This window comes from Dama dama, chromosome 17 (assembly GCF_033118175.1).
Source record: "Dama dama isolate Ldn47 chromosome 17, ASM3311817v1, whole genome shotgun sequence".
Taxonomy (NCBI): Eukaryota; Metazoa; Chordata; class Mammalia; order Artiodactyla; family Cervidae; genus Dama; species Dama dama.
In genome coordinates this window covers 58708516-58996873 of record NC_083697.1, presented here as the reverse complement: position 1 = coordinate 58996873, position 288358 = coordinate 58708516, and the positions used below count along the sequence as shown (strand labels likewise).

The following is a 288358-nucleotide window of genomic DNA, read 5'->3' as shown; positions in this document are numbered from 1 at the left end:
CTACTCTTGGACTATCACCCTGAATCATCCTGCCTATTTATTTTAGGACCTCTGGTTCAGAAATCCTTTGACCCATTGAGAGATCTCAGTAATATACTCAGACATATAGAGAACACATTTTACTTTCTCTATTATTTCTGATACATTTTAAAGTATTTTTTACCAGGCTTCAATTACTTTGTCAATAAGTGAAAACACTTTACCACCTTACAAAGTTGATTCTCTTTACTTTACCTCTCTCAGTGAGGTATTCTGGAAAATTCCAAATCTGGTTAACTCCAAGGTGATGCCTTCTCCTCACCTGCTTCCAACTTTCCCTCAATAGAATTAACTTCCTGTGTAACTTTGTTTTGCTCTTTTTTCTTCTCAGTCTTTCAACACTCTTGAGTCTTACTTGAAAATATTAAATCATGTTTTTCTGAGCAAATAAATTCATCAGATGAAAATCACTTCTTCCATTTACCCTTTTCACCATCAAATATTTGTACTTGCAACCATATTCATATACAGTTTATTGATTTTAGTAAAAGAAATCTTCTCTACATCTATCTGAGGCCACTCCACTTGAAAAAAAAAATCAAACCACACCCACTTTCTTTAGGTGGTGGTTTAGTCGCTAAGTCATATCCGACTCTTGTGACCCCATGGACTGTACCCTGCCAGGTTCCTCTGTCCATGGGATTTTCCAGACAAGAATACTGGAGTGGGTTGCCATTTCCTTCTCCAAACTATCCTTTAAACCCACAAAATTCTCCTGCTGGCTGGTATCAGGATTTGTTTCACTTGTATTGCTATCACTACAACCATCAAATGAATATGCTTCAGGAATTAACATTTTAAAACATACCAATAGACAGAAGAAAAACTAATTCCTTGATCTTACATGTTTTTCCGTCCATTTCCCCCAAATCTTCATGACCTTTTCCACAGTAAAACCCCTAACAGGAGCTACACAAATGTATGATCCTTAAGTTCCCACCATTTATCATTTCTTTATTCCAATCAATCACTTGTGCCTCTGTTGTAAACTTTCTGGTCAAAGTCATAAATAACTTCTCTCTTACTAAACTTGTTAGTCATTATTTCAGTCAGTTCAGTTGATCAGTTGTGTCCAACTCTTTGCAACCCCATGGACTGCACCATGCCAGGCTTCCCTTGTCCTTCACCAACACCCAGAGCTTGCTCAATCTGATGTCCATTGAGTCAGTGATGCCATCCAACTATGTCATCTTCTGTCGTCTCCATCTCCTGCTGCCTTCAAACTTTCCCAGCATCAGGGTCTTTTCCAATGAGTCAGCTCTTTGTATCATGTGGCCAAAGTATTGGAGCTTCAGCTTCAGCATCAGTCTTTCCCATGAATATTCAGGATTGGTTTCCTTTTGGATTGACTGGTTTGATCTGTTTGCAATCCAAGGGACTCTCAAGAGTCTTCTCCAACACCACAGTTCAAAAGCATCACTTTTTAGGCAATCAACTATCTTTATAGTCCAACTCTCACATCCATACATGACCACTTTAGCTGAACCTTTGTCAACAGCAAAGTAATATCTCTCCTTTTTATATGTTGTCTAGGTTGGTCATAGTTTTTCTTCCAAGGAGCAAGTGTCTTTTAACTTCATGGCTGCAGTCACCATCTGCAGTGATTTTGGAACTCAAGAATATAAAGTCTCTCACTGTTTCCAATGTTTCCACTATCTATTTGCCATGAAGTGATGGGACTGGATGCCATGGTCTTAGTTTTTTGAATGTTGAGTTTTAAATCAGCGTTTTCAGTCTCCTCTTTCACTTTCATCAAGAGGCTCTTTAGTTCTTCACTTTCTGCCATATGGGTGGTGTCATCTGCGTATCTGAGGTTATTAATATTTCTCCCAGCAATCTTGATTCCAGCTTGTACTTCATCCAGCCCAGCACTTCACATCATGTCCTCTGCATATAGGTTAAATAAGCAGGGTGACTGTATACAGCCTTGATGTATTCTTTTCCCCATTTGGAACCAGCCTGTTCCACATCCAGTTCTAACTGTTGCTTCCTGACCTGCATACGGATTTCTCAAGAGGCAGGTCAAGTGGTCTGGTATTCCCATCTTTTCCAGGATTTTGCACAGTTTGTTGTGATCCACACAGTCAAAGCTTTTGGCATAGTCAATAAAGCAGAAGTAGATGTTTTTCTGGAACTCTCTTGCTTTTCTGATGATCCAGCAGATGTTGGCAATTTGATCTCTGGTTCCTCTACCTTTTTTAACAGTATAGAGCTTCTCTATCTTTGGCTGCAAAGAATATAGTCAGTCTGATTTCAGTATTGACTATCTGGTGATGTCTATGTGTAGAGTTGTCTGTTGTGTTGTTGGAAGCAGGTGTTTCCTATGACGAGTGTGTTCTCTTGGTGAAACTGTTAGCCTTTGCCTTGCTTCATTTTATACACCAAGGCCAAACTTGCCTGTTACTCCAGGTATCTCTTGACTTTCTACTTTTGTATTCAATCCTCTATGATGAAAAGGATATCTTTTTTTTTTAATATATACATTAATTCTAAAATATCTTGTGGGTCTTCATAGAACCATTCAACTTCAGTGTCTTTGGCATTAGTTAGTGGTTGTGGCATAGACTTGGATTACTGTGATGTTGAATGGTTTGCCTTGGAAACAAACTGAGATCATTCTGTTGTTTTAGAGATTGCACTCAAGTACTGTATTTTGCATTCTCTAGTTGACTATGAGGGCTACTCAACTTCTTCTAAGGGATTCTTGCCCACATAGTAGATATAATGGACATCTGAATTAAATTCACCCATTTTTGTCCATTTTATTTCACTTACTCTTAAGATGTTGAGGTTCACTCTTGGCATCTCCTGCTTGACCATGTCCAATTTGTCTTGATTCATGGACCTAACATTCCAGATATCTAGGCACTATTGTTCTTTACAGTATCAGACTTTGCTTTCAACATGAGATACATTCACAACTGAGCATCGTTTTGAGGCAGCAATTGTTAGGTAGTCAGTGTAGGGTCAGAGCCTGGGTTCTTTTTCTAATTTCAATTTTAATTCTCTCACATAAAACTTTATGCTCTGTTAGCCAAAAACCTGTATTTGCTACTTCAGTTTCTGGGCATTCAAATTAATGTCTGGAGATTCATAGAGCACCCAGACCCCATGAAAAGACAGTCATAATAACTGCTTTCCAATTTATCAAGAAAAAAAAAAAAAAAAAAGACCTCCCAAAAGACCATTAGGTCTTAAACATACACTTAGTTCCTAAATAATGGCCTGGGGTCTTGAGAAAGGGTCGTGGGATGGCATCACAATGTCTGAAGAAACTGAGAACCTTGGGAATCCAAAAAAAGCTGTAAAAATGGCAAACTGGACGTTCAAACTGATTGGTCAAAATGACATATATAAAGTCATGAGCCAACAAAAACTATACAGATCAATAATAGTAAAGATATAAAACTGCCGTAATCCCTGTCTTTTGGGGCTCTTCACCCACTCTCAGTGTCTACACTGTGAACTTGATATTCGTTAAAATAAACTTTGCCTGTGTGAGTGCGGGTTTGAGACATTCATTCTTCAGCTCCGTGAACAGAACTCGAGTTTCACGTGTCATCTTCCACTTTGGCCAAGCTGCTTCAGTCTTTCTGAAGTTATTTCTCCGTTCTTCCCCAGTAGCATGTTGGACATCTACCCACCTGTGGGGCTCATCTTCCAATGTCACATCTTTTTGCCTTTACATACTCTTCATGGGGTTCTTGAGGCAAGAATACTGGTTTGCCATTTCCTTCTCCGGTGGACTATGTTTTGTCAGAACCATCTACGGTGACCTGTTGTAGGGAAAGGGAAAATTAGCCAAGATGGTGTGCTCAGGCTCTCTCATCCTGCTGGTCTCTCGCTCTTGCCCCACATTTTGTAAATAATGATTTATGCAGCAGCTGAGATCACTTATAGTACTGTGCATGCGCATCACGAGGTACTCACTCGGTCATGGGGACTTTGTGCGGTAGGCCTGTGTGAGCTTCGCCATGAAAGCACTTGCTGCTGCTGCGCTGGGGCTGCGTTGGGGCAGCATCATTATTGTTATGTGAGGTTATGTTATGGCTCCGTTATGGTTCCATTACGGTTATGTTGTGGCTGCTTACTGCATCAGCCAGAGAAGAGGCCGTGTTATGGCCGCCATGCCATCCAGGAGAGAATAATTGTGTCTGCAGTTCCTATGGCTCTCCGCGTCTTCTTCCAGCCTCTTTGCTTGTGCCTTGCCTACCCTGGGTCCAGCAAACAGCAAGCCAGACAACTGGCTTCATCAACAGGGTCAGCAATACGTCCATCCACCTTGGGTGGCCTTGCATGGCATGGCTCATAGCTTCATTGAGTTACACAAGACTGTGATCCATATACGGAGAAGGCAGTGGCACCCCACTCCAGTCCTCTTGCCTGGACAATCCCATGGACGGAGGAGCCTGGTGGGCTGCGGTCCATGGGGTCGTGAAGAGTCGGACGACTGAGCGACTTCACTTTCACTTTTCACTTTCATGCATTGGAGAAGGAAATGGCAACCCACTCCAGTGTTCTTGCCTGGAGAATCCCGGGGATGGGGGAGCCTGGTGGGCCGCCGTCTGTGGGGTCGCACAGAGTCGGACATGACCGAAGTGACTTAGCAGCAGCAGCAGTGATGTATATAATCATTTTTGATAGCTTTCTGTGATTGTAGTTTTCATTCTGGAGGTTGCAGGCTTATAGTGCTTGCTTCTTTTGTCTGCCCTCTGAAGGAAAAGAATAAGAGGCTTGTGCAAGCTCCATTATCTAGAGTCTTGCTCTGGTGGGCGGGGCCATACTCAGTAAATCTTTAATCCTATTGTCTGCTGAGGCGTGAGGCTGTGTTTCCTCTCTGTTGGTTGTTTGGCCTGAGGCAACCCAATCTTGGAGCTAAAGGCTGTTTGGTATGAATTCTTTTTTCTGTTGGGAAAGATTTTTGTAATATCTCTTTCCCACAAAGACCAATATAATTCCAATATGAATTGAAATTTTCCCAATTCTTATTGTCATTTAGATTTTAAAAGGTTAAGTAAAGGACAACGGGGTATTATTGATACAGTAAAAACAAAACAAACAAACAAAAAACAAAAAAATACCACACGTTTCCTCTCCTTGATATAGATTCTGTCTTGCACTTTCCCAGGATTATATTTCTACTGTATTCTTTAGCCATCTACCTTTTCAAGGCATTTTACTTCATACTATTTTTTCTTCATTTTTGAAAAGTATTTCTAATTTTATTAACATCTTGTGAAGAGAGTCATTTGCATGTAATTAGTTTCTTCAGAAAATGATTTCTCTTTCTGAAATTATGCACTAGCACATTATAGAACAATCAAATTATCAGCCTCTCTTCCAAGGATCAATTCTACACTCAGAAATTATGATGAGTGAGGTTCTCCATCATTAAAACTGCATACAAATTCTTTAGAGCTGTCAAAGCAACATCGATGGTTGTTATTTAATGTGTTTATGACTATCAGGAGTTAATGGCATTTTGTAACATAATGGAATTCTAGAGGAAGTTAATCTTTCCGTGATTGGAATATATAGCTGAAGGCCTAAAAATCCAAAAGAGCAATCTGTTACTATTTCTAGGCTTTTGCTCACCAATGATAGTCAGTTTACCAACTTTCTGATCTACACATTAATGCTACATGAGTTTTAACTGAAAACTGATAGATTTAAAGACAATGAAATTTTACTATTTAGTGCACTGAGTTATCAAATAAAAGGTAATATTAGGGGAATGGGAGTTTAGTTTTTCCTCCATGTCTTATAAATTTTGATAGAAGGTCCTTCTATTGATAAGCATACTTCATTTTTTTCACCTGAAGATAAATGTGCATTAATTATTTTCCAATGTATTCAAATTAATAAATGTTAAGTTTTCAGAAATAAAATATGCTGCCAATAAACAAGCAAAAACCAAATGGCACAGGAATAATGGCAGGAATCACATTAAAGAAATGTGCAGAAATTACATTACAGGATCTCATATTTTCCTGATCAAAAGTAGAATGACAGAGCAGGTGTACATTTTCTGTTCCTGTTATTTCAGTGTTTTTTTAAACATTAATGTGTTACCTGAGGATTTTATTAAAATTCAGATTTGGGTTCAGTAAGACACGTGTTGGATTTGAGATTGGGCATTTTCAAAATGCTTCCTGGTGAGCAGATGCTGCTGTTCTTTTGATTTGATGAGTAGTAAGGCTACATAACATGTGTTTCCACCATGGAAGCACTTCCCATTGGTTGTAGCAGCTTCTTTCCCTAGGATACTTTTTGCATCTATCAGCTTTATTTTCTGTATCCTCTGTTTTCTAGTGATACTACCTACAAGTAAACCTCAACTAGTTAGTATCATATTCTCATGCAGCTCTTAAACATATCAGATATCTTGACTTCAATCAAGACTGACTGATAGGAATCTCTGATAGTGGAGTCCTCAAATCTGTTATCTGTAAAAAGAATCCCAGAAGTGTCTACAATTTACACCAGTATTTGAGATCCAACATATTAATAGATGTCTACCATAAGGGCAAGAATATTTGTATGCTTGGGGAAAAATAAGTAACCCTGCTGATTCTTGGATCTCTATTTATGTCTATTTATTTTAGTCTTTTAAATCCAATAGCATATTTTATTTCAAACAGGAAAGAACTGATCTCTTAGCATAAGCAACAGTCTCTCAAGCTACATAGTATCCACTCACTTCATGACATAGCTGTTATATTTTGTTGACAATTGATTTCACTCTTATGTTTTTAGAAGCTTCTAAAACACATGACTTCTAAAGCATATGGGGCTTCCCAGGTGGCTCAGCGTGAATGAGCCGATTGGCTCATTCCAATGCAGGGACCATGGACTTGACCCCTGGGAAGAAATGATCTTCTTCAGGAAGATCCCCTGGAGAAAGAAATGACAACCTAATCCAGTATTTTTGTTGTTCAGTCTCTAAATCTTTTCTGACTCTTTGTGACCCCATTGACTGCAGCATGCCAGGCTTCCTTGTCCTTCACTATGTCCCAGAGTTTGTTCAGATTCAAGTCTATTGAGTCAGAGATTCTATATTCCAGGATTCTTGCCTGGAAAACTCCATGCACAGAGGATCCTGTTGGGTTACAATCCACAGGGTCGCAAAAGAGTTGGACATGGCTTAGCAACTAAACAACAACAACAAAAACTATATACAAATTATTAACCATACTGCCTATTAACAACCACTCATTTACTCATAGGCAAATGGAAAAAGAAAATGATTTCTTCCCGCAGTCCCAGAGTAGTCCTCTCCAGTGTACTATAGTGACAAATGTAGTTGTCATACACAATGTATGTATAGCAGTGTTGTGATTTAGGTATTTACAGTATTGCAAAACAAGCAAGCAAACGACAAAAAAGCAAAAGCTTCAGAATATATAGATTAGTTTCAAAGTATTGTATAATATTTCTCTGGGAAGAAAACTGTTAAAGATGATGAATCATGTAACCTGATTATCAAAGTAGAAAAAGACACAATAGAAGCCTCCAAGCAGAATCATCTTGATTTAAATTTTCTTTTTGCTAAACTTGTAATCCCCAACTGCATATCAACTCAAACCACATTTATGTTCAAGTATTTTAACAGTGATAGCATTTCCTAAAGGAAGGAATGATATTTATTTTTTATTTTAATGTTTTGTAACATACAGCTTTTGTATATAACTTGTTTTTATATGATGAAGGCATTGTAATACACTGCAAGACATATATCCAATGCTATTATAGCCTTTCTACTAAAGGATGGAGTATTGAAATATTGTCTTATTAAACTTAACATTGAATTAGAGCAGAATGGTAAATGCATTATAGTCTCTTGCACCAAGTTCTAATATGGCAAGTGTCACTTTTAAAGCAGGTGGCTGTTACTCTCTGATCCCTGAAGTGGCAGTTGCAATTGATAATTTTATTTTGAATATATTTTTCTGTTTATTCATGGAAAGTGATGTTGTTCACTAAGTATATGTTAAAATAAAAATAAAATTGTAATTTCCAGTCTTATCTCAAATAAATATTTGAATTAAGCAGCTTCTAATAATTTTTTCAAATTAACCATCATTATCATAATGTAATATCTATCAAGTGCTCACTATGTACTAGTCATTATTCCAAAAAACATTTAATGGATTGTTTCACTTAGTTTTCACAATTCTAGGAAATGTACTATTAAAATTCCCATCTGGCAGATGAAGCAACTGACACGCAGAGAAGTTAACTTACTTGTCTGAGATGATAAGATTATAAAAATATAAAGATAAAATTGTAAGAATAGAAACCTCAGAAGTCATTCTAAGCTTTGAAATGCATTTATTCAGTATTGCTTTCCATGAGCATCATATATGTGGCTAAAATGTCAAGGCACTTCATTGAAATCATGGTAATTTTTTCCCACAGTTTCCTCATTTATAAGAGGCCTGCCTAAGCCATTCAGAACTGATTATTTTTTATTTTTTTATCCAGATTTCAGGAATGAGACATGGTTCCTTTAAAGTATGTAATTTCCAACAGGCTAGTAAATATAGAATTTAAGTAAATATAGAATTTAAGTAAATATTTTTATTTATGAATGGCATGTACAGGCAGTTGGAAAATATTTTTAAGTTATTAAGTCTATTGATGATTAATTAAAAAACATAGGCAGAATCCTTCAATACTATCCTCCTGTATATGATGTTTATAGACACATATAATTTAAAAGAATATGTTTGGATTTTTGCATTGCCTAGTGTTTCCAGGGAAACAGTTTATTATATATTAATATTATTTTGTAGAATGAAATGGTTCTATGGTCAAAAACAGTCATGATACATTAGCTTCTTAAATTTATAAATGTGCACTGAAAATGTTTTTGCGGTGTTTAATATACTAACTGCTCCTTGGAAGAAAAGCTATAACAAATGTAGACAGTGTATTAAAAAACAGAAACATCACTTCGCCAACAAAGGTCCATATAGTCAAACTATAGTTTTTCCAATAGTCATGTACAGATGTGAGAGTTGGACAATAAAGAAGGCTTAGTGCCAACGAATTGATGCTTTTGAACTGTGGTAATGGAAAAGACTTTTGAGAGTTCCTTGCACAATGCTGTAAAGAGCAATATTGCATAGGAACCTGAAATGTTAGGTCCATGAATCAAGGCAAATTGGAAGTGGTCAAACAGGAGATGGCAAGAGTGAACATCAACATTTTAGGAATCAGTGAACTAAAATGGGCTGGAATGGGTAATTTAACTCAGATGACCATTATATCTACTACTGTGGGCAAGAATCAACTAGAAGAAATCGAGTAGCCATCATAGTCAACAAGAGTCCCAAATGCACTAGTGAAGTCCCTCAGTCATGTCTGACTCTTTGCGACCCCATGGACTGCAGCCTTCGAGGCTCCTCTGTCTATGGGATTTTCCACGCAAGAGTACTGGAGTGGGTTGCCATTTCCTTCTCCAGGGAATCTTCCCAACTCAGGGATTGAATCCCAGTCTCCTGCATTGCAGGCGATGCTTTACCCTCTAAGCCACTTTCTCAAAAATGATAGAATGATCACTGTTCATTTACAAGGCAAACCATTCAATATCAAAGTAATCCAAGTCTATGCCCTGACCAGTAATGCTGAAGAAGTTGAAGTTGAACGGTTCTATGAAGACCCACAAGGCCTTTTAGAACTAACACCCAAAAAAGATGTGCTTTTCATTATAAAGGCCTGGAATGCAAAAGTAAGAAGTTAAGAAACACCTGGAGTAACAGACAAAATGGGCCTTGGATTACAGAATGAAGCAGGGCAAAGACTTTTGCCAGGAGAATGCACTGGTCATACAAACACCCTCTTCCAACATAAAAGGCAAGACTCTACACATGGACATCACCAGATGGTCAATACTGAAATCAGATTGATTATATTCTTTGCAGCCAAAGATGGAGAAGCTCTATTCAGTCAGCAAAAACAAGACTGGGATTTGACTGTGGCTCAGATCATGAACTCCTTATTGACAAATTCAGATATAACTGAACAAAGTAGGGAAAATCACTAGACCATTCAGGTATGACCTAAATCAAATCCCTTACCATTATACAGTGGAAATGACAAATAGATTTAAGGGACTAGATCTGACAGACAGAGTGCCTGATGAACTATGGATGGAGGTTCATGACACTGTACAGGAGACTGGGAGCAAAACCATCCCCAAGAAAAAGAAATGCAAAAAAGCAAATGGCTGTCTGAGGAGATCTTACGAATAGCTGTGAAAAGAAGAGAAGTGAAAAGCAAAGGAGAAAAGGAAGGATATACCCATTTGAATGCAGAGTTCCAAAAAATAGCAAGGAGAGATAAGACAGCCTTCCTCAGTGATCAATTCAAAGAAATAGAGGAAAACAATAAAATGGGAAAGACTAGAGGTCTCTTCAAGAAAATTAGAGATACCAAGGGAACATTTCATGCAAAGATGGGCTCAATAAAGGACAGAAATTGTACAGACCTAACAGAAGCAGAAAAGATTAAGAAGAGGTAGCAATAATACACAGAAGAACTGTGCAGAAAAGATCTTCACGACACAGATAATCATGATGGTGTGATCGCTCACCTAGAGCCAGACACCTGGAATGCTCACCTAGAGCCAGACACCTAAGGCCCAGACACCTGGGCCTTAGGAAGCATCACTATGAACAAAGCTAACGGAGGTGATGGAATTCCAGTTGAGCTATTTCAAATACTGAAAGATGAAACTGTGAAAGTGCTGCAATCAATATTCCAGAAAATTTGGAAAACTCAGCAGTGGCCACAGGACTGGAAAAGGTCAGTTTTCATTCCAATCCATAAGAAAGGCAATCCCAAAGAATGCTCAAACTACTGCACAATTGCATTCATCTCACATGCTAGTAAAGTAGTGCTCAAAATTCTCCAAGCCAGACTTCAGAAATATGTGAACCATGAACTTCCAGATGTTCAAGCTGGTTTTAGAAAAGGCAGAGGAACCAGAGATCAATTTGCCATCTGCTGGATCATCAAAAAAGAAAGAGAGCTCCAGAAAAACATCTATTTCTGCTTTATTGACTATGCCAAAGCCTTTGATTGTGGATCACAATAAACTGTGGAAAATTCTGAAAGAGATGGGAATATCAGACCACCCGACCTGCTTCTTGAGAAATCTGTATGCAGGTCAGTAAGCAACAGTTAGAACTGGACATGGAGCCACAGACTGGTTCCAAATAGGAAAAGGAGTATATCAAGTCTGTACATTGTCACCCTGCTTATTTAACTTATATGCAGAGTACATCGTGAGAAACGCTGGGCTGGATGAAGCACAAGCTGGAATCAAGTTTGCCAGGAGAAATATCAATAACCTCAGATTTGCAGATGACACCACCCTTATGGCAGAAAGTGAAGAAGAACTAAACAGCCTCTGGATGAAAGTGAAAGCTGCTGCTGCTGCTAAGTCGAATCAGTTGTGTCCAACTCTGTGTGACCACACAGACAGCAGCCTACCAGGATCCTCTGTCCCTGGGATTCTCCAGGCAAGAATACTGGAGTGGCTCGCCATTTCTTTCTCCAATGCATGCATGCATGCTAAGTCGCTTCAGTCATGTCTGACTCTGTGCGACCCTGTAGACGGCAGGAAAGTGAGAGGAGAGTGAAAAAGTTGGCTTAAAGTTCGACATTCAGAAAACACAGATCATGGCATTTGGTCCCATTACTTCATGGCAAATGATGGAGAAACAGTGGAAACTGGCAGAATTTATTTTTGGGGGCTCCAAAATTACTGCAGATGGTGCCTACAGCCATGAAATTAACTGATGCTTATTCCTTGGGAGAAAAGTTATGACCATCCTCGTCAGTATATTAAAAAGCAGAGATGTTACTTTGCCAACAAAGGTCCGTCTAGTCAAGGCTATTTTTTTTTTCCAGTAGTCATGTATGAATGTGATAGTTGGACTATAAAGAAAGCTGAGCACCAAATAATTGACGCGTTTGACCTATGGTTTGGAGAAGACTCTTAAGAGTCCCTTGAACTGCAAGGAGATCAAAACAGTCAATCCTAAAGGAAATCAGTCCTGAATATTCATTGGAAGGACTGATTTTGAAGCTGAAACTCCAATACTTTGGCCACCTGATACGAAGAACTGACTCATTGGAAAAGACCCTGATGCTGGGAAAGATTGAAGGCGGGAGGAGAAAGGGATGACAGAGGATGAGATGGCTGGATGGCATCACCGACTCAGTGGACATGAGTTTGAGTAAACTCTGGGAGTTGGTGATGGACAGGGAGCCCTGGCGTGCTGCTGTACATGGGACTGCAAAGAGCTGGACTAGACTGAGCGACTGAACTGAACTGAATTGGACTACAAGGAGATCAAACTAGTCAATTCTAAAGGAAATAAACCATGAATATTCAATGGAAGGACTGATGCTGAAGCTCCAATACTTTGGCCACGTGATGTAAAGAGCTAACTCATTATAAAAGATCCTGACACTGGGAAAGACTGAGAATAGGAAGTGAAGAGGGTGACAGAGGATGATATGGCTAACTGGCATCATATGCTCAATCGACATGAGTTTGAGCAAACTCCAGGAGACAATGAAGGACAGGGAAGCCTGGTGTGTTGCAGTCCATGGTATCTCAGATTCAAACAGAACTGAGAGACTGAACAACTAATATACTAATGTGCTTGATATTTAATATTGCTGATGTGACTTCCCTGGTGGCTCAGACGGTAAAGCGTCTGCCTACAGTGCAGGAGACCCGGGTTCAATCCCTGGGTCGGGAAGATCTCCTGGAGAAGGAAATGCCAACCCACTCCAGTCTTCATGCCTGGAAAATCCCCTGGACGGAGGAGCCTGGTGGGCTACAGTCCATGGGGTCGTAAAGAGTTGGACACGACTGAGCGACTTCACTTTAATGTGATTCAGTATGCTAATACACACAGAATCATATCAGAATTTTCCCAAATTTACTTATTTACAGCTTTTATTTTTCCATGGAGCACATTATTCCATAGTATATTCTTTGGGAAGCTTTGTCTAGAATCCTGGGAATAAAAATGAGTAATAGGCAAATATGGACCATATTCTAGAGGTAGAAGAGGTCATACTGAAAAAAGACTGGGTGTGAAAGGTGAGGCCGAGATTAGGGCTCTGACTGCTATGAATTTGTTTTGAAATGTGAACAGGAAATGTGAAATATATTTGTGTGTGTATATATTCATAAGTTGTACAATCGTACCACTGATGAATTTGGAGATATGCAAACATCCATGATACCATCACCACAATCAAGTTAACACACATATCTAGCACCTCCCAAAGTCTCCTGTGACCTTTTAGCTTTTTGTTTATTTCTGTGTAAGAACATAAGAACTCCTTCTTATATTCTAAAGTACCCAATACTATAATGTAACTACAGGTAAGATATGGTATAACAGATCTCTAGAAATAATTCATCAGTATATTTGAAACTTTATACTCATGAAAAAAAACAACTCCCACTTTTTCCCACACCTTATATCTGTCAACCAGTATTGTATTCTCCACTTCTATGAGTTTGAGTATTTTAGATTCCCAAGTAAATAGAATCAATGGGTTTATATACAAAAGAATATCAAGGAGCTGTCTGGCCTCTCTTGTTCACTGAAACTCTATTCACTATAGTCAAGATAAGAATCCATGTGCCCATTGACAAATGAATGGTAAAGAAAATGGGATATTATTCAACCTTAAAAAAAGAAGGAAACTCTGCCATTTGTGACAGCATGCATAAACCTAGAGGACATTAACGAATGAAATAAGTCAGTCACAGGCATTGTCTAACAAGTTCCTCAGTTGTTGTGTATATATCAGATTGTGAGATCCACTCAGCTAAATTAATCCAAATAACTAACAAAATGTAAAGAGATTATTATTTTTTTTCATTTTCAACAAAATTATATAGAAAATTTATGTGTTATATTTAAAAAGTCAAGCCTATAAAATATATTCAGTACTTAATAATATTTTAATTGATTAGATAGATGGTCTAGTTTGCCAGTTGAGTGATGTCCCATGGCAGACTCAATAATATATAAGATTTGAATCTTTAAGTCACATTTCTAAAATGGTTTCAAGTTTGTGATAGAAACTCTATTCGTCCAATCTTGCATGTGTTTTCAACATGTTATATAATATAAACAGATCATCTTCCCAGGGGCTGAACAACTGGTGTTGAATTTTCATCCTGATCCCTCAGATCCTCTCCACCTTTGCTCCTCTGATCTTATCACAGACAACTTCATTCTTCATTCCCTTCACTTCCTCATGGCTGCTTATTAATTATTGCTTTTGATAACATGTAACTTTGTTAATCATGCCTAGTATCATCCATGATATTTTTGTTTCTGCATGTTTATCACCATACAGTGTCAATTCCTTTATTCACAATAAAGAATATGATTTGGCCCAAATAACTACAGACACTCTTTTTTTTTTTTTTTTCCCTAGTCTCTACCCATCCTGTAATCCACTCAACTGTGGATTTACATGACAACCAATATAGTTACCAGTGTATAGAGACCTGCTAGGCTAGTTTTTCAATAGCAGATAGTGGTTCAAGTAGTTTCCTTAAAAAGTAAAAGTCTGGGCCTGTTAAAGGTTTTTGAAGGAGAAAATAAAAACAAAACAAAAATCTCTAGTACATGAAGAGGAACTTATACATGCAATTCCTTGTAACTCAACAAAACAATGATACCTTTATGGAAAGATAGTTTGCTGTTTAGAACAAGGTATTATATGCATATTTATATATATATCATGAAGGTGTAAAAGCCAAACTCAAATCATCATGGATATATACAAATACATGAAATGCTTAGGACATAATTTCACATTCTTAGTGAGAAGCATTTCTCAGTATAAAAGAAATTCAATAAAAATGGCAAGAACTAAGAAAAGAGGTATCAATTCAGAGACCCAATATAATTTACACAAATAATTGTTACTTTTCACATAATATCTATTAAAATTAGCTAAGCATGTTTGCTTTCTGAATAAACTGTTGCTGAATGGACTATTAAAAGTTGTACATCTAAAATACATTACTGAATCAGAAAGTAAAAATTATGATCATAGAATTTTTATATTTATGAACTTATTTAGCAAAGGAAAAGACTTTTTCATAGCTATTCTTTTAATCTCAGTCTTTTTGTGCTCATAATATTCCAGATGAAATTAAGTTTAAAGTTTCAGTGTATAGCAATATAATTTTCATGTGTGTGCTTTTGTAGAGAAATAAGCTTCTAGACTAAGAAATCAATAGTTGTTACTTAGTGTTAGCCTGAAACTTTTGATTTCCATTTCCATTTTCAATTACGTTAGATATTTTATTAAGTTAAAAGCAATTCATAGATGGTTACATATTGACAGTAGCTATATTTGAACAGACTATATATTTGATCAAGGAATAAATTCCTAATGGATTGAAGCTGAAGTTTTGTAATTAGTAAATACCAATTCTGTTACTGAGTGTATATTAAAATCTCTAAAAAGTCTATTTGTCAATTATAAGATAATTTCTTCTTTTAAGGAAAAATGCAGTGTTACTTTCTATGAGTTTTGTAATACAGTATGCTCAGTGATTAGTTTCTTGGTTTAAAACTTGTATTTCAAGAAATTTCATCATTAATATTGTAATTTCTTAAATTGAATGTGAACAAATGTTGATTCTGAAAAGCAAAAAAATAGTTTTAAAGTTTTATCTTGATTAATATAAATTCTTTAATTGAGAAGCCACAAACTCCCTCACCCACACGATTATTTTGTTCTTTTTTCTTTCACATCAAACTTCCCATAAATTAAGGAGATCTTTCTGTTTTTTCAATTACATCGAAGAGTTTCTATTGATTATCCTACAGAGACAGTCCTTTTTCCTTTAGTCTTCGTTACTGACATCTCTTACAAAATACATAAGCTTTCTAATTCTTTAAGTTTTAGTTAAAAAATAATTTATTTCCTTTAATGTCATCTTACTTAGTGACATTGAGATATACCACTTTATTAAAATTTTCATTAGCCTTGAAAGTATGTTTCAAATAAGAGAAGATTACTCACACCACACACTAAAATATAACAAATGCTTATAGAGAACAAATAAAGAATTGGCAGAAACTAACTCCTTCAATCCAATCCAATTTCAGTAATACAAAATATTCACTATAAACTGCACTAAAGTAAGGACAAATTTTTCTTGTATTTTCAGAACCTAAAAAAGAATCTGGAACGTAATTCTCAAATATCATTATTGAAAGAATTCTTGCATTTATAATATGTTTAAAGAAAATAACATTTTCTTTGCAGTCTAAATACAGTCAATGTTAATTTTTCTTCCTTCTCAGTTATGCTCTCTCTTTTAATCTCTTCCAGAGACAACTCCTCCCAGAAATAATGTTTTACCAGCTCTCAGGGCATCCTTTAATCCAGTCAAATTGACACATAAATTTAACCACAGCAGCAACTATCTACATTTTGCTATAATCTAAATGTGCAAATATTTCAAGTAACCCAGAAATTAAAATTCTCACTACTGAATAGTGATGAAAGGATATATAAGAGCTGATTTAACAGTATACCATCTTAGTCAAATTTTTTTTAAAAAAAACTAGGAAATTCCATGCAAACTCTCTGCCAATAGGAAAAGCACAACTGGCTTTCAAAAAATTTAGGTGCTTCATCCAAAGCTGTTTTATTATTACTATTTTACATTTCCAATAAAAATTCTGACATAACTGACTAGCTAGATGATTTCTATAGATTCTGTAATGGTAATGTGGATTAGAATACAAAATACATCCACAAAGATATATTTCACTCAGTATGACAGAAAGCACTTTGGAATCAGTTTTCTATTTTGCAACACTGATGTTATAAATAATGTGTCCATATGTGCTCTTCTGGCCTGTTTTACTTGTTTGTATATCTTTTGCTGTTGTTCAGACAAAGGAATTTTAACCCCATTCTTTTCAATCACTATAAGTCATTTCTGGACTTTGATATTATTTTTATTGATTTCAGTATTTCCCCAAATCAATGAAACAGTTCAAACTGTAGCCCTAAGAACAAAATTGAATAGTAGGCTATGCCATGAACAGCCGTGACCAGAGTAGGCTTTGATTTCACATCAATTTTCCTTCACCACAAATGTAATTTGGGGATACATACTGCTTTGAAAATTCAGTGAAAGATTTTAAAGTGCTTGCACCAATAGCAACTGAATATACTTTGTGCCCAATACAATTAACAATTTGCTAGTTGTCATTTCATTTTTAACATCTTCTCTGGAATTGAATATATGAGAGCCTGCTCTCTATTCCACCAGCTTTTGGTTGAAATGATCATTTGGAAATTACTGAGCTTTCTCTCCCTGAGAATGGCTTGCACTTTCACTTAGGCAGATTTACCTCCTTATACATTTCACTTTCTTAAATACTACCATTTCTTACAATTCAGCTCAAAGCCTAGGTTCTCCTGCAAAGACTTCCTTTATACAATCTTTAATTTACCTAAAAATAGCACAGAAAAAAATGTGACATATACATTTTTGGGGTAACTATTTTCCTAATGAAGATTAACTTCTAATATCTAGATAAGTCACACTAATTATGACTCACAAATTAAAAGTTTGGAAGTGTAAGAGATATTAGAGTTACATTCAATTTTCATTGTGTGTTTTATAGTTTATTCAACCTATATACATTTTTAAGGTATTTCAGTTCTTTCTGGTCATTTGAAATTAAAAATAATGTTTATGTGTATGTCAGTTTACATACTTAATGATTCATAAGTGAGATGTAATGTTAGAAGATAATTGGTGAGTCAAAGTTTTCATTTACATGTAGTTTTGTTAGATACTGTTGTTTTTGTTGATCCCTGGGTCAGGAATATCCCCTGGAGGAGGAAATGGCAACCCACTCCTAGAGTTTTGCTTGAAAAATTCTATGGACAAAGGAGATTAGCAGGCTTCAGTCCAAGGGGTCTTGGAGAGTTGCACACAACTGATAACTAAGCCCAAATTTTTGTCTCCATTACAGCTGCATTCATTTGCATCCAGCATAAGAGTACATGAATCCTAGCAACCTCAAAATAGCATACGTTGTTAAATTTTTGGATATTTTCAAATCTTTAAGTTTAGAAGATAAACCAAAAATGAGACCGCAGTTTAATTTTAAATTACATTTCCACTTGCATGAATGAGGTCAAATATTTTTCATAAGTTTAAGAGACATAACCAAATTTATTTCATTTTTTTGTAAACTGTCCTAATTTGTCTCTTCTGTAAGTTTTTTGCTCTTTATCAACTTTTACAGCACTCTCTACACTAGATATACTAGGCTTTCACCTGTGATATAATTTGCAAATGTAAACATATGCATACACAATATTTTGGCACATTTTTAATGCATTCAAATTATCAGTCTTGTTATTCCCTCAAGATTTTCAGCCACTGTTTTGAAACTATGCTGCATCTCCCAAATATAAAAGAATCTGGAAGACATTTTCTATAAGGAATTGTTTGTCTTCACTTTCACATTTTGATATTTTTAAAATTTAGATTCTACTGTGGTAAATGATGAGATATGTGGAGGCAGCAAATTAGCACAAATGTCCAAAAATCTAAAGAAAAAAAGGTAAGCAAATTAACTTTCTGTCAATCCTCCCTCTTCTTTCCCTTTTTTTTTTGCTTCCTGTCTCTCTTACATCATTCTTTCTTTCCTATATTCTTGCTATTTCTTATTTTGCTTCTGAAAGTATTTATGGTGACAAAATCAAATACTATAAAACATAATAGCTCAAATAAAAACAAAAGTAACATAAGAATTTTTAAAAGCTTCATATAACAGCCAGGACATGGAAGCAACCTAGATGTCCAGCAGCAGATGAACGGATAAGAAAGCTGTGGTGCATATACACCATGGACTATTACTCAGCCATTAAAAAGAACACCTTTGAATCAGTTCTAATGAGGTGGATGAAACTGGAGCCCATTATACAGAGTGAAGGAAGCCAGAAAGATAAAGACCAATACAGTATACTAATGCATATATATGGAATTTAGAAAGATGGTAACGATAACCCTGTATGCTAGAAAGCAAAAGAGACACAGATGTGTAGAACAGTCTTTTGGACTCTGTGGGAGAGGGTGAGGGCGGGATGGTTTGGGAGAATGGCATTGAAACATGTATTATTATCATAGGTGAAACGGATCACCAGGCCAGGTTTGAGGCAAGATCTAGGATGCTCAGGGCTGGTGCACTGGGATGACCCAGAGGGATGGGATGGGGAGGGAAGTGGAGGGGGTTTCAGGATGGGGAACACATGTGCACCCGTGGTAGACTCATGTCAATGTATTGCAAAACCGATACAATAGTGTAAATTAATTAGCGTCCAATTAAAATAAATAAATTTATATTAAAAAATAAATAAAAGCTTCATAAGTATATTGAATTAGAAAATACTGGACAGAAATCACATGGAGCTCTTTAGACAATTATTTAATCAAAGTCACTTGACTACTGAGTGATAAAATTTGAGCCCCATTAACTGTAATTCCAGAAAAACTCCATAAAAAATGTAATTCCTAAAAACTCCACAAAACCACAATATGAACATCTAATCAACCTAATTCAAAACATATAATTAAGGTCAATATTAACACAAAAATAATACTCTTGATAGATAAAAGTATGTTGCATGCTGAAATGTTATATTACAAAGAGTAGTCCTATATGATTTGAGAATCTTCCCATTATATAAATTTTTCTTTTACAAAGATATATATTTGACCAGAGTTAGGCCTAAATATATTTTAAAGATTATCCTTCTCAGTAAAACAATCAAAAAGATTATTTTTCACTTTAGGAGGCTATTTTAGATTATATTTCCAATTAACACATAACAAAATTGACTCAAGAATGGAATAAGCCAAGGTATAATCACTGTATTTGTTTATTCTTAATATCATTTGTTGATGAGGAAACAAAGAGACATTATGGCTAATGATTAAAAAAAAAAATTATGGTTAAAAGAAAATCACTTGAAGAGCAAAGACAAGGTAAAATAGCAATGTAAAAATTATTTTAAGTAGTTGTTTGTTCCTAGGAAGATATTTAACCTAATTTGTTTTTTCAGTAGATAAATCACTTAAAATTTTAATTAAACACTTAAAGAGCTATCAGCTTTTACAATTTATTACAACAAAATCAGGTTCACAGGATAGCATTTAATCAGAAGGTTCTGTTCATAGTTCATAACATCATATCAGGGCCAAATTATCAACCTGGTATAAGCTGAATTAAAACAGAAATGATTTTTATAAAGTAGAAATGCTACCTCATTAATCAAGACCAATTAATTAGATTTTAATCTTTTTAAATGCATATGATAATTAAGAAATCATAAAATATCTAAAGATGTAAACATTTGTATAAACTGTTTCCTATGTGAAAAGAACAAATTGGAAAAAGATTATTTTTATAGTATCAGTGAAGTTGCTCCTATGGTTTTGTGTTAGATAAAATTATTTTTCTCTGAAAAAATTGAGTCAATTAATATTTAATTTTTTAAATCTGTAGATTCTTTTTTTTTAATTTATTTTTATTCATTGGAGGCCAATTACTTTACAATATTGTAGTGGATTTTGTCATACATTGACATGAATCAGCCACTTTTTGCCATTTTATGAACGATATAGCCTGCCAGATTTCTCTATCCATGGGATTCTCCAAGCAAGAATACCAGAGTGAGTTGCCATTTCTTTCTTCAGGGGGTCTTCCCAACCCAGGGATTAAACCCGTGTTTCTTATGTCTCATGCATTGGCAGGTGGGTTCTGTATATAAATATGTATGTGTATATTTTCATCTATATGTCTATGTTCTTTAATTAATGTTTTATTTTTTGGCTTGTGAGATAAAACACATCCTCAGAAAATTCTTTCCATAGTAGAATATGTAAAAATCTTCATATATTTTTTACTAATCATTCTGGGATTTTATTTTCAATGTTCAAAATTTTATCCTTTCTGAATTTATTTCTGTAAGAAGTGAGGTAGACATCACCTTTCCTTTTTTACCCCCAAGTGGGAAAATGCTACTATCTAGGTTTTCCAAATGCTAAAATGAATCATTTCCTTTTGATGTAAAATGATATAAGACAATACAATATAAAATACAAGACAGTGTAACATATTAAGTATCATATATGTTAGATTGTCTTCATTATTTCATTGATTGGTTTCTCTATTCTTGGGCCACTGCCACATGGATTTAATAAACTTCTAAGGGAATAATAATAAAGAACCTGCCTTCTAATGCAGGATATATGAGACTCAGGTTCGATCCCTGGGTCGGGAAGATCCCCTGGAAGAGGCCATGGCAATCCACTCACGTATTCTTACCTGGAGAATCCCATGGACAGAAGAGCCCTGTGGGTTGTGTCCATAGCACTGCAAAGTCAGACGTGGCTGAAGTGACTTAACACACAATTATATATTAGGTCTAGACACCCTTTAATAGTTCAATTTTTCAGTATTTTCAGGGTCAATTTTCCTAATATTTTATATCAACTCTAGAATCATTGTGTCTAGTTCTCAAAGTGAACAAACACCAAGTGAGATCCCAATTGACATTAAAACCAATTGATTTACAAAACCAAAACCAATTGACTGAACCCAGTCTAACAGTCAACCATTTACATGTGAGGTAAATTAATGGTTGATATTTTAACCAATTCTAACTTTGGGGATGATTTATTACATCACTAGCTACTTGATAGTAGAGGATGTGATATTTGAACTTAGCATTTAATAACATTTGGAAGTGTGATTTCTGAAGGCATATCATGTAACTAACTATTCATTATGTTTTAAATTATATAAGGGTCCTTTAAAATGAACTCATTTCACATATAATAATATCATCTTTGTTTTTTCTGTTTGTATTTAAATTTCTTAACTTCTAACCAGGAATCTTAGTTTTCTCGTTAAGGAAGAGTTAAGGCATGTAAAGTGAAAAATGATAGTTCAGAGGCTAGTATATAATAGACACTTACAGAATTCCTTCCTTCAACCAGTTCCAGGAAGGATGCTTTCTCTCAATTGTGAAACCTATTACTAAAGCAGTATCATTCATTTTTCTAGTTAATATTCTTCTCTGATTTAATTATTTTATTAATTCAGGTTATTAGCTATTTGATTCAGAAACTGTCCAGAGATCGGTGTATTTGTTTGGATTCTGACCCCCAACAAAATAAAATTAAAGCAGATTTTTCTTCTGATTAAATACTAAGAATTAATAAAGTTGCTGCTTTCTCAGTTGATTTACTAATTGACTTCAGTTAGAAGTTTTACTGAGATGAGTAATGACTGTACAATTGACCTCAAAGTAAAAGCAAAGGCAAAGACAAAGGAATAAAAGTAAAGTCTTTTCTTCTTTTTCACTGTTAACTTGAGGTCAGTCAGGCAATGCAAATGTTGGACTTTTAATGTATAAAACAAAATTCCACCTCAGAAACAATTTTTTAAAGTAATCAATCTATTAAGAAGACGAGCAAAATAAAGTCTGATTTTCATATTTTTAAAGAATTTGCTAAGGGGATAATATGTATACATACATAGCTCAGTTGGTAAAGAATCTGCCTTCAATGCATAAGATCCGGGTTTGATACCTGGCTTGGGAAGATCCCCTGGAGAAGGAAATGGCAACCCACTCCAGTATTCCTGCCTGAAGAATCCCATGGACAGAGTTGCCTGGCAGGCTATAGTCCATGGGGTCGCAATAAAGAGAGAAAGAAAGAGAGATATAAAAAGAAATAAAGCAAAGATAAAATTAAGTGCATTTAATCAAGTAAAATTATCTCTTCAAAAATAATTCTATTCTATTAAGTTTTCTTACTAACTCATTAAATAATGGTTACTTCTCTGAGGCACAGCACAAGATGTATTTCTAAAGAAAAGCTCAACGTTGTTTACTCAATTTACTTATTTAGTCAGTCATTAATCTTTTTTTTTTTTTTTTTAACATGAAACCAAGTCTTTGTCAGAGTTAAGACTTGGGTATTTAAAAGTGAATGAAATATTGTCATAACTGCCCTTTAGGAATCAGTCATGAGATATAGACAAAGACATGAAACATCAAGGTACAAAAACTTTGACTTTTTAAATAAAACATTACCAAAAGCTTTACAGGTCAAAAATGCTTAGTAAGGGCTTCCTATTTGAATATGTAGTCACCAATCAAAAACGGGGAATAGCATTTGATAAGTATGTTTTGTATACACAAAAACATGGATTAAATGCATCATGGTGTATTCTGAAAATTAAATCCGTTAGTGGCAGGAGCACAGTGGGAAGCATTGGAAATTGTTTATGATAATTTTAAAGATTCAGGTAAAAGAGAAGTGATGGGAGGTTTCTTCCCTCTCTGACCCATTGACATAAAATGTTGACACCACAACGTGAGCAAGAGATAGCAGTGAAGATTTGTAAGTAAGGAAGGATCATAATCTGATTCCATATTATAAAACTCACAGTGTTTCCTGGTGATATGTGACATTTGCAAGAAGTTATTACAACTCTTTAATTCATATAGATTGGTTTATATATTTGACTTTAAAATAAACTGCATAGAAAGTGAGTCTACATTTTTCCCATATCATTTTATAAATGAGTTTTTTCAATAGAGACATAATACAATAATTATTTAATAAATTATACTAGTATAAATATAAAATAACAAAGTAATAGTGAATGCAATTTAAATATTATATAACAAAGAAACATCTCCTTCATATGCATGCCTTATTTTAGAGTGGTTTGAAACTATAATAACAACACTTGTTTATCAGCATGAAAATATTTAGACTGGAGCAAACAAACATGTTTAAGAAGACGATGAACTCAGGTTATGTAAAAAAGGAGAATACGCTGCTTTCTTTGTATTTGATCTTCAAGTTCTGGACTGTTTTGTGGTGAATCTGGGTAGTGGAAAGCATGAAATCTTGCTTGCCTTAGCGCTGGGTGAGAAGAAGAAAATCCAGGATACATTAAATACATTAAATAAAATAGTAAAATACAGTCTAATTTTTTTTTTCCCTCCCCTTGGGCTTATTCTTGTCTCACTTGCTCATAGGGTCTATTGTGAAGGGGCCTTGCCCCTGGCACTTCTGACCAGCGTCCCTAATGTGAAATGGTTTCCCCTGATACTTCAGCTTGGCAGGACCTGTGCACAATCATTGCCTAGAACTCTTCAAGATGCCAACAGGCACCCTGTGCCAAGATGCTACACCCAGCGTTTGGATCTGGAGAACTGTGAGTGGTACAGCTGCTCACTGGGGCTCCACCCCTTCCACCCCCTGACAAGAACCCTCCCCAAAGGCCTTTTGGGGAGAGTGTGTATTTTAGAGTGGGAACCTGAACTTCTCCATTCATCAATCAAAGGGTAAAGCTTTCCCTTGCTTCTGAATAAAACTCAGTCTGATTCTACTGGCCCAAACAACCCTGACCAGAAAAGGTTGGGACAACTCACAAGGGTTAGTAATAAAATCCTGGTGACCCAGATGGCATGTACTATGGCCTTTTCACCTGTATCTATCCACTGGGATCTGGGCTCACCTCAACTCCAGGAGGCGGCTTTGAGAGGTTTGCAAGAAGATGATTGGCTCTACACTTGGAGTTTACTCTGATGGGGAAGTGACAGCCACATTTAGAGAAACCCTGCCCAGAAACCCGACAGCCAGGTGTAGACACACACAGGATAGCCCTGAAGCCATGCTGACTGTGCCCCCTTAAGAAGATCAGACTGTGGCATCTTTGGGAAAGGGAGACTGGAGTTCATCTGTGCCTACCCACTGCCTGTGGCTGGCTTTCCAGTGGTAACAGGCACCCAGGGACAGTGATGACCTGTGGACGAGAAGGAGCCTTGGCAGCCTTGCCTACTATTATCACCAGTACGGCTGGGCTCTTAACACTTGTACAAGGCAGCAGAGGCTATCCCAGGGCTTCCGTGAGACTTGAGGGGAAGTAGTTGCTTTGTATTTCCAGGCCATGGATATAAAATCATGGGCTTCGCTGATGGCTCAGCAGTAAAGAATTCGTCTGCAATGCAGGAGAAGCGGATTCGATCCATGGGTTGGGAAGATCCCCAGAGGAGACAATGGCAGCCCACTCTAGTATTCTTGTCTGGAAAATCCCATGGACAGAAGAGTCTGGTGGGCTAGTATCCATGGGGTTGCAAAGAGTCAGACATGACTGAGTGACTCCTCAGGGATCCATGAGTAATAAAACTAAATCTAACATTTCTTTTTCCCTTTCCTTTGTGCTTAGCCTAGTTTTGCTTGCTCACAGGGGGCTGTGTTTAGAGGCCGTGAGCCCCGTGCTTTCAACCAGAGTCCCTGCTGCTAAGCAGCTGCACAGATGCCTCAGCTCACAGGCTGTGTGCAGAAGTACTGGGCCTGACTTCATGATTCAAGACGGCTGCAAGCTGTGTGCAGAGAAAGCGTGCCTCACATTGCAGGCTGAAGCCTTCAGCAGTGCCGCTGTGCCAACCCCTGGAGAACCCCAGCCCTTCCCCACCGAAGGGACCCCTACAAAGCAGCCCCACCACCCCCTGTTGGAGAGCATATGGACTCTAGGGCAGCAGCTCTCACATATCCATGACTTGATCAAGGCATGAAACTTGCCTTTGCTTCTGAACTAAACTCAGTCCTGTTCTATTGGCCTCAATGACACTGGCAGAAGGACTCCTGCTGGGCACTGACTCGGGAAGGTGTGTAACATTCCTTACTTTGCAAAACAACATGCTGTTGCTGTTCTTGTTGTTGCTCGGTCGCTCAGCTGTGTCTGACTCTTTGTGACCCCATGGACTGCAGCGCCCCAGGCTTCCCTGTCCTTCACTATTTCCTGGAGCGTGCTCAAACACATGTCCATTGACTTGATGATGCCATCTAACCATGTCATCCCCTGTCACCCCTTCTCCTGCTCTCAATAATTTCCAGCATCAGGGTCTTTTCCAATGAGTCAGTTCTTCACATCAGGTGGCCAAAGTATTAGAGCTTCAGCTTCAGCATCGGTCCTTCCAATGAATGTGCTTAGTAGCTCAGTCATGTTGGACTCTCTGCAAACCTATGGACTGCAGTCAGTTAGGCTCCTCTGTCCATTGGAATACTTCAGGCAAGAATACTGGAGTGTGAAACCATGTCCTCCTCCAGGGGATCTTTCCAACGCAGGGATCAAACCCAGGTCTCCCATGCTGCAGGTGGATTCTTTACCAACTAAGCCCCAGAGAAGTCCAAGAATACTGGAATGTGTAACCCATCCTTTCTACAGGGATCTTCCTGACCCAGGAGTTGAACCAGGGTCTCCTGCATTGAAGGCAGATTCTTTACCAGCTGAGCTACCAGGGAATATTCAGGGTTCATTTCCTTTAGGATGGACAGATTTGATCTCCTTGTAGTCCAAGGGACTCTCAAGAGTCTTCTCCAGCACCATAGTTCAAAAGCAGCAGTTCTTTGGTGCTCAGCCTTCTTTATGGTCCAGCTCTCACATCCGTACATGACTACTGGAAAAATCACAGCTCTGACTAGTCAGACCTTTGTTGGCAAAGTGTTGTCTCTGCTTTTTAATATGCTGTATAGGTTTTTCATAGTTTTTCTTCCAAGGAGCAAGAGTCTTTTAATTTCATGGCTGAAGTAACCATCTATAGTGATTTTGGAGCTCAAGAATATAAAGCCTGTCACTATTTCCATTTTTTCCCTATCTGTTTGCCATGAAGTGATGGGACCAGATGCCATGATCTTTGCTTTTTGAATGTTGAGTTTTAACCAAATTTTTCACTCTCTTCTTTCACCTTCATCACAACCTTTGAATGCAAGTAACTTATCATTAACTTTCATCCATAAGCCTGCAATGCAATGTAACCATCTTGTAAATACTGACTTCATATTTCCAGTACAGCTCTAATATGCTTCAGCTTACCTTTACTTTGGGTTCTTTTTACACTTAAAGAATAAAATGTATTTACAAAACAGAAACAGACTCACAGATTTGGAAAAAGAACTTATGGTTACCAGGAGGGATAGACTGGGAGTCCGGAATTAACATGTACCTGTAACTGTTATATTTAAAGTAGATACAATAAGTCCCTGTATAGCACAGGGAACTCTGCTCAATATTCTGTAATAACTTGAATGTGAAAATAACTTGAAAAAGGATAGATACAATAACTGAATCACTGCTGTACATCTGAAATTAACACGACATTGTTAAGGAACTATACTGTAATATAAACTTTTAATGACTCATAATTTTGTAAAGAAGAGAATGGCCAGTCTCTTTGCTGTAAAACTGCAAAAATGTTTCATATTTTATTTATTTTATATTTATAAAACCAGATTTAACTCTCAGATCAACTATTTTTTTCACTTCTAAATCATGAATTTATTTGTAGTCCCTTTTGTGCACATACCTACCTTCAACATTTGTCCTCTAATGAACAGTATCAAGTAAATTTTTGTTATCCTAAAAGCTAATTTTGTCACATATGTTTTTGGCACAATAGAACCATTGAGAATTATTTTGCAAATATTATGAAAGTCTTCCTATTGCATAACTTACTGAATGAGACTTTTTTCTTTTCTTAGAAGTGCACTGTCCATTTACTATTTTTTAACTTGATTTTTATTCTATTTTGAGATACAGTTGATTCACAGTGCTGGGTTAGTTTCAAGTGCACGGCAAACTGATTCAGTTATACATATACATAAATACATTCTTTTTCAGATTCTTTTCCCATGTAGATTATTACAGAATACTGAGGAGAGTTGTCTGTGCTACACAGTAGGTCCTTGCTGATTATCTATTTTATATATAGTAGCGTGTATATTTTAATCTGAAACTTTTAATTTATCCCTCCCTCACACCTTTCCCCTTTGGTAACCATAGGTCTTTTTTGAAGTCTGAGAATCTGTCTTGTAAATAAGTTTGTTTGTATCATTTTTTAAAGATTACACATATAAGTGACACTATATGATATTGGCTTTTCTTTATTTGATTTACTTCATTCAGTATGGCAATCTCTAGGTCCATCCATGTTGCTGAGAATTGCAATATTTCACTCTTTTTTATGGCTAAGTAACATTCCTTTGTGTATATATATATACACCACATCTTTATCATCTGTAGTTGGACATTTAGGCTGCTTCCATGTCTCAGCTATTGTAAATTGGTCTGCAATGATCACTGGGGTGCATGTATGTTGTTGAAGTACAGTTTTCTCTGGATATATGCCCAGGCATGAGATTGCTGGATATGGTAGCTCTATTTTTAGTTTTTTAAGGAACATCCATACTGTTCTTCACAGTAGCTATACCAATTTAGGATTCCCTTTTCTCCACACCCTCCCCAGCATTTATTGTCTGCAGATTTTTTGATGACGATTTGCATTTACCAAATAATTAGCGATGTTGACCACCTTTTCATGTGCTTTTTGGCCATTTGTATGTCTTCTTTGGAGAAATGAAATAAATACTAATTCTTGAGTACAAAAAACAATCAATTAATATTATAGAAAGAGGCATACTCTGAGATTGTGCTTATATGACCAATTCACCATCATCATTAGAGATTAGTGTGCGGCTCTCTGTCATTTTGCATTCATCTTATAATTTGTCTAATAACTGTGATAAATCTTCTTCTGTCAATTTTCTTCTCTTTGCTATTATGAAAGAAAATGAATATCTGAAGCCTAAAATATTAAATTCTACAAATAATATCTCCAGAGTTCTTTTATATCTTTTTTGAAAGCTAATGTAATTTTTTTTGGCAATACAGCTAGAAAAACTAAGGATAATGAAAAAGTGATCATTTACTTCAGCATTGTTTCACATTCTAGGCAATTCTATCTTTATTTTCATTCTGTCTTCCTTTTAGCATAGTTGGTATAACTGCTGAGTAGTAAGAAGATAATTCCTATGATGATTAAACATCAAAATTTTAATACACAGAAAATGCTACTATAAAAACGTTATTCTGTATCTTATATTTTACAAAAATCATCCAATGGTGGCAACTGTAATGTAGAATACATTTTACATTCTATTTAAAGATGTATTCTTTTCTTTTTTTTCAGAATCTCTAAGAATAAAAAACAAAGATGCTAAAATACTAATGCTTACAAGTACTCAGAAAAAAAGTCAAGAACTAAAATTGGATTCAACTGACCTTGACTGTATACCAATGGTTAATATTTTCTGCACTGGAAATTAAATAAAATAAACATCATTTGCAGGACCATCCCTGTTATTAAGGTATCTGGGAAATGCAGACTTTTATATTTCATATTTAGTATGTAAACAGATGCTGCAGAGAACTGCTAGATCTTATGTAGAACACTTTGTTTTTAGGTTGCACTTACATTGTTACATTGTTACTATATGAACAAACTGGTTAAGTCCTCAGTATACATTTTTAAGAGATTACAAAAAAAAACTATAAATTTATGAGACCATTACAAAATATTTAAAACATTTATTTGCAGGTAAATCTGCATAATGTTTTATTTGAATTCTTAATAAATATTTTTACACACATATAGTTACATATGTATGCACACATCCATATGATATTTCCCATCTTATGTGCATTTTGCACTGGTTTTATCTCAGTTTCCAGACCCCTGTTTAAGTAAATATTTTTTGAAAATGACAAGAATTAATAGGTTCAGGTAAATTAATTGCCTGCAACAATGCCTCGGGTTTGATTAGTCTTAATGGATTTCTGCTCTAAACATTTATCTACAAAATAAGACACAGGTGTCCCAAAGCTTCTGGGCGGGTGTTAACCTGGAGGTAAATACTTTAAAAATCACTGCATTAAGTATTTAGGTAAAGCCACTCTTGGGAAACTATTCAATTCAATCAACTCTAAAATTTAGGAGAAAAAGATAAGGCTGTTTTCACACTCTGAGAGGCACAAGTAATTAGCAAATTAGTTTTCATACGATCTTTATAAATTTGTATATATGGTCATCTGTTTTAAGAATTCCTAGGAAAATAAATATAGAAAGAAATAAATAAAGACTGATAATGCCCTTACATTTTGATTGTATCAGTTACTCTATAGAGACTATAATTACCACTAATGTTTGTTGGGCAAAAATATGTTTCTGTCTGCAAAACATATAAAGTGATGTACAGATATTACATTCTAGTTAATTTGATCTCTTCATCAACTCTGGTTGATGTAGATGAGAGCACTAGTTGACTGAATATAGTACTCTAGTTCTCCTTCCTTCATCTGCCTTTAGCAGACTAATAGATTACTTTCAATATCAAAATCTTCATCAAGCCTTCTAAACACTTCCTGGACAATCTCAGAAAATTATCATTAATTTTAATAATAGCATGTTTCCCAAATTCTCACTGCCCTTCAAGCCCTCTTGTAAATTGCTGAGAAAAAGAGACAAGTTTGAATTTAGGCTGTAAAACCTATAAAAACAATTCAGAATATGGAAATTAAATATTGCACTCCTAGAGACATCACAAATAGAATCCTTTATTTGTCTATAACCTACACACATGGCTAAAGAAACAGTGCCACTTCTAATGTGATCTTCCCAAGGACTCAGTGTAAGAATTATATTTAATCTTGTGACATTACTTTACCAACAAAGGTCCGTCTAGTCAAAGCGATGGTTTTTCCAGTAGTCATATTTGGATGTGAGAGTTGGACTATAAAGAAAAAGCGCCAAAGAATTGATGCTTTTGAGTTGTGGTGTTGGAGAAGACTCTTGAGAGTCCTTTGGACTGCAAGGAGATCAAACCAGTCAATCCTAAAGGAGATCAGTCCTGTATACTCATTGGAAGGACTGATGCTGAAGCTGAAACTCCAATACTTTGGCCACCTGATGCAAGGAACCAACTCATTGGAAAAGACCCTGATGCTGGGCAAGATTGAAGGTGGGAGGAGAAGGGGATGACAGAGGATGAGATAGTTGGAAGGCATCACCGACATGATGAACATGAGTTTAAGTGGGCTCTGAAAGTTGTTGATGGACAGGGAAGCCTGGCATGCTGCAGTCCATGGGGTCACAAAGAGTCAGACACGACTGAGCAACTGAACTGAACTGATAGCCCATGAATGGTTCAATCATTTATGATATTGCCTCTCTTGTCCCCCTAGATAAGGTCCAGAGAAACAGGAACACACCCTACTCTTTAAAAACTTAGATCCATAAACAAAGTCAGAATCAATTAGATCAAATTAAAACTCTGATGCCATTGAGTCTAATGCAAACAATTCCAAATCATTAAAGGTAAGATTCACATCAGTGTCATAGAACCAACTACAGTAAACTTAAAATTAGCTTAAAAAAATAGATGATGGCAAATAAGTTGAAACAAGGGTAGAAGTGAGGCATCCTTGAATTCTTTCTTCAACCTCAATAGGTTTTCATGGTCAAACTTCTAGGATTAGTTATTGTGTCCATATTAGATAGTTCAACGGATGAAAAATGGGGGCTTCCTTGGTGGTCAAGTGGTTAAGAACTGCCTGCCAATGCAAGGGACATGGGTATAATTCCTGGTCCAGGAAGATTCCAGATGCTGCGGAGCAACTAAGCCCAAGCACCGCAACTATTGAGTCCAAGTACTGCAACTACTGAAGCCTGTGTGCCTAGAGCCCATGCTCCACAACAAGAGAAGCCACTGCAAGGAGAAGCCGATGCACCACAATGAAGTGTGGCCCCCACTTGCCACAACTAGAGGAAGCCCACACCAGCAATGAAGACCCAGAGCAACCAAAAATAAGAATAAAGAAATCTTTAAAAAAAAAAAATATGGAAATGGAAGGCAGCACAGGGTCTAGCAGAGTTATAAACAGTATGGAATTAAGGAAGACATAAAAAAATTTGTATTTTCAAGGCAACTGAAGATAGGAGACAGGGGATTTGATTGAGTTGATCATTTTTGACCAGCCCTAGTAAGCAATCTTTCCATTTCCATCAGAAGCAGGTGGTATCAATGTGTCAGATGGAAGGCCAGGTGGCATTTGGAAATCACAGTTTATCTCTGAGAATTCAATTTCTATCATCACATAATAGGGAACTCTCTTGACATATTGTGTTGTGTTCTGTTGCTCTTTCTGTGTGTCCAATCTGGCTCAGTATCACCTGGGTACAGACTGAATATTAGTGTTTTGTTACAAACTTGTTACAGAAAAGGGTCAGGATAGAAGGTATATTTATCATGGAGTGGTGTTTTAAGAGTAGAACTACATGCATTGAGTTGCTGTGTAAAAACATGGTCATGGCCAGAGAAGATATGGGGTTGGTAGTTTTCAATTTCATTCTAATAGAATTGTAATAGTGTAGGCATTTTCCCAAGGTCCACTTGAAATTTCTATGTAGTAATTGGATGATGAGTAATGGCTAATGGCCAGGCAGCTACAGAGAGGGATTGCTTTGAACAATATTTTTCAATATCATAATAAAATCTACAATGACTGTTGATGTTAAAATAGTTTCTGGAGACAGAAAATTTCTTTGATAAAATGAGAGAAATTTGCTGAGGCAAGCCAGAAATGATAATGATATTGTTAAAGAAACCTTGTCCTAATAGACATTGTGAGTGGAAGTATATTGATTTTAAATGTCATTGTGATGTTATAGAACAAATGGTATGTCAATGGATGGTGATTTTTGAAACTATCTATACTTAGGATATGCTGAAGGCAGGATGTGGATATACTATTCCATAAACAGAACTATCAAAAAACTTAGTGAAGTACATTTAACATTTATAATAAACTATTTTGAACTCAGAAATGAGGTTATAAAAGACAAAGAGTTTTTATGAGTAAATCAATGACAACATGTATGTGGTGGGCCATGAAAAGGCCCATTCTGCATCTTAATCCAGAGACTTGTATGTGTAGTTATGGTTTTATTTTGGCTATACCATACAACGTATCTTCAACTATGGTTGAAAAAATATAAATTTTCAAGAGTGAAGAACACTTGATGTTCTTTCATGGAAATTCTACTTGAATGAAAAGACATCTGCTCAGGTGTCCTCATTTTGTGATCTCTACTAAAGAGAGGATTTGTACAAAATGCAGAAAAATGTATTCACTTCATGAGCCTGAGATTTCTCCTTTGCTTACGTTGTTTCCAGTTTGTTGAAGTTCCAGATGTTAAAGAAATGAGGTAACGGACTCTCATAAAGTAAAATCACCATGTACTAAATCAGTCACGAATGGGTTCTGGCCCCACCTTATAACTGACTTCTGCTGTGAACAGTATACTTAACTCAGTGGGTCATGTTTCGTACATCTGCTAGAGTCGAGTTATAAAGTTTGCTGGTCATTCCATGTGGGAAGGCACCAGGGGTGGGTGTGGTAAGATTATAACAAAGTAGAATTAAAGCTGTTAACAGATCATAAATTCATGAAATGCTGTGGTTGAAGCTGATGAAAAGCACCAAAGATTGAGTCATTCTTGATTTATAGTTTCACAAGGATAAAGTCTTGACTGATATTTGTTGTCTTATCACTGGAATGTGAGCACCTCTTACTGAGTTCATATTTGGAGGTAACGTTTTTTTTTTTTTTTACAAATTTTTCATGGCACAATCATTGAAACAGATATTGCCTACTTTTATCTCAATGAGGATCCAGTATCTATCCCAGTGTGGCTGGTTTTGCTGTTGTTTTCATTTTTCTGGGAATGGTAGGCTGGTTTCATAATAGGACCCAAATAGTTCCTTTGTTACTGGAAACCTTGGGGTTCTCAATAATGGCTTTGATAATGTTCAAATTGAATTCCTATGATTGAAACTCCAGTAGTCCAGCAACATAAGGAACAGGAGCAAGAAGTCACTGTGTTGTAGGTTAATGAAAACCAACAAACATAAAACCAACAAACAGAGTCTCTTAGTATCCAAAGATGTATCTGCCAGGGTCTCCAGAGAAACAGAAACAACAATAGCAGTGTGTGTGTGTGTCTGTGTTTTGTGTTTCTGGAGGACAGAGAAAGTGGGGCCATTAAGTCCAAAAGCCACAGTGTGGCCCAGCCAGCTGTAGATCATCAGAAAGGTTGATGTTGCAGGTTGAGTTCAATGTCAGTCTTCACTGTAGCAACATAACCAGAGCTTTTTACCATACCTGACTAAGTCCTAGAAATCCATTCATCCATTCTGTAAAAGTTTTCTCAGTGCCTACTCTGTAGCAAGAACTGTTCCAGGTACTGAGGAGATTGCATTGGACAGAACCAACAAGATCCTGCCCCCATGGAATTTTTTTCAAGTGTGATGGTGTTCAGAGAAGAAGCTGCATATACACATAATATCAGAGGTTCGAATATGTTACGGGAAAAAATAAAGCAATGGAGGAAAGGGTGTCATGTAATCTGATGCAATAGGCCCTGAAGAAGACTCCTGTTTTCTGACTGGAACTTTAAAACTTGCGGGCAGCCCAGTCAAATAGAGTTCTGGAAATATTGTCTTCTTAGGTTTCTCCACAAAATAACAGCCAGCACAGTCCATAAATAGGTTGTAGCAGGTGGGAAAGGGCACATATTTAATTTTTTTTTCTAGACAACAGAGAAAGACTGCATCGAGAAATAAAAAGGGGAAGTCCAAATTCAACCTCAACTCTGATCGCTGGCTTCCAGACACCAGTCATCAGAAAGCTGAATTTTCATCGCATTTACTATATTTCCAAGTCCAATCGATAAGAGTTGTTCTGACTTTCCTCTTGTCAGGTAGGGCACAATAATGGATTTGTAGCAAGTTATCTAAATCTGTTTCTCCCCTGCAGAACTGAACCTAACCCGTAAAGGATGTGGATTAAATGTAAAGGGTAAGAGTTTAGGTTTCATAAAACTCAGATAAGGGTGAAGCTTCTTCTCTAACAAAGGAGGGTGTAGAGTACAGATGTGCAACTTTAGTAATAATATAGTAAAAGATAATCGCAGAGGATTAATCTATTAGGAGAAAGTGAGATCTAATGACTGAGAAGATGAATAAAATCAGAAAATGCAAAGAGTGGAAATTCTATTGTTAGTGACAATTGAGCTAAATATAGAACAGATAAGGAATGTGCAGGATAGGCAGTTCCTGGATTTACTGTTAGATCTACTTTGAGGTCAATCGGGATATGATGTAGGGATACCAATTTGTCTTAAAGAATAAAGTCGGCAAAACTAGGTAATTTCCATTTTTTAATGGAAAGGAAAGAAAGAATCTCCCGATCTTTTCTGCATTTTGGGAAACCTTCCTAAATCCTTTTTTATGATGCCACTATTTAAATCTTTTTATTTTATCATTTTCTGGCTAAATTATTCAATTGAGTTTTTCTTTTTTTTTTTTTAATTGAATAGACCAACCTATTTTTTTTAATACATTACTGTGACATCTAGCTAAACTGTCATCCACCCAAATTATAGAACAGCTATTACAGAAGTATGACTCTTTACTAGATATTGATACAATGAATGATTTCCTTGGATAAATATAAAATTAAAAATAAGTGATTGACCACTTTATTAAACGTATAAATGAAATAAAATGAGAAACTGCCTGGGTTTAACTTAGAAAATATATGCACTTTTCAGCCATGGAGAAGTAGGAAAGGGAAGGGGATGTCCTTATCACATAAGAAACAGAGGCGCTGTGGGTCTTAAAAGTTACTGAACTGGCTGTGCTTTCTGAGAAAACTCCACCCGTGCATCACACAGAGGGTAAATCCACTGAATAAAATGGAATCGAGCAACCTCTCTGTGTCAGACATCCTGCCCCCACTGGATGGTGTTGTAGGAAAAGGAGCGTAGACCTACTTTCAGGATTTTCATTAAATTCATTGAAATCACATCATGACAACTTTTAAATTTAAAGTCACCAATGCCACTCATAATTTTTTACTTCAGTTTGAATCAACAGTTTTTAATGGTAGAGTTCTGATACAACTTTGAACATTCTTTCCAAATTTTTATCAGCAGAATATTTATTTCCCAAAACAAAGAAATAAAAAGCTACATTGTAGAAAGATCTGAAAGTCACCAACCTTGACTGCTCAGCATTTCTCTCATCATCTACGATTCTTTTGCTACTTTTGTGGAACCTAGAGTTGAGTACAGCTGTTTGTAAACCACTTATCTGGAGGATCTCACGAGGACAGAATTTAATGAGCTATGATGATAATGGTCCTTTGGGAACTAAGAGCTTTAAGTAAAATATAGTCTGCTACTTAATTAAATGAGTGGGAAGAATATAGTATAGTACATCTAAATCCTTCAGTTCATAAACTGCACCTGTCAGAAATATGCTACAACATTTAAAAATGAATGAAGTGTGTTTTTTTATAAACTGCAATCTGGCTTTAAAAAGAAGATTCTGCAATGGTGAGCATGCAGCAAAGCAACAATGAACTGAACTGAAGCACTGGCCATCTTTATGGGTAGAGCGTGCACTCTTGAATTTCCAATTTCTTCGTCTTCCTATTTTGACACTTATATAAGTCACTGATTCACTGTTACCTGTATGAGCTTGCAAACTGTGTAGAAGGATGAGTACAGGTTCCAGCATAAAAATTATTTGATTCCTTATCCCTAACAAAGATCATGTAATACTTGGAATTTCGGAGTCTCAATCTGTACAATGAGGATAAAGCAAATTACATTTAAAACATCTGTGTGAGAATTAAAGAAGCAAATACATTCTGAATAAACTGTAGCTAGAAAGTAAAAAGAGTATCATTACTTAATAAGACAAAAATCACTATATATGCTTATTTACTAATGCAAAGTCAGCACTGAAATACTTCAAACTTCTATTGACTTATTCACTACCTTTTGATTTCTCACTATCCAGTCACACCTTCAACAGTATTACAGGACTAACATAAAAATTATAAGGAAAAGCATATGTTGTACTCTCCAATGTGAGTAAATGCAGCTGGATTTTCATGCAATCATATCAGCATCAATAGTTTCAGTGAGCTACTGACTAGCAAAGTGTTGCCCTGCCTAGAAACATGTTCTTGATTTGAGGTTATGCTAATCCTGTAACCTTGACCAAAGAACTTTAAAATTAAAAATCAGATAACTTATAAGATGGAATTAACTACATTAAGTACTCAACAGCCAATTAACTTTGTGACCTTCTAGGTATGACATGGGGAGATTGTGTAAAAGAATGTAGAGAGAAGAAGATATTCAGCTAGTGCCCTTTAGGATTAAAGAAAATTCTAATGATGAGCGTAATGAAGAGAATTTCATTAGCAGATAATTCATGCATTTGATATATACCAACTAATTGACTGGAATAATTACTTGGCTCTAACTTTTTTAAAATTTATTTTTTTTCTTTTACATGACTTTTAAAGGCACAATTATACTAAGATCCCCTGAACTCTAGTTTACATTATTTATATGAGTTTAATTAGAAATCATAGGCAATATATCAAAGGTATAGCCTAAGGACAATTTATTATATATTAAATTGGTTTTAGCCTTATGGTTTAAAAAAATTGTTAATTTGTTAGATTTATATTTATTAATGTGTTCAAAGATATCAAACATATATTATATGGCAGGTTCTCATATTGGGATAGAGTAAACAAAACATACAAGAAATACAGTCATCTTGAAGAAAACATTCTAGCAGGAGAGAAAGTTAATAAACAAAAATGTGTAGTATTTTATATGGTAATTACCATGGAGAATGAGTAAGTTAGAGAGGAATAGGAAGCTAGCAAGAGAGTGTTAAGTTTCAAATAGAATATTCATCTGTGAATAAGATGACATAAACCCAATGACTCAAATATGGCCAGGGAGTAAACTGTGTGTATATATGCCAGCAGAAAATATAAAGGTAAAATAGAACGTTTCTGAGTTTTAAAATTACCTGGGATATTTCAGCTACAAGACTGAACAAGGCTGAAAAGGAATGATAGAGGGTGAGATGACTGCCAAGAGATAACAAGGGTGTCGGTCATCATATAGGACATTTTACAGGACTGTAGGAATTTGACTTTGATGGTGAGATGAGAAGTCATTGATGCTGGATGGAAAAACCATATGACTTTGCTTATGTGTTAAAAGTATTATTTTGGCTTTTAAAATGGTCTTGGGATGGCAAAAATGAAACCAAGGATACCATGATAGAGTCTGTATGATGGTGAAACAGTGACAAGATTATGATGCTCGTTGTGAATATTAAGTAAGTATATTCTAGATAAGTCTTGAATTAGAACCAATGGAAATTAGGAATTGAATATGGGGATTGAGAAGGAAAGAAGGATTAAATAGGATTCTAAATTTCCTACTCTAAGCAATGAGGTTAGGAAATGAAAGCATGTATTAATCAGATGGTCTGACTCTATTAAAATATGGTTTACAATTTAACTTATAGGGAACCTTCCCAAACTGTGGGAAAGTAAATTGGTAAAACCATTGTGAAGAACATTATGGACATTCTTTAAAAAACTAAAAATTGAGCTATCATATGACCCTGCAATCCCACTCCTGGGCATACATCCAGAGAAAAACCTGATCTGAAAGGATACATGCACCCCAAAGTTCATTGCAGCACAATAGCCAAGACCTGGAAACAACTTAAATGTCCATTGATAGCTGAATGGATAAATTCATGTGATATATACATACAATGTATATTACTCAGCCATTATAAAGAAAGAAACCATCTCATTTGCAGCAACATAGATGAACCTAGTGAATGTCATATTGAGTGATGTAAGTTAGATAAAGGAAGAGAAATATGACACCCCTTATATGTGGAATCTAAAAAGGAAATGATACAAATAAACTTACAAAACAGAAAAAAACTCACAGACTTAGAGAATGAATTTACGGTTTTCAGGGGTGGAAGATGAGGGGGAGGGATAGTTAGGGAGTTTCAGATGGACATAGACACACTGCTGTATTTTAAATGAATAACCAAAAAGGACTGACTGTGTATCATATGGAACTCTGCTCAAAGTTATGTGGCAACCTGGCTGGGAGGTGAGTTTGGGGGAAAAGAATATGTGTGTGAGTATATATATATGGCTGTGTCCATTTGCTTTTCACCTGAAACTATCACAACATTGTCAATTGACTATACCCCAAAACAAAATAAGAAGTTAAAAAAAAAAAATTGAAATTAACTTATACTGTATCTTAACTGCTAAAATATATAGTTTGGCATTGGAGCATCCAAGAGGAGATACCCTACATCCAATGTTAGTAGCAGCACCTGTGAGGAGATACCCCACATCCAAGGTAAGAGAAAACCTAGTAAGACAGTAGGCCCTGAGAGAGGGCATCAGAGGGCAGACAGACTGAAAGTACAAGCACAGAAATTAACTAATCTAATCACATGGACCACAGCCTTGTCTAACTCAACGAAACTAAGCGATGCCATGTAGGGCCACCCAAGACGGATGGGTCTTGGTGAAGAGTTCTGACAAAATGTGGTCCGCAGGAAAAAGGAATGTCAAACCACTTCAGTATTCTTGCCTTGAGAATCCCATGGATAGTATGAAAAGACAAAAATATAGGAGACTGAAATATGGACTCCCCAGGTAGTAGGTGCTCAATATGCTACTGGCGATCAATGGAGAAATAGCCTCAGAAAGAAGGAAGAGATGGGGCCAAAGCAAAAACAAAAACCAGCTGTGGATGTGACTGGTGATAGAAATAAGGTCTGATGCTAAAAAGAGCAATATTCCATAGGAACCTGGAATATTAAGTCCATGAATCAAAGCCAATGGGAAGTTGTCAAACAAGAGATGGCAAGAGTGAATGTCGACAATTTAGGAATCAGTGAACTAAAATGGACTGGAATTGGTGAATTTAATCCAGGTGACCATTATATCTACTACTGTGGGCAAGAATCAATTAGAAGAAGTGGAGTAGCTATTATAGTCAACAAAAGAGTTTGAAATGCAGTACTTGGATGCAATCTCAAAAACGACAGAATGATCTCTGTTCGTTTCCAAGGCAAACCATTCAATATCATGGTAATCCAAGTCTATGCCCTGACCAGCAATGCTGAAGAAGCTGAGTTGAACAGTTCTATGAAGACCTACAAGGCCTTTTAGAACTAACACCCCAAAAAGATGTGCTTTTCATTATAGGGACATGGAATGCAAAAGTAGGAAGTCAGGAAACACCTGGAGTAACAGGCAAATTGGACCTTGGAGTACAGAATGAAGCAGGCCAAAGGCTAATAGAGCTTTGCCAAGAGAATGCACTGGTCATAGCAAACACCCTCTTCCAACAGCAAGAGAAGACTCTACACCTGGACATCACCAGATGTTCAACACCAAAAACAGATTGATTATATTCTTTGCAGCCAAAGATGGAGAAGCTCTATACAGTCAGCAAAAACAAGACTGGGAGCTGACTGTGGCTCAGATCATGAACTCCTTATTACCAAATTGAGACTTAAACTGAAGAAAGGTGGGGGGGGGGGGCACCAGACCATTCAGGTAGGATCTAAATCAAACCACTTATGATTATACAGTGGGAGTGACAAATAGATTTAAGGGACTATATGTGATAGACAGAGTGCCTGATAAACCATGGATGGAGATTCATGACATTGTACAGGAGATAGGGAGCAAGACCATCCCCAAGAAAAAGAAATGCAAAAAAGCAAAATGGCTTTTGAGTAGGCCTTACAAATAGCTGTGAAAAGAAGAGAAGCAAAAAGCAAAGGACAAAGGAAAGATACATCCATTTGAATGCAGAGTTCCAAAGAATAGCAAGGAGAGATAAAAAAAAAAAAAAAAGCCTTCCTCAATGATCAATGCAAAGAAATAGAGGAAAACAATAGAATGGGAAAGAATAGAGGTCTCTTCAAGAAAATTAGAGATATCAAGATTTCATGCAAAGATGGGCTCAATAAAGTACAGAAATGGTATGGACCTAAAAGAATCAGAAGGTATTAAGAAGAGGTAGCAAGAATATACATAACACCTATACGAAAAAGATCTTCATGACCCAGATAATCAATGATGGTGTGATCACTCACCTAGAGCCAAACATCCTAGAATGTGAAGTCAAGTAGGCCTTAGGAAGCATCACTATGAACAAAGCTACTGGAGGTGATGGAATTCCAGTTGAGCTATTTCAAATCTTAAAAGATGAAGGTGTGAAAGTGCTGCACTCAATATACCAGCAAATTTAGAAAATGCAGCGGTGGCCACAGGACTGGAAAAGCTCAGTTTTCATTCTAATCCCAAAGAAAGGCAATGCCAAAGAATGCTCAAACTACCACATAATTGCATTCATCTCACACGCTAGTGAAGTAATGCTTAAAATTCTCCAAGCCATGCTTCAGCAATATGTGAAACATGAACTTCCAGATATTCAAGCTGGTTTTAGAAAAGGCAGAGGAACCAGAGATCAAATTGCCAACATCAAAAAAGGAAGAGTGTTCCAGAAAAGCATCTAATTCTGTTTTATTGACTATGTAAAGCCTTTGACTGTGTGGATCACAATAAACTGTGGAAAATTCTGAAAGAGATGGGACTACCAGACCACCTGACCTGCCTCCTGAGAAACCTGTATGCAGGTCAGGAAGCAACAGTTAGAACTGGACATGGAGCAACAGACTTATTCCAAATAGGAAAAGGAGTACGTCAAGGCTGTATATTGTTACCCTGCTTATTTAACTTATATGCAGAGTACATCATGAGGAACGCTGGGCTGGATGAAGCACAAGCTAGAATCAAGATTCCTGGGAGAAATATCAATAACCTCAGATATGAAGATGACACCACCCTTTTTGCAGAAAGTGAAGAACTAAAGAGCCTCTTGATGAAAATGAAAAATGAGAGTGAAAAAGTTGGCTTCAAGCTCAACATTCAGAAAACTAAGATCATGGCATCTGGTCCCATCACTTCATGGCAAATTGATAGGAAAACAGTGGAAACAGTGACAGACTTTATTTTTAGGAGCTCCAAAGTCACTGCAGATGGTGATTGCAGCCATGAAATTAAAAGGCACTTACTCCTTGGAAGGAAAGTTATGACCAACCTAGACAGCATATTAAAAAACAGAGACACTACTTTATTAACAAAGGTCTGTCTCATCAAGGCTGTGGTTTTTCCAGTAGTCATGTATGGATGTGAGAGTTGGAATATAAAGAAAACTGAGCGCCAAAGAATTGATGCTTTTGAAGTGTGGTGCTGGAAAAGACCCTTGAGAGTCCCCTGGACTGCAAGGAGATCCAATCAATCCATCTTAAAGAAGAGTAATCTTGGCTGTTCATTGGAAGGACTGATGTTGAAGCTGAAAGTCCAATACTTTGGCCATTTGATGAAGAGCTGACTCATGTGAAAAGACCCTGATTATGGGAAAGATTGAAGGCAGGAGGAGAAAGGGACGACAGATGATGAGATGGTTGGATGGCATCACCGACTCAATGGAGATGAGTTTGAGTATACTCCGGGAGTTGGTGATGAACAGGGAGGCCTGGCGTGCTATACTCCATTGGGTCGTGAAAAGTCCGGCACAAGTGAGCAACTGAAATGAACTGAACTGATAATGCCACTAAAAGAATAAAATGTTCCTTATATGAAGATTAAAATAAATTTGCTAAGAGTCAAAGAGGAGAATACTGCAATATAATTCTCAGTATATTAATTCCTTAATGTCTTAAATAAATTCATGATTTAGTAATTTTGGTAAACTTTAACTCCATCTCATTATTGGACTGTTTTGACATCATAACCTATTTAAAACAAATTTTTTGTCTTCTATCACATACTTAGTTAAATTTCAGAAAATCAACTTGTACTTCCAGAGCTAAAACAGAGACACCAATCCTCTCACCTGCCTGCTTCATTTGAGAACTTAATCTAATTTAAGGCATGGAGAAATTATTAAGCAATACCTCATCTATTTTAGCATACTTACATCTGTAAATGTGAGAAAATTATTTCCATACATTTTTGTTAAATTTAAAATAGCTCAGAGATATGAAGGTTTTGAAAAAATTGAAATACTTATATGATTTACCAACTGCAAAATACAGAGAAATTTCAGGTATTTGTATTGCTCTAAAACACCTTAACATGATACAGCTTTAAATCTATAATCTGTAGCCCTTTTCTTCTTGCTTCATCCTGAAATTTAGCTGCTTAGATTAATGGGGAAAGCTATCATTTTGACAATTATCATTCATTCCAAAGAGCTTGTTTTAGACTCTGCATTCTAATTAATACACTGTTATCAGTAAAAAATAGCAACATATTTTGTGGTTGTAAATGACCTTATGGATTTACATGTCAGTAAACTATACTACCTTTTATAACTACCTATTATGTTGAATCACTTTAATAAACATTCATTTAAACACGCAGAAAATACTGTTATTAAAGGCCTGGATTTCAGAGATACATCAGGTGTACTTTCAGAGCAACATAGTTTAGTCAACTCAGGAGTGTGAGTCCTTCTGTCCATCTCATTTCTAAAGAAAACTCATGGATTTCTCATGTATTTTTTTTAAAGTATTTTAACATGTTTATGTTTTTAAGAGGCCCCATTATTTAGAAGACCTAGATTCCCCAAAATTAAGGACAAACACAAAAAATAAATAAATACAATAAATAAGAATTTTAAAAATCTAGACATAGAGGGAGGGAAGAGCACAAGTAATCTCTTAGCTGTAAAGTTTTCTCTAAGCTGTGACAGTTTCTCAACTTTACTTTTATGGTCTTTTTTTTTAACTTTGCTTTTAATGGTCTTGATTTTTAACATGCAGTTAGGTGTTTTGTTTTATATTTGATAAGAGGGATTTCGCTGATGTTTTCCTCATGATTAAACAGTGGTTTTAAGTTTTGGGGAGAAAGATCACAATGCCTAAATGCCACTTTCATCACAATATATCAAGGGTACATTCTATTAACATGACTAATCACTGCTGTTGACTGTAATTACACGGCTGGAGTAGTGTTTCATTTCTCCACTTTCAATTTACAGTTCCCCTCACCCCTGCTTCATACTCTTTGCAAGTAAGAGAGTACGGTCATCTCATAATGAAGCAGTAGAGAGTTATGCTCCCCTCCTCAAGGGTGTGAGTGTTTCTGATCCATTTGTCTCCAGTCAGTAAAATACAAATTATTACACCAAATTAGCTACATATAATCTTCCTTACATGTAACAACTGACTAGTTCAACATTGGGAAAGGAGTATGACAAGGCTGTATATTGTCTATTGTTTATTTAACATATATGCAGAGTACATCATGAAAAATGCTGGGCTGGGTGAATCACAAGCTGGAATCAAGATTGCAGTGAGAAATATCAATAACCTCAGATATGTAGGTGATACCATTCTAATGGCAGAAACTGAAGAGGAACTAAATAGCCTCTTGATGAAGGTAAAAGAGGGCAGTGAAAAAGCTGATTTAAGACTTAACATTTAAAAAATGAAGATCATGACATCCAGTCCCATCACTTCATGGCAAATAAATGGGGAAAAAGTGAATCAGGGACAGATTTTATTTTCCTGGGCTCCAAAATCACTGTGGATGGTGACTGCAGCCATGAAATTTAAAGATGCTTGCTCCTTGGAAGAAAAGCTATGACAAACCTAGATAGTGCATTAAAAAGCAAAGACATCACTTTGCTGACAAAGTTCTGAATAGTCAAAGCTATGTTTTTTCCAGTAGACATGAACAGATGTGAGCACTCATAAAGAAGCCTGAGCACTGAAGAATTGATGCCTTCGAGTTGTGGTACTGGAGAAGACTCTAGAGAGTCCCTTGGACAGCAAGGAGATCAAACCAGTCAATCCTAAAGGAAATCAAGCCCAAATATTCATTAGAAGGACTAATGCTGAAGCTGAGGTTCCAATAATTTGGCCATCTGATGCGAAGACTCGACTCACTGGAAATACCCTGATGCTAGAAAGGACTGAGGGCTCGAGAAGAGGGCAACAGAGGAAGAGATGGTTAGATAGCATCACTGACTCAAAGGACATGAATCTGAGCAAACTCCTGAAGACAGTGAAAGGGAAGCCTGGAGTGCCATAGTCCATGGGATCTCAAAGGGTTAGACACGACTTAGCAACTGAACAACACATACCCTAAATAGAGATTAACTTACTTTTTATAAGCCTCAACTCTCTCCCTCACCCCACACACTATTTATTAATAATAGCATTGCTTGGGTGGAAAAACTACAAGGTTAATTTGATCTTTTCTAGCAAAATGAATTTTAATATACTTTTATACTTAAAAGTTTTTCAATCTTAATTCAGATTATTCAGAATTTCAAAGCAGAAGCTTTTACCAACTATGCAAACCTCCATCTTTAAATGCTATTGCTCTTTTAATTCATTTCTCTTTTCAAAATATCTAGTCCTTTCAAGAGCTTGTCTGTTTCTTCTAGTACTTTATGAAATATAGCCAGGAATGACCAAACACACACATCTTTTGCAGCCTCTTTTGCAGTAACATTTAGCAGCCAATTTGGTTTATTTGGGTGTTTTGATTTTTAATAAAGGTTACCGTAGCATAACATTTCCTCCAAATTCAAGTAGTTTCTTTGTCCAACTACAACTTACTCTTTAAACCAATGCTGTATACAGTCATTTATTCTTATTATTGCAATACCTTACTTAAGGAAACTACATCTGCATTGCTTATGGCATACTAACTAGTGTATTAACAGTTTCAAATTTCTACCCTTCACACATCAAAAGTTCATCTCCTGGTCCTACAACAGCCTAAAGTAGCAGATCCTGAGCAGAATGGATGGTCCTAACATACACTAAGGAGACGATATTAGATTTTGATGACTGAGAAGATGGACATTTGGGGACTGACTACCAGATTTCTAGTTTGAGCACCTGGGTATTTTTCAGCACTGTTTACCATGTGAGGAAAGAATAGAGTTGGATCAGGTGTTAAGAGGTTGGACATGGATTAATTCTATACATGCTAAACATAAAGTGTCACTACAATGTTTTGGAGAAGGAAATGGCAACCCACTCCAGTACTCTTGCCTGGAAAATCCCATGGACAGAGGAGCCTGGTGGGCTACAGTCCATGTGGTCGCAAAGAGTCGGACACGACTGAGCAACTTTACTTACTTACGAGGTTTAGGATGAGCTATAAAAAGGCAATTGTATAAATGATTCAAAAGAGATTTCTGGGTTAAAGATTTGTAATGTCATGTAGCCAAGCTCATGTGACACAGCACAGCACTTTTAAGTGACGAAGGCAGATGTTAGGATTCACTCAGGAGTGCTCTTTGCTGGGGAGGCAAACGGAAAGGACAGAAGGTATATAATTGCCTACCAATTTTGGCGTAAATAACATTCTAAGATGATGCCCAAGATTTCTGCTGCTGGTGAAGCTGTGATTAGGATGTATGACATGGCAAAGATTGAAGGTTCCCACAGATGTAATTAAGCCCTTAATTGGGTTAACATTGAGTTAAAAGTAGATTAACGTAGGCAGGACTTAAGCAAGTCCTATTTGCTCAATCTGTTTCTCTCTATAAAAAAGGACTTAGGCCTTCCCTGAATTCAAAGATGTTTTCCTGTTGGCCTTGAAGAAGCAAGATACTATAAATTCTATAGATGTGAGAAAATGAATTCTGCCAATAATTTCACAAGCTGGGGAGAAGACCCTGGGCTTCAGATGAGGTCACAGAACTGACTGCAGCCTTGTGACAGCCTGAGCCGAGGAACCACATAAACTGTGCCTGGGCTCCTGGACATGACGAGATAATAAAGGTGTTTCATTTTACTTCTAAGTTTGTGGAAGTTTATTATACAGCAATGGAAAATGAGAACAGCCTTTATAGGTATTATTAAATGATCAAATTTTTGAGTCTGAGTTGAATAAGGAGAAAAATAAAGGCAGGAACAGGCTGACAAGATGTAGCTGGAGGGTTTAATGTACTGCTGGTCCTGAGGAGGTTGAAGAATAGTCATTTAAGTACACAGACTGAGGGCAATTGTGATCAAAAAACAGTGATATTTTTATACAATGAATTTCTGTAGTTAATAGTGACCTGAATGAAAGTACATGAGCAACTGGATTGGACAGAAAGACGCTGGGCCCTGATTAGCTGGGTTCTCTGCTTGAAATCTCATAAAGCTGAAATCGAGGAGTTGCTGGACCTGATTTTTTTCTGGAACCTGGGGTTGTGGTGGGGCAGGGCCCCGTTTCAAGATCACGTGGTTCTTGACAGAGTTCAGTTGCCTGCGGATACAGGACTGAGGTCCTTTTTCCTGCCAGACATCAGGGGGGAGTCACGTTTATCGCTCCAAGGCGGCCCTCAGTTCTTTGCCATGTGACTCCCACTCCCAAAGGCAGTTCACAAAATGGCCTTTTGTTTTTTTTTCCTGTGCCCGCAGGACTCTTTCTCTCTGACTTTTTCCTTCAATTCCAGTCAGCTACAAGAGTCTTATCTGACGGAATGTGACCACAGGAGTGACTATCCTACGACCATTTGCCTTGTATCATAACATGAAAACTCACTTGCTCAGCTGTGTTCAACTCTTTGCGGCCCCATGGGCTGCAGCTCACCAGGCTCCTCTGTCCTTGGAATTTTCCAGGCAAGAATACTGGAGTGGGTTGCCATTTCCTCCTCCACGGGTTCTTCCCGACCCGTCCCAGGGATTGAACAAGTGTCTCCTGCTTCTCCTGCATCGGCAGGCAGATGTTTTCCCACTGAGTCACGTGAGAAGCCCCCGCCTTATAACGTAACCAGTAACAATCCCAGCATGCCCCTCTGTTCCCAGGTTCCCTGCGCACTGGAGTTTCCAGGTTATACACTGGTTGAACACCAGGAGGCAGGATTAATCGTGGCCATTTTAGAAATTTGCCTAGAGCAATTATCAAGGATTAGGAAAGCAAGAATATTTATTCACACTTTATGGATTAGAAACTGATTAAAAGTCTGTAAGTAAATTTTTACCAAAACTCCTTAATTTTTCATATCATTTTTAGGGCTCAGTGGTAGTGAATCCACTTGCCAATGCAGAAGGCATGGGTTCAATCCCTGAGATGGGAAGATACGCTGGAGAAAGAAATAGCAACCCTCGTGAATATTTTTGTCTGGGAAGTCCCACGGACAGAGAAGCCTGGTAGACTATAGTCCATGGAGTCACAAAAGAGTCAGATACAACTTAGTAACTGAAATATATATGCATATACATATTTAAATGTAATATTAAATGTAATGTTAAATATATACGCATATATATTTTATATTTTTACATTTAAGGTTTATTCTGAAGAAATAATCTGCTATGAAACTAATTGAAGTGTTTTTATAAAATATAAAATAAGACTGAAAAATAAAACTTTTAGAGGACATGTGATTGAGTATATAAATTTTTAGTATACACAATGATGAAAATGTTTTCAAAATTGTAAATATGATTAACACTAACAGAAAAAAAAATGAGACTTTGTCCTTTCACCTAGTATACTACAAGTACTCTATAAGTACACATGTGTATATATGTATACCTACAAAAATATTTAAGCTGTTTAGTGAATTAAGGGGAAAACTCTTAGTAAATCATTGTCAGTGCTCTTTAACAATCAGGGAAAACTCTCGATATGTCATTATTCATGAATTTCTTGATGTTCTCCAGATTGTAAAGATTCATTTTAACAAATAGCAACTTTTTTCATGAGATACAGTTGCCCATATTAATCATCTTAGGACAGAGATTTCAACATGAGAGAAGCATTCTATTGACTTACATTCCAAATATAAAAATTCTTTTGAAATTAAAATATACTATTTCTTGGAATAAAAAATTAAGTTGCTTTTAATCAGTGCATTAATTAAGAACATTTAAGAATTAAAGAGCAGAAACTCTGCACAGTTTGGTATATTTTTAAATAACATTAGTATAGAGCATCAATGCAGACTTAAATTCAGTTTTTGATTGGGGTTATTAGGTATATTTTGTATTTGTATCTACCAGATGGATTATAATACTCATTAAACTGCTGAACAAAAAAATGGGAATATGCCTTCATGATAATGCTTTTTATCATGCCCCACATCTGCATTCCTAATTTGTCTTAATTATGTACATATACAGTTTAGTCAATGTTTTGCATTTCAAAAATCTTTTCTAATTTCAAATGTATCTGATAGTTCATATGAGCAATTATGTATTTAAATGAGACAGTCATTGTCTAATTGGCATATTTCAATTTCCACTGAGATGTGCCAATTAAGTAGAATCCACTGTAGACCATACATAATATCTCCAACAGAGAATTTATGGACTATCAACTAAACACATTGGTTTTGAAGTAGCATATCCTTTTTCAAAAATGACTTTCATCAAGTGGGGTTGTGCTCCATCACATAAAATGCATTTCTACTAAAACATATATCATCATTGGTAAGTGCTTTCTTTATTTCTAGATTCAATATCCTCCTGTTTTATATAAGCAAATGTAATAAAGTTAGGGTGTTGGAATGATATTTGATCCATTGCATTTGTATTTAATGTCCCAGGAACAATGCTAATTTCTGAAGATGACTGAAAAAGCAATGCTTTATTATTTTTACTTTCTGTAAAATGTCCAAACAGTGATGCGGCAAGGTAAACCTTTCTGTCTCTCTACCTCGCTATATGTCTACCTACCTATCTATTTATGCTTTGTTCTATATGTGGCAGTGCATGATAAACTGTGTGAGTGGCTTATACAAGTTTTTAGGAATACCAAATTTCAGACAAGGTTTCCCATGTTTTACTCTTACAATAGATTTACTGAGATGAGCATTTAACCCAGTACAAAATATCAAATTCACAAGAATGAAGTCAAGAAATCTGTTTTAACATGAAAGTAAAGTCTTGCTATTAAGTATATGACAGGATCTCTTTCCTTTTCAAGGCCAAATAACATTTCACTGTTATGTGTAAACCACACTTTGCACTAAGTGTAATATACCAGACACAAAAAGACAAATACTGTATAATTTCACTTATGAAGAACTAAAGCAGTCAAGTTCACAGAAGCAGAGAGTGAACGATTGCTGTCAACAGCTGAAGTTGGGGAGGGAAAAGGGAATTATTTAGCAGATTCACTTTCAGTTCTGCATAATGGAAAAGTTCTGGAGACATTTCACAACAAGGCAAATACTAACAATACAGTACTGTACATTCAAAAATGGTTGAGGTGGTAAATTTTATGTTATTTTTTACCACAGTAAATAAATGTAAAAAAAGTAAAGTCTTACTAAATTTTTCTAGAAGTCTGGGAATCATAATCTGTATTGTTTGCTTATAAAATGGACCCATTGTCAATTCTCACTGTCATACTTTGGAACTTCCTTCTTTGTTTTCATTTGCTTGTTTTTAGATTTTCAAACTTATTAATATCTGTTTTTCTTTACCACATAAATTTCACCATTTTTTCTCTTGGTTTATAACATTATTTCTATTTTTCTTTCATCTTTATAAAATAATATGGCCAACAGTTTCTCATTTGAAAAAGATGGCTATGTTCAAAAATCACTTTTACAAATTTGTCCAAATTTTACCAAATACAATTAGATTATGTGATTCGGTCACATGCCAATTTTAGATATTTTTGTGATTGTTTTCTTATCAGTTTTAACACAGTTGTTTTGTTTTTTTTTTTTTAACTAAAAAGTCTTTCAAAATCCTGCTTTATGGAAAAGATGTCCTCATGGATAGAAAGCGAATTTCAATTAGAACTTTGTTTTTTAACCTTCTATATCATATTATAATAGTGCAATTTTGATAAGCTCAATCACAGCTGGATAAAGACAGTTTATAACCCCTTAGCATGTCTTTTTAAACCTGAACTTACTTCTTCCACATGCCATTTCACAAATTCTCTAAAATTACTATTTCATCAATATAGTCTAATTATTAGACTAATTACTAATTACATCACTATAGTCTAAAATCTTTCCGATCTTTTTAGCTTTCCGTATGTCTAGGATTTCACACAATCTTTACAACATAAATCTGAGTCTGAGCTCAAATGCTCCTTGTCTAGGACATTCTTAAGGTGTGTTTACGCTGTTTTTCCTTCAGCATTTATACTTTCCCAAGAAGCAAATCTTGCTGTTACTGTAAGTGGAAGGGCAATCTCGCCCCCTTTCTCTCAATCTCTCAATGTTTCTTTCTCATTTTTTTTTCTGGGCTAGTTATGCTTGAGGTTGTTTTAGTTTTCCCTAATGTCCTTTGCTATTTAGAAGTAATCATTATTTATCTTAAACAGGGCTTCTCTAATGTCTTTATGAATTTATGCAGTTAGAAATATGTTTAATGCTACAAAGTGTAAGACAAAATGCAATACAATTTTCACTTCTCTAGATAATTACTAAGTTTAATTTTTAAATAAAATTAATTCATGGTGGCTCTAGGTGGTAAATCTATTAATGGCATACAAATTTAAAGTTGTATGAGAAACATCCTATTTAAATCCAACGGTCTGTGATTGCATACATGAAATTTGTTCATATATAACTTGATGTCTAAATTTGAAACCTTTATTGGATATGCAGTATGGGTCAAATGAAACAACTGGTCCCAAGCTCTGATTGGCTCTGAATTACACTAACTAATAATGTGGTAGTCCATCTCTAAACACTATAATAAGGGGTGACACCATTACAATGTTCAGGATGCAACTTGCATCTTTTTATTTTAATTTTAAATTAATCTATTTATTTTAATTGGAGGCTAATTACTTTACAATATTATGGTGGTATTCTCCATACATCAACATGAATCAGCCATGGGTATACATGTGTCCCACCATCCTGAACCCCCTCCAACCTCTGGGCTGTCCCAGAGCAGTGGGTTTGAGTGTCCTGCTTCATGCATCTAACTTGCACTGGTCATCTATTTTACATATGGTAATATACATGTTTCAATGCTATTCTTTCAAATCATCCCACCCTCGCCTTCTCCCACAGAGTCCAAAAGTATGTTCTTTACATCTGTGTCTCTTTTGCTATCTCACATATAGGGTCATCGTTACTATCTTTCTAAACTCCATATATACGTGCTAATATACTGTATTGGTGTTTCTCTTTTTGACTTACTTCAATCTGTATAATAGGCTCCAGTTTCATCCACCTCATTAGAACTGACTCAAATATGTTCTTTTTTATAGCTGAGTAATATTACATTGTATATATGTACCACAACTTCCTTATCTATTCATCTGCCGATGGGCAGCTAGGTTGCATCCATGTCCTAGTTATTGTAAACAGTGCTGCAATGAACATTGGGTTACATGTGTCTGTTTCAGTTCTGAATTCCTTGGTGTGTATGCCCAGCAGTGGGATTGCTGGGTGATATGGTAGTTCTATTTCCAGTTTTTTAAGGAATCTCCACTGTTCTCTATAGTGGCTGTACTAGTTTGCATTCTCACCAGTAGTGTAAGAGAGTTCCCTTTTTTCCACACCCTCTCCAGCAATTGTTTTTTGTAGGCTTTTTGATGGCAGCCATTCTGACTGGCAATAGATGGTATATTGTTGTGGTTTTATTTTGCATTTCTCTGATGCAAAGAGCTGCCTCATTTGAAAAGACCCTGATGCTGGGAAAGATTGAGGGCAGGAGGTGAAGGGGACGACAGAGGATGAGATGGTTGGGTGGCATCACCAACTCAATGGAAATGGGTTTGTGTGGACTCTGGGAGTTGGTGATGGACAGGGAGGCCTGGCGTGCTGCAGTTCATGGGGTTACAGAGAGTCGGACACGACTGAGCGACTGAACTGAACTGAACTGATAATAAGTAACGTTGAGCATCTTTTCACATGTTTGTTAGCCATCTGTATGTCTTCTTTGGAGAAATGTCTGCTTAGGTCTTTGTCCCACTTTTTGATTGGGTTGTTTATTTTTCTGATATTGAGCTACATGAGTTGCTTGTATTCTTTGGAGATGAATTCTTTGTCATTTGTTTTGTTTGTTATTATTTTCTCCCATTCTGAAGGTTGCTTTTTCACCTTGCTTATGGTTTCTTTCATTGTGCAAAAGCTTTTAAGTTTAATTAGGCCCCATTTGTTTATTTTTGTTTTTATTTCCATTACTCTGGGAGGTGGGTTGTAGAGGATCTTGCTGTGATTTATGTTAGAGAGTGGTCTGCCTATGTTTTCCTCTAAGAGTTTTATAGTTTCTTGTCTTATATTTAGACCTTTAATCTATTTTGAGCTTGTTTTTACAACTTAGAACCTATGTGGGACATTTCTTCCAAAGATAAGAATGATTAATATTTGTTCTCAAAAATGAGTCATTTTTGTTTGAGGCATCACAGATTTTACTTAGATTTCACTTGAAATTTGTTTCTTGGTCTAAATTAAATAAGTTCGAGGCAGAGTCATGAGGTTAACCATTGGCATTTTGAGCAATGGGTTTTCTCCAAAATTACATAGCAAGAGGTAGTATTACTTTTGCAGACATTAAGCAAAACAATCCTGAAGAAAAGAAAAGAAAAAAAAGCCTGGAGGCATAGCACTTCCAGACTTCAGATAATACTATAAAGCTACAATAATCAAAACAGCATGTTATTGCCCCAAAACAGATATGTAAAGCAATAAAATAGAATAGAGAAGCCAGGAAAAAAAAATAAAAAACACACACCCACAGTCAACTAATCTACAACAATCGACAAAAGAATATACAATGGGGATAAGATAGTCTCTTTAGCAAGTGGTGTTGGTAAAGCTGAATAGCTCCTTGTAAATCAAGAAAATTATAATACTCCCTCACAGCATGTACAAAAATAAACTCAAAATTATTTAAATGACTAAATATGAGAGATGACACTTTAAAACTCCTAGAGTGAACATAGACAAAACGTTCTCAAACACAAATTGTAGCAATTTTTTTTTTTATATCAGTCCCCCAAATTAAAAGACGCTTACTCCTTGGAAGGAAAGTTATGACCAACCTGAATAGCATATTTAAAAGCAGAGACATTACTTTGCCAACAAAGCTCTGTCTAGTCAAGGCTATGGTTTTTCCAGTGGTCATGTATGGATGTGAGAGTTGGACGGTGAAGAAAGCTGAGCACTGAAAAATTGATGCTTTTGAACTGTGGTGTTGGAGAAGACTCTTGAGAGTCCCTGGGACTGCAAGGAGATACAACCAGCCCATCCTAAAAGAGATCAGTCCTGGGTGTTCATTAGAAGGACTGATGCTGAAGCTGAAACTCCGATACTTTGGCCACCTCATGTGAGGAGTTGACTCATTGGAAAAGACCCTGATGCTGGGAGGGTTTGGGGGCAGGAGAGGAAGGGGACGAATGGATGAGATGGCTGGATGGCATCACCAACTCAATGGACATGGGTTTGGGTAGACTCTGGGAGTTTGCCGATGGACAAGGAGGCCTAGCGTGGTGAGATTTATGGGGTCACAAAAAGTCAGACGTGACTGAGTGGCTGAACTGAACTGAACTCCCAAATATAAAAGAAAGAAAAGCAAAATTGGGACCTATCAAAAGCTTTTGCACATCAAATGAAACAATTAACAAAAAAAAAAAAAAAATGAGAACCTTGGGGATGGGAGAAAATATTTGTAAATGATGTGACAGACAAGGAGTTAATATCCAAAATATAGAAATAGCTCATACAACTCTGTAACAACAACAAAAAGTTCAGTCAAAAAGTAAGAAGAAGACCTAAATAAAAATTTCTCTAAAGACATACAAAATGCCAACAGACATATGTAAAGATGCTTAATATAATTAATTATTACAGGAACACAAGTCAAAACTATAGTGAGGCATCATCTCACACCCATCAGGAGGAATATCATCAAAAAGTCTATAAATAATAAATGCTAGAGAGTGTGTGGAGAAAAGGGAGCCTCCTACATGTTAGTGGGACTGTAAACTGGTGCAGCCACTATGCAAAACATTATGAAGATTTCTTTAAAAGTAAAAACTAAAAATAGAGCTACCATATGATCCAGCAATCCCTTTCTTGGGTATATATTCAGAGAAGATAAAAACTCTAATTCAAAAAGATATGTGCTGTATGATATTCAGAGCAGTACTGTTTACACTAGGCAAGACAAGGGGAAAAAATCCAAGTGCCTGTCAAGAGATGTGGCATTTGTGTACACACACCACACACACACACACACACACACACACACACACACACACACTGAGGAATACTACTCTGTCATAAAAAAGAATGCAAATATTGCTTCTAAAGCAGTGTGGATGAGTTTAGAGATTATCATTCTGAATGAAGCAAGTCAGACAGAGAAAGACATATCATACGGTAACACATACATGGAATCTAAAAAAAATAATACAAATTAGCTTATATGCAAAACAGAAACAGACTTACAGACATAGAAAACAAAATTATGGTTAGTAAAGGGGAAACAAGTAAGGGAAGGTTGAATTAGGATTATGGGATTAACATACAAAGTACTATACATAAAATAGACAATCAAGATGGATTTACTGTACATGGCACATGGAACTGTATTCAATATGTTAAAATAATCCATAATAGAAAGCCATCTAAAAAATATGTATGACTGAATCACTCTACTGTATACTTGAAACTAACACAGTATTGTAAATCAACTGCACTTCAATAAATAGAAAGTTAGAGTAGTTTCTGACTTTATACTATACATATCTTATTTCTATTTCTCTACCTACATGCTGCCAGTGTTGATTGTCAAGGGGTATTTGTGTGTGTGTGTGTGAGATACAATTTCTGGTCATGAACGCTCATGCTCTAATGTGGGGGTATCAGTAAAATTGGTCAGGAATTTTCCCAGAAGTCATTCCTGTATTTGACATCTGACAATGAAGTAAATTTTGACATAGGTAACTGTAAACCACATAAATATATCTAGGAAAAACAAATGATTGAGCTCCCAACTCAACTTCCCATTAACGTGTTCCCTATCATGCCCTCAGTAAGTCTAGCACAGGGGTAAATAAAGGGAAAAAAAATAATGAAGTTGGAGTATTGTTTTAATCAATTACAATTAAAAAAAATCTTGATTTTACTTACTTTACACAGAAGTATGACCATATGAAACCATGGCGAGGGTCCCTAGAAGGGAACTGGTATGCATCTATTCAGCTTCATGGTGAATTTTCCTCTGGCTCTGAGTATAATACCTGCATTTAATACTGGTTGTTTTTCCCACACACACTAGAATCCTGCCTTGCACATAGACCCACCAGGGTCTTTTTCAACCTTACTTGCAATAGATTTTTTTAAACTAATTTATTTAGAAACTAACAAAAAGAGTGTGCATGTGTGTGTTTCTTTCTAACTTACAGCCTTCCTAAAATTCCAGGACCTTTAACTAGGGATTTAATTGAGTGAGCTGTTTCCTCCATATTCTCTTAGGAGTGTGGCATTGACATTGTCAACAATCACTGGGACACCAAAACTCTGATTTAAAATGCACCCCGCTATCCTAGGAATTTAGGACATTTCTGTCATTCTGCCTGTAATGCCACATTCTGCCTGACTGTACCCAACACTGAGACTCCCCAGTCCAGTCCCCCAGGAACAATATAGTTTTGAATTGTGTCTAAAATTGTGATCAGATTGTATCTAAAAGCTATCAACTAGTATTCCTATATGCATTATTTTCCCAGAAGAACTTCTAAGAATTATTTTCTAAAGCTAGAATAGCACCTGAAATTTCTAGTGCATATTTATTGATAAGTCAACTCTCAGTTTCCTTTTTCAGTATTGTTGGCACTATTTTTGAGTTTAAGACAGTTGTGTTAATGCTATACAATTAGAAACAAGGAATCAAAATGGATATATATTAGCTTATGTTTTTGAATGCCACCACCTCTTCATCCTTTTTTGATAACAGGATACCTGACTACATAGGTGGACATGTGACTGTGCGTCAATAATGGTGCTACATAGCAGTGGCTATGGTGATAAGATCAAATATTAGGAAACATTAACTGGAAAAATTCATGCATTCACCAAGTGTCTAGGTTTATGAAGGATACAAGTAAATGAAGGATTGATATAACTTATTAGGAAGTTTTCATCAAATAAATGAGTTCTGAGATGCTTTCCATAGAAAGAAATGATGTTAATGAAATAGGCAGAGTAATACTCCCCCATTTCCTACTCTCCAGCAGCTATCAACATGGTATCTAACATGGCAAAAAGGACTTTGCAAATGTCATTAAATTAAGAATTTTGAGAAGGGGAGATTTTCCTGGATCATCTGGCTATGCCCAATGTAACTGCAAGAGTGGGAGAATGTGAGGGTGGGATATTTCAAAAGAACAGCATGTATACTATCTATGGTGAAACAGATCACCAGCCCAGGTGGGATGCACGAGACAAGTGCTCCGGCCTGGTGCACTGGGAAGACCCAGAGGAATCGGGTGGAGAGGGAGGTGGGAGGGGGGATCGGGATTGGGAATACATGTAAATCCATGGCTGATTCATATCAATGTATGACAAAACCCACTGGAAAAAAAAAATAATAATAATAAAAAAAAAAAAAGTGAAGGAAGAAAAAAATTCATAGGAGACAATGTATGTAATGACAGAAGCAGAGGGTCACAGAGAGAGAGGTTTGAAGATGCCCCTCTGCAGGCTCTGGAGGTGGAGAAGGAGCCATGATCTCAGGAAGCCAGGTTATGTCTAGAAACTAGAAAAGGCAACAGAATGGATCCTTCCTTGAACCATTAGCAGGAGCATCTTGATATCAGCCCCTTGAGACTGATATGAATTTCTGCCCTCCAGAATTCTAGGGTAATACATTTATGTTGTTTTAAGCCACTAATTTGTAGTGATAAGTAGAAACACAAAACTAATACATTTATCTAATATCTAAGAAAGTTAGAATTAGTTTGAAAAATAATGAAGAAAAATCTATGCAGAGGAAGAAGATCCTTTAGCAAGAGTCTGTCCAGTTAAGAATAATAGAAAAGGAAAGGTCACTGGGAAAATAATGAATATATTCTGAAAGAAGATATTGAGGTGGGAAGGAGTAGCCATTTACCAAAGAGCAGTGTAGGTCAAGGTCAGGATTCTGGGAGGCATGTATGCATTTTAAAATAAGACTATGTGAATGGAATATGATCAGACTTTCAATTTGAAAATATTTCTCTAATTCCACTCTGGAGAATGGTTATGTGTGCAGGGGGAAATCTTGGGGCATTCCTTCAGGTCTGGAAAATTATCTAGTGGTGAGTGATGGTGGGGAGGGGCATGAGGGAAGATAAATATTTAGAAGCAATGTAGGACTGATGCTGAGGCAGAAGCTCTGATGCTTTGGCCACTTGATGTGAAGAAATGACTCATTGGAAAAGACTCTGATGCTGGGAAAGATTGAAGGCAGGAGGAGAAGCGGATGAAAGAGGATGAGATGGTTGGATGGCATCACTGAATTGATGGACAGGAGTTGGTGATGGACAGGGAAGCCTGGCGTGCTGCAGTCTATGGGGTTGCAAAGAGTTGGACATGACTGAGTGACTGACCTGAACTGAACCGAACAGAAATCATCAGATAAGGTATGACAGCAGCTGGCCGAAGCGGAAATGTTAAAAGTGCACAGATGTTGACATGATCAAGAAGTTTTTGGAAGATGAAATTCATGTGTGGGATGTGTGAGGGTATGGTTGTGTAGAGTACATTCCCATCAGTAATTTTATATGGACACATCAAAGCTGAGAGACAGGTTTTGAAAGGGTCCTATGAATGTGGTGAAATTTCACTATTAATTACAATTGGAGAGAAGTAAATAGCACCACCCAGAAATAAGGGGAAGTAGGGAGGGAGGGAAAATGGGAGAAAGAAAGAGACTGACAGAGACACAGCGATTTTAGATCCTGAAATCACAGGCATCTGAAACAAGTTCTACCTGGACACTTGTCATATTTTTACCAGATGAACCAAAATTTTCCTTTCACTTTTTAGTTATGGTTCCACAACCAGTTCTTGACAAATACTAATTCAATTCACTTTAAAATAAAATTTCCAGAAGTAAATGATTTTATAGTTAACAAGACAAGCCATCTTCTAGTGGCTTCTAGAATTTGTCCCCAGGCTCTGACCTAAACCATACTACGGTAGAGGGAGGGTTTTGACCCATCTGAGCAATTACATGTGTGGGGATGGGCCTCTGGGGGCGCTGATGTGTCTGCATGACCTCAAGTGCTGAAGCACCAATAAGCTGGATCCTCACATGTGTCTCAGGCTCTGTTGACTCATAATACTTGATGTAATTCCACCGCAATCTTTTGAATTGAAGAATTTTTAGGTGTTCCATTAGTACCTCCTTCAAGACTACTGAAGGTCAGTTATCTAGGATCTTTCTGTCAGCAGTAGATAATTTTGCGGCAGAAATATTCTTCTCTCAGGCTCTCACAGTCATGCAGGGAGCAGATGGTAAGAACAAGAAGAAGCATACAATAGACCTATTTTTTTTTATTCTAGCCGAAACTCAGTAGAAGTCATACATCGTGATGATAATAAAGTAATACTTAATGATATGGCTACATCTTAAAACACATAGTGTTAATTTTATTAGAAAGATCATCTATGGGTCTTAATTCCAAAGCTGACCACAGATAGGACTTGCTGTACGTACTACAGATTTATCATAATGCATTTTATGTTACTTTTACTAAAGAGAATTCACACATACATACTGGTGTACAATCTGCCTTTCACCTAAGTATATATCTCAATTATTTTATACTTTTAAAAATTATCCTACTTGTTATATCTTATGCTTTTTAAAATAATTTTCAGATAATGCATGCTATGTGTTGAAAAGAAAATCTTAGTGTCTTTTTTAGCACTACAAGCAGTCTGTCAGTCTCATAATCTGAAAAAAGAAATCTTGATTATCAAAATTCCACAACATAGAGCTAACTGCTGTCAACATTTGGTTTATTTTTTCCAGACACATATATGCATGTGAATCCATATTGTTACACTCTCAGATTGCAAAATTTGGATCACATTGCATGTAACATTTTGTATTTTTTTCAGGCACACAGTATTATAGCCTAAATTTATTTCTGTGCCAGTGGATGTACATTAACAACTTCATTTTTATGATTAATACATTATTTTCAGATCATCTATCATTTATTCAATCAGTTGACTGTTTCTGATCATTTAAGTTACTGTAGATGTTTTGATATACAAGAGTGTGTGGTAACTATGTCTTTGTGGTTACATTCATATATGTGTAACTTCAGGATCAAATTTTGTGAAAAAATATATTTGGATTTAATTTCAATTTTTATTGAGAAGACAGTAATAGTCTCTTCTCTCCTTATAGTATTGAGTGCTTAGTTTAGAGAATTTAATAGAGCTTTACTTAATTATATTTTTCTCATTATAATACACAGATGACTCTTAAAAGTTATGTCTTCATCTGAAACTGATGTTAACATTGAAAGTGACACTGAAACAGCGCTAGACTCCAGAGTGCCATTTAAATGTCAGTATATTTTCTCTTTGAAGGTTGGCTTTATTTTATTTTATTTTTTGAAGGTTGGCTTTAAACAATTAATGGTGCTTTAAAAAATTTCTTAGTGTTACTTTTGCTCCAATATGTACATACAGATACATTTCTAATATGATCAATTGAAGCACAGTCCCCTAATTCAACAATGAAAGGATGCTTATTTTCTACTGTGGGTTATATATACAATCTATTTTTTCACACGCTTCTAGTATAATATATTGAAATGTGTATAGATATAGATACATTTGCCAACATCACCACTGTTGATAGCAGGTTGTAGCACAGACTGCAAAATGTTCCTCAATGAGCCTCTTTCATAGTAATAGCGTATTTACCTGTACCTGTGGCTACTCAGAATAAAGACTGTATTTTCAGCCTCTTTTTCAGGACACGGTCATAAGTTTAAATAATGACAAGAAGAATGTCAGTAGAAATAGTCAGTACAAACTCTGTGAAATGTCTTAGCAAAGAATATGCCTTTCTTCTTTCCGTTTTGTCTTCTTGTTAACATCAATAGGAGTTTTAGTAATTGAAAGTAGAAAAGCCATTTTGAACCACATAAGGATGGAGATCGCATACAAAGTAAAATGACATCAAAAGAACGCGAGTCACTGACACTGCAGAGCAAGCACCAGCTCTGGGCTGTTTATTTGAACTTTTATGTTGGACAGAAGGAAGCATCTATCCTGGGGTTCTGTCACTCACCGCTTAAATTAAACACAGGGGAAACAGAAAACATTACTTTTTCTTAAAATACAAATTTATTTATTTTAATAGGAGGCTAATTAGTTTACAATATTGAAGTGGTTTTGCCATACATTGACTTTACTTTTTAATATCTAAATTAACCAAGGATTTTTGTTTTTTTTGAAAATAAATGTGTGAAATACATATATATGTATTTATACACATATACACATATATATACTTACTATATGTGTGTGTATAAATACATATATATACATATATATGTATATGCTTTTATTACTTGAAATAAAAATCAGGGCTAAATAACTGCAAAATTCCCAAATAACTTTTAAAAGTTATATTTTCAATATATACAGTTGTCATTTACTATTATAATCTGGTGTATACATGTAACTATGTGCCATGAATGGCATGATTTTCTGTAGAATTTTTTTTTAATTCTTAGACAATGAAAATACTCAGATGTCATCATATTCTTTATGCAGAAGCAATATTGAAAGGATTTTAAAATATATATATATAGAGAGAGATTTAAACCCTCTAAACTTTAAAATTCTCCTTGAGTTTTTGAAGGGCACTTTTAAGAACTGACTTGGAAGATGCTGTAGAAGTCTTTTGAAACATAAACATTCAGCTTTTTCCCCTATTATCTGAAGCAGGAATCTTGCTATAAAAGAATTTCATACTTACCCTGGTGGACACGTTAGTGAAAGTAGAATAAAGCTTTTTCCTACCTGCCACAGTTTACTTTGTCATTTCTACTAAAAATAGTTTGCATCTGCATTTCCCAAGAATGAGACACAATTTCTATGTTACTAGAAAACTTTCAAAGGGCAACTCAATAGTTAAAATGTAGCTTTTCTAAGGATTTGGCTTTCTGTAAAGTTAAACCTCCTAACTGACTCCTTAAGTTGAAGGAGAACAATAATGAACCTGCTGGAAATTAGGGTTCTATACATTTGCAAAAGAAATGGATTTCCATTCTTGATGTCTAAGTCAGTGTTTATTTCTACAGCGGTGTGTATCCACAACATTGCTTTTCTTGCTTGTGTTTTGATTAGTGGCTGAGAACACTTGTTGTCAGACTCCTTCTCTACCACAGTCAAATAAAATGAATGCACTTGTCAATATGTACACCTATGGCTGATTTGTGTTGATGTTTGACAGAAAACAACAAGATTCTGTAAAGCAATTATCCTTCAATTAAAAAAAAATGAACCTTCACTCTTAGATGTTAAGCAGGTTTAGTGACAGTTCTGGGTCAAAATTTTAAATGTCATTTTACTACTACTCTGACCTCTGGATACAAAAATTCTCTCTGAGGTTCTAGGCCTTTTGTTTCTTAGAATTCTTTACTTTGTCATTTTCGTTCTTGCTTAGTTTCCTCAAATAAAGCCATGTTTACCTAAGTATGTTTTGCCATGACCACTTCTTCCTTAGGTGAATTCTCTGATCTTTCATTTTGATTTGCCTGAATTATTGTGACTCAGTTCTCAACAGTTATTCCCTGGTTTTGGTTTTTCCTTACTGGGCAGTTAGTACTCTTTTTTTTTTTTAAAGAAGTCAGAATATTTCATTTACATCATTAACTTCAGTGTATATTGTTTTGCTATTTTGCATTAAACCACATGTTTATTATTTTGTTTTTGTAAAAATAAGTAAAAGGTCCACATTTTCTCTCTCATACCAGCCACGTTTGTAATTCTCTTTTCTATAATGTTTAAGCATGATGGTGAACAAATTTACATTTTCATGTAGTTTGGATGGGATTAATATTGACTATTTCTGGAGCAGATGGTTTCAGAGGCTTATTGTTTTCTCTATATTTACCTGATATTTTATAACCTTTATGAATCAGAATAATGTCCTTCACAAATTTGTTTAATTAAAGTTATGTACTTTTAATAGGACAGATACACAACTATTTGAGGCTTACAAACTACATCTTTGGTAAGGGAAATGGTTTCGTGACATGTATACAATTGCTATTAGGTGTAACTCAATATATTCTATAAGATTGTAAATATTTTATACAACAATACAAATAAAATATTTTTCTATTATATTTATTATGTTGAAACACAGTAGCTGTTTCCTGTTAGCTAATATAAACAACATAAATAACACTGTCAAATTCAATAAGTTGGAAGTGCTGACAATTCTAGGCTTCAAGATTTAACTCATTCTGTAATTACACTTTTTTGTGTGGTTTGGAGTTATTCCAATATTTGCTCAGTAGATTAAAATGGGAGCATATTTAAACACCATTTATATGCCATTATTTTGTGTTTTACTAAAGCAGTTTATATAATAGTTTCATTATGTTTGGCATAAAGGAAAAATAAAAACATTGCAGTGTCTAGGCAAGAGAGTGTCAGGAACGACTTAGGATAGTTCATCTCTCAAAGTCTTGGGAAGCGTAGGGATAGGAAACACTACAACAAGTTGGAAATCTGAAAAGTGGCAGTTCACTTTTGGTGAATGTGGCATGTGCATGCTTCAGTGGAAAACATCTGGTGATGAAAATGGACGACAGAGCATGAGGGCTTCTACAGGAGGAAAGGGGGACTAAGAATAAGAAAAGTGGGTGTTAATGTCCAACACTAATATTACAGATTTTGCATCTGGGATCTTTCTTTGCATTTACAGTAGATAAATTCATGAGCTGATGACCAGTGATTTCTGCCACGGTGCCTAGAGAAATAGCTACAGGGTCAGTGTAAATGACTTCGAAAATGACATCCTGGGCATGGTGGTAAACCACCATCCCATCTTCTTCTCTGCAGGTCAGAAATTCATTTTCCTGGGAATTTAGTTGAGGGAGGCACTGTTTACAAAATTCATCTCCTAGAGATCCCACAGGGGCAATGACCAGAATCACATAATGATAAGCAGTGTACACACAGTAGAAATCCCTGAAGCATAAGTTAGTATTGGGGTTAAAAAGTTTTTCTGCTGCAATCTCAAACCTCTATCTTCCATAAGGTGAATCCTGGGGTGGCTTCCCAGTATTGAATTCAGTGCTGCAGCTGAAGGAGTGAAAGTGAAAGTCCTCAGTCGTGTCTGACTCTCTTCGACCCCATGGACTATACAGTCCATGGAATTCTCCAGACCAGAATATTGGAGTGGGTAGCCTTTCCCTTCTCCAGGGGATCATCCCAATCCAGGGATCAAACCCAGGTTTCCTGCATTGCAGGTAGATTCTTTACCAGCTGAGCCACAGCAGAAGCCCAGCTGAAGATGCCTTCTAATTTTCAACTGATAGGCGAGCCATGGCTGCCACTGTTATTCTTGACAGAGGGCTGCACAGAATTCCCATGATGTTTTCGAATATAGTCAAAATATTCTTTGTGCTGGTTATGAAAAAAACAGAAAATTTGAACATCTGTCCTGCAATCACTTTGGCCTTCTCTAACCATTGTGTTAGATGAACTTTTGAATAGTCTGCTGTGTACAATTCTATACTTTCACTCCATTCAGCCACAACATAATCACCACCAACTTGTTTTGAGGCACTCTGCACTGCTATTGAGGTGCTGAGAGAGGCCATCAGAGGGCAGACAGACTGAAACCACAGTCACAGAAAACTAACCAATCTAACCACATGGACAAAGTTTTTGTCTAACTCAATGAAACTAAGCCATGACGTGTAGGGCCACCCAAGATGGACAGGTCATGGTGGAGACCTGACCTGACAAAATGTGGTCCATTGGACAAGGGAATGGCAATCCACTTCGGTATTCTTGCCTTGAGAACCCCATGAACAGTATGAAAAGGCAAAAAGATAGGACACTGAAAGATGAACTCCCCAGGTTGGTAGGTGCCCAATATGTTACTGGAGATCAGTGGAAAACAATTCCAGAAAGAATGAAGGGATGGAACCAAAGCAAAAACAGTACCCAGTTGTGGATGTGACTGGTGATAAAAGCAAGGTCTGATGGTGTAAAGAGGAATGTTGCATAGGAACCTGGAATATTAGGTCCATGAATCAAGGCAAATTGGAAGTGGCCAAACAGGAGATGGCAAGAGTAAACAATAACATTTTAGGAATCAGCGAACTAAAATGGATTGGAATGGGTGAATATAACTCAGATGACCATTATATCTACTACTGTGGGCAAGAATCAATTAGAAGAAATGTAGTAGCCATCATAGTCAACAAAAGAGTCTGAAATGCAGTACTTGGATACAATCTCAAAAATGATCTCTGTTCATTTCCAAGGCAAACCATTCAATATCACGGTAATCCAAGTCTATGCCCCAAACAGTAATGCTGAAAAAGCTGAAGTTAAATGGTTCTATGATGACCTACAAAGTCTTTTAGAACTAATACCCAAAAAAGATGTCCTTTTCACTATAGGGGACTGGAATGCAAAAGTAGGAAGTTAAGAAACACTTGGAGTAACAGGCAAATTGGGCCTTGGAGTACAGAATGAAGCAGGGCAAAGGCTAATAGAGTTTTGCCAAGAGAACACACTGGTCATAGCAAAAACCCACTTCCAACAACACAAGAGAAGACTCTACAGATGGATATCACCAGATGGCCAACACCAAAATCAGACTGATTATATTCTTTGTAGCCAAGGATGGAGAAGCTCTATACAGTCAGCAAAACAAGACCAGGAGCTGACTGTGGCTCAGATCATGAACTCCTTATCGTCAAATTAAGATTTAAATTGAAGAAAGTAGCGGGAACCACTAGGCCATTCAGGTATGACCTAAATCAAATCCCTTACAATTATACAGTGGGAGTGACAAACAGATTTAAGGGACTAGATCTGATAGACAGAGTGCCTGATGAACTATGGATGGAGGGTCCGGACATTGTACAGGAGACAGGGATCAAGACCATCCCCAAGAAAAAGAAATGCAAAAAAGCAAAACGACTGTGTGAGGAGGCCTTACAAATAGCTGTGAAAAGAAGAGAGGTAAAAAACAAAGGAGAAAAAGAAAGATATACTCATTTGAGTGCAGAGTTCAAAAAATAGCAAGGAGGGATAAGAAAGCCTTCCTGAGTGATCAGTGCAAAGAAATAGAGGAAAACAACAGAATGGGAAAGACTAGAGATGTCTTCAAGAAAATTAGACATACCATGGGAACATTTCATGCAAAGATGTGCTCAATAAAGGACAGAAGTGGTATGGACCTAACAGAAGCAGAAGATATTAAGAAGAGGTGGCAAGAATACACAGAATAACTGTACAAAAAAGATCTTCATGACCCAGATAATCATGATGGTGTGATCACTCACCTAGAGCCAGACATCCTGGAATGTGAAGTCAAGTGGGCCTTAGGAAGCATCACTAAGAACAAAGCTAGTGGAGGTGATAGAATTGCGGTTGAACTATCTCAAATCCTAAAAGATGATGCTGTGAAAGTGCTGCACTCAATATGCCAGCAAATTTAGGAAACGGAGCGGTGGCCAAAGGACTGGAAAATGTCAGCTTTCATTCCAATCCCAAAGAAAGGCAATGCCAAAGAATCCATAAACTACTGCACCATTGCACTCATCTCACATGCTAGTAAAGTAATCCTCAAAATTCTACAAGCCAGGCTTCAGCAATACATGAACTGTGAAATTTCAGATGTTCAAGCTCGTTTTAGAAAAGGTAGAGGAATCAGAGATCAAATTGCCAACATCTGCTGGATCATCGAAAAAGCAAGAGAGTTCCAGAAAATATCTGTTTCTGCTTTATTGACTATGCCAAAGCCTTTGACTATGTGGATCAGAATAAATTGTGGAAAATTCTGAAAGAGATGGGAATAGCAGACCACCTGACCTGCCTCTTGAGAAATCTGTATGCAGGTCAGGAAGCAACAGTTAGAACTGGACATGGAACAAGAGACTGGTTCCAAATAGGAAAAGGAGTATCTCAAGCCTATTTATTGTCACCCTGGAGTTTCAGCTTCAACATCAGTCTTTCCAATGAACACCCAGGACTGATCTCCTTTATGATGGACTGGTTGGACCTCCTTGCAGCCCAAGGGACTCTCAAGAGTCTTCTCCAACATCACAGTTCAAAAGCATCAATTCTTTGGCACTCAGCTTTCTTTATGGTCCAACTCTCACATCCACTGGAAAAACCATAGCCTTGACTAGATGGACCTTTGTTGATAAAATAATGTCTCTGCTTTTCAAATATGCTATCTAGGTTGGTCATAACTTTCTTTCCAAGGAGTAAGCATCTTTTAATTTCATGGCTGCAATCACCATCTGCAGTGATTTTGGAGCCCAGAAAAATAAAGTCAGCCTTGTTTCCACTGTTTCCCCATCTATTTGCCATGAAGTGATGGGACTGGATGCCATGATCTTAGTTTTCTGAATGTTGAGCTTTAAGCCAACTTTTTCACTCTCCTCTTTCACTTTCACACATAAAAAAAAAACAAAGGAAGACATAACAATCAGGAAACACATTAAAAGTATGATGATTTACATTTATTTAACAGATGATTTACATATATTTAAGAGATTCCAATTATTATTAATTAATAGTTTGTATTATGAGACTTATAAAATAAATAATTCTATCTCTTTGCCTAATATACTTATATACCATTATGGATGTGTTCTTCACAGTCTAGCCTGAGAATTCTCACGTATCACCAGAACACTGATATTTATACAAAACAAAGTTTCAGAATAACGTGTAGCTCTTGTTATCCAATGATCTATTACCAAAATCTCTGCTGACTGATAGTCAATATTGCATATATTATAGAGAATTTAATAAAAATGAAGTCATCCTTGACATTAGGATATTTTGATTGCCTCTCCAAATTAATTTATTAAAATTTTTGAAAGTGTAAAACCTGATCACAAATTGTAAATAAATAAAAGCTTTTAGGCTGTTAGCTTATGTATGCATTGATCGCTTTATTCAAAATCAGTTAAGACATATTAATTCATTTATTGAACATATAGATGTAAAAGAATGAAATTAGAAATTTTCTAACACCATGTACAAAAATAAACTCAAAATGGTTTAAAGTCATAAATGTAAGATGGGATACTATAAAACTTTAAAAATAAAACTTTGACAGAACATTCTTTGACATAAATAATAACAGTGTGTTTTTGATTTAAAAATCAAAGGAAATAAAAACAAAAATAATCAAATCAGGTCTAATTAAATTTAAAAGACTTCACACAGTAAATAAAACTATCAACAAAATAAAAGGACAGCCTACTGAATGGGAGAAGATATTTGCAAATAATATGGCTAATAAGTGGTTAATATAAAAAAATATATAAATAGCTCATCAAACCCAACAGCAAGAAACAAAACAAACACACACACACATGCACACACTCACACACACACACACAACTGGATTAAAAAACGGACAGAAGACCTGAAGAGACAGTTTTACAAGGAAGACATACAGATGCCCAAAAAGCACATGAAAAGATGTTCAACATTGTGAATCATCACAGAAATGTAAGTTAGAACCACAATAAGGCATCACTTCACACCTATAAGAATGACTGTCATCAATATGAAAACAAATAACAAATTTTGGCAAGAATGTGGAGAAAAGGTAACCCTCATACACTCATACACTGTTATACTCTTAAACTCATACACATTGGTGGGAATGTAAGTTGGTACAACCACTGTGGAAAACAGGATGGAAGTTTCAAGGAAACTAAAAGAACCACCACCATATGACCCAGAAATTCCACTCCTGCGTATGTATCAGAAAAAGATAAAAACACTCATTTGAACAGCTTCATGCACCCAAAAGTTCACAGCAGCATTATTTACAATTGCCAAGATAATGAAACCACCTAAGTGTTCCTTAACAGAGAAATGGATAAAGAAAATTTGGCACGCGCGCACACACACACACACACACACACACACACACACACACACACACACAAAGGCATACTGCTCAGCTGCCGGGCCTGCCGGCTAGATGAACAGGCCGAGGACGCAATCACCAGAGCACCTGAGAAATAAAAGACTAAGAAAGATGGGGTTGAGAGGGACGGAGTCAGCTTGTGACTGATTCCGACGACTTTATTGAGGGGTAACATACATATATATACTAACAGGATTCACCAAATTTTAGATCAAAGACTTGCATACGTGCAGAACTGCAGACACTAGTTTTAGCTCAGGAGTTTTATCTTAACTCCAGCAGAGCATGGCACCAGGTTCTTACAATCAGGTAAAGACTACCTAGACATAAGCCATTCACAGGAGCCCGATAATCTTATCAGAGTCAGGAAGATGGGCAAATGGTGGCTGCAGCGATTTCCTTGAGGGAGGTGAGAAAGGCCAATTTGCACTTTAACAAATCAGGGGTGGCAGGACAGAGAGGGACCTTTTGATCTCTCTCAGGGCCGAGAAGGGGCCTGAGCAGTCAGGCCGGCTCCCCGCATCTCCCCCTTTTCTTTTGACTAATGGCCATTATATCTCCCTCAAAGGAAATGGCCGCGTTTGCAAACGGGAAAACATCAGCAATCTTTTATTTATCATCTCAGATATGCATTGACAAATGCAAGGGCCAAAACACAGCAATAACAATATGCATATAATGATAAAAATTATAGATTTCCACCAACCACTATGAAACCAGGCAGATATCTGACTCCAAATGCTGGAGTCAGAAAAATCCATAGCGGCTACTTGTTGTTTCATATCTTCTAAAGCATCAGAAACATTTGAGGAATAATCAGGAATATATACACAACACTCCATTTTTATTAAGGCACATGTTCCCCCTTGAGAGGCTGTTAGAATATCCAGAGCCATACGATTTTGTAGAACGGCTTTTCTCATCTGTTTTTGTTCTTCATTAAGAGCCTCTAAAGCTCTTCTAGTATCTGTCAAAGCTTGTTTTGTAAAATTGTTCAAAGCCTCTACCCTGAGCATAATATCAGTGGCTCCTAAAGAGGGCACGAAAATTGAGGCTAAATAATCATACCAATGAAAAACAGAGCGTGACCACCGGGCTTTAACATAAGGTAAATTAACAGGTTGACTAATTTTTTGCTTATGAATTCTCCCAGGGGCAAACACAAACCCTAGGGTACATCTCCCCACCCATCCTACAGGGAGCCAGGGCCAAAGGTTGTATCCACAAATCCATCGAGTGTTATTTGGGGCTACCCATCTTATACCAGGGCTATTTTCCCAATCTGTCCCTGGCCAAATAACAGACTTGTTGACAATAAATGTTACATCCATTACAGTCTTACATTTGTGGGTAGGCAATAGTCCCATATGTTTCATGTGATATCCTGGAAATTCTCGGCCTCCAAATGTTGGTACATGAGTCTTTTGCTCCCAGCAAATGTCAGCAGGGGTCAGTAGCTGTCCTTTTTCAGGGGTCATCCAGAAATATTCATCCCAAACTTGGTAGTAGTCACCCTCAAATCGATTAAAATCATTAGGAGAAGAAACAGATCTATTTTCGTAATATAAGTACGCATTAACACTCATGCATCTGCTGATTTGTCGGGAGAAGATTCCTCTGCTGTAAAGTCAGCCGACCTAATTGCTGATTCAGTAATCTCCTCCGTCTGGCGTACCAGCCTTTCCGGGAGCCAGCGCGGTGCTTTGGCATCCTGTGGAAAAACACACACCTGACCCCTCCCCCAAATTAACACGGGATCTGGGCCATGCCAGTTATTATCCAGCGGGTCTTTCCACAAGACCATCGGCTTTCTGCTGGAAATCTGAGGGTCCCAAAATCTCTGCGCGGCTGAATGTCCTTCTTTATCTAAAATTAAAAAATTTAAAATATATAAAGTGTGATTAAGGTAATTTCTGGGTAGAACGGGGTAGAGCTCCCCCCTCTGTATTTTTTGAAGCTGTAGTTTCAAAGTTTGATTAGCACGTTCCACGATGCCTTGACCCTGTGGATTATAAGGAATGCCTGTTTTTAGGGTGATAGAAAAAGAGGAACAAAAATTTTTGAAAGCAGAGGAAACATAGCCGGGGCCATTATCAGTTTTTATAATCTTTCGCGTGCCTAAAATGGAAAAAGCATAAAGACAATGCGAGATAGAATGTTTTGCGGCTTCACCAGTCTGTAAGGATGCCACAATATATCCTGAAAAGGTGTCAATAGATACATGAACGTACTTTAAACGACCAAAGGAAGGGACATGAGTGACATCCATTTGCCAAAGATGATTCGGTAGAAGCCCGCGAGGATTAATACCAAGATGTGGAACTGGAAGAAACTTAGGGCAAACAGAACAAGATTTAACAATTTGTCGTGCAGTCTCTCGAGGGATTTGAAACTGTAAACGAAGAGTATTACTATTCTGGTGATGTAGCGCATGTGACTGCTGTGCTGCTTCCACCTGTGAAAGAAAAACTCTAGTGTGAGAATCAGCCATCTGATTTCCCATAGACAGAGGTCCAGGAAGCCCAGTGTGGGCACGTAAATGTCCAAAGAAGCAGGGTAAGGTGCGCTGTTGCAGCAGAGACTGAATTGAACGTAATAAATTTTGAATGTTAGAATTCACAGTAGAAATAAAGGGAACAGTTTCTATATATTGCAAAGCATGAGCAATGTATTTGCTATCAGTAAACAAATTAAAAGACTGTGAGGAATATCGTGAACATACTTTATGGACGGCTGAAAGTTCTACTTCTTGAGCCGATGTATAGTTCGTCTGCCAGGAGAAAGGGGTATCATTAACCACAAAGGCAGCAGTTCCATTGGAGGATCCGTCAGTAAAGATCGTAAGAGCATCTTGAATAGGAACATTAGAAACATTTTTTGGAAAAATAAATGAATGCTGGCTGGCAAAATGCAAAAGTTTATCAGAAGATAAATGATTAATAATTTGACCTGTAAAGGAGGAAAAGGCCAAAGCCCATGAGTCATTAAACTGAAAAAGCCATTCCTGCTGTTCTTTGGTATAGGGCACATAAATGTAAGCAGGATCGGCTCCCAACATTTCTCTGGAAAGACGCCTTCCTTTGGCAACGAGGAGGCTAATGAAATCAAAAAAAGGAGTAAGAACTTTTGAAGGCGATACAGGTAAATGGATCCACTGTAAGGGAGCATTTTGATATAACACTGCCGTCGGGGTATGTTTAGAGGGAAACACATATAGTCCCCACGGTTGAGAAAAATCACAGTAGGTAGCAAAATGCTGAGAGAGGGCATTTTCAATTAGGGCCAGAGCAGCTCGCCCTTCATTGTTTAATATTTTAGGGGAGGAAGGGTCAGTTGTTGATTGAGGTCTCTAAATTGTCTTTCCTGCATTAGCATGTCAAAAGTAACCTGCAGCCCATTGCGGCGGTTACGGTCTTCAATGATGTTACAGACCTCGCCGTATTCTGAGCGCCACAAGAGATAATCACCTCCTGAGAGACAGGCTCGTGCAACTGCCTTCCAACCATTAGGAGGCAAGTATTGAGAAGAAAGACTTTCAATTATGGCTAGAGTAAATGGCGCAGTAGGCCCGTATTGGGCGCAATCTTGTTTCAGTTGTTTAAGAGGCAGAGGCTCATGATACCTCCGATGATTAGCATCTAGAAAAACAGGGAAAATCATAGAATATCCCTCAAGATTTTCACCCTGTTCTCGGGCTGTTTTCACAGCCATTTGTAGTGGTGAAAGGACTGGCCTTTTTAGGCTAGATGGAACATATACTGGCGCTGTTGGAATCAAAGGCGCTTCTGCGAGAGGAGGGGGAGGGAGCGGGACGGGCGGCGGCAGCGGGTCAGGGTCTAAACCGGCTACAACAGACGGCGTTTTAGAATGCAACGGCTTAGCTGTATTTATGGGCGATAAGTCTAGTTGTTCCATTCTCTGAGATATGGATGTTAGCATCTCTCTAAGTTCAGAAAAAGGGGAGCCTTGGTCTTTATTCTTTTGTTGAGTTACTATAAAGGCATCCCATCCTTCTTTGTCATGCTCAAAAGCCTGCTCTTTTAAATCATCTTCCTCATCAGGAGAAAGTTCCGAATCTGAGTCTTGTTCCAGAGCAGTAGTCTCATTATCATTTTTTCTGGAACCTGAAACAATTGGGGAGTCATATATGTGCTCCGCTACCCGTGGCGGGGCACCTGAACACTTGGGTGTTATAAGTTTCAAGGCTGTTTCAAATTTCCTACTTTCGTGTTCTGGGTTTAAGCAATCTCTTATTAGAGTCCATAGAGAATAAGCATCAAGAGGAACTTTGTCTGGTCCACAGAGGGTATAAACTGTTTGAATTTCTTCTCCCACCTTTACCCAAGTTTCAAGGCTAATAGTTCCTTCCTCTGGGAACCAAGGACAAGTTTCCTCCACAAAGACAAGAAATCTTTCTAATTTCTGCTTAGACACAGAAATTCCTCTAGCTTTTAGCATAGTTTTTAACATAGAAACAAAGAACTGCCTACTATTACTTTGCCCCATAATTTTTACTCTCAACTATATACCCTCTCCACCCACAGTTTTCCAACGATACCTGAATAGGTGAGGCTTTCTCCCGGGATCCCTTTCAATATTTTTGGGTGGCTGTGCGGTGGGATCCGCCCACGTTCCTCGTTCAGGCGCCACTTGCCGGGCCTGCCGGCTAGATGAACAGGCCGAGGACGCAATCACCAGAGCACCTGAGAAATAAAAGACTAAGAAAGATGGGGTTGAGAGGGACGGAGTCAGCTTGTGACTGATTCCGACGACTTTATTGAGGGGTAACATACATATATATACTAACAGGATTCACCAAATTTTAGATCAAAGACTTGCATACGTGCAGAACTGCAGACACTAGTTTTAGCTCAGGAGTTTTATCTTAACTCCAGCAGAGCATGGCACCAGGTTCTTACAATCAGGTAAAGACTACCTAGACATAAGCCATTCACAGGAGCCCGATAATCTTATCAGAGTCAGGAAGATGGGCAAATGGTGGCTGCAGCGATTTCCTTGAGGGAGGTGAGAAAGGCCAATTTGCACTTTAACAAATCAGGGGTGGCGGGACAGAGAGGGACCTTTTGATCTCTCTCAGGGCCGAGAAGGGGCCTGAGCAGTCAGGCCGGCTCCCCGCACTCAGCTATAAAACAGTATGAAATCTTGTACTTTTCAATACCATGGCTGCACAAGGAGGATATTATACATGTTAGATAAGTCAGATATATGAAGACAAATACTGTACATTATCACCTACATGTGGAATCTAAAAACTATAACAAACTAGTGAACATAACAAAACAGAACAGACTCACAAATACAGAGAAGAAACTAGTGGTTACCACTGGAAAGACAGAAAGGCAGAGAGGAAAGTTAGAGGTAGGAGATTAAGAATTATAAATGACAGTGTGTAAAATAAATAAGTTTATGAGACTATAATGTACAATACAGAGAACACAGCCTATATTTTATGATAGTTATAAATTAAGCTTAATCTTTATTTTATAAATCACTGTTTTATATCTGAAACACAATATTGTACATCAAAAATATTTCAATTTTAAAAATAAAAAAAGAAATATTAATTCATTTATTTATAAAGATAAATAGTAGTGTTTCTTATAGGACCGGAAATCAGCAAATCTGGTTGATTAAACTCTGTGACCTTAGACCAGATACTTAATCTTTCTGATTTTGTGTTCATATAAAAACAGAAAGTGTTAGACTTCAGAAACTGAAAAAACTATTTGAAGTCTAAATTTTCATGAATCTGTTCATACAATATCTGTGAGTTCAGATTCAAGGGAGTGAAAAAAACATAAAGGTTTGATTTATGTATTCCACCAGTACTGTTTCATGAGGATCATACATAACTGGTTTTTATGTTTTAATCTCAAAAACTGATTTTAGTTTTAATCTCAAAAACCAGCAAACTTCAAAGTATTTCTTTTATAACAAAAATACACATAGGAAGGTAGTAAAACAGCAATAAAATTGAAAAATAATGAAAATTGTATGATTTCTGTGGGTTTTATTTTATTTAAAATCAACTTATTTGTTAAATTATTTATGTTGCAATAAACAGAGCAATGAATACCAAAAAATATGTTAACATTCTGAGGTGGAATTTAATTAATACATTTACATCAACCAGTTAAAACATAGATTATTTAAATATTATTAAGTGTTCAAAATGTCCATGTACATTTTGTTGTTGTTATTAAATGTATACACCATCTTATATTCCAGGAGCTCTTCATGTAAGATGTTCTGCTTGTTAAGACATTTTAGGAACCATGGAGATAAGATAAATGAAATTTGGAATGAGTGGATAAAACTTACGCATTGCTGGAACTCAGTAGACACAAGACCCTAAAATGAGCAGTCATCTTGTTTTGTCTTATTATTTCTGAGAAGGAATATGAGCCCTAAGATAACAGCTGGCCATATTTTCAAGATAAATTATAAATCTGTATTTAACATGCAATAGTCTAATTAAAAAGTAGATTAATAATTAAAAGAAGTCATAATAAGAACCAGAAATCCATATCCATTCTGAGTCAAATAAAATGCACCTATGAAAAATATTATTATGCCAAAATTAATGTAAATTTCAACCTTAATCAAGCTAACAAAATAACTAGCCAGTGAACTTTTTCTGAGATGGTTGGTGACTGAGTTCCAGTCTGAATGTAAAATCTACAATTTAGACAAAGTAGGATTTCCATATCATATTCATAGGAATTTTGGATATCTTTCAGATTTTTGTGAAGAAAAGTCCAATTGGCATAATTCAGAAATCTTAGTTGGAGTTCAGTATAGTGTTTGAATAAGAGAGAGTGAGTCAAGATAAAGAGTTTTCTATCCCAGAGGAACCATCGCAATGACACAGTTGGAGAGTGTAGAAGCATGGAATGGCACAAAAATATTTGCTAAAAAGAGATAGCCTAACATAAAAAAAAAAATGATTAGTAAAAAGAAAAATAAGGTGACATATAAGATTCTACAATTTCTTCTGTTTACACAAATCACTTTCTCCTTCACAACTTGTTATTCTAATGTTAATAAGTACTCCAAATTCTTCTTACTGTAACAATAGCACATCCTCAGTTCAGGATTTTTCCGTTCTGCTTGAAGTATTTCAACAATATTGATATTATTATTTTAAAATTAGATGTTCTGAGTTGATAGACGATATGTTCTGACCTTTGTGATCTGCCAGTATATATACAAAGGTCATGCCAGTCAGCGTCTAAGATAAAAGAAGCAATACAATCTACAGTGTGAAAAGTAATGTCAGAGCACCGACACTGCACAGAAGACAGGTCTGAGGAGACTCCACAAGACAGTGGGAAGCCAGATATCTGTTCTCAATGAACATGAGAGCTGGTGATGTTCGGAGTGGCTGAAGGGTCAAAAATCTATCAGCAGGTTGATAGAGGTGCAAGAGGGGTCCAGTGTCACAGGTACCATTGGAGATGAAAGAACAGGTATTGCTTCTCAGGAGGGAAGTGGTTTCATTCAATCTGGCTGCATCAAAGAAATTCTGTGTTTTTATATTTTAAAATAAATATACTTTGTGGGGATTTGTTCATTTCTTTGTTCTTGGGACACTTTCTTTTAACAAATGGGCCATTTTTCTATCCAAATTTCTAATCAATTCTGTTTTGAACGTATAAAAAAGTCATTCAATGCTAGCAGATATTAGGTATTGAAATAGTTTCTTCAAAAAATGAGGCTGGAAGAAGAAAGTTCTGAAATTGAAAGTGGCTCAGGCCTGTCTGACTCTTTGAGACCCCATGCGCTGTAGCCCATCAGGCTCCCCATGCGCTGTAGCCCATCAGGCTCCTCTGTCCATGGAATTCTCGAGGCGAGGATACTGTAGTGGGTAGACATTTCCTTGTCTAGGTGATTTTCCCAACCCAGGGATCGAACCCAGGCAGATTCTTTACAATTTGAGCCAGCAAGGAAGCCCCTACTCAATGCTGATAGATATTATGTATTTAACTAGTCTCCTCAAAAATGAAGCTGGAATATGAGGAACATTTCAAATATGCATGCAAATAAGTAAAATAATATATATTTACCCTAATAAACCACACTAACAAACATTCAACTTTAAAACAATAGATATTCAATGAAAAATCTGCTAGATATCCATAAAGGGAATTACCTTATAAGACAGGAAGGAAAGTCTATACACCCTTACTGAGGCATGCATGGGTTTCTTTCTCTTTACTGTTTTAACAAAGTCTATCTGCTGCTGATATTTCTCCTCTAAAAACCTGGTTTCTTGGACTCCTCTAGAGTTTTTTTTTTTTTTTCCTTTCCTTCTCAACAAAAATTCTCTCTGTATTGTTAAAATTTATTCATTTCACTTCCTCCTTTTTTTCAACCCATAAACTTGATGCCTTGTCCTTTAAACCAAAGGATAAAATTAATCCCTGGACCTTGTATTGGGCTTCCCTGGTGGCTCAGTGGTAAAGAACCCACCTGGAATGCAGGAGAGATCCAGGTTCCATCCCTAGGTGGGGATGATCCCTTCAAGAAGGACATGGGAATCCACTCCAGTATTCTTGCCTGGGAAATCCCATGGACAGAATATCCTAGCGGGCTATCGTCTATGGGTTCACAAAAGAGCTGGGCAGAATTTAGCAAGTAAACCACCACCTTATATCATTTCTGTGCTATGCTGTGTTTAGTCACTCAGTCATGTCTGACTCTTTGCGGCCCCATGGACTATAGCCCACCAGGATGCTCTGTTCATGGGGATTCTCCAGGCAGGAATATTGGAGTGGGTTGCCATGCCCTCCTCCAGGGGATCTTCCCAACCCAGGGATAGAACCTGGGTCTCCTGCATTGCAGGTGGATTCTTTACCATCCAAGCCACCAGGGAAGCCTGTATCATCCCTACTTATTATCAAATTCATTTTCCCACAGTAAAGTAATCTTCTGAAAAGAATAGTCTATACCAGGGGTAAGCACACTTTTTAGTACAAAGTATTTGGGCATTGTGCTTCCCTGGTAGCTCAGCTGGTGAAAATTGCTATTAATGAACTTTCAATTAATGAACACTTGCAATTAAAGAACATTCTTCCAATAGTGCAGTTCTAAAATCTTGTAATTATTTTAAATTCTCCTCTTTCTCAAATCCCCTGTATCAGAAAAGTTTGTTGAATTTGCCTTCACAATGTGTGAAAAATGTGATTGCTTTTCTTCATCTCCTGTACTATTGTTCTAGTACTATTATAACCATCTTTTATCTAGATTTCTTAAAGGTCTGCTTACTACAACTCTTGCCCTCTACAGCCTATCACCAAAATAGTAGCCAAGATGTTCTTTCTAAATATAAATTAGATTTTTTCATTTTGCTCAAAACCTATAAAGACTTCTCATTTCCTCAGAGTAAAATCCGAGGACCTTGTAATGATTTATAAGGACCTGACTTATTTCCCACTTCTCCTTGAATCAGTCTCTTTGACTTTCTCTCTCTCTACTTCCCTCCTCCCTATCCAGAGGCATTCACCTCAGTGGTGCCCTTCCAACACATGCTTTGAGAACTTCAATTGAAAATAGTCCCTCTTTCTGGAAGGTTCTTCCTCCAAATATCCTTAACATTCCAGATCACCTTAACCAAGTTTTACTTTTCTTCCATTTTCATAGTTCTTTAAATTGAATTGTATTCTTCATGTAACATTCATTTTTCAACCCACTGCAATTTGAATTATATCTTAAGGTCTCCTTGAAAATATAAACCCTAGGGTCACTTTTAAGCTGCCATCATTCAGATCTCAATTTAAATGTCACTTACCCAGAAAAGCCTGTCTTAACTTTCAAATATAAATTAGGTAACTCCTAATTCTCTTCCCAGTATTCTTTTTCTAATAAGGATTCATCATGATTTAGATTAATGGTTTTTCTTTTATGATTTTCTCCCCCACTAGACTGTAATCTCCATGATGCAAAGGAAGGTGTCTTTTTTTTTTTTTTTTTTTTAACTCCGTGTTGGTAGTGAGTAGCATAAATTATCAGTAGATCTCCAGTGTATATTTACAAAGAAAGTGAAAGTGAAAGTCGCTCAGCTGTATCCTTGCGACCCCATGGACTGTACCCCGCCAGGCTTCTCTGTCCATGGAATTATCCAGGCAAGAATATTGGAGTGGGTAGCATTTCCCTTCTCCAGGGGGTCTTCCCAACCCAAGGATCAACCCCAGGTTTCCTGCATTCCAGGTGGATTCCTTACCAGGAGAGCTATTTACCAAAGAAGTGAATGTCAAATACTAAGGATCTTTTTCAGTCTTAATTTTCTGCTTCATTTGACACCTTTCCTCACTCTTTTCTGAGACTCTTAACTTCCCTGCTAGTAACACATTATAAACGTTTTCTAACTAACCCTTCTTTGCTACATGTACTATATTTAGGCCCACTAAATATATTTTTGTTTTACAGAATGCCATCCAAAGTCAAATCACTTTTTATTCTACCACCTCGTTTCCCGAGTTGATCTCAACCAATCCATGTGATGATTTAGTAACTATGTGCTTGTGTGTGTTGCGCTCAGTCGCCTCAGCCGCCTCCAACTTTGTGTGACCCTATGGACCGCAGCCCGTCCTCCGTCCGTGGGATTCTTCAGGCAAGAATACTGGAGTGTGCTGCCAGGCCCGCCTCCAGGAGACCTTCCCAGCGTAGGGATCGAACCGGCATCTCTTATGTCTCTGGCATTGGCAGGTGAGTTCTTTACCACTAGTGCCACCTGAAAGTGAAAGTGAAAGCTGCTCAGTTGTGTCGGACTCTTTGCAACCTCATGGACTATACAGTCCATGGAATCCTCCAGGCCAGAATACTGGAGTGGGTAGCGATTCCCTTCTGCAGCGGATCTTCCCAACCTAGGGATCGAACCCAGGTCTCCCACATTGCAGGCAGATTCTTTACTAGCTGAGCTACCCAGGAGGCCCTCAAATTTATATCTTCCTCCTTGGTCACCTCTATGGTTATGGAAGCAGCTCCCTAAGTCTGGAATGCCAAACTTAATCTATGAAAATCCAAATTTTCCCCTTTAGACTTGTTTTTGTTTCATACTTTATATTGTCAGCACGATCACCCACTCAGTTTCTTATCAAAAAAGAAAGAAAAAAAAACAAAAAACAAAAAACCTTTCATTGTTGTTTGTCTCTAACAGCCTCACATTTATTTAGAAATTTTGTGCCTTTATGCCCTAAATATTGTTTGGTCCCTTCATTACTTACGATGAAAGTTCTACTTCAGAATATCATCTCCTCTTACTTACACTACCTTGATGATCTCCTATTTAGTCTTCCTACCTGCAATCTTTTCTGGAACACAGTCTGATATAAGTGTTTCTACTTTAACACTCAAAGGAAATGGTTCAAAAATCTACTCAGCATCTTTAACTGTGAGTAACAGATATTTTGTACAATGTCTCTGAGCCTCAGTGCTTTCAGCAATATGACTGGATAAAATATCACCTGCTTCATGGGTTTATAGTTAAGATTACATGGTAAAAGTTATATGTAGTACTCTACACAAAACAGTAATTGATTATTACATGCTAAGTGAAAGAATTGAGGACAGTGTTCCCATTTATTGACTATTTTCTGAAGAAGCAGGAAATAATGAACAGAAAAAAAATGGTATTTTGAAAAATAATCATTAAGAGATATTCAGATAAGCCATGTCATGCCTCAGGCAAATGCAATTTTAAATGAGTGTGGTGGTGATAACATTAAATTAGATGTCAGAAGACTAGATTTCTATCAAGTCCGTTATTTACTGTTTCACAAGTTGTAATGCTAAGTACTTTGTTTAGTCATTGTTTAGTCGCTAAGTTGTATCCGACTCTTTGTGACCCCATGGACTGTAGCCACAAGGCTCCTCTCTCTATGGGATTTCTTAGACAAAGATACTGGAATGGGTTGCCATTTTCTTCTTCAAGGATAAATTAAACATTGCTTTGATAAAATTTTATTATCCATAAAATTTTTCTGATGATCTCCTGGGATAGTGGAAAATTTGGTTAGTGATGATGAACATCCTATCTATCATCAATAGATAAGAACCTAATTTTTATGGTCAAACCACCCTTGCGTTAAATACTGTTTTCTTTTTTTCTGTTAGTTTGATTCATTACATGACCTCCTTGCAATTCCATTTCCTTCATTTGCTACCTAAAATTATTTCAAAATTTTAAGTGAGAAAACTAATGTAAGCAGCCTCTGGAATAGTATTGTATCAAACTGTAACTGTTACTAATTTTTATCAGCCATCTGGGTTTTAAAATCTTGTGTGAGAGATGAACTTATTATCATAAAATATATTTGGTTTAAATAAAAAAAATTGTAAACAACAAACAGAATACCCACATATTATCACTTCACTCTAAAGACAATGTTTTTTCACACATTAGACTTCAGTCTTTTAGTAATTTAATAGTTCTTAGTGCACATACCATTAAGCCACTAAATGAAAAGCCAACATACCCACTAAAGTTATATGGTATACTAATGAACTGCATGATCCAAAGATATGGTTTACATTTAGTTTGAAGGTAGATTGAAGATAAAAATTAAGGATATACTTTTCACAGATGTAGTTGTAATATGGAGGGAGGGGTTTATTAAATGAATTCTAGAAAGTCAAGAACAGAAGTTAAGAAACGTTTTGGAGAAGGAAATGGTAACCCACTCCAGTATGGCTGCCTGGGAAATCCCGTGGACAGAGGAAACTGACGAACTAGTCTACAGGGTTACAAGAGTCAGATGGGACTTAGGCACGAACCCACCACCACCAAGAAACATTTAGGGGATGAATCAGGACAATCTGCTCATTCAGATCTGTCCTGTTCTTAGCCCTCCCATTACTGGTGAATGGTTTCTCATGTTCCTCACAAAGCCTCTGAATTTCACCTCATCAGTTTTGTCTGATATCATCTTCCCCATGTTTATCACTTGCTTCTGGAGGGAAAAATAATTTAGTCATTTGACCAATTATTTATATTGAAATAAAATTTTTCAAAATCAATCTTACTTTTAAGATGTTAAGGTGATTTATGTTTACTACATTTCAGGAAATTTCTTTATGTTGTTTTAGATTCTCTGTGCTAAACTGCTTCAGTTGTGTCCAACTCTATGTAACCTTATGGACTGCAGCCTGCCAGGTTCCTCTGTCCATGGAGATTCTCCCGGCAAGAATACTTAAGTGGGTTGCCATGCCCTCTTCCAGGTATCTTCGTGATCCAGGGATCCTATCAATGTCCCTTATGTCTCCTGCATTGGCAGGTGGGTTCTTTACCATAGCACCACCTGGGAAGACCTCTTGTATTGCAACAATCAGATCTCCAAAGTTATTTCCTTATTTTTTCTGCAGATATTTTAACTTTTATTTTATGTATCCTAATACTCAGACCTAAGTCTAATTCAGTTAGACTTGCTCAGTCGTGTCTGACTCTTTGCAACCCCGTGGACTGCAGCACGCCAGGCTTCCCTGTCTAACATCAACTCCCGGAGCTTGCTCAAACTCATGTCCATTGAGTTGGTGATGCCATTAAACCATCTCACCTTCTGTCCTCCCCATTCTCCTCCTGACTTCAATCTTTCCCAGCATCAGGATCTTTTCTAAAGAGCCAGTTCGTCCATCACAAGGCCAAAGTATTGGAGTTTCAGCTAGAGTATCAGTCCTTCCAATGAATGCTGCTGCTGCTGCTAAGTTGCTTCAGTTGTGTTTGGCTCTATGTGACCCCCATAGACAGCAGCCCACCAGACTCCCCAGTCCCTGGGATTCTCCAGGCAAGAACACTGGAGTGGGTTGCCATTTCCTTCTCCAATGCATGAAAGTGAAAAGTGAAAGTGAAGTCGCTCAGTCATGTCCAACTCTTAGTGACTGGACTGATTTCCTTTAGGACTGACTGGTTTGATGTCTTTGCAGTCCAAGTGACTCTCTCAAGAGTTTTCTCCAACACCACAATTCAAAAGCATCAGTTCTTTGGAACTCAGCCTTCTTTACAGTCCAGCTCTCACATCCATACATGACTACTGGAAAAACCATAGCTTTGACTAGATGGACCTCTGTTGGTAAAGTAATGTCTCTGATTTTTAATATGCTGTCTAGGTTGGTCATAGCTTTTCTTAAAAGAAGCAAGTCTCTTTTAATTTCATGGCTGCAGTCACTATCTGCAGTGATTTTGCAGCCCCCCAAAATAGTCTCTCACTTTTTACATTGTTTCCCCATCTATTTGCCATGAAGTGATGAGACTGGATGCCATGATCTTCCTTTCCTGAATGTTGAGTTTTAAGTGAGTTTTTTCACTCTCCTTTTTCACTTTCATCAAGAGGCTTTTTAATTCTTTTTTGCTTTCTGCAATAAGGGTGCTGTTATCTGCATATCTGAGGTTATCAATATTTCACCTGGCCATCTTGATTCCAGCTGGTGATTCATCCAGCCTGGCATTTCACATGATGTACTCTGCATATATGTTACATAAGCAGGGTGACAATATACAGCCATGATGTACTCCTTTCTCAATTTTGAAGCAGTCTCTTGTTTCATGTCCAAGTTCTATCTCTTGCTTCTTGACCTGCATACAGATTTCTCAGGAGGCAATTAAGGTGATCTAGTATTCCCATCTCTTTAAGAATTTTCCACAGTTTGTTGTGATCCACACAGTCAAAGATTTTGGTGTAATCAATAAAGCAGAAGTAGGTGTTTTTCTGGAATTCTCTTGCTTTTTTGATGATTCAACGGATGTTGGCAATTTGATCTCTGGTTCATCTGCTTTTTCTAAATCCAGATTGAACATCTGGAAGTTCTCAGTTTGTGTACTGTTGAAGCCTGGCTTGGAGAATTTTGAGCATTTCTTTGCTAGCATGTAAGATGAGCACAGTTGTGTGGTAGTTTGAACATTCTTTGGCATAACCTTTCTTTGGGATTGGAATGAAGACTGATCTTTTCCAGTCCTGTGGCCACTGCTGAGTTTTCCAAATTTGCTGACATATTGAATGCAGCACTTTCACAGCATCATCTTTTAGGATTTGAAATAGCTCAATGGGAATTCCATCACCTCCACTAGCTTTGTTTGTAGTGATGCTTCCTAAGTCCCACTTGACTTTGCATTCCAGAATGTCTGGCTCTAGATGAGTGCTCACACCATCATGGTTATCTGGGTCATGAAAATCTTTTTTGTACAGTTCTCATAGTCAACAACAGTCCAAAATGCAGTACTTGGGTGCTGTCTCAAAATGATAGAATGATCTAGGTTTGTTTCCAAGGCAAACCATTAAATATCACAGTAATCCAAGTCGAGGGTCCAAGCAGTAATGCTGAAGAAGCTGAATTTGAACTGTTCTATGGCGACCTAAAAGACCTTCTAGTACTAACACCCAAAAAAGATGTCCTTTTCATCAAAGGGGACTGGAATGCAAATGTAGGAACTCAAGAGATACTGGAGTAACAGGCAAATTTGGCCTCGGAGTACAAAATGAAGCATAGCAAAGGTTAACAGTTTTGCCAAAAGAACCTACTGGTCATAGCAGACATCTTATTCCAACAATACAAGACAAGATTCTACACATAGACATTACCTGATGGTCAACACCAAAATCAGAATGATTATATTGTTTGCAGCCAGTGATGGAGAAGATCTATACAGTCAGCAAAAACAAGCCTGGGAGCTGACTGTGGCTCAGATCATAAACTCCTTATTGCCAAATTCAGACTGAAATTGAAGAAAGTAGAGAGAACCACTAGGCCATTCAGGTATGACCTAAATCAAATCCCTTACAACTGTAAGTCTAATATCCCAATGTTAAACAAAAAGTGATAGATTTCTTATCTTATGTATGTGTGTGTGTGTGTGTGTATATATATATATACATATACATATATATATATTCATTTTTCTCATTTAAAAAATATTTATTTGTCTAGACAACTTGCAGAGTTATTTACTTCTGTTTTGAAGACCAAGAAACCATAACACTACATTTATTTCTGAGGAATACTATGTAATGATTTGATACTTATCACTAGCTGACCTTTAGCAAATATTTATGTTGAGAGTTGCTTTAAAGTTTTGTTTCACACTAGGAATAGAATTTATTTTGAGACTTCCTTTTGGCTCAGATGGTAAAGAGTCCATCTGCAGTGCAGGCAACCTGGATTCAATCCTTGGGTCGGGAAAATCCCCTGGAGGAGGGCACGGCAATCCACTCCAGTATTCTTGCCTGGAGAATCCCATGGACAGAAAAGCCTGGTGGGCTACAGTCCATGAGGTCACATAGAGTTGGATCCGACTGAGCAGTGAACACACATACACACACACACACAGAGGCATTGAATGTATTTTGGCAAGAATACTGGAATGGCAATCAGAAAAACCTAGGTTGTGGGAAAATGGTAAAACCATGAATAAATTTCAAAATTCAAGATATGTTTCTTCAGTTAAGTTATAAAATGTTAACTTTAAATTGTCTTTTAAGTTCAAAATTTTAATGTACTTGTTTCCTTTCCACAACCTTGGTAATGAAATGTGATGATATTCACATAACAGTTAACTTTAGAGTTCTGAATGCCAAAGATATTATTTTAGGTACTAATTAGATTTTGTTTTATATCAAATTTGGAACTTGAAATTCAGAGTTAAAATTGTGATATAAACTCTTTTAAAAGAAAGAGAAATAAAAGTAGTTCTTTTCAGAATAAATCTTCCAAAATAATTCAGAAGAGTTAACTTTGGCCATAATAATTTTCTGCAGTCACAGGATATGATAGGCTTTGGAGTGTGAATATGCATTAACGTAACCCATTTAAAACTGTATATTTAAACATTTTAATAGCTTCAATAATGACTATCACTTTTTCTGTGGAAGTGATAAACAATACGTCTTAAATTTTATACCTAACTGTTCCATTTATCAACTTTAATGAAACAAAAGACACAGACAAACTAACCAGAGCAATAATTTCATGTATTACATCAAAAACAAAGAGTGATATTGGAAAGCATAATTTTAACAGAGTGAGATCTATGCAGTATAATGTGCAGTTATTCCTTTTTTGCTCCTTTTCTCTCTTTTTCTCTCCAACACACGCCGCACTGGAAATTACACATAAATGGTTGGGTTTTTTGTTTGTTTATTTTACGATATTGAAAGTTATAACTGAAGCAGCTATCTGACAAAGCAACTCAAAGAGCAGGCTGATTTAGGAATGTGCATCAGATTTGCAGGTACAAATCACCTTTGCAGTATTACCGCAAACCTTAGTCACCAATTGGCTTGTCCAGGGTAGGGTATATAAAGTCACATTAGTGGCTAACTTCCCAGGGATTTTTGAAGTTGGAAGAGTGAGAGACTCTCTTTGGTTCCTGGACTGAAAGAAAAATGCTTAGGAACTCCAGCCCAGTGTTCAATAACATAGACCAGAAGAGCAAAGAAAATTTGAATAGTGAGTTACTATATAAAGTTCTTATTAATAACATGGAACAGAGCCAGGCAAAAATAAAGCATACTAGATCTGGCCAATAGCACTCACTGTGACCCTCAGAAAATGTCTTTGAACAGCATGGCACAAAAATACATCCAAGAGGACACAGAACAAGTTTTTCTGAGCACGCCAAGCTTGAAACAGTAGTCTGAGTTTCAGACTTCTCCATATAGTTAAGGAATTAAGTGTACTGGACCTAAAGGAAGCTCAAAATTTAAACTATGAAAAGATAAAATGAAACATATTAAAAATTTTAAGTTTACCTGTGCAAGAATCAGTTTGAACTGGGATAGTGCCAAGCAGTAACTGGTTAGGGGCACTCTACCCACAGGAGCTAGGGGAAAGATTATTACTGAAAAAAGGCAGACTGGAAGCAAGGTAAAGGATTATGGATTGGTTATAATTTAAAGCCTCCTTGGCTGCTGGTGATTTGTTGTCCTTTGATTTTAATTTCATAATCTTGAGGTATTTACTGGCTTAAATTTTGGTTTACTTACTTATATAGGCTGCCAGAACATTAGAGACACCTCTGTCTAATGGCTTCCTTGTTTAATAGACTTAATAAATTTTATATATCTTCATATCTTAATTGTTTGCAAGTATGTTGTAAGTTGGGGGCTTCCCTGGTAGCTCAGTGGTAAAGAATTTGCCTGCCAAGGAGGAGATATGGGTTTGATCCCTGGGTGGGGAAGAGCCCCCTGAGAAGCAAATGGCAACCCATTCCAGTATTCTTCCCTGGGAAATACCATGGACAGAGGAGCCTGGTGGGCTACAGTCCATGGTTCACTAAAGTCCAACAGGACTTAGTGAGTAAACAACAACGTTCTAAGTTGGCTAGAGGTTCTGTCTTTGCTTTGTGACGAATAGCACAGGAGAAATGAGAGTGTAAAACCCTGAATTCTGTGCTCCTGGGACCAGCCAGGGTTAAGAAATCTCCTCTTTTTTATGTGATTCAGGAAATGGCTTACTACGAAGAACCAGTCTTCCTCCATGAGTCTCCATGATACTCATGAATATCCCCCTTATTTACATATTATAAGGCTGGGCACAGATTGTCCGAATACCAATTATTTGTTTCATAAAAGATTAACTGAATTGCTGGCCCCCACTACTCAACAGCAAAAAAGTGCTTGTTAACTAATTTGACTAAATTTAGTTAAGCCTTTTTCCATTCTCCAGGTCCTGAATTTTAACTGACACTCAGCATACAATCACTCTTTAATGGCCTCTTCTGATAACCTGATGAACTCAAAGGAAAACAGCCCACGGTGAACTATCTTCCCCCCACACTCTATGCCCATCTTTCTAGCTGTATTTGATCTTCTCTATAATAAACAATTGCTTTCTGCCTGCCCTTTTCAATTGTTGTCTAGATCCTAATTACAATAGTCTCTTTTCCTATTGCAACAGACCTTTTAGAAAAGTCTCTCTTTACTAAGTTCACTGTGATTTAATTGAGTAACATCTAAATTTTTAATCATTGAATTTTCTTAATCTATACAGTTTTCTTGAGAGAAAAGATTTTCTGCATCTATAACATAAGGGACATAATTATCTGAGGTCTAACAAGGAACACTGCTGTTTAAATACAAATTGACAGAGTTACAGTTGCTTGCTTTCTCTATTAGCTTGTCTCTAAAACACTTTTGTTTAACTTTAAAAGAAAAATCTTAAAAAAATGGAATATTCTAAAGCCCTGTGAAGCACTCATCAATGCATTTTCTGTAAGGTTAAATTTCTTTACCTTGAAAATACCTATTAATTATGCTATAAAATTATATGTATGAGTACCTAATCTGGAAGGATGAATGCCCTAGAGAATATATTAATGTCCCACTTTCAATAATCATTTTCTTCCAAATCAAGTTTAAAATTGTCCTTTCCTTCAAGGCCATGCCATTGTTCCACAAGAGGTTATATTATCTGAAAGTCCCTCCTGCTCTTTCTCCTACATTGACACCATTAATTTCTACATACTATATAAATGGCTGTGTGGCAGAGCAGAAAGAGCTTCTGATATGGAGTCATGTAAGCTCAGGTTCAGTGGCAGGCTCTCCCATACATTTTCAGTTTGAGCTCAGGCAGATAATATAGCCTGTCTATTCATAACATGGGGATGATGAATTTATCTTGCAAGAAAGATCCCTTAGAAGATTAACTAAGATAAAGATGCAGGTCTTTACAAAAAGCAATTCATCCTTAATAAACAAGGACCCCTATTTCTTTTCTTGCATGAGCTGCCAACAACTTCAGAAAATCACTTAGGAAGTGCTTGGTTCATGAATTCTGGATAGAAAGTCACAGATGCTGTTACAATGTAGAATAATGAATAAAACTGCTACTGCTCTCTGTGGAAGGGCATTTAATGAATTCTCCATTTTTCTCCAAGAGAGGACATAGATAGAATTATTAACATATATTAGGAAAATATTTCAAATCACTTTCTATATAATCCTTCCTACCATGGTCATTTCACCCCTATGCATTCTTTAAAAATATGTGCTGTAATGAGTTAATCTAATTTTCCACTATTTACATCATGCCCATTTCTACTATTCATTGAGGTAAGCAAATTTAATACTTCTCTGAAAAAATAAAAAAATAAAAGCAGTGGGTATTATAATTAACTAGGTAACAAGTTTTTCAAGTATTACAAGCGATCTGTATTGCTCCCCTATTCTACCTTAATTTAGAGTTCTTTGTTTTGTTTCTATTCTTTCAGATAATGTGTGTTTACAGGAATTAGAAGTACATGGCCATTAAATCATATGGGATAGTAACAGATAGGTGTTAGGCATTTAAAACAAATCATGAAGTGTGAAGTGACTTTCATTCATTCAGCATCTATCTTATACCATATTTCATTATTTTTCCTTTTTTAACTAAAATTTACAAATTAAACTTATATTTTAGTTGTACAACATGCTACTTAGATATTTCACTGTACATAAACATAATGAAATGATTAGTAGTCAAACTAATCACCATATCCATCTTCTCATATAACTACCATATTTGCATGTGAAGTTAGAACGTCTGACATTTACCCTCTTAGCAAACTTCCAGTACTAGGTATAGTATTATTAACTGTAGTTATCATGCTTTTTGTGTTAGATCTTTAGAATTATTTATCCTGCTGCTGCTACTGCTAAGTCGCTTCAGTCATGTCGGACTCTGTGTGACCACATAGACGGCAGCCCACCAGGCTCCTCTGTCCATGGGATTCTTCAGGCAAGAATACTGCAGTGGGCTGCCATTTCCTTCTCCAACGCATACATGTATGATAAATCACTTCAGTCGTGTCTGACTCTGTGTGACCCTATGGACGGCAGCCCACCAGGCTCCTCTGTCCAGGGGATTCTCTAGGCAAGAATACTAGAGTGGGTTGCCATTTCCTGCTCATCCTACATAATGGTAATTTTGTATCCTTTGATCAGTCTCTGCTTGTGGTAACTAACCTCCATTCTCCTGTCTGATTCTATGCATTTAACTTTTTTTAGAGTCTGCATGTAAGTGATATCATGTAGTATTTTTCTTTCTGGTTTATCTTACTCAGCATACTGTTCTCCACTTTCATTAGATTGCTGCAAATAGCAGAATCTCCCTTTTTAAGGCTGAATAACATTCTACCGTGTGTGTGTATGTGTGTATATAACAATTTCTTTAACCATTTATCCATCAACGGCCACAGGTTCTTTCCATATTTTGGAAATTTTGAATAAGCTGCAATGGACATGTTGTTCATGTAGAGTGTAGCTATCTCTCTGAGGTATGGTTTCATTCCCTTTGGATATACCCGCAGTAGTAAAATTGCTGGACCATATGGTAGTTCTATTTCTAACTTTTTGAGAGACTTTCCTATTACTTTCTATAATGGCTGTGCCAATTTACATTCCAATTAAAAGTGTCCAAGGGTTTCTTTTGTCCACATTCCCACCAATACTGTAACCCAACAGGTTGAGCAGCTTGCCACTTGAAAGCCCATTTTGGAGAAATAACTGTTGGTAGGAAAGGAAAACTGCTTTATTTAGGAGGCTGATAACCTGGGCCCAGTGTGGACTCCTGTCCGAGAGCCAACTCCTGACTGCTGATCAGGGCACAAAGACGGCCTGTACTTTCTTGTAGGAGTTCCATGTGTTTAGGTCTTACATTCAAACCTTTAATCCATTTTGAATTGGTTTTCCTATACTGTGTGAAAGAAATATCTATTTTTTTTTCATATGGCTGTCCAGTTTTTCCAACACCATTCATTGAAGAGACTATTTTTCTCCATTGAATGTCCAAATTTATATGAATATAGAGCCTGGAATTGATTTATACAGTTTTGAATAAATGTCAAATACCATTGTTTTCTTTATGTAATATAATTGAAATTTATTAGGTTCCCTCATTATTCTACCATATTATTGTTGCCAAAAATCAATTGCCCACCTATATGTTTCTCTGATTCTAAAGCGTTCTTTGTTATTGATTTATTTTTCTATTGTACTACCTTTAAAATGTTATTTTAATTAGCATGCCTTTATATTAAATATTTATATTTAAGATAGTACAATAATACCCCTCTTGTTATTTGCCTTCAAGATTGTCTTGGCTATTCTTTGCTTTTTGAATCATCATAGAAATTTCAGAATAAGTCTGTCAATATCTGAAGAGGAATTTAGAAGCTAATCAATTATTTTATTTTATGATCATTAGTTTATCTAATCATAATTCATTTGTTAGTAATTAAACAGTAACTTTGTAATCTATTCTTACAGCTTTGGTAGGTAGTATTATTAATTCTATTTGCATATGGTGAAAATAATGTTGAGACGTTAGGAAGCTTTCACAAGTGAACATAGCTAATGAGTCTTTTAAATTAATAGTTTCCTGAGATCTACATCAAATGATTCTGATTTTAAAGTCTGGAATAGGATCCAAGTATCTATATTTTTCAGAAAGTTGTCCAAGTGATTTAGATTAATGGTTTGATTTGGAAAACAGAGCTATGCTTGATGGTATTATTTTTCAAAAACTAGATTTAGCTAATTAGAAAGAAAATTATTAAAATAGTGAGCTCAATTAAAACAACAGAAAATGGTGAAAAGGTACTTATGGCAGAATAAGAAGCTGTACATGACATAAGGGTTTAATAGAATATGATGTTTACTTGTATTAGAATTCAATTAATAAAGCAAGAGCACTATGGGTATAATGAAATAAGGAATTAGTCTTATAATTTTTCTTTAATTATTTATATATAGTTATATATATATAAATATATAAATATATATAACTATATATATAAATATATAGAAATTATATATATAATATATATAAATATATGTGTGTGTGTATTTATATATATTATTTTATATATTTATATATAATTATTTATAATTTTTTATAATTATTCTTTACAACTTTGGAGGAGCAATGAAATTAAAAATCTAAAAAAGGGGCTAGAAAGATTAAAGAGAGCTCAGTAACTGGTCTGAGTGCAGGAAAATCTAGAGGCTAGGTTCAACCAACTTCTAATGAAGGAGCATGATAGAAACATGGTATACAAGCCTATGGCAGGATGTTGTCTCTTTGTGGCAACGCCATCCTCAGTTTAAAAAGATCCAGCACCTTGATTCATAAAAAGTCTCTGTCTAGTTATGCTTATAAGTATTTTTGAATAAATATTGAAAAAGGTTGCCAAAATATAGACAAAAAAAAAAAATAGAGATACAGTTACTCCTGGTGAAATAAGTCAGTACTCCATCTGTTGAAGCACTGTTAAGTCAAAAGTTTCCCCTCAAGATAATAGTTTACAGCTTCTCCTGCCTGTTCTGTACAAAGAATTCAATCTGCTTACAACTTCAATCTTGATTAATACAGTAGGTTTCTGTTACCTTTCTAAAGAACGGTTATTTTTCTAAAGATAATTATTATTTTTAGCACACTCTATTCTTTTAATTATCTCTGTTTTAATTTTATTGATTCTGGCTTTGTGTTCTTTTTGTGGCTAGGGCCTTCTGAGTTTGAGGGTGGAGGAGTCTATCCTTGAGCCAAGAATAACTGCTGTATCAGTGAGCGAATAGAAAGAAGAGCTCTTAGTGATGCAAGAAAGAACAAGGATTGGACCCCATGAGCCCATCTGTATCAGCTTCTTATTTCCTTTAATCAGCAGGAGCCTTTATAGCAAAATGGTTGCTGCTTTATTTTTATCTCTTAAATATTGCATATTTTCACTTTTGTCTAACTCTTTTCAGGAATAAGACTCCAGGAAACATAAATCCAAATAACCTTATTTATAACAGAATAGTCCAACACACATGGTTAGATAAAAGGGAGTTTGAATGATAATGCTCGTAGGGTAAGAAGGCAGAATTTTAAAGACTAAGAATACTGAATTAAATGACACAGATCACAATGGGATATGGGTTGATAGTAAATCTAAAGAATTTTTCTTTCTAATTCTCTATTTCAAATCTCACATCCTGGTTAATATTTATTTAGGATATTTAGTAAGACTAGAAATAATTACAAAATCAGAAAATAATAAATATATTTCACCTTTCTTTCATCTATATTGTCTTACATTGGAATGACAAAATTTATTTCCCTGATTCGTTGGTGTTATATAAATAAAAAATGTTTTTTTATTACCATCCTATCTCTTAAACTCTACTTCTCTCCTGATACACAATTAAGCTATTCTCTGACTTTTACCATGAAGCATGAGTTAATTTCTACTTTTTCTGATATTCTCATTTATTTTCTTCACTCTATTACTCTGAATATAGTTAATTTTGTATCTCCCCAGTGCATCTATGCTTTTCATGCATTTATTAAAAAAGTTTTCTTTAACATCTGTGATTTTTAATTTTAAGAGTATAAATTGTCTTTCACACATTGTCTTTTATACTTCTTTCTCACTGAGTTAAGCTTTTGGATATCTATTTTATACATACAAATTTTAATTACAGTACTAATTATATTTTTCAGTAACTGACTGCTTTTACATACATTTCCATTCATTTTTACTTATTCAACTGTTTGTTCTAACTTGCCTCAAGGACATTTTTTTTTTCATGTTTTAATCATTTTTCCTAAGACTACATAATCCAACAAAGGCATGGCAGTTCAAATGTATGAGCAGATATAGAAATCAGTCAATGAAAACTGGGACTGAAAACAGACCTAAGTTTAAAAAGAAATATTTAAAATCAGATATTTGGCTCAAACTAGGAATTAGAATCAATCTATATTTCTTGAATATATTTAAAATATTTAGGTCATAGGAATTAGGATATAGGATAAAACTAATCAGAAACACAGGCCTTTCATTCAATTTATTCCCTAGTAATAGAAAATGAACAGCAATGATCAGAATTCATTAGTAGGATCAAGTTTGAAAAAAAAAATATATGTGATTATCCAAAAATCCACATGCTGTCCTGTGTTATCATATGTGTTTGCTTTTCTCATTAGGAATAAAGCTGTTTTGCATAAAAAAATTTATGTCATTTATTTTGTTGAATCTATAACCTCTGTCAAGAAGATATCATGAGAATTAAAAAAAATCACTGTTTAATAACTCACAGTCTAATTAATTAGTTAATTAATATAGCACATGAAATGATACAAAAAGAACAAACCCAACTTTAGAACTAGCTATACCCAAAGTGGAATAAATGAGCAGTAGATTCCAAAATTATGCCTTTTATAATCAAAGCAGTTACTAATGCTTCAAAGTTTCTCTTAATTTTCACCAAGCATTTAAATATATTCCCATACCCTTCTGTGGTTTTATGGCAATGCATATATTTTCTCTGTGCTTTACACTTCTAAGTTAAGATGGAAAACCAATTACTTCTAAATTGAAAATACTGAGTGCAGTTGAAATGGGGTTCTCACATTAAATTTGCAACCCTCAGTGTAATTATGAGATGATCAAATTTAAAGCATATGTATTTATAGAAAATTAAGATGAGTCATACCAAGTTACTGGTATGATGCTTTGTCTTTAATGCGTTGTCAGAAATTCTGTCCAACAGCCTGCCAGTATCTGTGTTAATGAAACTTCTTCCCACTATTTTAAGACTTGGCTATATCCTGATATTATAAAAATTTAGCATGGATGGCAGTGGCTAAAAGTGACAGAGAGGTTGAGAGAAGAAAGACGAGGGTTATTTGTATAAGTCTTTATTGAAGAGATATATTATTTAACTTTGCGAATAATTGAATACAAAATTTACGCTGCAGTATCTAAACTGTGGGGCTTCCCCAGGATTCAGTGGTAAAGAATTCTCCTGCAATGCTGGAGATGTGGGAGACAAGGGTTTGATCTCTGGGTCAGGAAAATCTCCTGGAGGAGGAAATGGCACTCCATTCCAGCATTCTTGCCTGGGAAATTCCATGGACAGAGGAGCCTGGTGGGCTACAGTCCAAAGGGTTGCAAAGAGTTGGATACAACTGAACAACTGAGCATGCACACACACATCTTAACTTGGCTAATATAGTTTTCATGCTCATTTATATTTTGTAATAAATATCATGGCTTTTAAAGATTTTTCTTCTGAAAAAATATAAAACTAATTTCTTAAAATATACTTGAAAAGGTTTTATAAATATAATCTTGTTTGGTTTTATCTGTAACATATCTAAAATTATTAGTCTATCAGTTCAGTTCAGCCGCTCAGACGTGTCCGACTCTTTGCAACCCCATGGACTGCAGCATGACAGGCCTCCCTGTCCATCACAAACTCCCAGAGTTTAATCAAATTCATGTCCATTGAGTAGGTGACGCCATCCAGCCATCTCATCTTCTGTCGTCTCCTTCTCCCCCTGCCCTCAATCTTTCCCAGGATCAGGGTCTTTTCAAATGAGTCAGTTCTTTGCATCAGGTGGTCAAAGTATTGGAGTTTCAGCTTCAACATCAGTCCTTCAATGAATATTCAGGACTGATTTCCTTTAGGATGGACTGGTTGGATCTCCTTGCAGTCTCTCAGAGTCTTCTCCAACACCACAGTTCAAAAGCATCAATTCTTCGGCACTCAGCTTTCTTTATAGTCCAACTCTCACATCCATACATGACCACTGGAAAAACCATAGCTTTGACTAGATGGACCTTTGTTGACAAAGTAATGTCTCTGCTTTTTAATATGCTGTCTAGGTTGGTCATAACTTTCCTAAAGCTCTTCATTTATTTTTTTCTTTTTTACTATTCCTAAAATAAATATTTTTGTTACAACTGTGCAATCATATAAATATCATTCTTCCCACTACTTTTCAATCACCTGAATATGACGTATCTAATGTAATATTGACTGATAATAGTCATGGTACCAGGGATTTAAATGGCCAAACTACCAAGAAATAATGCAAGTGAAAAGTGAAAGTGTTAGTCGCTCAGTCGTGTCCCACTCTTTGTGACTCCATGAACTGTAGACCACTAACTAGGCTCCCCTGTCCATGGAATTCTGGCAAGAATACTGGAGTGGGTTGCCATGCCCTCCTCCAGAGGATCTTCCTGACCCAGGGATAGAACCCAGGCCTCCCACAATGCAGGCAGATTCTTTGCCATCTGAGCCACTAGGTAAGTAATAAACTGGTTATTTTCTAACATTTTCCTCACACTGTTTTTCACAATATTTCAAAATTGTATGTTTTATTCAGTGTTTTAAGGTGTTTGGGTCTATGTTTAATGAGCAATGCATAAAAGTTTCCATGTAGGTGTAATACTCAAAACCACCCACCTTCAAAGGTATAATTTAAGAAACAATATGTGTGAAAAAACTTATACCACCCAATTCTCCAAAATTAACACTGAAATCCACATAAGCAGGAAATATATATGTGAACTTTTTAATATTCTGTTTTTATTCTGTCACCACAATCCCCTCAAAACACATAAAATTAACTGATGTTACTGAATTGCACACCAACGTGGGCATTTGTCCTTTTTAAAAAAGTGCTGTTGGAAACATACCTGCAAAATTTTTGTTTGATCCTCTGTAAGAAATATTTTTGATGATGTTACTTATATTATATCATTTGATTTTATGATTTCTCATAGGTAAATAAGAATCTAGTAGTAAGTCTATAATATAGCTAGCCATTTGATATCACAGGCATTAGCTATTTTGCAATTAACCTGGATTCTTTTCACTGATGGGATTTCTGGAATAGTATTAACAAAAACAAAATTTGTGTCCTAACAATCTCATGTAATAGGTTTGTATTGTATTGTATTATCCTCACTGCTAATTACATGATATGGTCTTTACCCTACTATTACTCATCTTTGTTACTTCAACTTACATTATGTCCTAAGTGTCTCTATTTCCCATCCTGTATCTTTCTGAACCAAGAACATATAAAATTAAAATAAACTGTCTGTTCTAAAACCCTAAGGTGCACGTATGTATTAATTTATACAGATGAGAAAAAAGGTTTTGCTCCATACATATGGTTTAATTAAATATTCATCTGCCACTTCAAATTTAAATTGCTTACATAATCTCTGATTATGTAAAAATAAAATAAAAATTAAAAAATTAAAAGCAATAAAAACAATCATAAAACTGTTTCCTGAAATTCTATAGTATCCTCTATCTCAACTTAGCAACTAACTAGTAGATCAACAGAACTCAGAACCCTATTAAAGCCACATCCTTTTCATATTCATCTTTAGTTTGTCTTGGCTTCTGGTTCAACTTTTGCCTGATTACATTCCATCCTGCATACTGCTGCCTGATATTTCTGTTTAAAAAGACTTGTTAAAAATATTTTAAAAGCAAAGAATATTTGAACAGGAACATCTAAAAAGTATAGATATATTTCTTACATGTGTATTATTATCTCTTCTATCAATCTTTGTGCTATGAATAGATGGGAATGCATTTTTCATAAAATTTATAGAAGCAATAAAGGCAATACTTTGTAATTTCTCCTCATGTTCACTATATTTGTTTCCATTAAGCACCCTCTCTCATTTCTTTTTAATGACCACAAATCAATCTACCTAATGGACTTATCATAATATGTTTAGTATCTCATTATTAAGTGATTTAAATGATTCAGTAACATAAGCAATGCTTTGACTATAACAGTTTAAACTCTGAACAGTTTGATGTCCAAAGTTTAAGTTTTTGAAGAGAAGTTGCTGAGGCAAAAAGCAAGACAAATACCAAAATTCTGACAGAAGATGTCAAAGTGCTTTAAAAGTTGAAAGAATATTTTATTACTTATGTACCATATCGTTCTTGTTACGCTAACATAACATTAGATTGCCGTAAACTTAAGAATCACTGCTGATTCAGTTCAGTCAGTTCAGATCAGTTGCTCAGTCATGTCTGACTCTTTGGAACCCCATAGGCCAAAGTATTTGAGCTTGAGCTTCAGCATCAGTCCTTCCAATGAATATTCAGGACTGATTTCCTTTAGGATGGACTGGTTGGATCTCCTTGCAGTCCAGGGGACTCTCAAGAGTCTTCTCCAACACCACAGTTCATAAGCATCAATTCTTCCGGGCTGAGCTTTCTCTATCGTCCAACTCTCACATCCATTCATGACTACTGGAAAAACCATAGCTTTGACTAGATGGACCTTTGTCCGCAAAGTAATGTCTCCGCTTTTTAACAGGCTGCCTAGGTTGATCATAGCTTTTCTTCCAAGGAGCAAGAGTCTTTTAATTTCAAGGCTGCTGTCACCGTCTTCAGTGATTTTGCCTGAGAAAATAAAGTCTGTTAGCGTTTCCATTGTTTTCCCATCTTTTTCCCATGAAGTGATGGGACTGGATGCCATGATCTGTTTTTTGAAAAGTGCCTAAGGTCAGCTAAAACTTGTCTGTGAAAGGCAACCACTAATTGACTGATGCATTGATTTCTATTAACGTGACGAGGTGTATTCAATACTTCTAATATGAAAGGCTATATTTTACATCTGGGCTGCAGTATTGAATAAAATATTGAGTAAAATACCTCTTGAATAAATTGAACATAATAAATTGAATAAACTACCTGTCACCTAGATTTTACATTCGAGAGGAAATTTAGTTTATTACTTACACATTACAGGCAAAGAATTGAAGACTGAGAGTGGTTTGATAACAGAGCATTTCACATTGAAGCTACACCACACTCTGTACATTCACTCCAAATGTTAACCTCATCACAAGTTTGCTGTCAGGAGTTTGAATATTTGAGTATCACCTTTATTCACTTATCTACCTCAAAATTACTGTTACAAAAATATTCTTAGTTATTCCTCCTTCTGAGAATAATTATAAAAAGGATATGTAGATAACTAGCTAGTTACCTATCTAATTCTCTCTACCTATCTATAAATATATAGCCCAACCTGTATGTATAATACATGTATCAATCATTTCACTTAGCCATTAAATATGTATTATATGCACATTTACTTATTTTCTCTATACATGTAAGAATTGATTTTTATCTCAGCACTATTGTAAAAATATATGAATACTTTAAATAAATATTCTAATTAATTTTTTCTGAATCTAAAATAATTTGCATATTTCAGATAAATCACATAAGTCATTTGACTCAAGACTGCTGAAATTTTTTTTGCCTCCTTTTAATTCTCATTATTGTTTTTTTCTTCTTTAAAGCACAAACAACCCAAAATCTAATCATGGTATATTAAAGATGAAAAAGCTCATATAAAAATTTCTCAGTTTAGTTTTGGGAAATAATTGATAACATTGATTTTAAAATACCATCTCTTTGCATCATATAGAAAATTTCCGATGGCTATCTAATTTTGCATATGGTAATGTGTATGTTTCAATGCTACTCTCTCAATTCGTTTCCCCCAGGACCCCCTCCCTGCATCCACAAGTCTGTTTTCTATGTCTTTATCTCTGTCGTGCCCCTGCAGATAGGTTGTCTGTGACACCCTAGAGGGGTGGAATGGGTGGAAGGCGGGAAGGATGTTCAAGAAGCAGGGGACATACATGTACCTATGACTGATTCATGTTGATACATGACAGAAAACAACAGAATATTGTAAAGCAAGTATCCTCCAATTGAAAACAAATAAATTAAAAAAATTAAATACCATCTGTCACTTCAATTGTTTCTATTAATCAACTTTAAGTTTTGAGTTTCATTTCTCGAAAAAGAATATTTTACTTTAAATTCTTTTTACAATATATTTGAAAACAGGCATCATCCACAAGACTGATAGCATCCCTAGAACCTCAGGGCAGGAACCGTGTCTATATGTTCTTTTCTGACCCCATGGTTTCTAGTACAGTGTGTGACTAGAAGAAGCATTTTAAGGTTACTTTCTGGAAAATCAAACCTTACTTACATTTCACTTTGTGTTATTAGTCTGCTTCTCTGATATAAGAACTGGAAACCAGAAGAAATAGTAGTAAGATAGGTTCAGTTGAGCAGGCCAAAAATAAACATTTCAACAATGATGTTTTTTTTTTAGTTATTAGCTACAAACAATGAAAGGAAAGATCAGAGGAACTTTCTCTCTAACCCTAATAGGAGAAATAAAAGATATAAGTGTTAACCTGGGCAACTGCTTTAAACCCAATAGAATATCTTTGTTGAACTAAAATTCTAGAGAAAAATACTGTAATTAGAGAGGGTATCTGCATGTGGTGTTGTCATTCAATGCAACTTATTTCAGTGTTTATTTACTCAGCACAAAATCTATTTAAATTAATTTAGAAATATATTAGAAATAAATTTATTTGCAAAAAAGTTACAAGATGAAAATATATTCTGTGTTAAGAGAATTTATTAAAATCTAGAGGGAAAAGAGATTCCAAACAATTTAGACTGACATATGTTTCATAGCCCCCAGCATAATAAAAATATGTTTATTATTCCTACAAATATGCTACTTTTATCTGTAAAGGAGTTCTGTAACTCTATTCAGAGTAACATAATAGTTAAAAGTATCTAATTTGCCAACATCTACCAAGCATTAAAATTTAATACTGGTATCAAAGTATCATTATGTAAAATATGTAAAACAAGAAGAAAATACTGTATTGGGAGGGAGGCAGATTAATGATTCAACTTGAATGCACTACTGTATTTGACTATATTTGCTATCTACTATTTTCACAAAAATTATTCTGTAAATAAATCTATTAATTTATATGAAAGAAAAATCAAAATGGAGGTTTATACTAACCCATTTAAACAGCTTTGTATATGTAAAATACAAGTATAAAATTATATTACATATATAATTTGAATCTATATTAAAAGCATAGAAAGGAAATAATATTATAAAAACAGTTTGATACCATTTGTGTTAATTCAAATGTTTGCACAATGAATCACTGTTTATCATAAATAAGATATGATATTATTTTAATATTATAAACTAGATAAAACAAACTAATAGGTCAATATTTACTCATAATCACTTTACACTAAAATTTATTTTTCTAATTTTCTGTGTCTATAACATAGGTTATGCATGTGTGCTCAGTTGTGTCTGATTCTTTGTGGCCCCATAGACTGTAGCCTACTAGCCTTTTTCTGTCCATGGAATTTTCCAGGCAAAAATACTGCAGTAGGTTGCCATTCTCTACTCTAGGAGATCTTTCCAAAAAAGAACGAGTGTCTCTTGCACCTCCTGCTTTAGCAGGCAGATTCTTTACTGCTAGCCCCACCTGGGAAGCCCATGTTTGTGTATATATTTAATAACTTTAAAGTTAAATTTTATTATTTGTAACACTTGCAAACATCATCTATATTGTTAAAATATTAAATTTTCCATATTTCTCAATTTATTTTTTAAAAGAAATAAGAAGATTCATACAAAAGAGTCCTCTTTGTTCTTATCATTATCCCATTTCTTTTTTCTCCAAACCAACATTTAGCAGCATTCTAAATTTAATATATACGCCTTTCTCACATAACATTGTTGTTATGTATTTCCTATACACATATATCTGGTGGTTTCGTTGCCAAGTTGTGTCTGACTCTTGCGACCCCATGGACCCCACCAGGCTCCTCTGTCCATGGGATTTCCCAGGCAAGAATACTGGAGTGGGCTGCCATTTCCTTCTCCAGGGATACATGTATATAGTAGAAATATGTTGTATTGTCTTAAAATTTCCCTTGGTGCTATCATCTGAATATAAATTTTGCACTTTGCCTTTTATATTCATTTTAAAAAAATATCTACCCAGATTTATTAAGATTTAGGCATTACTTTTTACTGTTATAATACAGAACTCACACACACACCCACTAAACCTACTTCCAGTGTTCTACTGGTGTAAATACAAGATGTTTCCAATCTTCCAATCCTACATGCTACAATGAAGTTTTGCATGTTTTCTTGTGTAAATGTGAAAATTTTTCTTTGGATTTCAGGCATACTGTAGAATCCCTAAGTCTTAAGATATATATGTCATTAATTTTGTTAATTATGGCTGAAGAACTTTCCAAAATGTTCTAACAATGTGCAATTCATCAGCAAAATGCAAGTATCCTATTTTGTTTAAAAGCATTTTGTATAATTTTACTAAAATTGAAAAAATATTTTATTATTCTTTACATTTGTATATTTTAGATTGTTGGTAGAAGGAAACATCATTTCACATATCTATTGGCCATCCAAATCACACTTTTTCTGAACTGACCGCACTTACATTTTTTTACTAATTTCTATTGAATTGTTTTTTGTTAATGATTTTTAGACATGCTTTATACATTGATAATAAAATCTTTGTTTCTTTAACTTTATTTTTTAACTTTATGTATCTTTTGTCAAAATAAAATGTTAATATTAGCAATTAATAATCCCCTTTTTATTTTTTGAATTGAGTATCTTATTAGAAAAATTCTTTTTTACTTAACCTATTTCTCTATGTATTTTTAACAATGTTAAACATTTATTTTATTTTTCTCTCTTCACTATGGTAGAAAAATATGTAGTGTGAAGTTAAGGACTATGAAAAATATTTATGTACAGTGTGAGGAGAAGAACTAATTTCTTACTTTTCCTTCTGCATGTGATGAATTAATTGCTCCCAGTGGAAGTTATTACATAGTCCAGGTTTTCTTGACTAATTTATAAAACTAATTCTGTCACAAATATTCACATATATGTGGTTCTTTTCTGCCCATTTTTCTATATTTATATCAATATCCTACTGTTTTAATTACTATTGCTCTATTATCCGGGATTTGATCAAGCCAACAGAAGCCATGCCAAAGGCAATGGCTTCAATGAAGGGAATTTACTATGGGAATTATTTGTAAAGGTGGCAGAACTGAACAGGCTAAAAGGGGATGGTGAGGCAACCCAGAATTTGGAAACAGCAGAAAGGCATTATGACCTCTAGGATTAGAAGGAGCCATGGAAGAGTTAGTATTTGCAAGATCCTGTGGTTAGGATAGCAGGCACAATTTGGCCTGAATGTAGCTAGAACCTGGAGAAGACACAGCCACTGCCAGAGATGCTGCTTGGAAGTAGAGAGAAAGAAGCAGAAATAATCCATCTGACTTGCACTCTAGTTTTCTACAGTACCACCCATAAAATAAATCCCTATATAAGATGTTAAGTCATTACCTTTTCTTAGTATTTCTTAACACAAATTTCCTTTGCTTTGAAATTCACCTTGATTACTTTACATGAAATTTAGAAGTCAATTGTCAGGTTCATTAAATACATTTTTAAAAGGCAAAGGGAATTATAACTAATTAATGAAATTAATTAATGAATGAAAATTAATACATAAGTTAATTTGGAAAAATCATGTCATGTTGACAAAGAAGTGGTATGGTCTACTACTAGGATCAGGAGGACTAGTGAACATTTATGCACATACTATGACTTGCTATATAAACAACATACCTCTGCATCAGCTTTCTCAATTTTAAGTTGAATAAATGATAGTACACAATAGAAACTGTTTTAAAAGTAAAATGTGTAAAGCACTGTGAACAAAGACTGTTATATGATAAGCCCTCGATATTACGGTCATTGTTGTTTTTGTGGCATTACTATCATCATGAAGGATTTATTTTTTTGGTTTTCCTGCTTATCATAATTCTTTATCATCTTACTGAATTCTTTATAATTAAACAATATTTGTACAGAAGTCTTGTATATCTTAACATTCTTTTTATCCCAACTCTATTTTGAATTGTTAAGTTACATAGTATTCACTCCCAACTCACTAAAGTTTTTAAACACTGCCTAGCCTATACATTTGTATATGCTAATTTGTACCAATTTCATTGCCTATGGTTTTCCATTCCTTTTTTAATAGATTTTTCTTTTCCTTATTATGTATTTTAAGATTTATTTTGGTTTCTTACCCATGATTCTGTTTTACAGATTAGATATGAACATGTGAGTGTTGATATCATCAAATTATTATTTATATTTCACTGGAAGTATATTTGTCATGCACATGCATATGAGTGTGTGTGTTTATGTGTATATGTACATGTGTATACATGCTGGCTGTTTTCTTTAGTATTAGTACTCCTTTTCTATCTTTTTATTTTGTACACTTAATTTCAGTGGAATTTTGTACGTTCTTTCTTCTTTAACCACAATTTTTGGTTTTAAAGTTACTTCCTAAAAGTCCCTACACATCGTGACTTTTATTGACAGTAGTGTCTCCCATTCTATAGTAATACAGAGACATCAAAATCAAGCCACCCATCTGGTAGGCTCCTTCATGGCACAGATTATGATTAGGATACTGAGTTTGTTTCTATTCTTTCTTTTTCTCTTAGTAATCAGAATAGGAGAAAAGAAAAAGAACACAGGCATAACTTAGACATAGTTCCCCCCTTTTAGCCTTATGTATGGTTGAGAAAACTCTATCATATAATAGGATGAAATTACCGTATAATATAATGAATATAATAGGATGAAATCCAGCCACTTATTTCACATAACTTTCCTGTTTACATGTGCTGACAAATAAAATTAAAAATAAAATAATGAAAGGCAGGCAAAATAATGAAAAAAAATGACATAAATTTACTCTTTGTGAAATAAAATGACAAAGCAATTTCAGATTCCCCTGCCTACTTCTGTATGAGGAGTTCAACATACTTATGTATGACTTCCTTCCTAATTAACATTTTAGCTTTCTGTTACGTATCCAGAGATAGCTATAATTTTTAGTGTGCTATGTGGCTCAGCTGGTAAAGAATCCGCCTGCAATGCAGAAGACCTGGGTTTGATCCCTGGGTTGGGAAGATCTCCTGGAGAAGGGAAAGGCTACCCACTCCAGTACTCTGGCCTGGAGAATTCCTTGGACTGTATGGTCTATGGAGTCGCAAGGAGTCGGACACGACTGAGCGACTTTCACTTTCACACTATGCTCTTTTAATTATATCTATCCAAATTTTATTGATCATAACCTTGAGCTTGGAGTGGAGAGGCTTCCTTAAATATGAAATTATAAAGTCATTTGGTCACAAAGCCCATGTATACTATCAGCTGCGTACACCATTTCTAATCCTCATAGCAACACGACAAGTGTGAGGCTGCACCCTGAAGGCCTCTGAGGCCTGCGCTTGCCCAGCCTTAAGACCAAAGAAAGAGCAAGAGTCAGTAACAGAGGCATCAGTGATTTCATGGATCAGGGAGTGTACACATTTGAGGCAGGATTTTGCAGTAAAGTCCCCCCATGTGCAGCAAGACAGCAGTCAGGACGAGGTGGCAGACTTTGCTCCCAAGGGGAAGGGGAGATCGCCAGCTAGAGGAGGAATTACAGCAGATCGGCTCATTAGTTAGCAGGGAAGCAAGAAGAGGGGCATGCCTCTTACCAGTCCCTCGATAAGCTATCCCTAGCTGGGGCCTGGGGCAATCATGTAGGATGGTTGGTCAGGTGAATACGGTGCAGGTGTAACAGGCATTTTTCAGACAAGAGAACTGTCTTCTTGATCGGCCTGACCATACAACAGGGGTAGGAGTGAGATTGCAGAGCAGGTGCTTAATATAGGGGTTGAAGGTGGTTCTGTTTGATTCCAAAATGCATGATCCTTCCATTTTTTTTCTCCAACTGTAGGGACAAGGAAATCTATTTTCACCTCTTCTTTTTATTTTTTGCAGTTGGTAAAGCACAGTGAATGTGGGGTAAAGAAAGAAACCAATAGATTAGTTTGAGCTCAAAATACAAAGGATTTAAGTAGAAACTGTGCAGAACCTAAGTGATGGCTTATTGTCAGAGAGAAATTCTCAGCACTGTCAGCGCTTGTGATTAGGGTGACTGCACATAAATGAATAGGATCAAAGGTATGCAATGTTAGTATCACTTTCTACTACAGGTTAAAAGCTTCTCAAGGCCTGTCCCTGAGGCAAGTCACAATTCCTAGTGCCTGAAGGGACTGTTTAATGTATGGTAGAGACTGGTAGTTCAGACGGTAAAGCGTCTGCCTACAATGCAGGAAACCTGGGTTCGATCCCTGGGTCGGGAAGATCCCCTGGCAAAGGAAATGGCAACCCACTCCAGTATTCTCGCCTGAAAAATCCCATGGACTGAGGATCCTGGTAGGCTACAGTCCATGGGGTCGCAAAGAGTCGGACACGACTGAGCGACTTCACTTCACTTCAGAGACAACTGGGGAATTTTTGAACATTAGTCCCATCAACATGGACAGCACATGCTCACTACATGAAGTATGCAGCATAGAAACTTTATTTCTCTGGCAAACAAATAAGTGATATAGAACTTGAACTTGAGTCTCCAGAAAAAATTTTAAATAACATAAGTGAGAACAATGTTATTAAAATAATTATATAGCCTCTTGATGTTACCTTTCAAAAAGTGAATGCTAATTTAACAATGTAAATTCTTTAATGTTTGTTGAAAAGTTAGTCTTTACATATAATTTGAATATGTTCACAGTCCATGAACAAAATTTTGAATGACTTTTTTTTTTTTTTCCAGAATGAGGCTAGGACTGTGAGAGACAAGAGTTAAATGCTACAAATGTGGCAGATCTCCATCTACAATGACCCATTATCTCAAATGCAAAGCCATCAGTAAAAATTTATAGTTTTCAATTTTTAATTTTTTCTACAAACTGACATTCTCAGTTTTTCTTTTAGTTTACCAAAGGAGACTGCACCAAATTTGAGATTATTATCTTAACACCAGAAAACATATTTTTGTTAATGTGAAGAAAGAATAACCAATTCCTTTTAAAACATATTATGGAACTATATGAATCTTCTACTTATTCTTCTATAACACCATGTTTCCCTGGAAAAGGTTGAAATATATTGAACATTAGTTTAGGAATATGTATACACTACAGTCCCAGTATAATTCATCTTTCCTATTTAAATTCCCCTGCTCCATTTAAAATTAGTATTGCAGTAATCGGCATACTGCTCTTTTCATTATTACTGTGACATTCAGTTTTGCCAAAGAATTCTTAGATGGATGGAGTAAGTTATCTGTGCTAATTAATGATTACAAAATGCTCTTAAATGTTAAATTGTATTCTTGGTGTGTTTAAGACAGAAGCCTTTCCAACGTGCTGTTGCAGAGTTTTTTCTCCCCCAGAGATCACCTCTGAACCCCTAAATTAATGTATCTGGCATTTCAACATTGGAATGCTAATTTATGGATTGAATGAGAAGCAAATGATCGCAAACAAGTGTTCTTTTCCTCATTCTTGGGAAAATGTCAAGATCCAGGATAAAATTCTCCCTTCTTCTTGATTCATCTTTTCTCTCTCACTATTTTTTCCCTTCATTCTTTTTCCTCCATATTTTTGTCTTCTATTAATCAATGTATTTTTTAAAAATATACTAAGAGATATAGTTATCTGTCCTTATGCAACAAATCAGGAAAATGTGATGGCTAAAAGGTCAACCATTTATTTGTCCCATAGTTCTGCGGGTTGGCATTGGTCTGTGATCAGCTGTGTAATCCTCCTAAACTGGGCCAGACTCGGCTGGGGTAACTCCTGTTCCTGTAGTCAGTTGACAGGTTGGGTGCAGGTTGTCTGGTCACAGGTGACTTCACTCAGTTGTCTGGCTGCTGTCTGGTTATCAGCATGGAAGATGGAAATTGTTGGGTCACCTCCTTCTCACCATTCACCATGCTAGCCCAGGCTGGTTCACATGATGGCTTCAGGGTTCACAGAGCAGCAAGGAAGGCCAAGTTCCAAAGTGCAATCTCTTTAAAAGTCTCTCCTTGTGTCTTGTTTTATTATTGCTCAGTAGCCAAAGCAAATCACATGAAAAAGCATCTCATTAAAAATCACTTCTGCAAAATCTTCCACAAGAGCCTACTTTGCTAGGTATCTCTGTTGTTACTGGAAACACAATTTATATGATAATAGTGGGCAGAACAGAGTCTAGCACATTATGCAGACTGAGTAACTTTAGAGAAAAGAGGAATTATCAGTTTCAAAATGCCTGCTCTATCTGTGAACTTTGCAAGCCTTATTTAAAAATCACAAAACTCCTGTGAGGTAGGACATGTTTTACCTTCATCACTATGCCAGTGCAGAAACTGAAGTTCGGATTCGCTTGTTCACAATTACAGATTATGTGAGTGTACAGAAAGAAAAACGTATATAAGGATGAATCAGCATAAATAAGAAAGCAATTAATTTTTAGAGTTTATTTTGGAGAATTAATTGAAGAATGGTGATTTCTGGATTTAACTCAAAGAAGAATATAGTTCCATTGGAAAAATAGGAAACAGAAGGATGACTTGTGTCAAATGCCGCTGTGTTTTCCATTTGCAGCATGCTGCTATAAATAACGTGTATGTGCTCCGTCGCTCAGTCACGTTCAGCTCTTTGCAACCCTACGGACTGTAGCCTGCCAGGCTCCTCTCTCCATGGAATTTTTCCAGGCAAGAATGCTGGAGTGGGTTGCCATTTCTTTCTCCAAGGGATCTTCCTGACCCAGGGATTGAACCCATGTCTCTTTTGTCTCCTTCTATATAAGAAATAACACCCTTTAAATGACACAGAATATTCAAAATTCACTGAAGCTACGAAGGGACCATCTGACAAACCAAGTGTCAACCCTGCCTAAAGGAAATAGAGTTAAATTTGCATGTTTCTCAAGGAATCAGCAGCTGTGTTCAGCTCTCACTAACTGCCTCAGGGACAGACTAAATTAAAGAAAAAATTAAAAAGAAATTAATTGTTGAAAACTTTATAAATAGGCTGATGGCTGTACTGAGTACTATTCTTAGATCACTGACTTCAGATTTTACTTTCCTCTGAAAGCCCTAGTTGGATATCCAAATTTGGTAAGGTGACTATTCCTTCACTCCTACCTATACAAAAGTCTGTCTGTTGCTATTTCTTAGATCTTGCTGCTTATCTGACTAATGTTTTTGTCTAAGGCTTAATATTAGTCTTGCTCTTTGAAAATCACCGCTTCATCTACTTTGCAGAGTCCACGGCCCAAAAAGTTTCCTTCCAACTTTCTTACCTCTTTCCTGACCATCTGACACCATGGTAGTGTTCCAAATCAGGAGTAAATGAACTGTAAAATATTTAGAAGCTTGTTCTTGTATTTGGTCCAAATAATTTTCAAACACCCTGCTCTCATGGAAATCCAAATAATATGAAAAAAAAACAACACTTTATTTATTAAGAAGAAAAGACTGTATTCAAAAAACACATACAGGCACACAGAAAAAAAAAAACAAAGCCAAAAAAAAAAAGTGAAAAAAGAAGAAAAAAATTCTATCTACTTATTGGGCTTCCTGATGGCTCAGCAAATAAAGAATCTGCCTTGCAATTCAGAAGACACAGGAGATGTGGGTTCCTTCCATGGGTCAGGAATATCCCCTGGAGGAGTAAATGGTAAGCCACTTCAGTATGCTTGCCTGAAAAATCCCATGGAGAAGTGAGCCTGGCAGGTTACAGTCCAAAGGGTCTCAAAGAGTCTGACATGACTGAGCACACATGCATACACTTCATGCATGTATAGGATATATTTGTGGTAACCACTGATTACCTCTAAATATGTGCTATATAATGTGTTAAAAATAGTAATAAATAAGTAAAACCATTTCTGCTATCAAAGAATTACTATTTCAGTGGTAACAGATGTAAAATAAATGCAATAGTATACAGAAAGAAAAACGTATATAAGGATGAATCAGCATAAATAAGAAAGCAATTAATTTTTAGAGTTTATTTTGGAGAATTAATTGAAGAATGGTGATTTCTGGATTTAACTCAAAGAAGAATATAGTTCCATTGGAAAAATAGGAAAGAGAAAGTATATCCCAGTATACATGAAATCAGAGAAACGAATGAGTCTGATTTCTGGAATTAGTTCAGATCTAAACAGTAAAGAATTTGCTCATTTTGTATCATTATGCATGTTATAATGAGAAAAGTTAAAAAACTCTTCAAAGTTCTACACCTACTCTTTCCTCCTTTATATACAATTTTAACAATTCAATTGATGAGTATTTTTAGTGACTTAGTGAAGTCACTCAGTCATGTCCAACTCTTTGCAACCCCATGGACTGTAGCCTACCGGGCTCCTCTGTCCATGGAATTTTCCAGGCAAGAGTACTGGAGTGGGTTGCCATTTCCTTCTCCAGGGGATCTTCCCGACCCAGGGATCGAATCCGGGTCGCCCGCATTGCAAGCAGATGCTTTACCTTCTGAGCTACCATAAAACTCATTAAATTTCCTTTCTGTTTCAATGCTTTTATATGTAATACATATGCACATATATATGTGCATATTTGAGTGTATTGTAAGCATACAAATACACATACATATACATATAAGTAAATGCAATATATGCATGTGATAGGAAGGAAGTTAGCTGAGAGCAACCAGAGGTGGCCCTTTCAGCTAAATGTTCAATAACTGTCTAATCCCATCAAGGGCAATTTACCAGCTCAGCCCCTAATATAGGGCTTACCTCATGTGTGTGTGTGTGTGTGTGTGTGTGTGTGTGTTAGTTGCTTAGTCATGTCCGACTCTTTGCAACCCCATAGACTGCAGCCCACCAGGCCCCTCCATCCATGGGATTCTCCAGGCAAGAACACTGGAGTGGGCTCCAAAAGAAACTATAGAAAGAAAGTGAAGTCACTGTCATGTCCTACTCTTTGCGACCCCATGGACTGTAGCTTACCAGGCTCTTCCATCCATGGAATTTTCCAGGCAAGAGCACTGGAGTGGGTTTCTCAGTCCCTAAAGAATCTGCCTGCAATGCAAGAGACCCAGGTTTGATTCCTGGGTCGGGAACATCCTCTGGAGAAAGAAATGGCAACCGACTCCAGTATTCTTGCCTGGAGAATCCCATGGACAGAGGAGCCTGGCAGTTTACCATCCATGGGATCACAAGGACATGACTTAGGACTAAACCAATGGACCCCAATATGTCCCCCACCAGTACCCCAAAAACAATCAGGGAGCGAGAAAGCCCCCCCACCAGCCAACTGGTAGGAGTTCCCCTACTCTAGCACATGCACACACCTCACACTATCCTGTACTAAAGTAATCTTTTGCGGCCACTGGATTCATTAACTGCTCTTTAATAGTCCATGAATACGTGCATCTAATTGTAACAAACTGAATTATGGGAAGGTTGGTGGTGGTAGAGCATCTTGTTATATTTCCTGCAGCTGTCAATCATCCACCGCCTGCCTTATGCAAATGACTCTGCCTTAAAAATTCTGTACCCCAGCCCTCCAGGGTCATTTGCCTCCCTTGGCATGGTCCACCTCTCCCTCGGGGTGTTTTCTGGGTTCTTTCTTTATGTGTTCTCAGTTGCCCAGTACTGTCCAACTCTGTGACGTACTCTTTCTTTCCTTATTGTTAATAAACTTTCTTGTAATCGGTAACACCTTAGATTCTTCTTTGTGTCCTTACCAAGAACTGAGGCCCACAGGAGAAATGGTCTCTAGACTGTCCTTCCATTAGCATAGTTATTGTGCACATACACATAAATGTACATGTATACATATATAAATTCAGTGACAACAACTGACTTCAGTACATTTAAAAAAAATTAAGGTCCTCAAACTATTAATGAGTTTAGTAGTCTTCCTGGAGAAGGAAATGGCAACCCACTCCAGTATTCTTGCCTGGAAGAATTCCATGGACAGAGGAGTCAGGTGGGCTATAGTCCATGGGTTCTCAAAGAGCTGGGGACACAGCAGAGGTACTAACATTTTCACTTTCACTTTCAGATAGGGAAACAGAAAGATGGTAAGTGAATAGACAGATAAAGCCACATTCTAAGAAATCTTGAAGGTGAAGGTGAAAGTCACTCAGTTGTGTCTGACTCTTTGCAACCCTGTGGACTATACAGTTCATGGAATTCTCCAGGCCAGAATACTGGAGTTGGTAAGTTGTTCCTTTCTCCAGGGGGTCTTCCCAACCCAGGGATCAAACCCAGGTCTCCCCCATTGCAGGCGGATTCCTTACCAGCTGAGCCACAAGGGAAGACCAAGAATACTGGAGTGGGAAGCCTATCCCTTCTCTAGCAGATCTTGCCAACCCAGGAATCAAACCAGGGTCTCCTGCATTGCAGGCAGATTCTCTACCAACTGAGCTATCAGGGGAGGCCATAAAAACTCTTAAGAGGATTCTTTTTTTAACTTAAGTCCTAGTCTTGAAACACATTTTGGTATTCATACTATTGCTTTTGCTAAATATTTACTAAGTCTCCTTAACAGCTCCAAACTAGGAATTTGACTATTTCCTCTTTCTTTACCATTCCTATCTTGAATAGGGGTAAATAAATATCTCATTGGTTGTATTCAAATATATCACAACATTTATTATAAGGAAAATCACTTAGTAGAAATATTTGGAATCACTACACCAAAATAACTTCATTATTAAGACATTTCACAGAGGAATTTTAAAGTAAGAATGCAACAAAATTGAGTAGGATTATTTTTGTTGAAGTTGTTAGCACATTCTGGTTGATATCTACAATAAACAGCTTCAATCCTCCTTTTTTTCCATGTTTCTATCATGCAGAACAAAATTAAAATGTATTTGGCTGTTTCATGTAAGATATTTCACTATTAATTATCTCACATCAGGAAGTTATGACTTCCCTTTAATTATCAAAAAAATACATAAACAATATAGCAAAGTAATATCAATTAAGCTTTATTTGGTTTAGCATAAACAAAGAACAGCCTGCATAGGACTTTAAGGCATATGAAAATTCTCAGAAACTACGCAAAGTCCTATATAAAATTCAATACTTACATCCTCCATTTCAGGTCTACTCTTATAACCCTATATTGAACAGTCTTCTAGCATGAAGTGAAAAAAATAAAGTGAAACCCTTTGTTGCTCAGTCATGTCTGGCTCTTTGCAACCCCATGGACTGTAGCCCACCAGGTGCCTCTCTCCATGAAATTCTCCAGGCAAGAATACTGGATTGGATAGCCATTCCCTTCTCCAGGGCATCATCCCAATCCAGAGATGGAACCCAGGTCTCCTACACTGCAGGCAGATTCTTTACCATCTGAGCCACCAGGCAAGCACTCTAACCATGCATGTGGTTGAACTCAAATCTTCCAGCGTACTGCCAACTAAAGGTTGGGACTTGCCATCTACTGCTGCTGCTGCTGCTGCTAAGTCACTTCAGTTGTATCTGACTCTTCGCGACCCCATGGACTGCAGCCCACCAGGCTCCTCCGTCCATGGGATTTTCCAGGCAAGAGTACTGGAGTGGTTGCCCTTGCCTTCTCTGGCCATCTACTGCTACAAAGAATAAAATCACAGTTGTTGTGGCCGCTGACCTTTACCACACACTTTAAGGAGTTCAGGATGGAGATCAGGAATGAGGTACTCTGTGAGCTCTAGGAAAAACAGGCAGATCATGTTTTCAGATGGTTAGATGTTTTCAGAAGATTTTACAAGCTTAATTCTTGAATCTCCACTTATGGAGAAAAGCACTAAAATTCTTCATGATGATGTCTAATCCTTGAAACTAGCAGTAACCTTCACGAGGCTAGCAGCAATCTTCTGCAAAAAAATATGTGCCTGATTGCATGTACTCCCCCTTCACCAAAATCAGCTATACCCACTGAACTTTCCCCTTACCTCTTTGAAGCAGTTTCTCAGAATTATCTGAAATACTGTCTCCCAAGCTAGAGTCCTCATTCACCCCACAAAATCTTAGCTCACAACTCTCATGTACGTTTTTTTCCCAGTCAACAACACATATCAACACAGAGCACAAAAAATAAACATATAACTCCACAAAAAAGAAGCACACATGATTTTCTTGTTGTTTTTTTTTTTTAATTCCATAACTTATAGCAGAGTTAGGTATTTTCTTGTTATTGTTGAGTTATCAATCAATGCTCACATACAATACTTTTAATACTCCAGTTAGTTTATTAAAGCAACTTCCTCCTAAATTCCAAAGCAACATATCTACCTACATTTTTGTGGTCAAAAAGTTATGCACATGGACACATCTGTGAACATGAGAACAATGGAAAAGCTATTCTTTAATTGCAGTGGCAATATAACTTGAGTACCATTATCCCAGAGCAATCATAGACAATAATATCTACTAAAGAGCATATTTTTGCCCTCAAGATGTGTTATTTTTTTTTTCATAGCATTCTGGTATTATCATTTATATTAACTTACTTAACATGCTGAGAATTCCAAAAAAGAGTCTGAATTTTCTTTTGTCTAGAATTAATATTGTTTCCTACAACTTATACTGTTGCTCTGGTCTGTTTTTCATGTTGAAGATGTCCTTTAAATATGAAGTGAACCTATGCTGTTCACTTCCTATTTAAATTTAGGGCACACACAAAAAGCTAACTGCAAACCATAACTGTAAGAAGGAGGACAGACTTCCTATGTGGTCCAGTGGTTAAGATTCTACACTTCCAGCAAAGCACAGCCAAAACAAAGAAACAAACAAAAATGATAATAATCAAACACAAAAAAAGGAGGCGGAAACTTGACAGAAACTGCAACTCTCAGACATATTAGATTTCCATGTCCCTGAATTTCTCTAGGAAGAATAATCACATGTGGAACCTAACAGATAAATATTCATCTCACATTTCAATGATAAAAGAAGGTTTACCGTGGAGTTATTACAAAAATTCATTATATTGACTTGAGTAGCTCAGCCTTCCTCTAGGTTATATGACACTAGTCTTCAGAATCCCTTTGGTGCTTTCTTTCTAGGTAATTCTAACTACTTCCAGTCTTCACTTCCTTATGAGAAATGCCTTCTCCCTCTCTGGCATGGTAAAGAGGACCAAAGGAACCAATTTCTAATGGGCACATTTTAATGAGGGATGTCACCTGAGCAAGAATATATTTTACCTCACTAAGGCAGTGCAGAGAACAGTGAGGATGGAGATAACCTGGAGAAAGGGAGTGCTTAGCAAGTAAATGTCTTGCCCAGTTAGCAAGTGATAAAGGCTTGCAATTAAGGGAGAGGCAGTGAGAATGGAGATGATTTCCTTCTATTCATTTCATGTAGATGAAGTAATTGCTGCCTGCTCAAGCCTTTCAGTCCTGTTTGACTCTTTGCAACCCTATGGATGGTAGCCCTCCAGGTTCCTCTGTTCAGGGGATTTTCCAGGCAAGAATACTGAAGTGGGTTGCCATTTCCTCCTCCATGGGATATTCCCAACCCAGGAACCTGCATCTCCTGAATTGGCAGGCTGAATCTTTACCTCTGAGCCACAAGGGAAGCCCAGTTAAGTAACTGTGTCCATGTAATAAAGGCAGATTTTGGGGATGGTGGAACAATTATGAACTTATTTCTTTTTGTGAATTGATTTGTATACATTTACTACAATGAGCATATGCTATTTATAATCAGAAAAAAAGTAAAAATATTACAACCGCTATTTAAAAGCAGATTTGTTAACTAGTTTTCTAAACACATGGAGTGAAATATTCCATTTTGAGGAGAAAAGGGCATCTTATAACTAAACTATAAATTCCTCTTTGTTACCTAAAACTTTCCACTGTTGTTTGTTCTCCACAACAATCATTCACCTTCTGGATTTATCTATTTAAATAAGCAGTTTGATACCATGCACACTGTCTCTGAAAATGTACTCAGTGCAAAAGAGCCTTCAAGTCCAAAAAAACCCAGAGAACTTGGAAAAAACAATTCTTAGATTTATTTTGTACTTTATTTAATACATATTCATTAGGATAGATGACATTTTAGCAAAGCTTCAGCTAGGGATTTCAAACCGTTAGGGGAAGCACACTGACTTAAACCGCCCACCCTGGCCAGGCACCATAGTAACTATTTGCATGAGTTGCTTTATGACAGGAAGTCCTGGTAAGGAACACGGAAAGAATAAGCCACCACCAACCAGAAGAGTTCAGGAAAGGTCAAAAGGAGACACCATATGTCCAACCACCTCCCAGAATCCTTCTCTCTGGCATCCATCTTGGCTGAACAAGGCATGCACCCGCCAGGAAGGACTCTGAGTCAGAATGATTGGCTAAGGACAACTCAGAAACTAATCCCATCACCATAAAACTCAAGGCTGTGAGCCACATGGTAGAGATGTTCTCCTGGGTTCCCTTACCCTCCTGCTCTCTACCTGGGTGCTCTTTCCCAATAAAATCTCGTGGTTTGTCAGCACACATGTCTCCATGGACAATTCATTTCTGAGTGTTAGAGAGCCCGGTTTTGGGCCCTGGAAGGGGTCCCCCTTCCTGCAACAAAACTGGACTTGAATGAATACAAATTGAAACAAACATGGCATCTTACAGTTAAATGGTCTTCAGTGGAAAAGTAAAACTACAGAACAATAAAGTGAGGGTTTTAAAAATTAGGTTTTTTATCATTTAATCTAAACAACAAAGCATAACTCTTTACAGTTCAACAAGATGAATAAAAAAGTATTAAACACTGTAGGTATTTTTTAGTGGAAAATTGCTAATTTCATGGGCAATTATAACACATGTGGGTAATGCTCTCTAATCTCACTGTAATTATATTTCATGCTTCATAGAAAAATTTAATCACCACGGATGTAAAAGAAAGACTATTTATCATCTCAGAAAGAAAGATGGGGCAACCTAGGTATAGCAATTAATTTGTTTATCTTTGTGCAATACCTTCGAAGGTCAGAATTTTCAAGGCTGTGGTCAAAGAACCACTTATTTAACATATTACTGTGAGCAGAAGATGTTGCCGGATTAAATTGCTACTAAATGTAATGGTGTGCTTCAGTCCATGGGGTCACTAAAGAGTTGGACACGACTGAACAACTGAACTGAACTGAAACATAAACATTCACTGAAATTTAAGTTTAGAAGTATTGCCTTCTCCTGTGAATACCTGTCTTCTTTTTTTGTTGTCCATTTGTTAATTTTCTCCTATGATTAGGTAGAATTCTTGATACCACTATTAACTAAAAATACAGATTTGTCATGTGAACCAAGATTTTCAGCTTTGTTTGTATCATGAGTAACCATAAGTTGATGTCCATGTGTTTCTGTCTCTTCTGTTAAATAGATAAGGGAAACAGTAATAAAATGTCTTTTAAAGAACATAGAACATAACTGATTTGAAAAGAGATATTTTTAGAAAAAGGAAGATATAAAGTCATCCAGAGAACAAAGAAGCAAGGAAGAATGTGAGATTGGGGGAAGATGGAGAGGAATCTGACTACTGGTGCTGAAAGTTAAAAGTGTGCTCCTGTGTATCATAGGGTTGAGACACTTGAACACAGGGCCTCAAGGAGGTTTTCACACTATTTCTTTCCTCTAGGACAGTAACTGAGACCATATTCAAATTCTGCTCATAGTTTATAATGTCTACATAAATTTTTATTCTCTTACGTAGAGGAGAATTCTGAATGTTTATTGAAATCATCAAATGACTCTGTCATTTTATATACTGAACCTAGAGAACCTTAGGTTTCGTTTTGTTAAAAATAATAATAAAGTACATTTCATAAATTAAAAAAAATACAGATTTGGCTAAGGAGAGAGAGAGAGATTTCCTCATTTTATTTTAACCTTTGTATTTTTATAGTAGGTGTTCTGTTGGCTCACAGAGTAATGAATCTGCCTGGAATGTGGAAGACCCAGGTTCGATCCCTGAGTGGAGAGATCCTCTGGAGAAAGAAATGGCAACCCATTCCAGTGTTCTTGCCTGCAGAGTTCCATGGCCAGAGGACTCTGGTGGGTTACAATCCGTGAAATTGCGAAGAGTCGTCATGACTGAGTGATTAAGCAAACATGCACACACACATAGTAAGTACTTAGTGGCAACAAAGCAAAACACACAAAAACACACAGATGTAAGTGAATCTGTACATTTCAAACCTATGTTGGTCAATAGCCAACTGTACATATCCAGAAGAAATATAAAGAAGGGTTCAATAGATATTTGTATTACAATATTTATTGTAGCAATATTTATATTAGCCCAAAGGTAGAAACAATGTAAGTGTCCATCTACAGGATAATGAATAAATTAAATTTGTAGTAATATATACATACAATGAAAGAATATTCAGCTTCAAAAAGGAATGTAGTTCTGATACTTCCTAGAAAAGGAATAACCCTTGAAAATATTATGCTAAGTGAAATAATATATGAAAAATCTAGGCAAATTCACAGAGAAAGGCAGTTGATTCGTGACTGCCATGGGCTAGGGTGAAGTGGTATGGGGATTTATTGTATAAGAGTTACAGAGCATCTGTTTAAGATAATAGAAATTTTTTTTACATAGATAGTAGTGATGATTGTATGACACTGTGAATGTAATTAACACCAGTGAGTTGTGCACATTAAAGTGGTAAATTTATGTTGCATCAGTTCAGGTCAGTTCAGTCGCTCAGTTGTGTCCAGCTCTTTGCAACCCCATGGTCTACAGCATGCCAGGCCTCCCTGTCTATCACCAGCTCCCAGAGTTTACTCAAACTCATGTCCATTGAGTTCGTGATGCCATCCAGCCATCTCATCTTCTATGGTCCCCCTCTCCCACCTTCAATCTTTCCCAGTATCAGGGTCTTTTCAAATGATATGGTTCTTCACATCAGGTGGCCAAAGTATTGGAGTTTCAGCTTCAACATCAGTCCTTCCAATGAATATTCAAGACTGATTTGCTTGAGGATGGACTGGTTGGATCTCCTTGCAGTGCAAGGGACTCTCAAGAGTCTTCTCCAACACCACAGTTCAAAAGCATCAATTTTTCAGCACTCAGCTTTCTTTATAGTCCAACTCTCACATCCATACATGACTACTGGTAAAACCATAAAATATATATTATGTTACATATATTTATCACAATAATTTTTAAAAATAGTTCAATTAAATACATGGAGAAGATCTTGAGAGATCAACCAAACTACATAAACTCTGTGTTCCTAAAATGCTCTGTAAAACAGGAGAAAATCTTGTCTTGAAAAAGGAAGAGTTTGGTTTTGACAACTTGCAACTTATTAAGTAGCTCTGAGGCACAGTATAGGCTATTAGCAAATTACTAAAAGAGAAAATGACACATTCTTTAGAATATAATGATTTTTAAAATCCTGATGTTATTAACTGATTATCATATATTTCTAGAGCCTAATAACATAAAATATGATTCAACCTAATTAATAAAATATTCATTTTAGCTCATGCTATAGTCAGTGGTCAATATGTGTTTGTCAAAAAAGTAATTTAAAAATAAAATTAACCCTATAATAGGATGTAAAATATAAGAAGATATATTTTTGTTGTTCAAGAGCATGCCAGAGGACACAGTGAATATTGTGGAAATAATAAGAATTTTATGGTCCATAATTAATGATAAAATTCTACCCAATAGATTATTTCCCTCTCTTACCTTTAAAGTTATAATTGAAAGTGAAAATGAAAGTCACTCGGTAATGTCCTACTCTTTATGACCCCATGGACTGTACAGCCCATGGAATTCTCCAGGCCAGAATACTGGAGTGGGTAGCCTATCCCTTCTCCATGGGATCTTTCCAACCCAGGAATTGAACTGGTCTTTTACCCATAAAAAACCAAATACACACATACACACACACACACACACACACACACACACAGGGACTTCCAAGGTGGCGTTAATGGTAAATAACCTTCCTGCCAATGCAAGAGACTTAAGAGATGTGGGTTTGATCCTTGGGTCAGGAAGATCCCCTGGAGGATGTCATGGAAACGCATTTCAATCCTCTTGTCTGAAGAATCCTGTGGACAGAGGAGGCTGGCAGGCTACAGTCCATAAGGCAGCACAGTCAGACACAAATGAAGTGACTTAGCACTCACACACATGAAAGACAGATGACATAGATGACATACACAGATAGAGACTTAGACGTAGTTATAGATAGAAATACCTTTGTGTCATCTCTTACTCTGGTGGCAAAGAAGCTCTCAGGTTGAGACAGGTTAGCCATAATCAGCCTAGGCAGCTGAGCCATAGCATGAAGGACAGCTGCTCTGAAAGAGCAGCTGGATCTGCAGTGGTGTAGAGACAGTGACTGAAGGTACACACACACAAATCCACATGACTCTCTGTGACCCCATGGACTGTACAGTCCATGGAATTCTCCAGGCCAGAATATTGGAGTGGGTAGCCATTCCCTTCTCCAGGGGACCTTCCCAACCCAGGGGTCGAACCCAGGTCTCCCACACTGCAGGCGGATTTTTTACCATCTGAGCCACCAGGGAAGCCTGTGAATGTGGGAGCGGATGTCAGTTAAGCCATGGACTAATTTGGGACTGTTTTGTCCCATAACACAATCTAGCTTAAACTGAATGATGCACATACAAAGAGATCCTTTCTACTACTGCTTTTTTTAAATGATTTATGTATTTATCACATTATGACAAACAATTATTATAGTCTCCTAGAGCCTGTGGTTCCATTAGTGCTGGATATATAAATACTGGAAAAGAAAGCAAGAAAGGATTTTTTTAAAAAATCAAATCTACATATATATTCAGTGGGTAATTACAAACAACTCTCTCATACACTGGGTCATTTACACACTTTTCTTCAGTGCAAACAGATACTGAACAGATTCTCTTATCAGGCTTTCTTACAGAAGCTAATATGCAAACACAAGGATTTACTTTCTCTCATTTTCTTTTCTGGAGATCACTCACAATCTGGGCATGAATTGTATTGCTCCTCTGAGTTTATAATTTCTCATTTTGAGGTTCCAACCTCTTCTCAGATTTATCTTAATGTTTTCTGTCCTTAATTTATCACGAATTTCCCCATGCATATGCATGTAAAAAAGCATGTTTTATGTATGTTTGTTAAAAAGCTTGGATTTTGTAAACTACCCTAAAGACCATAAAGAAAAAAAGCAAAATATAAAGTTTCATGTGTCAAAGCCAAAGTTATCATTGAACTTTTTCCTTCGTGGAATGCCTATACAATTTATAAAGCTGATGAAGAATAAGCTTTGAAAGTCTTTGGGTAACTGTAAAAAAGACAGAAGGAATGTGGCTAAGAGTAGATGGAATAGTCATTGGAAAATTTGCACCTCTTAATTCCCTATGCCTGTCATGTCTTTCCTCCCTTCCCTCTCCCCATTGGTGACCACTGATTTGTTCTCTCTACATTTGGGAGTCCGTTTCCTTTTTGTATACTCACTAGTTTATTTTACTTTTTGGATTCCACATATAAGTGATATCATTAAAAAAAAGATAAGCAATCATAAAAAACTGATACTTTCTAATTGCATCTAACTAGTTACTGCTAGTTTTTAATTACAGCTAAGTTTCCTTAGGGGAGAGTGAAAACAGCTATGGAACAATAGAATCTTACTTTAGAAGCATGTCTCTGCATTGTTAAAAGCACATTTGGTTTTTAGCAATAAGTCTTGTGAATGAATCACAGAAAAAAAGTGAATGAAAACAAGACACAAAATCTGTATTTTTTCAATTTAGTTTTAAGTTCAGATTTAAGTCAGTATCACAAATATTTTTACAGACAAAGCTATGAATAGAATAATTACAGCCAGCAAAACAGAACACTATGGAAAGCAACCTGTAGCTAAAACTAGACACTCAGTCCTGACTCTTCCACCCCCCTCCGCACCCATTCAGGAACACAGCTTCTCCCAAAAGCTTGCAAGATGGATTTCTGGTCAATGCATTCACCTCTTGTTGGATTTTGTACTAATGTCCATTCATCTAGTCTCTTCACTCAATATGTCCTTTACATATGCTCTGCAGGTGCTCTGGTAAGATGAATCTCTTTTTTTTCATATATATGATTTTTCAGGTTATCTTACATTGCAGGTTATTATGTTGTTATTGTTGTTGTTCAGTCACTCAGTTGTGTCTGACTCTTTGTTACTCCATGTACTGCAGCTTGTTAGGCTTTCCTGTCCTTCCTTATCTCCCAGAGTTTGTTCAAACTCATGTCCATTGAGTCGAAGATGCTATTCAACAATCTCATCTTCTGTTGCCCCCGTCACCTGCCTTCAATCTTTCCCATCATCAGGGTCTTTTCCAATGAGTTGATTCTTCACTTCGGGTGGCCAAAGTATTATATTTAACAAAGTCCCCTGCTCTATACAGCAAATTCTTGTTGTTCATCTATTTTACATACAGTAGTCTGTATCTGTTAATACCATACTCCTAATTTATCCCTTTCCTCTCTCTTTCACTCTTGGTAACCATAAATTTGTTTTCTATGTCTGTGAGCTTGTTTCTTTTTGTATAGATTCATTGGCATTATTTTTTAGACTTAGTTTAAAATTGTGTCAAAAAGTAAACATAACCAATGAAATGAAGGATCTGTATGCTGAAAACTAGAAAACACTGATAAATTGAAGATGACTCAAAGGATTGTAAAGATATCCCATACTCTTGGATTACTAGAACCAATATTTTTAAAATGGATATGCTATCCAAGGCAATTTCAGATTTAGCATAATTCCTATCAAAACATTTTCACAGAGACCCAGAATTGCCAAAGCAATCCTCAGGAATAAGCACAAAACTGGAGGCATAACTCTTCCAGATTTCAGACAGTAGTACAAAGCTATTGTAACAAGAGAATCATGGTATAAACTCAAAAGCCGATAACACAGATAAAGGGAACAGAATAAAGTGCCCAGAAATAAACCCACACAGCCTATGGTCAATTAATCTATGATGAAAGAGGCAAGACTATACAATGGAAAAAAGGCAGTTTCTTTAGCAAGTGGTATTGGGAAAAGTGGAAAACTACATGTAAATCAATGATATTAGAATACTCCTGCATACCAGATACAAAAATACATTCCAAATGGTTTAAAGACCTAAATATAAGACATGACGCCACAGAATTTTGAAAGAGAACATAGGCAAAACCTTCTCAGATATAAATTGTGGCAATATTTTTTTGATCAGTCTCCCAAGGCAAAAGAGATAACATCAAAAACAAATAAATGGGATCTAATCAAACTTAAAGAGCTCTCTTGATTTGGTGTCCTCATTTCACTGATTTTCATACTCATGAAGTTTTGCAGAGCTGGTCCTAATAAGCTTCTTTTTCATCTCTGGATCTTAACAACTAAAGAACAAGGATCTGGTGACACTATACATTCTAATCAACTGATAGTACATGGGCAAACAAAATAATATCCCATTCTTTTATTGAATATTTTTGTGGTCTTTATCTTCCTTTTCTTGCATGGAGTGCTGTTCTTTCTTATTTCAGTTGTGTAAGGATCAGTGGACTTTCAATTCCAATTGTGAAATTCCAATTTCAATTCCAAATGTGAAAGAACAATCCCCAAATGTCAATGTTAGTGTTCTCTTTCCCTAGCATATAATATAAATCATGAATTTCAACTTCTATATAAACCATATTTCCCCCAAAATTTAGATCACATGATTCAATCTTCTCATATTTAAAGATTTCATTGTAACAACATAAGATTAATCAGATAAAACTCATTAGGATGCTAACCAGAAAATTATTCTTCAATTAAATATAAATAAATCAAAGAAACATAAGTATATTAGTTGAAATATATATATTGCACCTAATTCATTAGAGTAGTAGTATATGAATTACAGAAATTATTTCAACCTGGATTTCATTCTTTAATTCATACTGCATGCTTGACTAAGAACACTTGACCAATAATTAGATGAAATGATAAAATGCACTTATTTTTAAGTCTGATTTCTGGAGGCACAGAACAGAGCAGCGCTGTTAGATACAGGTATGGTATTTTGTTTGTGTGTTACAAGTAGTTTGAGAGAGGACCAGCTACTTTCATTGACCTAATTCACTGAACATTAATTAAACAAGTAAATTTCAACCTATTGAATATGTAGACAAGCAAGTAGTACTTGTTCAGTGACAGATGAGTCTGACCTAATGAAGGGTTTTAATAAATGATAAAGTATAGGTTTTAGAAGTTTTAATGAGTGATAGAGTTATATTTTAAAACAAAGAAACATCAGGCCCTACGCCCTCAAAAAAAGAAAATAATGGAGTAAAAGAGAAGTAGATGAGTGAGTTATCTATTTTTTTTAAGGATGAATAAAATGTAAGGCCTGTTACATGTATTGACAACATCAAATAAAGTAAATGGCCAGACTTACAAAGGAATTGAGTGCATTTACAAAGACACTTGTAACAGAAATCTCTGATTATAGAGAAAGGCTTTAGTTTTCAAAGGACACTCTGGAAGCAGGGAAATCTCTAATAGCTTTGTAGAGTAGTTCAAATCACTGAGGCAGCACTGTGAATTCAGAATAAATCTGAACAATACTTTGTGGAATGAAAAGATACTGAATTGGTTGTTAACACAACCTGGCTTTAGAAACAACGTAATACTAAAATTCTAGGAACTGTGAGGACCATAGTAAATGGCAGAAGAATTAACTTTCAAAGCAAATTTATGTTCTTAGATAAATCAGTTTGAAAATTGTAAAATATCTGCAAATACATTTTTTTAAATAGCATCAATCCAATTCATTGGTTCTAACTTTTTGATGTGCATAAATGTCATCTGGGAAACCAGATAAAATTTAGACTTCAAGCCTTCTCATTCCGAGAAATGCAGATTAGCAGGTTTGGGATATAACCAAATCCCCACATTTTTACTGAGCACACTGTGTGAATCATTAGATCTCACTTTGAAAACCTCTGCTAATCAGTTCAATACGTGTCAGGAAAAGAGAAAATAGCATCAAAAATCAACAAACTATTTCTTTTCTTAAACTGCGTGGACATGGACATCACTTGCTATAGGGCTATTATTAGGAGGGAAATGGACTAATCACCAAAGTGGCATAAGTGGAATTAATGAAGTTTGTTCCTTGGGTCAGATCCCTATTACCTGAATAAATCATTATAAAAATGTCCTAATGTGAAAATATCAAGAGATAATTCTAGAAATGCATTTCACTGAACAATGATACAAATCAAAGATAATCTAATAAAGACAGCAAGCAAGCAGAATGACACATCATCTTGCCTATATAATAATAAACATATGCTGTTTTATTAGAAGGTTTTGTGGGTTAGTTTTATTTTATTGTATTTCATTTCCAAAATATTTCTAGGATGTAAGCAAGAATAAATAACAAGGAATGTTGGTCTTTTCTAAGTTGTTTTGTGGAAAAATCATTTGCATTTTGGCATTCATACTGCATAATCTCAGTTTTCCAAGTACCCTTCCTGTAATTGTACTGACAGCATCACAAAACATATTTTTCTTCCCTCTATCAGACACGGATATAAGAAATTATTATGTTTTCTGGCCTCCCTTCTTTCTCACCCCAAATCATAATTCAATCAAAAAATGATGATAGCAACAATTCATAAGTGTGCCTGAGCACTCCTTATGGGGATGGTCAGTGCTGGATGAATCATCTTATTCAATCCTTATGCCAGCCTTTGACATATGTGTGCAATGGTACACTCATTATGTGTGCAATGCAAAGAAAGAAACAGTCCTAGATGGAGTAAGCAATTTCCCCAATGTCACAGAGCTAGCTAACCCTGTAGGAAGAGACGTGGGTTGAATGTGATGTAGAAAATGCATCAGAATGTGAGACATGGGGCTTGACTTGTCTTCCTTCCTCAATTTGCTTCAAGCAAGGAATACTTTATTCTTTAGCGGGCCTAGCATTGTTGATGGAAGTGGGCTGGAAGAGATATATTAATAAGACATGGTCTCTTCCTTCAATGAATTCACAGTCTAGTCTGAGAAAAAGACATATAAAAAATGATTCAAAATTCTAAATGTAAGTAAAATTAATATGACACATGGGTTCTATAACAGAAATATCGCATGCTGTCTTTGGAGGGACAGAACCTAGTTGATATCACCACGTGTGAGAGTACTAAGTTGTTTTAGTTTTGTCTGACTCTTGTGATCCTATGGACCAGAACCTGTCGGGTTCCTCTGTCCATGGGATTCTCCAGGCAAGAATACTGGAGTGGGTTGCCATGCCCTCCTCCAGGGCATCTTCCTGATCTAGGGACCAAACCCACATCTCTTCTGTCTCCTGCACTGCAAGTGGCTTCCTTACCACTACCGCCACCTAGGAAGCCCTTGCTATCACTCTGGGTGCTTAGTTGCTCAGTCGCTTCCTACTCTTGCGACCCCATAGACTAGCCTGCTATTACTATATTGCTATTTAATTTGATTCTTTCACAAGAGACTGTTATTGAAAATGGTAGAAGCACTTTAGGCTGAAGGAACAACAAAGGTAACCAAAACAACAGAAATCTTCTACCAATTACAACAAGGAATATCAAGCATGAGTGCAGAAGGCAGTGTATTATCTATCTATTATTTTAATTCTATCAGCTTGGTCTTATTTTTCCAGGAAATTGAAATATAAAGAGATTAAAGAATTTGTCAAGGGCCACCACCAAATAAGTGGCGTCACCAAGGATTGAGTCTAAGGAAGTCTGACTTCACTGCTCAAGCTCTTAACAACAGCGTAGGAATTATTCCCACCTGAAAACTTGGTTGATGCACTTGGGGACCAGATGAAGAGTACAATTAGATTGCAGTGATTTTGAAGGACATAATGTGAAATGAGGCTGAAGACTGAGATTAGGAACAGACTGTGGATGGTCTAGTATGTCTTACTGCAGAATTTAGAATTCAGTCTATAAGCAATACTCACTGACTGTTAAATGTGGGAAACTTAATGACCAGATGTGTGTCTTAAAGAAGACAACTGTAAAGGCAGGATCGAATCATCAGGCAGCTTGAGCATTCTGGAAAATATTAAAATAGTCTACATGTGAGTTTAAAGAATAAAGTCAAGGCAATAGCGATAAATCCCCAGAAATAAAATTGCTTTAAATGGCATGATAATGACAGAATTGATCAGAATCTGCCAATCTATTTTATGTGCAGAAAGTGATCCAAAGATAGTTCATTACACTAGCAAAAGCCTGTAAAAGTTTACTACATAGCAGGCCTTGCCTTACAAACATTCAGCCAATTAATCGTCTTAAAACTCTAAGAGGAATATTCCATTATTACCCATTATACAAGTGAAGAAACTGAGGCAAAGAATACCTAAATGTTTTGCAACAAATCCTTCAGTTAGTAAGAATTAGAGCAAAATTTGAACCTAATTAATTTATTTTGTTAGAAGGATTGAATTCATATTTGCAAAACAAGTAAAATGTTGTTATACCTTAGAGAATATAATTTAAAATAGAATATTATTCATCATAATTATGAGAGGGATATTACAGGTGGAAACTGGCAGGTTGCCCAATGCAACCCTCACCAGATGGCTTTGATCTGTGTAAATTTGGCAAGATTAGTTGTAACCCTGTCTTTAAGGCAGGGGAACCTGATATCACCATGCCCCCAAAGTAACTAAATTAAAGAATTCTAATTCATAATAAAGCTTATGAGAAAAGAATATACACTATCACAATGTCAATTCATGTTTTATAAGGAGAAATACAATTCTCAGAGTGATCAGCTTTACCATCATTCTCTCATTCTGAACAGGTTTTATGGAAAGTCAAATTATAATTGGAGTTTTTTTCAGTGAGCATGGAAATGATGCAAATTGATTTAGTTATATGACACATGAGCAAACCAGGCTCTGTTAGGCTAATATGCCATATTCCATGATTGGGATTTGCCTGCAAGGAAGATAAGATATCCAAATTAACCCTGAGAAAGACCCTCTCCCAGGTGGAGTCTTCGTATAGTGGTGCCAGCATGTATACAGGTGATTCTCCTTTCTTTGCTGAGCAACACCATCCATAATGACTTATGCATGCATATAGATGTGTAACTACATATTTAAATATCATTTCACATAGTACATGTGCTACATATATGTACTACAATATATACAACTATATACAATATATAAGATAGTCGTTCACCTTACTAACTGGTATTCACCCATCTCTATTTTTCTCCTTTATATGATAATTCAGAGTGCAATGTCAAGTTCTAGTCATTCCCTCATTTCCAAAAGCTTACTAGGTGAAGGAACTTTTTACCCTGGGATTTACCATTTAAGATTATGCCCATTTTAGAGATGTCAATATTAAAATTTTTGAGGGGTTATCCATCTGAAAAAAGTCAAATAGGAATTTTAGAATTTAAAACTGCACCCCAAGCAAAATGATAATAATTATCAGATTTAATTAAGACAATAATATTATAATATTAGCTCTTACAACTTGCACATCAAATATTTCCTAATATTAGTAGGGTTATGTCTCAGACTCAAGAAACATATACTATCTACATTGTTAAACAAAAGGAACATTCAGCCTGGGCTAGTGATCTGTTTCACCCTAGATAATATACATGTTTTGATGCTGTTCTCTCGAAACATCCCACCCTTGCCTTCTCCCACAAAGTCCATGAGACAAGTGCTCGGGCCTGGTGCACTGGGAAGACCCAGAGGAATCGGGTGGAGAGGGAGGTGGGAGGGGGAATCGGGATGGGGAATACATGTAAATCCATGGCTGATTCATGTCAATGTATGACAAAAACCACTACAATATTGTAAAGTAATTAGCCTCCAACAAATAAAAATAAATGAAAAAAAAATAAAAAATAAAAAAAATAAAAGAAGTATTTGAAATGCAAAAAAGAAAAAAAGAAAGAAACATTCACCTGCATGATGGGATTAAAAAGTGATTAGATGTTTGACATGTTTTAGAACTCTAGTTCCCTAACCCTCATAGCCCTGTCAGTAAAGAATCTATCTGTCTTCAGTGCAGGAGATCTGAGTTTGACTCCAGGGTTGAGAAGATCCTCTGGAGAAAGAAATGGCAACACACTCCAGTATTCTTGCCTGGAGAACCCCACAGACAGAGGAGCCGGGCAAGCTACCATACATGGGAACTCAAAAGTCAAACAGGACTTAGCGACTAAACCAAAACTGCCAGAGCTCTGACTAATCTCTTAAAGAGCCAGGTAACATCTAATACATCGTGATTTCAAGGGTTTAGTTATCATTGCTATTTTACTGTGGCAAATGTATATTACTCACCTCATAATGGAAATCAATTACCCAATTATGTGTGGTCCAAGATTAAACCCATCATTTCCCTACACACATGGGTAAGCAGAATTTTAAGACTGTTAGAAGGAAAAATGAAGCCAAGACAAAATCATTACCAATAAATGTTTCTTTTTCAACAAATGTCAGTTTTGTAATTTTATATCATCAGCCTACTTCTCTCATATTTATGAATCATAATGAAGTTACTGCTGTGAAAAGAATGAATACCTACTACATGTGTTTTATAAGAGGGTAAGACACATATTTGGTGCCAAGACTCTTGAACCAGAACCTTCTTAAAAAGATGAAAAATAGTGACAACTCAACTGTGTTGAGGTTGGAATGACTGGATTTAATGAAAAGAGTTTCATAGAAGCTATGTACAGTTTATTTTCTATATTCTAATCAATTATGTACATGGTAAGTAATAACATCAGTTCTAGAGAGTTGGTCTCTAGATCACATCAGGTGGTTCTTTAAAGTTGCTTCATTGGCAAACATTAATATTTCAACATGTGACTGCATCGTGTCACCTATTTAGGTGTGGAAATGAACAGTAACTCAGAATCAATGCACACTTGAAAATATATACTTTGAGTTGTACATGATGGTGTATGGTTGGAGAAATACTTGTATTCAAAAAGCATTTGCCATCATCTTTTTAATAGGCCTTATTGCTTTAAATCTTCAAGGAATGCAAATAACTGATAATTCTACATTTATTGAGGAAATCTCCAGTGACTTACTTCAGTTAAATGTTCCAACATGCATGTTTAGCACTACTTTTGGGATTGGTAAAATTCCAGAAGTCTGTAAATTAAAGTTCTGCAGAGTGCTATCAAATATGCATAATGAAGCCCAAGACGTAAATTAAGAAGATTTATATGGCTGCATTCTGCTTACGTTATTCAATAGCAACGCCTCACAGGCTTTTATGAAGCAAATGAAGTGTTCTTTTTCTTGAATTCCATTTTAAATGGTCACTATGGATTCATTCTTACATTACTTGGTTCATGCATTATAGGATGAATTGTCATTTTAAATCTACAATTCATCCTAAAGGTTTATCACAAAACACAATTAAATTATATGGTACTCCATGCATACCATTGCAAAAAAGCTATATAAACAACTCAAGCAGATTTAGAGATAAACGCACACCATTTATACTGATGACCTTTCCAAACATGATTCAGGATTTATGATAGGGCACTCCAACAATTCCCTTGTCATTTTAATCTTAGAGGTGCTCATCTTGCCTTATTCACGCTGAAATTTGAAGAATGTTATTATAAGTATGATAAGTAATACTAAGATTGATTAAAAGGAATATATGAATTTTATCTAGATAGAGACAATTCGCCATCATATATAATTCTGTTGATGAGATAGGCATGTATCCTAACACTGGAAGCCTAGGTTCTTGAAAACATCTATTATTTTATATAACAGTTAAGCAACAAAATAGCATCTAAGTCTTCAGATCGAATAGAGACAAATAGGAAATTTGGCATTCCTTCCCTGGTGGCTCAGACGGTAAAGAATCTGCTTGCAATGTGGGAGAGCTGGGATTGATCCCTGGATGGGGAAGATCCCCTGAAGAAGGGAATGGCTACCCACTACAGTATTCTTGCCTGGAGAATTTCATGGACAGAAGAGTCTCCCAAGCTACAGTCCATGGGGTAGCAAAGAATCAAACAGGACTGAGCTATTAACACTTTCATTTTAAGGAAGCTATTAGAAAAACTTGTAATAAAAATGCACAGGGGAAGGATGTTAAGTGGAATTAAGAAGTTAACGCTGAAGATTAAAAAGAAATGTCTAACAAATTTAGAGCTATGCATATCTTTGAATGTTTATGTCTGCACGCATCAGAAAAATGAATGCTGCATTCAACTTAAAAGGATTGGATTGTTCTCTAACCAAAAAATAAATTTTACTGGCACAAACTAGAAATCAGTTTTCTTTAAGAATCTGTTTATTTCCAATTTATTTCAGGGCATGGAAAGCATGTCAGAAATAATTTCATATTGAGTATTTTAAATAAAAAGAAGTACAAAGCAGGCTGAATAATTATAAAAATCCATTAATATCAAAGCTTGTTCATATGCTTTAAATACTGACACACATATTTTCATTTAAATTTTTACTCTTACACATAAACTACTGTCTCCTTGATTCATTGTAAATGTTTTATTTGCTCTCATTTTTAAGAAAGGTCTTCATCACTGTGGCAAGAAGGAATAGGTGAGAAAGTTTATTATTGTAACCCTCTCTTCAATCTGCTCCATCTAAACGAGACTATCTTGACAAGATCATTATTCATTAAACTCCAGTTTAATTTAAAAAAGAATAGTGACCTTAACATTTTAGATTAAAGGGTTTATTTTAAATTAAAAGCTACAGGATTAATAAAATGAGAGTGATATAACCTAGGTTTTTAGTTGGGTACCTTCCTTTGCTAGCAAGAGATTACAATGTTTATACTTACGAATCTGGTTCAGGCTGGGTATCACCAGACTTAGCATTGTTATAGCCACAATGATTTGTAACAGGAGTTGGATTAAGTCAGTTTAAAGATTCTTAGAATATGTGGTAAATGAACTGGAAAAGAATATCATTTTCACTTGATAATCTTCATCTTATGAGGAGAGATCAGAATTTTTGTGCTCATTAGAAGAGACAGAAACAGTGAGAGAGAGAGAGACAGAGAGAGCAGTAAGACAGAGATGCAGAAAGAGATAAAGAGAGATAGAAAGAGACAGGTAAAGTTATGAAAAACAACACAAGATCATTGTATGTGATGGTTAACTTTATATGTCAACTTAGCATGACTATGCTGTCCAGATATTTGATCAAGCATTATTCTGCAAGTTCCTGTGAAAGTGAATTTATATACTAACATCAAATTCAGCCGACTTTGAGTAAAGTATATTACCCTCCATTACATGGATGAGCCTCATTCAATCAGTTGAAAACCTTAATAGAACAAAGACTGACAACTCCTGAGCAAGAAGGAATTATGCTAGCAGACTGTTCTTGGATTTGAAGTTCAAGTCTTCCTTGAGTTTTCACACACCCCATTGGTTCTGTTTTTCTGGAGAACCTGGCTAATACATCATTGTGTTTTTGGTTAAATCAATGACTGAAACCATATTCACTTCTGATCTTCTCAGTTACTTCAGCCCATTAAATCTCCTTTTGTTAAAATAATTTGCCTTGATTTTCTCTTACTTATAGATGAAGGAATCCTGAGGTAGTTTATATCTCAAAAGAAGCAGAGTAAGAAGAAAAGGGGAAAGTTCTTAACTGATAAATGCTAACATGTCTGTAAAATGTCAAAGTAAAATAAGCTTACTCTCTGAGCATAAGCTTTTTCATCTAAAAATGAATATGATTATAAAGAATTATTTTATGATATGAATATGTGTAGTAGTGTTTCATAAACTCTAAAATGTCATAAATGCAATATATTATGTGACCATTTCAATAAGTTTGGGATTTTACTTTCTTTTTATTTAAAATATTTTAAAGTATCATTTTATAAGTATTATGCTTCTTTGTAAAGTTCACAGTTTAAATAATATATGGAATATCTAAAATAAATGGATGGTTGAACAAGACAATCTGAGTGGTATATAATAAAGTCATTAATTGGATTTTTATCTAATGGTGAGAAAGTTAAGTAAGCAGCCTATAGACTTTATTCTCATAGGTAGTACAGTTGTGTTTTTTCTTAAAGTATGTTCCTGTGTTGTACACCAGCCTCTAGAAATTTTTCTGCAGATAAATAAAGCCTGTATGGATGTATGAAGCATTTAAGTATTCTGTATGAAGCATTTCAGTATTCTGTATGAAATGGCTTTTCTAAGAAGCCTTCTAATTTTAAAAATCTGCTGTTAAGTATGTTAAATCCATATGTTCCAAAGTTATATAAACACAGATATTTTTATTCACATGATGTATTATATCATCCTCTGGAATCATGTAACAGAAAGTACAGTGGAAAACCACAGTTTAGTGGTAGGTCTGTTTTCATTCTGGACACATGAATTCAGTGGCAAATCAGGAAACACATAATTCTCCCCCATTACAGATTTCTATAGCACTCAACAGATTATATCCTACTGTGATACATTCATTAAGGAGTAAAGGGAAAAATGGAAACTCAAGGAATAAAAGAAAAATTTGAAGGAATAGACACAAAAATTGCATTGTTCTTTCTGTGTGTTATATGACTATGGACAGAAACATAAGAGGAAGAAACAATAGGTAATTAAGCCAAGATTTGTTAGTAGGACTCAGGTTTCTGAGGAAGAAAATTAGATCTGATTTTTAAATATAGAGCTTACAGAAGCACAAAATTGATTAGTAAATACTGTAGCATTTCTTCCCAGTCTACTTAAAATGACACTGCACATAGAAATCTCCTCTCAAATTATTTATCACCATTCAGGTTTATTATCAAAATTATTTTCAAATTTTAATTGATATTTCATATAATTACAAAAAACATTTTTTTTCAAAATACAGATATATTAAATATTCTTGTTATGTTTATGTGTATGTATACATATATACTTGCATGGGAATTATACTTTTTTGGTCAAATCATGCTTAGAGATTTTATTTCTTCATTTTTATATTTTAAAAATCGACCAATCAAAGTTGAGTTAAATTCTCTCTTTTGGTAATGATAATCCCCCAATAAGTTAACATGATTGCTGTTTTAATCACATATATTCAATAAAATGATGCCACACATCTAGTCAGTAGCACGAGTATACAAAATACCAAGATTCCCAAGAAATCTAAACATTTAATTCAAGAGGTCCCTGTTTCGACAGTCATACCAGCTGACTACCAATGCTGGGTCTCACTAGTCATTACCTACACAGGGAAGGGGATGCGATTTTCAAATCAATACTATCCTACCCACAGCTGAGAACTTTCAGAGATTATGGCATAACTATTTTCAATGTCAATACAGATTTTTTCCTTGAATTTTAATAATTGATATAATTTGATCATGAAAAAATCCACATGTTGTTAGTATGGATATTATTTTCTATTTTTTTCTTAAATTAGCTATAGAACGAACCATAGTCACCTTCATCAGGAGTATTACTGAGTCAATGATGAGGGAAGACAATTTCAAAATGAAATTTGTGAAGTATTTTTTTTAAGTAGAATATAATTCAAATAAAAAAATCACAGTCAACAATCTGAATCATATTTCTGAAAATTAAATGAGACTATAGATATGTGGGTACTTTGTTAATTAAGTTTCTAATGGATTCCCTGGTGGCTCAGTGGTAACAAATCTGCTTACAATGCAAAAGACATGGGTTTGATCCCTGTGTTGGGAAGACTTCCAAGAGAAGGAAATGACAACCCACTCCATTATTCTTGCCTGGGAAATTCCATGGACAGAGGGGCCTGGTGAGCTATAGTCCATGGGGTCACAAAAGTGTTGGACATGACTTAGTGACTAAACAACAGCAAAGAACAATTAAGATGGTGTTTTATCGAACATTTAGATTTAATGAGTTGATACAGCAACGCCAATTGCCTCAGACACTGCATGGCATGTGTGTATGTATGTATCTTTTAATTGAGTGCATGCAAATAACTTTGCCGGCACTTGTAAATATAGCTACTAATACTTTGGCTTCAGTTCTTATTCTGCTTCTTAGAAGAAGCTGAGGTTGAATGGTTCTATGAAGACCTATAAGACCTTCTAGAACTAACACCCAAAAAAGATGTCCTTTTCATTATATGGGACTGAACTGTAAAAGTAAGAAGTCAAGAAATACCTACAGTAACAGGCAAATTTGGCCTTGGAGAACAGAATGAAGCAGGGCAAAGGTTAATAGAGTTTTGCAAAGAGGATGCACTGGTCATAGCAAGCACCCTCTTCAAACAACACAAGAGAAGACTCTGCACATGAACATCACAATGGTATGTCAATACCATGGTGGTCAATACCAAGATCAGGTTGATTATATTCTTTGCAGGCAAAGATGGAGAAGCTCTATACAGTCAGCAAAAACAAAATGGGGAGCTGACTGTGGCTCAGATCATGAACTCCTTATTGCCAAATTCAGACTTCAATTGAAGAAAGTAAGGAAAACCACTAGACCATTCAGGTATGACCTAAATCAAATCCCTTATGATTATACAGTGGAAGTGACAAATAGATTCAAGGGACTAGATCTGATAGAGTGCCTAAAGAACTATGGACAGAGATTAGTGACATTGTACAGGAGGCAGGGATCAAAACGATCCCCAAGAAAAAGAAATGCAGAAACGCAAAATGGTTGTCTGAGGAGGTCTTAAAAATAACTAAGAAAAGAAGAGAAGCAAAAGGCAAAGGAGAAAAGGAAAGATATTCCCATTTGAATGCAGAGTTCCAAAGAATAGCAAGGGGAGATAAGAAAGCCATAGTCAGTGAACAATGCAAAGAAATAGAGGAAAACAATAGATGGGAAAGTCTAGAGATCTCCTCAAGAAAATTAGAGATACCAAGGGAACATTTCATGCAAAGATGGGCACAATAAAGGACAGAAATGTTATGGACCTAACAGAAGCAGAAGATATTAAGAAGAGGTGGCAAGAATACGAAGAACAAATATACAAAAAAGATCTTCACAACACAGATAATCCCAATTGGTGTGATCACTCACCTAGAGCTAGACATCCTGGAATGCAAAGTCAAGTGGGCCTTAGGAAGCATCACTATGAACAAAGCTAGTGGAGGTGATGGAATTCCAGTTGAGCTATTTCAAATCCTAAAAGATGATGTTGTGAAAGTGCTGCATTCAATATTCTAGCAAATTTGGAAAACTCAACAGTGCCACAGGACTGGAAAAGGTCAGTTTTCATTCCAATCCCAAAGAAAGGCAATGCCAAAGAGTGCTCAAACTACTGCACAATTGCACTTATCCCACATGCTCCAAATTCTCCAAGTGAGGCTTCAACAGTATGTGAACTAGGAACTCCAGATGTTCAACCTGGTTTCTGAAAAGGCAGAGGAAACAGAGATTAAATTGCCAACCTTACTGGGTCATCAAAAAAGTACCAGATTTCCAGAAAAACACCTCTTTCTGCTTTACTGACTATGTGAAAGCCTTTGACTGTGTGGATACAACAAACTGTGAAAAATTCTTCAAGAGATGGGAATGCTAGACCACCTTACCTGCCTCCTGAGAAATCTGTATGCAGGTCAGGAAGCAGCAGTTAGAAGTAAACATGGAACAACAGACTGGTTCCAAATCGTGAAAGGAGCACATCAAGGCTGTATGTATATTGTCACACTGTTCATTTAACTTATATGCAGAGGACATCATGAGAAACGCTGGGCTGGATGAAGCACAAAATGGAATCAAGATTGCTGGGAGAAATATCAATAACCTCAGATATGCAGAAGACACCACCCTTATGGCAGAAAGCAAAGAACTAAAGAGCCTCTTGATGAAAATGAAAGAGGAGAGGGAAAAAGTTGTTTTAAATCTCAACATGCAGAAAACTAAGATCATGGCATCTGGTCCCATCACTTCATGGCAAATAGATGGGAAAACAATGGAAACAATGAGAGACTTTATTTTGGGGGGCTCCAAAATCACTGCAGATGGTGACTGCAGCCATGAAAGTAGACGACTCTTGCTCCTTGGAAGAAAAGTTATGACCAACCTAGACAGCATATTAAAAAGCAGAGACATTACTTTGCCAACAAAGGTCTGTCTGGTCAAGGCTATGGTTTTTCCAGTGGTCATGTATGGATGTGAGTGTTGGACTATAAAGAAAGCTGAGCACCGAAGAATTGATGATTTTGAACTGTGGTGTTGGAGAAGACTCTTGAGAGTCCCTTGGACTGCAAGGAGACCAAACCAGTTCATCCCAAGGGAAATCAGTCCTGAATATTCATTGGAAGGTCTGATGCTAAAGCTGAAACTCCAATGCTTTGGCGACCTGATGCAAAGAACTGACTCATTTCAAAAGACCCTGATGCTGGAAAAGACTGAAGGCAGGAGGAGAAGGGGATGTAGAGGATGAGATGGTTGGATGGCATCACTGACTCACTGGACATGAATTTGAGTAAAGTCCCGGAGTTGGTGATGAACAGGGAGGCCTGGCAAGCTGCAGTCCATGGGATCCCAAAGTGTGAGACACGACTGAGCAACTGAACCTCACCTAACCTCACATAAATTTATTAAACTCCTTGACCCTCATCTGCTTTACATGTAAAAAGGGAGAGTCAAAACTAAAATAAATTTTTTGAGTCATTTGGAGATCATGCAATCTAAAAAATATAAAAGATTAGCACCGATTAGATTACCTAGGATAGAGTAGTTCCATAAAACCATTTTCTCAATGAATTGGTGGACACATGTATTCACCTAGATATTGCTGGAATATAAACGCGTATTTTTTGAAGCCTATAGTGAAATAAATCAAAAATATGTTTTTCTGGGTATCAGTACTCATCCTGATACTAATCAGTAAGGTGGACACCTATCACCTCTCTGAACTTACTGTCTGTTTCTCCTGCTTTATCCCCTTTGATGCAGCCCATATTTGCCTTTTTAATGCACTGGGAGTGTTCCAAGTGGACCACATATATGCCTGCCTCAGATATTTGAATTAAACTCTTTTTTAAAAATTGAGGTATTGTTGATTTACAATAATTCAACTCTTTTATTTAAACCAAGGTCCACAAACTTTTCTGAAAGGTACAGATAGCAATGTTTATTTTTTCCCTGTGTTTGCAGATATTATGGTCTTCATAGCAACTCTGCTCCTAAAAGTAGTCATAGGTAATATATAATAATAGATGCAACTGTTTTCCAGTGAAACTTTACTTACAAAACAGGCTGGAGTAGGAGGAGCAGCAGGCAGAAGGCTAGGTGCTATGTAAGGTCTGTAGGCCTTGGTTTGTTGATTCTTGGCTTAGACTGCTTTCCTTTCAGATATCTGCATGACTTGCTCTCTCCTTTTGTTTAAGTTTCTGTTCAAGTTCCACCTTTTCAAGTTTATCCAGAGAAATCCACTTGCAATTGAAAATGACTGCACCCCTCACTGGGCTTCCCATATGGCTAGGTGATAAAGAATCAGCCTGCTAAGGCATGAGACACAGATGACACAGGTTCAACCTCTGGGTCGGGAAGATCCCCTGCACAAGGGAAGACCAACCCACTCCAATATTCTTGTCTGAACAATCCCAGGAACAGAGGAGCCTGGCGGCCACAGTCCATGGAGTTTGCAAAGACTCGGACACGACGGAAGCTACTAAGCATGCACACACCACCACTCACCAACACAAAGTTTTCCTCTTCCTTAATTAAATTTTCTTCAAAGCAACTATCATCTTCTAAAAGACTTTACTGGGTTTTGTTGTAGATTATCTGCATCCTATTAGAATATTCCATAAAGTCTAGAATTTTCAATCTTTTTCTTTTTCTATTCAATGTTGCATCTCCAGTGTCAAGTACACTACCAGACTCATAGTAGAGGCTCAATAAATATTCATCCTAATTTTTGGAATCTGATGTGAGGTCAATTAATACTACATAAAGAATATCTTGAAAGAAGAAAGAGGGGAGACAGAGAGGAGGGGAGTAGTGATTTGTATTTAAGACTGCTGGGGCAGTGGCAATGGAATTGCTAACATGCTCTAGCACTTGCTTTTGCTGCCAGGTTCAATGATGCATGTTACTGCACTCTAACCTCAATTTTTTTATCTGTTAAATGATGACGCCCATTGAATGCCTTCAATTATTTGGTAACAAATAAACAGTACTAACTTTCTCCCTTGGTGATATTTCAAATCTTCTCTCAGGGTATTATTGGGAATCCACTAAAAAAGCAGTGCCTTTTCAACAAGATGCCAAAAGTTGGGAAATAAAAGATAAGAGGAGACTTTCCCAGAAAATATCACTGATGTAAGGATAAGGGTTATGGTGGCATGCTCTTTTGCCTTTTCTTCTGATAATGATATTCCTTTACAGCTCATGGTTATTGGTATGGGTTGTTATAGAGTAGCAAAAAAATCTGGATTTGAGTGATATGGGGTAACACTTGAAAGTTTTCTTTCTCTTGTTTAGAAAGGCTATTTTGAAGTGGATTGGCATCATCAAACAAATAAGATGTCTGAAGATTCTTGTGACTGATGTACCAGCCCAAGATTCTCAACCTTGCTAGAATCTCAGGGAGGTGAGGGGGCGTAGAGGACTGTGATTCTAGAACACAGCAAATGTGATTCATTTGTAGACATTTGGAGTGATACCTCAGCTCCTTTTCTTAATAAACTGCTTGACAAATAGAGTTCTCAGAGTAATGAAAATAAACTCACACTAATTATGACTATTTTATGGTCAAAGTAGAAAATCCTCTGGAGATGATAAACTTCTGCTTTGTTTTATGAAGAAATAACAACACTGCGACATGTAATTTAAAAAATTATTCTTTGAGCCAAAACTCATACATACTGTGCTATTTGTTAAAGTCTAAATATGGTGTTATGATTTAAAATAAATAATTGAATTAAAAATAAACTAGGTACTAGTTGCAGCAGTGAAGATGAAAATAATGAAAGTGAGAAGAATTGCATATTTGAGATATTATTTAGCTTTATTATTTACAAGTGGAGAATTAAAAGTAAATAGAGTTACATGGTCTCAAAGATTCACTCTTATTGTATTATTTTACATGCCTTTATTTGAATAACTATGACTTTTCAATAAAGTGTTTGTTTAACTAAAATGTAACATTGGCCATTCTCACTTTTTCACAAACTCTATTTTAATGAATAAAACAAAACTTTAAAAATTCACTGAATGAACACAGAACAAATTAACAGTCCAGATAAACAACTGTTAATGAGAGCTATAATGTACTGCACAAAATAGAAATTGTGGATCGAAGGGGTAGACAGTAAACACAGTTTTGAACCGATATCAACAGAAAGAAGTACTGGCAGTGTCCATAAAAATCAACACAACTGAATTGAGTATTAGGATTCATCCAGAAATCTAGAGTCCAAATACCTAGAAGACAGTTAAGACTTTCCTTATTCATTTATATGTTTAACATAAGTAAACTTGCATTTTATATATTCTTACTGGAAGGATATGTCAAATGTCATTCACATGGTTTAATTTAAAACTTTGACAAATAAAGGAATATTAAAATTCCTTTCCTATCAAGGTCTTGTTTTTGGCTGTCTACTACAGATACTGTTTAAATTTAATTAAAGTTGATAAGCCATAGCTCGTTTAGTAGCATGCAAACGCACACACCACGAGGGCTTACCTCGCGGCTCAGTTGGTAAAGCAGCTGCCTGCAATTCAGGAGACCCAGGTTTGATCCCTGGGTTAGGAAGATCCCCTGGAATCATTGCATTATATCACCAAACACATGTTCTGACATACGACTTCAAGAGTTTTACCATTCATACTGGTTCATCTGAAGGACAGAGCTATAATCTACTTCTTTCTAAGAGTGATAATAATCTAACATTTTTATGAAGACAGATTGTAATTGAACTAAATTAAAATGAAAATTTTAATTGAAAAGGGATTTTTACATTGTCACATCAAGAATCCATTCAATTTAGGGTAGTGCCAGATTTGTCATTTTCCTTATTTATTTTGAGGATGTGCCTTTTTCTTAAGGATACTTCTCAACTCCATGATAATAATGTAATATTTTAATCTCACTGACACTGGTAAATATTATGATTAGCTAGATATATCTTTAGTTCTGCAGTTACAGTGTACATTTATTGAACAGCAAACCAATTTCATATACTGGAATTAAACTTTAGTCATGATTATGAATCTATTTAAAGGAAGAGAGGACTGTTTAAGTGGCCATGCAGAGAAGATTTAAGTGAAAAATGTATACATTTGCAATGACTCATTGACCCCTTTCCAATAAATTCAACTTAATTTTAAACACTACTTTTAATGTGTCAAGGAATTTGAAATGCAAAGAACTATTATAAAGCATGTCTGGATTTTTAATATGCAGTTTATCTGTTATGGCAAAAGAACTCTAAGTAAAAACAAAAGTGATTTGCAAGTTTGTCTTATAATTGTGAATATTTTCATTAATAATCTGTTAGAATATACACAATGGCCCTTTCTTTTATGCTAAATGACTGGCAAGTGATTTGCCAAATTTTAGCTGTAGAAGAAATGAAATCCTGTGGAACAGACCTGGAGAACCAAATAAAGAAAATGGAAGATAATAGTTTAAAAACTACATATGAACAATTCAGTTACTTTATTTGTGCCCTTTTTGTCAAAGGTTTAACTTAATAGCCATAAAGATAAGAAGTAGAATATTTGCCCTGGTTTGACATGGTTGGAAAATATGGTAAGAGAGTTTTCCTTTCTTAAGTGATGAAAAGAAAAGTCACCAAATGTGTTGCAAAATATTTCCAACATATATAACCCTCAAAAGGCTTCTATCCAGAATAGATAAAGTATGCCTGTAAAGGAATTAAACAGAAAAAAAACCTGGGCAAAATAGAAATAGAATATATAAAATAGAAAAATGGGCAAAAATCATATTGTAGCTTATAAAAGAAGCTTTATAAATGAACAATAAACATCTGGAAAGCAAATAATATCATTAGCTATTTTATACATATGTACTTTTCTGGTGTGACATGTATAATGACTGTAAATTCTTGAGAAAATCCAAAAATTAAATGACCTCATGGCACTTCAAAGTGAACAGAAGAGGTGGACTCTGGTGGTGAGACAAAACTTGAAAAGAAAGAGACAAACAACAGAGAAAATTAATAGAGCCAAATGCTGACTCTTTGAAACACTAAAAACATGACGAAAAACAAACTAAAACTCTAGGTAGACAGACCAAACAATTACAGTATGGAATTTACCAGTATCAGGAATTCAAGTGATGTGCATGTAAAGATGTTACTTCATGGATCTGATAAGAGATTAAAACGATAAATTTTCCTATGAATCATTTTTATGTCAATAAACTTTTTTAAAAATTAGCAGATGCACCCACTTAAAAATATAATTTAGCAAAAATGACACAAGATGAAATAGAGAATATTCATAGTATAATATCTAATAAATGCATTGAATTTATATTTTAAAACTTTCCATCAAATAAAGTTCTAGACACAGAATCTCTTCATTGGTAAATTCTATTTAATACTTGAGGCAGAAATAACTATTTAATGGGGAAAGAACTGTGTTTTCAATAAATGGTGCTGGAATAACTAGGTATTAACATATGAAAAAAATTAGCCCCATATCACAGTATACATAAAAATTATATTTAGATGGGTCATAAAACTCAACATAAAAGTTTAAACCATAGAGTTTTTGGAGGAAAAGTATATAATACTCTAAAATTTTGTCTTTATAATTGAAAAAATTTTTTCCAAGACAGTATATATTTGAATATTGCTTTTTTAAAATACAATCTGAGAATTTTTGCCTCTTAATTGATGTCTTTATACCACTTTGATTTAATGTGGTTATTGATACTTATGTTAGCATTTCTGTTGGCTCCACGGGTTTTTTAATTCATCTTTCTGCCATTTTGAAAAAACCAAACGAAATTTTAATTTCATTTTTCTAAATACAGGTTTATTGAGCTATAATCTTTAACAAGATTCATCTTTAAAAATTATACAGTTCCAAATAATAGTTGTTTTTGTTTTTAAACAACTTTACTAATATATATTTCACTTATGTGAATACCTATGTCTACTTCTGCAATGAAATATACAGTTTCTCCATTTAACTTGTACAACTCAATGCTTTTGCTATTATGTTATTAAATTTCTTTTTTAGCACTTTGCAAAAAAAATTATACAGTTCAACAATGTTTGACAAATGTATGCATTCTTGTAACCATCAACTTGATCAAGATAAATAATTTTTCAATAGTCCCCTGAGGTTTCTTCAAAAATTGAGTTAATTCTCCTTTTCTTAATAAGTTGTAAAAATGATATATTCTAAGTACATATGTTTATCACATGTATGTTTTACAAATATTTTCTTTCAGGTCTATAGTGTGCCTAAGCTGTTTTTTTAACTTTTTACTTTATCTATGGACTTATAGAAATATAGGGAAGATGGTAGAGTTCCTATATACCCCACATCCAGTTTCTCCTATTAGTAATATCTTACATCAGTATGGTACACATTCCAATTAATAAGCACATGTTGAGAAGTTATAACTTTAGTTCTTATTTTATTTAGATTTCCTTAGCTTGACCTAGTATCCATTTTCTGCTCAAGATTTCCATCCAGTGTGTGTGTGTATGTATGTGCGTGTGCCTGTGTGTTTGCTGTGTCCGACTCTTTGCAGTCCCATGGACTGTAGCCCACCAGGCTCTTCTGTCCATGGAACTCTCCAGTCAAGAATACTGGAGTGGGTTGCCATTTCCTCCTCCAGGGGATCTTCCTGACCCAGGGATCAGATTCTTTACCATCTGAGCTATCAGGATGCTATGTTATATTGAATTGAAGCATTTCCTTAGGCGCCTCTTGGCTGTGGAAGTTACTCAGATTTTCCATGCTTTTATTGCTCTTACCATTTTTGAGAAGTCGTGATTAGGTATTCTGAAGAATGTTTCTAAATCTGCATATGCCTGATATGTTTTTTTCTTGATTAGATCTCGGTTATTGGTTTTGGGGAGAGACACCACAGAGGAAAATATTCTCATCATCTCATCTCAAGGCTACATACTGCTAACATTACATATCACTGCTGATTTGCTTTGATTTTCTGGCTGAGGTAGTGGTTTCCAGGTTTTTCCACTAAAGTTACTTTTTTTTTTTTTTTTCTCATTTTCTATATAGGATACTTTGGAAGCAACACCATGTGTATTCCACACATAAGGAGTGGGCATTAGGCTTACCTCCCTAACAGTTAGTTTATTTGGCATTCTTATGTACTGGAAATTTATCTATCTTCTCCCATTTATGCATGAATTAAGTCACTTATTTATATCAGTATGGACATATGAATATTTATTTTATATTTTGGGTATAATTCAATACTATTGTTGTATTTTATATGGTTCAAAATGTTTCAGTCTTCACCAGTTAGAGCTCTTTAACTTGTTCAGACAGTTTCCTGTATCCTTTTGTCATATACCCATCATTCTTTTTCGCAGCACTTTCCTACTTTCTGACACTACTCATTTTGTCTTATTTCTCTGACCAAGTCCTACAATTAGCCATTTCCAAGGAGCTTTGCTTCTTTTTACTTGAAAATGGTATTAAATCAACATTTGAATACTAGATATGCTTGTTGCTACTGGGGAGTCATTGCTTCTGGGTAAGAAAGCTAGATATTTAGGAATGCTATTTGAATTATTATGTATTTAATAAACTTGATATTCTCTTAAAATTAAATCTCAATGGTAGCTTTATTTGGGGGTTAATTTTTTTAGTACAAAATTGGAGAACTGCTGGACACATTTATTTTCAGGTTAAAATATTTGCTGTATATATATATTATATTTCCTTCCATTATATGCTAATCTATTTTCTTACCTGATTTTTGCTTCGTGGTGCATCGTTCACCTGTGAGGTTTGGTCTTTAGGATTAAGTTTTCTTAGCCCAAATTCTAGCACTTAATGCTATGTTGACTAAAACTGTTCCCTAATTATTTGTTTTTATATGTAAACTGCACTAAATAGATTGTAAGTACCATGAAGACATACCAGCACATTCAACACTGAACCTACAGAGCAAGTTCCTATTGAGCACTCCTCTCTTTCGGCAAATAAGAATCCATTTAAAGTCATAGACAGACAGATGATATATAGATACAGGTATTGGTATAGATGTAGATACAGGTATAGACATAGCCACTTGGAAGCCAGCAATAGTTTGGGCATCATATTTAGAACCATACAGGTTATTCTGAATCTCTATGCTTAGAATTCAGCTTGACTTTTAGTAGCATTTCAATGAATACTTGTTGAACAAATAAATTATCTCTTTTTGGGACACAAATGTGATCGTCCACATTTGACACGTAGCTTCCAGCTGTAATCTACTGTAACCAGGCCCTTGGCATATTGTCATTCTGACTGATGCCAACACATAAAACCACGTTCACATTTCTTGTTTTGAGGTTCAGTAGTTGTGTTTTCTGGCAAAATTTTGCTCATGGCCCTTGGAAAGGAGTTGACACTGATTAAGTATCCTACTCAAATTTAAGTCTGCCAAACAAAGCGAAACCTTCTCTGGGCTGTTGGTAACACAGACAATTCTGACAAACATAAACAGCCTCAGGGGTACCCAGAAAAATATCGTCTTGAACCTACTGCTTACATGACTCACTTCATGAACTCAATCTGCCCCAGACCCAGTTTGCCATCTTTAAAGCCTATGCCAAAATTTCAATCTTCCTATTACAGCATTTCACTCCTTCATGTGCAGTAAACTATAATTCAAAAGTTTACACACAGTTTCACAATTTTTATCCCTAAACAGAGATGTTCCAACACCTTTTACTAGTCTTTCTATTGGAACAGATAGCCAGAGTCAAAGTAAATACTTAAAGTAAAATTGGATGGTTTTGTATCAGGTTTGGTTTGCATACTATATAAAAATATACAGATGAGACTTTCTTTCCTCAAGAATTATTTTCCGAACTGGATGAATGATTCAAGACTTCCAAACATAATCCTTCCCGGTCAGTAAGATGATACTGTCAGTAAAAGGTACTTGATCTTTTTCTTTGGAATTTAAAGTTTACAATGTAAAAAGCAATGAACAAAATATAATGATGGTCTGGCTTGTATGGTCTCAAAATAGCTGTTACTTCATGATGGCCTCCCTCTATTCTCATACACAAATTTCATCTCAGTACAAAATTCTAGGGAGCTAATTGCATAAACACACAGCTGCTCAGATTCCGTCCTGTGGACACCTTCACGATTGTGATCCAGGAACTTGGAGCCCAAGGCAATCTATCTAGTATTTACTTTTCATTACATTTTGGGAGCATTTGAAAAATAGGAATATCTGTATTTAAATATTTTATTTGGATTATGGGAGAATTTCTCTCACTGTTAATTTTCCATTAAAATTAAAATAAATCATTAAGGCTTTGAGGGTCACAAAAGTCCTCCATAATCTAGCACATATGTAGCATTTCAAACTCATTTTTAATGCTGTCCACCTTCTTCACTACTTTCTCTCTACTCTAGCTTTCTTACTGTTCATGGAATATACTAAGCACATACCATTATCAGAACTTTTGTACTCGCATTTTCCTCTGTCTGAAATGTTTCTTCCTCCAATAGCCACAAACATACGTTAGCAGTATCTCATATCATTTCAGGTGGTACTCAAATATTACTACCACTATGAGGACTTTTTTTAACAATCCCATATAAACCAGCATCTTTTATCATGATTAGTCCATTTCCATGTTCAATTTTATTCAAAACATTATAATCAGAAACATATTTATTTATAGTCAAATTATTGCCTGTTTCTCACTTTAGATTGTACATTTTAAGAAAGCAAGACTGGCTGCTTGATTCATTTGAATTATTGTATGCAGTTAACCAAGTACCAACAACTCTATGCCAGAGTTACAATTATCACCTTAACCTATGAGAATTGCTCTATGGCAAGTACATTGCACTACTCCAAATGGAACTCTCTTGAGTCACGTCGTGCACAAGCTACTTTCGGTATATGTTGACATTAACTGCATCCCTGGAATCTACAAAAGTGACTGGCATAAATAAAGCCCCATAAATATTTTGGACTCTTATTTTATAAAAGCAAAGGGACTTCAATGAAACGTGTGGTCCCAGAGCTATGTGAGACGCTTCAGTCATCTTGTTCACCCTCAGCCAGTGTTAGCCACTCTTGAAGCATGTAGCTGTTAGAACGTTTTCAGTTTCAAGGCTTGAAGGCACTTTTGCATTAGTTAGGGTATACTAAACCTCTCTAAGAACCAAACCAAAGATAAATAAAGCTCAAAGGCAGTTTATTTTTTTTTCTTGCTCACTAATGAGTCTAAGGCCGAGGTCCCCGGTTGGTGGGTGGCTTTCTCCCACACAGTTATTAAAAATGCAGGCTTTTTCTGTTTTGTGTCACTGTACCCTCAGAATGTTATTGTCATTTTATTCAGATGTTGGAAGGGAAAGAGAGTATGGAAGAAGTACACCAGTTATTCAATAACCTTTTACCAGAAATGGCACAAAAATTTCACTCATTTCTCAATTGCAAAAAAATTCACAAGATCATAACAAAGTACAAAGAGGACCAGGAAATCTAGTAGCTAGTTCTGAGGTGCATTCTAGCTATAACAGTATATTATAAATGAGAGAATAGGATTTTAGTAAAACCCAGCTCATGAGATATCTGCACACACTTATTTCCACAGATAGAACACATTCATGCCACACCCTCTGGAAGATGAGAGAAGGACAAGAGAGATGGGACCCATAGTTTCAACCATCCAATCCATATATGCTACATTCCAGGATCTTCACTGGATATATTTCAGGTTTAGAAATAATATTTTGAATTTAGATATTCTGAACCTGCTTTTGATAAACTTTGACCCGTATTTGGTAAGCTCACTTAAATTTACATCCATCAGCAAGGACTACATACAGGGCCAGGGCTAACTGCCTGGCAACCAGAAAAGGAAATCCCTAAGTGAGGAGCTATTTCCTAGCTATGTGCATTCTGTAGAGGATGATGGCCTAGCTATAGTGCATACCATAGACGAAATGCTTGACTTAAATGTATTTAAAGGGTATAGTTTGTCATGTCTGCTATGCCTAAGTAGTGATTCCCAAGTAGTTGGCTTCTGGTAGAATTCCAGACAGTATGAGATCCTTTACCATACTTCTTCTAACAAAATGAACAGATTAGAAAAATGAATATTCTTAAAGAACCTAACAATGCTACTTTTTTTACATACAGTGCTAGTTTTTTTTTTTTTTTTTCCCCCAAAACAGCTCAGTCAGCTCATCCTGTTGCTTCTTTCTCATTTAAAGATGACATTTTTATGTGTCATTTGTTACAGTTTCCCAGGTGGTGTAGTGGTAAAGAATCTGCCTGCCAATGCAGGAGATGCAAGATTTGCAGGTTTGATCCCTGGGTTGGGAGGATCCCCTGGAGGAGGAAATGGCAACCCACTCCAGTATTCTTTCCTGGAAAATGCAAGTGATAAAAATGCAAGTGATAATAATCCTTAATTATTTCTTACCTTGATATGAGATTTGAGATAAAAGAGATTTTATTGCTATTATTTGTTTTTGTGGTTCTTGGTTTTTGTGGTCATGCTGCCATTGTTTGGCAATATCTGAGTAGTCTAAACGCAAGTCTATTTTCACTTTGGCTGGATTGACCAGTCAATCTCAGAATGCCATGTGTTAAAATAACTTCTTCATATCATAAAACTACTTCACTGTCTATGATTTCTGCTAATATTATACTATAAGGAAATTAATTATAAAACAGATGCTGGTTGTCACCATCAGATATTTCCTGACTATGTCTCATTATCAAGAAACTTAATATAACCTGTTTGTATCACATGAAGACATACTGCATATATGGTGGCTTTTTAAAAACATCTTCACTATGTTAATTATGTGGTATTATGGATGTGTTATTATCTTTTTTAGTAACTGTTTTACAATATTTATGTCTATCTAATGTTGTACATTTTAAATGTATACAATTATATTTGTCAATTATTCCTTGATAAAGTTAAAACATTTAAAAAAAAAACATGTTCCAAGATTCTCTGATACTCCTTTCCTGGAATACCTGTAACCTGATTCTCTCCTTGGCTGTGGGATTGACTCATTAACTTATTTCTAACAAGTAGAATGAGGTGCCAATAACAGTGGGTGGTTTTGGGGATAGAAACTAGGTTATAAAATACTTCCACAGTCTCTTTGTTTTCTCTAGAGGCTCTGGGGAAAGCTAGGGACCCTTTCATGAATAGAGGCCCATGTGGTGAGGAATGAAAGCCTTCAGCCAACGAACCTGTAGGAGAGCTGTCTTGGAATTACATCATTCAGTCACAGATTCACCTTCTTATTAACAATGCCTCTGCTGACATGCTGACTGTATCCATATGTAAAATTCACTTGTGTAAACTACTCCTGAATTCTTAATGCACAGGAACTGTAAGAAACCCTTATACTTGTTTTTAGCTACACAATTTTAGGGGTACTGTCAAGAGTCGCTAAGGTATTCCCTAGCATTTCTGCCACTGTATCCACTTTATTTGGTCAAGTGGCCTGCAGGAACCTTAAACGTCATCAAGCATATGCCCTAGAATGCACCCAGTGTCAAAAGCAAATGTAAGTCCCTGATGAGACTGCTTCAAAAGCACCTGTGATTAAAATATCCTCTGCTTCCCAATGCCTCATGTAACTCTTTGATGAGATGCTTCTCCCCTGCCTGCCTCCACAACCCATGGCGTTTACCAAAGGCCTGCTCTTTTGATTTCAATTCACCAATATGGCCTCAGTCTGAGAGCTCCAAAGCACTTTATTCATAAAGCCTAATAAAGGCATGTTCCCCAGTTCCTTTCTCTTTCTCTTTGCTTGCAGGCTGCCTTAACCTCCCCTCGGGGTCCCATGAGGTGTGGCAGGTATTTCTTCCAGAAACTGCTAATAATAAGCTTCTCTGTTTCACTTGCTTTTGAGGTCTTTTGCAGAACCATGGCTCACCATCCACATCCTATGCTCCACTTAACAGGTGTTCATTTGACAAATAATTTGCTATGCAGTGATAGGTGACTAATATGCATTTCATTCCATATGTAGTATCCTCAGTTAGCCTCAGAGATTGAACCAGAAATGGTATTAGCAAGTTTGATTATGTTCAGCCTGCTTAACATATTTTATCTCAGGTATCACGCCAGTGGAGGAATGCCTTAATAGAGTCCCCTGTGATCAACTGCAGTTCCCAAGTTTCATTCCGTTTTACATGTAATAACCAGGTAAATCTATTATACAAAGTGTCACAGAGTATCAACTCCTCCAGTGAAGAGTTCTTAATCGTTAGCATTAATTCCAATTAATCATGAAAGAAGTCTAAACTGCCTCAAATCCTTATCCTTTGTAAATCATAAGATTCTCATTTATTCTATTAATTTTGGATGAAATATAAATGCAGTTTTTTCCCTTTCTCATCACTTATCAAATCAAAACTAAAGGTACATGTGTTCTGTGTCAGCCATCATCTCTCAAAGCAAAATTTATTTCTTCCTTAAAACATTTCCTAAAGCAGCACATGACTCCACCACCAATCAATGGTTTAAGATTGGATGCTTGTTGCAATATCATATCATCACTGTACATAAATCTTTTGTCTCAACATGGGGAAAACTGGTCCTTACCTCTAGGCAATTGAATCTATGCGCATGACCACACATCTTCTTTCATGACCTAGAGCTTATCATCTACTATAGGATGATTCCCTTCCCAGAGCAAGACAACAAGTCTATCTCCTTACTTACTAATTTTTTTGGACATTTTCCCTCTACACTCCATCTTTGAATTGAATTGTCAAGTCTAAATCATGTAGATTGGAACAACAGACTGGTTCCAAATAGGAAAAGGAGTATGTCAAGGCTGTATATTGCCACCCTGCTTATTTAACTTATATGCAGAGTATATGTCATGAGAAACGCTGGGCTGGATGAAGCACAAGCTAGAATCAAGATTGCCAGGAGAAATAGCAATAACTGCAGATATGCAGAAGACACCACCCTTATGGCAGAAAGCAAAGAAGAACTAAAGAGCCTCTTGATGAAAATGAAAGAGGAGAGTGACAAAGTTGGCTTAAAGCTCAACATTCAGAAAACTAAGATCATGTCATCCGGTCCCATCACTTCATGGTAAATATATGGGGAAACAGTGGAAACAGTGGCGACTTTATTTCTTGGGGCTCCAAAATCACTGCAGATGGTGACTGCAGCCATGAGATAAAAGGATGCTTACTCCTTGGAAGGAAAGTTATGACCACCCTAGACAGCATATTAAAAAGAATAGATATTACTTTGACAACAAAGGTCCATCTAGTAAAGGGTATGGTTTTTCCAGTAGTCATGTATGGATGTGAGAGTTGGACTACAAAGAAAGCTGAGCACCAAAGAATTGATACTTTTGAGCTGTGGTGTTGGAGAAGACTCTTGAGAGTCCCTTGGACTGAAAGGAGATCCAACCAGTTCATCCTAATGGAGATCAGTCCTGAGTGTTCTTTGGAAGGACTGATGTTGAAGTTGAAACTCCAATACTTAGGCCACCTGATACAAAAAGCTGACTCATCTGAAAAGACCCTGATACTGGGAAATATTGAAGGTGGGAAGAGAAGGGGATGACCAATCCTGAGTGTTCATTGGAAGGACTGATGCTGAGTCTTGAAATGCCAATAATTGCGTCACCTGATGCGAAGAGCTGACTCATTTGAAAATACCCTGATGCGGGGAAAGTTTAAAGGCAGGAGGAGAAGGGGACAAGAGAGGATGAGATAGTTGGATGGCATCACCAACTCAATGGACATGAGTTTGAATAGGCTCTGGGAGTTGCTGAAGGATAGGGAAGCCTGGCATGCTGTAGTCCACAGGGTCACAAACAGTTGAACATGACTGAGCGACTGAAATGAACTGAACTAATACATTAATCAGTTGCATTTATATATACTATAAACAAAGTATTAGAAAGAAAAACTAAGAAATTAATCCCATTTACAATTGCTTTGAAAAGAATAAAATATCAAGGGATCAATTTAACCAAGGAGGTGAAAGACTTGTACTTTGAAAACTGTTAGATAGTTAGAATAGGAAAAAGGAGTCCAGAATGGTGGTGGCTAAAAGACAAGGAAGGTAAAAGTCCATGAAAATAGAACAATAGAAAATAGAATAGGACCTCAGATAGAACAAACAGCACTCCTGGCTAGCCCAATTTACATAGGGCAGGCCCAGGGGGGAGGAGAAAAAACATATAAAAAGAAGAACCAAAGAGCCAGGGTCTCTCTCTCTCTCTTTACATCTTTTGGATTGGCATGACCTCATGCCTCGAGAATGTATTTTCCTTTATTTTCTAAATAAAACTGAGCTGTAACATGGAACTGTAACACTGATCTGTCTGAGAGCTGTCACATGGTCTATCTGAGCGCTTTAACATCCGTTGCTTCAAATTTTTGTTATGACGAGACAGAACCGAGGAAATTACCCACTCCCACGACAAAATCTAGAAGACATTGATGAAAAAATTGATGATGATGCACATAAATGAAGAGATATATTGTGTTCCTGGATAGCAAGAATTAATGTTGTTAAAAATCAATACTATTCAAGCATTCTACAGGTCCAATATAATCCTTATCAAAATATCAATGGAATTTTTCCACAGAACTAGAGCAAACAATTCTTAATTTGTTTGCAACTACAAAAACTCCTTAACAGCCAAAGCATTCTTAAGAAAGGACAATACCATAGGTATCACAGTCTCTGTTTTCAAATTATATTTCAAAGCTACAATAATCAAAAGCAGTATAACACTGCCACAAAAACAAACACACAGATCAATGAAAAAGAATCAAGAGCTCAGAAATAAAACCACACTTACATGGTCAATTAATCTATGACAAAGGAGGTAAGAGTATGCCATAGGAAATATAGCATCTTCAGTAGATTTGAAGGTATCTGGAAAGACAGATAACTATATGTAAAAGAATAAAATGAGACTATTTTATATCATATTAACAAAACAATTCAAAATGGATTAAAGGCCTACATCTAAGAACAGAAGCCATAAAACTCCTAGAGGCAAATGACAGCAGTATACTTTTTGACACAGGACTTGGAATTATTTTGTGGATCTATCTCCTTTGTTGTCTATCTCAAAGGACAACAAACCAATTCTTTTTTAAAAAATGGATTTCATCAAACTAAACAGCTTTTGTACATCAAAGGAAACCATCAATAAAAGGTAAAGGCAATTTAGTTAATGGGAGAATATATTTGCAAATGGTAAATCTGATAAGTAGTTAATAGCCGAAACATACCAAGAACACATACAACTCAATATCCAAAGAAAAGAAAAAAAAATAAAGAAAAAGTTAAGAAGGAAGGAAAGAAATACAAAAGAAAGAAATAAGCAAATAAACAGCTAAAAACGAACAGATGTCCTGAGTAGTCACTTTTTAGAGAAGACCTACAGATGGCCAACAGACACATGAAAAGATTTTCAGCATCACTAATCACAAGGGAAATATAAATAAAAAACAAAATGAGCTATCACCTCATACCTGTCAGCATGGCTATATTAAAAAAGACAACAAATAACAAATATTGTCAAGGATGTGATGAATAGGGACCACTTTTGCACACTTGGTGGAATGCAAATTGGTACAGACACTATGGAAAGCAGTGTGATGGTTTCTCACAAATTTAATGATAAAACCATATTATCCTGCAATTCTACTTATGAGTATTTATCTGAAAGAAATAAAAGTCATAATTTTAAAAGATAATATGCACCTCTACATTTACTGCATTATTGTTTAACAAATCCAACATTTCATTTAAAATATCCAATATGTGTTCATCTGTGGATGAATGAAAAAAGAAGATGTAGTATATGTATGGAGAAGGGAATAGCAATCCACTCCAGTATTCTTGGCTGGAGAATTCCATGGACAGAGAAGCCTGGTGGACTATAGTCCACAGGGTGGAAAGAGTCAGACATGACTGAGCAATTAACATGCAATATATATGTATAATGAAACACTACTTAGCTATTTAAGCCTTGCCATTTATAGCAAACAGATGGACCTTGAGGATGTTATGCTAAATGAACTAACTCTGACCGAGAAAGACACAGACCATATGATTTCACTTATATATTGACTCTAAAAAACAAAACAAATGGAAAAACAAAACAGGGACAGACATGCAGATACAGAAAATAGACAGGTGACTGCTAGAGGGGAGGGGAGCAAAGTGATGGGGAACAGATGAATGGGACCAAGAGGCAAAAATTTCTAGTTATAAAATAAATAAGTCATGAAGATGTAATCTGTAACACAGGGAATACTAGAAATACTATTGCTATAAATTTGTATGGTGACAAATAATAATTAGATTTACTGTGTTATTTCATAATGTACAAAATACCGAGCCAATGCATTGTACAATGGAAACTTACATAATGTAATAAGTCAATTATATTTCAATAAATGAATTAAAGGGTGGCTCAGGGAGTAACGAATCTGCCTGCAATGAAGGAGACGCAGGAGACAAGTGTTTGATCCCTGGGTTGTGAAGTTCCTCGAGAGGAGGGCATGGCAACCCACTCCACTATTCCTCCCTGCAGAATCCCCATGGACAGAACATCCTAGTGGGCTACACTTCATAGGTTTGCAAAGAGTCAGATGCACTGAAGCAACTGAGCACAAATAAAATAAATATTCTATGCCTTATTTCAAGCTTCCCTTATTTGTTGTAAAAGTTATAATAGTAATTTGTTGCATTTGTTAATTCTATTAGTATCCGAGGAGTCAAAGCATTTATATTTGATATTATATTATTCTTTGGTTACCAGTGAAGACAATTTCATAAATTTATCAATGGGAGACCCCAAGTGAAAAAAGTCAGGAAATATTTTCCTTCTTTTTTTTTTTTTTTAAGCACTGAATTATAAATTTCTGTGGGATTTGGTAACTGGAGTATTAGAACTAGGAACAATGATGATGAGAACACTAACAATTAGTAAACATAACTTTAAAGAAGTTAATGATTCTAAATTGAAGACCAACAGAGAAAAGGATATTCTGAGTCAGTCATAAAAATCCTCCCCCAATTTCTTGCATTCACGCTTTCCATTCTCAAATAAAGGAACAAAATTTCAAAGGCAAATTGGGGAGTTCTGAATTTTATATATGTGATCATGTATTTACGCACAGTAGTTCTTCAAAACCTATAATCAAGCATTCTACATAATTTGCAGAACATTAGGAAATCAGTCAGCAAGAACACTTTATTAATGGTTCTGTAAAATATGAAGGGAGCTTGTAAGAATTAGACTTTATTATAGTTAAATTGAATGTATGCAATCTGAAGCAAACATTGTTGGTGGTAAAAACAGTTAATAACCTCTTACCCTCACAGAAAAGATACTTATCAAGAAAATTTTTATTTTAATAATAATGATAATATTTTAGTATCACATAAAATATTTTTTCTTGAAAAACTCCTAAGGCAAATTATGCCTTGTTCTCAGTATGTATAACAACACTGCTGCTCTTCAGCTGATTAGCCCACAACTGTCAGATACAATTTTATATTAATATTTCCAAAGATTGCCTTGTCATGTATCAAAATACCATAAATTTTGTCAAGAAATGTCATGTAAACAACAAATCATTGGGATATTCTCAGGAACTCCAGTTGGTTCTCTCTCAAGAATATTCCCATGGAATCAACAACTTAATAGCTTAACTTAATGGCATCAACAACTTGCCATAGCTTACAAACTCCTTATTTTTAAAGGTTTCAAATACTGATTTCCTGTCACAGGCAAAATGAAGTTATCTTCAGAGAAACAGTTGTATTCACCTTACATATTAAACAGAATTTTCTCTTTTTGGAATGTATACTCTAACTAGACTTATTTTTTTAAAGGGAGCACTTATCAGTTCTCTATTCCTTTCTTCAACTTAGACTTTAGCTCTTAAAGAAGAGCCTAAACTTTTCACCATCACTTATCTGGAGTGATGTGGAGTGGAATGGAGAGATTTGACTTTCTCCCAGCTTCCCTGGTGGCTCAGATGGTTAAGAATTTGCCTGGAATGCAGGAGGCCCTGATTCCTGAGTCAGGAAGATCCCATGGAGGATGGAATGGCAACCCATTCCAGTATCTTGCCTGGAGAATTCCATGGACCGAGGAGCCTGGCGAGCTCCAGTCCATGGGATTGTAAAGGGGCAGACATGACGCAGTGACTAACACTTTCACCCTCACTCTAGGCCCAAAGGGCAAAAGGCTCTTTATATCTCCATCAATGTCTTGGTTGATCTACACATGAAGAGAAGATGAGGGGGATGAGCTCTCTGTTATATATCAAGATGATTTGGTTTCCATTTCAGCCTTCATTAATGTTATCGAAAATGAGCCTTTTTGTATACTATATGCCTTTACCAATTCTCACCATCTAACATATAATTAACAAAAAGTTAACTCATTATTGGATACCATATGCTGTGCTGCGCTTAGTCACTCAGTCGTATCTGATTCTTTGTGACCCCATGGACTGTAGCCCACCAGGCTCCTCTGTCCATAGGGATTCTCCAGGCAAGAATACTGGAATGGGTTGCCATGATCTCCTCCAGGGGATTTTCCCAACCCAGGTCTCCTGCATTGCAGGAGGGTTCCTTACCATCTGAGACACCAGGGAAGCCCATTGGATACCATGTACATTCTAAATTTTAAAATATTTATGATTTTATTAACTCATGAATGTTTTACATATTGTGCTTACATAATTTCAAAAACAAAGAAAACCTACTTGAGAAATCAAATTATATTATTCATTTTTTGTATTTAAGAGTATTGAGCAAATAATGTAGTGCCTAAGAAAGTACATGTCTTTCGAGGATCTTCACAAATTAAAGAATTTTAATTTAATTGTATTCTTAAGAGATTTTGAAGTTTTGGACAAAGTTTACAGTTGAACCAAATAATTTATCCACTATGAAAAGTAATTTTAAATCTTTAACTAAGAAATCCATGAAAGCTTACTAGGAAATACATAACTTTTCTACTGGAGGGATGACCAGAGATATAAGGAAGCAATTCAAGTTGGAATATCTTCCCATTTGAATTCTTCTTTTTTTTTTTTCAATCTGACTCTCAACATTATTTTTTTGTAAGTCCTTCAATTTTTTTTTTATAGTTTAGTATTTGTTTTATATTTGAATATAGTTAATTTACAACTCTGTGTTAGTTTCAGGTGTATAGCAAAGTGACTCAGTTATATGACATATATCCATTCTTTTTTCAGATTCTTTTACCATATAGTTTATTACAAAATATTGAGTAGATGTCCATTTCTTTTTAGAAAACTGTTTAGAATGAAGATAATTCTAATGTTATTTCCTTCCACATTTGTGACTATACTAATTGTCAGTATGGAGATTTATCCAGATTTTATTTTATTCAGCTTTGTCATTAAGTATAATAATAGACTAGTTAACTAATGAAAATAATAATGATAGTAATAATCTTAAATAGTTTAAGTTTAGTGTTCTATCTATACCTTTCATATGCTAAAGTGTACCCCAAAGGACTGATAACAAATGTCAAAGAGCTATATAATGCACTAAATTAAATAGTTAATTATTAATTATTGCTAAAATGTTACAAATTGCAGTATTACATTTACCTTGCAAAATTAAGTTTCACATTTTCTTGTTAGTTTTCTAATATGTTGGTATTTATTTAAGTATACAGCCATAAACACAAATATTTACTTATTTTTGTACCACTTACTACATGTTATACCTTCCCCACCACACATAGAATTGATAATTTAGGAGGTTCACAATCATATATAGATAAGAAGGAATATTTAGGTTTTCTAAAAACTTTGCTTTTTAACAGACTTCAATCAAGATGTCTTTTGTAATGTCTGTGCTGTGCATCCAAAATGCACACTAAAATGAGATTCATTTTTCATTATATCAGTCATTTCAGAGCATAAACATGCAGAATTAGCATCAGCATTAGTTCCACAATGTACTTTCTTCAGATTAAAAGTCAGCAAATTAATGTAAACAACATGATTGAATTCATTGGCAGTGATATTTTTGGCAACTCAGTCACTGTTAAAGAGTTATGCTAGAATTGTTTTCTTTTTATTAGCAGGCATGATGTAAGTGATGTGAGAAACAACTATGAAATTATAATCTGCATAATAGACAATTCTGAAGCAGTTATTTTTCCTGTTTGCATGTGCTTCTGAGAATGTGAAAATAAATTTAACATCCAACCATTCTTCATATGTTTCCCTGTACTAACTACGAATACCAAATGCTCATTTGTGATAGCAATAGAACTCAAGAACAAACATAATCCAGAGATTTATGGAAGCAAAATTGATGGCATAATAAAATATTGTTTTTGTAAAGGAGCTCAATAGCCATTTGAGTAAACTTTCTGAATATTTAACAATCTGGCCAATGATATATTTTCTCAGCACTGAAAGTTTTGAGTTTTTGTAGTTAATTTGACTATTGACTATAAATACCTTCTGAAATTTACAGGTTATGTATCTTAAAAAACTCTCTAATTTTGATTCTGTCAAAGGAGAATTCTATTAAGATTGCATAATTCATATAGTAGGTAAGCAGATGAAGTATCAAAAATATTAAAAAGATATCTGATAAGAACAATGAAGTGTTCTTATAGAAACTGGACCATATTTGATATTTACATATTTAATTTGTGTTTTGAGGAAAATATTTAGAGAAATAAATGAAGAATTTTTAATGAAATCTACTATATTTTAAATAACATGGAACAATGAATTTCAAACATGTGAGCCTGTAATCATTTCACTATTTAGTTTAAATATACCTAGGTGTAATACACTTGAAAGTGAAAGTCACTCCATCGTGTCCAACCCTTTGGGCCCCCTCTTGGAATTCTCCAGGCCAGAATCCTGGAGTGGGTAGCCTTTCCCTTCTCCAGGGGATCTTCCCAACCCAGGGATCAAACCCAGGTCATCCACATTGCAGGAGGATTCTTTAGCAGCTGAGTCACAAGGGAAGCCTGTGACTTAATGATGTTAATAAAACATCATTAAAAACACTTAATGATGTTAACAAAAATAGATTTAAACTTGGAAGTCTCTTTTGGTAGATATCATTTGCACTGAAAATTCATTTGAGAATAAAACCATCAAAAATTGTACAAGTATTTTCTGAATCCACATATTGGAAAAGAAAGCTTTTTCCAAAGAGTTATTTCATATACAAGCGATAGGATGACATAAGGGAATAATTAAAGGCATTATAAAATAGAATTTGATGTATCATTTATTATGAGGATAAATTTTTCTAGAAAGATAGGAATATGGAGGCTGAAATACTGTCAAAATCATGTTACCACTAATCATCCAGCCTCACTTCAGCAGAAAATGTATCTAGATGTTTCTTGGAACTCGGTAATGGTCAACATTCACTTAAAACAAGGTCCACAGATTTCCAGAAAGATAATGTAAATTTTGACAAAAAAACACAGTCAATAATTACACTCTACTAAAGAATCTGATTTACCTTAATCAGATACTATCACCAGAACCCAACTCTAAGCTACTGTATATTCTGTCATATGTGATTTCTTCTGCTTTTATGGTCTCCTCATTTCTGTAAACTTGGACAGTTTATGTCATCCTCCTGTTGCCTGCATGCGTGTGTGTGAGCTTGTGTTCAATTTCACCCAATGCATATTTTATCTGAAATGCAGTAAACACAGAGCATGAAAAGAAGTTCAGAAGAAGAGAAGGAACTACTTCATCTCTTTTTCCTAGAAGACGAACCATTTTGTGACTCCCTGATGTATAAGAACAATCAACAGGATCTGAGCTACAAAACCGCTTTCACATACTTATGTTACCAGTATGACAGGAAACTTATATAAATAATTTCTAGTTTAATCCCTACGATTTTTAAAATAAACATCATTATCTTCATTTTACACTGGAGAAATCGAGGCTAAGAAACACTAGGGTTAACTAAAAGTCACACACTGCTTATAGAGGGAAATTAGATCTAAATGTCAGTTGACCAGCTTCACAGCTGATGTCTTCTTGAACAAAGGAACTGGTTCATGCTCCTTTGATGTCTTCTGTCCTTAAGTTGTTCCATGATGTCTTCTGTCCTTAAGTTCATCATCTCATAACAATTTTTTTTAATTAATTAATTTATTTTTTTTTATTAGTTGGAGGCCAATCACTTCACAACATTTCAGTGGGTTTTGTCATACATTGATATGAATCAGCCATGGATTTACATGTATTCCCCATCCCGATCCCCCCTCCCACCTCCCTCTCCACCTGATTCCCCCGGGTCCTCCCAGTGCACCAGGCTGGAGCACTTGTCTCATGCATCCCACCTGGGCTGGTGATCTGTTTCACCATAGATAGTATACATGCTGTTCTTTTGAAATATCCCACCCTCACATTCTCCCACAGAGTTCAAAAGTCTGTTCTGTATTTCTGTGTCTTTTTTTCTGTTTTGCATATAGGGTTATCGTTACCATCTTTCTAAATTCCATATATATGTGTTAGTATGCTGTAATGTTCTTTATCTTTCTGGCTTACTTCACTCTGTATAAGGGGCTCCAGCTTCATCCATCTCATTAGGACTGGTTCAAATGAATTCTTTTTACTGGCTGAGTAATATTCCATGGTGTATATGTACCACAGCTTCCTTATCCATTCATCTGCTGATGGGCATCTAGGTTGCTTCCATGTCCTGGCTATTATAAACAGTGCTGCGATGAACATTGGGGTGCACATGTCTCTTTCAGATCTGGTTTCCTCAGTGTGTATGCCCAGAAGTGGGATTGCTGGGTCATATGGCAGTTCTATTTCCAGTTTTTTAAGAAATCTCCACACTGTTTTCCATAGCGGCTGTACTAGTTTGCATTCCCACCAACAGTGTAAGAGGGTTCCCTTTTCTCCACACCCTCTCCAGCATTTACTGCTTGTAGACTTTTGGATATCAGCCATCCTGACTGGCGTGTAATGGTACCTCATTGTGGTTTTGATTTGCATTTCTCTAATAATGAGTGATGTTGAGCATCTTTTCATGTGTTTGTTAGCCATCTGTATGTCTTCTTTGGAGAAGAAAACTCATAACAATTTATATTTATAGTTTGCATAATTTTTACATTATGCCAAAGGTCTTATGAATTAAATTCCAATAAATCAGTGAACATATACTATAAAGGCAAGTGTTTAACCAAATAAACAAAATAAGAATGAGCAAAATAACATGTTTCCAAAAACTGTAACAGTGTATAAATTCACTGAAATATAGTAATTTAAAGTATAATTGTTATTAAATAGTGCTTTTAAATAAATAAATGCCACAAACATGGGGTTTTCTAGATAAACCGTTACAAATAGCAATGCTATTGCTGCCACTCTTCAGACTGGAGGATTTTTTGTTGTGGTTACCTTAAATTGGAAATGATGATGGGTTCTCTCTTACTGTGTTAGAATAGAAATAGAGATTAAAATAATTATAAGATAGCTTATACATATGTTACTATAGCATACAAACGCAATTCCTTTCATACTGTGTGTTTAATACATTTGTACTTAACCTAATTACTATAATCTTTAGGTATTTCATATATACAGAGGTAAAATAAGGCAAAGGAGGAACGCAAGTAGAATATAAAAATGAAAAAAAAATTGTTTTAAATATATTTCTTTACATTTTCATAATTTAACTGCGAATTTTCTCTAAGGCATGGAAGATTATTTTGTGGAAATTTACAAGCTAATTCTAAAGTTTATATGCAGAGGTCAAAGAACCAGGAGAACTAATACAACATTAAGGAGGAGCAAAGTGAGAGGCCTGACACTATTCAATGTCAAGACTTACTAGAAGTACAGTAAGCAAGACAGTGTGGTATAGGCAAAAAATACACAAATAAATCAGTGGACCAGAACTGATAATCCAGAAGTGGACTCACATAGGTATAGTCAACTGACAGTTGCCAAGAGAAAAGGTAATACAATGGAACAAAGAAAATCTTTTCAACAAATGGTGTTAGAAAAACTGAATATCTACATGCAAAAATGATAATAATAATTAAAAAAGAAGCTAGATATCAACATTTTAGGAATCAGTGAGCTAAAATGGACTGGATGGGCAAATTTAATTCAGATAGCCATTATATTTACTACTGTGAGCAAGAATCCTCTAGAAGAAATGGAGTAGCCCTTCAGCCAACAAAAGAGTCCATACTTGGGCAATCTCAAAAATGACAGAATGATCTTGGTTCATTTCCAAGGCAAACTATTCAATATCAAGTAATGCAAGTCTAGGCCCCAACGACTAGTGCAGAAGAAGTTGAAGTTGAACCATTCTATGAAAACCTACAAGACCTTCTAGAGCAATAACCAAACAAGATATCCTTTTCATTCTAGAGGACTGAAATGCACAAGTAGGAAGTCAAGAAATACCTGGAGTAACAGGCCAGTTTGGCTTTGGTGTACAAAATGAAGCAGGGCAATGGCTAACAGAGCTTTGCCAAGAGAACACCTGGGTCATAGCAAACACCTACTTCCAACAACACAGCAGATGACTCCACACATGGACATCACCATACAGTCACACTGAGGTCAGATTAATCATACTCTTTTCAGTCGAAGATTGAGAAGCTCTATACAGTCAACAAAAAAAAAGACAGAGTTGACTGTAGCTAAGCTCACAAACTCCTTATTGCCAAATTCAGACTTAAATTTAAGAAAGTAGGGAAAACCACTATGCCATTCAGATATGAGTTAAATCAAATCCCTTATACAGTGGAAGTGACAAATAGATTCAAGGGATTAGATCTGATAGACTGACTGCCTGAAAAACTATGGACAGTGGTTCATGACATTGTACAGGATGTGGTTATCAAACCCATCCCCAGAAAAAGAAATGCAAGAAGGCAAAATGGTTGTCTGAAGAGGCCTTACAAATAACTGAGAAAAGAAGAGAAGTGAAAGGCAAAGAAGAAAAAGAAAGATACACCCATCTGAATGCTAGTTCCAAAGAATAGTAAGGAGAGATAAGAAAGCCTTCCTCAGTGATCAATGCAAAGACATACAGGAAAACAATAGAATGGGAAAGACTAAAGATCTCTTCAAGAAAATTAGAGATACCAAGGGAAAATTTCATGCAAAGATGGGCACAATATAGGACAGAAACAGTATGGGCCTAACAGAAGTAGAAGATATCAAGAAGAGGTGGCAAGAATAACTCTGAAGAACTATACAAAAAATAACTTCAGGACCCAGATAACCATGATGGTGTGATCAATCACCTAGAGCCAGATATCTTGGCACGTGCAAAGTCCGTAGGAAATATCATACGAACAAAGCTAGTGGAGATAATGGAATTTCAGCTGAGCTATTTCAAATCTTAAAAGACAAGTGTTGCACTCAATAAGCCAACAAATTTGGAAAGCTCAGCAGTGGCCACAGGACTGGAAAATGTCAGTTTTCATTCCAATCCCAAAGAAAGGCAATGCCAAAGAATGCTCAAACAACCACACAATTGCACTCTTCTCATGCGCTAGCAAGCTTAGTTCAGTAACTCAGTGGTGTGCCACTCTTTGCAATCCCACAGACTGCAGCACACCAGGTTTCCCTGTCCATCACCAATTCCCAGAGCTTACTCAAACTAAAACTTGCTCAAAACAAAAATTATGAACAAAGTAAATGTTCAAAGTAATGTCTGAACAAAGTAATGTTGCTCAAAATTCTCCAAGCTAGGCTTCAACTGTACATGAACTGAGAATTTCCAGATGTTCAAGCTTGGTTTAGAAAAGGCAGAGGAACCAGAGATCAAATTGCCAACATCTGTTGGATCATAAAAAATGAAGAGAACTTCAGAGGAAGAAAAAGAATCTACTTCTGCTTTATGGACTACACTAAAGCCTTTGACTCTGTGGATCACAAAAAACTGTGGAAAATTTCTAAAGAGATGGGGATACCAGACCACCTTACCTGCCTCCTGAAAACCTGTATGCAGCTCAAGAAGCAACGGTTAGAACTGGAAATAGAACAACAGACTGGTTCAAAATTGGGAAAACAGTATGTCAAGGCTGAAAATTGTTACCCTGTTTATTTAACTAATATGCAGAGTATATTATGCAAAATGTTGGGTGGATGAAGCACAAGCTGGAATCAAGATTGCTGGGAGAAATATCAATAACCTCAGATACTCAGATGACACCATCCTTATGGCAGAAAGTGAAGAAGAACTGAAGAGCCTCTTGATGAAGGTGAAAGAGAAGAGTGAAAAAGCTGGCTTAAAACTCAACATTCTAAAAAGTAAGATCATGGCATCTGGTCCCATCACTTCATGGCAAATAGATGGGGAAACAAATCACTGCAGATGGTGACTGCAGCCAAGAAATTAAAAGATGCCTGCTCCTTGGAATAAAAGTTATGACCAACCTAGACAGCATATTAAAAAGCAGAGACATTAATTTACCAACAAAGATCCATATAGTCAAAACTGTGATTTTTCCAAAGTCATGTATTAATGTGAGGGTTGAACCAAAAAGAAGGGTGAGGGTCAAAGAATTGACACTTTTGAAGTATAGTATCTGAGAAGACTCTAGAGAGTCCCTTGCACTGCAAGGAGACCAAACCAGTCAATCCTATAGGAAATCAATCATGAATATTCATTGGAAGAACTGAGATTGAAGCTGAAACTCTAATACTTTGGGTACCTTATGCAAAGAGCTAACTCCTTAGAAAAGACCCTGATGCTGGGAAAGACTGAAGGCAGGAGGAGAAGGGGACAACAGAGGACGGGATGGTTGGATGGCATCACCAACTCCATGGGCATGAGTTTGAGCAAGCTCTGGGAGATGGTGAAGGGCAGGAAAGCCTGGCATGCTGCAGTCCATGGGGTCACAAATAGTTGGACATGACTGAGCAACTGAACAAGATGATACAGACTTCACACCATTCACAAAAATTACCTCTAACTCTATTATAGACCTAAATATAAAACCATATTTAATATACACTTGGTAAAATTATTTGCACAAGATATATGTGGTAATGAGCAGTATCTAAATTATACAAAGCTCTTAGCAATCTTTTAACAATCTGCCTTTTCTAAACCACTTATACGTTTGGAAGTTCTTGGTTCACATACTGTTGCTGCCTAGCTTGAAGGATTTTGAGCATTACTTTGCTAGTATGTGAAATGAGTGCAGCCGCATGATAGTTTGAACATTTTTTGGCATTGCCCTTCTTTGGGGCTGGAATGAAAACTGACCTTTTCTAGTCTTGTGGTGCTGCTGAGTTTTCTAAATTTTCTGCCATATTGAGTGCATCACTCTAGCAGCATCATCTTTTAGGTTTGTAAATAGCTCAGCTGGAGTTTCATCATCTTCACTAGCTTTGTTTGTAATAATGCTTCCTAAGGTCCACTTGACTTCACACTCCAGGATGTCTGGTTCTAGGTGAGTGACAATACCATCATAGTTATCTGGGTCATTAAGATCTTTTCTGTATAGTTCTTCTGTGTATTCTTGCCATCTATCTGCTTCTGTTAGGTCTTTACCATTTTTGTCTTTTACTGTTCCCATCCTTGAATGAAGTTTTACCTTGATATCTCAAATTTTTTCCAGCAACTATGCTCCTTTGTTTTACCCAAAGGAATACACAATGTTTATAGCAGTTTTATTCATAATTGTATGGTACACACAATGTTTGTGTATTATATAATTAGTACTATAAATATAGCAGCTTTATTCATAATTCATATAGTACATACAATGATTATAGCAGCTTTATTCATAATTGCCAAAACTTGGAAGCAACCAAGATGTCCTTCAGTAGGTGAATCCTTCAGCAAACTGTGTTATATCCAAACAAAGGACTATTATTCGGTGATAAAAATTAATGAGCTATCACATCATGGATAGACCTGAGGGAACCATAAATACATATTAAAAAGTGAAAGAAATCAATCTGAAAATCTAAATTCTGTGTGATCCCATTTATATGACATTCTGGATAAAGCAAAACTATGAAGACAAAAGATCAGTGGTTTCCAGGCTTAGAGGTGGAGTGATGGATTTCAGGGTAGTGAGTGAAACCAATTTGTATGCTGCCACAAATTTGAATATATATCTTTATACATTTGACAAAAACAATAGAAGGTACCATGGGGGAAGGCAGAAGTCCAAGGTAAACTGTGGACTTTACCAAGGGGGAAGCCCAGTGTGAGTTCTGGACTTCAGGGGTTAATGACGTTTCAGTGCAGGACCACTGCTTGAAACAAGTGTACCATGCTAGCACAGGATATTGTTGCTGAGGGGAGCTGTGGTGGAGATCAGGGAGAGAAAGTATATGGGAAATCTCTGTACCTAAAAAAAAAAAAAAAAAAAAAAAAAAAGTTGGTAGGACTTCTACTGAGAATAAAGCATAACAAAAATTGGCTCATAAGGGTATATCATGAGTTCATGACATCCCATTATATGCTAAGATGATTAAGAAACTTTTAAAGAGAGATGCTGCAACAGTGGGACACAAATTCTGCTTTTCAACACTGGGGATATGTAACACTGAAACATGTTACCACTCTCCTTGATCTGACACTGGATGTCCTGTTAATATACTTTTCCTAGAACTATCTGCAGTTGGGAAAGTAGCTTACTCCTAAACAGATACACTTGGTCCTGTTCATAGAGTCCACAGCTCATGACATGTTGATTAAAGCAACAAATAAGCTAACTTTACCTTGAAATAGATTTTCAGTGTTCTCAAGTGCAATAATAGTTGAAAAGAGGCTTAAGCAACTTAGTCCTTTATTTTATAAAGCAAACGGAGTTAAATGTAAATGGAATGTCTTATAAAGTGTTAAACTTCTATTTTGAGATAGTTAGACTTGATCCATTTGAAGATGAGACAGATAAACTCTTTTTCCACAGCAGAGGGGCTACGCTTATGGAATAATATGATAACCTCTTCCTAGAGTCGTGTGATGCACAGTTGTTACAACTGGAAGTATTAGTCACTCAGTCATGTCCGACTCTTTGTGATCACATGTACTGTAGCTTGCCAGGCACCTATATTCATGGGATTTTCCTAGGCAAGAATACTGGACTAGGTAGCCATTCCCCTCTCCAGGAGATCTTCCCATCCCAGGGATTGAACCCAGGTCTTGTGCTTTGCAGGCAGATTCTTTGCCATATGAGACAGAAGGAAAGCACGAGAACCAATACAAATAAGTCATTTAATACCTAAAACTGCTGCTTTGAATAATATCAACATATGTCGAGAGGCAAAGGACTTTCTTATATTGCTTAATTTTCTACAGTGGGAGTTTTTATTTTTATTATTTTTAAAAATAAGAAATATATTATCAAGTGATAGCTCATCCTAACTTCATTGAAACAGTTTTCTAGAAAGAAAGAGGAAAACAAATGTTACAATGCCATTAAAATTAGAGGGCTTGACAGCTGGCAAAGAGAACATTGCATCATTCTATTTATCCAGTAAATTCTAGTCCCTGTTGTAGCCCAAGCAACAGGCTATATGCTTTAACATATTTTTTAATGTGATCTTGACCAAGTACAAGCAATATATATTGCTGAAGCAATATATATATTAGAAGTAGCCAAAAATTACACTGTCTATAATTTTCACAATGACTCAATTTCCAGTAAGTGAATGTATCATGCCATCTTACAAAAAGGGACACAAATTATTTTATCTCTCAGAAGAAATTATGGTTCAGAAGATTTAAGGAAAATGACAAAGTCAGAGTGAAAAAGAAATGTTGAAAATGATGCTGTGCTTTTCTGTTTTTTTTTTTTTCCCCTTCAGTGTAGATTCAGAGCCTGAATCAAGGCAGAAGCACTTCAAAGGCTTTTCATAAGTGATGTCAAGTAATTTCAACTGAATTGAAACCACCAGGTTCAGGAGAGATATTGAAGGTATCAGGACCCTAAGGACACTAGAAACTTCACTAGTTTCAAATTAATTTAAAGTATATTAACATCAAACACTGGAAAATACAGGTTAGTGATGGCATTAGATGAAGACTTTGGGGCTCTATTCTTGGCTTTCCTTTTGAGTTGCTAGTTGTCATGGAAAAGCTATGTATAGCCTGTACAAACACGTTTTTGTTTGTTTGTTTGTTTGTTTTAAATTCCAAAGATCCAGATTCTCTTTTTCTTAGAAATTAAATTCTGGAAAGACTGATTGTCATTTAGTTATCCTGCTTAAGATACATTTGCTTCTGTGAGAAATTATCTACAAATTGATGCATCAGCATAGAAGGTAAAGTTAAACATCTTTGTGCTGGAACATGCATTCTAGTTAATGTAGAACAAAATGAGTCAAATCTCCTTACAGCATTATTAATAGAGTTATCTTTTTAAAATATCTGTTCACTCTTATGCAATACAAAAAATGGAATTGTAGGTTTGTTTCCTCACTCTTCAATCTGAAAATTAAGGTAGAAGTGACTTTAGACATTGTTTTAAGCAAAATTCTTGGTGCCCAAATCTGGCATATCTGGTCCATATCACACATAAGACAGTATAACTGGATGAACAGTATTTGCTCTAGGAATTTTTTTTTTTGATAGAAGAAAGACTTAAGTGAGACTTTAAAATACTTGTTGTCACTTTACCTTTCCTATACCTTCACACTTATTGGAGCAGCGTTCTCCGAACATATTTAAACAGATATTTGGAAGTGTTTCCTTGACTGATAGTCACATATTTTATAAAATTTAATAATTGAAACTATAGTGAATCCATGGTTGTGCTTCCAGAATTTGGGATAAACTTTAGAATTTTAGTTCTCATATAGCCTATATAGTTAAACAAAGATTTTAAGGTTTCTACTTGAAGGTCATCTAAGTGACTGGGAAAAACTTTTAAACTTCCTCTCTTGCATTGCCAAATAATTGAAATTTCCTACATCTAGCTAATTAGAAGCCACAAGCTGTTATTGTAAGAAGGAAGTATTATTGCTTTTTATTGAATTTTTATCCAATGGGATCAGGAAATATAGGTAGTAAATTTATCCAAAAAATGTTACCACAGGGCAAAGAGTCATGAAAAATAATACGTATACATTGCTCATTTGCAGCTGGGAGGGAAGCAATTTTCTCAGCACTAAGTTTAAAATCCTCTAGATACCAATTAAAATATGCTTCCCATTCATTTTGTCTATCTCATATTTTCTCTAGTCATGCATGAAGATAGACAAATTTGGGGGTTTTGAGAGCTCCCTATTTTAGCCAACAGAAATTTAAATCACTCGAGGTTAAATGGACCCATTTATATAAGTAATTATAGAATAGGGGTATAATTACAGGTGTTAAATATAAAGTTGGCACAAGCTCCTAAGAGTTCATTTTTCTTTAAATTTTTCCTGTAAAAACTTCCCCTTATTCTGAGAAGTCACCAAAAGAAGAAAGAAAACCTGAAACTCACATCTCTTACCAAGCCATGAAGACAGAAAACCTGAAACGTGAATCACAAGATGGAAAAACCTTGAATCTGAATGCTGAGATTAAAAATAAAATCTAAAATAAATCCTCAAATAAAGACCTAGAGCTCAACCAAATGGGAGGTTTGGCTCCAGGAGCACTCACCTGGAGCTCTAATGCAACTGAAGAGAAGGCTGGACTCAGTGGGTCTGCGTAGGTACCGTACATAGGGTCTGAACAACTGCCGGACTGCTGAGGGAGCACTGATCTGGATCGTGCCAACCACGTCAGCTATGTTCACCAAAATTTCAGAAACAGAGACCTGATTGAAATACAGAAGCATTTACAAGGCTACCCAGGTGGCTAAGTCAGTAAAGAATCTGCCTGCAATGCAGGAGACTTGGGTTTGATCTCTAGGTCAGGAAGATATTGTAGAGAAGGGAAAGGCTTCTCACTCTAATATTCTTGCCTGAGGAATTCCATGGACAGAGGAACCTGCTGGGCTACATTCTATAGGCTTGCAAAGAGTTGGGCACAACTGAGTGACTAACTCTACACTACTGAGGGTTTTTTAGGACTGCAGCCCCAGAGACACAGATTAAGAAATGTCTGAATTGTGTTCCACCAGACTACAGTATGGAGGAAGCCATAAAAGTAAAAGCTGCTAGGTCACAGTATTACATAAGTTGTCTCTCAAGAATTATAATTGAAACTGGCAAAAAGTGAGGGTTTGTGTTAAGCAAGGATTGGTTGGAGTCTGAAATGGTTGCATACTTCTAAGTGGAACCTTGAGATCATAAGGTTGCAGGTTGCAGATATTGTCCTGAATGTGGCTTGTGGTGGCCTTGGGTTTGGTTCAAGTCCTTAATAGTGAAGGAAGTTTTCTGATACCACATCCTCAGTGGCTGCCCAATTCCAGTTTTGTATGCCTGAAATTTAACTTTTTTTTCTTTTTCTTTTATAGTCAAAAAAGGGAGGGGAAGACTTGAATGATGAGTTTAAGGATCTTGAAATGGAAGGATTATCCTGGATTACCTAAGCAGGCTGGTAATAAATGCAATTAAGTGTATCTTTTAAAAAGAAGGCAGAGAGAGTTTTGACTCTCTGGAGTCAAATAGGAACACATAGGAACAGGTAATATGAAGACAGAACATAGAGATTTGAAGAGTTTGGCCTTAAAGACTGGACTGATGTGACCACAAGCCAAGGAATGCTGGTAGCCACCAGAAAATGAAGAAACCAAAGAATGGATTAACCCCTAGAGCATCCAGAGGGAATGTGACCTTGCTAACATCTTGATTTTTGACCTAGTGATACTGATTTTGGACTTCTGATCTCCAGAATGATGAGAAAACAAATTTCTGTATTTCAAGACACCAAGTAGTAACTAGCTACAGCAGCTATCGGAAACTTACATAGAAGAACATAGGGTTGTATGGGGTGGAGCTGCATGGAAAAAAAAATGCTATAGACCATATAAACCAGCCTTTATTTTGGAGGCTCCAAGATTTTGATGTTTATTGACCCTTAAAACTACAATAACAACAGAAAATCAGGGTTTGCCAACTTTCCATTTTGCCAAATAATAAAACTTTCAAAGTTACTCTCATAATGTCTATGCTTTTATGAGATAACTTTCTTGACTTATTTTTCCTGCTAGAGACAACTTCCTCAGCCTGTTTTAGCCCTGAAAGGGGGGTGTATGAAGTCTTCTAGGAAGGCTGATCTTGTGAAGCATACACAATAGCCCTGGGGAGATTCTTCTCTTGCTCCCACATGCTATTAATCAATCATCATCAAGTCCAACCAGTTCTACTTTCAAAATATGACCAGATCCTAAGCATGTCACCTCACCTGCATTGTTTTCACCCTGTTCCAAGACACCTTGTTAGCTTCTCTCTAGAATTCCTGCAGTTGGCCCCGACCTGGCTGCCTTACCCGTCTCTCCCCCTTCCGTCTATTCTCAGCAAATCACTTGGAGCGAAGCCTCAGTTCAGTTCAGTTCAGTTCAGTCGCTCAGTCGTGTCCAACTCTTTGCGACCCCATGAACCACAGCACGCCAGGCCTCCCTCTCCATCACCAACTGCCGGAGTCAACCCAAACCCATGTCCATTGAGTCAGTGATGTCATCCAACCATCTCATCCTCTGTCATCCCCTTCTCCTCCTGCCCTCAATCTTTCTCAGCAACAAGGTCTTTTCAAATGAGTCAGCTCTTCACATCAGGTGGCCAAAGGATTGGAGTTTCAGCGTCAACATCAGTCCTTCCAATGAACACCCAGGACTGATATGCTTTAAGACGGACTGGTTGGATCTCCTTGCAGTCCAAGGGGCTCTCGGTGCAGGAGTGGCTGAGAGGAGCTACCCCACGTCCAAGGTAAGAAGCAGCAGCTGCATTTTGCTGTAGCAGCCGTGAAGAGATACCCCACGTCCAAGGTAAGAGAAACCCAAGTTAGACTAGGCACTGAGAGAGGGCATCAAAGGGCAGACAGACTGAAACCACAATCACAAACAACCAGCCAATCTGATCACACGGACCACAGCCTTGTCTAACTCAATGAAACTAAGCCACGCTGTGTGGGGAGAGATGCCAACTAAAAGCCAAATCATGTGACTCCTTCACTCAAAACCTTCCAATGGCACCCACTCCACTCATGATACCATCCCAAGCCCTTACCATTATCTACTAGGTCAACAAAATCCATTCCCACTATCACAGTCTCCCTCTCTCTGCCCTAGACACATAGCCTCCTTTCTCTCTCTCTCTCTCTCTCTCTCTCTCTCTCTCTCTCTCACACACACACACACACACACACACACACACACGGAGTGCATTCCACCCTAGGGCCTTTATACTTGCTGCCTATTGTCTAGACCCCTTCAGGGCCGTGTCTTCACTTACCTTTGTGCTCATCTTACAACCGCAGAGAGGCCTCCTTTGTTTCATGAATCACCTTGTGAACCCAAAACACTCAGTAAGGATTTGACCTCAACCCTATTACAGTCAGACATTCATGCCAGTTATTGGTATTCTGACTTCTACTTGGAATCCTGACAGAGTCCCATGCCAGCACTTCTTAAACGTTAATGTGAGTATGAACCAGAAAGATGGCTGGTCAGTGCTTCTCACACTGCAACATGCAAATCCATTCGCAGATTCTGCTTTAGCAGGTTTGAGGCAGGACCTGAGATTGTGCATCTCTAACGTAAGTCCAGGAGATGCTGACGTTGCTGTCCCCCAGCCCATACTTTAAGAGTACTTTCGTGGTAACTCAGGTGACAAAACTCCACCCATTGACCCAGACACACAGGCTGAAGGCTAGACCCCACTTCTCTCTTCCCCTCTCCCCTACTTGTTTACAATTTCCTCCAGTCACGGGGCGGTCAGATCTTCCAGCCTCATGGATGTAATGGCATGATAGCTGAGTCATTGTGAGGGCCAGCCCAGCCGGCAGGATGAATACACAGCTGGACTGAGACGACTGCTCTGGGAACTTGACTGGACAAGCCCCCCTGCTTTTTTTCCATGCCCACCACGCGCACCAAAACCACCAGACCACCACGCCCCACCCACTCATCATGCCCCACCCACCACCCGTGTATCACGCCCCACGCCCACCACGCACAACCGCGCAGGAGCCGGCATCCTGCGCACGATGGTGCCCCACGCCCACGTGCTCCAAGAACAACCGCGCACCATCAGGCACCTACCGCACAACAAACACGCACGGCGCAGGTCCAAGGGGACATTGCGGTGGAGCAAGCTGACAGTGCACTGCGCAGAAAGGGACCTGTGAGGTGAGAAAGCATAGGAGACCAGAAAACCGTCAGAGAAAACGAGGTGTGTGTGCTGAGATCTGAAGAATGGGAGGGTTGGGTGCAGGTGGCGAACACAGGTGGCATTTTTGTCTGGGGAACAGGAAGCAAGAAGGAGGAGCTCACATTCAGCAGGGTGGCAGAGGAGTGGGGGACACTGTAATCTGAAGGCTCAAACCCCAACCTGGAAACGTTTACATTATCTGTTAGAAAGTTACACAATCGTAGGTACTTTGTTTTGATAAAGTACAATTTTTGAAAGCGTATGAAAAAGAAAGAGAAGAAAGGAAAGGGAAGAAAAGGCTCCTTCCTTTCTTCTTTCCATTCTACTCTTCAGAAAGATTGGGAAGGGAACTGCCCTTCAAGAACTTTTAATGAAATCCTTCTAGTTGTTTTGCACCTAGCTGTTTCAACAAAATATGTTGGATCCATTTATAGGCCAATAGTTTCTATTCAATTTATACAACATTCTCAAAATGTCAAAATTAAAGATGATAGAGGTAGAAAGCATGTTAGTGCTTCCACATTAGTGGTAGGGGAGTGGATGTGATTACTGTGAGGCTGTCACGGCTAACGCCATGGCAGGCAGCCTAGATTAGGAGTAGGCCTGGTTTCCCAGAGTAACATAATAATCAGGCCTCCTGGAGCCAGCCAATCAACATATGCCTAGCCAGAGAAAAGGGAACCTATCAGGGGAAAGCTGAAAGCCCCACGTTGGGCCAACAAAAATTACCTTGCAACTGTGTAACCAATCCTCTTACGCCAACTACCCACTGTGTAACCAATCCAATTGCGCCAACTACCTGCTGCTGATTTTGACCTAATAAATACCCGAGAGAACTGGGGCTCGGGGGCCTTTCGTCCTCACACACCTGGTGAGGGCGGGAGGCCCTGGCTCGAGTCAGTAGTAAATTCCCCTATTGCAAGTTGCATTGTTTCAAGGAGACTTCTTTCCCGACCGGGGACTCGGACTAGGGCAGAACAATTACAGAGGTAGCCTCAGGGGAACCTGTATTTTTTTCATGGAATAGTTTTGCATCTTGGATGAACTTAATTGCATGTAATTGACTGTCATAGTACTATACACACATATTGTGCCTACAACAGATTCTTGGTTTAATTATGTAATATGTTACCATTGGGAGAACTGGGCAAAGAGTATACTGTGCCTCTCTGTAATACTTTTGCATCTTCCTGTGAATCTGTAATTATTGTATATTAAAATAAGTCTATAGATTTGGAACTGAGACAATTACTACAGAGCAGTTTCTCAGGCCTACTGAGCTATTTATGAGTCATTTATCAGCTGAGCCACAGAAGCCCCTTCTGGCTAGTGGACAATGGTAGGATTCTCTGTTCCCAGGGATTAGTGTCAGTTTAAAGGACGTTTCCAAACTTCTTCCAAAATGTGCTTTTTCCATTAAACATTTTCCCTGGTAAATGACTGCAAATCTATTAAGGAACATTGGAAGGAAGATGTACTTACGGAGTTCTCTCAGGGTTTTTCGATTCTCAGCTTGTTTCATGGAATTCTGTATCTGTGAATTGACTCAGGGATGGGAGTTCCATCAGGACCATGTAAGGAGATGCAAATAAATCTCCAAAATTAGAGGGCTCCCTCCTCCCACCTTCCCCAACTCCAGAAAAGTGAATAAAGAAGATAACGGGGCTTCACTGGTGGCTTAGATGGTTAAGAATGAACCTGCAATGCAGAAGACACAGGTTCAATCCTGGGGTCAGGAAGATCCTCTGGAGAAGGGAATGGAAACCCACTCCCATATTCTTGCCTAGAGAATTTCATGGACAGAGGAACCCTGCAGGTTACAGTCCATGGGGTCGCAAAGAGTCAGACACGACTGAGCAACTAATGCAATGAGACTTAGTCCTAGGCATCAAACTATTGGTTAGGCAAAGATTTATGAAGTTGACCTTCTGATTACAAATGCAGGTAGTTGACGGAGTAACCAAGACAGCATAGCTTTAGCAACTTTGTATTATTGTTTTGTTTCTGCCACTCCATGAATCTATAAATCAGGTCCAAATAGAGAATATACTTCAGTGGTAGCATTTCCTCTCTAACAAATAGAGAGGAATTGTAAGGTTGGTAATCTATTCATCAGTGTATTTCTCAGTGACCTTCAAAGTGCAGTGTTTTCTGGATTCTCTCAGGGACATAGGTAGGGGGTGAAAGTTGTATCACACACAATCCATAAACTCCAACATTTCAATTATCTTTAAAGTTTGGATCTCTTCCTCTAGATTTTATCATGGAATTTTAACTTCATATAAAGTGAACCATCGATAACGCCCAGCTTAAACTAACAAATGAACCAGTAGTTAAAACGACTCCTAGTTTTTCAGCCTAGGAGATTGATTCAGAAATTTCTGGCAAATGTTCCACATTAGTAAATTGGGCCTAATACACTAATATGTTATTTTCTTCACTGTTGAGCTATCTCAAAGTCTTCACACATAACTCCTAGGTTCCTGACCTGAATGTGTGACCCTTGAAATTATGCTGGTGTGTAAAGCTTTTTATACAAGTTTGGCTTTGCAGTTTCTCCCTCATAACATCTTGAATGCGATGTATTGTTTATCTGGTGGCAATAAAAGGAAAAAAAGGGAATATGAGAGAGATTTTCATTCTCATTGATATGATTTTCTCATGTGGATTCATTGCATTTGTTTAAAGAAAGGCAATAGCAGCCTTATCATATTTCAGCAGAGATTTTTGGAGAGGTTTGGAAATTCTGTCCCTCCTACTAGAATCCTATCTAATGATCTCTTTCCAAATTTCAGTATCTTACTTTTTCCTAATATATGTCCTACTTTTGGCATATTTGAAAAGATTGTTGTTCAATCTACCCTTATTATGGGTTGGATTGAGTACCTCAGAAAATATATGTTAAAGCCCTAATTCTTAGTACCTCAGAATATGCCCTTGTTTGGAAACAAGTATTGTACAGAGAAAATGAAGTTAAAATGAGCTTCCTAGGGTGACTCCTAATTTAACATGACTAGGGTCCTTATAAAAATGGGGACATTTGGACGCTAGACACATATGCACAGAGGGAAGGCACCATGAGGACACAAAGGGGAAAGTCAGCCATATGACTGGAGTGATGAGTCCACAAGCCAAGACCACCAAGGAATGATATCAAATAATAGAAACCAGAGAGGCAAGGAAGGGTTCTGCTCCTGAGCTTTCAGAGAGAACAGGACTCTGCTCACACCTTAATCTTGAATTCCTACCCTCCAGAACTGGGATACAATAAACTTTACTTGTCTTAAGAATTTTAAGTACCACATTTTAGTACTTTGTTAACAAAGTCCTAGAAAAGTGAATAGTGCCATAATTCACCAAACTGAAGGCATATATTTTATTTTAAAATTTATACCTATATAAATCTTGCCACTACCAAGAGAAGTGATGATTTTATTGAAAAAGAAAATCCCTGTATTCTCACCAGGCTTTGAGATGAGAATTTAAATCTTGAGCTGGTCACCATCTTTCCACATAGTGGAAACGGTCAGCCCTGCCTCCCTCAACCCTACTGCCCTTTGTAAACATTGTCATGATCATTGATCATAATATCACCACATCTATTAAACCTTAGCTCTCAGTAGGTAACAGGCAACCATAGGTAATAATAATTAAAGTAAATATTTTGCCACTGCATGCCATGAATTACTAATGTCTTTACTTTTTGTTAATTGGCTCCTCACCGACTTAATCTCAGTCTTGTGAAATCACTTATCTTGAATTGTCTTGAGTTTCTTTCTTTTTTTTTTTTTTGCAAGCACTTTTGTAATTAATTACAATATCACTTATAATCTTTTAGTTTAAGGAAATAATATGAAATTTAATTTATGAAAATAGAGTCATATGAAATAGTTTTTTCAGTTCAGTTGCTCAGTCGTGTCCAACTCTTTGTGACCCCATGGACTTCAGCATGCCAGGCTTCCCTGTCCATCACCAACTCCCGGAGCCTACTCAAAACTCATGTCCATTGAGTCAGTGATGCCATCCAACCATCTCATCCTCTGTCACCCCCTTCTCCTCTTGCCCTCAATCTTTCCCAGCATCAGGGTCTTTTCCAATGAGTCAGCTCTTTGCATCAAATGGCCAAAGTGTTGGAGATTCAGCTTCAGCATCTGTCCTTCCAATGAATATTCAGGACTGATTTCTTTTAGGATCGACAGGTTGGATCTCCTTGCAGTCCAAGGGACTCTCAAGAGTCTTCTCCAACACCATAGCTCAAAAGCATCAATTCTTCTTGGCACTCAGCTTTCTTTATAGTCCAACTCTCACATCTATACATGACTAATGGAAAATCCATGGCTTTGACTAGAGGGACCTTTGCTGGTAAAGTAACATCTCTGCTTTTTAATATGCTGTCTAGGTTGGTCATAGCTTTTCTTCCAAGGAGCAAGCGTCTTTTAATTTCATGGCTGCAGTCACCATCTGCAGTGATTTTGGAGCCCTCAAATAAATAGCTTTTAGAATCTCCCAAATAGCCAAGGTTTAAATACTGCTGCTGCTTCTTGTTGTTCGCTTACTAAGTCATGTCTGACTCTGCAACCCCATACACTACAGCAGGTAAGGCCTCCTTGTCTTTCACCATCTCCTGGAGTTAGCTCAAACTCATATCCATTGAGTTGGTGATACCATCCAACCTTCTTTTCCTCTGTTACCCCCTTCTCCTCCTGCTCTCAATCTTTCCCAGCATCAGGGTTTTTTTTCCAGTGAGTTGGCTCTGTGCATCAGGTGGCTAAATTATTGGAGTTTTAGCCTCAGCATCAGTCCTTCAAATGAATATTCATGGTTGATTTCCTTAAGGATTGACTAATTTGATTTCCTTGCTCTCCAAGGGACTCTCAAGAGTCTTCTCCAGCACTGCATGGAATACAGTAATTACAATAATAGTGAAATATACTATAATACTTTTTATTTATAATAGAGTTGGACATGACTTGGCCACTGGAAAAAACTAGTTAATAAATAACAGCAAGATACTATAAAGCTCTTCTACAAATCTCTTCTAACAATTCTTCTGAAAATTCCATTGATGCACCACCACTTTACTCATTATCTGTGATTCTAGGGAGTCTAGGAAAGATAACAGAAAAAGTAGGATAGCATGGTAGTTTAGTTCCTGGACTCTGGGGCTGCCCTAGCTAAATTCAAATCTTACTGTCCCATCCATTAACCCTGTGACTTTGGCCTTATTAGGTAACGGGCTGTGCTTCAGTTCCCTCCACCTATAAAACAAGAATAGTAATAGTGCCTATCCTCTAAATGAATGAATATTTTTAAAAATCTGAAATTTATTAAACATTAGATAAAAACCTTGTGAAAAAGGCGATAAATAACTAAATACAGACCAGACACTATAATGTCTGGCCTAACTTGTACCAGATAAAACTAAATATCTCCAACCATGCTAGAAAGATAAATCAATTTATTGCAAATATTTAAAATTTTCTCCTTTCTGGTTTCATGTGTGTGTGCCATCTTTTACACATCTAGAATCCTGGCAGCAAATAAGTTTGAGAAATATGTTTTTGTAGATTTGGAGCATCCATATTGAAAATGCACAAGTCAATTCATACTATTTGTGGTACCCAGCCACACCAACCTCTTCCCATGCAGACATCTTTGTTTGGATAACAAAGAATGTGTAATTTTTTTTTTTAATTTGGAAAATGTCAGGGAAACCCCAAAACTGTAAGAAGCTAAATCACTTGGAGTAGAATTTATAAAGTATATTAAACAATAAAAAATATTGCAAGATCAGAATTTGGGACAATTGACTTTAACACGATTGTAAATCTGAATCTCATTTCCATCTGCATAAGTGGCATTCCCCAAATCAGATTCCAACTCTGCGGCAAGCAGCAGCTCCAGGGACTTGTTCATAGTGACTCGCATTGGGGCGTAAATTTTCTTGGCCATATAACTTTTTCACAAAGATCAAGTTTGGGGAAAAGTAAATTTTGAAAACATTGTTTTATAACATAAACTTCAATCTGGCTAACCTACTGTGTGTGTGTGCTTTTGGTACGGAATGATTATTGATGCAGCTAAAAGTTTTGCTCTGATTTCTCATGTTTTCTGCTGTTTGTGATAATATACACAAATGTTGGTCGAATGTTTCAGGTGCTGTGTTTTTCAGTTATTGTTGTCTTTATCTTGTAGTGGCTTTTGGCCAGGAACAGTCAACCTGGTCTCAACACACCTTTAATCCAATGATACTTTCTCTAAAGTCTTGTTAAAGTTTCTTAGATTCATTCATTTTTTTAATAGGAATATAACATGAGTAGAAAGCTGTTTTATTAGCATTGAAATTATTCAGTTAAAGCAATTTCATAATTGAAGCAAATTTTTCAGTGTAAATGTTGGCTGCTTCATGATGAAAAGCAATTTTTTTACCTTATATTTTCACTTATTTTACATCATAATGCATTTCTGCAGCCAACCTTTTGCATAGTCAGTCTCACTTCAGTGCTGAGTTTTCATGTGAGCTTGTTTCACATCCAGAATAACTAGTGGTTTTATGTGTGTGTGTGTACACACACACACACACACACACATATATATATATGTACATATATATATGGGCTTCCCTAGTAGCTAAGTCGGTAAAGAATCTGCCTGCAATGCAGGAAACCCAGGTTCAATCCCTGGGTCAGGAAGGTCCCCTGGAGAAGGAAATGACAGTCCACTCTAGTACTCTTGTCTGGGGAATTCCATGGACAGAGGACATGGCAGGCTACAGTCCACGGGATTGCAAAGAGTTGGACACAACTGTGTGACTTTCACTTTTCATATATATATATATTTTTTCATTTATTTTCATTCTGTCAGAACTTGTCTTAGTATGTCAATTATTTCTTCTTCATTTATCATATATTTTCAACTATGACATTTTCACAATTTTCAACTTTCAAGCTATGGACTGGTACTGTTTTTAATTGTTTCTAGATCATTCTTCTAATAAAATATCAAAAAATTACAGTTATGCTTTAAAAATTAAATATGGTAGTAGTTTCTGACCTTATATTTTCAATAAATTGCCTCAATTCAGTAACACATTCAAGCTTCTATAATAATTTATTTTTCTGCTCTACTATTAAAAGGAGGTACTTCTTTTTTTACTGTGCTCTTTTGCTTATTTTGACATGTTCACATAGTATTGTTACAGACATGCACACACAGTGCAAAATTACCAAATAGTAGTTAAATGCAACTGACTGGTGAGAATATTGAGATAAATTGATAAACTCAAGTGGATTTAACTCAGGTTTAGCTGCCAAATATCTGTGAAAAACTACCTTCAACAGTTTTACTGTGTGTGTTTAACATAGGAGATGCACACATAAACTAATTGAACTATATTAATAAGCAAAATAGGCTGGTTTAATAAATAATCAGATTCAGAGATACAAAAATTATTTTTACTAATATTTGTAAGCTAAAATTGCAATTAATTAAAATTATGATTTAATCTTTATTTTGGAAACGTTAAAATGAAAGATATTTTCTTTCTTACTCTACTTTTGTTTGGAAACTGACCTCTGAGAGCTTTTGTCTTCATCAAAATGCCTGTTACTTTTGTTTGTTTTGTTTGCAGTATTCAGTACAGAAATTTATTTGAACTTTGGGAGTGACATTTAATATGGTTAAATTAGGACATCAAATAGGAAGTCCCTAATTAAAATTATAGTTAGTTTTAAACATGATTAAACCTTTGCATTTTTATCACTATTTTTTAATTTCTAATATAGCTACTCTAGAGGTGGTCATAGAATTCTGCTATGTCAGAAACACCATTTTAATGTCAAAAACATCATTTTAGTTTCAAGCTCCAAAAAACAATTTGGATACATAATTCTCATTTGTAGATTTTTTTTTTCCTTCCTCAACAATGTAAATTGAGAAAGCTGAACTGGATATTGGTAAATTCATTTTTCTAAAACATGGTGTAAAAAAAATCTGTAACTTAATATTCTACCCTGCAGTTTTAAAGTGTGGAGGTGGGTATGATATTGCTGAAAATCTATTTCAATGTAGGGAAATTAATTGAATTTTTTCCTTGACAAATGAATAATTTTGAGATAGGATATAACCAAGAGTGAGACATTAAATTCTATCTTCAATTTAATAACCTACCTTACCTTTGCTGACATCCACTTGCCGTCTTTCTTTTGGCTTTTCTCTTCCCTCTCCCTGTTCTCTTGTAGTCACACTAGATTATATGTTGTGTTCAGACACGTCAATAGTTCTCCACACATAGTGTATTTATTTCATTGTTTCTTCTTCTAAATCTGGACAATTCTTTCATAGATATTTTTATGGGTCACCCTGTTTTTTTTAATCCATTAAAAGATCAACTAATCAGATATATTTTGTAATCATCAGAGACAAAATAAACTCTTATATCACACTTACTCAATATCATTTTGATAACACATTTGTCTATTACTCTAAGTCTCTGCCTCCTCACAACACTTAAAATGTAGCTGCATGACATCAGTAAATGACAATTTACTATCTATTAGTATATTTAATGTCTTCTCACACTTGAAAATTAAAATAAGTTCTGTAGACATTTTTGACTGAATATGCCAGCAAATTTGGAAAACAGCAGTAGTCACAGGACAGGAAGAGGTCAGTTTTCATTCCAATCACAAAGAAAAGCAATGCCAAAGAATGCACAATTGCACTCATCTCACACACTAGCAATGTAATGCTCAATATTCTCCAAGCCAGGCTTCAACAGTACGTGACCCATGAATTTTCAGATGTTCAAGTTGGATTTAGAAAAGGCAGAGGCACCAGAGATTAAATTGCCAACATCCGTTGGATCATCAAAAAAGCAAGAGAGTTACAGAAAAACATCTACTTCTGTTTTATTGACTATGCCAAAGCCTTTGACTGTGTGGACCTCAACAAACTGTGAAAAATTCTTCAAGAGATGGGAATACCAGACCACCTGACCTGCCTCTTGAGAAATCTGTAACAGGTCAGGAAGCAACAGTTAGAACTAGACATGGAACAACAGACTGGTTCCAAATCAGGAAAGGAGTACGTCAAGGCTGTATACTGTCACCCTACTTATTTAATTTATATGCAGAGTATATCATGAGAAATGCTGGACTGGATGAAGCACAAGCTGCAATCAAGACTTCTGGGAGAAATATCAATAATAGATATGCAGATAACACCACCCTTATGGCAGAAAGCAAAGAAGAACTAAAGAACCTCTTGTTGAAGGTCAAAGAGGAGAGTGAAAAAGTTGGCTTAAAACTCAACATTCAGAAAACTGAGATCATGGCATCTGGTCCCATCACTTCATGGCAAACAGATGGGGAAACAATGGAAACAGTGGCAGACTTTATTTTCTGGGGCTCCAAAATCACGGCAGATGGTGACTGCAGCCATGAAATTAAAAGATGCTTGCTCCTTGGAAGAAAAGTTATGCCCAACCTAGACAGCATATTAAAAAGCAGAGACATTACTTTGCCAACAAAGATCTGTCTAGTCAAATCTATGATTTTTCAGTAGTCATGCATGGATGTGAGAGTTGGACTATAAAGAAAGCTGAGTGCCGAAGAATAGGTGCTTTTGAACTGTGGTGTTGGAGAAGACTCTTGAGAGTCCCTTGGACTGCAAGGAGATCCACCCACCCATCCTAAAGGACATCTTTGGAAGGACTGATGCTGAAGCTGAAATTCTAGTGCTTTGGCGACCTGATGCGAAGAACTGACTCATTGGAAAAGACCTTGATGCTGGGAAAGATTGAAGGTGGGAGAAGGGAAGGACAGAGGAGGATGTGATGGTTGGATGACAATACCGACTCAATGGACATGAGTTTGAGCAAGCTCCAGGAGTTGGTGATGGACAGGGAGGCCTGGCATACTGCAGTTCATGGGGTCTCCAAGAGTCAGACATGACTGAGTGACTTCACTGAGACACTTTTGGACTTATTTTTGTTTTTATATTTATGTTCAATGTAAGTAGGGATAAAGGAAGGCAGGTGAACGATTAGTACATTGGCCTCATTTCTATTCAACTGAAAATAAACATGTATGTAATACCTGCTCTGTGGCAGACACTATTATATCTTTTTTAGCAATATTGATTTAGTTACTCTTCATTTTGAGAAAAAAACATATCCCCTTACTTTCAGCAGCAGCCTAGCAATAACTAAGTCTCAGTATTACTAGCTGCAATGTCAGTGCATGAAATGTTGATAATATTTTTGGTATAGAACATTCCATAGTGTCTCACTGTAGTTTATAACTTTTTTTTAATATGACTTGGTAGCTTTGCTAACTTTATGAATTGCTTGCTGATATGTAGTTTTTCATGGGATAAATTCATTAATTTGATTTACCAGTGGTCATGTAAGTCTCCTGTTATACTTGGCAAATAATACTAAACAACTGTCAAATCTCACTACTAAGAAAAACTGTATCTTTCACCATCCCTTTATATTTTATTTTAAACTAAATCATTTATACAGTTGCAATTATGGAGAGTACTATCCAGAGCAGGGTTGACTACGTGGTATTTATAAACTGGATTTCATCTGGTTATAGCTGAGAACTGAAACATTATATTTTAAGTATGCTCTTCTCTACATAAATATCTGAGCAAACCATGATATAACTATTCATTAGATGAACGTGGTCATCAGTATTTATATAAGGTAGCTGAAGTGGATAATTGTTGAAATCAAAGGCTTTAATAATTTCTTTGGTTTAGAAAAAGAGACCTGGAATATAATTCCCTTGATAGAACTTGCAGTTTTCATTAAGAGTAAGAGGAATTTTTTATATGGTTAAAGACAAGAGTACACCCCAAAGAGTTGAGTAGTGAAGAAATTTAAAAATTCTTACAAGATAGCAGGCAGAGTAGTTTAGTTGCTCTCTAAACACTGAAATAAAAGGTTAAGATATAAAGACTTCACAATCTATAAAGTTGTATAAATATAAACAAGTATCTTGTTATATGCCTTTTGGACAACAGTACACTCTAAATTAATATGCAGTTTTTTATAACTTTAAATACTATTAAAATATGTTATTTATGTAGAAAATTTAACATTATTCAAATTTAACAATTTTGCCCTAAATACCAAGATAACTTCACAAGTATAAATTCTGTTTCTTCCAGATGAGGTTTAGGATCAAATATCACTTCATAATAAAATTTCATGCTTTTAATCACAAATGAATTTGGTGACTTTCATAGGGAAAGAAAAGATTTAGTTGCTCTTTGAGATGCCTTTAAAGTGAGTTTGGTTAACAAGAGCTATTGTATACTTCTATGATAAAACTTTTTTCAGAGCTTTGATATTTCTATCAGTAAATTCAGAAATGAATCCAAAGCAAAGTCATTATTCTCATAGTGGATACATTGTTTAAATCAGAATTGTCACTTATGGTGTTAATTTATAATATCAATCACAGTTATATGCTTTTATTTTTATATAATGACATTATCCATTAGAAAAAAAATACCATTCAAACCTTTAAAAAATTCATGAAGTTTCATCAATGTGTGTCAAGGTCACTACCAATATTTCTGCATGCTCAGTCACTCAGTCATGTCTGACTCTTTGTTACCTCAAGAGCTGTAGAGCACCAGGTTTCTCTGTCCATGGAACTTTCCAGGCAAGAATACTGGAGTGGGTTGCCATTTCTTATTCCAGAGGATCTTCCTTACCTAGGGATCGAGCCTGCATCACCTGCATGGGCATGTGGATTTGTTACCCTACACCACCTGGGAATCCCTAATATTCAAGATTATTTCTCTAAAGATAAAATAGCATTTTATTAGTTTTAATACAGTAAAATAAAATAGATATTTATTTTGATATTTAAACAGAACAAGATAGCTTTGTAGTTTATCTGAGGGGAGTCCTGTAGCAATGATACAGAATTGATGAACTGATGGTAACAAATTTAGATTTTATGTTAGTGTAAAAAGTTTATGTAAAAAAGATAAAAATAGTATAAAGTGACCGAAAGTTTTACTGTCAAGTATGTTAATCTTTTGTTCCCCAAATTTATTTTGTAGTATTTCGAGCATTTCTGCACAATACTAATAATAAAAACTTTTGCAAGGGAAAATGTTATATATTATAGTCATGCCATGTAGCAAATAAAACAATTTTCACACACATAAATACAAATTATAATTTTATAACAATATGTATTTGTATTTATGTAAGGATATGTGTCTTCTTTTCCTTAATTCAAGGAGAGATATTTCAGTGCCTTCATCTGAGATGTAATAAAATATGTAGCTTGGAAGAAATGCTGGTTAATATTTTAGAACAGTTGGGAAAATAAAATCAAAGGGAAAAATCCCATTTTTTAAAATATGTTAATTTTGTATCATACTCTTATTTTCCAGATACATTTTTATTTGGGAAAAAATATGATGGCAGTTATTCTGAAATCTCAGATAATGTAGACTCTTTTTAATTCACACTGTTAAATACCAAAATGATCCTTACTTGTCCAGTCTGTCCCACTCTTCAGGTGGTAGGTGAGCAAGAATACTTGGACCTTCTGCAGATCAGGTGCCTCATTCCAGACAGATATGCCTTTACTTTTGATATTTTCACTTACATTATGAGCCAACTACAATCAGTTAGGTCAATAAACTATTCTGAGCATTGTTGTTGTTCACTCAGTCGCCCGACTCTTTGCAACCCCATAGACTGCAGCACACCAGGCTTTCCTTTCCTTCACCATCTCCCAGAGCTTGCTCAAACTCATGTCCATTGAGTTGGTGAAGCCATCCAACCGTCTTGTCTTCTGTGGTCTGCTTCTCCTACCTTCTATCTCTTCCAGCATCAGAGTTTTTTTCTAATGAGTCTGCTCTTCGCATGAGGTGGCCAAAGTATTAGAGTTTTAGCTTCAGCATCAGTCCTTCCAGTGACTATTCAGGACTGATCTCCTTTAGGATGGACTGGCTGGATCTCCTTGCAGTCCAAGGGACTCCCAAGAATCTTCTCCTACACCACAGTTCAGAAGCATCAATTCTTTGGTGTTTAGCCTTGTTTATGGTCCAACTTTCATATACTTACATGACAACTGGAAAAAACATAGCTTTAACTATACAGACCTTTGTTGGCCAAGTAATGTCTCTGCTTTTTAATATGCCGTCTAGGTTTGTCATAGCTTTTCTTCTAAAGAGCAGGTGTCTTTTAATTTCATGGCCTCAGCCACCATCTGCAGTGATTTTGGAGCCCAAGTACATAAAATCTGTCACTGTTTCCATTGTTTCCTCATCTGTTTGCCATGAAGTGAAGGAACTGGATGCCATGATCTTTGTTTTTTAATGTTGAGTTTTAAGCCAGCTTTTCCACTTTCCTTTTTCATCTTCTTCCAGAGGGTTTTTAGTTCCTCTTCTTTTTTTGCTCTAAGGGTGGTATTATATGCATATCTGAGGTTATGAAGCAAAAAACCCCGCCCTGCCTCACTACTGCCAGTCACTTTGCAAGTTCTTTTTTAAGTTTCTTTGAATTTGTCCATGAGTGTGAGAGGGGTGATATGGTTTAACAGTGACTAATTGAAAATCTGGGTTATCCAGATTTTCTGGAGAAAATCTGGAGATCCTTAGTTTGGATTTGATTAAGTCATTTGGTTTAAAAAAAAAAAAAAAGATGAATATTTCCAGAGAGATGACTTGCTTGTTTCCAAAGGTTTGCAGTAAGGTCTGGTAAATTTTACCCTAACCTAGATGTTAGTAAAAATGACTGATGAAAATCTTTTGAGAACAATTCTCTATTCTACTTGTGATTTTATTTTCCTTCTTATCATTATCATGTTTGATATGTTCTTTACTAAGAAATAGTTATCTTTGATGATTCTTTAGGCACCTTTTATCTTCAAATCTTCCAAGTTCTTTTTTGTTTTCTTTCTCTTTGCCTTAATTTTCCTGGTTATGTGAGTATCATTGTGCATTAATATTTTTCTGGTTATTGATTTGCAGCTTTGTCTTTGAACCTTTATTGGAAAATGTGTTCTTTTGAATCTTTACATTCAGCATTCTAATTTATGGTAATTTTCACACACACAAAAATGTCTGTGTATAAAATGCTCAGTGAATGGACAAGTAAATAAATGAACATAGGTATTTTAGGGCCAGTATCTTAAACATTTTTAAGATTTACCCATTTTTTCTCTTATTATACTCCAGCACACTGCAGTATTTCTAGCCAACCCTGGATTATCTTGTTTCCTATACATTATGTTCTGTTTTTGTAAAGTCATTGTTAATATTGTTTACTTTATCAGGATTGTAAAATCTTTGAAGATAGTGATAATTTATATAAGTATTTTTAATCCTTTCCAATGCCTTTTACCAAGGTGGAGACCAAATCAATTCTACCATTAATTCTGTTGAAGCCATAAGAATATCTTGGACTTGGCTCTCGTCATCTAGTATGAATAGTCCAAATCCATCTTTTAAATTTTCTTTAATTTAATATTTTATAATTGCATATATGACCATGCTGCTTCACTATGTAATTCTCAGTGGCTTTCTCTAGTTTTAAAAATGAATTTCTAACTTGTAAATTACAGAGATAATTCTACTCAGGATCTGTTCCTTAGAATTCTCTATTCCTTCCATTAAAATTTCTGTAAATCTTTAGCCACTCTAAAAAGAAAGTCTATTAATTAAAAAATCAGAATACACGGTGTATATCCAAATGGTCAGATGTGATAAAAATTGGCCTGATAATTCATTTAGCTCAGGCTATGATGTTTCTATTAAGATAAACTTATTTGTCAGTAAAAGGATAATAACTAAATTTCCATAGAATGTTTTCAGTGTCAGTAATCTTTTTGAGAATGTTACTTGACAAAAGTTAAAATTAAATATGTGCTGATTTTCTTGAGAAACATTTTTTAAATCAGTTGAGGTTATAGTTCAACTAACAAATGAATCATTACTGTATCATAGTAACATTCACAATAATGTGCAGTTTTAGGAAATATTTTCACAAGTATATTTTTACTTATCCTCAGAATAATCCATTTGAGATTCATTTTATTTGAAGTTGTTTCTCTTTTATATATTTGAAAAATGGATCAACTTTCAATCTGAAAGATTCTTGGGTAAATGCTGATTGTGATTTACGTCACAATTGTGACATCTCCATTGTGATTGTGATCTGCATTTCCTAAATCCAGGAGATGTGAACTTGCCTTCTAGCAGTGCCTCCATTTTCATTAATAAGAAGTGCAAGATCAGATCTAGTGACTTGAGTGTACTTGGGAAGAATGGGTGCATAATACTGTTGTTTGAGCAGTTTGTTCTTATACGAGTGAACGGTAGTGCTTGCTGAATAGTGTGGACTTTTAACAAAATATGCCATTTATTTTTAAAGTCTCAAAATACTTCATAGAATCCTCAACTTTGTTCAAGTTCCATATACATAAATATGCATTAACTTTTTAAAAATGGCTTTATAACAGCATAAGTGTTTGTATTATTGCCTCGAGAAGTATTCACAATTTTAAGCCCAACTGGTTTAATTATACGCTGACTGCCAAAACCATTAAATACACAAGTATTATCATCCTAAATATTTAAACTCTTTCCCCCAAATCTTAAATAAGCAAATAAAACAAAGAGATTCTTTGAAATCTCCAGATTAAAAAGTGCTTTCAGTGTATAGTTTTTAGATTAAAATACAGGGCACCAGCTAAATTTGAATTTAAGATAAATAATGGATTTTTCTTTACTATAAGTATTAAGTATTAAGGATAAAACATTATCCATTCTGTATCTGATTTTCAGATTTAACTGTGTATCCTATATTTTTATTTACTTAATATAGCAACCAAATCTCACATAAAAATATTCTTTACAACTGTCATTTTTTGTAAGTCTTGCTGTTAAAAATCAGTGACTAAAAAGATTAAACAGTAAGAATGTATTGAAAGTAGGTAAGTGTCAGGAGTTAAGAATGAGGCTGAGGAAGACCCAGAGGGATCAGGTAGAGAGGGAGGTGGGAGGGGGGGATTGGGATAGGGAATACATGTAAATCCATGGCTGATTCATGTCAATGTATGACAAAAACCACTACAATATTTTAAAGTAATTAGCCTCCAACTAATAAAAATAAATGAAAAAAAAAAAAAAAAAAAGAAAAGAATGAGGCTGAGAGCCTCAAAGGAATTGGCTTACACAGTTAAGGAGGCTAACCGTGCAGAATCTATAGGAAAAACCAGACAGCTGGAAATTCATGCATGATAGAATGTTGTGGACTTGTCAGGACAGGTCTAGGGCTAAAAAAACTCAGGCAGGGTTTCAGTGTTGCAACACTGATGCAGAATTTCTCCTTCTTTGGGAGACTTCAGTCTTTGCTCTTAAGGCCTTGCTTGAAATGACTAAAAGAGCCCCATTCACATTATGAGGGATCATTTTCGTTTATAGACTGTAAATGTTAATCAGATCTAAAAATACCTTCAGAGCAGCATCTAGCCTCAGTTCAGTTCAGTTCAATCACTCAGTCATGTCCGACTCTTTGTGACCCCATGGATTGCAGCATGCCAGGCCTCCCTGTCCATCACCTACTCCCAGAGTTTACCCAAACTCATGTCCATTGAGTCGGTGATGCTATCCAACCATCTCATCCTCTGTCCTCCCCTTCTCCTCCTGCCCTCAATCTTTCCCAGCATCAGGGTCTTTTCCAATGAGTCAGTTCTTTGCATCAGGGGGCTAAAGTATTGGAGTTTCAGCTTCAATTTCAGTCCTTCCAATGAACACTCAGGACTGATCTTTAAGATGGACTGGCTGGACCTCCTTGCAGTCCAAGGGACTCTCAAAAGTCTTCTCCAACACCACAGTTCAAAAGCATCAATTCTTCAGCTCTCAGCTTTCTTTATAGTCCAACTCTCACATCTATACATAACCCAAGACAGATGGGTCATGGTGAAGAGTTCTGACAAAACGTGGTCTACTGGAGAAGGGAATGGCAAACCACTTCAGTATTCTTGCCTTGAGAACCCCATGAACAGTATGAAAAGGCAAAAATATAGGACACTGAAAGATGTCCCCAAGTCAGTAGGTGCCCAACATGCCACTGGAGATCAGTGGAGACATAACTCCAGAAAGAATGAAGAGATGGAACCAAATCAAAAACAACACCCAGTTGTGGATGTGATTGGTGATGGAAGCAAGGTCTGATGCTCTAAAGAGCAATATTGCATAGGAACACGGAATGTTAGGTCCATGAATCAAGGCAAATTGGAAGTGGTCAAACAGGAGATGGCAAGAGTGAATGTCGACATTTTAGGAATCCGTAAACTAAAATGGACTGGAAGGGGTGAATTTAACTCAAACGACCATTATATCTATTACTGTGGGCAAGAATCCCTTAGAAGAAATGGTATAGCCATCATAGTCAACAAAAGAGTCCCAAATACAGTACTTGGATGCAATCTCAAAAATGACAGAATGATCTCTGTTCATTTCCAAGGCAAACCATTCAACATATGGTAATCCAAGTCTATGCCCAGACCAGTAATACTGAAGAAGCTGAAGTTGAATGGTTCAATGAAGCCCTACAAGACCTTTAGAACTAACCCCCCCCCCCCAAAAAAAAATACCGTTTTCATCATAAGGGACTGGAATGCAAAAGTATCTAGCCTAGTGGTTGACTGAACAACTGGACACCAAGGCTTAAAATTGATGAAATTAATGATCATACTATTATAGGCACTACTGTAATGGATTTTGATGTTGTCATTCAGGTCCCAAATCAGCTGACCCTAAGATAGGGAGGCCACTGGGGTAAGCCTGGCATAATTACATGAGCCTTTTAAGTCTGTGTTTAGTGGTCTGAAAGGAAGTAAGATATGTTTAAATTTTGAGTGGCATTTAAATGAGCCATGAGAAATTTTTCATCACTGGCTTTGAAGATAGAGTGAGGCTCATGGCAAGAGGGTTGGTGGCCTCTAGGTGCTGAATGCTCTAGCTGATTGCAACAAAATGGAAACCTTAGTTCTACAACCATAAGGCAATGAATTCTGTCAATAATCTGCGTGTACTCTCAAGCAGAATCTTCCTCCAAGCCCCCAGATGAGAACAACTTGTCTGATACTCCTGTGTTGCAACATAAAATTACTATCTTGTGATAACCTGAGTAGAGAACCCAAACATTCCACACTAAACTCTGACCTAGAGATTTATAAGCTGAAACAGGTGTTACTTTAAGTTACTGGGCTTCCCTGGTGGCTCAGTGGTAAAGAATCTGCCTGCAATGCAGGAGATGTGGATTTGACCCCTTGGTTGGGAAGATCCCCTGGAGGTGGGCATGGCAACCTACTGCAGGAAAATCCCATGGACAGAGGAGCCTGGTGGGATACAGTTCATGGGGTCAAAGAGTCAGACATGACTGAAGTGACTGAGTGCGTGCTTTAAGCTAAGTCTGTATTTGTTAGGCAGCAAACTGATACACTCTATTTATAGTTTATTATATTTCAATTTTCTCAAATCTTCTAAATTCTATGGAAATTATGTTTTATAGATATATTATTATACATTATGCAGTGCAAATTATATATATATATATATATATATATATATATATATATATACCTATCATTTTGTTGAAACTTAACATACTAATGTATTTTTTTCTTTAACTTGGCTTAGCTACCTCCCTAATATAAACTGGATATTGCCTGCTTAGCTCAGAGAACTCTTTGCCTTGTATTAGTGGTTAAAAATGCAGCATGTGGAGATAGGTTGCCTGATTCAAATGCTACCTCTGACAATTCTATGCTATACAACTTTAGGCAAGTTAATTTTTCTAGTGTCTCTCTGAAATGTAAGGGAAGTAAGTTGCTGTGAGAATTCAACAAGACAAGACCTGTGAAAATACCTGGAACAATTCATAGCATGTAGCTTTCTGAAATGTTAGCAAGTTGTGCTATTCCTATTAATTTTGTAAAAATTATTATTATTTTGATGAAAATTATTATTTTGTACAAATAATACACAAATACATTCTCTTGTAATAAAAAAGGAATACTGACACATAAGTATGAAGAGTGAAAGCAGTCTCCTTACTCTGCCCACAATTATGCCTCTTACCTACATCAGTAATTAACTCTGAATTTTCAGTTTTAATGTTTTCTGTGTTACCTCATGTGACAAGTCTTTCTTCATACTCATCTGCTAATCTTGCACAGTTTCATGTGTAAAGATATTAGTTGGATTTTTTGATATGCAGTTACATTTTCAAATCTGTCAAATATCTCATTGAAAGTTGTTTTTTTTTTTAATTTCATTGGCTTGTTAATTTGGGGAGAATAGTCATTTTTAGATAGTGATACTTTTTCATCAATTTTGAATTTTACACAGAAGTATATTGAGCAGAACCTCAAAAGAAAGAAAAATGTGAGCAAATAAATTAATAAATTATCTAATTGTTGACATTTTTCAAATGCCGTTCAGTAGAACTGGCAGATACTTCATAACGACATTTGTGCTGATTTGTTTTAGTTACTAAGGAATCTGTGTGATCTATGTGTGTTAAAATTGACACCTTGAGTTACACCTTCGTAAAGCATTGGGAAGCTAGTGTTACAAATTTTTGGCATGCTCACTACTATAGGATTTATTTCTAATTAGAAGAAACAATTGTGGGAATATTTTTTTTTGTTGTTTATTAGTAACATTTAATGTTTTAGATTGATTTTTAGATTCACAGCAAAATTGAGTACTCCCTATATGTTGTCTGCCACCACACATGCATAGCTTCACCAGTTATCAACATTTTCCACCAGGGAACGTACTCCATTCATTAGAATCAATGAAACCATACTGACAGACTATTATCATCCAAAGTCCATAGTTTACATTAGGATTCATTGTTGTTTTGTACACGTTCTATGACTGACAAATGTGTAATGGCATGCATTCATCATTATACTATCACAAAGAGTATTTTCAGTGCCCCTGATAGCCTCCTTGCTCAGTCCATTGATCCTTCTGCCTCCCCAACTCCTGGCAGCCACTGGAATCTTCACTATCTCAGTACTTTTGCTTTTTTAGAATGCTATGTAGTTGGATCATACAGTCTGTATATTGTTAATATTGGCTGCTTTTGTTAGGTAATATGCATTTGATAATCCTAGCATCCATAATCCAATATATTGTTGCTATTATTATTTTAAGCAACTTATTTTTAGACAAATTAAAAATTTTAAAATAATATCATTTTTATTCCATTTAAAGTATTTTTTTTAACTTTTCTTGCAAAGCAGATCTACTACCAACAGATTTCATAAATTTTTCCTTCTCTGGGAAGTCTTTATTTCTCCCTTGCCTTTGAAGGATCGTTTCTCAGGATACAGAATTATGGTTTGGTGGAATTTTTTGTCTGTTTTTCTTTAAACACTCTAAACATTTTAGTCCACTTTATTTTCCTTGCATAGTTTCTTGAGTAGAGGTATGTAATTTTTATATTTGTTCCTCTACAGATAATGCATTTTCCTCCTGTGACTTATTTCATATTTTTTCTTTATATAATTTTGAGTAGCTTTAAAATGATTTGCCTTTATGTAGGTTTTTGGCATTTAATCTACTTTATGCTCTTTCAGCTTCCTGGATCTGTGGTTCATGCTTGATATTAATTTGAGGAGCTTCTCAATTATTCATATTTCTAATATTTCTTCTTTTTTTTCTCTTTTTCTCCCTTTGATATTCCCATTATATTAATGTTACATATTTTGGAGTTGTCTCAGAGTTTTTAGATAGTCTGTACTATTTTTTCCAGTCTTTTTTCCCTTTACTTTTCAGGTTTGGGTGTTTCTATTGAAATATCCTCAAGCTTAGGGAGTCTTTCTGCAGCTGTGTCCAATGTACTGATAAGCTCTTTAAAGTAATTCTTCATTTGTGTTGCAGTGTTTTGATTTCTAGTATTTCTTTTGGATTTTTTCTTATCATTTATATTTCTCTGCTTATATTGCCCATCTGTCTTTGCATGCTATTTTATCCATTAGCACCCTTAGCATGTTAATTGTACTTATTTTAATTTTCCAGTCTGATAATTCTGATGATTTAACATTCCTAGCATTTTTGGTTTTGATGCTTACTTTTGCCTCTTAATTTTTTTTTTTTTTAATCTTTTGGTATGGCTCGCAACTTTTTTTGATAGCTAAACATGTGAACTGGATAAAAAGAACTGCTTTAAACAGGTCTTTACTAATGTGGAGATGAGGTTTTGGGGGGTGGGTGGAAGTGTCCTGAGGTCCAGTGATTAGGTATCAACTATTGCCCCTGGGGTGTGAGCTTCACAAGAATTTCTGGATTTTTTTTTTTTTTTTTTTTTGAAATATTTAGATGGGAGAGGATGGCTCATGTGGGCTGGAATTGTCTATTTCCCTTCGCCATTTCAGTTAGGCTCCAACAGTATAGCCTTTTATAGGTTTGGTTATTCGTTTCTCCTGAGGCAGGCCTTATTAAGAACAGAGTAACCTGGCTTATTTCTCAATTGTTCCTTTTCCCTTCTTTTTGCAGGAAGCAGAGGGGCTTTTTTCTTCAGTGTTTACTGTGGGAACCTGGTCAACCTCCTGGAAGTAAATCTCCCAATATTGTGGGGTACCCCCTTCACCAGCAACTGGTTCTTCATGACGTTTTTAACTCTCAGAGTTGGCCACTGAGCCCTCAGCAACTCGTCAACTGCAGTTTCAGTTTTCCTACCACGGCATCTGTTCCTGCGGCAGCTTCATTCTTGAGTCTCTGCTCCGCTGTCATGACTGCCTGTGCTCACCTCCGTCTCTCATACCGGGTGGCCCTTTGCTCTGCATCCTCTCGTCTCTTACTGATGCAGGGTGAGTTGTTGTTGTCGTTTTCAGGCTCTTCAGCTTCTTACTTGTTATTAGAATGGAGTGCAAACTTGCAGGCTCCTTACACGTGCAACTGAAAGCCAGAAGTCCTCATTTTTTTTTTAATTCACCTTTAGAATGATTGAACTTTAATTTGTTGATGGTAGTACAACCAGTAAATACAGTGGATAAATTATAAAATATTCTAGAGGACTTTCATTTGCATTTAAATGAATGTGATTATTGCATAACGTGCCTGTTAATTAGACAGAGGTTAAGAAAAATACAATTATAAATTTGGAATCCTTTAAGTTTATGATTCCTGGGTTAGGAAACTTTCCACTGTTTGAGGATTATGTGGTGTCTTATCTAAAGAAAATCACTACTTTGACATGTGTTTGTCTTCCCTCATCACATTGATATTTATCAGAACAAAGCACTGAGATAAGTTATGTGTGAAACAAACACTATTAACACTCTTAAGAGTTTAATTATGAAAGAGCTAAATGTAACACAGACATCTGGCTGATATCACTGCTAACAACTGGTGCTCTTAACTTTGACAAGCTGATAGGCTTCTTCCTAACAATTTCAGTCAGTTGATGGGATAATGATGCACCTGATAACCTCAACTTTCTATAAGACACAGAATGACTGGACCAGATAATTCCACATATGAGTTGATCTATACATTATACACAGTATACAAAAAATATTGAGTTAAAATTAACCAGTATTATTTGAAAATTTTAGTAGTCTCTGAGAAGTGTGACCCAAACTTGGAGGTGACAAAAACATGGAAAGTATCTTCATTCTGAATAAGAAAAACATGTTATCTAAAGGTTTATTTATTTATTTATTTATTTATTTATTTTCATTTATTTTTATTAGTTGGAGGCTAATTACTTTACAATATTGTAGTGGTTTTTGCCATATACACTGACATGAATCAGCCATGGATTTACATGTGTTCCCCATCCTGAGCGCCCCTCCCACCTCCCTCCCCACCCTATCCCTCTGGGTCTTCCCAGTGCACCAGCCCTGAGCACTTGTATATTAAAGGTATATTTATAAAATAGTATGTCACTGATTAATATCACCAGAACAATCCAAATTTCTTTCATTTCTTTTTGAATGCTTAATTCTTAAGCCTACTTTTTAAAAAATCTTTTGTAAAATAATATAAAGTAATACATTTTGATGATAAATTAGATTTTTACAAATTTTGGTTAAGTAATAATACCAGTTAAAAATACGTTCACGTATTATAGCACAGAAATCTGAAGCCTTACCTGACTATGCTACCTTGTATTGGTTTAGACTCCAAACAGTATTTCAGGGAAAGCCTGTGTCTGGCAGTTGTACTTGTCAATGCCTATAAGTAGATAATGTGGCTTTATAATTAGGAAGGGGGTCAGGTCAAATTTTCCTATAATCCTCAGGGATAGTAAGCACATGTTATACTATAAAACATATTTGGTTAATAAAAATGAAAGCTATACCAAAGCTGATGTTGAAGCTGAAACTCCAGTACTTTGGCCACCTGATGCGAAGAGCTGACTCATTGGAAAAGACCCTGATGCTGGGAAAGATTGAAGGCAGGAGGAGAAGGGGATGACAGAGGATGAGATGGTTGGATGGCATTACCGACTCGATGGACAGGGGTTTGAGCAAGCTCCAGGAGTTGGTGATGGACAGGGAGGCCTGGTATGCTCCCGTCCATGGTGTTGCAAAAAATCTGACACAACTGACTGACTGAACTGAACTGATACCAAAGCTTGTACCAAAGCTCCAACCCAGGTGATAGAACATGTGGATCTGTGTGCAACTATCAGTATAGGCTCTAGGTCTTCATTTACGTTTCAAGATAGGACCAAACTGGGGAAAATAAGAAAACTTATTATTTTTAATGAGACATTTTATCTTCCAGTCTCGCTCAGACTTTAGGTATACTGTGTCCTCTAAAATCATTGATTTTCAAAGCCCATTAAAATTTTCTTGAAACATATAGATCTTTCTCTTTTAAATAAGATTAATGGAGAAGCCAGTTGTTCACACACACACACACACACACACACACTGTTTCCTAGAAACTTAAATACTGAATATGAAAGAACTAAGCACGGTTTCCCCTACTTTATCTCATTCTATATTTCTTTCAATTTAACCTTCAGGAAATGGATTTTCATAGGGGCATTAAAGTACCAGTCATGTTCTTACTTTCTCAATTTTTTACATAGATGGAATTTTTTGTTTCAGACACAAAACATTAGATGGCTGAATAAGATAACATGGTACATAAATGCTTTGGGAAGAATAAGTCATTTGGGAGTAGTTATTTACAGTCTATTATAAACGTAGCCAAAAATACAAAAGCAGTGAATCTAAAATGTATTGTAAAATTATAGCAATTGGTACACTCATTTTGATACTTAAAGTTCATCCACTTCTCTGTAAATAAAATAAGATCTAAACATGGTAAACTATTTTTATCCTTTGCTTTTCAATTGAAATATAACCCCCACAAACTAAAATGAATAAATTTTAAGTGTATAGATACTGGATTTTTTAAAGTAAGCATTTCTGTAGACATATCAAATATATCAAGAACTAGCATATTAATAGCCTCCAGCATATTCCCATTATGGCTTTACTCAGTTATTAGTCCTTTCAAAAATATAATCACTCTTCTGGTATCTACTGCCTACTGATATCTACCTTCTTAGATATCAGTAGGTAGGTATTATGTAAATAGCAGGAGGTAGATATTCTCAAACATAACTAGTGTTCATTGTTTTTTATGGGTTTCTTTTTCACTAAACATTGTCTGTGAGATTCATCTGTGTTGTTGTACCTAGTTATAGATTGTAATTCTGAAGTTTTTCATCCTGCTTTTTCTGTTTCACCTCGGTGATAATTTTGGTAATTTCTACTTTGGTGAAGACTATGAATAATGAACTTTGGTAACATATGCAGATTTCTGTGAGGTGTATATATAAGTTTTTAAAATACATCTAGGAATTTAATTGATTTATAAGTATAGATATGTTCAACTTTGGTAGATACTGGCTAACAGTTCAAAGTGTAAAAATTTACAGCTTTACCAGAAGTGTGTGAGAGTTCCTGTTACTGTATATTTCTACTAACATTTGGCATGTAATGATTTAACATTTAGTTGTAATGATTCTAATTATTTTATAATGATATTTTATAGACTTACTTTTGAAGAACATCTTCTTAAAGTACCTGTTTATGAAAATGGCGATCATTCTCTTTTGCATTGAACTATTTTTTAATGTAATTCAGGTGATATGGCAAGAATACACAGAAGAACTGTGCTAAGAAGATCTTCATGACCCAGATAATCATGATGTTGTGATCACTCACCTAGAGCCAGACATCCTGGAATGTGAAGTCAACTGGGCCTTAGGAAGCATCACTACAAAAAAAGCTAATGGAGGTGATGGGATTCCTGTTGAGCTATTTCAAATCCTAAAAGATGATGCTGTGAAAGTGCTGCACTCAATATGCCAGCAAATTTGGAAAACTCAGCAATGGCCACAGGACTAGAAAAGGTCAGTTTTCATTCCCATCCCAAATAAAGGGAATGCCAAAGAATGCTGAAACTGCCACACAATTGTACTCATCTCACACGCTAGTAAAGTTATGCTCAAAATCCTCCAAGCCAGGCTTCAACAGTATGTGAACTGTGAATTTCCAGATGTTCAATCTGGTTTTAGAAAAGGCAGAGGAACCAGAGATCAAATTGCCAATATCTGCTGATTCATCAACAGAGCAAGAGAGTTCCAAAAAACATGTATTTCTGCTTTATTGACTTTGTCAAACTTTTGTGTGGATCACAATAAACTATGGAAAATTCTAAAAGAGATAGGCATACCCGGCAACCTGACCTGCCTCTTGAGAAATCTGTATGCAAGTCAGAAAGCAACAGTTAGAACTGGACATGGAACAACAGACTGGTTCTAAATAGGAAAAGGAGTATGTCAAGGCTGTATATTGTCACCCTGATTATTTAACTTATATGCAGAGTACATCATGAGAAACGCTGGGCTGGATGAAGCACAAGCTGGAATGAAGGTTGTTGGGAAAAATATCAATAATCTCATATATGCAGATGACACCATCGTTATGGCAGAAAGTGAAGACAAACTGAAGAGCCTCTTGACGAAAGTGAAAGAGGAGAGTAAAAAATATTATTTTTAGATTCAGAAAACTAAGAACATGACATCCAATCCCATCACTTCATGACAAATAGATGGGAAAACAGTGGAAACAGTGGCTGACTCTATTTTTTGGGCTCCAAAATCACTGCAGATGGTGACTGCAGCCATGAAATTAAAAGATGCTTGCTATTTGGAAGGAAAGTTATGACCAACCTGGGAAGCATATTAAAGAGCAGTGACATTATTTTGCCAACAAAGCTCCATATTGTCAAGGCTATGGTTTTTCCAGTGGTCAGGTATGGATGTGAGAGTTGGACTATAAAGAAAGCTGAGTGCTGAAGAATTGATGCTTTTGAACTGTGGTGTTGGAGAACACTCTTGAGAGTCCCTTGGAATGCAAGGAGATCCATCTAGTCCATCCTGAAGGAGATCAGTCCTGAGTGTTCATTGGAAGGACTGAAATTGAGGCTGAAACTCTAATACTTTGACCACCTGATGCGAAGAGCTGACTCATTTGAAAAGACCCTAATGCTGGGAAAGATTGAGGGCAGGAGGACAAGGGTCGGTAGAGGATGAGATGGTTAGATGGCATCATGGACTCAATGGACATGGGTTTGGGTGGACTGTGGGAGTTGGTTATGGACAGGGAGGCCTGGCGTGCTGCGGTCCATGGGGTCGCAAAGAGTCACACATGACTGAATGACTCAGCTGAACTGAACAGAAAGTGATATGGCATTTTTAAGTTCCAGCAATTATATATTTTTTAATTCCATGTAATTCAGATTAAGAGCGTGAGCAGGTAATGTGACTCAACTTCATTCATCTTTTCTATCTTTTTATAATTTAATTAGTCTTCTCTGCCTGATTTTTGTTTGGTCTTTCTGTTATGTATTTTTTTTTCATTGAATTTGTTTGTTGACATGCATGATATGATTGGGATACTTTAAGTGAAAAGGTGTGCAGTCTCTGGATAATATTATCATCCTCTAGAAAAGACTTTGTACTTTTCTCTGCAGGAAGATAGCACACGAGCAAAACACCTTGCTTCAACAGTAACTGAATGCTTGAAACTTTAGTTTGTGAAGTGTCTTCTAATATTTCTTATATGTCATTCTTTTAGGGCATAACCTTTAGAACTATGATTTATAAACATGGAGTGATTGCCGAGTCTGACTTCATTTTTAGGACTTCAGCTATATCAGTTTTCCCCTGGAGTCTTTTTCTGTTTTGCAAGTAAGTGCATTTGCATCATTTCTTTTTAAATTCCTTGTATAAATGATGTCACAATTGGCTTTTCTTTCTTAGCAGCTGTTTCACTTTGTTGTTTTTAACCTTTTACTCTGGGCATGTCCAACTCAGGAATTGGTAATTGCCTTTTGAGGGACTGTATACAGAAGACCTGAATCAACTTTGAGCCTTCCATTTATCTGCCATCCTCTTCTCTTAATTCCTGTGGCATCCATGAACTTCAATATCTGCTGCACCAGCACAGTGGAAACCACACAAGTTCCAGATCTTATTCTCTGATCAGGCTCTACAAGCTAAAGATAATGAAGGCAAATAGCTTTTCAGGAATAAGGCTACTTTGAATTCAGTCTTGGTGAACCTTATGGATACCTTAGTTGCATTCTGGTGCTTTCAATCAATATTTTTTTATTCATTTGTTATATTCATAATTTATAAGACATATCTGTTTCTTTGACTAATATGAGGAGGTTGCTTATTATGGGTAGGGATGAAACTCAAGGTTAATCTTTTTCAAGTTATATGGATAGCAGTAAAAAAATAAACATATATGAAATGCAAGTCTTTTGATTCCCTAATACTTAGAAGGGGTAGATTTGCAGAACGTTCTGGATAGCAGATTTTCAACATCAAGTTCCCCTAATGTGGTGCCAAACCATATCTTCGTCCTATGAGTGACACTGGTTCCGTTTGCAAAAGTCTCTGAAACTCACCTCTCAAGGGTTACAAAGGGGCTGTTCCTTGAGCTCCTTACCTATTCTTATCTATTCTTTTATTCTGTAGAATTCTCTCTCATTCCTTATTATTCTGATTCTGTTAACATTAATAAATTTATGTATTTAACTTTCTCTCTTCAAATTATTCTGTGATCCTTCTCTCTCCTCATCGTACCCTGACTGATGCAATCACATAAATAAGGGTTTTGAGGAACATCCAGATGTACATAGCACAGGATAGCTTCTCTAAATATAGTTTATATCCTTGGACCTTGCAAGACTGATATACAGAAAAGAAAACAAGATATAGGTCAAATATAAATTTGGAACAGGAATATTGATAATGTAGTCTTAATTCTAAGACAGTGAGATGCATGCCTACTTATACTCAGAGTTCGTGTAACTCAGAACTGTTTAGAATTCAACAAAGGGTGCCACCCTAGTTAGGGTTGTATAACCTAGTCTATACTGGTCAATTGATTGCAGAGTCAGGAAGTTTAGTAGATTACAACAATAGAATAAAAACTCAGTAGAGTAAAATTTCTGGTGGATATTCTGGAGACATGTTATTAGTATGATGATTAAAAACCCTAGATTTAGAGAGAGGATCTGAATTCTGAAACTGCATTTAATAATGAAAAATTGTCAATTTTTAAAGCTGCCTAATCCTTAGTTTCTTACACGGGGGAAGAAATGTAAGTCAGTTTTGTCATAGATGTGTTTAGGATGTGTGTGGTGGAAGGGAAACATGTAGAAGGATAATACTAGCCACAGTAGGGGGTTTCAGCATCATTATCAGCAGCAGCGACATCAGTATCTTCAAATTAAAAATAAAAAACTAGTGGAATCGAGCAAAAACTATTTGTCAAGGAACTCTGTGTCTGAGGAGTATCTAATCTCTTGATCTTCCAATTTTTTGGAGCCTGAAAAGTCTGAGGGCATGAGGGGAGTCTTTTACTAGGAATCTTGCCTGGAAGACTTTAGGAAATATTGTTATAATATATATTTCTCTCAGTATAGTGACCAGAAAAGCAAGTAAAACTTCCAACATTTTTAAAAAGGTTTTTGTTAAAATTTTGTTGTTGTTGTTGTTTTTGAAATGTGCTTCTCATAAGGGCTAATCAAGCATTGAACTATTTAAATTATGATTTGTAAGCGACCCAGAGCCCCATACCTTTAACAATAATATTTATATTTCCTTTTGCTAATACCATGCTCAAAACACTTTGGTAATTGTATTTAGTATGTCATTTAATCAGAAGGAGGGAAAAAAATATGTTTAACAGGGACATTGGCAATTCAGTTCTTTATTTACTTGGAATAAATGCATTTTAAGTTAACCTGTTGACATTGAGGATTACAATGTGTTAAATGTTTTGTGAATATAAACCAACTTCTTTGTTTTCAGTCCTCTCTGTCAAAGGAACGGAAATCCTAACTCATTTGGATGTAGAACCAAATTCATGACAAGGGTGAATTCACCAAGCTTCTCTGGTGATTAGACAGTAAAAAATAAGGCATGGGAGGAAGGCATGGGAGCCCACGCCAGTGTTCTTGCCTGGAGAATCCCCGTGGACAGAGGAGCCTGGCGGGCTGTGTGTGGTCCATGGGCTGGCAGAGTCAGACACGACTGAGAGGATGAGCACAATATGACCTTGGCATTTGGTCACTTGATAACCATTGTCTTCCCAGTAACTTTTTTGCTGGACACTTTCTCTGTTTAGGTTCCCAAAATGACACTGGACACACTGATCTTTTTTTTTTTTTTTTCAGTCCAATTTATTATGCTCTCCTTATAAGATACCTCAAGCCAAAAGATATTAGAAATAGCCACTCCAACAAAGTAGAGAACTAAATATATAAAATAAGTATAATAAGAGGAGATAACTACAGTGATTATGACTTATAAATAGCTAAAATAATATATGAATAAATGTAATGAGATAAATTAAGTGACATAAATAGTAAAGATCATGTGAATTCATGTAATATTCAAGAAGAAAACTAATATATAACCTTGCTCATACTTATAAGACATATTTAAACAATATGATGAATAATCTTATAATTGTGTTACATATGTTGTATACACATCAAAAACTTAATTATTGGTTAAAATTTTATTGTTGTGGGAATTAAAATTTAATTCTTTTTAATATTAGCTTGGAAAAGAATGCTCAGAGTATTGTGAATTTTTCCTTTCAATTAGAATATTGTCATTTTTATTAATGAAAGATAATTATGTGATAAATGAATAACTTTACTCTTGGAAACTAATTTTCCTTCACAGTTTTATAGAGCTTACTATTATTACTGCTTTTATAACAGACAATGCTTTGAGTCTTGGAAGATCCTCAAACTGTATTTATTAAGGTGATTATTATCTAAGAATTTAGTAACACTAAATAATATGTGTTTTTATATAATACAAGGTTGTGCAAGGTTTAGTTTTAAAACATGAAAATTTGGTACAACAAATAATTAAAGGAAAATAGCAGATGTAAATTAGAGATTTCACTTTCTCCATTAAAAGTAAATTAAGATGTTAGTAAATGATTATCTATGCTACCCTCCCACACAGCTCAATCCAGCTGCATCTGTGAGTCAGACTATTTTCAACTGCTTGTAATTAGCAGTTTTTTGAATATTTCAGAGGTTGCAAATTAAAGAGCACATTGACTAGCAGATTCTGTACTGCTTAGACAGGAAATGTCCTAGGGAGAACTCCAAATAGTGATAAGGAATCCCAGTAGTAATTGAAGGCAATGATGGGGCATGCATGAGGAAATTGTTTTAAAAGTGAGAACTACTAAAGTCTCAGACTTGTACGCTCTGAAATTAAGATTTAGATGAAATTAGTTGAATTTCTCTTATGATTAACAGATTTTTTTAATCTACCATTTCACTAAAAGCAGTATAAACTGTGGTACTGATAAAGTGAGGTGATCTGATTACTATAATTTTATGTATGACATAGATTTTTTAAAAAGTTACCAAATTTAGAACAGATGATATTGTCAAGATTTTATTTTACCCATGTGCTGTATGCTGTGTTTAGTCGCGCTATCATGTCTGACTCTTTGAAACCCCATGGACCATAGCCCCCCAGGCTCCTCTGTCCATGGGGATTCTCCAGACAAGAACACTGGCGTGGGCTGTCATGCCCTCCTCATTCCAACCCAGGATTATCATGCAAAGTCCCATAATTTACCCAAAGGTTCACTTTTGATGTTACGCATGCCACAGGTTTAGACAGATGTGTAATTACATGTGTCCATCATAATAGTGTCATACAGATTATTTTCATTGCCCTAAAAAGGATCTGTGTGCTCTGCCCGTTCTAATTATGGTATCTCAAATGCTGGATTTGTTTTTTTTTTATTAAGATAAACTGTGCCTAAAATACTGTCCTGAAACAAACAAAATTATTCCAAGCCTATTTTCAACTTAGAACAGTTCTTTTTTTTTTCTCTTTATTTCTTTATTTTTTTTTTCAGTGGGTTTTGTCATACATTGATATGAATCAGTTCTTTTTCTTCTAAAAATCAGCTGGCAAATTAGTTTAAAAAACAGTAGGGTATATTTCATAGAAATACTACTGTATTTATTGATTTATTAGGCTAAACTATAAAACTCCTATTTCATATGTGTGTATGTATGAATAATGTGTGTATGTATGAATATAAGTGTATGTATGAATAAGATGAATATACATTCATCTACACTTCCCATATCGACTCCCCCCAAAATAAAGATTTAAACCAGTTTTATTATATGAATCAAAAAATATTAGAAAAAGATCAAAGTAGAGGTCTTGCTCTTTTGAGGTCAAGAGAACCTTGAAATACTTTGCTTCGGAATATATGATTTTTTAAAAATTCAGGATAGTCACAAACCACGTGCTGAGCAAGTAAATACATTGATAATGTAACAGCTGAGTCACTATTGAACCATTCCAAACAGAACAGTTAATAAAATATATTCAGTAGAGGTTTTGTTTTGTTTTGTCCCTATATGCCAATTTACATAGCTGTGTTAGTTTTACCTCATTATTAAAAACCATGTTGGTTTAATATATTTTCTAAAATATCCCTCAGGTATTGAATATACACAAATATAATTCTAGATATTGGCTATAGACAGATGAAGATGGTATTTCCTCACATGTAAAGGTCAAATAGTTTATAGAAGTTCTTGTATGGTTCTGTTATTATACTTTAGAGGCATAATAATGTGTGATTACTCATGTATTGTTATAGAAATTAAGAATATTATATTAATTTATTCAATTGAATATAGATATGTAAAGTTTACTTATAGTCAACAGAATATAAATTAAGCCTAACAGCTCTATGCTAATAATAATATTATCTAGCATAGTGATACTTTTTAGACAACAATCTATATATTGTTCTTGTTGTTGTAATGCTTGTATTTTGTGGTAATTTAAGGAAGAATTCTGTTTTAACTTATTTCTATTAGCTATAATGATTATAGAAAAATTTAATAAGTGAGATTATTTAAAATATAATGGATATAACCATGCTTATTTTATCATGTTAAGAATGAGAAAATATGCTTATTAAAGAGTCAAAACTTCCTAGTTACTTTTAATTTGTTACTTAATACAAGAATGCTGAGCAAATGTTGATGAAAGATCAAAGTCTTTTTGAATTTTCTCAACTGATTCAAATATGAACTAAAAGGAATAAGAAATTGGCAGAGGTCAGGATCTGCTCTTTACCCTCTTCCGCTTCTTTAACCATATTTAGTTTGATTGAAAGGACATTGGCCTGTTATAGAAGTTGAAGATGTCTAGTCTGTTGCTTTGGGCCTTAAAGTTTCCTCATCTGTAAAGTCAGGATTAATAACTTAGGGAGTTAGTAATAACGGAATAATTTAATTATATGTGGTATTTAGCATAGTGAGTACCACATAGTAAGAGAGGTATTTTCTAGGATTTATATTTTCTAGTCATTCACATTGATTTTATTCATTTCAATAGGGTTAAATGAAATATTTTAGCTTAGTGAAATATTTTAGTTTAATAGTATTTAAAAATAATTAGAAATGATTTTCCTAACAGGAATCAAATCTTCTAAGGGCACTTAATAGTGCATCTTTAACATTATAACATTGATTTAACCATGCAAATAGTTAGATATAAGAATGAAATTTTATTTAGTAGGCTGACTGATTGATTTAGCTCTATTATCCCTTGGCAGTTTTCTTTGTACTTTAAAATAACTTCCAGACAACTAAATAGTTACAAAGATTAACAGCAGCAACACAATTGTTAAAGTAACTTTTTTTTTTTTTTTTAATTTTCTAGAGTTACTTGGGGGAAAATTGCTGACATAATGGCCAACCACAGTAAATAATAAGAGCTAACACTGATAGATAAATTATTATTAAATGCTCAGACTTCAAGTTGTGTTGTGTTGTGTAAAGTCCTTTAAAAGAAAAGGATTCAATAAAGTATAGCATATTGCATTTATTTTTCATTAATCTCTCAGTTTACTCAAAAAAAGAAAAAGATGTGTCCCTTGGGTATACAACATATACTTGAGTTCCTGGTATTAATAGGAGAATTGCTGTTAGGTTAGGCTCAGGGAACTGAGAAATATAGATTAGCAAAGCAGCAAGGACACATTCTCTCACATATTCATATGATGAAATAAAAAGTATTCACCTTTCATTAATATTGGGAGTATTAATATTCAGAGTGCCTTGTCATGAAATATTGATTGAGAAAAAAAACGACATTAATACAAAGAAAAATAATTAATATTCATCTAATATTTTGAAAATTGAGTTAAGTTTATCAAAAAAACAGTAACTGGTAAAATGCTAAATTGCATCCCAAATGTTCACAATAAATCTGAAATACAAGAATGCCACATAAGACCCAACAATTTTCCAGTGATTTCAGAGGATTTCTATTGCTTCAAATGGCTGATTGTTATACAAGCAATTTTCCAGAATGTGAAATTTAAGTCATTGAAATAGTTTTTCATCTGACTTTTTTTTTAATGTATAGAAATAGCCTTAATGTAACTTTCATTACTTATAGATGAATCATGAATCCAAATGTGTTAGACAAGCAAAGACAGTTCTAAATAAAATTATCCCTTTTTTACAAACGCTGTAATTTCTATACTAAAACAGATTTGATGACCTCATATGGAAAGGTTCATGTGCTTTAAATTTATAAATATGTGTTTGAATAAGACCTCAAGCAAATTAGATAAATTAACTGACCTTTGAGAAATAAAAGATAAATCTTATCTTTCTATGTTTTCGAGATCTTAATCACTGTTTTGAAGTGTCAGAGTTTCGAATTTAGATTATTTTGTATTATAGATCATATAGCATTTTATTCTCAAATTCTAATAGAACTATTATATTTTTGCTCAGAAAATCAAAGCCTTATTTCAACTATAGATTGGCTTTTTTTGTACTAGCATCTTTATTAAAAATGTAGTTTATTAAAAGATAAACTAATGCATATGAAAATTTTAAGAGTTTGAATGAAAATCAATTGGGATGGGGCAGCACCAAATCAGAAGTGGTGATTCCCTCCTACAGTAGTTAGGGGGAAGATAATAGAGAAAGCATGGAAACAAAGAAAGGGAAATTTTGGTTGCCTGTATCTTAAAATCTAGTTGGTTATTTGTGATTGGTTGTCCTTAATGTTTTGGTTTCATAACCTTGAGGCATTTACAATCTTAGATTTTGGCTTGCTTAACTAGGCTACTAGAGCCATCTCAGCCCTATGACCTCCTATTTTAATGAACGGTTCTGATACTTTAGAGGATTTGAGAGTCAACTTTAGGTATAATAAGTTGGTTCCTAGCATTTTTCATTTGAAGAATTTAAATTTTAGATGGTTTGACAAGTCTGTATATATTGTAATATGAAATCTATGACACTATTTTTCCTTATAAAAACTCAGAAAAATCAGACAAGTGTTTCTTAATTTCCATATGATGAGATACTAAGATTTACAGTGTTGGTATTCCTTGAAATTTGAAGAATAACAAATGCTTTACAGATTAAATACATGCTGTTACTGGATAGGTGAAAAAGAATTACCAGTATTGATTTGGGAAAGATTAAGGGAAGACAGAGAAGGAGGCAGTAGAGGATGAGATGGTTGGATGACATCTTCAACTCAATGGACATGAATTTGAGCAAACTCTGGAAAATAGTGAAGGACAGGGAAGCCTGACATGCTGAAGTCCATGGGGTGGCAAAGATATGACCGGACTAAACGACTGAACAACAGCAGCAATTTGGGATAGAGACCTAGAGGTAAATGCATCTGGGGATCAAATGGTAATGTATGTACTTTTTGGCAGATAGCATAAAATCTCTCTCTGTAGATTTCATCTTTTTTAATCTCATCAGAAATATGAGAATACTACTAATACCTCACTTTTCTAGTCATTTACCTAACTTCTTATATAGACTCAAATCTCAAAGGCTCTGAAATCTATGCTGTGGGTATATTAATATAAATTTTGTAAACAGTCAAGTTAATTGGAAATAGGATGTTCATTTTTCAGAGAGACTTTGCACTTGACTTTGATTCTGTTTCCAATGATTCTGTTTCCAAATCCTCTCTGATGTACTTATCAAGTACAGCTAGAAAATAGATTTGAGGCCAAAACACCCAGGTGAAAATTGAATTTAGGGATTAAATATTCAATTGTAGCTCACTTATGCTCAAAGTAAGCTAACATTCTGAGTTAATTTGTGCCTGAGGTTTTGAGAAAGTAAATCCTCTCGATGCAAATAACCAGCATTTTAATCCAACTAATTTACACTTAGAGTTGACCTCTTTTAATAAGTAATAAAGTTCACAAAATAATATTTTTTAAAGTCAGATCAGAAGAAATGTAAGTATCTGGACAAGACATCATCATAAAAATATGATTAATTTTATACCCAAACAGACACAGGGTAAAATATATATATATCAGAAAAACAACAGAAATTTAAATTTAGTTTTAAAATAGCATATCAAGAAGTAGTCTTAGCCATCTCAAAGAACACTGGACCTAAAATTGTGGCTGGAAGACAGAAACACAAAATCTTAGGTGACAGAGAAAATGCAGCACAGAGTTGCTGTACACATCTGATGATATAAAGTTTAAAAATTTAGGTAAATAGGGTTTAGAGAAAACTCTGTTCTATTTAGAGTCTTTTATGGGGATAAGAGGAACTATAGGAAATGCACATAGTATAACCCTCTTAACTAAAAGACTTCCTCTAATGCATAGGCTTGCTTATGTTTTGAAGCAAGTCATTTAAAGAGAGATCCTATGGCTTTGTTGGCGTTGTTGTTCAGTTGCTGAGTTGCCCAGACGTGTCCAGCTCTTTGCGACTCCATGGACTGCAGCTCACCAGGCCTCCCTGTCACTCACCATCTCCCGGAGTTTGCCCCAGTTCTTGTCCACTGCATCGGTGATACCACCCAGCTGTCTCATCCTCTGATGCCCTCTTATTCTCATTCTGCCCTCAATCTTGCCCTCAGTCTTTGTGGGCGTTATTATTATTATTTGATTCTAACTTTTTTATCTTGATTCCTCAGGAGGTTATGAGTACCACTTTTGTTGTTAACTACTCAAAACAATGAGCTTAAAAAAAAACAAAAACAAAAACAAAACACACTCCTGTTTTTTCATTAAATTGCTATGTTAAGGCAGTGACTTTCAGGCCATCGCCCTTAAGAATAACTTCCATTTTCCAAAAAAAAAAAAAAAAAAAAAAAGATTTTGTTAGTAAATATCTTCCTGGGTTCTATCAGCATGATTTGATTGTATACATTTGGTTTTGTTCAGATTTGTAATCTTTGAGGATAATATGCCACAGGGGATGGAACACTCTTGGAGAAAAAATGGCCATCCATGGGTAAATGTTTTTAGAAAATGAGGGAGGAAGGCAAAAGGTCAGCAGATTAAATTAGTACGTGTTTGAACTGAAAAGCCAGATCCAAACACAATGTTGAAAGTCCAGTTGAATGCCAGAGGCTGAGCTGGCTTGAAGTCACTTTCTGAAGGGAATCTGAGGAAGAAACATCATTGTCCAAATGAGCTGGAAAAAATGCTGGCTCTTTATACTGTTTGACTTTTCCAAAAACAGAAAATGGCAACATTGCCCATAACAAACAGCACTTGTCTTCTTTACAGAAAGTGAAGTTTGGCTGACAGCCAAAGTCAGTCTTGCTGTGAAAATAAATAAAAGCAAATACAGCATCACAATTCAGCCAGGAAAGATGAGTGGAAGAAAAAAAAAAGTGAAAATTCAGAAAAGAAAGTAAGTAGAGAAAAGGAGGCAACCAAATGGATTATAAGTGAACAAATAACCTCGCTGAAACTCTTTATTATGTTGATTTACCGAAGTGTAAAGAGAATTTATTAACAGAGTAGAGACCACAGGACTCACAAACCTATGTATTAATCTTGGTTCTGTTGTGTATGAATAGCTAAGGCCTCTCTGGGTTTAATCACTACACTTATTTATAAAAATAAATAAACCAGCAGATAGGATAGTTAAAAGAAGATGAGCCTATAGACCCTTCCTGCTATAAGACCTGAGGGATAATGAGTGCTTGGTCTATGATTTTTGTAAAGTTGTGCTTGTTTCACCATCAAAGTGTGTACTCAGTCATCTCTGACTTTTTGTGACCCCATAGACTGTAGCATGCCCAGTTCATGGAATTTTCCAGGAAAGAATACTGGTTGCCATTCCCTCCTCCAGGGGATCTTCCTGATCCAGGGATCAAACCTGTGTCTCTTGTATCTCCTGCATTGGCAGGCGGGTCCTTTACCACTAGCACCACCTGGAAAGCCCTCGTTACCAAGGTACTGAATCAAAATTTAGAAGGACTGCACTTGTATACTTTTTCCTGATATAATCTGTAGTAAAGTTATGACATATGTAATTTGTTGTAAAGGTATGATTTTATGCAATTGTATCAGTGAACAAAGAGCAACATATAAGTAGCATCCCTTCAGATAACAAAAACAAAAACTTGGCCAATGGAAGTTTTTGGAAGTCAACTTTTTGTCATTACCACACAGAAAGTTGTATTTGGCCACAGTTGTATGGTTGTAGTTGGTAATCCACAAACTGCTTCTTCCTTCTTCCCTTAAACACATACTGATTACTAACTATACACCTAAATATAGTTAGAACAATTAAGTTCTATGTTATGTATATTTTACCACAATGAAAACTGTACCCAAAAATATGTATTGATTAATTCCAGCAAGAATATGTTAAGGAAAGAACATCGAAGTTTTGTTATTCACTTGGTTGAAATGGGATATGTTTGTGGGGAGGGCATCCTGGTTTTCTCCAAGATATTGTTTTTATAGGTTGGATATATTTCTAAACTTTAACCATTTCTTCAATTAGCAATTGGAAACTCTCAGTGCAATAGGATTGCTTACTGACCTTTACAAAATACAGCTCCCCAGAATTCATTCTCTAGAGTTCATTTAAAATACTCTATGGTACAGCCTATTCAACAGGGTTGTTCAATTCTAACAAGGATTGAAAACTCCTGCTCCACAATGTAGAATCTTTGAAGGCAGGGACTGCATTTGTCCTGCTTGCAAGTATAGCCCTTGCATATTAACTAAGGATCCATCAGCTGAATGAAGGATTGCATAAACAATAATCTCCTAGTTTATTGTACCTGTACATTTAATCTCTATTAGATTTTCTCTGAAGCAGCAAATAGTCATGGGGATTCCACAAAATCAGTCAGAAAACATGAAAATAAATTAAACAGTCAGTTCCCTCTTCTATTTTCCTAATCTCTACCACTACCCCATTGATAAATGTAGTAAGTTTGGTACATGAACTTTTAACTATTGTATCTCTCTTAGTGTGCAGTTAAACACATATACGTATGCATGTGTCTTTTAAAAAATTACTTATACTTTGTTATTCATGAAAATATACATGTGGTCTGCACTTTTTCCACTTAAACATTTTACTTTTCTTTTTTTTTTTTTTCAACAAATCACACCACAAGTACTAGTTCATTTTTCTATACAGAGCTAAATCATATTTTCACAGTATCTGTTCCCTAAGCTGTCTAACCATATTTTCTCCATTCATTTTTCTTCCTTTCTCTTCTGTACACACTGCAGTAATACTTTGGCTTCCATCATACCAGAAAAGCCAATGTTAAATTGTTAGCATCATTCTCCAACTATATGTAACATTTGATCAAGTCTTCAATCCTTCCTTATTTCAACTTTTTTTTTTTTTTTTTTTGGCCTCTTAGATCTCACTCTCTCTCAATTTCCTATTTAACTATTGCTGCAACATTTGTAGGTAGTACCTTATCTTCTCTAGCTGTAAGTTAGTAACTAAGCCCCAAAGACTTTTCTCTTTTATATACACTCATTGTCTTATTTTATCTAGCACCAGGGCTTTTAAGATGCCCTGTAGACCATCTATCTAATGTAGTCTACTGATATCTCCAATTTTGTATTCAATAGGCATCTTATACTTAATGTGCCCAAATTAGGACTTTGGACTTTCCACTAAGTTTTCCATTATCTTTTCCAGTTCAGCAAATGGCAACTCTGTCTTGGAGTTCTCAGGCAAAAATCCCGTAAGTCGTTCATGAATTCCCACTTTCTTTTATATCATGCAACAAATTATTGACAAATTCTGCTCTTACCTTAGAAACCTATCCAAAATGCAACCAGTTTTTACCACTTCATAATCAAAGACAACACTGTTTTTCACATGGAATATGTCATACCCCAGTTATTCTCCCTGCTTTCCCTCTTGGTCCGAAATCTCTATACAGCAGCAGCAGTGATCCTTTGAAAATATTAATTAGGTCACATCATATTTTACCCAGGTCTCATCTTCCTTCACTCACTGAGATCCTGTCCCTACGTACATGTGACTCCTGTCCCCCACCACTCCAACACACAGACCATTACTCCTCAGATTTCACTTTCATTGTCATTTCTTCTATTCCTGTCCCACCTCTTTACTTAGGCTTCTTCGGAGACACCAAATGTATTCTAGCCTTTGGGTGTTTAGAATTTCCATTTAGCTGATGTAATTCTTGGGTAGATATTTGTAAGGCTTGATCTGTCATTTCATTTAGGTCTTAGCTTAAATATCACCTAATTAGAGAGGTTTTCCCTGATATTTCTAAACTAAGTTTATCAGAACTTGTGGCACTTTACCGGGCCTCATTACTTTAACTTTTACCATTCAGTTGCTAAATAAATGAATTATGGTTGTTACCAATATCTTCCTGCATAAAATGCTGTGTCAGTCATCTTACATTCATAGCTCTTTATATATTGGTGCTGTTAAAAATGGGGGACTTCCTGGTGGCTCAGTCAGTAAAGAATCAGTCTGCAATGCAAGAGACCCAGGTTTGATCTCTGGATCAGGATCTGGAGTAGAATGATAAAAAATAACAGTACTCTCAGGGATTTATTAGATTTCTTTCAAAGAAATAGTGTAGTTTTGTATTCAATGTGTGTTGGATATTTACCTGCTTAGTCACCTGTACTGAAGTTTGCTGAATGCTGTTTCTTTCTCTGACTCTTTTTTCTCTCCACTCTTTCCCTCCCTCTCTCCCTCCCTCCCTGCCTTTTTTCCTTATAACTACAAATTCTTTTAAAAATGTGGAAATGTAATTTCTTCCTCTTGATTATGGGTTGACTGTATATAATGTCGTGCTACCTATAAATAGAATAAAATGGAGATAATGATGTACATACTTGGAAGAGTTCTGGATATGTGTGTGCATATATTAGCATGTATATACAACTATATATTTATACCTATATACAAACAAATATTCTTATACATCTGTAGTTCAATATTTTTTTACAGTAGCCTCTTCAGTTTTTAAAATTAGACCTTATCTGAATGTATACATAAAAATAATTTTGTTTTTTAATATTTTTACAGATTTAGTCTCATGTTGTGTCATATAACTATGAAAATATTTTAATATTTCATAACTTAAATTATTTATATTGGAATTTGTAAGCATTTTCATTTTTTAAATTTTCTTCTGTTTTGACTGCTCTTTTCATGTAGTTTATTTCACCTTATATTAAAGTAGATGTTATGTTATTTAAGGAAGTTTCAATGTTCTGGGATCCCTGTGTACTTTTATAGACACATATCTCTCACAAGCACTAGGGAAATATTTTAGACATATTTTTTCTAGGAACTTTGTAAACATCCCATGTTCCGTTTGTCTAATGGGATATAGAGAATCGTGTACACAGACAGCAATGAGACTGACTTGAGAATCGTAGTCAACAGTTCAAATATTTTCCATTTTTTCCCAAAAGTAAAGAGATAAATTTATTAAATTCAGATTGCTCTACTTTACGAAAGGAAATACTATCAAACATCCTCTAGACTCCCAATTTGGCTTTTAAGTACAGACCATGTTTCAGGAAGAAAAGTACTGACTAAATACAAATAACGGGAATTTAGAACATATGTTTATTATCAACAAGGAATCTCTTTATTGATTCACCTTCTGTTTCTTTCACCTGCCTTTTTTACTGGTGGCTGCATGCTCTGTTCCTCAGAGATTACATGGATTCATCTGGTTACCTTCCTTTCATAGACATCCCACAGGAGGCCCATTGTAACCATAAAAAGGACTTCAAAATCATTATTTTCTTAGTTTTTCACCCTGTCCTAAGAAGGAATAAGAATATTTAGAAGAATATAGTTTGATGAAGACACCACTTTTTGTTTGATAGTTTTACTCTAAAACAAAGACTTTTATCTTCATGAAAGATAGGTGTTTGGGAGAAAGTAATGCATTTTTCCCTTTAGGTCTTTATTCCTTCAGTTATTTCTAAAACATATTCTATGTTTTACATGATAATAAATGTCTTAAACTAATCTTTGTAGCTTATCAATATATCCTGTATTATAGTCATGCAGTATATTTCTATAATTTACATTTCATAAATATATTAGGAATATAAATATGTTTTTATTCTACTTAATGCATATGTATTTGGAACTTGTGTCATAGATGATTTAATAATTTATATTCATGTTACTTTATCAAATTATATATATAATCAATTTCATTATTATATAACTCTCCCACCACCCCAGTCACCACCAACAGGATTACAAATGAGAATGCCAAAGTTTCTTCCACTTCTTTACTCTGTGCTAACTGGGTGGAGGAAGTCAAACTTTGTTAATCAAATTCCTGAAATGCAGACTAGAGAACAGTCTTATGGGTTACAGCTTTCATAATAGATTGAAAGGTAAAAGTCATAACATGTAAAAATTTATTTCATCTCTCTTTTTATGATCTCTTACTCTTTTAGAGCCTTAAGTATACGGCAGGCCCATTTCTTTTCTCATATGAAAGATAGAATGTCTCTGTTTTTGCCATCTGCTTTGTTCTGAATCTCTTACATTCAACTGTCAAAGTGCTAAGCTGTTTTTTTCATAAAATATTAAGTCCTTGTTATTTCCATTTAAGGTTTCCTCTTTCTTTACAATAGATGTAAAAATGAAAATAGGTTTGGGAACTGCTGTACTTCACTTTGTCAAGATGTCACTGCACTCCCCTTACTTCTGTTTCCCTTATTTGATTTGTTAACTGATCCAGCCCGGGGATGGTTTCAGAGAAAGGTGAGAGTTGGATGAGAGTTGGACTACAGTCAAACAACTTCTATCAGATGGAACCTGAGTCATAATTCACTTAAGCCATTTTGGGTCTTAGGACCCAAGCTCCAATAGAAATACAGTTGACCCTTGAACAAAAGATGCTTAAACTTTGGGAGTCCACTTTATGAAGATTATTTTTCAGTAAATACTGTAGTATTACATGATCTGCAGGTGGTTAAATCTGCTGATAAGGAACATCAGATGCAGAAGTCCAATTGTGAAGTTTATGCAAGGATTTTCAACTGCAGGGAGTTGGTATCCCTAACCTTCCTCATTTTTATAAGGGTCAACTGTATTTTATTTTACTTCAACTTCTTCCTCTAGAACTGAATAATCTGATTTTAGTTCCATACCAATTTTGTTTAAACAGAATAATATGTTACTTACGATGACATATAAACGTGATTATGCTATATGTTCTCTTGTGTGTATGCACAAATGTATTTACGTAAAAGTTTCATTGTGGGTGTGAAATAGTAAAATAATTATATAATCAAAATTAAAATTGAATTTATTTATCTGTATGTATCTGTCATTTGATTCTAGATATTTTAATCAGTAATACCAGTCATATTGCCACTTCATCTGTAAATCAAAATGTAAAATTCTCTACAACTGATATTAACTCTTTTAAAGCAGGAAGAACTTACTCAAATCACATTATCAGCACTTGAGGAACTCATTAAACATCTTAAGCATGTTTCATATAAAATAAAGATCTCTCTTTGTTATTACCCAAAATGTAAGCACTGTTATCTAAAACAAATCTCTTAGCAGTTTTATAGTCAAAGCAGAATAAGCTGAATGTTTCAGTTAAAACAGCATCCTATTGTAATATCTTATTTGTATCTATTTTTTATATGGGCTTCCCAGGTGGCACAGTGTTAAAGAATCTACTTGCCACTTCAGGAGATGAAAGAGACGCAGCTTTGATCCCTGGGTCGGGAAGATACCCTAGAGCAGGAAATGGCAACCCACTCCAGTATTCTTGTCTGAAGAATCCCATGGACAGAGGAGCCTGATGGGTGGCAGTCCAGAGGGTTGCACAGTCAGACATGACTGAATTGACTTAGCATGAGTTCTTTACATATTTAAATTTAGGTATTTTAAAAGTAATAGTGACATGTGTACTTTATTTTCTGTGTTCTTGTATATGTGAACAGTTTTTATTTTTATTAAAATGATAATGAAGCATAACACATAACAAGAAAAATTTACAAATTATTAAGTATATATTGATTCATTTTCAAAATCTGAGGATGCCTGTGATCATAGAAGTATCAGAATTGAAAAATTGTCAGAAGTCCCCAACTTGTCAGAAGTCTGTGGGCTACAGTTTGGGAACTATTGTCACATAGGATGAACAGAGTTTGTTCTGGAAATTGAGCTCCAGAGCCAGTATTCTTGACCACAACTGTATTGATTTAAAAAGCAAAGACATCATTTTGCCAACAAAGATTTGTATAGTCAAAGCTATGTTTTTTCCAGTAGTCATGTATGGATGTGAGAGTTGAACCATAAAGAAGGCTGAGTGCTGAAGAATTTATGCTTTCAAATTGTGGTGCTGGAGATGAAGACTCTTGAGAGTCCCTTGGAGAGCAAGGAGATCAAACCGGTCAATCCCAAAGAAGATCAAACTTGAATATTCATTGGAAGGACTGAAGCTGAAGCTCCAATACCTTGGCCACCCTATATGAAGAGCTGACTCAGTGGAAAAGACCCTGATTCTAAGAAAGGTTGAAGGCAGGAGGAGAAGGGGCCAACAGAGGATCAGATGATTGCATGGCATCACTGATTCAGTGGTCATGAATTTGAACAAACTCTAGTAGATAGTGAAGGACAGGGAAGCCTGGCATGCTACAATCCATGTGGTTGCAAAGAGTTGGACACAACTACGCAACAACAGTTTATTGGATCTATAGTTTACCTTTAAGGATTTAAATGCAATACCACCTATAACTCAGTAGTTTTTAAATTAAGAGTTCAGTGAAAAAAAAAAAGAATTCAGTGAATTCATCTTTGATCAACATTTAGACAAATCTCCTTGACTTCAGAGAGAATCTTGAGAAATCATGCTAAAGATCTTTTAAAAGATATATTCTAAAAAAAAAAAAAATTATCTTTAAAAAATACAGCTATAAGGTAGGGACCAACTCATCAGTGATTTTCATTATATAAAGAGTACTCTAGCTGCTGTATAGAAACTAGTTTATTGGAGATTGGACTGCTGCTGCTGCTGCTAAGTCACTTCAGTTGTGTCCGACTCTGTGCGACCCCATAGACGGCAGCCCACCAGGCTCCTCCGTCTCTGGATTCTCCAGGCAAGAACACTGGAGTGGGTTGCCACTTCCTTCTCCAATGCATGAAAGTGAAAAGTGAGAGTGAAGTCGCTCAGTCGTGTCCGACTGCAGCCCACCAGGCTCCTCTGTCCATGGAATTTTCCAGGCAAGAGTACTGGAGTGGGGTGCCATTGCCTTCTCCAGGAGATTGGACTAAAAAGTATAAATTCTATTAGATTCCTGTCACAGTAACTCAGGCCAGAGAAGATGGTGGGTAGTGGGATAGGAGGAGTGCAGGTGAAAACGAATTCCAGAGGTCTTTACATATGTAGATTTGTCCCAGCTTTGCATATACTGTGAGCAGAGATTTAGAGCAAACCGCAAAGTATGATACCTAGAATTATGACACAAAAAAATGAGGATATGAAAGGAAAAGCAACTTAGAGGAAAATGGTAATTGTTTTCACTGTACATGTTAACTTTAATGTCTTTGGTCCATCCAAGTATTGGGCCTGCTAATCAGCTGAAAAAGAAAAAGTGCCAGGGAAAGAGACCTGGGTGAAAGATATTCAGGGAACAAATAGATGTTTTCCAACAGCTAAGAAATAGAGGGACAAGATGAGACAGCCTGATTACATTGTGTAAAATAAGAAAAGGTAAAGAATGCTGGAAAGTGAAATTATGAAAAGTTATTTGAGGGATAAGAAAAAATAGGCATTATTAGTATAAATTACATACCAGGAAATGTCTACCTAGAAAAGCATAACCCAGCACAAAACTGGCATGAGAAGTAAATAACCTGAACTACAAAATGACACTAAGAATGCTTAAAGAAGAAAAGACAAGCAAAAAGCAAAAAAAGAATGAAGTCAAATTTAAAAATACATATATTTGCTACATAAACCTTCCTAGGGAATTCATTTTTTCCTGCAGAGTGAAATCAGAGAATCTCTGTATTATTCTCAGTATCTGTAGTTTGCATATAGAAATGAGCTGTATATTCCTACAAAAAATTAAGTGTATGATTTGCTTTTCATATCATTGATTAAGCAAAAAAATCTTTGCATGGGACAAAATCTGTCACATAAGCACCATATATCTGTTTTATATATATATATATATATATATATATATATATATATTCATCAATTTCATTTAAAATCCAGATGTTCTGTTTGTACATACTTGTTAATTCTTCAGGTACTATTCAGATGAACCTCATTTCTATTATGTATTTTATAGTTTTATATATTGTTTTGCATATGTCAAAGGTATTAAGGTACTGTAATATAATCAGTAAGTGATGATTCTATAGTTCTATTTCATGTCCTTTTACAGATGATGCTGACATACTTAAAGAAAAAAGATTACCTAGTTGGCAACAAACTGGGACAGACTGAAAAGATTATCTTTCTTCCATTATTCACAAATGGGGTAATTTTCTCATCTTCCCTCATTATGAGTTTTGGAGAATTAAAATTGCATCGCAGTAGAAAGTTTTCCTTAGATACAAGTCTTGTTGCTAGGGGCAGTCATGTAACCTCTTGTAACCTTGGTGACAGATAATAATGTACTTTGTGCTCTTTAGTTTTAAAAATATTTCCTCTTATACAATATGTAGTTCTTTACTTGGCTCCATGTACTTGGAATTGTCCAAAATTTATATAAAGATGCATATCACAAAAATATATAGATGGAAACATAATAGATTATGTACAGTCAACTTATGTTTCCCCACATTTCCGCCTCACACTCAAAGAGAATCAAGAAACCTCCATTGTGCATGGGCATGGTTTCAGAATCCTTTTCCAAGTAACAACACAGGCATCAGACACATTAAGCTGGCTTTGACATGAAAGTGAGTCCTAAATGATATTTTTACTTTGTTACAAATTGTGATGGAGATACTGACATACATTATATTAGTTTCAAATGTACAATGATTATATATATGTATGTACACACACACATATACACACACACACACACACACATATATATATATCCTGCAAAATGATTATCAGAGTCTAGTTAGTATCACCATACAAAGTTACCATTTTTTCCTTGTGGTAAGAACTTTTAAGATATATTCTCTTAGTAACTTTCAAATATGCAGTATGTTTTGATTACATTACATTTATCATTTTCATTAGAGAAACTGAAATGGATGAAATGATTCAATCTTAGCTTGATGGTAGCAAAAATAAGATTAAGTTACATGTTCAACCAGACAGGTTTTTGGGATAAATAATAATAATAATAATAATGTTTGGTGAAATTGTCTTGCCAAAGGTCATTAGATGCCATTGATTCATCTAAATACCTGGTTCAGAGCTTCTTTCCCTAGAACAAAGCTCTTATTGAAGTTCTTCTATTTAATTTTCACTTTCAGATCCTCTCCGTGGTCTTTAGTTGCTAGAACACTGTGTGTGGATTTCTAATGATTAATGCAGAAAGATACACAAGAGAACTCGTGGGCCCTTCCCTTCCCTCCTCAGAGCTTGCCTTTTCTACAGCGTTCCCTTAGCTTGACCACCGTCACCAGCATAAACACTGCTGAGAATGCCTGAACCTCGGCTGTCATCTTTGAGTCCACTCAGTCCTTGGTGCCTTACCCCTTTCCTCACTAAATTCTAAGCGTTCCTTCTGGCTACCTCGCAAATCTATTAATCTAATTCCAGGTATTTTCAGCTTTCATTTCTTTCTGGTGTAATAGCCTCTTAAAACCGATCACCCTTTATTCTTTTTTACAACACCTTCGATCCATTCACAACTCTGCTCCCAAAGTAGAATAAGAGCTTGGGCATGTCTCCATACTAATTAAACTTTACTATGACTTCCCTTTCTCTTAAGGTCTAAAATATTTATTCAAACTTATGTCCCAATCAGTAAAACAATTCTGTCTCCTTTTTCTTATGACCTCTTAGCCTAGATTTGTTTTTGTTTTGAATGGACTTTTTCAGAGCCATTTTAGATTCACAGCAAAATTGAATGAAAGACTCAGATATTTCTAATATAACCCCTGCTACTGCACATTCATAGCCTCCTTCCTTATTCACATCCTCATCAGAGTGGTATATTTGTTGCAGTTGATGAACCTGCACTGATACATCTTTATCATCCAAAGTCCACGGTTTACTGTGAAAGTCGCTCAGTCATGTCCAACTCTTTGTGACCCCGTGGACTATACAGTCCATGGAATTCTCTAGGCCAGAATACTGGAACGGGTAGCCTTTCCTTCCTCCAGGGGATCTTCTCAGCCCAGGAATCTAACTCAGGTCTCCCGCATTGCAGGCAGATTCTTCACCTGCTGAGCCACAAGGGGTGCCCAAGTTTACATTAGGGTGCCCTTATTGCTGATATACATTATAATGGTTTGAAAAAGTATATCATAACATGTACCCACCATTATATTAATAGCATCCTGCAAAGTAGTTCCCCTGCCCTGAAAACCTTCTGTATTCACCTAGTCATCTCTCCCTCTCCCACAACTACTGGCAGCCACTAATTTTTTCATATCCATAGTTTTGCCTTTTCCAGCATGTTACATAGTTGGACTAATGCAATATGTAGCTTTTATCTAACTTGTTAACTCCAATTATTTTTTTGAAAAAGAACAAAATTACCTTAACTCTTTAGTTAGGTCCAATGTTCTACCTTTTTTTTTTTTTTCTTTTTTTCTGCATATACTATTGACAACCTACATAATTTTATCTTTCAGTTCTCAGTTGAGATGCCATTTCCTTAGGAAAGCTTTATTAAAATTTCCCAGAATAGGTTATCTTTCCTATACATACTTCCATGGTATGTTATACATCTATCTTTCTAGTATTTCAAAAATGAGATTATTCTTAGTTATATATGTATAAAATACTTTTGCCCTACATATTTTAAGCTGTATTTGGACAAGTATTATGTCTGTGATTTATACTGCTCTATCTCTAGTAACTAGCTTGAAAATTAGTGTATATTAGGTGCTTAAAAATGTATTGAATGACTAAATAAATTAGTGCCCATGTACCAGGTGGGTAGGAAAAAAGGGCTATAACTTTAGTAACTGATATTAAATAAATACATAAACTATGAAAACTGCATTGAAAAGTCATATGGAGAAATAAACTTGATTCATTCTGGATAATAACTTTTGTGTTACACATGCTGTTAGAGAATCATATTTTTAAGAATTGATTAAGCCAATCTAAAATCTTAGACAATGTTAGGAGATACAGTAGGAGATACCTACTGTATCAGTAGGTGAAGAACTTTTTCTTGCTGGAAGCCACAGAGGAAAATAATAAAAAGGTAGCTATTTTCCGTGGTTAGTTATTTTAGTGGTTTGATAGGGAAGCTTTTATTCCTAGTTACTAGCTATTCTCTAATTGATTTAGGTACCCACCTAGAGAAGGAAGTTTTATATTCCTCCTTCCCTTAATATTCCCAATAATTATGAATACTGTTCTTACATGTCATTTTGGGAAAAGCGATACAGATAAAAATATAGGAAAATTACAGTGTTTTATTTTTTATCTTAAGCAAAAGATAACTCTTTGGCCCAGTTGTGGAACAGATATAGAAATGAGATGCTGACTGTAGAATTCTGTTGGGCAAATAATATCACTTGCTTTAAAGATACTGTTGCTCAGAATTGAGTCAGACAAACAGATTGAGAAAGTATAAAGTAAGTCTGGGTAAGCTCCATTGAGGAGTGTGTGTGTGTGTATGTGTGTGTGTGTGTGTGTGTGTGTGTGAATAAGCTCCATTGAGGAGTGTGTGTGTGTGTGTGGATAAGCTCCATTGAGGAGTGTGTGTGTGTGTGTGTATACCCATGTGTGTACACACGGGTACATGGGTACACACATGTGCATGTACAGGGGTATATACATGTGTACACACATGTTGGTACATGTTACACACTTTTTTCTCTTTATAGAAATTTTAGACAAATTTCTCCCTAGTGAAATTTCTCTTGCAGAATGTATAACTTTATGTAAAGAGTGAATGGAATAATTTAAGAGAATAATCTAAGATTTTTTTTTTTTTATGTTTTAGATGAACCTTTATCTGTCACACAGGAAATCAGTAGGTTTCTTGGAGTCAACTTTATATAGATAGTAACAGCTGCCTGTAAATTACATTTGATTGACTACCCCTCTCATTTAAGTTTCTTTAGATTTTTTAAAGATATATTTTATCTCTATAATTTTTGACAAAAGTTCTGATCAGAATAGTATTTTTATAGTTTATACTACTTTCTGCCATTCCCATTGCTGCATATTTAACTGTTTGACATTATATTGTGAGATGATGTCAGTTGTCATTTACAATATTGAAATTGATAAAATTTACCAAAAGTTTATTTCAAGTAGCAAAACAAAATCTCCAGAAATATTTTTTTTATTTCAAGCACTTTTTCTTTACATATTAGTAAATGAGACACATATATCATGACAGAAGTGATTATGTGCTTCAAATAGAATAATTGATTATAAAAATTTAAATTTAAAGCATACATTTAATGTCTCACTACAGAGTCTGCAGCACACTGATTAGTATTCTAGTGAAAGTTTTATTTTTATCACCTAGCTTGAAGGTGAAATATAAGCATTATAAACAGTACCAGTGAGACTACTTGAACCTGTGGTCAATAATATCCCTGTAGATTTACAACATAGGCTTCTGGTGGCTCAGACTGTAAAGAATCTGCCTGCAATGCCAAAGACCTGGGTTGGATCCCTTGATTGGGAAGGTCACCTGGGGAAGGGAATGGCCACCCATTCCAGTATTCTTGCCTGGAGAATTCCATGGACTGAGGACCCTGATAGGCTAGTCCATGAGGTTGCAAAGAGTCCTATATGACTGACTGACTAACACTTTCACTTTCAGATCTACAACCTAGACAAATGTCATATAGAAACTATACCAACCCATTAGTTAATTACTCCTTTGGATCATGGAAATAGCACATCTTCAAAGTGCTAAAGGCACATAAAGTCCAGCATCCACAAAATGAGTATTCAGTTCAGTTCAGTTCAGCTTGGTCGTTCAGTCGTGTCTGACTCTTTATGACCCCATGAACTGCAGCAGGCCAGGCCTCCCTGTCCATCTCCAACTCCTGGAGTTTACCCAAACTCATGTCCATTGAGTCAGTGATGCCATCCAACCATCTCATCCTCCATCATCCCCTTCTCCTCCTGCCCTCAATCTTTCCCAGCATCAGGGTCTTTTCAAATGAGTCAGCTCTTTGCATCAGGTGGCCAAAGTATTGAAGTTTCAGCTTCAGCATCAGTCCTTCAAATGAACACCCAGGACTGATCTCCTTTAGGATGGACTAGTTGGATCTCCTTGCAGTCCAAGGGACTCTCCAGAGTCTTCTCGAACACCACAGTTCAAAAGCATCAATTCTTTGGCACTCAGCTTTCTTTATAGTCCAACTCTCACATCCATAGCAGACCTCAAAAGAGAGTCAATATTATTTATCATATTAATTTTTATATTCATACTATTTGATGTAATTAAATGTTGATAATCTAATCTGGCACAGTGCAGAAATCTTGGTGGTTCATTCTTCCAGATCTCAATTAATGAACATTTCATCTTCCCATTTAATCAGACCCCCAAATCCAGGCTTCCTTTACTTCTTTTTCTCTCACAACATATTTCCAATCCTCAAATTGTATCCAGAGTCCTAACACTTCATAGCCTCCACTGCTGTTCTATTGCTGCCATTCTGACTAAGCCTTTTCAACTGATAAGTCCACTTCTATTCCCGTTGTTCTATCAACTATGTTCAATATATCAGCCAGTGTGACTCTTTCAAAGACAGATAATGCCTTTCCTCTGCTTAAAATCCTCCAAAGTCTTCCCTTTTCATTCAGAGTCAAAGCCATGATCCTCACAGTGCTATGCAGCATTTGACCACAATTGGGTCCTCAATCTTCTCTCTGATTAATCTCCTACTATTCCTTCCTTAATCACTGGTTCACCAATATCAACTCCTTGATGTGCTTCAAATATTTTGGTATGGCCCAGCCATAAAGCCCTTGAACTTTATGTTCTCTCTATGTGGAGACAAACTTTTCCCAAATACTCACATAGTTAGCACCTTCTTTTCTTTCAGTTCAGTTCAGTTCGGTCGCTCATTCGTGTCCAACTCTTTGCAACCCCATGGACTGTAGCATGCAAGTCTTCCCTGTTTATCACCAACTCCTGGAGTTTATTCAAACTCATGTCCATTGAGTCAGTGATGCCATCCAACCATCTCATCCTCTGTCATCCTCTTCTCCTCCCACCTTCAAGCTTTCCCAGTATCAGGGTCTTTCAAATGAGTCAGCTCTTTCCATCAGGTGGCCAAAGTATTGGAGTTTCAGCTTCAGCATCAGTCCTTCCAATGAACATTCAGGACTGATTTCCTTTAGGATTGACAGGTTGGATCTCCTTGCAGCCCAAGGGACTCTCAAGAGTCTTCTTCAACATCACAGTTCAAAAGCATCTCTTTTTTGGCCCTCAGCTTTCGTTATAGTCCAATTCTCACATCCATATGTGACTACTGGAAAAACCATGGCCTTAACTAGATGGACCTTTGTTGACAAAGTAATGTCTCTGCTTTTCAATATGCTGTCTAGGTTGGTCATAACTTTCCTTCCAAAGAGCAAGCATTTTTTCATTTCATGGCTTCAGTCACCATCTGCAGTGATTTTGGAACCCCCCAAAATAAAGTCTGCCACTGTTTCCACTGTTTCTCCATCTATTTGTCATGAAGTGATGGGACTGGATGCCATGATCTATGTTTTCTGAATGTTGAGCTTTAAGCCAACTTTTTCACTCTCTTTCTTCACTTTCATCATGAGGCTTTTAGATCTTCTTTGCTTTCTGCCATAAAGGTGGTGTCATCTGTATATCTGAGGTTGTTGATATTTCTCCTGGAAATCTTGATTCCAGCTTCTTTCAAATCATGCATAAATGTCATTTTCTCACAGAGACCCCACTTTAAGCCTTCTATTTCAAATTGAGGCCTGTCCTCCCCTTACGTGTTGATGTGTGTGATTCTTCTTGCTTTTGCTCCATTTTTTTCCCTTTAGTAACACTGTGACCTCTTAGTTTTTCCCCTACAGTTTACTGTTTATTATGCTCCTTATGTAATCTCTGCAGGGCAAGAGGTTGTTTTTTTTTTCTTTTTTTTTCCAATCTGTTATGTTCAGTGATGCCTTTCAAGAGCCCAGAAGAGTGATTCTGGCATCAAATAAATAAGTGAATGAATGAATGATAATCCAACATCTGTGTCTTGATTGTTTTCCAAAAATGAGATTTTGTTTGTATGGTTTTGGTTGACTTTTGATAACAGAGGATAAACCAGATGGTCAGAATGCTCATGAGCTGTGAGAGGCATTTATTACTATATATTGTTAGATTGAGTTATGAATTGATGTTTAAACTATAGCATTTTGATGTGATCAGGGTGAATTCTAGCATCCAAATAATATATTGCTTTATATCAATATGTCTTTAACATTTTTCAATAATAATTTATACGCTTTTTACACTCCTTGGTAGCTCAGATGATAAAGAATCGGCCTGTAATGCATGAGACCTGGGTTTGGTCCTTGGGTCAGGAAGATCCCCTGGAGAAGGGCATGGCAACGTACTCCAGTGTTCTTGCCTGGACAGCTCCATGGACAGAGGGCCTGGTGGGCTAAATCCATGGGGTCACAAAAAGTATGACATGACTGAACAACTAACACTTTTTTTCACTTTCAAATTTAGGACAATTGGCTAATCATGAAAATATTTTAAATTTTTTATTTTACTATACTTTTAACTACTGAAATTTCAATAAAAATAGAATCATCTGAAAAAATAAAGCTAAAAATATATTAATGAAGTAATGAAAATATCCTTTATGTTATATGATATTAGAAATGACACATAAGCACACAAAAATACACACAAATTATAGCTGCATTTGAGAATTATATCTGAAGAAATTATATTGAAAATAAGTAGACTATCAGAAGTATATCATTTAAATCATTTGAAGATAAGTTCTACCGTAACAATCTTACACTAGTATTATACTTGGAGAATTTCCCTTTACAAGTTGAATTGAGCCCTTTAACAGTATATGCTGTATGTTTTCTGATCATTTGTAGTTTCATATTAAACAATAAAGTATCTGTGCTCTGTATTTGAAACTTTTAATGCATAAGAATCAGAGAAGTAAAGTTTAGTTCAGTTCAGTCACTCATGTCCAACTAATTGTGACCCACGAACTGCAGCACACAAGGCCTCCAAGTCCATCACCAACCCCTGGAGTTTATTCAAACTCATGTCCATTGAGTCGGTGATGCCATCCAACCATCTCATCCTCCGTCATCCTCTTCTCCTCCCACCTTCAAGCTTTCCCAGCATCAGGGTCTTTTCAAAAGAGTCAGTTCTTCACATCAGGTGGCCAAAGTATTGGAGTTTCAGCTTCAGTATCAGTCTTTCCAATGAATATTCAGGACTGATGTCCCTTAGGATGGACTGGTTGGATCTTCTTGTAGTCTAAGGGACTCTCAAGAGTCTTCTCCAACACCACAGTTCAAAAGCATCAATTCTTCGGCGCTCAGCTTTCTTTATAGTCCAACACTCACATCCATACAGGACTACTGGAAAAACCATCACTTTGACTAGACAGACCTTTGTTGGCAAAGTAATGTCTCTACTTTTTAATATTCTGACTAGTTTGGTCATAACGTTTCTTCCAAGGGGTGTCTTTTAATTTCATGGCTGCAGTCACTAATCTGCAGTGATTTTGAAGCCCAAAAATATAAAGTTTGTCACTGTTTCTACTGTTTCGCCATGGGTCCCCATTGGTCCCCATGGAACCAGATGCCATGATCATAGTTTTCTGAATGTTGAGTTTTAAGCCAACTTTTTTTTTAAGCAAACTTTTTCACTCTCCTCTTTCACTTTCATCAAGAGGCTCTTTCGTTATTCTTCACTTTCTGCAATAAGGGTGGTGTCTTCTTCACCATATAGGAGGTTATTGATATTTCTCCCAGCAATCTTGATTCCAGCTTATGCTTCAGCCCAGCATTTCTCATGATGTACTCTGCGTATAACATAAATAAACAATGTCACAATATATAGCCTTGACGTGCTCCTTTCACGATTTGGAACTAGTCTGTTGTTCCATGTCCAGTTCTAACTGTTGCTTCCTGTCCTGCATACAGATTTCTCAAGAGGCAGCTCAGGTGGTCTGGTATTCCCATCTCTTGAAGAATTTTCCACAGTTTGTTGTTATCCACACAGTTAAAAGCATTGGCATAGTCAATAAAGCAGAAATAGATGTTTATTTTCTGGAATTCTCTCGCTTTTTCAATGATCCAACGGATGTTGGCAATTTGATCTCTGGTTCCTCTGCCTTTTCTAAGTCCAGCTTGAACATCTGGAAGTTCACCGTTCAGGCACTGTTGAAGCCTGGCTTGGAGAATTTTGAGCATTACTTTACTAGCATGAGAGATGAATGCAATTGTGCGGTAGTTTGAGCATTCTCTGGCACTGCCTTTCTTTGGGATTGGAATGAAAACTGACCTTTTCCAGTCCTGTGGCCACTGCTGAGTTTTCCAAAGTTGCTGGCATATTGAGTGTAGCATGTTCACGCATTATCTTCTAGGATTTGAAATAGCTCAACAGGAATTCCATCGCCTCCACTGTCTTTATTCAAAGTGATGCTTCCTAAGGCCCACTTGACCTCACAATCCAGGATGTCTGGCTATAGGTCAGTGGTCACACCATCATGACTATCTGGGACATGATGATCTTTTTTGTATAGTTCTGTGTATTCTTGCCACCTATTCTTAATATCTTCTGCTTCTGTTAGGTCCATACCATTTCTGTCCTTTTTTTGTGCCCATCTTTGCATGAAATGTTCCCTTGGTATCCCTGATTTTCTTGAAGAGATCTCTAGTCTTTCCCATTCTATTGTTTTCCTCTATTTGTTTGCACTGATCACTGAGGAGGGTTTTCTTATCTCTCCTTCTATTCTTTGGAACTCTGCATTCAAATGGTTATATCTTTCCTTTTCTCCTTTGCTTTTCACTTCTCTTCTTTTCAAAGCTGTTTGTAAGGCCTCCTCAGATAGCCATTTCACTTTTTTGCATTTCTTTTTCTTGGAGATGGTGTTGATCCCTGTCTCCTGTACAATGTCATGAACCTACGTCCATAGTTCTTCAGGCACCCTGTCTATCAGATCTAATCCCTTGAATTTATTTGTCACTTCCAATGTATAATCATAAGGGATTTGATTTAAGTCACACCTGAATGGTCTAGTGGTTTTCCCTACTTTCTTCAATTTAAGTCTGAATTTGGCACTAAGGGGTTAATGATCTGAGCCACAGAAGGCTCCCAGTCTTGTTTTTGCTGACTGTGTAGAGATTCTCCATCTCTGACTGCAAAGAATACAACTAGTCTGTTTTTGGTATCAAATATCTGGTCCTGTCTATGTGTAAAGTCTTGTCTTCTGTTGTTGGAAGAAGGTGTTTGCTATGAACAGTGCATTCTCTTGGAAAACTCTATTAGCTGTTTCCTTGCTTCATTCTACACTCCAAGGCCAACATTCCTACTACTTCAGGTGTTTCTTGGCTTCCTACCTTTGCATCCCAGTCCCCTGTAATGAAAAGGATATCTTTTTTGGGTGTTAGTTCTGAAAGGTCTTGTAGATCTTCATTGAACCATTCAACCTCAGCTGCTTCAGCATTACTGGTTGGGGCATAGACTTGGGGTACTGTCTTATTGAATGGTTTGCCTTGGAAATGAACAGAGATCATTCTATTGTTTTTGAGACTGCATCCAAAGACTGCATTTGGGACTCTTTTGTTGACTATGATGGCTACTCTATTTCTTCTAAGGGATTCTTGCCCACAGTAGTAGATTTAATGGTCATCTTAGTTAAATTCACCCATTCTAGTCCATTTAGTTCAATGATTCCTATAATGTCTATGTTCACTCTTGCCATCTCCTGTTTGACCGCTTCCAATTTGCCTTGATTCATGGACCTCACATTCCAGGTTCCTATGCAATATTGCTCTTGACAGCATTGGACTTTACTTCTGTCACTGGTTACATCCACAACTGGGTGTTGTTTTCGCTTTGGTTCTGTCTCTTCATTCTTTCTGGAATTATTTGTCCACTGATCTCCAGAAGCATATTGGGCACCTATCGACCTGGGGAGTTCATCTTTCAGTGTCCTATCTTTTTGCCTTTTGATAGTGTTCATGGGGTTCTCAAGGCAAGAATACTGAAGTGGTTTGCCATTCCCTCCTTTAATGGACCACATTTTGTCAGAACTCTACACCATGACCCATCCGTCTTGGGTTGCCCTATATGGCATGGTTCATAGTTTCACTGAGTTAGAAAAGGCTGTGTTCCATGTGATCAGGTTGGTTAGTTTCCTGTGATTGTGGTTTTCAGTCTGTCTTCCCTCTGATGGAGAAGGGTAAGAGGCTTATGGAAGCTTCCTGGTGGGAGAGGCTGACTGAGGGGGAAACTGGGTCTTGTTCTGATGGGCGGGGCCATGCTCACTAAATCTTTAATCCAGTTTTCTCTTAATGGGTGGAGCTGTGTTCCCTCCCTGTTATTTACCTGTGGCTCAAATTGCCAACATCCACTGGATCATCAAAAAAGCAGGAGAGTTCCAGAAAAACATCTATTTCTGCTTCATTGACTATGCCAAAGCCTTTGACTGTGTGGATCAAGTAAACTGGAAAATTCTAAAAGAGATGGGAATACCTGACCACCTGACCTGCCTCTTGAGAAACCTGTATGCAGGTCAGGAAGCAACAGTTAGAACTGGACATAGAACAACACACTGGTTCCAAATAGGAAAAGGAGTACAAGGTTGTATATTGTCACCCTGCTTATTTAACTTATATGCAGAGTACATCATGAGACATGCTGGACTGGAGGAAGCACAAGCTGGAATCAAGATTGCCGAGAGAAATATCAGTAACCTCAGATATGCAGATTTCACTACCCTTATGACAGAAAGTGAAGATAAACTAAAAAGCCTCTTGATGAAAGTGAAAGAGGAGAGTGAAAAAGTTGGATTAAAGCTCAATATTCAGAAATCAAAGATCATGGCATCTGGTCCCATCACTTCCTGGGAAATAGATGGGGAAACAGTGGAAACAGTGCTAGATTTTATTTTTTTGGGCTCCAAAATCACTGCAGATGGTGATTTCAGCCATGAAATTAAAAGATACTTACTCCTTGGAAGGAAAGTTGTGGCCAACCTAGATAACATATTAAAAAGCAGAGACATTACTTTGCCAACAAAGGTCTGTCTAGTCAAGGCTATGGTTTTTCCAGTGGTCATGTATGGATGTGAGAGTTGGACTGTGAAGAAAGCTGAGCACGTAAGAATTGATGCTTTTGAACTATGGTGTTGGAGAAGACTCTTGAGAGTCCCTTGGACTGCAAGGAGATCCAACCAGTCCATCCTGAAGGAGATCAGTCCTGGGTGTTCTTTGGAAGGTCTGATGCTGAAGCTGAAACTCCAATACTTTGGCCACCTCATGCAAAGAGTTGACTCATTGGAAAAGACCCTGATGCTGGGAGGGATTGAGGGCAGGAGGAGAAGGGGACGACAGAGGATGAGATGGTTGGATGGCATCACCAAGTTGATGGACATGAGTTTGGGTAAACTCTGGGAGTTGGTGATGGACAGTGAGGCCTGGCGTGCTGCAATTCATGGGGTCGCAAAGAGTCAGACACGACTGAGTGACTGAACTGACTGACTGAACTGAAACTGTGGTGGAGGTAATGAAGATAATGGCGACCTCCTTCAAAATGTCCCATGCATGTGCTGCTACACTCAGTGCCTCCAACCCTTCAGCCAGCTACCACTGACCCATGCATCCGCTGGAGACTCCTGGACACTCCTGGGCAAGGCTGGGTCAGTCTCTTGTGGGGTCACTGCTCCTTTCTCCTGGGTCATGGTGTGTACAAGGTTCTGTTTGTGCCCTCCAAGAGTCTATTTCCCAGTCCTGTGTTAAGCTCTGGCAGCTCTGTGGCGGAGCTAATGCTGACCTCCTCTTAGAGGGCTTATGCCATACCCAATTCTGCCACACCCAGCCATAGCCAAGTCTGCTGCACCCATAGTCTCTACCCCGTGACCGTCCTCTGTTGACCCATAGCTCTACAGGAGATGCTCAAACACAGTTCTCTGTCAGTCGGTGGGGTCCTGGTGCACACAGGTTTGCTTGTGCCCTCTGGGTGTCTCTGGTGGGAATGGGGTTTGATCTATAACACGAATTTGCTTCCCCTACCGTCTTTCTCGGGCTTCTCTGACCTTCAACGTGGGCTATCTCCTTATGGCCACTCTAGCGCCTCACAGTCGCTGCTCCAGCTCCACACAGCTACCATCAGAGGGCAGACAGACTGAAAATCACACCACAGAAAACCATCAAACTGATCACGTGGACCGCAGCCTTATCTAACTCAATGAAACTATGAGCCATGCCGGGTAGGGCCACCTGAGACAGACGGGCCATGGTGGAGAGTTCTGAACAAAACGTTGTCCACTGGAGAAGGGATAGGCAAACCACTTCAGTATTCTTGCCTTGAGAACCCCATGAACAATATCAAAAGGTAAAAAGATAGGACACTTGCCGGGGTGCAATCTCGGCAGGATCCAGGGGGTACCTTCAGGATGAACGGCGTCAGCAAGGAAGACACATGAGACCAGCCTTGATAGGGCCAAGTCTGCGAGGGAGAGAGAGAGAAAGAGAGAGAGAGAGAGAGAGAGAGAGAGAGAGAGAGAGAGAGAGAGAGAATGACCAGACGGGTGGGTGCAGCAGAGTCCGGCAAATCTTTATTTTTTACCGTAGCTTTTATATTCTAAGTTAGTACATTTTTAAGGGGAAGATAGTTTAATATTACATCAGCTTGTCCTACACAAAACCAGGGTGTTTTCTGCATACTTCTTTGTGAGAGTTTTGTACATTATCTTCTGGCCTTGGGCCCTATTGACATTTTATGACCTAGGTGAATGCAAAGCTGTTTTCCGTAATCTATTCTTTGTTGAACACAAAGGTCAGTCCTTTTGCAGAAGTTATCAGTTAAATTTATCTAAAAGGTTTACCACACAAAGACTCTGCAGCTCCAGTGAGGCAGCCCCTGTTTAGCATTCCTGGTTAAAATTAACAATTCTAAACTCTTATTTTTCTAAATCTTTAACCACTTTTAGAATAAATTTTTGTGTTCTCTAATAGGGCTTCCTCACCCCCCAAGGGCTCTGTGCCTATTAGGGCCTTTGTGTGATCAGGTTCTTTATGCTGTTTATGATTAAGGTGTCGTGAGCAGTCATGTGCATTAGTACGCATTTGCCAAGCAGGCTAGAATGCCAGCAAAGGGGTCTAAATTGAAACACTCCTTTCATCCCGGATAATCTTATAGGATACCACCTTCCGGGGGACATACTGATTAAAGTTCTAAGTTGATTCTGTTTGGAGAGAGATGGGGGAAGACTTTCTACCTGTGTCACAGAAATTAGGGAGTAGTCTAATATAGCAAGCAATAGAAAGACAGAGATCATCTTTAAGGTGAACGCTGGGGCAGCTTTCTGAAATCCCTGAAGTCCTCATCTGCCTTGCTTGTCAGGTCTTCTCCTCATGACCTTGTCATGGGTGGGATCCCGTGTGCTGGCTCCCGGCAGACACTGAAAGATGAACTCTCCCAGTCAGTAGGTGCCCAATATGCTACTGGTGATCAGTGGAGAAATAATTCTAGAAAGAATGAAGAGGCAGAGCCAAAGCAAAAACAACACCCAGTTGTGGATGTGACTGGTGATGGAAGCAAAGTCCGATGCTGTAAAGAGCAGTATTGCATAGGGACTCGGAATGTGAGGTCCATGAATCAAGGCAGATTAGAAGAGGTCAAACAGGAGATGGCAAGAGTGAACATCGACATTTTAGGAATCAGCGAACTAAAATGGATGGGAATGGATGAATTTAACTCAGATGACCATTAAATCTACTACTGTGGGCAGGAATCCCTTAGAGGAAATGGCGTAGCCATCATGGTCAACAAGAGAGTCCCAAATGCAGTACTTGGCTGCAGTCTCAAAAATTATGATCCCTGTTAGTTTCCAGAAAAGTACAGGAAGTTTTAAAAATCTTCACCAAGATGGAGTCATTTAATGTCTTATCTACATAATGCAAAATTTAAAATTATAAGCTTTCATGTAGTTAACAATACATGCTTATTCTTATGATTCTAATAGTGATTTCTTTCTTTTGTAAATAGGAATGCTAGTAACAGCAACAGTAGCATCAGGATCACAAAAAGCAATGAAAATACATATTAGATGGCTAGATTCCAGTCCTTATGTTAAATTCTGTGTGTGTGCCAATTTTTCCTATTCCTTGGGGATAATGCTTTAGTAACTTCTAAATCCTTCTCCTTTTAATCATTGTGCAACTGTTATGGAAAGAAAACATCATGAGACATTATAACTTGAGAACAGAAATAGTTTCATTTCCTTAATAGAGAGACTGTTCATCAGATTTGAAATTTATTTTTAAGAAAACCTTTGCCATCTGTATATCTGTAATGTGATATCTTCAATCTGGTCACTGATTACTGCCCCCCAAATAATCTGGATTTATAAGATCATCTTGAATTAAAAGTTAGCAGATAAATAACTGACTAGTAAAGATATCTCAATTTTTTTTTCTTTTTGCAAATTAAATGTCATTTTGAGAAACTATGACTCAAATAATTATGGTCAGATGACAAGTTCAGAGATGGAAAAGTTCTAATGACCTTATTTAGATACTATGTAAACTCTGTTGTTTACGGTTTCTAACAGGGTTTACGTTTGCTGAATTATTGGAATTTTATTATAGATAAATGATTTTGGAATTACATGCTATGGTTAACTTTGCAAGAAAAAGATGAAATGCTTACTGAAATCAAACAAGCAAACCAATATCAAGCTATTGTCTAATGAAGGTACCTTAATGAAAGCATGTTCAATTTGTCATTTAGCACATCAGCGGGACTATTTTAGTACTGAACAAGGCAGTTTGATATTCAACTTCAAGATGACTGTTGACTATTTGCATAGACTAAAGTCATCAATATGTGGGTTTATCAGTGATTTTAAGCTAGTTTCATTGAAAGATAATTTTCAAAGTCATTTTCATACTGATTAAGAGTTTACTTCTTGCAAAATAGTGTAAGAGTCAGAAAGAGGAATTTAAAAATTTTCAAGATTTTTATTACACAAAGAAAATTAATTCATATAAATGTTTTCAGATTACATTAGCTAATAATAAAGATTGGCCTGCTTTGAATGGCAGGGATGGGAGCTATTCTGAACATCATATATAAGCCTCTGCTAGAAATACAGTGTTTATAAGTGCCACCTCTTCAGTGTTCTAAGCTTCCTTGCTATTGTAGAGATTGTGTCAAATTTTTCACGAACTATTTTTTTAGCAAAAGATTAATAAGTAGTCTCTTATGCATACATTTAAAAATTGCTTCAGTCAAAATAGTTGCTTTTGTTCAGTTGTGAAATCGTGTCTGACTATTTGCAACCCCATGGACTGAAGCACACCAGGCTTCCCTGTCCTTTACTACCTCCCAGAGTTTGCTCAGGTGCAAGTCCATTGAGTCAGTGATGCCCTGCAACCATGTCATCCTCTGTTTCCTCTTCTCCCGCCTTCAGCCTTTCACAGCATCAAGGTCTTTTCCAAAGAGGTAGCTCTTCACATCAGATGGCTGAAGTGTTGGAGCTTCAGCTTTAGTATCAGTCCTTCCAATGAATATTCAAGGTTGATTTCCTTTAGTATTGGCTGGCTCGATCTCCCTGCTGTCGAAGGGACTCTCCAGCACCACAATTTGAATGTATCAGTGCTATCAATAGTAGTGTTTATGAATCCATTCTGAATATATGTTTCATTTTTATACATAAAAGTTAAAACTCGATTTATACTTTAACAGTTCCTTCCACCCCCACCCCACTGTTTTCTTTTAGTTTGTCTTGACTCGTCACTTAGTTTCCTCACCTGCTATACTTTTTCAAGACCTGACTCTGGCTCTCCTTTCCTCACAGCTCACTGAGCACCTGAACCTTCAGAATCCCTTTTCTTGGGTTTTCTCTGAATTTCCTCATTAGTGACCCTTGCCTTCTCAGTATTCCACCTCACTAACTGAAGCAAACCCTGACCCTTCCCTGGGAACAGGCTTAATTTAGCAGTTAACAATTTAACATTATATTATGTGTAGTGATCTACACAGCCTGACATCCTGGTGCAGCCTGGACATTTCCTCCTCTTGGAGCTCACCTAGTCCTTTAGAAGAGTCTCATGCTAGAATTGTTCTTACTCTTATGGGATTTTCATCATCAATTATTTGGGCTCTAATATCTCTTTTTCCTTTCCTGTATCCCTCTGCACTCACAATGTAAGTGGTTACATAGCATCAGCAATTAGAGTTACCATTGTTTATTTAATCTCATATTTCAAACTTTTAGCCGATTATGTGGTCTTAGCTACTCAGCTGATTTTTGAAAAATGTATTTATAAAAATGTATATATAAAAATGTATGTATTGCTTTTTTAGATTAAATTCTTAGTTTCTCCTCTTAGCCTTGGTGGTTGAGTTCTAAACTCTCTATAAGGGTAAATAAATACACAGTGTTAATGAATGGAGATTTATGCTTAATTCTAAAAACTATATAATTGGATTAGCCAGAGATGCAGAGGAAGGGATTCAGTTAAAAAAATAAATAAATAAACTGCTAAAGTTAAAGGACGTTCATTTGGCTTATTGGGACTTGTAGAAGTGCTGAAGACAAATTTGGAGTTAGGGGGAGGAAAGAAAAAGAATCATTTCAAGGGAAGGGAGTATGGAGGAAAATGTAGCCTAGTTATCTTTATATTAAACTTGTATTGGATGGGGAGGGAGTTCAAATAATAGAAATGGAATTTCAGAGATTTAATTTATGTCAAAACCTTATATTACCAAATGATAAATGTCTGAAGAAGTGTCCCTATGAATATTCTTCTGAATTTTTTCACTTGCTCTGGGCTTCATGTCAGTTTTAAATGGTCTGTAAGATGACTTTGATTTTTCAACTTCAAATCAACACTTTATTCTTTCCTGTTGCAGATATTTTGAGTCACATGAATGATTAGTGATAAAAACACACACTCCTTGGATGTTAATACTCCCCTTAAATATGGACTTCTTCACAGAAACCATCTTATTTTAAAAATGCATCCAGAAATGCAAAATACCTTGTTATTTTTTTTTCCTGTTAAATAGTGAAGTATTTTAAGGGGCTCTCTTAGTAGGCTTTCAAAATGCACTCATTTATTTGTTTGAATAAAGGAGATATACTCAGGTGCCATTTAAAAACCATACTTAATGTATTTTCTAAAGCCCTAGACAAGACTGGGAAGTAAATGCAAAAGACAGAAAACCTCTGAAAATACATCTTTCCAAATTCAGTACTAAACTCTCCTTGGAGTTTTGGTTTTCTATTATCAAATTATAGAATTCCCAGAAAATCCTGAAGGGCCTGATGTTCATATCAATAACTCAAATGCACAAAGCCCCAAGTTTATCATAAGGTTTTTGAAAGAAAAAATAGTTCTGACTCTAACTTCTGTGAGGGCCATTAAGACAACCAATGGCTTCACTTTGCTATCATGTGGACAATAACTTATCATTAAAATGATAATCCCTGTTGGGCAGCACAATGTTTCTACTCATATCAAATATTATTTCAAAAGGAATTATGGGTTTGAATTTGCATTTCTTTAGGTTTCCCTGAGCAAAAAGAAAAAGAAAGCAGGAAAAAATGATGAAATCTTTGTAGTGCTTTTATAATGTTACTCTTCATGATTACGGCTGTATTCTGTCCTCTGTTTTATGTGGTATTGTGCAGGACATTTAGTTAGAATACTAGTCTAGATCTAATGACCTCCTAAGTAGAGTGGTCCTTCTGTTTCTAAGCCTATATTAGAAATCTTGTGTTTAAGCCTCTGCCAGAAATTGCTGATATACAATCGGTCAACCGTTATAACAAAAGTTTCATTATTTTTTGTTCCTGATAATTGTTTGCTCTTGATGTGACTTTCTTGAGTAGAAAATAGAATCTAGTTACCAAACTGAAATAAAGAACTTTGTAAACATGAAAACAAACAATGAAAAAAAAGAGGACAGTGACAAAATTACAGATAGTTCTTGTTATTCTGTCAAGTGGTAGTTATATGTTATCACGTTGTATGGATATTGAATTAACAAACATGTAAATTCAGGGTTAGGTTCCTGCAGAACCTCTGTTTACAACACTTAGACAACTGATCAATACATGCTTTATGTCTGTTTCTGCTTAAAAACACCTCGTTTAGTGTATATTATTAATTCATTAACATTGAGCTCAGGGCCTGCAGAACTATAACTCATGCCTAAACATGCATTTTTCCCATAAAGCATATCACAGCCTTTTTGTGTTTAGAAGCACTATGTCAGCCTCTTTTCAACACCGCACTTGTGGGCATTTTTAAGAAACAAAATGCCCATGAAAGCACACAAGTGTGTTAAGTGGTACTAAACAGACTGCAAAAAGACTTGTTTACAGAATGAGTACTGTTAGAAGAACCGCCTCGCTGGGGAGTGCAGCGTGGGGAATTCACATTTTTTGCAGCCCTGTGTCAAGTCGACAGGTGACTGTGGAAATATTGTGAACATTGATTTTGAGGTTGCAAATACATTTTTGTGAGTATTCAGATTCTTAAAAACCAAATCTGTGAATAAGGAAAATTGACTGTATATCTCAAGTGATTTAGAAAACCATATGTTTTCTCTTTTTTTAAATTTTACAAATGACCATTGAATTGGATACTTCATAGAAATGTTTCTTAAGAAGATATACCAGTTTCATAGACCTAATGGATAACAACATGTCTAAAATATCAATCTAGAAATATTTGCAAATCCTGGAAAGATCAAAATGTCAAATGTTGCTGTTATGCTTTAATATCTTACTCTTTCACTATCTGAGATGTATAAAATATTACATTCATAATTACTTAGTGTTTGGGTTGTTTCTATTTTTCTCTTAGAGAAATTAGAGAGTTAGAGAGTTAGCTCCTTTAGAGAGTTAGCACTTTTTTTTTTTTCACCCAAACCTTTTATTTTTCTATTGATATATTTTCCAGTGATGTTTAATATACTTTATGTTTAAATGATGTTATTCTTATATTTCTTGTTAATAATTTCCATTGTTTTCCAATTTAATTATTTGCTTTTTTAGTTGAATTTATTTGTGCCTGCTTGGCCAGAATTATGCCATGGTGTTGGCTGCCTGGGGCTGGGAAGTAGTATAATGTTTATCAAATACAGGACATCCCCCTTCACGTGACAGAACTCTGTTATTTTATTATAAATCTAATTTGTAAAATGTGCTTTTTCTGTTAAAACCTCCTTCAGTTCCTTTATTTTTTCTCTACGGCTGTATTTTTAAGCATGCAGTGTCTGATAATCCTGTTATTATGATTTCTGGGTTGCAAATATGTGCTTCTCCAGAATCTGAGTTTAGAAGCCTTGTAGAAATGAGTTGAGTTCCTTTGCTCATTCTGATTCCATAAGTCTGTTTTCAAGCTTTCATATTATTTTTTGTTTTTCCAAAAAAATTTAATTGAATTTAAAAGTCAACAAATACATAATGTCTCTTCCTGTATAGGATTATGACTGTTGTATGTTTTTTATATTAATTATTATGATAGATTGTGGATTCTATTATATTTTGTCTTCCTCTCTGCCTATTTTTCATGTTGGCTGTTTATAGTTCATTTGTTTCCAGTAGTTTATGATGAGTAAACAAAAATGAAGAACAAAAATGTGTCAGAAATAAATGAGCAAGAAAAACATATTAGAAAATATTCCAATAACATAATATATATAAAAGGAATAGAGTAGACATCTAGAAAGTATCATCTAGAAAGGGGTTAATCAGTGACGCTTTATTAGAAGCATAACAAGAACTTTTAACAAACTCATGATATAAACTCATTTAAAAGTTTCAGGTGGCCATGCTGGAATCTGATTGTTTCATTCATTCTTTGGCTAAAATAAAAAAAAATAAACAGAAACAAACAGGAATACTATTGGATGAGTGAAGCTTGTACCTCATTTCAGTGACTTTTGAAGAAATGTAAAGGGGGAAATTTCAGATACTAAGACTTAACAGCCATGGAAAATCAGAACTGAAAGAAGTCATAAATGTCCTTGGAGAGTTTTCTGCCAGAACTCTGGTCAGTGAGATCTGTAGACCTGCAGCAGTGCCATTATCTGGAAATGTGTTGGAAATGAAAATTCTTAGATCCACCTCGTGTATACTGAATCAAATTTTGTTAGAATAATAAGATCAAGCTGTGTTTATAGGAAAAGCCTCCCACGTATTTCTTATGCACTCTAATCTGAGAACCGCTAAAGAATAAGTAAGGACTCTGTGTGTGTGTGTCTGCATGTGCTAGCCTGTGCATAGAAATACAATTTAATAATATAGTAAGTGAATATTATCAAAGATAATGGCATATACATGTCCCAGACAGTATGAAATCTGGAGTCCATCAGGTTGTCAATAATTCAGTTTCTTTTCTCATAGCCAAGATGTGATGATGCTGGATACTGATTCTGGTAAAAGTGAAGACAGGATTTTATGTTTCCTCAGAGGTGGATGCTAGGCTAGTGTGTTGTTTAGCACGTGGACAGTGAAATCACACTGCCTGAGCTTAACGCCTGACTCTCCCACTTACTATCTACATGACATCAAACCAGTTACTTAATATATCTTTACCTTTGTTGCTGATTTGTAAAAGGGAGAATCAATGATAGGTACAAGTTTGTAGCAAGGATTAAACAAATTAACACTTTTAAGGTAGTGGTACCTAAAAGGTTTATGAAAAAGTAGTGAAATTTAACTTCAGGTCTGATTTGTATGGATCCATTGCTAGAAATAGTAGTGTATGTGTTCTTAAATAGAATTGAATGAGTAGAGTCCATGCCCTTATTCCTTAAAAATATCTAAAACTTCAAATTGATTTGCATGGGGACACATAGAATGATATTTTGACATTTTTGTTTGGGATGTATATGTTTCCTATAATCCTAGAATTCTTGTATTCTTTTGTTCAAATGGAATTTTCCAATGCCCCGTCTGTCATCAGCACAGTCTCCTAATTTTGAAGTAGAACTTTTATTGTAACTAGACGGATATACTTTTGCTAGTTTCCCCGAGTTAAACAATGTGCCTGACGCTCCATTTTCCTGACAGTTTGGTAAAATCCCTTTATGTCTTTGTATGCAGGTTCTGTGCTTCGCAGGGGGCTCTTTTACTCACTGTTTAAAGAGGAACCTACCTGTCAGTCACTGTAGCCCTACTATATTTTTCTGCGATTTGCACATCGATCCTTAATCTGTGTCCCCTGAAAGGCTGCTATTTTTCCCTATTTCATTTGACTCGCTAAGTTTTTGGTTCCAATTAAAGAATCGTGGGTCACAGCTACAGCAGTTGAACACTGTCATCTGAAAGACCACAAATCTCATACATCAGTCTACTCGGCCTTATCCACATCCCATCAATTACAGCAGTCCTAGAAGTGTCTAACAGATTTTGACATTTATGTCTTTATTGGCAATAATCTTAAGGGAGCCTGTCCTTATATTTGAAGCATGAAGGTAGTTAGAAGTTACAATCTGTGATGCTAGCATTGGGAGATTCAAATGCCCAAATCTCTCAGCTTCTTGACTGATCCCATATGCTTTATAGATGCTTTTAAAGTACCTTCAAATAGTTGAGCTGGAATTAGGTGAATCCTATAGTTAAGCTATCTGGTGAACGCCAATGGGAGAGGAAATTGAAGGTCTTTCAGATTAAAAGTTCAAATTGTGATGATTGCACCTTTTAGCCTCCAAACTGGCTTTTACCTTGATCTCCCTAAGCCTGTTCAGTTCATCATATTGAAAAGATTATGACATTTTCTAAATCACCTGGGGGGAGTATTCCATTTCAATTCAATGACTAAGTCATTCTCTGGGCCTGCAGTACTATCCTGCTGCGTTTAGTCCTTTAATGTGGAAGTAATTCTTATGTTTATAAAGTTTTGTGGCTTTTAAATCCCACAAGGAAACCTCACTCTTTAATGTGAGATAAGCTGAAAGAAATTATTCACTGTACCTCAACTGTTCTAAAAAGAAAAGCTTATCAAAGTAGGGAAATGCTAGGCACAGCCACTTTAAACATCAGTAAAGAGACATCACTGAAAATAAAATCACATGAAATAGCCTTTTGATGTTGGGAATTTTGAATTGAGATGCTCAATCTGAATCTTCATTTTTTACAAATAACGCTTTCATATTTCAAAACTTATATGTACTCTTTGGAATAGATTTTTAAAATATTAAAGCAATAGAAAGAAATTATATTCAGTTGAATACAACCATAAATTTATACATCTTTTCCAGTATTATTCTATATATGCACATATGAATTTAAGTAGTTATCTGAATTTAGCATTGCTTATTAATTTTATCCAAGTCATTATAATTTTGAAATGATTTTTAATATTTGATAGATAAATCATAATATTGAATTTCCATATTTTATTAAAATTTGTTGAATTATAAATCAATTATAAAGTCATGAACATCTTTGCTCATCAAGTATATCTTGGCTTATATTATTTATTATTGCCTTAGGCTAAATTCCTTGCAATAAAATTGATGGTTAATGACATTAAACATTTAAATATACTGCCAATATTTCCTCCAGAAAGATGGTACCAATTTTTGCCCTTAACTTTGGCAGCAATAAGTTTTATAAACCAAAAAAATTCATTTTAACCAAAAAATATGTTAAAAAATATTTCATTCCAAATTTCTTTTACTGTTTCACTGGAGAAAAAAAATTTTTATTTTTCTTTATTTTGGGGGGGAGGAGGGTTTGTCTGTTACTTATCTTTAACATTTCTATGCCATTTTTACCAATACTGCAAAGGGGAAATCTGCTTCCAATTTTAGTAACTGGGTTAGGGTTATCTTTAGATATATCTATTAGATATATCTTTATCTAATAAAAATTTTTAAAATGAGAAACTTTATTTAGCTTTTATAGACATTGTATGAGTAGAACTTTTAGTAAAACATGAAATGTGTTCCCTACCATTTCTTTGCTAGTTTGTCAGAAACTAGATAATACTTTTAAACCCTCTCTGCTCATGTTAAAGTTTATACCTGTTAGAAAACTTGAGAATTATAGGCTAATAGCAAAGAAGAAAGTCACTATGCTTGAATTAATTTTAGCTGAAGGATGTGGGACCTTCCTATTATTGTTTGTTGTTGTGTCATAAAAGTAGTTAATCAAAATGTTGATATTTTGAACTATCCTTTTCTTGATAATGTTTATATGATGTGTTAGGCCAGTTTTTAATCCCCCTCCCTATGAGAGGCTTCCCTGGTGGCTCAGATGGTATAGAGTCTGTCTACAATGCAGGAGACCCAGGTTCAAACCCTAGGTCGGGAAGATCTCCTGGAGAAGGAAATGGTAACCCATTCCAGTACTCTTGCCTGGAAAATCCCATGGAGGAAGGAGCCTGGTAGGCTACAGTCCATGGGGTCGCAAAGAGTCGGATACGACAGAGCAACTTCACTTTCTTCTTTCCCTATAAGAACTGTCTATAAGTGTTATGTTTCTGGGCTTTGTCTTACTTTACTATGCAAAGCAAGTCATGAATCTGAAGAAGCAAAATATTTGAACAGTCATCTTCATCTGTTGTCTCAGCTCCTCTAAATTATTGATTTTTCTATACATAGGTAGGAAACAGATATTTCTGTCTACTATGTAGCACCCAATTCTTAGCTTTTAACTTCACAGATGTTTCACCATATTAATTTGATCTGATCCAACCATGGCTGCATAATATCCATGAGTTTATATGTTCCATTGTTTTTTTATCCAAGTTTATAATCAACATATCTTTTTGCTATTATAAAGCTGCTGCTACTGCTGCTAAGTCGCTTCAGTTGTGTCTGAGTCTGTGCGACCCCATGGGCTGCAGCCCACCAGGCTACTCCATCCATGGGATTTTCCAGGCAAGAGTACTGGAGTGGGGTGCCTTTGCCTTCTCCGACTGTTGTAAAGAGGTCACAGTAAATACAAATATCCTCATTTATGTAAATGTATGTGTTATTTATAGCATTATGGGAATGACTGATATATAATGTATGCAAATACATCTAATTGTAATAGATGTTATCAAGTTGCTTTCACAAAATTATGTAATGATTCATATTTCTGACATGGTATGTAAACATAGACCTTTTTTTTTTTTTTTTTCCAGATCCCTGACGCAAATACATTGTCTACTATATGTTTGCCAGTCTGATGAGTAAAAAGTGATACCCCGCTTTTACTTTAATTTGCATTTCTCTGATTACTGAAAATGTTGGACATTTTTGTACATGTTATTTTGTTCATTTTGGGATCTGTTCTGGGACCTATCTATTTATATATGTTTTACCTATTTTCTATGAGATTTGAGTTTTTCTTCATGATTTGTAAATCTTTTTATAGCCATCACAAATTTGTTCTTTTCACCATAATATTTACTAATATTTCTGTTTGATTTATCTTTGAACTTTTATTTTCAAAGGCTTAGTTAGGAGTGTTCATTGTTTTTCAAGTAGATCAAATTGTTTTGGTCTCATTTTTGTCTAATATTGACTTTACTACTATTGAAACTCTTAATTCAACTTTTTAAATATTAAATATTTTAGTTGAGACTTATCCCTGTAAGTTTTATCTTTCCTGATTTTCTTCTACTAACTCTCAAAGAAAGTTCCCAAAAGCAGATTATCTTTATATCCATGAAATTGAAAGACTCATTTTAAAAAAAGTTTGTTTTTGTTCTCTCTTATATATAATTTGAATTACTAGTTTGTATTGTTTGAAACAATTGCTAGTCTAGTAGATTCTCCTATTTTTTTAAGAAAAAAAAAACATATAATTCTAATATATTGCATTCTTGTAATGTAGTCTTTTATAATGGTGGCTCAACTTTAGTACTATCAGTGAAAATAATCAATAAAAATTTAATAAAAAGAATAGAAAGGAATTTTATTTGAGCCAAATGAGGACTAGCCTGGAAGTCCACTTCTCAGATTACTCTTAAGAAATGGCTCACTTATTGACAAAGAGAAAAGAGACAAAACTCCCTTTTTCAGAATGTTGAGAAATGTCCCCCGAACAAAAGATTAACTAGTTAGGTTAAGAATAAAATCACTAGTAAAATTAATAAAAATAATTAGTAGCTTTTTCAGCAAATAGAGGAGACCTGCTGCTCAGAGAGAAAGCAGAATATTGTAAAACTTAATGCCCTTCAATCCTGCAGCCAGCAACCTGGGTTTAAAGAAACAAATAAGTAACATAACTCTTGTTATTCTGATTTCAATCAGAACACATTCCCAGTATACAAAGAAATTCTGATTTCTAACTCAAGAGATAGCATTAAAAAAAAAAAGTGCTGTATTGTTACATAGAAATTGGTCTTGGTAGGGGCACATTATATCCTGAGGCAATGGTGTTTGCATTATACACAGGAATAAATGCCAATCAAAAGGAAAAAATAACTCACTAAATAAAGCAAAACAAATAATAAATAAATAAAATGAGCACACAAACAAATAAACAAACAAATCCTAAATCTAAAACAATACTCTGGTAGCTAGGCATTCCAGGAAATGCAGATTTTTGAGTTAACCACTATTTTAGCTTGTCAACAGAACTGTGTGATGTGAGTAGGGCACTTTATTTGGCTTACAGAAATTAATGCATGCTAGCTACATGTAATTTAGCCTTTATTTATATCTGAGAGTTGGACATAAACAGTTTCCAAATAGCGTGTGTATGCATATGTGTGTATTTCGATAGAAGCTAAACAATACAGAGGAAAAAGTAGTGTGCTAAAAATGTTTTGCTGTAAAAATCATTATGCTCACTGTTCAGTAAATACAATAGAGACTATTTAATTACGTGGAGGAAAAACTTCTGAAATTTTCCCTTATTAAGAAAAAAAATACTAAAGTGGTTGAAATGAGAATGGATTTCTCTGTGAAAAATATATCTTACTCCGAAATAATAGAAATTCAACTGAATAAAAAAATTTAATTATAAAAGACAAATTTAGTTAAAAGTATTGATGAGTCCTCATTATATAAGATCAAATAAAAATTTTTTATTTATTTCGAGGATAAAAAATATGCCTGAATTATTCAAGTAGAAAATGAAATTATTCTGTGGGAATAATTTGCTTATCTTTGTAGATTTGAATAGAAGATAAAAATGAATCATTAAAAATTATGTAAGATATTCAGCTTTAAGAAGGAATAGAGATATGAATGACTTATTTTAATTTTGTTTTCAGGTGGAAGATATTAGTATATGTACATAAGAATATTTTGAGATCCCCCTGTGTTAGTATGTGATCCAGCAGAATAACAGTTGGTAACTGCAGAACATGTATGATAAACGACTTAGAGGACCCTGTGTAGTCCTTGAGACATTAACACAACATTAAGAAGAGAACTTAGGAATCCCTGTATATACTGAGATGTGTTTAGTCCATTGGAGAACCTCCAAATTGCACCTAAGTAAATTAAAAAAAAAAAAAAAGTGAAATCAGACATACAAATTAATGGAACTGAGGAAAGGTATTCTTTGTGGTAAATTGTTGAAAAATTTTAAAAATTGATCTGTAGTTTCTTTCTAGAAATTTATATGAACAGCACATTAAAATAAACTAAAAGAATTGAATTGTTAACCTATCATTAAGTTCCACATTGAAGCTATATGTCATGTGATTAACAGAATTTTTTGCCAACTGAACTAAACTCATTTTTTCACGTGCAGTAACAATGTAACTCTACAATATGTCCGGTCAGTTCAAAGCTTTTGAACTCCTGTTATATTTGCCAAAGAAACACTTTTCTCACATCCATTTACTAATTAAGTAAGCCATTCATTTTGCCAATGATATCCAGTGTCTGTAACATCATTAGGCTTAGTTAAGACTTTGTTGAGACTGCTGGTAATGATCCAAGAAAAAGATTAAACTGATAGTGTAATTCTGTCTAAAGTTGTGGACATTTGAGTAAATATTCACCATACTTGATATTTATATAAGTGATTAGGTAAATTGAATATCCCCTAAGGTGAAAATAAAGCTAACAAATGCCTAAAATGCACATATATGCATCAATAGTACCATGTTGGGGGAAACAATAAACACAATATTATTATTGGATTTTATGTCAGGAAGACAAATTTGAAACTGATTATGTTTTAGGCATTTTGCTTAATAGCCATGGGCCTAAGATCCATCATGCATGAAATGGATATAATACAGACCACCCACAATAGTACTGTAAATATTAAATTAGATAATGAAATAAGAGAACAGCATGGTGCCTGGATTGTCAAAAATTGCAGTTGTGTTAATGATTATATGAGGATAATTTTCTTTGGAGGATAACTGTAGTTTTTCCTTGAAAAATACTTTAGTATTTGAGCACACAGCTCCTGAGACATGATTCCAGATATATATGCTTTAAGATTGTGTTACAAAATCCCTGATGAAGTATTCTGGAACCTATACAATTAATCTCCCCAAATACATCTAATAATAAGGGATTGTTCTTAAAAGTTTAAATGCAAAATCAGAATAGATGTACATATGTGTAGTGGAATATTTATGCAAAATCATCTTTTAAAATCATTTGCCTTTTCAGCAAACTATTAAAACTTGACTGAGATAATTAATGAATTTAAGGGGTTGTTGATTTTTTTGGGTTGTTGTTCAGTCACTAAGTTGTGTTCCAACTCTGGGACCCCATGGATTGTAGCACATGAGGTTCCCCTGTCCTTCACTGTCTCCTGGAGTTTGCTTAAATTCATGTCCATTGAGTTAATGATGCTGTCTAAACATCTCATCCTCTGCCACCCCCTTCTGTTTTTGTCTTTAATCTTTCCCAGTATCAGGGTCTTTTCCAATGTGTAGGCTCTTCGCATCAGGTGATCAAAGTATTGGAGGTTTTGTAAGGCAAAAGCATAATTACTATGAGAGCAGAGAAGAGACAAATGACTATATCTATACTGCAAAGGCCCTTTATTGTTATTATTTTGCTGAGTTTTTTGATGAGTGTGAGTTTGCATTTAGGGGAACATGTGGGAAAAGCAGACATTGAATTTGGAACTGCCAAGGTCGTTCTAGAAAGGATAGAAGAAGGAAGTTAGAAGATTGAGAAAAGCAGAACTGAGACTTTGGAGATGTGAGAGGGTCACAAAGTCTTCCACATGTCCCTTTGGTTACCTTACAAAACTTCAAAATTTTTGCTAAATTTCTGAAAATCTAGGATTAAGGATAGCATTTGCCAGCCATTCAAGGGAATGGATTTGAACATCTGGTCCATTTACAGTGCAATATAGCCAAACTCGGAGGAAAACAAGGCAGAAGAAAAATCAACCTTTAGTTATGTGAAAAAGTCTCAGGGATAGGTGGAATTCAAATTTCACAGTCCTTGAAAGAAGCAGGGATTGAAGTTTCTCCAAGGGACAAAGGGGACCTAAATGTATCCAGGTTGCAATATAAACAGTAAGACATTTTATTATTTGTTTCTCCTTTAAACTAGAGCAGGTGATATAGTTATAATAGATTTTCACATCAGGGGCCAAAGTATTGGAGTTTCAGCTTCAACATCAGTGCTTCCAATGAACACCCAGGACTGATCTCCTTTAGGATGGACTGGTTGGATCTCCCTGCAGTCCAAGGGGACTCTCAAGAGTCTTCTCCAACACCACAGTTCAAAAGCATCAATTCTTCTGCACTCAGCTTTCTTTAATAGTCTAACTCTCACATCCATACATGACTACTGGAAAAAGCATAGCCTTGACTAGACAGAACTTTGTTGACAAAGTAATGTCTCTGCTTTTTAATATGCTGTCTAGGTTGGTCATAACTTTTTTTCCAAGGAGTAAGTGTCTTAATTTCATGGCTGCAACCACCATCTGCAGTGATTTTGGAGCTCAGAAAAATAAAGCCAGCCTCTGTTTCCCCATCTGTTTGCCATGAAGTGATGGCACCGGATGCCATGATCTTAGTTTTCTGAATGTTGAGCTTTAAGCCAACTTTTTCACTCTCCTCTTTCACTTTCATCAAGAGGCTCTTTAGTTCTTCTTCCCTTTATGCCCTGTGGGCAGTGTCATCTGCATATCTGAGGTCATTGACATTTCTCCTGGCAATCTTGATTCCAGCCTGTGTTTCTTCCAGCCCAGCATTTCTCGTGATGTACTCTGCATATAAGTAAAATAAGTAGGGTGACAATATACAGCCTCGACGTACTCCCTTTCCTATTTGGAACCAGCCTGTTGTTCCATGTCCAGTTCTAACTGTTGCATCCTGATCTGCATACAGGTTTCTCAAGAGGCAAGTCATGTGGTCTGGTATTCCTATCTCTTTCAGAATTTTCCACAGTTTATTGTGATCCACACAGTCAAAGGCTTTGGCATAGTCAATAAAGCAGAAATAGATGTTTTTCTGGAACTCTCTTGCTTTTTCGATGATCCAGTAGATGTTGGCAATTTGATCTCTGATTAACACAGGCATTATTTCTAGGTTTCTGTGAGTCCTGGTGCATATTCTATATGCTCTTTTTTGGTGGCTCACTTTCTATCATTTGTAGTTCCCTTGCATGTTGATAGTGATCAGTTCTCAACTGAAGACTTCAGTGGAATCTTCTGTAGCTCTTCTCAGCATCATCTGTCTGCATCACCCTCCTTAGTGCAGGGTTCTCCTATACTATCATCTGTCCTGAAAATTATAGCAGCTTGGCCAATCTGAATCTTCAGCATTTCTCTCTTCAATTCATGGAGACTAATAGAATCTATTTGGGTTTTCCCTCTTTGTTCTTACCCTGCAGGATTTCTCCATATAGTAAGTTGAGACAGTGGTAGACCCCGACTTGTTTTTTGATCTTTTCTCAGGGATCACTGTCATGTGCTTCCTGAATCCCAGTGTGTAAAAAATACGTCCACCAGCCAACAGTGTTCTACCTTGATTAATAGCATGGAAAGATCCATGGACTTTCAATTCAATGACACTTGCACTCTCTATCTTACAGAAAATTATGATTTTGTATGTAATAAATATTAGAGTCAGAATTCAGGATTCTTAATAATGAGATGTTTTGGGATATAGACATAATGGCATTCATCAAATGTTAGTTATTTTCTGATTGTCTTATATGTAGTATAATAAATACACAGTGAAAATTCTGTAATTAATAAACATACTTTTTCAGAACATACTATGTATTTATAAGATTTCTTTAGATATTTAAAAAATTCTGGTTTATCTTTGTGTCAGGTAATAATATTAATGGATTATACTTGTTAATGCTAGGGATAGAGGAAATAGCAAGTGATAAGGCAGGCCCTATAGAAGTTGAAAGAAACATTAATCATGAATGTATTATTTCAATCTTTAATACCCATGTAAAAGAGTTTAAGTAGAGTAATTGAAAATAAAACCACCTAATTAAAGTTGAAGAGTAGGCAACTTAATTTGTAATTTAATTTCAGTTTTCATTTTCTGCGAAAGATTTGAAATGTCAGCTGGAAAGACTGTCAAATAGTAATCATGTTTTTGTGTATACGTATTTATGTAGATCATTATTTGTGTGATTTGTAACTTTATACATTGCTTGGAATATGTCATATTAAAATCTATTAAAACATATTTACTATAAAAATTAATATCATAAATTGATTAACATTCTTATAGTTTTTATTGCATGAAGCACGTTCTTTGAAAGAAATATGCTTATTCAAGAGCCAAAATTTTGGCATTTAGAATGCTCGAGAGAGTTAAAAAATATACTTTTAAGACCAAATTATGGTATGTGAACAGTAAAAAGCAGACAATACTCAGATCTCAGATCAAAATTAGATAGTATTGAATTACCAGTTCTATTAATCCAGTTTCCTTACTTTTAGTTTATACCATGGAGGTCATTAAGAAATATATAAAAAGCTTTCTACAAAACTATTTACAAAGTATTTAACGGGTTTTAAAAGTATTGTTCTCACCTATTCAGAATTCCTCTAATTCATTACTGCCATTTAGAGATTTAAGATTCAGTTTGTAACTTTTTCCTCATTTATTTCATCTTTACTTTCCTGATTTGTAAAGTTATTAATACACTGAGCTTAACAACATAGATTAAACGGGAGAAGCTTTCAGTGTCATTTAGCTGAAATCATCACCATAGTAAATGATGAAAATGAAACAAGATAAGAGTATATCAGTTGATGCCTTTGTACATAAAATGAAGTCTATAAATATTTTCATGAGCCAAGTGAAGTGAAATCACTCTGTCATGTCCGACTCTTTGTGACCCCATAGACTGTAGCCTACCAGGCTCCTCCGTCCATGGGATTTTTCCAGGCAGGAACACTGAGTGGGTTGCCATTTCCTTCGCCGGGAGATCTTCCCGACCCAGGGATTCAACCCGGGTCTCCCTGCATTGTAGGGAGACACGTTACCGTCTGAGACACCAGGGAAGTCCTTCATGAGCCAAACTCAGTGTTTAAAAGTTATTTAGAATTTTTAGTTTTAGAAATCAAAAAAAGAAAAAATGAACAGAAGTAAATTTCAAACAAGCAGGTAGAAATACTCAAAGTGTACATTTTGGTTTTGTTTTTAAGTGGACAACTTGTTTTATGTTCTATTTATAATGGGATCTTGGCCTAACATATACTTTTCAGTTTGGGGAGATTCTCACCATTGATTTTTAATATGAAAATATATATGATAGATTGGAAATATTTAGAAGTAGATTAACATTTTAAATGGCACCCTTGTTCTTAAATTTTGTTCCTGTTAATTTTTGTTCCTGAGAAATATTTTTTAGGTTAAAAGATAAGAAAATTATTTTATAATTATAGCTTTATAAAGAACTGTCATAAAATAAATGCATGTTGCCACAAATTCCTTAATGTTAAATGTTAGGACATGTTTTCAAATATTTTTCCTCAATTTCATGTCCTGGAATGTAGACTTTTTAAAAATTTACCTTGCAAATTCTCATTTCATAATGAAAAAATATTTCAGTCACTTATTTAACTCTTAGAAATGAATTATTAAAGCATGCTCTAATTTAAATGATTTTTTTTATTTTTCATTTTGGAATTTTCTCTTGATTTAGGATTCAGCTAAGATCTACTGAACTAGAACTAAAGCAGAATTTCTGTTGCTTTTGTAAGCAAACATTTAGTAAATAATTGTCTTTCTTAATAAAAATATTAAATATGTTTATTTAATACACAGTGTTTAAGCATTTCATACTGTTATGCTTAATTGTTTTTCAGTGACCATCTTAGAAGATAATGTTCTTTGGCCAGGTGACATAATTTGTGATGATCTTTCTTTTTCCAGTGCTTTGAACTTCTCTTTATGTTCACTGATTACTTAGGAAATGCAAGATATTTAATTTCATTTCTCCAAACATACCATGGTGAGAAGATAATATAGGTGATAAAAAGATTAAAAAAGTATTAAAACTCTAAGCAAATTTGAAATCTTCCTATTCTTATCATTTTTGTATACTGTTGCTAAAATATTTTCTTATAATGGTTCCTATCTTTAAAAATTATAGTTACATCTTAGCCAATGTAAATAATCCTACTTCCATATTCCATGCTCTTGGACACTCAGCAGTCTTTGATTGTCCTTCCCTGAACCAGTGACCAGCCATTCTTTTAAATTCACATTATAATCTCAGCCTTCCACTTAATATTCTCTTTATTCTGTGTAATACACTGTGCATTTTGCCCCTTCCAAAATATACTTGAAAAGCTCACACCTTAGAAAAAATCTTTCAGGCATAATTCATCTTGAGTCATTTGACTCATATTCAGACACTCTCCTACTCAATTTTTCTAGGTAGTGTTTTTTTTTTTTTAACAATTTTTTTGTACTTTCAAAACATTTGTTAGATATTTCTAAAATACATTTAAACCTTACTCAATTTTGTTGCACTAGATGGATTTAAATAAACAATTGAATTAAGAAATAAGGGAAGAAGAGAAGGAAACACATACTAATAAGCATATTTATTTATATTTTATATATTCACTAATACAAAAACTGAAAATATATAATTGGTGAGATATATCTATGTCAATATCATCTATATGTATGTCTCACTAGTTTAAATTGCCAAGTGTCCTGCAATGCTTTCTCTCCAGAGGTAGATAATAAGTAACTTGAATATAAGGACATGATGATTTTGCCAAATTTTAAGATCCTTCTAAAGTGACCTACTGATAAGTAAGTTCTTGTGGCTTTGAATTAAATGTGAACTTCCTTATATGAGCTGATAAATGATAACAGGTTTTATGTGCCATAATTGTAGTGATTGACAGCAGTGTTAATGGATATAAAGTAAATATTGGTTTCCAATACTGACTCTGTGATTCAGGGTTAGTTATTTCTTCTTCCAACACCTCTGTTTCCTTATTTGCAAAATTGAATATTATCTGTCTTATGGTCTTACTGCAGGAAGATTAAATGTGAAAACTGCTTGTGGGAATGCTTGCTGTGTATTGGCTGACTAGTAGGTACCCTCTACACATTAGCAAGGAGTGTTGGTATTAGGAGAAAAACCTGACTGTCTCCAACTGAAAATTACAAATTTCTCTATAGAAGCAATGGATTCAAGGAATCCATTGGGGATATGGTTAGGAAGTTGTCTAAATACCTCAAATTCTTTGATTTTTTTGTCAGGGCTGAGGAATGGAGGTAGATGTTAGACAACACAGACAAGTGAGAAGTAGGGTATTTTGCTGGGGGAGAGCTTAGGTTTACAGCGATCTGAAAGTGAACGTAGTGGTTTGTCCTCTTTGCCTCTTTCTAACACCCTGCATTTATGAACTCTGAAATTTTGTCGACTATAGTCTCTGTTGGGATAGTATTTCCTTCTAGGCAGAAAGTGTTATTGGAATAACATTTATGTTTAAAAATGAAGCAAAAAAAAAAAAAAAAAGCAAATGAAATTTCATCCAATCTATGGCATGTCTAAGGGTATACAAAGTATTTACTGATTATAGGACTAAGTTTTTGGGAGAAATACAATAACTGTTTCTGCTAGTGCCAGAAGCAGAATAGTTTCCAGACATAGTTTGAGGAAGTAAAGATGTAGATAATGCTATCTACATTAGATGAAAAGTGGAGAATTATATAGTGAACAACAGCACTTTGGAGTAGCCATTCTTCTGAGAATATAAAGTCAGTGTTTCTGTATTTTGATCCTGAAATACCTAAGCCAAAATTATGTGTTAAATAACTAAACAACTTGGTAAAATACAATTAAAAAAAATAGAAAGGTTTGTTATTTTCAATCTACTAAATATTTACCAAATTATAAATTCTGTCTGGCTGAAAATTGTATATTCATTCAAAGCCATAAATTTAGCACCTAGTAAAATGCTAACACATAGTAAACATTCAAAATATTTGTTGAATGAATGAACGAAAGAGTATTACTAAAAGGCAAAATATCATCTAATAACTATGTTGATTCCAAGCTAGAATGGCATCTAAAATTAAATTGATTAGGTGCTCTCACTTATTAGGACAATTGATGAGACAACCATGTCTGTTCTGGTTACATTACATGATACAGGATACCACCATGTGTCTATGGAAACCATCAATAGGATCTGCAAGATAAAGGCAAATAAGCCTTTGGATTATGCATATATGGATTTGAAAAAATTCCTTTTTGATATATATTTTTTTTATTTAGAAGTACTGAGAAACAATTATTTTAAAAACTAATCTGGTATTTTAGATGTCATTTTTCTTGGATGAAATATTAAGGATGTTATGATATGAGAAAAAATATTTTTAGTACAGATGCTTGCTATATATGTGAACACATGAAACTGTAAGTTTAAGTTGAAATCTTTTCCAGTATAAACACTTACAGAGTGACCATTATGAAATACCAAAAATGAAAATTGTAATCCTTTAGAAGAATCTTGACAAGGTGCCATGTTAAAAATAATCACCTGATCTACTTGAAATCACAATACAAGGAGAGAAGTCTTACAAAGTCTTAACATTAGTGAAATATTTTTCATTACTCCCGATATATCTAATTTTGTAAAAACATATGCTCATCAATGACTTAAAAGCTGAATATGGCACAAACGGTGTGAAGCATATGGATTAAAATTCTGCTATTGAGCTCTATAAGGCACTTCACACAACAAAGCATGGATCAATATGCTCTGAATTTTTATTTTTATTTCAGTAATAATTTTGTCACTGAGGGTTTTTACCACTTGTGAATTTTTTTAAGGTAACATGGACATTGTTTATTTCTTGATTACAAGGATTCTTACCGAGGAAGGAGAATTTTTACCATCGATATTGGCACTCTGTTGGAACTTGATAATAAACACATAAATTAAAAATTTCTTTTCTAAAACTCCCACAATTTTTAGATTAAGGCATAGGCAGTGATGCACACACACACATGCACACATAGATCACTTTATATTTACTATACCTCCATATTTACTATAATTTTTAATGTGTCATAAACACTCATTTACTACAATTTTAATAGTGCATACTATTTCCATTTCTTGGCAATCTGACTCTTTTAAAGTGTTGAAAAATACTCTGTTTCTGAAAAAGGCATTAGAGTTACTCTGTCAAGTGAAGAAGGTACATTTAAAGCAAAAACAACTCTGGAGAAAAATAATAAATGTTGACTGTTTAATAGATTCAATTAGGCTACCCTTCCCACATTAAAAGTCAATGTCTTGCTTCTCTTTTCAATATTGGCTTGCTGATTCTAAAGATTAAAATAAAAAAAAGTGACATTTAGCCATCACAGTGACTAAAATCAATTGTTTTTTTTATAATTTCTACCAGGAAATTAAGGCTTATAACTCTTATAAAATACTCAAAATAACTTGATTCCTGATTGCACTTTGCTACAACTTATATTCTTTCAATTCAAGTTTGCCCTCAAATGCCTCTGTGTCTTCTGTGGTATTTTTAATTTGTGTAAATCCAAACAAAAGTGAAGAAAAAAATGAGTATGATTATAACAAGTGTTGTCCATAAGATAGCTCGAAACAATTAAATAGTAACGTCCTCAAGCCATTACTGTTCTAATGTCACCAGCAAGTATTAAAAGTGTTCAACATGAAGTGCCATGGAATTGCTCCCTATACCCAAAATGTCCTTTCATAAGGACAAGAGTCTAGACTAGCATTATTCGATGGAAATATAATGTAAGCATATACATTTTAAATTTTCTATTAGTGACATTAGAAGATAACAAAGTTAAAGGAAATGACGCCTTATTTGCAAGCTGATATGAATAGATGGATGTATTATAGATAGATACATCTAGATCTGGATGTTTGTACACCTATACAGATGCATACATGCACACACACATAAAGGCAAGTCCTAAATATATATTAACATGTATATATATTTAGTTGCAAGTAAAATATACAGGATAGTTAATCCTTGAGAAAAAGTACAGTATAAAGTTAAATGGCAGTTTTAAATTTATAATTTTAAACTTATGTTTTAGGCACATCTATATCAAATATCTAGTGGGATAAGGAGAGGGAGAGGGTGGAGACAGGGAAAGAAAGGAGGGTGAAGAGAGAGAGAAAAAAGAGAGAGAGAACTACATGTATACTCTGGGAGGAGGCATAGCCTTGTGGATTAGATTAATAAACAGTGATTATTCGTAGCTTGTGCCAATTTCCTGTTGCCCAAAGGACTGTTTGAATAGAGACATCACCTTCGTATGCAGTGGATTTATTCTCAAGAAACTTATCCCAGAATTAGGACAATTGAAGTTGTAAAAGGTAGTTGTCATATCTTATGAATATGTTCAAGTTTCTGCATGGTTTAGACTTTCTGAAGAAAGGGCACTAACGACCTGATTGAATGGAAATTGTGTACTGAAGCTAGTGATAATGCATCACTCTGCAGAGACAGAGATTTACATCCCTGCAGCCAATTGCAATTTCATGGTAGTGAACGTACAGACTTTCCCCTTCACTCCCTGGATAAAATTTGTTTAAATTTCAAAGTAAAGTTCTCTGTTGATCTCTGTTTTTCTCTCTCTCTCCCCTCTTAAATTTTATTTTTTCCATTTCAATGAAATGAGTTATCACTCAAGAAAATAAATGGAATAATAGTTATAAAAACAAGTTCCAATATATTTAGAACATACATTTGAGATGCAAAATTGCAATTATATTTTCCATTTAATCTTTAAAGTAACCACTTGAGGTAGATTATTGTATTCTACCAATTTTATAAATGATGAAATTGAGACACAGTTTTTAAGTACCTTTCTTCATGTATCCAGATCTGTTTTGTATGACAGAATCAGCTTTGAAGTATAGTAAGTTATATGTTCTGGTAATTTATAATCATTTAGAGATCTTTCAATAAGGAAAATTTATACTTGTTTTCATTCACTTATTCAAAAAATTATCTGTGTGTCTATTCTTTTCCAGACACTAGGCTAGTGGATACAGTGGTGGCAAGTAGGAATAAGGAACCACAGATAAATAATGCATGATTTATACTTTTTAGTTCCCATTTAATTGTGTTTTCAAAGATTATCCTTTATATTTAGAACTTTACAATGCATTTCTATGAAGTTTCTTACTAATGGTAAATATATTGTGATTTGTAAAAATGATAGTACCCTAAGTTCACAAAGATCTCTCTGTGTGTTTCATAAAAGTAACTACTTTATAAAATGTAAATGTCAGCTTTTAGACAGAAATTTATTTCTGTTGAGCTTTGTTGTATTTAATTAGGAAAGATTATGGAGCATGTTTTATATTCCTTTTTGACATCAGAGTGTCATGATCGTGAGCTGACATGACATGTACTGCAAAAGATTTTCATGTTGTGAGACATTGTACAAAGCTTTGCATGGAGAATCATATTAATAAAAGCAAAAGCTATTGAGCATATAATTCCCCATGTACTTTAAATATTCACTGCAATGGGTTATTTTTTGTTTTGTAGGCTCCCGGATTGGTTACAGATATACTTTTTAGCAGACATTTGTTAGAAGCAATAAATAATAAACATTCCCAGAATAGAAGTATATAAATAAAATAGTAATTGGGAGGAATAGTCAATGTGACCCTCTAAATTTAGATTTTCTTATGAAACTTGACTCTGGAGGAGGCATGGCAACTCACTCCAGTATTCTTGCCTGGAGAATCCTGTGAACAGAGGAGCCTCGTGGGCTATGGCCCGTGGGATCGCAAAGAGCCAGACATGACTCAAGTGACTGAGCAAAGCTTAGCACACGTGAAACCTGAAGTGAAATTCATGGTCACAGTCATATGTATAGCAAGTCTTTGGTGGAAAATAATATAATGATATTGTTAGAAGCAATAATGAATTTAAACAAATTGGATGAATTATCATTTTGACTTATCTCTAAATATACCAAATATCCCTATCCATTGTTTTCTAAAGATGCTTGAATAGAGATATTGAAGTTAAAATATCCTTTTTCATTATAAATAAGGGTAATGAAATTATTAGAGATATTAATATAAACATTAAGTACTTACTAAAGCAAAAAGTTTATTTCCAAAAGTGGAAATATTAAGGGAAAATAGCTTTACTTTTATATATTCCAAATGTAAAATAAAACAAAACAATGCATATTCTCTAATCAAAAATATAATGATTGTCAAACATTGGAAATTTGTGATACCAATAAATAAAGCTGTGAGCATGTTTGTGTGTGTGTACGTGCATGTACTCAGTCATGTCTAACTCTTCGCAACTCCATAGACTATAGTTCTTCAGGATACTCTGTCCATGGAATTTTCCAGGCAAGACTGTGGGAGTGGGTTGCCGTCTCTTACTCCAGGGGATCGTCCCAACCCAGGGGTCAAATCCGTGTTCCCAGTGTCACATGCATTGGCAGGTGGATTCTTTATCACTGCACCTCATGGGAAACCCCATTTAAATAAAACTGTACATGCTAAGAAAATGAATATATTTCCTTCAGACATGCTATTGCTATTAATTTATATGAGGGACTCCGTAAGCCGACACTGCTACTAATGATGATAATACTAATAATGAATTTCAGATGATGTTCATTGTCCAGATGTGAAGATTCTGTCAAAGTCAGCTAATCTGTAATAATCTAGAACAGATCAGAATAGAAAATATGACTTACGTGATAAACAAATACCAAAAAAGGCCAAACTTATCCCTCATTATGTGAGTGGGGCTCAGCATAGACTCTTATCTGGCTGTCCATATAGAAAGAGAAAGCACGCGAGAAACACGTTATGAACACACATATAAACACTGACAAGTGCAAACTATCACCTGAAAGGCTTTCCTGGTGACTCCGTCAGTAAAGAATCTGTATGCAATGCAGGAGACCCAGGTTCAGTCCCTGGGCTGGGAAGATTCCCCTGGAGAAGGGCATGGATACCCACCCCAGTAATCTTACCTGAGAAATCTCATGGACAGAGGAGCATGGTGGGCTACAGTCCATGGGACCACAAGAGTTGGACATGACTTAGCAACTGAACTACACCACCACTGTCATCTTAAAATAGTTGGAAAACAAAGGTAAATAGGTAAACGTATAGTGATATAGGATAAATGTAATATAAAAAATACATGTTTAACTTAGAAGCCCTAATATACTACTCTGTATTTCTGCAGATATACAGTCTTAAGGATGATAATGAATTTGTCAATATGATATGTGTTGAAAGAAGAATGAATATTTGTCTTCTTTGAATTACTAATATGAGATGAAATAAAATATATGTATTTGGTTTCCCATACAATTCTAGTGTGTGTGTGTGTGTATGTGTGTGTGTGAGAGAGAGAGAGAGAGAGAGATGGGGAAGGGAGGAGGGGGAGGCAGGAGGAGGAAAGAATAAGACAGGATTTCTGTTGAAGAAGAAATTATGTTTGGATATGGAAAAGTTTGAGTCCACTGAAGTTAACAAGTAGATGATAATTTTTAGATTTAATATGTTATAATTTACATTCAATAACATTCACTCATTTTAAGTGTATAGTTTTCTAAATTTGGTAAGCTTATCTAGTTACCTCCACTGTATGTTACCTCCACTGGAACATACAGAAGAGCTCTATAACTGCACTGTAAACATTTTCTCAGGCCCTTCTGCAATCAATTCTCTAACTCCTGGCCAGGACGACACCTGATCTTTTTTTCTACTACTATCCTTCTGTCTTTTCTAAAATTTCATATGAAATATAAAACCAAGCACTGTATAGTTCTTTTGCTCAACCTTAGCTTAGAACAATACTTTTGAGATTTTTCTTTGTTGTTTTATGTGTTAGTATTTAATTTTTTTCAGTTTATTAATAGTATACCACAGAACTGATGGCCTACAATTTTGCTAGTCACCCGTTGATGGATATTTTGGTTCCTTTTAATTTTTGACTACTAATAATACTACTGAGAATATTTGTGTAGAAGAATTTGCATGAGACATGTATTGTTTATATTTCTTCTGGGTATTTAAAAAAAAATTGGAAGGTAAATGAGCATTTAATTTTGTAAGTTGTTAAAAGACCCAGATGCTGGGAAAGATTGAAGACAGGAGGAGAAGGGGACAACAGGATGAGATGGTTAGATGGCATCACCAACTCAGTGGACATGAGTTTAAATCTGGGAGATAGTGAAGGACAGAGAATGCTGGCGCCCTGCACTCCATGGGGTCCCAAAGAGTAGGACAACTGAGCGACTGAACAACAATGATAACTGTATTCTAAAGTTGCTAAAGATGATCCTCACCAGGCAAAATGATAAATGATAGATTCACATCTCTTTCACACTTGTGTTTGTCTATCTTTACAAATTTAGCCATTTTATTGAGTGTATAGAAGTACTTTACTGTAGTTTGATTTTTGTTTCCCTAACGACTGGAGATATTGACCTTCTCTTCATGTGTTTATTGTCCATTTGTTCATTTGCTTTTATAAAGTTACCATTCAAATTTATCAATTTTTTAAAAAAATACAAGTTTAAAAAAAATAAAAATAAAAATACAAGTTTTGTTTTTCATTTTGTGTATTTTTATATATTCTGGACTTGATCATTTTGCAAAAATAACCTTGCAAATATGTTTTCACTGTAGCTTATATAGCCTGTTTTTAGATTTTGAGGATAAGAAATGTTAATATTGATAGAATTAATTATACTTTAAAAGTTTTGGTTTTTATCGTGTTTGAGAGATTATTTTCATACCCAATATCACAAAGATTTCTTAAATTTGTCTTTATCTGAGAATATCTGATTCTCTTTTGTATACATTGTAATTCAAAGGTCATATTTATAGGCAGACATAGCTAGCTCTTTTCATTCAAGAATGTCCTTCAGCCACAGATTAATTGATTTTTTGACTGATTTAGGTTTTCATGGCAAGGAGAGTACAGTTTTTCTATTCTTTCCTTTTACTGGTATATTTGTCCCTCTGTAAGTTTACTCCAGTGGATTCAACCTTGGGCCAAAAGCTGCTTAATGGGGAAAGTTATTCCTTAGAGTTCTTCCTATAGAAGGAGTCCTTCCTCCTCCAGATACATACTTAAACCACCAGATTCTCTCTACTTTCATTCTTTCTCCAGTTTATTTGTATGGGTTGGGAGTTGTTTTTTTTTTTTTTTTTTTTTTTTATAGGCAGGTCCTCTGATAGTATCTTCAAGTATTATTACCAGAAGTGAAAAGGAAACTTTTCTAAATATACATTCAATTAACTTTTGAAAATAGCATTTCTAATATGTGAATGTAAACATTAAGTTGAAAAGGAAATAGAGTGAATATTCAGTTTTTGGTGAAAAATAATTTTTGTATACGGTCATATCTAATGGCTATAGTTATTTTCATTCTCACATTTGATTTTCTTCAAATTTGGATCACCTGATGGCCTGTTCTTCTTTCATTCTGCTTCCAGTTATTTGTTCTTGTTTCTGATGTTCCTGGCAGTGGTTTATTTAATGCCAAACAGTGTGTCAAAAATAGCCAGATTATGATATCTTTTTCCACATAGGACAGTTTTTTCTTCAGTCAGGAATTTACTGTAAAATTTACTGTATAATTTGATCCAGTCAAGGGAAATGAACTGTGTTGTAAGTACTATGTAATTAAAACTAGTTTTCACTTGTAAGAGTATATTTCTTTAAGGATATTAACTAGGAATCTGGGGAGTTTGTATCTCTTTTAGTAGTGTACCTCCTCCAATTTCAGTCTCCCTACTACTTCAACCTATATATTTATATATAGCTTTTTTAGCCTCTTAGCCATTGCCTTTTGCTTGATTCTTTTATCAGTCTCCACATGTGAAGGTTCAAATTGATAAATTCTTCAAGGGGATGTATACACAGAATAGTGGACTAAATTTTTTCCTGTGATTCCCTATTATCCAGGTCCACAGGTCCTCAATTCAAGTAATTTCAGTAGTTTTCATCTCAAAAGTTTGTCTCCCTAGTGACAGATGGGACTGTTGGAAGCTCTAAGCTTCTGTTTATGACTATGGCTTTAGTATTCCACATTAGCAAATGACCTGAATAGAAAAGTGGTAGTGAATGCGGAATTTTTCTCAATATATCACCTTTTTCATTCAGATCTTGACTGCTAAATATTCTCCAAAACCTTCAAGCCCTTGTTCTGTTTTGTTTATTGTTCTAGCTTTTAGAATTATTATTTACTGTGGGATTATGTCTCAACAAACTTCTCTGTCATACCTTGCAGTAGAAGTCTTTTGAAGTATTTTAATATAGCATACTTTATTCTCTGAAATCAAGGAGCATCATGTGTTTATGCCATTCAAGTTTCAACATTTGCTCTATCTGAAATTTCTTTCTGCCAATTCTTAGCTCTTTCTTGGAACACCATGTTGAAAAGGTCCAGTAACAACCAACATTCATATCAATGCCCAGGTTATTTCCAACAACCTTCCCTTGAGTTAGCTGCTCAGAGATCTGTATTTTCTGTCTTAAGAACTGCAATGAGGATTTACTGTTTTGCCACTATATGTGTGATCTGGACATCTAGATTTCTAACCTGTTAGGTTGATTTCCTTGCCTCTCTCACCACAATCCAACTGCTCACCCTGAGCTACTTATTTATATTTTGGTCACTATTCTACCCCATTCCAAAAGATTTATTATACTAGTAAATTAATGCTGCAATAAGAAATGGGCTTCCCGGGTGGTTCAGTGGTACAGAATCCACGTGTTATGCAGGAGCCGCAGGAGATGCAGGTTTGATTATGGAAATTCTCCTTTAAGTGATGACTGAGGGATTCATACTCTTAACATCTTGTGGCCCACCATTCTCTAAAGCTGTGTTGTTCACTACAGTATCTACTAGCCTTGTGCAGCTATTTAAATTGCATTTATATTCATTAGATGTTTTTTCATATTTTTATTAGTTGGAGGCTAATTACTTCACAACATTGCAGTGGGTTTTGTCATACATTGACATGAATCAGCCATGGATTTACATGTATTCCCCATCCTGATCCCCCCTCCCACCTCCCTCTCCACCCGATTCCTCTGGGTCTTCCCAGTGCACCAGGCCCGAGCACTTGTATCATGCATCTAACCTGGGCTGGTGATCTGTTTCACTATAGATAGTATACATGTTTTGATGCTGTTCTCTTGAAACATCCCACCCTCACCTTCTCCCACAGAGTTCAAAAGTCTGTTCTGTACATCTGTGTCTCTTTTTCTGTTTTGCATATAGGGTTATCGTTACCATCTTTCTAAATTCCATATATATGTGTTAGTATGCTGTAATGGTCTTTATCTTTCTGGCTTACTTCACTCTGTATAATGGGCTCCAGTTTCATCCATCTCATTAGAACTGATTCAAATGCATTCTTTTTAATGGCTGAGTAATATTCCATGGTGTATATGTACCACAGCTTCCTTATCCATTCATCTGCTGATGGGCATCTAGGTTGCTTCCATGTCCTGGCTATTATAAACAGTGGTGCGATGAACATTGGGGTGCACGTGTCTCTTTCAGATCTGGTTTCCTCGGTGTGTATGCCCAGAAGTGGTATTGCTGGGTCATATGGCAGTTCTATTTCCAGTTTTTTAAGAAATCTCCACACTGTTTTCCATAGTGGCTGTACTAGTTTGCATTCCCACCAACAGTGTAAGAGGGTTCCCTTTTCTCCACACCCTCTCCAGATTTTTTTAAAGCAAAAATTAGTTCTCCAGTCCTCAGTCCCACCAGCTGCATTTCAGGTGTTCGGTAGCCATGTGTGGCTGGCAGTGTGTGTTTTGGACAGTAGAGATACAGAATCTTTCCTTCACCACAGAAAATTCTCTGATTCAGATTTCTGTGATTTAGGAGTCTCCTAAAATTCTGCACTGGAATCTTTCCCTCTGCCCAGCCAACAAAGAAAGTGACTCATTTCTATCTAGTAGGATGTTATATTGGGCTTCCCAGGTTGTGCAGTGGTGATGAATCGGCCTGCCAATGCAGGAGGCCTATGAGTTGTGGGTTTGATTCCTGGGATGGGAAGATCCCTTGGAGAAATAAATGGAAACCCAGTCCAGTATTCTTGCCTGGAGAATTCCATGGACAGAGGAGCCTGATGGGCTACAGACCATGGGGTCCTGACCAGTACAGAAGGGAGGTGCATCATTTTATCCTGCATGCCATTGAACAGATATCATTCAAACAGAGCTTTTCATCTGTAAAGGAAGCTTAGAAATCAAGATTTCCTATTTTCTTCAAAATATAAAACAAAATTGGTGAGAAATTAGTCTCTTCCACATACAGTTGCTTTTGTTTTTGTTTTTTAATTTTGAAGGATAGGAAAATGAGAATCAGAACATTTAGAAGTCTGTATGTATGGTAGTCAAGGAGACGGAGAAGGAAAGGGAAAGATAGATTTTAGGTTTCTGCTTATACAAATGGGTACACAAATGGATATATAAAGATTATATTTACTAAGATGAGGAGTACAAGTGTATTAACATATTGTGTGGTCCAAAAAGTTGGTTCGGGTTTTCTGTGAGATGTTATAGAAAACTCTGAGTGACCGTTTTGGCCAATCCAATATATAGGTCAACAGTACAGCTTGGGTATACTTTAGATACATATGAGTGGAGATATTTAATAAGCAGCTAAATATGTAGATATGAACTGAATATAGATATAATCTAGAACTCTACATTGAGAGTTGTTGAAACTTAGTATTATGAATTCATGTGGAATTTGAACTATGGAAAGTAAGATAGAATGCTCAGAACTGAATCTCAAGCGAAAAAAGTCATTAGAGATTGGGTAAGAAAAAATGCAAGTCAAATCCAGAAGGTGTCTGAGAGCAAAGAAGGAAACCAAAAGTACAGTCTCCTAGAAGACAAAACAAAATTAATTTTAGAAGTTAGCACTTATTGTGCAAATAGTGTTAAGAACTCTAAATAGCAATGATTAAAAAATGTACACAGACTATTTCTCTAAAAATATTTGAAATTATATGCAAGCAATGATTGATATGCAAGTAAAATTTTCTAAGAGGGCCAGAGTGTGTCTTTATTCTTTTTTATCAATAACTATAAATTGCCCTAATACCACAGATTGTCTTTTTAAATAAACCTGCTTAGATTTTACTAGTGAATATCTTTGACTTAATGTTTGGGCATTTCATATCTTATAACCCAATTGTAGCTGTAGGATAAAAGTGATATAGATAATTTCTAGGATCATTGTTCATTTATGGTTTTTAGAAAAAAAATTATCCTATTGAAATAAGTCTCCCTTGACATGAACCAAATGAAGCATCAAGACTAATATCGGTTTTTGTACTTTATTAAGTGTAATGATTAATGATAAATTATTTAGTATCAAGGAGCATTTCAATAAAATTTCATTTATGCTTGAAAAGTAGGAAAGAAAAAAAATCAGTTATTAAGAGCAGAAAACATTTCACAGTGGCAGTTTGTTCTGTAGATTGTAAAAGGATAAGGTTTATTTAAAGCCATATGCTTTCTTTATTCTCACTGCTTCATAAACTTAAAAAATTAAAAGCACTTATTTTAGAACTATGCAGTACAAAACACTGTTTTGAGGGTCTATAGATGAATGCCAAGAGGTTATCCCACAGTGAAAATAATTGGATGCCCCAGAGGTTAGCTTTTTTTCTTTTCCAGCTTCTGTTTACTTATCTCATTCCTAGCTTTTCTATCTTATAAAATCCTCTTAAAAAGTAAAAGTATTAGCATGGTGATTTTAAGGAAAAAAAAATTAAGGCTGAAAAAGAAGGCTGTGAAAACTGAGTAGGAAAATTCATTGCGATTATAACAAATTGCATAAAATTCTGCTACTCTTTCTTTGGACTATGAGGCATTTTTTTAAGAAGAAAAATAAGTTACCAGAAGCATACAGCAATGCTGCATTATATAGAACACTTATAACAACTTATATTGCATTCAAACTTGTAATTAAAGTGTTAAATATTCTCATGTGATTAAAGGTTATTAAAATGTGCATAGCACCAATTAGCAAGTAAATTTTACTATTATAATCTTATTGGTAGGATGTTTTGGCTTCCAGTATGTAATCACCTGATTGTTCCATTTTACTTGAAAACAAGAAATAAAGGCATTCAAGTTTCATTATCATGCAAGAAAAGTGACAGTATATATTCTTTGATGCAAGTATTCCAGTCTCATTTTTAAAATGCTGTGATGATTAAAGGCTTTCATAAGGTTTTCTCTATAAATGCACACACACACACACACACACACACACACACACACAGACTAATTACCAAACAACTGAAGTACATTTAATAAATTCATTCAATATAGGAAAGAACCTAGACTGTACTGGTCCTTTACTCTGGATGTCATCTTTAAAATATAATTTTCATTTCTCTTTCTCCTACAGTCTGACTTGAAAATTTTACAGAGTGAGAACTGATAAAAACTAATGCAATGCTGTACTGGGATCCCATTAAAGAAGGTGAAAATGTTTATATCTGCATAAACTTGCTTGGACTTTGCACAATTCCTGATTGATATGATGTACATAATGACCATTTGCTAAATGGAAGAATAAATGAAGATTTAATGTTTATACCTGCAAATGTCATAGCATAATGGCCACAGAATCTAACTAAATGAAGGTTAAATCTTGGCTTTACTACCTATTATGTGATCCTGAGCAAGTTATTTTACCTTTGGCTAAATTTCAACATTAGAGAAATGGAGAAAATTATTATTGTGCCTACAGGATTAGATGTTAGAGTATGAGTAAAATACTTTTATCAGTGCTTCTTGTATCATCAGCTCAGTATATTTTTGCTTTTCCCTCTCTAATTTTAATCACAATTTAAAAACTATCAAAGTAAATCTAAGTCAAAAATAAGAAACATTTCTTGGATAAATAACTATTGTTGAAATTTGAAAAATAATATTGCCAAAAAGGAAGTGCTTCTCAATAATACCTAACAGCACATTTTCTGAATTTTGATTGCTTATTGCATGGCTTCCTGGATGGTGCTAGTGGTAAAGAACCTGCCTGCCAGTGCCGGAGACCTAAGAGACACGGGTTCGATTCCTGGCTTGGGAAGATCCCTGGAGGAGGAAATGGAAACCCACTCCAGTATTCTTGCCTGGAAAATTCCATGGACAGGGAGCCTGGCAGGCTACAGTCCATGGTGTCGCAAAGAGTCAGACTCGACTGAATGACTGAGCACACAGTACAAAGAAGAAAAACACAGATGTTAAAAGCATGTGGGCTCTTCAATCATCACATATGAATCTAGTCCAAGATCCTTCATTTATTCATTTAATCAATTTGGGTTTTAGTGTTCTGTTTTCTGTACTAGAGATAATATCTAACTTACAAGGTTGAATATTATATATAAAGAGTGTGATTACAAACTAAGATCAACTGCAAGCTTTTATTTGTTAAGCTATAATTTAGGGGATGAAAGTCTGTTTTGTTGTCATCACTATTCAGATAGCAGCTTGAGTATTTGGAAGTACACAGAATTATCAAGAATAAAATGTAGAAAGAGAACAAAGATGAAATCTGGGAAATTCATTATGATATAAATTTGATTTAAATTAATCATGGAGTGGGGGGGAATCGGGATGGGGAATACATGTAAATCCATGGCTGATTCATGTCAATGTATGACAAAAACCACTACAATATTGTAAAGTAATTAGCCTCCAACTAATAAAAATAAATGGAAAAAAAATCATTCCATTGTAAAAAAATTAATTAATTAATTAATCATGGTTTTAATTTGATTAAAAATATAAGTTGAGACCACATTTGGACTTCAGACATCATTAAATCATGAAAATAATTCTTACTATTACTTAAAAAGTTACATAAAAGAAGATAGATACAATTTAACAGTGACTTTTATAGACACATTTTTATAGTGGTTATTCCAGAAGAGTAGCTATGACACAGGAAGTTCTGATTGTAATAACTGAAAGTAGGTACCAAATTTGAAAAAACTCTTTAGAAGAAGACTTTTGATAGATGGGATATGGCTGACTCAGGACAAGAAGAAATCAAAGATGACTGTAAATTTAATAGCCGATGATCTAGGAGTATAATGATGATATTGATAGTGATGGGAACACAAAGACAGAGAAACTAATGAGCTTGGCTATAAATATGTTAAGTTTTAAGTGTCGGCTTGATAGTCAAGTAGAGATATCATGCAGATAACCAAAAATGAGGGCTTGGAGAGCACATGGGGACTAAATTTCCTTTTGTAGCTTTGTATGTGTTACTTTCACCTTTTAAATTTTATTTCCCTTGGTGATTTGGCCATTTGATTTCTTTACTAGCGTCTGTCCCTTCTGCCTTTTTATTACTTCATATTGTAAATATTATTTTTTATTATAAATATCTGAATACATTTCAAGTTGCCCTTTATTTCAGTAAAATTCCAATATTTTCTCATATTTCTCAGAAAACATTGAGGTTATTTTATTCATTTCCCTTAGTTTTATTTTGAAACACTTACTATGATGCTGCTAATATTTAGAAAGATATGTAAAGTCTGTAGGTACACACCGACACATATTACACACAAAACTACTAGTTCAGGAAAATTTCTGCATTTTCAGTTATTTGTCAAGAACTTGTCCATATCATCTCTTGTGTTTTTGAAATAGTTTTTTTTGGCTTGGACTGTAGCCCCTCAGGCTTCCCTATCCATGGGATTCTCTAGGCAGAAATACTGGAGTGGGTTGACATTTCCTTCTTTAGGGAATCTTCCTGACCCTGGGATCGAATCCATATATTTTAGGTCTCCTGCATTGGCAGGTGAGTTCTTTACCACTGGTGCCACCTGGGAAGCCCAGATTGATTTACCTAAACATTTAATTATATGGCATTATTAAAATATGCTGTGAAAGCTGTGGGGGGGTTCAAGAGTTTCTTGGAAAGTACAGGATGATGACTAACATACTTGGAGAACTACATCATTTTAAATTAAGTTCTCTTACAGTTCCAATACCACTGTAGTTCACAGTAGTGTAACCTCACTTTTATGCCAAAGTGTGAATAAATAATCCAAAAATACATTTTGTCAGGGTGTAATATAGATATAGGATAACTGAACATGTGAGTGGAGAATTTGCCAAAAATTTGGTTTCATTAAATATTAAAAATTGCCTAATGGATAATTATTCATAAGCTTTAGCAAAGTTTGCATGGCTGGGAAAAGCTGTTGATCTGTTCTTTTCAAAGTGTTAGAGAGCTAACCAGATATGACATTTTCTAGGGCTTTAAGCCACATTTGCTAGTTGGTCTTTTTCCTTTCTCTAAGTTACTCAAATGGATACCCAGATCATTTCATCCTATGGAACCCATTTTATCCAAGTTAAATCATCCACTACTATAATTTCCTGTTCAAAAATAAAAGCTTTTGTTCAGAAGAAGCTTATTTTTTTAAATATTATATGTCATTTAGATACATATCATTTGTACCAGCAGTTATTTCTTTTAATATCCACAACCTTCCACACAAGCTACCACAAGATGTTAAATCATTTATACCATAAACCTACCAAAAACTTGATAAGAAAACTTTAGCTGAAGTATTTTAATGGAGGATTTCACCATAAAAATATTGATGATCTGATTTTGGCTAAAAAAAAAAAAAAAAAAAAATCCAGGTAATGAATTTTATCTTGAGGGGTGTTAGCTTATATCAGTTATGAAAGAGCTGCACTTAATATCAGTAAAATTCATCATGGTCCCAGTTTTTAAAACTGATCTTTCAAGGGCCTGGTTTCAAAGAATAATGTAAGAAAGATTTTCACATAGATTCTGCATATGTTTATATTTGTTCTATACTGAAATAATAATACTATGACCTGGCAATAGTTTTATATCTTTGTTCTCTGATCAGACACATTTCATTCTTGGAAGATATTAGACATGAGATATCAACTTTCATAAAAGAAAAAATTTGGAGGTATAGATTACCCAGCATCCTTCTGAGGCTATATATAGCAGTGCAGGAACCATCAGTCACCACCTGACTATAATATCATCTTAAACTTGGATATCCTATGGGCTCTAGACATGTTAAAGATTCTTGAGAAGCTTTAAAGAAAAATAAACTCTGGCTTCAAAAAACTGTTAAAAAAAGCAGGTAGTGACAGACATTTATAAGTATACTGATTAGATAGTGGTATGGTTGGCAGGTGTTTTCATTCACCAAAACTAATCAAACTGCACATGCCAGGTCTGTGTATTTCACACCAGTAAACTATATTTTAATAAAAATAAAAAATAATATATTTACTTTTTGACTCATTTGTCCCATCAAAGGAATTTTTAGTATATTTTGTTCTTAGATTTATTTTCTCTTAGCTCTTAAAGTAATTTCTGCAGTGGATACTTGTCATTGAAAAGATTGACCTGATAAATATTATTATTCATGTGATATGAAAATGATTACCAAAAGAAAAAAGAAAAGAAAAAGCAAATGATTACACCAAGAAGCTCTGTATAAAAAAAGATAATCTAACAGTAAACCATGCCAAAACATAATGTTTTGAAATTTTAGTTGAGAGTTTTTTAATTTAGTTGAGAAAATTTAGAGAAATTTAGTCGAGAAATTTTAGAGAAATTTAGTTGAGGAATTTTCACAGTTGAGAATTTTTTAAAATGCTGTTAACATCTCAAGATTATTTATTAAACTAACTCTGTAAGCAAGATATTCTGATGAATTTTCCTACTTGAATTATTTAGCTAACTGCTGTAAAATGCCTTTGAATATGATTACAGATGAGAGCTCAATTAGACAACATTCAGAAAGCATGTATATGCCAGTTTACTATAGTTGATCATGTTAGTGTTAGTACTAGTTATAAACAAAATATAATTTATGTTTAATAATATAAGATCCATAAACAGAATGTGTTTAGTCACTTAGTCGTGTCCGACTCTTTGCGACCCCATGGACTGTAGCCTGCCGGGCTCCTCTGTCTATAGGGATTCTCCAGGCAAGAATACTGGAGTGGATTGCCATGCCCTCCTCCAGGGAATCTTCCCAACCCAGAGATCAAACCCAGGTCTCCCTCATTGCAGGAGGATTCTTTACTGTCTGAGTCACCATGGGATGAGACCTAGAAAAAAATGTTTTGGTTTAGAAGTCTAGAAACATATTTGTTAAATATATTTATTAAGCATTTACTATATGACAGGTGCTGTTTTAAGCACTGGCAATCTGACAGATGACAAAAAAAAAAAAACTAGCATAATAAATCTTACATTGATGCTGAAATAAAAATATGTCTTGGTTATGATTCAGTTGACGTGGATGGTAAATATCATGTGTATTAGTCTCTCAGTTGTGTTCAACTCTTTGCAATCCCGCAGACTGTAGCTCTCCAGGCTCCTCTGTCCATGGGATTCTCCAGGCAAGAATACTGGAGTGGCTTGCCATTCCCTTCTCCAGAGGATCTTCCCAACCCAGGGATCAAACCCTGGTCTCCTGCATTGCAGGCAGATTCTTTACTGTTTGAGCTGCAGGAAAGTCCTGGTATATATCACACATAGTTTTATTTCCTAATGGTAAATCCTTTGTCTCTGAAGGGGCCACATAAGGGAATATGATCTGAAATCATGTCCTAAGATATGTACCACACATATGTGAACAAAGAGCACACATGAAGGAAATTCTCAAGTGTGATGAACACCCCGGTGGCCCTGTAGAGAAGAGCAAAACAAATGACTAATAGCGAAACATATCATGGAGTTGCTCTTGAGAGAGGCGAGAGAAGGCGTGAAAGGAACAGAGTTTTGAGTAATACAGAGAAATAACTTCATAGCCTTTCAGCGTCCAGCTAATAGACACCGCTAGAAACCTCAAGCAGAGACTATGTCTTTACTAACAGGTCCCTCTGTGACTACACACAGCCCATATCCTGGTGAGTGAGGAATAGAGAAGAGTCACTTAGCTCCTCTCTCTACACATCCTGCAGAGCTTCCTTGGTCCAACATTTTCAAACCTTTCTTTTATACTTCTAGATATTGCTTTTCCTTGGGGAGAGAAGTACATCAGAACATAAAAAGTTGCTATAGTTGTTTGAAATAGTTTTTTGGGCGGAGGAGTAAGCCAACAATTTGATAGTAAGAGGGCGGATGGTCACAATATTTGTGGGAAGAGAATATTCCATCTAGTATCTAACACTATACAAGACTTTAAGAATGCATAATGATCTGTGCGTTATAGGTAAAAAGGAAAATTTAAAAAGCATAAATAATAAAATGGATCCAACAGAGTTTATGTAAATATTTGGCAAACATTGCACAATCATTGCCCAGACCTGAAATGATATTCACAGGTCCAGAGGGCAATTGTCAGAGTTAAATATTTCCTATTCCCCCTTCTTGTTTCAGTATTTTCTGGGGTCTTCAAGGTAAATATGTAGATATATTGTGAGCCAGAAATGTCAATAGTTACACAAATGAGATATCGGAATCTCCGAAAACTGGTTTCATTTCAGTTGAAAAATTTTTTTTTAAAAAACAGATGGCACCTGAAAGGGGGCATATTTAAGATACACTGAACATAGAAACTCTCTGCTAAGTACTACTGGCCTTTTCAGAACTGCCCAGAATTATCGGCTGGGTTCAGAATATGGAACTTTCTTCATGTTTCGTGGTGAGATGGGCGATTGTCAGTAAAATGTCTGTGGCAACTTTCTTATACAGAACCAAGCTAATTCTGTTTGTTACTTCCCAACTCAGTTGAAAAATGCATGCATTAATATCTAAAAATTTAGATTCAATATTAGTCATAGAGGAAAAAGAGATTTTTTTTGCCTAACACGAGTAGCAAGTAGTTTTCTTAAAAATACAGTGTCACAAACTGCACTGTAATTTCTCCCTGTATCAATTTTTTCTTTTAACCTTAGAGTTAGTGTGTTGAGAATTCTTTCTGTTATTTATATTTTGTAGTTGTTGTAATAATGATGAAGCTTTCTAGTTTTTCATGCTTATTTAAGTCATTAGCATTTCAGAGGTAGATCTGTGATCTTATCTCTCATTTATCTTCAATACTTTCCATTCTATCAGAGCATAAGTTTTACAGCTTACAAATAAAACCTGGGTCTCTAACCTGGGCCTCCCACATTGCAGGCAGACTCTACTATCTGAGACATCAGGGAAGCCCTCGATGTAACATTTATTTATTTATTTAAATAAATAATGTTTGAGACTAAATTAGCATACAAAATTGCTTCTTAATTTATCTTATTACTCACAAACATATAAATATTTACTATGTACTTATTAATGCCAAATGTTAGTAAGCCAACTATTCACATGACAAAATACCATCCTCTAAGTCTCTGTGGTCTTGAAAAGGGAGATCAATTAATTAGCATAATATAATAGCATGAAGATACATATACTGTTGGGTTTATAAGGAATGAGAAGTCATTTGTTTTTGTGAATGCTAAGGAAAAGTTTTTACAATTTAGTCTTGAAAATGAGAAACTATGACATATTGGATCACATGACCGGCTGATGGAGAAATGTGATCAAAGAAAGTGCAAACATATAGTGGATGTTTTGGGGAAGTCTGATTTATAAGAGTTCTATTTGTCCCTTCTAGAATACCAAACAAGCTCTGTAAGGGCCATTTGTAGGAGAACTTAGAGCAGTTAAGCTTCCAAATTCCAGACACATCAAGATAAGGTGCTATCTATGGCAGTCTGTCTGACTTAAAAAAAAAAAAAGAGAGAGAGAGAGAGACTTTCTCTAAAGAAGGGCATAGACTATTCAGTCTGGAGATATCTTTTCTCTAAAGAAGGGCATAGACTATTCAGTCTGGAGATATCTTTTAGATAAGAATTCATTTTCTCTTTTGTGTGAAAAACATGGATCCCAAAGTGGTTTATAGAATTTTCTAAGGTTCCACAGGTAATTGAGAGAATAAATTTGAATCTTTCTAAAATAGTTCATAGTTGCATTTCTTAAAAATAAAACATTTTTACATTATATAGCAGTTGTAAGACTATCTTTAGGGGAGTTTTAACAAAGTTTAACAAACTTTACAACAAAATTAAAAGGTAAGTACAGAGAATCTCTCATATACCACCTGCATAGCCTCCTCTCTTATCAGCATCACTCACCTGAGTGGTACAATTTTTACCAAGGATTAAACTATATTGACACATAATAATCACACAAAGTCCATAGTGTATCTTAACAGTTTACTCTTGTTATCATTTTATGGACTTGGACAAATGTTCAGTGACATATATCCATCGATATATCATACAGAGTAGTTTCACTGCCCTAAAAATAGTGCTCTGTCTTTTCATTTTTCCCAATACCAACCCCATAGCAACCAAAGATATTGTATTGTCTCCACAGTTTTATTTTTTCTAGAGTGTCAGGTTGTTGGAATAATACAATATGTAGTTTTTCAGATCAGCTTCTTTCATTTAGTAATATGCATTTAAGATTCCCCATACTCTCCATTACTTGAAAGCTTTTTTTTTAAACCCTAGTATCTCTTTGTCTAAGATGTACCATAGTTTACAATGAATTTGAGTTCCAGTTGCCTCAAATCCTTACCAACATTTGGTATTGTCGGTGTTCTGGATATTGTTCATCGAATGAGTGAGTATTGGCACCCCATTCTGCATTAATTTGCATTTCCCTGGTGATATGATATAGAGCATCTTTTCCTGTACTTATTTACCATCTGTACATCTTCTTTGGTGAAGTGTGTGTTAAGGTGTTTGGCCCATTCTTAATCAGGTTGCATGTTTTCATATTGTTGAATTTTAAAGGTTCTTTGTATATTGTGTATGGCAAGCTTTTATCAATGTGTCTCTTGAAAGTATTTTCCCCTAGCCATGCTTTGTCTTCTAATTCTATTTATATTGTCTTTGCAGAGCGTGCATTTTCATTTTAAGTTTTCATTTTCAATTATGTCTATAGTGTATATTTATTTATGGGCAGCAGTACCACCTAAGATGCCTAAATTTAGGAAATTACACCTATCTAAAAAGGCATCACCATTGCCAAGGTCATGTGATTTCCTGCTATGTTATCTTCTAGGAATTTTATAGTTTTACATTTCACATTTAGATCTCTTCTTATACAGTTTAAGTTAGTTTTAAATGAAAGAGGTAAGGTTTGAATCTAGAGTCATCTTTTCTGCATGTGAATCTGTCATTATTTGAGCATCATTTGTTGACAAAGTTGTCTTTGTTTTATTGAGTTACCTTTGCTCGTTTGTCAAATATTAGTTAACTATATTTTGGGGCTTTGTTTCTGAGATCTCTGTTTTATTTCATTGATGTATTTGTCTATTCTTTTGCCAATACTACACTGTCTTGATTATTGTAGCTTTACAGAAAGTCTTGATGTTGGGTAGCATCAGTCCTCCATTTTTAAAAATTTCAATATTGTTGACTGTTTTGTGTCTTTTGCCTCTTCCTATAAATATTAAAATCAGTTTGTGAATATTCATAAAATAACTGCCTAGGGTATTGTCTAGGATTGCAGTGAATCTATAGATCAAGTTGGGAAGAACTGACATCTTGCCTGTAATCTCAGCTTGATGATATGCAAGTTCTTGTGGTTTTCCAAATCATCCTGATTCTGATAAGACTTTTGTTCTGGTTCACATATTTAGCCAACAAATGTTTGAACATATACCATAACATATAATCAGGAACTAAAATACAAATAGATAAGATTCCTCTCATGGTAGGGTTTTATTTATTACTGAAAGATAGCTATTGGGAAAAATGTTGAAAAATTGATAATTCTAGGAAAGAAAAAAAAGAAGTATGATATTGCATTAAAGTGACAGTGAAAGTTTTGTTTGGTCATGTCCAGCTTTTTCAACCCCATGGACTCTACAGTCCATGGAATTCTCCAGGCCAAAATGCTAGAGTGGTTAGCCTTTCCCTTACTCCAAGGGATCTTCCCAAGCCAGGGGTTGAGCCCAGGTCTCCTGCATTGCAGGTGGATTCTTATCAGCTGAGCCACAAGGGAAGGCCATGATATTGCATATATAGCATCAAACACCTGAATTCTTAGGATTGCAACTTAATCCTTCAGTGCAATTTAGCCACTGTTCTTTGATATGTGCTAGTAGGACACTTGTATAACTTCTTTGGAAAATTCCTATTTAAGATTTTTTCCCATTTTAATTGGGTTTCTTGTTTGTTGATTGCTGATTTGTAAATATCCTTCATTTATCCTGTATACTAGACATTTTTCAGACATATAATTCATAAGTACTTTTTCCATTGTACAATTTGTCTTTTTTCTTTCTTAGTAGTGTCCTTTGAAGCACAAAAGTTTTCCATTTTAATAACTTTTGATGTATATCTGTTTTGCTTGGGTTTCTTTTCCTTTAGGTATCATATCATGAAATGATTGCATAAAACAAGTTTATAAACATTTATTCCTATATATTTTCTAAGTTTTTTTAAAGTTAGTTCTTCCATTTAGAAATATAATTCATTTTTAGTTAATTTTGGTACTTAATGTGACATAAGTGTAAATTTATTCTTTTGCATGTTGATGACTACTTGTCGTAGCACCATTTCTTAAAAAGACTACTCTTTCCACTTTGCATTATCTTGGGCATCTTTGGTAAAAACCAACTGACAATAAATGTAAGGATTTATCTTTGGATTTCAATCCTATTTCATTGATTTATATTTTTATTCTTATTCTGACATCTCACTGCATAAAATCTTTGGATTAATTTGGGACATATCTTGCCATTTTAACAATATGAAGTTTTCCAATCATGAACATGGTGTATATTCTCATTTATTTATATGTTCTTCAGTTTCTTTTGATGATGTTTTATAGTTTTAAGAAAACACAAGAATACAAGTTACTGCTTAATTTGCTTCATCTATTCCTGAACATTTTATTTTTGATACTATGATCATTGAAATTATTTTCTTAATTTTAATTTCATTTTTCACTAGTATCTAGAAATAAAAATAAATTTAATATATAATCTTATATTCTGCAAAATTGATGAATTTGTTTGTTAACTCTGTTTTATTATAGATTTCTTAGTATCTTTTTTTTCTATTTATCTTCATGGATAATCTCAATTGACTTATCTTCAAGTTCACTATTTTCTGCCAGCTCCAACTGTCTGTGAATCTAATGAATTTTTCATTGTAGTCATTGGACTTGTTAACCCCCAGAATTTCTATTTAGTTCCTTAAAAAATAATTTCTATCTCTTGATATTCTCTATTTGATGAGGCACTATTCTGATAGTTTATTTTAGTTTGATCCATGTTTTTTTATAACTTCTTTGAAAATATTTAAAATAATTGATTTAAAGTCTCTATTTAATAGATTCAACATCTGCATCTTCTCAGTTCCTATGCAGTCCTCTTTATTCTTGTATATGGGCTATATCCTCATGTTGTTTTGGCATGACTCATAAATTTTAGCTGAGAGCACTTTTAAAGTGGCTACACTTGACATCAATGCCTCCCCAAGGTTCTTGTTATTGCTGATTATTTTGGTTGTTTTCTGTTTAGAAACTTTACTGTAATAATTCTGCCAAATCTGTACTCATTGTCATATGTATCTATTGCAGTCTCTGTTTAGTGAATTGAGTGGTCAGCTAATGATAACGCAGAAGGTTCCTTAACTCCCAGGAAACAGTAAGTTTCCCAAACTTTGTGAACAAATTCCATGTGAGTATTTTGATACATCATACCTTAGTATTCACACTGGTAGTTGACAGCTCTGCCTTAGACTTGACTTCTTACTCAATGCATGTCCTTAAAGTTAGCTAGAGAGGAGACATTAGGGTCTTCTCAGATTTTCCTAAGTTGTGTACAGTCCTGGGAAGGCAAGATACTTTGTGCATGTGGCCTTTAGATTCTCATGAATATATAGAGCTTCATGAAGCTGCTGTGAACACATCATTACAAACATTTTCCTTTACAGATGTTTTTATTGTTATTAGATCTTTGCCTTAGCTCTTGCTTATAGTTCTGGGCTGTGACATTTAATAATTGCTTATAATTATTTTTGACAAATACCTTTGGGGAAAAGACTATTCACACAGACTTGTCTCTAAGTAAAGTCTGATACAGAGAGGTTACCAGTGGAAGTCTTTTAGGAAACCACAAATGGATAAAATAATGACAATTCTCTTAGAATGAGTTTTTCTGAAGCAGCTTCTGCACTGGTCTTTTCCTTTCAGTGCCTGCAAGACTGCTGATTTTCACCATGAGTGCAGATTATTAGTTTTCAAGGCTCACAAACAGTTTGGAGCATGGGGAATGGGACTACAGAAAGTAAAAACAAAACAAAGCTCACAGTTCTAACAAAGATTCAGTCATTTTTCTTGAAATAACAGTCCTAGATTGCTGCAAGTCTTTGATTAATTTCTGTGGTTAGTTGCTCCGTCGTGTCCAACTCTTTGCAACACCATTGGCTGTAGCCCACCAGGTTCCTCTGTCCATGGGGTTCTTCAGGCAAGAGTGGATTGCCAACCTTCCTTCAGGGGATCTTCCCAACCCAGTAATCAAGCCCAGGTCTCTCACATTGCAGGCGAATTCTTTACTGTCTGAACCACCAGGGAATTTCTAGACTTCTGAAAAAGATGATTCCAGTAATTCTTGCTAGTTTTCTTGTTGCTTTCAAGGAGCAGAAATTTTCAGAGATCCTTACTTCAACAATTTTGCTCACATCTGTATAGTAGATTGAATATGAAATTCAGTTGTGACAATTTCCATTTTTCATTTAACATACAATTAATACACACACACACATATGCTATATATATGAACTCCCCTGGTGGCTCAGACATAAAGAATCCAGCTGCAGTGTGGGAGAACTGGGTTCGAAACCTGGGTTGAGAAGATGCCCTGGAGGAGTGCTTGGCAACCTAGTCCAGTATTCTTGCCTGGAGAATCCCCAAGGACAGCGGACCTGGCAGGCTCCAGTCCATGGGGTCACAAAGAGTTGGACATGACCGAGCAAGTAAGCAAACACACACACACACTTGCTCGGTCATGTCCAACTCTTTGCTACGCCATGGACTGCAACCCACCAGGCTAGTTTCATGGGTGTTCTCCAGGCAAGAATACTGGACTGGGTTGCCTTGCTCTTCTCATATATATGCATATGATTCCCTATCAATACACTACAAAAAATACAGTATTCAGTGACAGTTCTTTTTCTAAAATGTAATTCTGTTAAGTGGACATTATGACGTGATTCAATTCACCTCAGTTGTGTCCAACTCTTTGCAAACCCATGAACTGTATCACACCAGGCTTCCTTGTCCATCACCGACTCCCAGAGCTTGCTTAAACTCATATGCATCAAATTGGTGATGCCATCCAACCATCTCATCCTCTGTCATCCCCTTCTCCTCCTGCCTTCAATCTTTCCCATCATCAGGGTCTTTCGAATAGTCAGTTCCTTGCAAACCATTGGAGCTTCAGCTTCAGCATCAGTCCTTCCAGTGAATATTCAGGACTGATCTCCTTTAGGATTGACAGCTTGGATCTCTTTGCAGTCCAAGGGACTCTCAAGAGTTTTCCCAATCCACACAGTTCAAAAGCATCAATTCTTTGGTGCTCAGCTTTCTTAATAGCCCAACTCTCACATCTATACATGAAGACTGGAAAAAGCAGAGCTTTGACTTGATGGACCTTTGTCAGAAAAGTAATAACTTGTCTTGTTAATATGCTGTCTAGGTTTGTCATAGCGTTTCTTCCAAGGAGTGAGCATCTTTTAATTTCTTGACTGCAGTCATCATCTGCAGTGATTTTGGAGTCCAAGAAAATAAAGCATGTAACTATTTCCATTGTTTTCCCACCAAATTGCATGAAGTGATGGGACCAGATGCCATGATATTAGTTTTTTAAATGTTGAAGTTTAAACCAGCTTTTTCACTTTCTTCTTGTACTTTCATCAACAGGCTCATTAGCTCTCTGTCACTTTCTGCCATATCAGAGGTTATTGATCTTTAATTCTTGAAATCTTGCTTCCTGCTTGTGCTTCATCCAACAGAGCTTTTCTCATGATGCATTGTGCATATAATATAAATAAACAGTGACAATATACAGCCTTGATGTACTCCTTTCCCAATTTGGAACCAGTCTGTTTTTCCATGCCTGGTTCTAACTGTTGCTTCTTGACCTGCATAGAGATTTCTGAGGAAGCAAATAAGGTGGTCTGGTATTCTCATCTTTTTAAGAATGTTCCATAGTTTGCTGTGATCCACACAGTCAAGGATTTGGCATAATCAGTAAAGAAGAAGTAGATGATTTCTGGAATTCTCTTGATTTTTTGATCATCCAATGGATGTTGGCAATTTGATCTCTGGTTCCTCTGCCTTTTATAAATCGAGCTTGAACATCTGGACCTTCTTGGTTCATGTACTGTTGAAGCCTCGCTTGGAGAATTTTGAGCATTACTTTGCTAGCATGTGAGGTGACTGCAATTGTGTGGTAGTTTGAACATTCTTTGACGCTACTTGTTTTTGGGATTGGAATGAAAACTGACCTTTCCATTCCTGTGGCCACTGCTGAGTTTTCCAAAATTGCTGGCATATTGAATGTAGCACTTTAACAGCCTCATCTTTTAGAATTTGAAATAACTCAACTGGAATTCCATCACCTCCACAAGCTTTGTTCATAGTGATTCTTCCTAAGGCCCACTTGACTTCATATTCCAGTATTCTGGCTCTAGGTGAGTGATCACACCATTGTGGTTATCAGGGTCATGAAGATCTTTTTTGATCTTTCTTCTGTGTATTCTTGACACTCCTTGTTAATATCTTCTGCTTCTGTTAGGCCCATACCCTTTTTGTCCTTATTGTGCCCATCTTGCATGAAATGTTCCCTTGTTATCTCTTAATTTTCTTGAAGAGATTGCTAGTCTTTCCCATTCTGTTGTTTATCTCTATTTCTTTGCATTGATCACTGAGGAAGGCTTTCTTATCTCTCCTTGCTATTCTTTGGAACTCTGCATTCAGTGAGTGTAACTTTCCTTTACTCCTTTGCCTTTAGCTTCTCTTCTCTTCTCAGCTATTTTGCCTTTTTGCATTTCTTTTACTTTGGATTTGTCTTGATCATTGCATCTTGTACAATGTCACAAGTCTCCATCCATAGTTCTTCAGGCACTTTGCCTATTAGATCTATCCCTTGAATCTATTTGTTACTTCTACTGTATAATCGTTAGGGATCTGATTTAGCTCATACCTGAATGTTCTAGTGGTTTTCCCCACTTTCTTCAATTTAAGTCTGAATGTGGCAATAAGGAGTTCATGATCTGAGCCACAGCCAGCTCCCAGTCTTGTTTTTGCTGACTGTATAGTTTTTCTCCATTTTCCACTACAAAGAATATAATCAATCTGATTTTGGTATTGACCATCTTGCGATGGTGATGTGTAGAATCAGAATGAGATGCAGATCCCCCCACAGTCAGTCTCTCCCATTAGGAAGCTTCTGTAAGCCTCTTATCCTTATCCATTAGAGGGCAAACAGAATGAAAACCATAATAACAGAAAACTGATGAAACTGATCACATGGATCCCCGCCTTATCTAACTCAATGAAACTATGAGCTATGCCATGTAGGACCACCCTAGACAGATGGGTCATGGTGGAGAATTCTGATAAAATATGGTCCACTGGAGAAGGGAATGGCAAACCACTTCAGTATTCTTGCCTTGAGAACCTCATGAACAGTATCAACAGGCAAAAAGATAGGACACTGAAAGATGAACTCCCCAGGTCGGTAGGTGCCCAATATGCTACTGGAGAAGAGTGGAGAAAGAACTCCAGGAAGAAGGAAGATTCGGAGCCAAAGCGAAAACAACACCCAGTTGTGGATGTTACTGGTGATGAAAGTAAAATCAGATGCTATAACGAACAATATTGCTTAGGATCCTGGAATGCTCTCTCCATGAACCAAGGTAAATTGGAGTGGTCAAACAGGAGATGGCAAGAGTGAACATCAACATTTTAGGAATCAGTGAACTAAAATGGATTGGAGTGATCGAACTTAAATCAGATGACCATTATATCTACTACTGTGGGCAAGAATCCCTTAGAAGAAATGGGGTAACCATCATAATCAACAAAAGAGCTGAAGTGTAGTACTTGGATGTAGTCTCAAAAATGACAGAATGACCTCTGTTTCCAAGGCAAATCATTCAGTATCACAGTAATCCAAGTCTATATCCCAACCAATAATGCCGAAGAATTGAACAGTCCTACAAGATCTTTTAGAACTAACACCAAAATTGATGTCCTTTCCATCATAAGAGACTGGAATGTAAAAGTAGGAAGTCAAGAGATACCTGGAGTAACAGGCAAGATTGGCCTTGGAATATGACAGGAAGAAGGGCAAAGGCTAACAGTTTTCCAAGAGAACACACTGGTCATATCAAACACCTTCTTCCAACAACACAAGAGATGACTTTACACATGGTTATCACCAGATGGTCCATACCTATATCAGATAATTTGATTTTGATTGTATTATTTAATTTAATAATTTACTTATATAATTCTGGGCACTCAATCATGGTTGAACTTTCCAGCATATATGTGTGTGTGTGTGTGTGTGTGTGTGTGTTTGTGTGTGTGTATGTATATATATACACACATGTATATGTACACACACACACACACACACACACACACACACTGCTTTTCTTTCTGGAACAATTTACACATCACCTGAAATCCTCAGTTAATCCATTCCATTCGTGTATCCATTCATCTATTCATTCATATATCTGTTAACTTGAAAACTATTCAGTACTTGTTTTTTTTTGTTAACCTTACTAGAAGCAGAGAATGGAATGAGAAGCTTTGAGTAAAATGATGAAAAATATTATCTATATTTATATCCATATCTATATCTGATGAAAAGTAGAAGGATCCAGAAAAATAGTCATACAATTGAATCCCTGTTACATGCTAATATGAAATAAATAATCAGATACATATGAATTGCTTGGTACATGAAATATCATCTTGAATAATCTGGTATAATTAACAACTGTATTTGTCAAGTTACTATCTGTGTATGTGACACATACTTATGTCTATTTTATTAATTTAGAGACAGTCAGTTTTCTTTTTGATATTTTTTTAAATTTAGATTTAGTTGACATATAACATTATATTAATTTCAGGTATACAATATAATGATTCGATACATGTATATATTACAAAATAATCTTAGATGATACTCAATAACATTACCAAATTCCCAGGTACAATTGCTCATTTTTAAGAATGCCTCATACTGTAAAACTATGCATATTGATCATTTATTTTAGAAGATTTATATTTGTACAAATACTTACACACAAATTACATGGCTGTCTCAAAAGAGAAAAATGTAAGAATCTTTGCAGTTGCTGTCCCCTAGAATATTATTTTCCTTGGTATCAGCACTTGTTATCCACATAGTTTACCTTCTTATCTCCTTCATATTTCTCCGCTACCTTATCTGAGAGACATTTCCTGTTCAGCCTATTGAAAAGTGGTGCTTCTCTTACTGTGTGTTTTATTTTCCTTCATAATGCTTATCTCCTTCAAAAATATTTTATATTTACATTTTCTACCTTGCTGGAAGTTTTGTTTACTGCAGTATCCATCTAACCTAGAATAGATGTAGTATACACTAGATAAATCTTTGTCAAGTTTTATGTTTCTGTGCTGATCAAGCCCTGTTCTTTCTTTCCCCATAATTCACACTGTTCTGTAGAGCACATCTTAGTTTCCCCTTTTTTGATAAATATTGCTATATTTTTTCCCTGGATTGAAGAATAGAAAAGTAAAATACTTTCTCTATGTTATCTGAAAGTTTAAAAGGAGAGTAGTGTCTCCTTTCTTAAATTACTGAATTTTGTATGTAAATTATGGCAAGGATGTTTTCAGTCTTTTTTGAATACTTATTTCAGAATTCCTGAAGACTAGCATTGTATTTTGAATGGATATGTTTGTTACTTGACTGACTAGTTAGTATAATAAATAATTCTCAGACTGTAATATGATTGAACTAATGGTCAGTAATATGTGATTTCAAGTAATACCAAAAGGAAGCTCTTTGTTATAAGAGCCTAAAGTTTCAGCTGATCCTATAGCTAACTTGTAATATTCTGGGTTCCCATATTAACTCTTTCACCACTATTATATTTAAAAGAATTATTTTTATAGCTTTTTGTGGTGACAATTTAATGAGTGTCAGTTTTTGCTTCAAACAGTGAAACTAGACACATGGCCTTGGGCAACCTTTTAATGATTTCAGATTTAAAATGAAGTTTCTACTCATGGTATTTATTATACCTTTTAAAACTAAGCAACACTTTCCTAATGCCATTATTTAGTCACCTACCACACATAATTCTGCTTACCTCTAATTACTTTAAAACCTGAGACTGAGGTCTACATTTTAATATATGGGGTGGAAAAATCAATAAAAACCTAGAATGATATTTACCCTATTAAGGGTATCTAAACATCATTAAGGATATAAAAGGGAACAGTTTGGCCAGAATTCATTTCATCGAGTTTGCTGCCTTGTTGCTGTAATACAAGACTCGCTGGATTTAGATGCCCACCAGCAAACCTCCCTGCCAGTGTTGCACCAAAAAACAACCTCCTGCATTTTAGAAAACTAGATTTGTCAATGTTGCTGAGTTGTGTGGCATAATACACAGTAGATGAGAATGAACGATTATAACTTAAGCCTCTAGCGTCCTTTTGATTTATTTATCGTTGAAGACTGTTGTATGTTTGCCTTCCCCAAGTCTGTTCTGAATGTGCTATTCTCTCATTGTTTATAAAAGCATTGTGAGACATTACGTTCACTATTGTGACTTGCAGGCAGAGTCTTCACTGTCTGATCCACCAGGGAAGCCAAAGGACCCTATAAACCAAATTAAGGGAACTTGGGTTTTAACCAGGCGCATAGCAGCCATTTGGGCTTCCCTGATGGCCCCGATGGTAAAGACTCTGCCTGCAAATTGGAAGAGCCAAGTTTGAACTCTAGTCAGGAAGATCTGGAGAAGGAACTGGCAACCCACTTCAGTATTTTTGCCTGGAGAATCCCAGGGACAAAGGAGCCTGGTGGGTTACCAGACAATCTTACCTGCCTCTTGAGAAACCTGCATGCAGGTAAATATGCAACAGGTAGAACCGGACATAGAACAATGGACTGGTTCCAAATTGGGAAAGATGTATGTCAAGGCTGTATATTGTCACTCTGCTTATTTAACTTATATGCAGAGTACATCATTCAAAATTCTTGGCTGGATGAAGCACAAGCTGGAATCAGGATTGCCAGGAGAAATGTCAATAACCTCTGACATGCGGATGACAACACCCTTATGGCAGAAAGCGAAGAAGAACTAAAGAGCCTCTTGATGAAAGTCAAAGAGGAGAGTGAAAAAGCTGGCTTAAAACTCAGTATTCAAAAAACAAAGATCATGGCACCCAGTTCCATCACTTCATGGCAAACAGATGGGGAAACAATGGAAATAGTGAAAGACTATTTTTTGGGGCTCCAAAATCACTGCAGATGGTCATTGCAGCCATGAAATTAAAAGATGCTTGCTCCTTGGAAGAAAAGCTATGACAAACCTAGGCAGAGTATTAAAAAGCAGATAATGACTTTGCCAACAGAGGTCCAGCTAGTCAAAGCCATGGTTTTTCCAGTAGTCATGTATGGATGTGAGAGTTGGACCATAAAGAAAGTTGAACTCCAGAGAAATGATGCTTTTGAATTGTGGTGTTGGAGAAGGCTCTCTTGAGAGTCCCATGGACTGAAAAGAGGTTAAACCAGTCCATCCTAAAGGAAATCAGTTCTGAATATTCATTGGAAGGACTGATGCTGAAGCTGAAGCTCCAATACTTTGGCCACCTAATGCAAAGAGCCGACTCGTTAGAAAAGACCCTGATTCTGGGAAAGATTGAAAGCAGGAGTAGAAGGGGATGACAAAGGATGAGATTATTGGGTGGCATCACCGGCTCAATGGACATGAGTTTGAGCAAGATCTGAGAGACGGTGAAGAACAGAGAGGCCTGGCATGCTGAAATCGGTGAGGTTGTGAAGATTCAGAGATGACTGTGTGACTGAACAACAACAAACTTTGGCTTTTTCTTGTTCTCATGCATTAGAATGTTCTTTCATTGGTTCTCTGTGTAGAATTTTGGGAGCACTCTCCCTATAAAAGACAACTCACAAATTCATGTTTTAAAATTATTTTGGAAATGGACATATCTCACATGGCACAAGATATGTATTCACTAGCTGAATTGAGGATAGTCATGAAGCATATACGCTGTGAGGAAGATCTACTTCCTCTAATTTTAGGAATATGTAATTTTGAAGGAGTGGTATTTAAAATCATACTGTTTTATATATGTGGATAATGCATCACAAGTTTATTAACTGACTTCATGTATGTCAAACAATTAAGAAGTTATCTGATTAAGTATGGCAGGACTTCTAGTTCTGTGAACTTCTACAGGCATGCCAATTTTTTTTATCTATTTTTTTTTTTTTTCAGTGAAAATGGCCCAGAGGGATCGGGTGGAAAGGGAGGTGGGAGGGGGGATCAGGATGGGGAATACATGTAAATCCATGGCTGATTCATGTCAATGTATGACAAAAATCACTACATTATTGTAAAGTAATCCGCCTCCAACTAATAAAAATAAATGAAAAAAAAAAAAAAAAAAAGAAAGAAAATGGCCATAATTACTGCATAGTTATGTGCAGTATTTGAGGATTTTTATAAAGAAAAGTATTATGGGCATATACATTTATGTATATTTATGTAAATGTATAGATGCTATTCAGAGAAGGCAATGGCAACCCACTCCAGTACTCTTGCCTGGCAAATCCCGTGTATGGAGGAGCCTGGTAGGCTGCAGTCCATGAGGTGGCTAAGAGTTGGACACGACTGAGCGACTTCACTTTCCCTTTTCACTTTCATGCATTGGAGAAGGAAATGGCAACCCACTCCAGTGTTCTTGCCTGGAGAATCCCAGGGACGGGGGAGCCTGGTGGGCTGCCGCCTGTGGGGTCGCACAGAGTCGGACACGACTGAAGTGACTTAGCAGCAGCAGCAGCAGCATAGATGTTATTGGTGAATATATGTGTTTGTTGATGAACACACATGACACCATGGAGAGAATTCTCAGGAAATAAAATGTTTATAAGACCTAAATTATTATTAAAAATAGTTTAGCCAGTTTGGAAAATTTTACTTTATATTAATCTCAGTGCTTATTGAAGAAGTCTTTTTGCTCTTATTTTATTAACTAAGTTTAAGTACATAATTTATATTACACAATTTTCTCTTCAAAACTAATTTTTAATAACCTAAGATTCTTGATTGAAGTAGTAATTGGATAGAATAGAAATATTACACTAACATATTAAATATGTGGCTTAATAATTTTATATTCTATAATACCTGATTTAATATTATCTACAATATTCTTTCATATCTATCAACTTGTTATCTATATCCCAATTGCCTATT

At 35.7% G+C, this 288358-nt stretch overlaps 1 pseudogene; it reads right to left on the bottom strand.

The window, feature by feature from the left end:
* Positions 1-63842: 63842 nt before the first annotated feature.
* On the bottom strand, positions 63843-172209 carry LOC133071849 (phytanoyl-CoA hydroxylase interacting protein-like; annotated as a pseudogene).
* Positions 172210-288358: the final 116149 nt, after the last annotated feature.